General features: G+C 39.1%; 4 protein-coding genes, 1 pseudogene and 3 gene segments (V, D, J or C); 6 read left to right on the forward strand and 2 right to left on the reverse strand.

Annotated features, from left to right (window-relative positions):
* Positions 1-2,917, forward strand: part of LOC127657346 (zinc transporter ZIP9) — a 33,614-nt gene extending 30,697 nt beyond the window's left edge. The window contains exon 7 of the mRNA XM_052146090.1: positions 272-2,917. Coding sequence (XP_052002050.1) covers positions 272-505 — 234 coding nt within the window. The 3' untranslated portion in view covers positions 506-2,917. The remainder of the gene's footprint in view (positions 1-271) is intronic.
* Positions 2,918-12,246: 9,329 nt separating this feature from the next.
* LOC127657257 (pleckstrin homology domain-containing family D member 1-like) lies at positions 12,247-44,604 on the forward strand. Its single transcript, XM_052145976.1, has 13 exons — positions 12,247-12,398; positions 18,882-18,975; positions 19,183-19,272; positions 19,416-19,492; positions 20,865-20,956; positions 21,562-21,614; positions 21,725-21,819; positions 22,063-22,156; positions 23,327-23,517; positions 33,427-33,559; positions 35,289-35,433; positions 38,108-38,251; positions 43,306-44,604. Exons 1-13 carry the CDS (start codon positions 12,247-12,249, stop codon positions 43,458-43,460), a joined length of 1,515 nt encoding a protein of 504 aa, XP_052001936.1. The 3' UTR covers positions 43,461-44,604.
* Positions 44,605-46,183: 1,579 nt separating this feature from the next.
* LOC127657135 (coiled-coil domain-containing protein 177-like) lies at positions 46,184-53,976 on the reverse strand. Its single transcript, XM_052145799.1, has 3 exons — positions 53,828-53,976; positions 49,673-52,833; positions 46,184-46,680 (listed from the first exon to the last, which is right to left on the reverse strand). Exon 2 carries the CDS (start codon positions 52,825-52,827, stop codon positions 50,314-50,316), a length of 2,514 nt encoding a protein of 837 aa, XP_052001759.1. The 5' UTR covers positions 52,828-52,833; positions 53,828-53,976; the 3' UTR covers positions 46,184-46,680; positions 49,673-50,313.
* A 16,593-nt stretch (positions 53,977-70,569) lies between these two features.
* Positions 70,570-189,574, forward strand: LOC127656889 (SPARC-related modular calcium-binding protein 1-like). Of its 5 annotated transcripts, none has more exons than XM_052145416.1 (14): positions 70,570-70,900; positions 91,885-92,050; positions 98,147-98,230; positions 102,262-102,374; positions 104,148-104,247; positions 117,432-117,479; positions 122,965-123,054; positions 123,196-123,276; positions 132,696-132,888; positions 141,168-141,250; positions 168,932-169,037; positions 169,636-169,880; positions 170,724-170,754; positions 186,230-189,574. In XM_052145416.1, the coding sequence occupies exons 1-14, from the start codon at positions 70,796-70,798 to the stop codon at positions 186,267-186,269; spliced, it is 1,485 nt and encodes a 494-aa protein (XP_052001376.1). In that variant the 5' UTR covers positions 70,570-70,795; the 3' UTR covers positions 186,270-189,574. The 5 variants fall into 5 exon arrangements, with proteins under 5 accessions (XP_052001376.1, XP_052001377.1, XP_052001378.1 ...); XM_052145417.1 differs by having other exon boundaries at positions 186,233-189,574; XM_052145418.1 differs by having other exon boundaries at positions 122,965-123,048.
* Positions 189,575-215,995: 26,421 nt separating this feature from the next.
* Positions 215,996-231,059, forward strand: LOC127656725 (solute carrier family 2, facilitated glucose transporter member 1-like; annotated as a pseudogene).
* Positions 231,060-237,951: 6,892 nt separating this feature from the next.
* On the forward strand, positions 237,952-238,423 carry LOC127656726 (T cell receptor beta variable 27-like). The segment is given in 2 exon segments: positions 237,952-238,005; positions 238,086-238,423. Coding segments are annotated over 2 exon segments (387 nt in total).
* A 4,099-nt stretch (positions 238,424-242,522) lies between these two features.
* On the forward strand, positions 242,523-243,144 carry LOC127656727 (T cell receptor beta variable 30-like). The segment is given in 2 exon segments: positions 242,523-242,577; positions 242,680-243,144. Coding segments are annotated over 2 exon segments (408 nt in total).
* A 7,123-nt stretch (positions 243,145-250,267) lies between these two features.
* Positions 250,268-256,540, reverse strand: LOC127656638 (T cell receptor beta chain MC.7.G5-like). The segment is given in 5 exon segments: positions 250,268-250,737; positions 251,121-251,224; positions 252,221-252,241; positions 252,350-252,688; positions 256,047-256,540. Coding segments are annotated over 5 exon segments (528 nt in total).
* Between the last annotated feature and the right edge of the window lie 31,818 nt (positions 256,541-288,358).

Raw genomic sequence — 288,358 nt, forward strand, 5'->3', positions numbered from 1 at the left:
TGTCTTATGTAAAAAAAAAAAAAAAAGGGTCCAATTGGGGTTCAGGTGAGTTAATGTTCACATAAATCATCAGAATGGGAAAAAATTTGATCTCATTGATTTGGACGTGGCTTTGTTGTTGGTGCCAGATGGGCTGGTTTGAGTATTTCTGTAACTGCTGATTTCCTGAGATTTTCTGACGTAATAACATTAAGTCAGAGGTCTGGTTATGCAAGATTATTATCATCATCATCTAACACTTTTTCTCTACTTATGTTCTTGTCCTTTTCAGAGCAGTAAGGAGGCACTGTCCGATGTCAATGCCACTGGTGTGGCCATGCTGTTCTCTGCTGGCACCTTCCTGTACGTGGCTACTGTGCACGTTCTGCCGGAGGTGGGTGGCATGGGGGGCCACAGCCACTCACCGGCAGGGAGTGGAGGGAAAGGACTGAGCAAAGTGGAGGTTGGAGCTCTGGTGCTAGGCTGTCTGATACCACTGGTGCTCTCCATTGGACATCAGCACTAGAGGTCTTTACTTGAAGCAATGTAGAGGAAGGTGAGACCATACCAGAAAGAGCGAATGGGACTTTGAACAGCGTTGGCCAAACAAGAACCTCTCATAATTGGTTTGAATTATGTCTCTCAGTTTATTAAATTTGGTGGTTGGATTGAATGTAAGAACATTCGAGATGGGGACAGGATCTGGGAAGCATCTAAAGACTTCCGGAATGGGTGGCCCCGCCCCTCCACAAAGCACTGTGTGCTGACATCTTGCATTGACTATACATAAATAAATGCGATCACATGTCCAACTCTTTTCTTTATTTTTTTCTTTTTCAGTGGTGCAGGTTTTTGGAGTTTATAAGGATAGATTGTGGTGGGGTTGGCATGTAGGCTTTAAATTTGACATTGTACAAGTTTTTGTATGGAATATGTTCATGAATCTTTTAAAATAGTTTATTAAAGTCAAAGTTTTTCAACATTACAAACATGTTAAACACATGAGCCCCAAGATTGTAATTGTGAGTATTTTTCCCCCATCTTTTGCACATATTTTCAGTATTGATTTGTACATGAAAAATGTACTTGATATTCCAGAAATCAATATGCTTCTGTATAATTATGGAAACATTCAATGAAGTATGGGCTAGTTTTGTTGTCAAACTTGAACTGCCAAAATGTTTTCCTTGGGTCTCTCATTAAATGTATGAATTTGTTGGAGATTCTTGGCATGTATAGATAGTTATTGAACAAACATGCCATCTATTTTTGGTGTTTGTTCATCTTGTGGACCACTGAAGGATCAATGATTCCTGGTCTTTATATTAAGCATTTATTTTCGGAAGAGGTTGTTTTTTAGATTATTGTAGACCATTCTTAACCCAATTATGACACAGTGTCCAAAGGCTTAGCTGTTCGACATATTATTTTTTGTTCAGTGCATGCACATCTTTGTTATTTGACTTTTAATGACTCAATCCTTATTGGATGTTGAATCATGGAAAAAGGATCTGATTGGTCATTCAGATGTTTTGTACTGTGATACCTGCTCGGAGTGGAGAATGTGTACTGTAAATATCTATTCACTATATGAATGACAAACAAATGCTCTGGACCAGTGGTTCCCAACCATGCTCCTGAAGGCCCTCAACACTACACATTTTGGATATCTCCCTAATCAAACACACCTGATTCAGCTCATCAGCTTGTTAGTGGGGACTCCAAGACCTGGTTTGGGTGTGTCAGTAAAGGGAGACATAAAAATGTGCATTGTTTGGGGGCCTCCAGGAACAGGGTTGGGGACCACTGCTCTGGACAAAAAGAAAACTCCTAGACTCCCTATTTGACATGCTGTTCGACACCCTGTTATCTCTCATAGTCTTTAGTCTAACTTAAGTTTATGTAATAAGTGGGGAGTTGTGATTGTTTTTAATTACATTTATGACATTGATACTTTCATTTTATATGGGTCCTCATTGTCTTAACTGTTCCCACAGATAAATCGAGGTCAGTTGAGAAGAATACATGATGGATCTGTGATCCTGTAGGTGGTGGTGGCATAGTGGTTGCCTGGCTGGTAACCTAAATGTTTTAGATTCAAAACGTGATTCATGAACTTGGCTAGTTGTTGTGTATCACCAATGTGATCACAAGAAACTTACTATATGGTTGCTTATCAGAAAGCTTTGGTAAGCAAGTGTTATAAGATTTTCAGTGCAAACTTGGACACCGGCAGCTACTCATGGGCTTAAATTGTGTTGCCTTTTGACAGTAGTCTACTATGAAAGCTGAGTTGGTGCTTTTAGCACTCTAGCCCCCTCATCTTTTTTAATGTGGAAGATACACTGTTGAGCATAGGCTTCATGGTGACTTGCAGATAGTATGAATTTTAAGACTCTAAAACGGAAATTGGAGGTAAACTAGCCTCATTTAAATCCAACAACGTGACCTTCGTCCAGTGATTTGGGACAGATACTAAATGCAATTGAATTATTATGGAGATGGTAAAGTGAAGTTTTGTGCCATATTGTTTTGACTTATTTTTACCAGTTTTATGCCCACAGCTCGGTTACTTGGTTGGATCTGTTGGGATAGAGGATGTGCAGGGAGGGTAAGCGTATTTAGGAAATAGCTTTTACTATGACAAGGTGATGGATTGGAGGGGTGGGGCATATTGACATCAAAGGCTGAGTTGTGGGGGCTTTTATGCGATCATTCCACAGAACTATGCCTTATTTTTCTCTCGATTGTTTAACTTAAAATGGTTGCAGTACTCTCTGTTTATGGTGATTTGAATAAACATACTTTCTTTTTTAATGGATGCAAATCTTACTATGTACATTATTTTGCCTGTGTAATAACATTTTGAACTGCATTGAAATATTTTCAGATTGTAAAATAAAGAAGCAAATAAATGAGAATTTAGTAATCGTTAAAAAAAAAAAAATTGGTTATTTTCCAGTAAATAAAACTAATTTGTAAAATCATGACCACTCGCATTTTAGTTTGAATCAGTGTACGTTAGTAGGAAAAACTGGTAACATTAAAGCTGTTTTTTAGTATTGAATCCCAGACTACCAGTAGCAAGTGGTCTGAGTTCGGTTGCAACAGAACTGTGGAATGACAGAGACGCACGAGTGAGAATGCAACTATATATATTTTTTTTAAATCTCCTTTTCTCCCCAATTTGGCATGCCAATTCCCAATGCGCTCTAATTCCTCATGGTGGCGCAGTGACTTGCCTTTATCCGGGTGGTGGAGAATTAATCTCACTTCTGAGAATATTATCACTTCACATCTTATCATGTGACTTGCTGAGCACGTTACTGCAGGGACCTAGCATGAGGAGGCTCACGCTAGCCACCGTGGCATCCATGCACAACCCCCCATGTGGCCCCACCGAGAGCGAGAACCACATTATAGCGACCATGAGGAAGGTAACCCATGTGACTCCACCAACCCTAACAACCGGGCCAATTGGTTGCTTTGGAAGCCTGGCTGGAATCACTCGCACATCCTGGACTCAAACTCTTGACTCCAGGGGTTATAGTCTAAATAATTGTAATTATGACATCATCAGTTACACAAACATGTGTGCATCATAAGAGGCAGGGGAATGTAAGCAGGGCTGCATATGCTTTGCTAGCAACCAGCTATTTCCTCAAAAAAGACTGTTTGCAAGCAGCAGATTTAGTTGCCTTGTTCTGGATATGCACATCTGCTGAATTACAGCATGAGACGCAGTTACACAAGTGTTGTTCACTCTGAGGCACATAATGGCACAAAAGTAATTAAAAAACACAAATATAGCGATGTTGTGTTCTCCCTCATGTGCGCTGTGCGGGTTTGTGTTAATGGCAGTTTTATGTGTCTAAAACGAGATTACCCCTGTGGGAGGCGCCGGCAATAATCACACTAGGATTCGGACCGGACTTTCCCAGAAAAAAAAACATCTTAATCCATCTTTAAAGGAATTTTTCAGGTTCAGTACAAATTATATCTAGCATCTATGTTCTATTAACAATATCGAATTCAATATGGAATTTAGTTGATTACAGCAAACAAAAAAAATGTGACTCTTCCCTCAGTTTACAGAAATTAATTTAAATGTAATCTATTGGGCAATTTGCTTGTTAACTCTTGTAGATCCAATTTTTTTCTCTTGTCATGATTGTGTAAAGAAAGTAAGCAAGCCTGGTGAGTTTTACACTATACATGCAAGGATACCAGAGAGGGCATGATGTAGTTCTGTTTATAGGCAGAAAACTCCACCCACAAGAATGACAACAGTAACACATAACTAGAAGTTGATCCTCTTTGATAAGTCAACATGATAACCAGACTTATCACACTATGAATTCGGAAACAGTAGGTTGACAGTTTGGTCTGTGCTTACCAAAATTAGAATCACTGCCCCCAGTGGCCGAAGCTGGAAATGTTATTAAACGTATGGGCATGTGTGAGCTCCAGTTTCTGGGTGAGTTATCCACAGAGTGGAACAAAAAGCGAGTTGTATTTATAGTCGTAAATGACGTAATACAGTCAAATAAAAAATATTCTACCTAATATCCTAAATCTAACCATTTGTGGTGAATAAATGTCATTTTAGATTGAAAATGCAATGGCAAATTGCGCTCACCATTGTATATGTGAACGTGATTACGTCTTGATTTCCATGTGGAATGGCTCCCAATATGGCTGAATGGGATTGAGATCATGGTGTATGCAAATTCACAGTTTGATCAGTCTGGGAAATTTCAATGACTTCACAGTTAAAATATAGATGAATTAATATAAATATTTATACAAGTGCTTCAACAAAAATATGAAAATTTTGCATTTTAGATTCTTTAAATGCACCATTGACCAATTGATTAATATCCATTAATCAATTGCAAATGCACTGCATGATTTTTCCTTATTTTTACAAAGCGATGATTAAAAAATATTTTCTATTGTACAGTAATTTAGCTTAACTTGTATTAACCCAAAACATTCAAGTCATTAACATATTCCATATATAAAGTCACAATCCACTGTATAAGAGTTTTACATCAGTCACAGATGTGTTATGAAATTCAACTCCACTGGAACTGGACACTGTGTTAAGTGTCAAGGGAATGTAATCCATAATCCATTAGCGCACTAAATGTTCATATATATAGGCTACGCCATACATTTAGTGCCATTAATCTCCAAGGATAAAATAAATTACTGTAAGCAAGAAAGAATTATGAACATATATGTCCATAATGTGTTTGCTGATGAAGTCATTTGGATAGAAATACATCTATAATCCTAATACACAAACACAAATATTGCTCTTTGGGGGATTAACCTATCTCTGAGTGGAGAGATGGCTTTCCAGATTGCAAGAACAAATTCTGTAAATATCATATCCCCACCTGTCTGATCTATATTTAAGTATATTCCATCTAAAATTATTTGAAACCGCATTTATCACGTTATTGTAAAACTATTGTGTACCTCATTTTAATTTAAAGACTACATTGAATATTTATTTGTCACTGCAGGATCATATAAAATGAACTAGTGAAGGAAAAAGGTGAATAAGGTATGTTATCTAATGTTAAAGGCATAGTTCACCCAAAAATTAACAATCTGTCAATCATGCCATTCTGTCAACCCCCATGTTGTTACAAACATGTAAACTCAGCAAAAAATAAACATCCTCTCACTTTCAAATGCTTTTAATTTCAGCAAACTTGACATTTTCAACAACTCAACAAACTTCAAAAACTAAGACATAAACTGAACAAGTTTCACAAACATGTACTTCACATAACTTCACAATAGTTTGCGTTTCCTATAGACAGCCACCCGTGCACATGATTAGAAACTAAAAAGTTAAGTAACCATGTTTTTTTTGTTGGAAGAAATGTTTAGGTGGTTTTAATAAAGTATAGTGTATCCTTATAGTAACCATGATTTTACTATAGATTAACCATGATAATTATTTTGGTTACAATGGTTTTACTACAAATACCATGTCTTCTAAGGGCCCATATTCACAAAAAATCTTAGTCTAAAATTTTCTCCTAAAGCGGAAATTTAGGAGCAAATCTTAAAATCAGGGTTGTGTCACTCCTAATTTTAGGACTCATCTAAAATTTTCATCTAAGAGTAATTCATAAAGCATTTTAACACTAAAAGTAGCTCTCAAACCTGTCAGCATAGAAGTCATTCTGAGGACTTTTAAATACTTAAAAGTCACTCACAAATAATACTTAGTATGGCTGCCACGTCAATCCACATTAAAAATAATCTTTTAGAATATTATTATGAAATTGACTGTTTAAAATGTATCGCCTGAATTAAAACTGAGTCTATGTATTTTAATATTATAGTAGTATTATAAATATTATAATATTGACATTGACCTTTAAAAAATGTATCACCTGAATCATGAGGGTGTTTTCCTTATTGTAAACTTGGTTATGCAGTTACCTCTCCCATAAACTGAAACAACCCAATTACATCTGAGATAAAGTTTTGACAACTCTGTGCTCCCTGGCCAATTCAAAAGTCAGCAGAATCATATATCAAACTAAATATGCCCTCTGCAGACAGCACATCGTCCAACAATTCATACAGTATTTATATATATATATATATATATATATATATATATATATATATATATATATACTGTAAATATATTGCTGTATGCTGTAGCTGACAAATAGCAGTTCCCTGTCTACCAATCATCGAAGGCAATTTAGAAGAGCGTGCTAATGCCTGATGTGCTAAACATGGTCCTGGATATTCTGGGAGAAGATCAGAATATCATCAAAATTGACAAACACAAAAAGATCAGCCATGTCTCTAAGCATGTCATTTATGCTCATAAATATCCAGGACCCTGGAAGACAGTGGGGACATTGACCAATCAGAAAGGAATAACCAAATATTCAAAGGTGCCCCCTATGGATTTTATAAGCCATATTCCACTTATACTCTATCCTAATTCGGACAAGGCGATAAGCTGACAGATATTAGACAAGTAGATACAAGCAAAGACAGATGCTCCCTGCAAGAGTTCGAAATCTGAGGACAAGAAAGCCAAAGGATAGCGATTCTGCACCATCATGTCATTCAGCCCCTGATAATCTATTCAGGGTCTAAGCGAGCCATCCTTCTTCTCCACGAAGAAGAACCCTGGTCCTGCCGGCGACGAGGAAGGGCGAATGAGTCAAGATGCCAGAGAATACAGCCATCCCCAAGGAGCTTCTGAACACCCAAAAACATGGGGAACCACCAAAGCCAGAGGGGTGCTTCCTGAGAGAGACCAGCATCGGGAGGTAGGCGGATTTGTTGAACAACAGAGCTTAGCGAGCTGCGACGCCATCATCTCCAGAGCCCGGTTAGATGCAGAGATTTGATCCTGCTGATGTCCCAATAATAGGGTCCTTGCTGAGAGAGGGCGGAGCGACGAGTAGATTCCTCTGAGCGAGACAAAGAGACCCAAGAGCAGAGGAATAGTTCAAACGATTTATTAACAATAAATGATAACTTTAACTGTGCTGACAAAGACTGGATATCCCTGCGGCAGTTGCAGTTGAGGCAGGGAGTTTTGGGGATGAGTGTGCGCAGTAGCCGCACAATGGGCAGATATGTGAAGAGTGTGTTCGTAGACAAGTGCGTGCATTGTTGAAGTCAGGAGCAAATTCGTAGGAATCCACTGTTGAAGCGTAGAGAGGTGCAGAGAACAACGGCCAGCAGATTGGAAGGCAATCACTTTCCCGACATGCGGGCAGAAACGAGGATTCCTCTGTTGAAGATTCATGAGCACAGAGAACAAGCGTACAGCAAGCTGGAAGGTAACAACACTCCTAACATGCGGGCAGAGATGGGCAACCAAACAGATACACAAGACAGGACCAACTAGGCAGAGAGAGTGAGGTACGTTACTTCATATCAAACAACAATTTAGCAAGGATACTGAGAACATGAAGGGTTTAAAAAGGGAATGATTTAGAGGAGAACCAGGTGTTGCTAGCACGCTATTAGTGGCATGATCAGTGTACCCCTGGGAACAATCAACGTTCCCATGGAAACACTGATCATGCATGCCAGCTTGACCTGCGAGGCTTTAGGGAGAAAAAAATATATAAATACACATGATAAACCAACAAACTCACCGGAACCATGACATGAATAGCTTCTCCAAATATTCTTCTTTCCACAATATTACTGCCTACCTTTTTCTTGATTTTGCTTCTTTTCCTATTATCTCTGTTGCCGTTTTATGAATAATGCTACTTATTCTTTGTTATCTTCTTCAACTTCATCATCCTGATCATTTAATTCAATGAATATATTACTACAGATGACACTGAATCTTTCTCAGTCTGCATACCTTTGTCTCTGTTAACAAAGTGGACCAATCACAGCTGTGTGTTTCCCTTTCTGAAGAGGTGTACTTCTGATTACAGTGTAGGTTACAGTGGAAATGCCGTAGATATGTGTGGCATATGGTGTAGGTTCAACATACAAGTATAAATCGGCCTTAACAGTGGCTGCTTCCAAAAGCAGGCAGCGATTTGCATATGAAAGCACCTCTTAAGGTTGCTGGTTTCGGACTAGAGGTCGACAGATTGGCTATAAGTTGGAATTTTGTTTCTTTGGTTAAACGACAATAAATCAGAAGTTGTTATTTTTGGCCCATCTAAATCTTAAGAGGCATTAGCCCATACACGTGCACCACTAATGTTTAGTGTAAAGGACAATGTGAGCAGGTATTACTTTAAATAAGCAGATAAATTATATAGTTAAAAGAAGCTAATATCATCTTAGAGTTATTTCTAAAATAAAGCCTGTTCTTGGATTTAAAGACCTGGAGGTGATAATTATTTTATTTCATCCCCGAGGGGTTTGGCCATAAGCAGTTATCCCATCTACAATTTGTGCAAAATGCGGTAGGCAAGTTACTGACTGCCTCTGGGAAAAGGGAACGTATTACTCCCATCTTGTCTCCCCTTCACTGGTTGCCAGTTAAGTACAGAGTCGACTTTAAAATGTTATTGTTTTAAAGCACTACATGGCCAGTCTCCACAGTACATCAATGACCTTCTTAGGCCCTATAATCCCTCTAGGCTGTTGAGATTGTGCAACCAAATTATGTTAGCAGTTCCAAGATCTAGACAGAAATCTAAAGGTGATCAAGCCTTTTCTGTGGTTGCCCTCAAGTTATGGAATGATCTCCCTATTCACATCCGGTCCTCCCCTTCAACTTTTAAGATTTTTAAATCAAAGCTGAAATTTTAATTAGCTTTTAAGTCTGAGTAATGAATGAATATTTAAGTGAGGGAAGACATTTAGAAAACTGATTAATCGTCAGATTGTTTTTTAAATAGATTTTTACAATAAAAAAAAAAGAATTATCTTAGTCTTTCCTTACTTAAAAAAATTAATAAAATCCCTGATGCAATCTAATGTTCAACCAAAAACCCAATACCAAGAAACATTAAGATTTTGTGCACAACACAGGACTTCTAACAATAAACAAGCCTCTTTTCTTGAAAAGACAGAAACTTGACTCCTCTACAATGTTCTAGTTAGGTAGGCTATTTACCAAATTAAGCTTTTTATCGCCTATTTATTCACCAGATTAAGTGTTTTGCATATTCACTGATGAGCCAAATCATAATAACCACCTGCCTAATATGCTGTTGGTCCTTTGTGTTCTGCCAAAACAGTGCCGATCTGCCAAGGCATGGACTCTCTGACCGCTCTGTATGAAGGTGTCCTGTGGTATCTGGAATCAAGATATTAGCAGCAGATCCTTCAAGTCCTTTGAGTTGCATTGTGGAGCAGCTGTGGATCAGATTTGTTGGTCCAGGGCAACACCTTGAACACTTCATCATGTTCCTCAAACCATTCCTGAACAATGTGTGCAGTGCGGCAGGGTGCATTATCCTGCTGAAAGAGACCACTGCTATCAGGGAATACTATTTCCACATAGGGGTGTACCTGGTCTGCAACAATATCTAGATAGTTGGCACATGCCAAATTGACGTCCACATGAATGGCCCTACCCAGAGTTTCCCAGCAGAACATTGCCCAGAGCATCACACTCCCTCCAATGGCTTGTCCTCTTCTCACAGTGCATCCTGGTGCCATCACTTCCCCAGGTAAATGGCACAAACGTACACGGCCGTTCACATGATGTAAAAGAAAATAGCATTCATTGGACCAAGCGACCTTGTTTCACAGCCTTGCCATTTCAGAGATGATCTGACCATCTGACAGTTTCTGGCCATAACAATTTGGCCCTTGTCATAGTCACTCATGTCTTTACTCCTGCCCATTTCTCGTGCATTCAACATGCTGACTACAAGAACTGATTGTTCGCTTACCATCAAATCTACCCAGACCTTGACATGTGGCCGTGGTAGGAGATGAGCAACATTATTTGCTTCACCTGTGGGTAGTCATAATGTTTTGGCTCATCAGTTTATATAAATTAAAGCTGTAAAAATTAACGTGTTAACGCATGCGATAATGTTTCTAAATCACGAATAACATATTTACCGTTAATACAACATTAACCAGCATAAACAGCGGTTGGAAGGGCGGAAACTTTGCGATGTGTCCACCCAAAGTCATTACACTGACGCACACACTACAGACACAGACAGCAGTGATTTAGTTTCAGTAATAAAGTGATGGGGAAAGGACCACTTGAATATTGCCAATGATGACAGATTTAGATATAGCAAATCCCCACAAGCTGTCAGTGATTGCTTTTATTACACCTCTAGGAGCCACTGTTATACTGTAGAACCAAGCTGTTTTAATAGTTCAATCCTCCAGCACAGGCCACAGCGGAATACAAAAACGTTAGTGGCATAGTTTTTGCAGATAACTGATTGTTTCAAAGAGCAACTGTCGAAACCAATTATTCAGCAAAACCGATGTATGGTCTACCTCTTTTTCCGACAGCCTTCCAATGCACCATAACATCATGTCTCTTGATTGAAAATGAATTCAAGTAAGCTGTAGACATACTTAAGTAAATGTTTTGAAAATACAATGCTTATTTCTCTCTACAAATTACAAGTAAAAAAAAAAATGGGACATTTATACACTATTTACAGCTTTCAGCTGTTCAGTTAGGTGGCATGTTTATTTTTCAACCAACCAGTGAAGTTTGAATCTATACCGTCATCTCAGAAGACAGGATGTAACAATTATTTGATTCAGATATGCCTTGATGCCTACTTACCTCCCAAGGCAGCAATTTGCAGCCAACATATTATAGCCAGATTAGCTGAAGTAGCTAATTTTCATCTGTTGTCTCTAGGCAGGTTGATGTTAAATATAAAACCCTTCACTAAGCCAAAGAAAAACATTATATGGTCTATACATTATAGTATATACTTTAAAAACATACCATCACCACACATCTAAAACACTAAAACTCATATCCCATATTTAAAATCCCAAAACATACAAAATCAAACACAAGCAGCACATCTAATTCAATATTATAGCAAAACTACATGCCAAATGCCATGCCATGTTCACAATTTTGAATGGACACTACCCAGATTTTCTACATTTTTGAGCAAACACGTATACTTTTTAGATCTTTTAATTCAGATGAAAGTATACAGTATATTCCAGTCATGGGTTGCTCTGTAAAAGCCAACTGACCACTGGTACTTTTGCATAATGCTATATTTTACAGTCACCTTTAGAGCTAGCCCTTGTAAATGTTCTTGTATTTTTGAAAATATACTCCTAGGGATGGGGCAAGAAAGCCCATTAAGAATTTACAGTAAAAGGCTAGCATTTACACCCTTATTGTAAAATATCACCTAAAATCTTGATGTTGTTAAAAAAGCTTGTGGATCTGTAATGCGTCAACTACCCATTTATCAAAAGATCCAACGTCACAAGTGAGGTAATGTAAATAAAGTAATAGCTATTCCCTTAAAAATATTGCATTGACGTTTACTAGATTAATGAACAAATGCTCTCTCCCAAAGCCTCTTGGTCTATCCCATCATCCCTCCCTCTCTGGTATTATTTCCACACTGTCTGAAACTAGCTGATACCACTATTGACGGATACATCATTCCACATCGTTGGATTACTGGAGGAGGTCCACAAAAGCTTTGTCTGTTTGAACATATCTATGTGTGTGTGGGATTATTGGAGAGTGTCTGTGCTACTATTTAGACTTTATTGATATTTTTATAACACACCTCCTCATCTCCCACTTCCTGTCAAAGAGTCATTATGTTTTCCTCTTCTAAACCCTCCATTATCTCGCCCTGGACCTCCATGGAGCAAGGAGACTCAGACGCTCTGGACATCAGCACCAAAGTGCAACTGTATGGAGTCCTGTGGAAGAGACCTTTTGGGAGGCCCTCAGCCAAGTGGTCCCGCAGGTAACAATCCTCCAAAAAAGTATAACTTTAATTAAAATTAAGAAATATTAAAATAGAAATAAAATATTAAGAAATATAAAAAATGACTGCCCTATTCTATATGTATAATCAAAGTCAGGTACATTTCTGGGATTGACCATGTTTACTCTTTTGTAAAATGGCTCAGATTTCCATCTTTCATTAAAACACATATTTATGTTCTTTGGAATATTCTCAAATTATGCTGGGATAGCATGTTGATTTTTGAAGTGCAACCAACAAACTCAAGCATGTTGAAGTGCACTACAGCTAAAGTGGGAAATATCAAAAACTAATTTTGAAATTAATTTGCTTTTTAATTTAACCTTTTGCTCAAATTGATGTGCTGAAAATACAATTTTTATTAAAAAGTTTTGCATTAAAAATGCAAAATAGAAGCATTTCACATGAGGTCTCGGAATTTACAACCCTACTGTAAAGCATATAATGTAATAGTATTCTAGGTGGTATTTGTTAAACAGTGAGGCAGGAGCTGTAACATATTATTGTATTTTTATTTAGTTTTTTGCATGCATTAGATTTAAGGACATTGTATTTTTGTGTGGTGACTTGTTGTATAATTCACTTTAAAAGCTTTAATAGCTTAGAAGATATTGAGTAACCCATCATTTTATGACTTACTGTACTGAAATGCTTTAAATGTGCCCTTAATCTGAGTAAGTCAGATCTATGAGAACATTCTATGCTGCTGGTTAGTTTTGTACATTAGGGCTTGCAAAGATCAATTCATAGATGGCAAGCAAAGACATTATGTAATCTGCCTAGATCAACACTGCATACCTAGAGGAACATGAAATAAAGGTTAAGGGCTATTTTCTAATTTCTTAAAGAAAATGAAAGAATACATTTGTAACAGAAACAATGAAGGTTTTTTAAATGTTTGATATTTTTATGGTAAATAAGACAAAAATACTCACTAAGAAAATTTTATTTTTGATGTATAAATAAGTCTTCCCTTATTGTGTGTGTGTGTGTATATATATATATATATATATATATATATATATATATATATATATATATATATTATTAACCCCTCAATGGTTGTTTTTTGTTTTTGGAACCATTCAGATTAAATTCTAGAAACTGTTGTGTGTGAAAATCCCAGGAGATCAGCAGTGACAGAAATACTCAAACCAGCCCATCTGGCACCAACAATCATGCCATGGTCCAAATCACTGAGATTAAATATTTTCCCCTATCTGATAGCTGATGTGAAAATTAACTGAAGCTCCTGATCCATATCTGTGTTATTTTATGCACTGCACTGCTGCCACACAATTGGCAGATTAGATAATCGCATGGATGATTGTTGGTGCCAGACTGGCTGGTTTGTGTATTTCTGTAACTGCTGAACTCCTGGGATTTTCACACACAACAGTCTCTAGTATTTTCTCTGAATGGTGCTAAAAAACAAACACCCTGTGAGCAGCAGTTCTGTGGATGGAAATGTCTTGTTGATGAGAGAGGTCAACAGAAACTGGTTTGAACTGACAAAGTCTACAGTAACTCAGATAACCGCTCTGTACAATTGTTGTGAGGAGAGATGCGGGTTGGTGCTGTTTTGGCAGCACGAAGGGAACCTACACAATAATAGGCATGTGTTTTTAATGTTGTGGCTGATCGGTGGATCGATATATATATATATATATATATATATATATATATATATATATATATATATATATATATATACTTTAGAAGCAGAATGACATAAGACATTAATGTCTCGGTTAATACGTACTACTGGTTATCTAAAAGGAGGAAATGAGATACTGCATCAGAAGGGGGGTGTTGACCTTGAAACCCTATACCATCATGTCAATTTGATTGGCTGGTAAAGGTAAAGCTTGGCACTCCGCCTATGCTGCCATCAGAGTGAGAATATAAGCATGAGCCCAGCTATAAACCATCAGGGTTTTCCAACTGAAGGGAGGGAGAATGTATCTCTCATTGCATAACAGCGAAAAATCATTAGCTGTGGCAATGCAACACAGCATCTAGTTCTCTTCTTTCAGGATACCAGGGCTACGTAGTAACCGAGACGTTCCCTTTCGAAAAGTGTTCCCTTGTCACACTTTTCTGGTAAAACTTGGCTTTCCTCCAAATATCTATAGAGACTAAGCAGCGACGCTTGACTATGAGGCAAAGGTGTAGCTTCCATCAAGCTCAGTGTTCGTGGGTACTGACATAACAGAAGTGTTCTCCCCAGCTTGAACCTTGTCAAGAGTAGGAGAATAAACCGAACAGTCTGTCGGTCAGGTGCCGACCTGGTTACTGAGTCGAGTTTATTCCTAGGAAAGAAACTTGCTGACTGGGCAGTCACATTTTACCCTTGTCCATTTACCCTTGAAGTCTTCCCCCAGTCTATGCTTGCACACATATACCTTTGAATATGCTATCAGCAGCCAATCATTGAGGTCATATGGACTCATCGGCCTCAGCTGAGCGTTTGCTTCTGCATATTTCATACATGTGCAAAGGACCTAGGACAATCCGAAGGGTAGGACCTTAAGCTGTAATGCAGTCCCCTTGAAAGTGAATCTCAAGAATGGTATGTAGCAAGGGGATACCTGTGCATATGTGTCTGCAAATCGCTTGACACAAACCAGTCCAGTGGATGGACATGAGACAAAATCTGTCATTGAGCAATTATCTTGAATGGAGTATTACATTATAAATGTCCAATTCAAGTGCCTCAAGTCCAATATGGGCCACAGCCAACGTCCTACCTGGTAACCTGAAAATTAACTGCTGTAGAAGCATTTATGTGCCACGAACGCTGGTATATCCTCTATTACATCTTTGGAGAGGGGATATTGTACCTCTGAATATGAAATCAATGATTCCCACACCGTACATTGGAGGATAGAATGCTGTTGAGGTGAGGTGGTCACCTTATGAACCAAAGTACATAGCCTTGTTCGACTGAGCTCAGTGTGTGGCTGCCGGTGGCTAAACACCACTCACCTTGGGCTGCTATGAGGTCTGTCAGTCATGTTGGGGCATGGAAGATTTCTGACATATCAAACAGCAAAGACTGAAAATAGTGTTCTCATTCCTGGCATACAAAATGGGAAAAGCTCTCCACAGGGTCTATCCAGCATTTATGCCTCACAATGAGGATTTAAGTTTGTTTTGTGACTTGGCAGTTATCTGGCATGGCATCAACACAGTCAAAACAGGCATCGGAATGACCTGTGTCATGCCACAAACTCGCTCCCGTCTACAACAGTGGGGAAACCAAGAGGGCTGCTTTGGTGACACAATGTTGCGATACAGCCATCTTTTGGTATGGTGTCAACAAGAGTAAAATATACCAATTTCTTGGGCAGAGATCTTGCTGACCAGAGTGCCAGTATATGGCATGGTGCTTTTCATATGAACCACAAAGGCAGCTTCACCCGAGACCTGAACTATCACTGAATGGGGAGAACATCAAGTCAAAGTGTGCAACTCTCGAAGGTGTGCCGACACTATGAAGTCCAGCTTGAACCTTGTCAAGCATAGAAGAAAGGACTGAACAGGACTGGGAACTTACTGTTTGGGCAGCAACATGCTCTTGATCCAGATGAACCTGTCCGTTATCTGTCACTCACTCGACTTTGTGTCGATGTAGTGACACCAGTGGTTGCACTTGGAAGACCCAAACACCATTGATCTTTGAGAAAAGGCCAATGGGAATTGGCGAGTGAAATTTGCATGCAACTCCCCCGAAACACGGGTATAAAAGGAGCTGGCTTACAACCACTCATTCAGATGTTGTCTTCAGAGCCAAGCAGTTGTGTTCAGCGAGCTGAATTTCCTCTGCCGGTTGATTCACCTCTGAAAGCGAGTGAAGCTGTTGGATTTACGGCGCATTGCAGTGGTTTCTCCCCTCTTGCAACAGCGTTGTGCAGAGAATGCCCCTGGGCACTTCAGCAGCTAAAATAGTATATACTTTCCACAAAAATGAGTATATTTCCTACTAAAAGATTGGCTCTTTTTCAAGATGCCTTTCTGTCTGTGTATAATTCCTGGTTGCGGTAACTATCTCTCCACTTCTGATGGCCACAATAGTTGTCTCATGAGCTTGGGCGCATCCCACACAGAGACATAGTTTGTGGATGGTTCATGTCCGCATTGCGAGAACATGACTATGGCAACGTTGCAGTCGCGGCTCTCCTTCATCAGAGGGAAAGCCACCCCAGTGGCTCCCTGCCTTGGTCCTTCTACCTGCGTGTATGATGCCTCGACGGTTAGCACTGGGGTTGATTTAGGGTCCACAATGGGAGCTTCTCCACTTGGAAACCCCCCACAGACCTCCCATTCCCCAGCACGCTCGTATGCCCGGTCGAGTTCTGGGATGCGACTGCCGGCTCGTCTCAGGGCGGATTCACAATCTCATTTGGAGCTCATGAAGAGGATGAGCTCTTGATCGCAGAATCTGATGCTGGGCTCTCACCCTCAGGTGCGGTTGCACAGTCGCAGGCTGATGTGGAGCTGGCAGCCATGCTTTCCCGGGCGGCTGTGAGTGTCAGGCTGCCGTGGACCCTCCACTCCCCCCTGAACCCTTGCGGCTCGATGATTGGTTCCTGGGCCCAGAGTGCCACTCACAGTGGCGCCCTTCCCCGGTTCCTTTGTTCCTGGAGGTGCACGACGAGCTCAATATATCATGGTGGCACCTTTTACCTTCCGGACCCGATTTGTGGGCTCCTCCGCTCTCACTACCCTCGACGGTGGTGCTGCCAGGGGGTGCTCTGCGATTCCCCAGGTGGATCAGGCTGTTGCGGTGCACTTGTGCCCACAGAGCGGCGCCACCTGGTGGAACCATCCGAGACTCCCGTCCAGGGCTTGTAGGCTTACGTCTACACTGGTGGCTAGAGAGCGGTGCCTCCGGGTGGAACCATCCGAGGCTCCCGTCCAGGGCCTGTTCCTGGAGGTGCATGACGAGCTCAATAAATCATGGTGGCACCTTTTACTGCCCGGACCCTATTTGTGGGCTCCTCCGCTCTCACTACCCTGGACGGTGGTGCTGCCAGGGGGTGCTCTGCGATTCCCCAAGTGGATCAGGCTGTTGCAGTGCACTTGTGCCCACGGAGCGGCGCCACCTGGTGGAACCATCCGAGACTCCCATCCAGGGCTTGTAGGCTTACGTCTACACTGGTGGCTAGAGAGCGGCGCCTCCGGGTGGAACCATCCGAGGCTCCCGTCCAGGGCCTGTAGGCTTATGTCACTGGTGGCTAAGGCCTACAGTGTTGCTGGACAGGCCGCCTCCGCCATGCATCATGGCTCTCCTGCAAGTGCACCAAGCCAAGGTGCTGAAAGAACTGCATGAGGGTAGGATTGACTTCACTCGGTGACCGATTATCGACGAAAGACTCAGGCAGGCGTTGTCCACCCTGGTCATCCAGGAGTGCCACTTTTGGCTCAACCTGGTCGAGACAAAGAAGACAAGGTACGATTCCTTGATGCCCCCATCTCCCAGGTTGGCCTATTCGGCAACACCATCAAGTTCTTGATGGTTAAGGAGCAGACAGAGGCCATCAAACACACTCTTCCATGATCCCAAGATCCCACCCCCCATCTTCTAATGCCACCCGTCTCACAATCGGCCGCTAGGAAGGCTTCAAAGCGCCCCTGAGATGGGTGACCCAGGGAGTCAGAGACCCGCTGCACAGGAGCTAGTAAGAAGACCACTCCATCCCCCAGAGGAGGGCTGGATGGAAAATCATTGTTTTCCTTTTCATTTAATTTCGCCGCACACCCAAGGGGCTGCGGTACCCACATTTTCAAGAAAAGAGCGGATTCCTCACTTCCTGGGTCACACATTCGGGATCAACTATCGTCATTGTCACGACCACCGGGTACCGTTCCTTTATGGCAGGTAAGGTGCTTCGGAGGCGGGCCCCCTGCACCCGCGCGCCCAGCCCCTACTTCATCGTACCGAAAAAAGGCAGTGGGTGGCCAATCTTGGACCTGCGAGTTCTGAACCGGGCTTTGCACAGACTCCCGTTCAAGATGCTGACACAAGGCGCATTTTAGCGAGTGTCCGGCATCAAGTTTTGTTAGTTCTTGAAAAGGAAGGTTCTTGTTTTCAGAGCGAGTTTTATGCTTAAACCAACAAAAACAATATTTGCAAATGGAGTAAGTAATATAATCTATTTTTCCCTTTGAATTAAGTTTTTTTTTTCTTACCCAATTTGTAAAAAATAATTTCTTCATATAAGCATAAACACTACTTAAATATGTTTCTCTGAAAAAAAAAAACAATATTTTATGTCAGTTGGCTTCTCAAGTGAATGTATTTGTTTTTTTTTTAAGAATGTTTAAATATTTATTTTGGAAAACAAGTCAAAAATCTTTTTTTTTTGCAGTGCATTTATTATGTTTGTGTTTTTCTCATTTCAGAATATCTAATTTCAGGTCTGAATGTCATAGTCAATATTTTTTCTTTCATAACAGATTTTTCATCATCAAGGATAGCTTCCTGTTATATTATGCTGAGAATGAGAAAAAAAACTTCGAGACAAATAAATACTTCAACATTCACCCTAAGGTGCACAAATCATTGACATTTAATAGACCTGTATGTTTATGGACAATGGATTGTAAAATAATACTTGTAAAAAAAAATGGATCAGCATATAATCTGTATATACTTTACATTTGTTACTTTTTCAGTAGCATATAGAACAATATTTTATATTCAAAAATAAATAATAAACTGATCAACCAGAGAGTACAATATTTTCCTCCTTGTTAGGGGGTGATCCCACTGGGTGGATGCGTCGTTGAGCCAAAAGAGGACCAAGGCATGCCATTCGCATTGGTTATCAACCATGAGGACTTCACTGTAAAAGCTTTTTGGTTCTTTTACAATATATTACAATGCAATTCACCACATTCCCATTTTACTTTGTAATTGTTAACAGACTTTAACAAAAAGCACAACAAATATTTCTCACATTCTTAGAGTTTCCTGCTTGTCCTTTTCAGGGAAATATTGTCCTGGCTGCTGAATCAGAGTCAGAGCAAAGTCAGTGGGTGGAGATGCTACAGGAGTCTGGAAAAGTGTGAGTTGATCTGTCTTCTACTACAGTTCTGTTAAACTGTAAAACAAGCATACTTAAATCTAACCACATATTTAAAATCAACATAAAAATCAATATTTAATAGGCTGTAAATACCCTTTCATTTTGACTTAACCCTCCTATTCCTTTCGGGTCATTTTTGACCCGGGAGAGTTAGATCATAATTTTTTAAATACCACATCATTTTTAGTACAGGAACCAAAATTTTGGACTTTCTCAATACAATCAATATACACATAAAACATTTTGTGTTTAAGAGGTATAACCATTTTTTAAAAACTGTTACATCTTTTGCGTTCGCAGATCAAATTTTGACCTGGTCATCAATTGTGGCTTTACACATTATATTATGTAGATTTATTTTTTGTACATCTATGAATTTGATTATTACTTATAAACACTTTACTTATATTTTGCCTCTTTCTCATGCTCTCTCACACACATTTTGTCTCTCACTGGGACTGCATCTTGTCTACAATCATGCACACACACACACATAAACAGTCACACACACATACAATCACACATAGAAACACACACATACCTGTACAAAACAGACATTGCAGATGTAAAAATCATAAAAAAGAAACTAAATCAAAAGTACTACAGTCTAAAGTGGATGTGGCGAGAGCAAAAGTTCATGTACACATTAGTCTAAATAGGGCTTGAAAGAGGAGATTGTCCACATTTTACTCTGCAGACATCTGATGCCGAACCAGCTTGCAGCATACTTACGCATGAACATTCGACAGTTCTTGCAAGCAAATAGAATATATTTAGCTTAAAAACATAGAACTATTAATGTTGTAAACTTGAGTTGTACTGTTGTTTTGATGAAGTTTAGTTGAAAACTACTTCTAACTTTTGACCACCAAGTTGTATTGAGCAGCTATTGATATGCTGTTATGAGTAATATACAATTCATTCAAATTACTATTAATTCTCACATTAATGTTAATAAAACATTTATACTAGATAAAATTCACAGAAATGTTAATGAAAAAAGATGTCTTCACATGTATCACACTGGTTTTGCTGTAGTTCATGTATATTTTGAAATGTCAATGAATTTCTACATTTTATTATTTCTAAAACAAAATGGCATATCAATTAACTCTTATATCTGTCAGTGAACACGTTAAAATTGTAAATATTCTTTACATTTAGGAACCTATTAATGAACTATTTGGTTATGAATGATTTATAAGCTGGAATTCCAATGGGTCAAAATTGACCCCTGAATGCAATAGGTCTATGCAGAGTCTGAACACAATGGGAGGGTTAATTAATATGCTACTTGAGACAGTGACCTAACATCAGTTATATGGTGGTGTGTTTTGATTATTCTGTACAGCACTTGGAAGAACGCTCAGTTGGGGGAGGCTATGATTGAAAGTCTGGAAGCTCAGGGTCTACAGCTGGCTAAGGAAAAGCAAGAATACCTGGGTATGACATTACTGTGTCCACATATCATTGTCTTAAAATTTGTAAGGTTTCAAAAAGCAAACTAACAATGCCTTTTCATCAAGCTTTTTACTAAAGCTCTGAACCAAAGCCTGTGTTTATGCCATGGTAACCTCAGTGTCCTCAGTTTTTCTACTACAGATTTGTTACATATGCCTATTACTAACAGCATCTAATTCAGTACAAGAAAAAAATGGAACAAAAAAATCAGTATTTTTAACTACGTTACCACAGTTGTACTGTAGCAAAAATAACTGGGAGTGGTGGTGGCGTAGTAGGCTAAAGCACATAACTGTTAATCAGAAGGTCGCTGGTTCAATCCCCACAGCCACCACCATTGTGTCCATGAGCAAGGCACTTAACCCAGATTGCTCCGGGGGGATTGTCCCTGTAATAATTGCACTGTAAGTCGCTTTGGATAAAAGCGTCTGCCAAATGCCTAAATGTCAAATGTCAATGTCTTAACCATATGCTATTTAGGCAAACACTACTGTGGTCAATGTTTGTAAGAAATAGTAATGGTGTCTTCTTACAAAGTTCTGGCCTATTTAGTATAAATGCTGTGTTTCTTTCATTGTTTATGTTAGATAAGCTCATGGAAGAGACTGAGGAACTGTGCTTACAAAGAGAACAGAAAGAGGTTAGCTCTCTTATTTCTTATAAACACCATTTTGATACAAATATGTATAGATGTACTGTAAGAAAGCAATTTATGCACAGTAACTGATGGAGAACTATACGTGTGTGTAGGAGCTGGAGAGACTGAATCAGTTGCTGGAGGAAGAAAAGAAGAAGTTTGAAGATGTGGTTCAAGAGTTGAGCGCAGAACAGGAGCAGATTAAACTGTACAACACTTTTATCTAATAAGATACCTCTTCGAACACTTTTGCTGACTCATATTGGTCATCCTTTCTTGCATTCATACATTCACATTTCGATTATGTACCGTATGTTATATTATGCATGTTTGTCTTAAAATCTTGATATCGAATCTGGTGGTTTTTAAACATAAAGGGGAGTTTGTTTGCAGCGTGTGTTTAAAAAAGCTTTTAAATTCCTGAACTTTGGTATTGGTCCTGTGTTGTTAGAGATCTGGATGGTACCGCTCAGTGTTTGAAGGGAGTGGAGTCTGAGAAAGAAGAACTTCACAGTGTCACCACACTGCTGCAAAAATCTCTAGAGGTATCAAATAACAAACATAAAAAAATATATAGATCAAGACAATTGAAGTTACATTAGAGAATAACATCAGAACAACTGTACTGGATGATGGGGGTTTAGGTTCTGCTAATGACTGAGTATATAAAAACAGTACATTAGACAACTGTTACTAACACTACAGTATGGGGTCTACTGTGGTCAATTTTGACATAATGCTGAACTAATATTTTGTTAAGGAGACACTCTGCCAATTTATGAAGACTATAATATGACTTGCTGTTGGGCAGTGCAGTTTCTGAGTCTGGGTTATTTATAAATGGGTTGCAAATGTGTCGTGATACACTAAAACTTGGGTCAAAAGACCTTAGTCAGGGTAGATATGTAATTTTACTCTATTGAAAACAAGGCTGTGAGGGATTAAAATACACTTTGTTTAATGAGTTCTAGGGCTTCTGTTGTGTCCCAGCAGAGTTGGATTTATGAGTAAAATAAGATCTGTGGTTATATTGACTTGAATAGACATTTACATCTTGTTCTAAAACATACATTTCCCTGATAGCGCACATACATCACCCAGACATCTTTTTGATGTGTGTTTACATCTGGAAGACTTATTTTTTACATTGTTTGCTTATCTGCAAGACGTCTATAAGACATGTGTCAATAAGTATGTCTCGGATGTCAATGAGTAATTTAGCAGATGTCTTTGTACATTTATAATTTAGAAAGTTTGTAAATCTGATGTTTAAGATGTTTAGCAGATGTTAATTAGATTGTGATGCTTTCAAGATGAAGATATCTAAACGGAGATGCACATGTGCTATCTGGGTACACACATATATATACCTCAATTTTGAAGCTTGAAGTCTTACTTCAAGCAAGAGTTTATGTGCCTGACCAAAAGGATATCCATTGTTGTCCATTGTAGAAACCTATTAAAAATGTTAACTACAGACTACTTGTTTTACTCATAAGTCAAAAACTGACATTATAAAAACCTATAGGGAATTCCTGAGGGAACTCATTGAGATTTAGTCTTTTGGGATGGCGAATTCATGCCTATAGCTCTATTCGAAGTGACCCTAGGACCCATTGAAAACAAATCCATGTCCACCCCTAATTGTTTTTGGTCACACTAGAAATTAAACATGGTGTTTACTCAGACAAATGAAAGTCTGTCTCTGTCTTCAGGAGTTGACCCAGGAGAAACAGCACACTCTGGAGCTGCTAAGAGTAAAAGGACAGGATGCGACTGAAACAGGGCGTGAACGTCAGGCTTCTTTAGACTCCCAGGATCCAGAGGTGCAGCTTCAGGGGAACCTGCAACACATCGAGGAGCAAATGAGGAACCTGCTAAGAGAGAAGGAACAGGCAGAAGAGAGGTGAGGAAACCTGGTGGATAAGACATATCGTTTCATAACAAATTATTCTTTTCATATTTAGAATTCCACTACTGGTCAAGCAGCAGTTCTCTTATGGGGCTTTTCTACTGCATGGTACAACTCGACTCAACTTGACTCTGCTCGCTTTTTGGGGATTTCCACTGTGGATAGCACCTGGTACCTGATACTTTTTTTAGTACCACCTCAGTCGAGGTTCCAAGCGAGCCGAGCCGATACTAAATGTGATGTCAAAATCCTGCAGATCACTGATTGGTCAGGGAGAATCGTCACTACCAGCGTCACTGGATTTCCGACACGCAACATCAACCTGCTAGTTTTAAAGTTAGCATCAGCGATAACAGTATAATTTGTTCATGCGACTTTCACATTTTGAAAAAAGAAATGGCTGTGCGCAAATCCACGCCTTGGTCAATAAACGAGGTGCAGATGGTCCACTCATTAGCGATGAGTGAAGCAAAAAAGTCTACCAGGAAGTATCTCAGCTGTTGGCCGCACACGGCTACCATCGGACTTACCAACAGTGTAGGGAAAAGTAAAAAAAACTTAAAAGTGACTACAGAACCATCAAGGAAAAGTGGAAGTGGTTCGACCAAATGGACGCTATCTAAACCGGCTAGCTATGGGAAGGAGAGTGCCCTGGACTGGCATTGATCCATGATGGAGGATGGTATGTTTTGTTATGTTAACTCTATACTCTACTTGAAAGCTTCACTTTATTTAGTTGACCAGCTACTGGACGATTGCTTCTAAAACAACCAGGCCAATCTAACTGTTACACTTGTGTAAAATTACCATGCAACAACTGATTTATGCAGCACAATGAGCTAGTAGCTAACAGCTAGCGGTCGTATTATTGTTTTGTTCAGAGTGTGATGTTTATGATGATGTCACGGCAGTAGAGGCGGCGCAACTATGATGATCAGCCTTTAATCCCACCCACGTTGAGGTGGCACTAAACTGCAATGGAAATGCAAGCTCAGAAATGAGTTGAGGCGAGTCGAACCATAACGTGCAGTGGAAAAGTGCCATTAGTTTGACATGCAGCACCGTTCTTGTGTATATAGCCATTGTCTTTCTTGCAGCTGTAGCAGGGTAAATAGAGTGTTGAGACCACTACAATGGAAATGTACATTGATTCCCAAATGAGCCCATTGATCAGACACTAGTGAATGAGGCACAAAAGACAGAGAGTGGATTGACTTGCGGGTATAAATGACCTCAATAGCAGGATATTGCTGGATATGGCTTAGCTGTACGGGCCATTTCAAAAGAGTCAAATTATGTCATGATCCAATACATTTATAAATAGAGAATTGATTAACGTTGTTGATTTGTTGGTCCATGTACTTTTGCGTCAATTCTTTTTTACTTTTGAACCCAAAAATAAAAAACGAAAAATTCTGTTTCTTCTTTATTGGTTGATGAATAGAATAAGCAGATACGAACTCATTTTCTGTTGAATATTTAATTTTCTATTTAAAAATTAATATATAGAAAGGGGGAAAAAAAAATTAATTAGCTTTTTAATTTATTGTTTAAAAAATGTATTTACGGCTTGAAAATTTTATATGAACATGTGAGTGGCTCTGAAACGCCTCTTTTATCTGATCAACCCACCCTGTCTTCTGTACTACCTCAATCCTATCAACCAGAATTAGAGTTGGGATTGATCTGCAAATTTGTCTAAATTTTCATTAAATATTGTCCCGACCCAAACCACCACTAACTGTAACCTATGCATGCTATATTTATTAGAATCTTGCTGCTTGGCACATCATGGTGTTACATTATTAATAACATTGCATGATTTAGTAGTACCTATGTATTCGTGTTCCATTAATAAATGTAATTAAAAAAAGATTTATGTTGCTTTGGATAAATGTGAATGCTAAATTAATGTTTAATAATAATAATAATACATTTTATTTAACAGCGCCTTTCTAAGCACTCAAGGTCGCTTTACAGATAATAAAACAGGTACAGGGAACAGAAAAGTATAAACAAACAATTATAAAAAAGGACAAGAACAGTGCATTTACAAATAAGCAAGCTGGAACAGGTGGGTTTTGAGTCTGGTTTTGAACAGAGGGAGATAGTCGATACTGCGGAGGACCGGTGGGAGTGAGTTCCAGAGCTGGGGAGCAAAACGGCTAAAGGCTCTGCTCCCCATAGTGACAAGTCGAGCAGGGGGTACAGTGAGGTGAATAGAGGAGGTGGCAATGTGAAGGAGGGCAGATAGATATGGAGGAGCAAGGTTATGGATAGCTTTGAAAGTATGCAGAAGGATTTTAAATTGTATTCTGAATTGAACCGGGAGCCAATGGAGCTGCTGAAGGACAGGGGTTATATGATGAAAAGAGGGGGTTCTGGTGATGACACGAGCTGCTGAGTTCTGGAGAAGTTGGAGTTTATGAAGAGATTTCTGAGGGAGACCAAAAAGTAGGGAGTTGCAGTAATCAAGGCGGGAGGTGATGAGGCTGTGGATAAGGACGGAGGCAGTGTGAGTGGTAAGGGAGGGTCGGAGGCGGTTAATGTTGCGTAGGTGGAAGTATGCAGACCGGCTAACATTATTTATGTGTGACTGAAAGGATAGGGAGGAATCGAGGATTACGCCCAGACTCTTGACCTGAGGGGAGGGGTAGACCAAGGAATTATCAATGGGTAGTGTAAAACTATTGATTTTGGTAATGGTGGATTTGGTGGCTACGAGGAGGAGTTCAGATATATCACTGTTAAGTTTAAGGAAGTTTGAGGTGAACCAGTCTTTAATTTCAAATAAGCAGTTGGTAAGGGACAGGGGGGGGGGAGCGAGGAAGTGGGTTTGCTGGATAAATAGAGCTGAGTGTCATCAGCGTAACAATGAAAATGAATATTGAATTTACGGAAAATATTGCCAAGGGGCAGTAGGTAGGTGATGAAAAGGAGGGGGCCAAGAACTGAACCTTGAGGGACACCAGTAGTGACAGGGGAAGGGTGAGATGTGAAAGATTTTAGTTGAATAAACTGAGTGCGGTCAGAGAGATATGAGTGGAACCAATCAAGAGGGGTGTGTGAGATGCCAAGAGAGGATAGTCTATTCAGGAGAATAGAGTGAGAAATGGTATCAAAGGCCGCACTAAGATCAAGGAGGATGAGGATGGAGATGAGTCCGGAATCAGCAGCTATGAGTAAATCATTGGTGATTTTAATTAGGGCAGTTTCAGTACTATGGGAGGGGCGAAGACCAGACTGGAAAGGTTCGTAAAGACTGTTGAGGGTAAGAAAGGCGTGGAGTTGGGCAGACACTATTTTTTCAAGTATTTTAGAGATAAAGGGAAGATTTGAGATGGGACGAAGATTTTTATAGTTAGTGGGATCTAAGCCAGGTTTTTTTAGAATCGGGGAGACAGATTTGAAAAGTGAGGGGACAATACCAGAGGAAAGAGAGGAATGAATAATGGAAGTTATGAAGGGGAGGAGGGAAGTGAGGCAGGTTTTGACCAGAGCTGTGGGGAGGGGGTCAAGAGAACAGGTTGAGGACTTTGATTTACGGATAAGATCAGAGATTTCGGAGGAGGAGGGCAGTAGAAAGCAGCAAAATGAGTGGCTATTGGGAGGGGCAAAGGGGAAGGGGGAGGCAAGGGGGTCGAATGTAATTGCTGGTGAATAGAGTTGATTTTTTTATTAAAAAAGATAATTAATGAATTACAAGTCTCACTTGAATACATGTGAGAAGGTAAGGAATCAGGGGGGTTAAAAATGTTATGCATGATTGAGAAGAGAGACCTGGAGTTTCCTTCGTTGGAGCAGATGAGATCAGAGTAGTAGTTTGACTTAGTTACAGCTATTGAGTTTGAGTAGTGAAGAAGATGAGTTTTGTGCATTTCTTTATGAATGGAAAGACCAGTTTTTTATGTAGGCATTCAAGTTGGCTGACCTTTGGCTTTCATGAGGCGAAGCTCTGATGAGAACCATGGGGCAGAATGGGAAAAAGACACAGATCGAGTTTTGAGAGGGGCAAGGGAGTTGAGAATATTGCAAAGTCCAGAATTATAATGGGTGACAAGGTGGTCCGGAGAAGAAAAGTCAGGGATAGGCAAATTGTCAATATAGGAGGATAGGATGTCTGTATTTATGTTGTTAATATTACGAAAAGAAATCTGGCGGACTGGCTTGATTACAGCCAGAGACAGGGAGATATTAAAGGACAATAGAAAATTATCAGAAATGTGAACATCATCAGCAGAGCAGTTGAAGGGGATTAAGCCAGAGCAGCAAATCAAATCAAGTGAATGACCTTTTATGTGGGTGGGAAATTCAACATACTGATAGAATCCAAAAGTCTAAGCAGGAGGTAAAGTCTCTGGTGAGTGGGAGGTTTATATTGTCCATATGAATATTAAAATCACCAAGGAGAATGACATTAGGAGAGAGAGTAGAGAGATGGGTGAGTAGTATAGAGAATTCGTTTAAAAAGTCACTGTGTGGTTTGGGAGGACGGTAGACTGTGGCAATAACTGTGGGAGTGGGACCAGGCAGTTTAAATACAGAGCATTCCATAGTGCGGAAAACTGGAGTGGAAACTGGCAACATCTTCCACTTCTCGCGATAGAGCAGCGCGAGACCTCCCCCACGGCCAGAGCCATGAGGATGAGAGTGGTAAACAAACCCAGATAGAGTGGAGGCGTTGAGCTGGGAGAAGTCACTAGGTTGTTGCCAGGTCTCCGTGAGACAGAGGAAGTCCAGCTAACGGTCAACGAGGAGATCCTGGATAAGCTGACCCTTGTTAGTGAGAGAGCGGACATTCAGGAGACCAAAGTTGACAGTAGAGTTGTTGTAGCCAGGGGCGGAGCTTGCTGCCCTAGCCAGGTTAGCAAGCGGACCGCAATCAGCGACCCGACTTGAGCATCGGCGGGAACGGCGAGAAGTGGACCAAAATGATATTATTGGATTGGAATCATCGAGGTGGAAATTCCGGCGAGGTCCGCGGTGGATGTATCTCCGGCGGGGAAGGAGCGCAATCTCCGGGTGTAGCTGTAAAACTAGCGGGGTAGGCACAGACAGAAGCCCGCGGAGCAGGAGGAGATCAGCCGCTGTATACTGGGTCAGACCAGCCCCAGGATGAAGTAGAATTGAAAGGACAGTCCAGAGGAGAATAAACCACATGTAGAACTTGCAAGCCCACATTATGCTAGCCAGCAGCAGCAGCCGCGTGGAGTCGAGAAGACAAGTGGAGAATGAGATGGAGAATGAGGTTAGTTTACCACACTCAGACACCAAAACATCAGGATAACTAAAGTAAAAACGTTCCGAGCGAAGGCGAAGGCTTTTGCTCACGCTTGAGTGTAAATACACGGCCCAGTAATCCGTAAGAACGTTAAAATAACTTAAAATAGCTAAAATAGTTATCAGAGAGCAGCGGCTGCAAAACGCGCCAGCGTCCACTCAAATTCTAATTTAAGCATCATGAACATGGATTGGAGTGGACATAAAATTCTAATAGCTAAGATTCGGACACAAGGCGACCCGACTGGTCCGTCAGGACATGGCACACGGCATGTAAAATCAGGACTGTCCCTGTTATTGGGACGTCTATTCACCCCATCTCCATAAGTTAATTTCTGCAAGCCGTAGATTGCTGATAGAGTGTGCTGCCGACGTAATTGCCTCAGCCTGGATGAACATTTAGTAAATATATTATTAAATGTCAAAAATAAATTAACTTGTGTTAACTCATATTAACTCGTAGGGCTTTTATACAAAGTGACGCAACTTTTTTTAAATTACTTTTATTAATGGAACACGAATACACAGGTACTACTAAATCATACAATGTTATAAAAATAATATATAATAGAACAACTCTCAGTCAGCATATGGCCAAGTGATGTGGCTTGTAATCTCTCAAGCATTGTCCGTTAGAGGCAACACCTCAACAACACCACGATGTGCAAAGCAGCAAGATTCTTATACCTATGGCATGCACAAAGTGCATCCGGAAAGTATTCAAATTGCTTCACTTTTTCCACATTTTGTTATGTTACAGCCTTATTTCAAAATGGATTAAATTAATTATTTTCCTCAAAATTCTACAAACAATACCCCATAATGACAATGTGAAAGATGTTTGTTTGAAATCTTTGCAAATTTATTACAAATAAAAAAGTGAATCCTATTTCCACTAATCATCCTTAAGATGTTTCTACAACTTTATTGGAGTCCACCTGTGGTAAATTCAGTTGATTGGACATGATTTGGAAAGGCACACACCTGTATATATAAGGTCCCACAGTTAACAGTGCATGTCAGAGCACAAACCAAGCCATGAAGTCCAAGAAATTGTCTGTAGACCTCCGAGACAGGATTATATCGAGGCACAGATCTGGGGAAGGGTACAGAAAAATGTCTGCAGCATTGAAGGTCCCAATGAGCCCAGTGGCCTACATCATCCATAAATGGAAGAAGTTTGGAACCACCAGGACTCTACATGAGCTGGCCACCCGGCCAAACTGAGCGATTGGGGAGAAGAGCCTTTGTCAGGGAGGTGACCAAGAACCCAATGGTCACTCTGACAGAGCTCCAGTGTTTCTCTGTGGAGGGAGGAGAACCTTCCAGATGAACAACCATCTCTGCAGCACTCCACCAATCAGGCCTGTATGGTAGAGTGGCCAGACGGAAGCCACTCCTCAGTAAAAGGCACATGACAGCCTGTCTGGAGTTAGCCAAAAGGCACCTGAAGGACTCTCTGACCATGAGGAACAAAATTCTCTGGTCATGTCTGGAGGAAACCAGGAAACCAGCTCATCACCTGGCCAATATCATCCCTACAGTGAAGCATGGTGGTGGCAGCATCATGCTAAGCAAAGTATTAAGCAAAGGCTGTGAATACTTATGTACATGTGATTTTGTTCGTTTTTTATTTGTAATAAATTTGCAAAGATTTCAAACAAACTTCTTACATGTTGTCATTATGGGGTATTGTTTGTGTAATTTTGGGGAAAATAATGAATTTAATCAATTTTGGAATAAGGCTGTAACATAACAAAATTTGGAAAGAGTGAAGCGCTGTGAATACTTTCCGGATGCACTGTAGTTTACAGTTTTTGGTGGAAATTTGACAGTTATTTAATGAAAATTGAAGCACATTTGCAGAGCAATCCCAACTCTAATTCTGGCTGATAGGATTAAGGCAGTACAGAAGAAGGGGCGGGTTCACCAATCAGATAAAAGAGGCCTTTCAGAGACATGATTTTTTAAACAATAAAAGAAAATGAAAATTGAGCCATTTCACCCTTTCTCATTATTCCTATTGGAAATGAAATAGTCAGCAGAAAATGAGTTTGTATCTGCTTGTTCTATTTATCAGTGTTAAAACCAACAAAGAAGAACCCGCATTTTTAATTTGACATTTTTTGGTTTAAAAAGAAAAAGGAATGAATGCAAAAGTACCTGGACCATTTGTTTTACTTTTTTGTTTTATACTCTTAAAAAAAAAGGATGTCTAGATTAACACACTAATGTATTATCAAGCTAACTAATAGCCATTGAAAGGCACGACGCATAGCATAAAAGAAAACTTTTCAGGACACAATTTTTCATTAAAACTAAATTTTCCACTGGAAGATTCAGTCTATAACATGTAAACTAAGGCTATCTGGTCTCTACTGAGATGTAGGCAGTAGCTAGGTGGAGTGTTTTAATCATATCTGTTACTATATTGTGTGTTAGTACTGCTGGGCACTTTATCGATTGAATAGCATCCAGGAACTTTCCATTTTAATATTGAACACACTGTATAATACACTGTCCTGAGCTTGCAGTGTAGACAACTTGGTTGATTATATGTTCGTTATAGTCTATAGTGTACTACCATGCAACTCTTCTTATTTCTGCAAATAACTGTAAAAAGAGTAAAGTATTGTATGCAAATGTTATTATTTGATCAGCTTGTCTAAAATTAAGACAACCCAATCCAAACTTTGGTTAAAAATGCAATATATATATATATATTTTATTTATTTATTTACAAGATTATACAATATGAACTGAATTCCACTTGCCCAGATAGCACAGAGTAGACCAGCTCTACCACCTGAGCCAAAGCCGCACCATCTGCAAAGCAACTGCTAAACATCTTAGAAAGTTACAAACATTCTATAAACATCTCAAAGACATCTGCTGTATGTCTTGACATCCAAGAGGAAACGTCTTATAGACATATTGCAGACGATCAAACAACCAAAACAATCTATCTTCCGGATGTAAACATAGCACACATACATAACGCAGAGCTCTATTTGATGTTTATCAGGGTTGCTAAATGAAACATGCAACTAAAGGAGGTCATGTGACAGCAATGTACCCAGATAGCACACTTACTGTATATCTCTGAGATGTCTGTTTTAGATCTTTTAATACGGAAAGTATCACAATCTAATCTGCTAATCATTTTAGAAAGATCAGATTTACAAATATCCTTAATCATAAACTTCTCAAAGACATCTGCTGAATGCATCCAAGATATAGTTTTTGACAGACTAGCAAACAATATGAAAAATACATCTTCCAGATGTAAACACGCACATCAAATAAGATGTCTGCAGGAGGATGTACGTATTCTAGCGGGGTAGCATACCGCTGCTTGAAACATTTATCATTGCACATTGCAAAAATAAAAATAAAAATAGTAGTATTCAGTAAAATAGTACAGTATATAGTAAGCAAAACTACACTGTAAAAAATGTCTGTAATTTTAACAGTAAAAGACTGTAAAAATGCTACAGAAATAAACATGTTAATTCATTATCGAGTATTAACTGTAAAATATACAGTAAAACATTTTAATATATTTTAAAAGACAATATAATTTTTTAGATGTAAAAAGTATGATTTCCTGTATAATTAATGGTGAAAATGTAACATTTTTAACAAGAGAGTACATGCAATTTTTACAGTAAATGATTGTTAAAATTACAGTAAAAAACAATAAACAGGCATTCCCACAATTCCCTGCAGGACCCATCATATTTAATTATATTTTATGGGAATAGTTATGTTTCTTCTGATTTTTTATATCAGTCACATACATTGGGGTGTTCAGTGTTATATTTGATGTAGTTTAGTTCATGTTTACAGCATTATTTAAATTTCACATGTGTTACCCTGATGGTGTTTAGTGTTTGTGTGGTTGACACTGAGCACTTTCTGTTTATTGGTCAATGCTCCTAGAAGAGCCATTAATGGCAAACATAATGTCATTAAGTGCTCTTCTTATAAAGTAAGAAGCAGATGGTTTGAGTTTCAGAATTGTTTTTTTTTTAAAGTTTTTCTTTTTTACTGTAAATTAATGAGAATGTTTATTGTTGTTGTTGTTTTTTACAATGCCAGCGTGATCATGTACATTTAAAAATATTAAACTGTTAAATGTACAGGTTGTTCAGTAAAGTTGTTTACATTTTTACTGTATTTTTTTTTTTACATAATTATTCTGGCAACCACAGAAGCCAGTTTGTAAAAACAACAGGATTGAGTTTTTTTTTTACAGTGTAGTATTCCATTCCAAATATAGCAAATTAACCTTTTACACAGCCAATCTCTTTTTTGCAGTGTAAAAGGTGTAATATCCATAAATTCATATTTATAAAAATAAATAAATAAATAAAATAATTATAATAATAATTTGACTGACAACCCAATAGAGAACAGAACAAAATCCCCTAGAAAAAAGGATGATAAATAATTTTTGTCAATGCTTTTCCATCAGAAACGGAGGGCACCGAACAAGCCTCTGAAAATACTGCATTTCTGGCATCAACAGAGCTCATATCACAGTGCAGTGCTCTCTGGTGTCTTCTCCCCCTGTAGTGTTTATGGCAGTCAGCCAGCCTTTTTTTCTGTCGCCCTCTGCAGACTGAAGGAAAATGAACTGCGGGCTAAAGTGCTGCAGGAGGAGCGAGAGTTTTATTCTTCTCAAGCTAACACTCTCCAGCAGTCTCTCACGCAGCTCACAACAGATAAACAGCACACCGAGGAAGAGCTGAAGGTGAGAACTACAGTGCCCTGAATTGTTGGAGCACTAAAAAGAATTAAACTAGGGAGTAAAAAAGCTGTAACTTTTTGTTGTGGGACATTGCACAGACAGTTTATAAACAATGGGAGATACAGTAACAATAAAATGTTTTAGAGCTCATTTTCTGGTCTTAAAGGGGTCATGACATCCTACCCTTTTTTTTTATAAATGTATTATCTTCCCTGAGGTCCACTTAATAATTTAAGTCTCTGGCCTTCTGTCTGAAACTTCAATATTGTTGAAGTTCTGGCCCACTGTTCCGATTGGCTAACATCATGCAGCCCTTCAAATACAACTATATTTGTAACACAATCCGAAGAACATTAAAAAACTCCACACTACAGGCAACGATACGATCAAAGAAGTCCATGTTTACAAAAATCAAACAATTAAAATTGCACAGATGGGGGCAAATACGGTCCAGGACACCTTCAAAACAACAGCATGGCAGCGCAGCTGAATGAAACACAATGGGGGTCTCCATTTTAGAGTTATAACTTGACATTGCATCTTTTAAAAGTGCTGTGAGATGTATAATAACGGTCAAAGCTGTTCGTCTGTGCAAGTTTATACAGAAAAGAATTTCAATCCAGACAGGCATTGTATATGCATTGGCATTCCACGAATTCCAAACGTGCCATTTTTGCAGCTTGGTTTAAATAAATGTTATTTTTCTATGTAGGAGGAAGTTTTCAATTCTGAAAGTTACGGTATGTTTTTATTGTACAATGACCTCTTATATGTCAAAAGATCAAGGACAATTTGATTCCTCGTGTCATGACCCCTTTAAGAACATTGTGATGTTTTGCTTTCTGTCTTAAAGAAATAGTTCTGCCAAAAAATTAAATTCAATCACCATTTACTCATCAGCTGTTATTTATTTACTTGTTTATTAATTTATGTGGAACACAGAATATTTGAAGCATTTTCACACGGCTCTTTACCATACAACATCAGTTAATAGTTACTGTATCTTTCAAACTTCTAAAAAGTAAATAAATATATAATAAATATAAGCAGTTTATATGACTTGTGGACTATATCCCAATGAATTTCAAGTAATCTGAAGCCATATGATAGCTATGTGTGAGGAACAGATTAAAATTGAAGTTTTTATTTACTGAAAATCTTCCCCTCCATTGCCGCTCTCAAATCTCATTCTCCATTTGGCATATTTGAACTGGTGTACCCGTATTTGCTTGCAAGTCATGCAAGATCCATTGATATTTTGCGGTTTTTATTATTATTATTTTATAATCTGAACGCACAGAAACAATAATATTCCAGAGCTTCAGCGGAGTGGAAGGTTATCAGTGAATATCAGTAAATAGCGATTTCGTTCTGTTCCACAAACAAAAACATTATATAAAAATGTTTGATAGAATTTAAATTTTTGAGTGAACATTTCCTTGAGTGCTGTGATATTTTTGCTTTGCATCTAACAGTCTACAGCATTATCAGGTTACAAGCAGCATATCTCTCCCACATTAGACTTCTCTGGATCTACACATCTTTCTTCATTATGTTACTTCTCAGTGATACAAAAATCTATTGAAATTCAATAAAGGGCACGCCTGTCTCCTGCTCCATACCTTCATGTGTAAAATGTATCTCTCTTATACTCTATTACTCTTCCCCATTATAATCTACATCATATGCGGTTTGTGTGTATTTGTTGTCTTTGTGTATCTATATACATCAGGCTGAGATGGAGTCTCGTGTGGAACTGGAGCGTAGGCTGAAATTGGCTGAGGAGGCGCTGCAAGATCTAGAACAGGGTCTAAATGCAATAGAACGCACCCGTGAGAGAGATGAAAGAATGAAGGGAGACGTCAGCCATCTCCGCAGTGAGTGCACTCAGTAAATATACCAGATAGAGCCTAAATATACAGCAGAGGTAGGACCAAGTCATTGTTTTGCAAGTCACAAGTAAGTCTCAAGTCCAAACAAGTCCCAAGTCCTCAACTTTAAGAATCAAGTTATAAACAAGTCATTAGTGCAATTTCACCCAAATGAGTGATTACTATAGTACACCCTCTAAACACATTTTAGTAAAATGTGTGGACTTTTCAGATGGTCCCTTACCACACCCTCCACAGCATCAGTACGTTTTAGCACAATGTGTGGACTTTTCAGACGAGCCCTTACGAACCATAGGCAAAATTTCCTTCTAATATTAAATTAACGATCTGGAATGATTTCGCCATGACACCATCTGACCAGCTTAAATAAAGGACAAATCACGTCCCGTATTGATTTGATACAGTATGCATAATTTCATCTTTAAATACAGGATGGGTGGCAACCCATCTAAACGCTACTGTTAAAACATACTGATGCCGTGGAGGGTGTGGTAAGGGACTGTCTGAAAATTCCACATATAATCCACAGTGCATCTTTTAGCTGGTTTCAGCAATGAGGCATGTAAAAAACCACCAAAACTTTAGTTGCAGTGCACTGAGCTCTGTGGAACTGAGTAGTTAGCTAGCTAACCTAGCTAACACAATAAGTTAAATGCTACTGAACCATAACTGATGTGTAACATTTAACAATCTCAACTTACCTCTGTCTGTGGGTTTTTAGATGCCTCAAAAAATTGGATGTTGTTGATGAAGCGTCTGTCATTTTTGAACCACAGGTTCTACATGTTGCAATCCTTTTGTTGCCTTTGATATTATATTCTTCTTTGGCTGTGTCATCCTTGAATGCGCAATCTTCAAACTTGGTCCTGCTCTCGTGGAAGTTGATTGGTTGTTTCTCTAAATGGTTGAATGTGGAGCATGGAAATGCAGATTTGAAAATCAAATGAATTGTTTACTGGGGAAATTAATCATTGATTGTATAAGGTCTTTCCAATCAGAGGGCTTGAGTCCAAGTCAAGTCGCAAGTCATTGTTGTCAAAGTCTAAGTCAAGTGGTAAGTCTTCTCTGATAATGTCGACCCGAGTCACAAGTCATCAAATGTGTGACTCAAGTCCAAAGAATTCAAGTCCAAGTCAAGCAACTCATGTCCACAACCCTAATATACAGTACATTTCCAAGACATAAGACAAGGACCATGTTCCAATATTCCTGAGAGTCTCAAAAGATTGACTTAAAGCTGAAGTGTACAATTTCTAAGCCACTAGCATCCCCAAACAAAATTGCAAAAAGATTCCAGAAAACTCATTGGTTGTAAAAACAAAGAGTCCCACCCCAAACTCACACAATTTGTTGAGCCAATGTTGCTGTGTTGGGCTGTATCGGTCTCTCAAACAAACTTAGGATTTTTTTTTTATAGCTCCACTTTTAGGTGAAATCAACTTGCAGTACAATTGACTTACAGTTGTCTCTACATATTAAACTAGGAAGAAATATTAATGTCATCTAAAAGAGTTACATCAGCTTTAAGTTCAAAGTGTTAAAAAAGTATATGTCATGTTGCTTTAAAAGCAACAAATTGTTCAAAACAATGTATTGATACATAAATAGATTGTCAAGCTTAAAGCGTCAAGGAATGTTCCAGGTTCAATATAAGTTAAGCTTACTTGACATAATTCTGATTACCACAATTATTTTGACCATTGTTTATTAAAAAAAGGGTTTCAGTAAGTCATTTACAATGAAAGTGAAAGGGGCCAGACCATAAACTTTAAAATAAACACAATTTCAAAAGTATAGCCATAAGATGTAAACATTATAATTGTTAAAGGTGCACTCAGTCATTGATTTCCTTAAACTCCTAAAGACATGAATTGCAATTTTGCAATATAACAGTTATATCAGTAACCTTATAAAAGCTGTTTTAATCCACATGGGGAGGGTCTGCACATGTTAGAATCACATGAAAAGCCAAATACTACTCGTATAATCTCAATAACCATCCTGTTATTTGACACTTTCATTCAATGATTAAAGTTATCATGGCTGACTGTGAATTTAAAATTTCTACAATGGCATCCGAAACTGAAAATTATTGATTTTAAATGATGCTGCATCTTAGCCGCTATGACACAAAGACAAAAGTTACTGAGTGCACCTTTAACATGGTTTCTGTGTGATAAAATGATCATGGATTTACCAGCATTACTGCGTTTAACAGATTACAGGGTTTACCGGCGTTACATTGTCACAATAATATTGGATATATACTTTCACATGTAAGGTAAGTAATTGAATTTACCACACTAAAACATTTTAAAACATATACTGTAATGTTTGCCTTTCTGCTGTACTTTTGAAACTGTGTGTATTATAATGTATATGGATTGTCCCTCAGCTAGGAACCATATATTGTTACATTTTAGTTGATATAAGCTCAAATGTTTTTAGTTTGCTATGTGGTACTGCAACTATAAAGAGGTGATATTTACATAGATAATAATTACATAATAGATTTCCCCAAATTATTTCCTCTTCTTTGAGTTATCCAGAATATATAAATGTTATTGTTATTTTAAAGTAATTTGCTTAAAACTTTAATGCTCATCCTGACCGTATACATTATTAAATGTCAAACTAAAGTTGTGCATTGTACTCCCAGAGTTCTTTGAGGAATGTATCTGTGCTGCAGAGATTGAGGCCAAGCTACCAGCCATCATGAAGAATGCAGTATATCTGCATAAAGCTGCTGCTCGCCGCATCAAAAGCTGCCGTATTCAGCGTCGGGCCTCAAGGCAGCACTGGTGTAAGCGTAAACATTCACAGGTGCACATAGTATGAATTTTGTAAAATGTGACAGAGCAATGCTGGAAATTAATAGTGGCCATGAAATTGTCCAAAATAGGCCTTGAAACTCTTAAAAATTACCCTCCTATTTTATTAAAAAAGGATACTTCCCTTTGGTATTCGCAGTAATTTTTGACCGGAAGAGTCAGATGTGTAGAACTAATTTTTTTTTTTTGTGTGTGTGTGATGATGATAATGATCCAATTTCTTCTTCCCTGAAGTAAGAGCAAAAAAAATTAATTTTAAGAAAATTTTGGAATATAATGCTATTTTTGTGTTATTTACATGTACATTTCTAAACTGTACCATTAATTTGCATTTACAAATGAGCAAACGTTTAAAAAATTAATTCAGAACCTACATTTCAATAAGTTGAAACATAAAGAAAATATGAATTTGTGACATCTGGAAAGTATTCACAGCACTTCACTTTTTCCACATTTTGTTATGTTACAGCCTTACTCCAAAATGTATTAAATTCATAATTTTCCTCAAAATTCTACAAACAATACCCCATAATGACTGTAACGATCCCTGGTTGTCTGCCCCGTGTTTTTCGTGTCACCGTCACCATGTTCCAGTCTGTCATTGTTCGCACCTGTTTATCGTTTGTAATCATCCTGTCCTTGTGTATTTAAACCCTGCTGTTCCTCCATTCCCTTGTCGTTTGTTGTCTCAACTGTTCTGATGTCGCTGATGTTCCCGTGTTCCGATGTTCGCTCCCATGCCTGTCTTTCCGTGTTCATTCCTGCCGTGTTTTCCCAGTTCGTGTGCCCGTGAATGTTTCGTGTTTTAGTTTCTGTTTGCCCATCGTGGTTATTTCCTTTGTTCCAGTCTTGCTTGTTTTACTTTGTCTTCATTAAAACCCGCACGTAGATCCAAACTCCTTGTCTGACTCATCCTGCACTCATAACAATGACAAAGTGAAAGATGTTTATTTGAAATCTTTGCAAATTTACAAAAAATAAAAAACAAAAAAATTACATGTACATAAGTATTCACAGCCTTTGCTCAATACTTTGTTGAAGATGGGGAGCGTCAGTGCACAGCCATTTTCAGATCTCTCCAGAGATATAATCAGGTTCAAGTCTGGGCTCTGGCTGGGCCACTCAAGGACATTCCAAGAGTTGTCCCGTAGCCACTCCTTTGTTATCTTGGCTGTGTGCTTAGGGTCATTGTCCTGTTGGAAGATGAACCTTCGCCCCAGTCTGAGGTCCAGAGCGCTCTGGAGCAGGTTTTCATCAAGGATGTCTCTGTACATTGCTGCATTCATCTTTCCCTCGATCCTGACTAGTCTCCCAGTTCCTGCCACTGAAAAACATCCCCACAGCATGATGCTGCCACCACCATGCTTCACTGTAGTGATGGTATTGGCCAGGTGATGAACAGTGCCTGGTTTCCTCCAGACATGACGCTTGCCATTCAGGCCAAAGAGATCAATCTTTGTTTCATCAGACCAGAGAATTTTGTTTCTCATGGTCGGAGAGTCCTTCAGGTGCCTTTTGGCAAACTCCAGGCGGGCTGTCATGTGCCTTTTACTGAGGAGTGGCTTCCGTCTGGCCACTCTACCATACAGGCCTGATGGGTGGAGTGCTGCTGAGATGGTTGTTCTTCTGGAAGGTTCTCCTCCCTCCACAGAGAAACACTGGAGCTCTGTCAGAGTGACCATTGGGTTCTTGGTCACCTCCCTGACTAAGGCCCTTCTCCACCGATTGCTCAGTTTGGCCGGGCGGCCAGCTTATGGAAGAATCTTTGTGGTTCCAAACTTCCATTTATGGATGATGGAGGCCACTGGGCTCATTGGGACCTTCAATGCTGCAGACATTTTTCTGTACCCTTCCCCAGATCTGTGCCTCAATACAATCCTGTCTCGGAGGTCATCAGACAATTCCTTGGACTTCATGGCTTTGTTTTTGCTCTGACATGCACTGTTAACTATGGAACCTTATATATACACAGGTGTGTGCCTTTCCAAATCATGTCCAATCAACTGAATTTACCACAGGTGGACTCCACTCAAGTTGTAGAACAGCTCAAGGATGATCAGTGGAAACAGGATGCACCTGAGCTCAATTTTTGAGTGTCATGGCAAAGGCTGTGAATACTTATGTACATGTGATTTATTTTATTTTTTTTAGTAAATTTGCAAATATTTCAAACAAAATTCTTTCATGTTGCCATTATGGGGTATTGTTTGTAGAATTTTGAGGAAAATAATGAATATAATTCATTTTGGAATAAGGCTGTAACATAACAAAATGTGGAAAAAGTGAAGCGCTGTGAATACTTTCCGGATGCACTGTAAATTGGAGGCACATTGCTGCCATCTGGTGAACAAAATATAAATATCTTGAATATAAGTATCTTGAAAAACATGTCATGTCAGTAACAACCAGAAGACAGCTGTAGCCACCTACTGTGTTGTCTGACGGCTTGTTGTAATCTCATTTTATATTTTATCCGAAGATATGTACAGTTGAAGTCAGAAGTCATTAAAACACATTTTTTTAACCACTCCAAAGATTTAATATTAGCAATCTATAGTTTTGTCAAGTCGTTTAGGACATCTACTTTGTGCATGACACAAGTAATTTTTCCAACTATTGTTTACAGACAGATTGTTTCACTTTTAATTGACTATATTACAATTCCAGTGGGTGAGAATCTAACTAAATTAACACTAAATTACACTAAATTAACCGTGCCTTTTAAGCAGCTTGGAAAATTCCAGAAAATTATGTCAAGTCTTTTGGCAATTAGCTTCTGATAGGAGGTGTACTGAACTGAAGGTTTACATGTGGACATAGTTTAAGGCCTACCTTCAAACTCAGTGCCTCTTTGCTTGATATCATGGGAAAATCAAAAGAAATCAGCCAAGAACTCTTTTTTTTTTTTGTGGACATCCACAAGTCTGGTTCATCCTTGGGAGTAATTTCCAAATGCCTGAAGGTACCACGTTCATCTGCACAAACAACAGTCAAAGTATAAACACCATGGGACCACGCAGCCATCATACCACTCTGGAAGGAGACGCATTCTGTCTCCTAGAGATGAACGTAATTTGGTGCGAAAAGTGGAAATCAATCCCAGAACAACAGCAAAGGACCTTGTGAAGATGCTGGAGGAAACAGATAGACAAGTATCTATATCCACAGTAAAAAAAGTCCTATATCGACATAACCTGTAAGGCTGCTCAGCAATGAAAATGCCACTGCCTCAAAACCGTTATAAAAAAGACAGACTACAGTTTGCAAGTGCACATGGGGACAAAGATCTTACTTTTTGGAGAAATGTCCTCCCGTCTAATGAAACAAAAATTGTATTGTTGGGCCATAATGACCATCGTTATGTTTGGAGGAAAAAGGGTGAGGCTTGCAAGCTGAAGAACACCATCCCAACCGTGAAGCATAGGGGTGGCAGCATCATGTTGTGGGGGTGCTTTGCTGCAAGAGGGACTGGTGCACTTCACAAAAAAGATGGCATCATGAGGAAGGAAAATTATGTGGATATATTGAAGACATCAACCAGAAAGTTAAAGCACGGTTGCAAATGGGTCTTGGAGCCATGACCCCAAGCATACCTCCAAAGTTGTGGCAGTTGTTAAGGGTAACAATTTCAAGTTATTGGAATGGCCATCACAAAGCCCTGACCTCAATCTGATAGAAAATATTTGGGCAGAAATGAAAAAGCATGTGTGAGCAAGGAGGCCTACAAACCTGACTCAGTTACACCAGTTCTGTCTGGAGGAATGGGCCAAAATTCCAGCAAATTATTGTGAGAAGCTTGTGGAAGGCTACCCAAAATGTTTGACCCAAGTTAAACAATATAAAGGCAATGCTACCAAATACTAACAAAGTGTATGTAAACTTCAGACCCACTGGGAATGTGATGAAATAAATAGAAGCTGAAATAAATTATTCTCTCTACTATTATTCTGACATTTCACAATCTTAAAATAAAGTAGTGATCCTAACTGACATAAGACAGGGAAAGTTTCTACGATTTTTAGGAAGTTTAGGAATTTAAAATCTCAGTTTTTACAGTTAACGTCATTATGCTTGCAATCAAACCCAACCATGGTGTTACAAAGGAAAGGAAATACCATTAATTATTTCAAACATAAAAATTTAATAACTCAAAGTAAATGCGTAATAATCTCAAGAACGAGCAGAAATGAACTGCAAAATTCTGAAAATTCAATTAGAATATAAAACAGAAGTACTGTATAGGAGTAAACATTTAGCAATTTCAAACTTTCTATAGTAAAAAGTTATTTTGCAAACATGTGTGTGCACTGCAAAATATTATTATTATTGTCTTGTTTTCTAGTAAAAACGTTTAAATATTCTTAAAACGCGAATAATTTACTTGACAAGCAAACTGCCATTACATTTGAAGTCTTATACAATTTTTTCTTGTTTTAAGCATACATCTCACTAATTTGATTAGATTGTCTCAAATCTAATCAAATGAGTGAGATATATGCTTAAAACAAGAAAAAATTGTTTTCCAATGAGGTAAGAAAAATAAACTTAATTAAAAGAAAAACTAATTTATTTTGCTTACCCCATTGTCGCGCACATGTGTGTGTATGTTTTAGGGTCTCACCCTTTAATTTCTGTCTGTTTTTGTCTGCATTGTGGCTGCTGTAATATTGTTTATTGTTAGCTCATAATACCTAATGCATTGGCTGAATTTATCAAATAAACCTTAATATAAAGTTACCAGTTTATCTAACATATCTAATAAATCATTTTAAAGAAGATGGGATGTGTGCCTTTATTGCTTTAAAAAAGTAATGGGGTGCCACTTTGTACCCTATTTGTGGAAAATGTCAAGAGGAAACTTTATATTAATCTAAACAATGCGTTTGTGCTGGCATTCTGAAAAACCATAACTTTGAGAAGCACTCACGCTGGCTCTAAATTCAAAGTTACATTTAATTTCTTCAATTAAATTAACTCACTCCATCACCTAATTAAAATGCTCTTCCCTCTTATTTCCTGTATGCAGTGAAGCACTCTCAGTCATTTGCCTCCTCACACGGTGAAGTGCCCAGTTTAGACGAGCTGAAAGAAACTGCCATTCTTCTGACTTCAGACAGTTGTTTGAGACAGCGTGTCTACAAGATCATCACCCGCCAGGAGACTGTTCAGTCTGACGACTAACAATACTATGCCTGTTTGACTGATAGACCAATAGGGAGGGAGTGGGAGTTGTTGTGTAATCCTGGGTTTCTCTTATGCAACTGTATGTCAATGTTTGGGGAAAGTTCAACAGTCATATTTCAGAAAGGGGAATCTTAATTGTATATGTAGAGCACTGTAGAATCATATAACTAGACATACAAAGATATTCAAAATCTTTAAAAAAATATATAGATACTTTTAATCACATTTAGGTGAAAACAATTTATACATTAAAAATGAACAGGTCTGTTGTAACTATATACCCTTCACAGCCTATTAATTAAAATGTAGATGAAAAGTAGAAAATTAAATGCACAAAGTAATTTGGCCTCTAAAATTATAGATGAAGTGTTTAATTTTTGTCCCACTAGTGTCACTTAATGGAATTGCAAAAATAATGTTTTCAAACAGGTTTCCCGAACACTCCCCCATCTGCTAATGGTTGGAAAACAGGTTGTTCCATCCCAAAGTCATGCTGTTGGCAATGTAGCTATGTTGGGTTCATCAGTGGCCTATGTCACAAAGCAGGATTAAGCAGCTAGCTAGAAAAGTTTAAACGTAGTTTGAGCGAACTCTGAATTTGCGGTACAAGTAAAATTGATAGGCTTTCTTCAGGATTCCTCACCATAGTAACACCCTAATCGGCTAACCTGCTCAGGGGCAGGTTATGTTCCCCGATCATAGATCTCATCCAGATACTGGACCAATCAGCTGTGAGCAAAGGGACAGTCACTCCCCCCAGTGTCTATCACTCCAATTTAAAGTGCACTTCAACGAGACAATTTTAGAAATTTACAAAATAAGCTATTTATGATCATTATTTATTGCACTGGTTTAAAGACACTTTACTTTTCCCCAACCATTTTCCCACACTGGCCATAAAATATGTATGAATAAATAAACAATTGAAATGCCAAAACATGATTATATAATTTCAAGTAAGTTATTAATACAATATCAATAATGATTGAAATACTTTAAAATATAAAAACGTAATATCTCTACAATATACTGTAGATATATCAGAAAAGTGTGAATGCCACCCAAACCCCTTCTTATAGGATTTGCTGGCAGAGATGCCATGAACATACAGTATTTCATTTTAAGTTCAATAAAAGCACACTGGTACACCAAATATGTCTTTATTGTGTCTTATGCTGCTAGAAAGAACAAATAAGTATTTATTAGTGCATACCATCTACTCATTTTCTTGTTTTTGTTATTCAGTAGTGTATTAACATCTAATAGTATTACATTATATTAAGTTAGTCATTTAAATGACTACTAAAGCTTTTAATTTCCATTTTTTAACATTTCAAATCAAGATATTAAACTTTTAAAATTACATGCCATCTTGTTCTTGTTGTGGACCTATATAAAGTTACTTTCATATTGACATATTATCTATTTTAATAGACAGACATTAAGATTTTTTTCGTGCTCTTGCTGCAGCAGAACCAGTGTTTCCTCTTGCAGTGCAAATGCCATTAAATTCTTTATCATTTACTAGTGATCCTCTGTGCTGTGTGAATGTATTATAATTATTCATGATTTCATAGAGATTAGTTGTGTAAATGTTTCGATTGATCATATTTTTTAACGTCCTCTTGTGCTGTGTTATATCTGTGTTTAATTTCTTATAATTGATCATAGTTTGTGTAAACATCTTCAGCGGAGAAGTAAATCTCGCTGACTCTCTCACGAGACGTGACACTCGATAGGCTTTTCCCTTGATACATATTAATGAGCATGTGGACTAATCATAACATTGGGATCAAACTCTGAATAGACCTTTTCAGACTCCCGGTTTTGGAACGTGGAAGTAAACGCTTGCAGGGTAAATTTTTTATTTTCACTTACCCATTTGCTCCAAGACCAAAAGAAAAAAATCCATCATTACATTCGAATGACTTTCCAGAAGAGGAAAAATAGAGAGTGGTGAATTAAAACAGTAAAATGGGAAAAGATGCAACATATACTGTCACTCTCTCCGCAGCTGTAATAGAACCCCCTCACAGCCAAGGCTGTAGAATTGGCTTGAATACTGGTGATGTTGCAGCTTGAAGCATCTACATGATCATGGTATAAATATTGGGGGAGTGTGATGAGGAGGAGGAAGGTCGGGCGGGCCATGAATACGGATGCCTGGCCCCCAATCAGGCTAATCAGCCGAGGAGAGGGATAAGTGCAGCGAATGCTGCAGTTCGGGAGAGAGAGAGAGCCACATGCAGCTGCCATGTGAGTGTTTCGCTCCCGAATTAGCCCGATTGGGGGCCGGGCGTGCATAGTCACAGCCCGCCCCACCCTCCTCCTCGTCACAGGGGGGTTGTACTTGTTTGTTTTGATCATTGGTTAACTAAAACCAATCCTGGAATCCAGAATTTAAGTCTTTTTTTTGTGATAAATGGCACAGCTTGATGATTTCAAAATGTTTTGATAGCGCCACACTGATTATACTTTTTAGGGTAATCAGCCTAATGATTAATCATACCTGTCTCTGCATATTAAAGTGGGATAGGAGAGAGAATTTTATAGTATATATATATATATATATATATATATATATATATATATATATATATATAAATAATTATATTATTATAAAGTACCACAAACACCAAAATAAATTCACACACCACCTTTAAAATTAAATTATGGTATTTATGTTAAAAGCTATCCTGAAGCCTAAGGAACTACAAGTATTTTACATTGACCCTTCCAAAGACATAAAAAAAAAGGTTGGAAATTATTTCTCCTTTATTTTTTTATAGTGATTTATGCAACATAACTGTCTACATTCAGGCCTTTGAGATAACTAACAATTAAACAGTAATTAGTAATTGTCTATTAACTGTTTGTCACTAAGCAGCACCACTACTGCATTTGCTTTCATTTAAATAGCCCCTCAAATTTAACCAGCAATGCATAACAGCAACACAAATGAAATGGTATCTTTTGGGATTTTATGTTGTTAAAAGCAGTGTTGATGTGTGATCTTGTATAACCTTTAAGCAGCATAGCTTCAGTGTTTATAGTGTTTATCAGTGTTAGCCTTCCAATTGCGTCATGCTTAGCTGAGTCACTGCCAGAAAGGGAATAAGGGGCCTGTGATCAAATTGAAATGTTTTTTGCAGTCTCTTAGGGTATATTTAACTGAATCAGCCTCACGGATGTCAACGCCATCTTGTCCACTCCAAACCTGTGTCAGAAGAGACAAACCGGAGTCAATTATTTCATAGAAGCTTGACACTTGTTTATCGAATAATAAAATAATAATACTTAGGCTGCAGAGGACATGCATACAAATGCTTTAAGGCTGACCTCTCTTGAGGATAAAAAATGTTTGCAATAATCTTTTAAATAATTGCATTAATTTTCCAAACAGCCCATACTTCGAAGGATTAAAAAACTTGACAGTTTCTGTTCAGAATCTAGACTGCTGTACAGTTGAAAAACCCTGTGACAGATGGCTGGCGTGATAAGCATCACTATGGGTTAAGCTCTCATAGAACCACTGCAGTGCTTTTCACACAGAAATTGATGCTCTCCATAAATCCTGTCCTCTAGATTTGTACCAGGATGACATAGCACTTTTAGAAACACGAGAGCTGGTTAACTGATGCAATGTGTAGCTTCTCATTTCTTAAACAACCATGTCGGAAGACGTGTCCCATGGTCATGGAAAAGATGTTACTGTGTTTCAGAAGGGGAAAATGATTGGTATGCATCAAGCAAAGAAAACAACTAAGGAGATTGCTGAAATCACTGGTATTGGGTTAAGAACTGTCCAACGCATTATTAAAACCTGGAAGGATGGTGGTGAACCGTCAGCTTCACGAAGAAATGTGGTTGGAAAACAATCTTGAATGATCATGATCAGAGGTCACTAAAACGCTTGGTGAAGACAAATTGTAAAAAAATAGACAGTATAACTCACGGTATGTTTCATTTTGAATGTAAGAGCATTTCCACATGCACAATGCGATGAGATCTTAGAGGATTGGGACTTAACAGCTGTGTGGCCACAAGTGGTTAATCGGAAAAATGACTACAATTTGCTAGAGAGCATAAAGACTGGACTATGGAGCAATGGACAAAGGTCATGTTGTCTGATGAGTCCAGATTTACCCTTTTCCAAAGCAATAGATGCATCAGGGTCATCGACAATTCAGGGTCTAGGCTCAGCAACATTATGCGGCAATAAAATGAAGTCAGTTGATTACCTGAATGTACTGAATGACCAGGTTATCCCATAAATAGATTTTTTGTATTCCCTGATGGCACGGGCATATTCCAGGACAACAATGCCACTATTCATCCAGCTCAAATTGTGAAAGTGGTTCAGGGAGCATGAGGAATCATTTTCACACATGAATTGGTCACCACAGAGTCCTGACCTTAACCCCATTAAAGGTTTTGGGATGTGCTGGAGAAGACTTTACAGATTGTTTCGACTCTCCAGTCATCAATACAAGATCTCTGCCAAAAAAATGTATAACTCTGGATGGAGGTAAATGTTGTGATGTTGCATAAGGTTGTCTAAACAATTCCACGATGAATGCGTGCCGTAATCAAAGCTTAAGGTGGTCCAATGGAAATTAAACTATGCAACTGACAAGGCAGTGTATTTCTGCAGTATATAGTATGTACAGTATGCAAATTTTCTATATGCAATGTCTCAGTACCTGACACCACAATTCAACATGAACGACTTGACCTTTCATTTCCACTGTGACGTATGAACTGCAAGTAAACTGTGATTTTTAAAGGTGCACTTATGCCGAGTTTACACTACACGATTTTAAGCCAGATTTTCGCTCGCCGACAGCTTTGTGGAGATTGCCGACAAAAGCCTGAAATCGTGGGCATATCGGAGCTCGCTCCTGTGAGCGACGATCGCAATGTATGAATTATAAAAGACACGATTTAAGGGAAACGCTGACGCGTCGCCGATGTCAGTGATATATCTAGGCTGTTTAATATCTGGACCAGTCTGCTACTCCAAATCGTGCAGTGTGAAATATGTTTTGACTGAATAAAACAGCAATGTTGACCTACAGCCAATGAGAGAGCAAGAAACGGCACGGGAAGTTTCAGTGGGAGGAGTCCTGATGTACCAGCGGTATCAAGAAACTCTAATTGGACCGAAGAAATGGAGGAAAAAAGATGTGGAACATTGGCAGGAACACCAGTGGCTATTTGATGTTTCCTCTGAACTGTACCACAACCGGGTGGAGAAAGAGAAGAGTTGGAGAGAAATCACAAATTCTCTTGGACAGTCAGGAAAGCAAATAGGTAGATTTTTTAGAAGGAGGTACTTTTTCATAGTTTAACCAATAAAATATATGATGCCATGACTTAAATGACAAGACAGACAGTTGAGTAATATGAATGGTACCACAATCCTACGTCTTTGAAAGTCGTGTAGTGTGTAGGAGCCATTAGTAACTCAAAAGTTTGTGTCATCTTGGACCTACAGTGACACCTAGCAGTGTGGATGCAGCATCATACAAAATCAATAGATTTTAGTTACCGATGCCATTGTAGAAATTCACTATACACAGTCAGCCATGTGTATAAGAATGTGTGCAATATCAAGGCGGTTACTGAAACTAAGCCAGTTGTATTTGGCTGGTCATGTGATTCTAAAATGGCAGCCCCAATAAGGAGAACATCTCCATGTAGAATAAAACAGCTTTTGTAAGGTTACCAATTTGTCGGGGGTCTTCATCTCATGTGATTGGTCATGATTTTAAACACTGTTAATTTCTTTAGGTGTAAAACTATTTTAATGAGGAAAGAATTATTTAGTACACTATTACTTAGTTAACTTCAATAATTTGGTTCATTATCTGACTGAACTGCCAAAAGTTAGGACAGTTTTACAAAAATAAATTAAAAGTACAAAATAACTATTTCACAAGTGAAAACTGGACTCCACTCACATGCAACATGCTGAGGTAATTTGACAACAATGTAACATATTAATGTTTGAATCATTATCATTGCATAATGCTTACTTATCATTTTTCAGTAGTATACAGTGTATACTGTGCAGTATTCAGATAAAGTAAGCTAAAATTACATTCTGAACACAGTTGAATGGTAAATAGAATGCTCAAAATTAAGTTTATTTAAGACAAGAAAAAAGAAAAGAGATAAAAGAACAGAAAATAAGAAATCAAACAAACCTGGATTAGTGCAGGTGATGTCAGTGTGGATTTGAGAACTGATGGTTTTGTTGCTGATCAAAAGCTCCTGTGCTTCATCAGCAACTATACTGTGCTGAGATCATTCTTTGTCATGACCTTACTCCCGGCTGTAATGCTGGGTCAGCAATTCACTGAAGTTTGGTTTAAACAGTCAAGTCATGGCTCACCCTCTTACAACCTAGATTCCTAAAACAAGGTTTTCCCTAAAATAAAGCCAGCCTTAGAAAGAAGCCATCTCTGTTGCCATAGTGCCAAGCTTCCTGGTAAACAATGAACTCTTTATATACTAAATAGTACAGTTCCCAAAGCAACATGTCTGCCAAGTACCGAAAAAAGGACATTCATGCCCAAACAAATGAGTATCCACACATATTGTAAGCACAAAGTTCTGAGAATAATAAAATAAATCTGAAAAAATATTTCTTCACATGACATGATGAAAATAATCTAGCATCAGGAATAAAGGAATACAAATATGAATCTTTTTATATGACACTTGAGGGCACAATCAGCTAAATTGTTGCTGTGGTTTGGAGATGAGGCTAGCATGTAGGCTCTAGCACAGCTTATTTCTAGACAGATGTGCATGGAAAGAGCAAACAAGTTGAACTTTAAAGAGCTCACTTCTCAACTAAATTTGCTTTTAACTGAGCCTCCAGGGCCATCTTGTCAAATGTGCGCATATTTGTCTCTTCGCGGACACGGTCCCGCACATGGAAAGAGGCACGTGCCACTGATCTGGCGCTTTCCAACACTGCACGCTTTTCTCTGAAAATCTGTTCACTTTTTTCTAGTTTGCGCTCAATGGACTGCAGCAATTCTAGGCGGCGCAGTTTCTCCTCCTCCTCCACACGCTGACGGTTAAGCCTTTGAAGCCGTTCCTTTTCCTGCCTGCTCTGCACTGCACGTTGAGCCTTCTCCCTTGCCCGCTCTTCGGCCATTTGTGTGGCTTGTTGTGCTCGCTTTTCTGATTCCTTTGACTTTGCCTCCATCTGTTCTTTTTGTTGCTGCTCACGTTTCTCAGCGGCCAGACGTGCTCTCTGGATCTGCTTCTCTTCTCGCTTAGCTTTCTCCTTTAACTCTTGCCCACGTCGTTCCTGTATTTGCTCGTAGTTTTCTAGGGACTTATTTAGTTTCTCCTCTGCTGTCCTACGTGCTTCTTCACGCTCGTCCACTTCACGTCTTGCAATCTCTTGTATAAGAGCTGCATGGCGCCTTTTCTCAGCACGGTTGAGTCCACGACGCTCTTCTTGAATTTGGTGTTCTCGCTCTTGTCGCTTCAGCTCAGCGATGGTCAGTTTCTCCTTGAGGAGCAGTTTCTCCTGCTCAACCATGGCTGCTCGCTCCTCATCCAGAGCTTTAAGGTTCTGTTCCTGTAGTGCCTTCTTCTGTTTCTCCTCGCGAGCAGTCTGTTGCAGCTTCTGTAACCTGCTGCGCTCTTGTTGCTCGGCCAGCTCCCGCCAACGCTCCTCACTTTCAACCACCTGGCGAAGCTTTACTTGTGCAGCTTCTCGCTCCTGCTGGCTAAGCCAGCGCTGCCGAGTGGAAACTTGTGACTGCCATGCACGCTGACACTGCTGCACAGCCCTCTGTTTCTCCTGATCTTCACGCTCCCGTCGCAGTTCTTCTAGTCTGCGCTCACTGTCCCATTGTAGGTGTGCTACATAGCGAGTTTGACTCATTATGTCCTCCTCTTGGTATCTAGCTAGCATTAATGCAGCAATCTTTTGATCACGTTCTGGAACAGCTTTAAGTCCACGACGTTTCACCTCCTTTACAATGCGCTCCACTTTTTGCAATGTCTGTGGAGAGTGGCTAAGGTCTCCCAAGCTCAAACTGCGACCCATCAGGGAGTTCAAAGTAGCTAAAGTGCGAGCATGAGGGCTTGATGTCTTAGCCCAGTGATCTCTACCATCCCAGCTATATGATGAGGAAGTGGATTCTGAGGAGGTACATGTGGTAGTTGTGGTGGTAGTTGATGAAACAGTAGAGGTGTAAATCCTGTCACGCCTTCTTTGCAAAGACTCCAGCGAGTGGCTTCTGCATCTAACCTTTGATTTGGAAATGACATGTCCATTTTGCTGTGCAAATGGAGTAGTGCTGGCACTGGCAGGACTATGGACAGCAGATCTTGACACTATTGGAGCAAGAGAAGTCGATGTCCTTGGAAAAGAAGGTTTTGGTATTGATCTGGGGAAAGTATTTGCAGCTTTTGTGGGAGTAATGGAGGTTTTCTTTGGGCCCTGCCCTGCTGGAGCAGACTGTATTGACCGTTGGATCACTGAGCCTGGAGGTTTTCCCTCAAGTTCTGCTTCGGGAGAAGACTTGGGCTTTTTTACAGATGTTCCTTTAGAAGTGTGATCAGAGTTTACCGAACTAAATTTTGAGACAAGAGGACAGCTGGATGCTGAACTTTTTGTAAGCTTTCCTGATCCTGATGTTGTACATTTAGGGGTTGTTGATGTGGACATTTTTTTGGATACACCACTACAAGCAGGTGACATTTTAGGAGCTGGCCCTGAACTAGTTAAACTGTGATTGGCTTGCTGAGACAATCCAGCATTAATAGGATCTTGTGACTTCTCTGAAGCCATCAAACTACTGTTGTTGTTGAGAGCTGCCTGTAGAATCCATCTTTTTTCCTCTCTAATAATTCGCTCTCTCTCCTCTCTGCACTGTCGTAGTTTAGCATGTCTATCTCTCTCGTATATCTCAAACATTCCAGTGGCGACACGCATGCTGTGACCGGGTGCCTCGCGGGCAAAATCAGACAGTGGTCGTTGGAGAAGTTCCACAGGTTTCACCCCACAGCGTGCGCATGCCTCAAGTGAGCGAGGGCTTGTCAGAACATAACGGCTGCCTTCTGCAGCAGGCGAGTAAAAATTGAAAAGATCCAGATGAAGTTTTACCTCTTCTGGTTGACTGTTCTGGTTGTTTTGTGGCTGTTGTAGTTCTTCAGAGCTCGGTACGGGTTCAGGACTGGGTTCTGTCTGCAGACTGAAATCCACACCAGCATCTTTCTCTCTATTATCAACTTGTTCAGGTAGAAATGGTGCTTCAGAGGCTGCATCAGGGGTTTCAAACTGTGTCTCTCTGAATTTACTCTGGTCATCAGGTTCCAATGGCTCCACCATGGTTTGCTAAACAGAAGAGACAGAGAGAATGTGAATACTGCAGTGCTTCAGTGACAGTGCTGGATAAGACCACAAGCAGATTTTCAAGAGTTGGAAACACAGGGATTATATTTTCTGCCTAGAGATCAAAGCGTAAGAGTGCAATTTAAGGTTAAGGGACGCATCTGTATGTGATGACAATTCACTGCCATAGGGCGATTACATAAGATTAGACATGCATGCTGGGCAACTGTAATAGACTCAAATGCGTTAGCTATTTTTTGAGTCAGTGATTCAGATGCAACCATGCATGCATGCATGTAAAATCATTTTAATCTGTCTGTCTGTCTGTCAGTCTTCTATCTATCTATCTATCTATCTATCTATCTATCTATCTATCTATCTATCTATCTATCTATCTATCTATCTATCTATCTATCTATCTATTACCCCTCCCCCTTTGATGCAGTTACTCGGGCATTAACAGAATGCCTTTGACTAGTGTAACCTTTATTTCCTGTACATTTAAGTAATTACCTGTATTACAAAATATGCTAATATAAACATAATAACTGCACAGGCCTATGATACAAAATGTAAAAAAGGCCTCAACCTTAGCTAAATTTGTTCGATGTTGAAATGCCAGTATTTTTGAGTCAGGTTTTGTTTATTCACATTAGTATCGCAATGATCGCAAACCTCAATAAAAAAATGGAAGAAAAAAAACATTCTTCTTTACATAGTAAACATAGTTCTCTAAGCCACCGAAAGACAGAGGTTGTTGGTAAACAGTGTAAGGACAAGACATGTCGTATATGTGTAGCTTAACAACATGCAAAGCATTTAGTGAATAATATCTAGAACGATGCTTTTATTTGGAACTGAATAGAGTGTACACCCTAACACCAAGCGCAATAACATCTGATTGCAAGCGGGGCAATGCGCTAGAAATCAGTTGCCCAGTAACAGCGCAAGGCGATATTTAGCAAAAAAATATCAAAACCACATAAAAGAGTCTTACCACAATCACTTTTCACGCATTCAGAGCGGATTGGGTCTCTGATATTTCCTCTCTTCCTCATCGAATGTTCTTTTTGATTATGTGGTCGGTTCGCGTCTGGTTCTTTCCCTCAGTAATCTCTCCACCTGCTGTGTGACACTGTAATCCCCGGCCGTCGAGCATCCGCGCTCCGCCTCCGTGTGACAGCACTGCGTTCTAAACATATTGCACAGATTCAACCCTTTGTCCCAGTGTTATCTATTGCCCACGGCGAGAAAACAACGGCGAATGTGGGGCAATTCTGTATTTCATAAAGGAGGCTGTCATTATGAGTATGCTTAAGGATGGTGATGTGTTGTTGTTTAGTTATTTGTATTAATGTGTGATGTGTGTGTGTGTGTGCGTGCGTGCGTGCGTGCGTGCGGATGATTTTGGTAATTGTATCTGAATTATGAACGTAGGTGAGTCTGCGGGTAGGTTTTCCACTATTTGACTAAAAGCAGTTCATATTTGATTATATTACTTATATTCAATTAAAAAAGTTTGGAATAAAGTACAGATTTTGCTGTTTCGGATGGAATTTGGTACTTTAATTCACCAAAGTGGCATTCAACTGATCACAAAGTATAGTCTGATGTAAAAAACACCACCATCACTATTAAAGTAAAATAAATAATAATAATTTAAATCTGTTGAATGCCACTTTAGTGAATAAATGTACCAATTTCGTTCCATAAGAGCAAAATCTATATATTATTCCAATTTTATCTGTGCAGGTATATAATTGAGCATACGTTATTGATGTGTGTGTGTGTGTGTGTGTGTGTGTGTGTGTGTGTGTGTGTGCGTGCGTGTATGTGTGTGTGTGTCAGCGTGTATTTATCACTTTGTGGGGACCAAATGTCCCCATAAGGATAGTAAAACCCGACGTTTTGTCGGTCCCCATGAGGAAAACAGCTTATAAATCATACTAAATTATGTTTTTTGAAAATGTAAAAATGCAGAAAGTTTTCTGTGAGGGTTAGGTTTAGGGGTAGGGTTAGGTTTAGGGGATAGCATATAAAGTTTGTACAGTATAAAAACCATTATGTCTATGGAAAGTCCCCATAAAACATGGAAACACTACGTGTGTGTGTGTGTGTGTGTGTGTGTGTGTGTGTGTGTGTGTGTATTTGTTTTCCAAGTAGGCTTAAATATTCATTGTAATTCTGCTTCTTTTTCTTTTTGAATTAGATTAATATTTTAAAATGGTCTTTTCATTGTACTGAATACAAGCATACACAAGGGGGCGCCATATGCATAAAGATCAGGAGGGACACTGTGCTCAGTGGCTACACATTTTTGCAACTAAGGTAAGTGTCCTTACTGTTTAGATCAGAGCATTAGGCTTTTAGACATGGTTTTATAATTTAAAACCTAAAAGAAAAATACACTTTTTTTTTGTGGGACTTTTTACTTAAATATATATATTTTCTTTAAAATAAATGCCACTAATGTTATGACATATTTAGTTGTAGTACAAAGGTCTTTCCATTGTCTCATTGCAGGGAGTTTTGTTTGGAGAACCTTTAAAGAGTTACTGACCACATTTGCTTTTAGAGTGTGCAGCACTTTAGTAGATTGTGAAAGCCAGTGCGTCTCCTTACATTACTCCCTATTATTTGGTTTAAGAAGCAAATAGGCAAGTTACAATAAAAAATTAAAAATACATGAGGTTGCACAGTATTACACCATAGGCATGTTATTGATAAATTTTGACATGAATAAATATAGGAAGCAGCAATGTTACAAATGCTGTTTCAAATGATCTGGAATCAACCATCTAACCTACATATAGAAAAACAGCATCTATCATCATTTTCTGACAATAAATATTCCTGAATTTGTGATGATTTACATTTTACTTGTGTAATTCTTATTACAGAATACATTTTCTGACAAATATTTAAAAAAAAAAATCCAAGCCAAGCCAAATAATAATAATAAAACTCATTACTGTAATGTATTACAACAATACAGATATGCAGTTATCTTGTTAATTATTGTGTCTATCCACAATTATTTTAATCATACATTAATTAAATAATAAATAAAAAAATAATTATTTTGTTATTTTAATGATAATTGAAATGCTTAATTGTCTAAATAACATAAAACTGCAAATAAATCTTGATGGGCTACTAAAAAAGAGATTAATCCAACCAAAATGAATTATTGTATCACCACTATCCTTGTTTCTGCACAATTATGTTAAATTAAATTCAAAAACAAACCCAGTGTGTGTTTTGTTTTCTGGGTGCGTCTGAAGAGGTCGCCCGCAGGAAACACTCCAGAGAACAGGATTAGATAACTAGGAGGAATATGTGGTGGTGATGACCCACTAAACGTTTGACCCAGTAGAGGAACACTGCGAGTTTAATTGACCCCATGGACTCTATCAGAAAAGCTGTGAGTAAGGGGTGACATCAGGGAATGTTCTGGCCACCTTCTCATTTGAGGGCATGGGATCTGAAAGGGTGAGGTTATAGGAGACTGTGACTGCACAGTTCACTAGTACAATGGTATGCCCCACAAACTATGCTGGGGGTGGCGGTCACAGAGAGGTTGCTTGTTGTGGTTATGGAACTCTAAATTTGGTTGTAACACATAGAAAAGTTTAAATGCTTAAATCGAGACACAACCGCATTTTATTTTCTTATTTAGGTTGAGTTTCAGTTATGAGCACAATTAGCTGATTAAATATCAATTTCTTCACAAACTATGATCCAATGTCCAAATTCCTGCTAAAAAACATGTATATAATTACGTTTTATTTTTCATATATCAAAGAGATGATTCAACAAATATAGAACATGAACTAGAACATTACTTCAACACTGAAATGTCAGGAGACACAACTGGCTGTCAAACACATGCTGATCTACACATAACACATAATCTGCACATAAGCTACACATTGGTATTTTTTCAGTCACCTTTTGAGTCTAAATAGATGCACAACTTACATAATTTCAGTACACCCAAATGACAATAGCCAAATCATACGGTTCTTGTGTTTCACTTGCTATAGTTTACTTCCATACTGCTTCTTAGTCTAATAGAAATGCCAAATGTAAATCAAGCCAATCACTGACACATCAGTGCCACACTGAGTAAGAAATAGCCTGTATAAAATGTATGTGTAGACACATATGGGATACTGATAATTTAACATTGTCACACAGAAAATTTATGCGTAGTAGTCATTTGTATGAATATAGTACTCATTTGTCTTTTAAACAAATAAATATACTGTGATAGTAAACTTACTGTATATAGATATGAAATAATCATAAAGATATGATTTCTGTAAGGTCTAAACTATTACATATCTTGGGTCTTTAATGCCGCTATACACATTTGGTAAGTAAGCTGTAAAATAATATCCATTGTTATTGTTTTACTAATATGCTTTTCTTTGGTACATACACTATGGAAAGCCAAATTATCTTTTATTATTCCCAGAATTCCTCATCATAGTTTCATTTTTACTAGTAAGAATTCCAATTACAGAGCTCCCTAATTGAACTTTAACTAGTAAGAATACCATTTAGAATGGTAGAATACCTCTTACTTGTTGTAAGGTTTCATTGACTCCTATTCATTTTTAATTACAGAGCTCTGAAAATGAATTATTACTAGTAATAATATAATTGTAGAGTTCTGGAGTTTCAATTCTTACTAGTAAAAATCTATTGTAGAGCTCTCTAATTCAATTACAGAGCTCTGCAGTTAATTTCTTAGCAATTGCAGAGTTCTCTAATTGAAAATGATACTAGTAGAAATGTAATTGTAGAGCTCTTTAATTGCATTCTTACTAGTAAGAAAGTAATTGCAGTGCTCTACAATAACAATTGTTACTAGTAAAAATAGTTTTTGTTGTAAAGAGTTGTAGAGCTCTCTATTCAGTGTTCTATCTCATTATAGTAATCACGCCTCATTTGATATTTATCTGCCTTAGAATTGTTAGACAGGAAATGTATATTATTACATTCAGTATCATTTATTTTGTCTTGGGTCTCCAGGTGAGGTAGGGAGTTTGGAGGGAGAGAGAGAAAATGTAAGAGTATATTATTATACAGAAGATTTATAAAAAATATTATATTAAAATCATAACCATTTATATTATGTAAGCTGGGCTGTTTTCGACATGCCCCATATCCACTTATGGTGCAATTTTATTTGTGTCTGCGATTTTGTAGTGGTGTCCTAATTTGTTTACTATGTGCAGTATGTTAACTGACCCTCAGTGAACTGTGATTTCATATGTGCATCCAATGTACACTTGTCGAAGGTATATTGCCTATGATCCATCACAGGAATAGAAAGTCATTGATTGATTAAAATATTTATGTTACGACATTGTTATGATTATGCAGATGTAATCATAAAGATTATTTATTTTTATTTTCCATTAACTTAATAGCAAGAGATTTATTATTATTATTATTATTAATTTACTGAGTTGACATTATTATCAACTCAGAAGTCTGTATGTACACTGTGAAAATTACAATTTGCTAGCATTTGGTAACATGCAATGCTTTCAATTAGATTGCTATAAGGCCACATGAGGGCGCTATGCGATTGTTATCTTCACTCTTCTGGATTCAGCTCTGCCCAGCTTGGAAAGAAAGTTTAAAGATACTAAATAATAAATAAGCACATACCCTTGTTCATATGTGTGTATTCTTGTTGTATGCAATTAAAAGGTTTGCTAAATAAGCTTAAAAATGTTTAAATAATCGAAAAATATTTAATGCTAATATTTAACCCACCACGCATGGCCTTTATTTTGAAACATAGGCTAACCTTAGGCGGGATTTGAAAAGGGTAAATAATCGCTTCTGCTTTGAATCTCGAGAATACAAGTTTTTACTAGTATGAATGCAATTGTAGAGCTCTGTAATTGACATTTTTATTAGCAAAAAATCAGTTGGAGAGCTCTGTTATTGATTTATTGCTAGTTAGAATGGAACTGCAGGGCGCTTTAATTGAAAATCTTACTAGTGTGAATGCATTTGCAGAGATCCGTAATTGGAATTCGTACTAGTAAAACAAATTATTGTAGAGCTCTGCGTTTGCAATTCTAACTAGTAAGAATGTAATTTCAGAGCTCTGTAATTGGAATACTTGCTAGTGAGATTAAATTAGAGAGCTCTTTAATAGGAATTCTTACTAGAATTTTTTTTAATTATGTTGAATCGGCTTGCCATATATTCAGTTTGTTTTATATGATTTAAACACTGTTAATAAATTCGCTGTTTATTAACGTTTTGGACTGTTTATGGGTCAAATTAAAGCACATGCAAAGCGTGCTAGTGACGAACCTTTACAAGCTTGTAAACCTGTTTCATGTATATTTGCATAGTGTTTTCCTCAAAAATATCGTTATTATACTTGATATATATTTTATGTGCCATTTATCCATGAAAGTGTTATATTTATACATATTTATGAGTTATAAACTACTGTGTGCGCGCATGCGCACTAACGCATTAGACAGAGCCATGTCAACAGCTCGCTGATTAGGTGTCAGGTTTCAGCCACTGTGTTGAAGCGATACAGAGTGCATATTTGTATTTAATGTCACATCTTCTCTTCTATTATTTATTAATAGTTTGTAGCTATTCTTAATCTATTTGTTATTAATTGCTATTATTATATTTATTGTTATTATGTTACACTGCATATACTTCTGCTTTGCATTATATTTTCTATCTTTTAGAAAACCACACAAATATGCATACTCAAGCAAACAAAGCTCAACTGCATCGTTGTATTGAGTGTGGTGACAATAAATGGGTTATTCCCGAACCCCATCAGTTCTACTTTGTCGTATCTTACCCCATGCCATGCCTTGTTATCCACCGGCATACAACATAAAAAAAAAATTATAAAAATAAATAAATAAATAAATAAATATATATATATGCAGCTTTTATGAGCTCATATTAATTGAGAGACTACATGGAATAATTCTATTTTTGATATTAAAACTGAGAAGAGATATATTTTATTCAGTTATTTCCCTAATACATTACATGTAGTTAAACCTCACAATTTTGATTAACAGAGATATAAGCAATGATTACGCTTTATGATTACACTGACATAATTAAAAAAGGGTTGCCTCCTTCCTAATTTCTTCTATATTTCATACTAAATTGTTTTAGATCATTAAACAAGATATTACATAAAACAAAGGCAACCTGAGTAAACACAAACTATATTTTTCATAACATTTTGGTTTTTTTTTTTTAAGAAAAAAGTTATCCAACACCTATATTAACCATGTGAAACTAACTACCCCCTTAAACTTAATAGCTGGTTGTGCCACCTTTAGCAGCAACAACTGCAACTAAACGCTTCCGATAACTGGAGATTAGTCTTTCACAACGCTGTGGTGGAATTTTGGCCCCCTCATCTTTGCAGAACTGCTTTAGTTCAGCCACATTGGAGAGTTTTCGAGCATCAACTGCCCATTTAAGGTCCTGCCACAGCATCTCAATTGGGTTCAAGTCAGGACATTGACTAGGACACTCCAAAAATTGAATTTAGCTTCTTTTGAGACATTCAGAGGTGGACTTACTCCTATGCTTTGGATCATTGTCTTGCTGCATAATCCAGTTGAGTTTGAGCTTCAACTCATATGACGTTCTCCTTTAAGATTTTCTGGTAGAGAACAGAATTCATGCTTTCCTCAATTATTGCAAGTCGCCCTGAAGCAGCAAAGCCACATCATCACACTACCATCACCTTGCTTAACGGTAGGTATGATGTCCTTTTTTGTGGAATTCTGTGATTGATTTACACCAGATATAACGGGACCCCTGTCTTCCAAATATTTCCTCTTTTGACTCATCAGTCCACAGAACATTCTCCCAAAAGGTTTGAGGATCATCAAGGTATGTTTTGGCCAAATTCAGACAAGCCTTAATGTTCTTATGGGTTAGCAGTGGTTTTTGCCGTGCAACTTTTCCATGGATGGCATTTTTGGCCAGTGTCTTTCTGATATGGGAGTCCTGAACATTGACCTTTATTGATGCGAGAGAGGCCAGCAGTTCCTTGAATGTTATCCTAGGCATTTATGTGACTTCCAGTATGAATCGTCACTTTGCTCTTGGAAGAATTTTGGAAGGTCGGCCACTTCTTGGAAGGTTTAATACTGTTCCAGGTTTTCTCCATTTAGAGATAATGGCTCTCACTGTGGTTCTGTGGAGTCCAGACTGATGCATTTCAATCACCTTTTTTCCTCATAATTTCTGGAATTTCTTTCGACCTTGGCATGGTGTGCTACTGAGTGAGACATTTTGCCAACTTCATGCTGCTAAACAAGTTCTATTTAGGTGTTGATTTGATTGAACAGGGCTGGCAGTAATCAGACCCGTGTGTGTCTATTCCAGCTGAACCCCATTATTAATGCAGTTTAGTAGATTTGGGAATTTAGTAACAATGGGGGGCAAATACTTTTTCACACAGGCCCTTTTGGTATAGGATAACTTTTTGCTTCAATAAATAACATTATCACTTAAAAACTGTCATGAAAAAATCATGGAGTGTTGAGATCCTTTCAAAATTTGGTTAAACTTTTTGGGATTCCCATCTCAGTTCTATAGGTATTTAAAGCTGCGCCTCCTGCCCTGTACTGTTTTTGGGAGTGGTTCACACCCTCCCTAATGTGGCTATACTCTGGAAGTGGTGATTACTACTTTTGGACAAGGTCTTGAGGCATCAGTGTATTACTCTCTGATAATCAGAGTCTGGGGGATGGAGATTTACCTTCTCTTAAGAGATTATGGGAGAAAGATCTAAACTTGGGCTAGGATTCTAAACAACGTCAAATCTGCATCTAGAGATGCAAAGGTTCACCTTATGCAATTTAAGATTTCACATAGAGTCTATTGGACCCCCTCTAGATTGCATAGACTTGGTCTTCAAGACACACCCACATGCTGACGATGTGAATCAGAAGATGGATACACAACCCATGTCTTTTGGGGATGTGTTAAGATTCAAGAATTGTAGTTGAAGATTCAGAGTTTTATGTGCAAGGTTTTGGCCTCTCAGTATCTTTGGACTCATTATCTTAGGAGATGGGGCAGTCATTAATTTGGAGAATAAGCATTTGTAAAACTGGGTCCTAACTAGTATTATGATTGCCAGACAGATCATTTTAAGGAGTTGGAAGTCAGCTGGAGCGCCCCTATTTCAGGAGTGGTGTTCAGAGATAGCCAGAGTGGCAGCTCTTGAGGAGGGGGTGTCCAGAAGACTGCAAAGTGGGGCACGTATCTGTCTTTTTTTGAGGGCTCTCTGGGAGGGACAGTGGAGAGAGAGGTGTTGGGGTGGTGTGTGATTAGTGTATTATTTATTTTAATTTTATTTATTTATCTATTTTTGTTGTGTGTCTATAATTATGTGACCACTGGGGTGTTTTTGGGGGTCGGGTGGGGGATTGGGGGGAGGGGAGGTGAGGGGGGAATAGTGAGGGTAAAATATTGATTCTGTACACATTTTACATAATAGGATCAAATAGGCAGATTCAATTTATTTCAAGCTTTATTAGCAAGAGTACATTTCCAATGCATTATAAGACACTATACATATAGACATAAAAAAATGTAATTGAAAGTTCAATTTTCTGAAGTTGAAAATTTCAAACCTGTTATTTTCTCTTGCTGCTATATCGAGCACATGCTGTCTCTCTCTCATGGGATTTCGCTTTTGACTTTGATTCAGATGACAGTGAATGAGCATTTTTGGGCGTGAAGAGATACAGCAGCTTGCCCTCTTGCCTCCATTCTCAGTCATTCACCCCAGTGTTTATGATTGCTCGGGAATGCATTGCACAAAATGAACGAGCGTGCACTGCTCCACAAAATCAGTTTCTGTGGTATAGTTGAGTCGAGCTTTTACCTCCTGGAAAGTTTTATATGCTAATTGTAACTACAAGAAGTGGGGAAAACATTAGTTACATTGTTATGTGAACCCCTAGACTATTGATGTCAACAAAAGCTAATTAGAGTCAGGAGTTGGCAAACCTGGCATCCAATTAATGAACTGATTTGGAAGTGTGAGTTAGACCTACTTTGACTAAAAAATAATTCAAACATTTTGACTTTATTATTCACATGAAGCATCTGCTGATGTGGACCATGCCTTGAAAAAAGAGATCTCAGAAAAGCTACGATCAAGAATTGTTGCTTTACATTAATCTGGAAAGGGTTACAAAGTTATTTCGAAGAGCTTGGATATTCATCTGTCCACAGTTAGACAAATTGTCTATAAATGGAGACGATTTAGTACTGTGGCTACTCTCCCTACAGAAGTGGCCGACCAGCCATTATGATTCAAAAGGCACACCGCAGAATGCTCAATGAGTTAACAAAGAACCCTAGAGTGAGCTTAAGATTGAAGGAAACATTGGAACTGGTTAACTCCTCATTTCGTAAGTCTACTTATCTGAAAACATTAACAATGGACGTGATGTCCATTGTAGGACACCACAAAGACATTGCTGTGTGCCCGAAGTTTGCCAAAGACCATCTTGACACTCCACAACACTATTGGGAAAATGTTTTGTGCACTGATGAAACTAAGGTTGAATTGTTTGGGAAGAACACGCAGCACTATGTTTGGTGTAAAAAGGGCACCACATACCAACATGAAAACATAATTCCAACGGTGAAGTACGTTGGAGGGAGCATCATGGCTGTTTTGCTGGTTCAGGGTCTGGACCGCTTGCAATCATTGAGGGAATAATTAATTCCCAAGTTAATCAAGATATCCTACTGGATAATATCAGGTTGGCTGTATGTTAGCTGAAGCTCAGTAGAAGTTGGTTGATTCAGCAGTACAATGACCCTAAATATCTAAATCCTCTAAAGTATTGTTTCAAAATAAGAAGATCCAGCTTTTGGAGTGGCCCAGTCAGAGCCTAGTCCTTATAGTCCTAGTCCTACCCAATATAGATGCTGTGTGAACAAGAGCGCTGTTCACACCAGATATTCTAAGAATATGGCTGATCTGAAGCAGTTCTTTAAGGAAGAATGGCTCAAAATTCCTTCTGAACGTTGTGCAGGTCTAATCCGCAGCTACTGGAAATGCTTGTTTGAGGTTATTGCTGCCAAAGGAGGATCGACCTGTTAATAAATACAAGGGTTCACTTATTTTTCCACGGCACTGTGAATGTTTAATGGGATGTGTTCAATAAAGATATGAAAGATTAACATTGTTTGTGTGTTGTTAGCTTAAGCACATTGTGTTTGTCTATACTTGTGACTTTGATGAAGACAAGATCACATTTTATTACAACTTAATACAGAAAACCAGCTAATTCCAAAGGGTTCACATACTTTTTCTTGCTACTGTAAAAATACAAAAACTTCTTATACAAGTTCATTTGTGTGCAGTTAAATTGTGTGGTAGCTCAACTGATAGAGTGCTACACTTTCAATGCAAATCTCAGGGGTATGAGTATTTTTATGACGCTGTTAGTTAAGTTTAGGTTTAACTCTTGTGTGACCTTCGGGACATTTTTGTCTGTTTCATTTGATAATTTTGGCTGTGTTAATGCCAACAGCATAAATTTAGCATTTGGAGAATTTTTATATTTCAACCTCAGTTCCTAAAATACATCTATAATACACTGTGTACACAAAATAGTTACGCTCAGGACCTTAAGGATAAAAATGTCCATATTGCTAAAACAGCAATATTTGATCCCAGTGCCATTAAAGCATAAAATCATGAATTCTACGTTATTATGCTTTTATTCCGGAGCCCTGGCTTCAAAATAAATAAAAAAAACATATTTCTCATGTTTAGCCTATGGAGCACATACATGTTTTTTTTCCTATTTTCTGTTTGCAGTATTATAGAGCGGTGCAGGCCAATTCAATAAATGAAGCAGCTAAAATTCTGTGGGTGTGTTTTGTATGGATATTTAGCGTGTGTTTTACAGAAAATAAAAATGCATCAAATTCAATGTTCCTGCTAATCATTAACATGTCCCAGACTGTGATAATCCAAAAATAAATAAAAATTCCCCTTAGCATTTAGTATATGGAAACAACAACAGGCATTTAAAGGGTTAAAGTCCTGAAAATGAATGAATATTTGGTAGTTATGATCAGGACTGATGTTAGTTAAAAAATTTTACTAATTGAAAGTAGAAAATAATATTAATAAATAATATTATTATTAGGGCTGTCAATCAAAAAGTTTTATCGAATTAATTACATGGTGTCCCGATTAATTAATCGCGATGATACATCGATACGTCGATGATACATCGCACATCTGTCTATCTATCTATATATTTATATTGTATTGTCATATATATATATATATATATATATATATATATATATATATATATATATTACTTATAATAACAAATATTCAGATAATTAAAATGCGTTATATTCTTGTAGCAGAAGAGTTAATCATTAATAAGACAATACAAAAGCGGCTTTAGAATAATGTATTGTTTACTACCATATTATTGATCATAAGCCAATCATTGTCATACAGTTCACAGCAATCCATTTCACAAGTGAATTTGTCAATCAGTTTGAGATTTATTATGAGGGCTTGTTTAAGGGCCCATCAATTTACACCTGCGTCAGACAAGCTTGTGTGGCATCTCGGGTGCGTTGCGTCATAAGCATAAAATGTTTAGGTCACTGTGTCAATTTAAATGTAGTTTAATACTTAGAACACATCTTGAGATCCCTTAGTTCAAATTTGTGATCCACATTAATCGTTAATGTTATTAACATTATTAATGTTATTCAGCATTATAATATATAACAATAATATTTTAAATAATTAAATGATGTAAATAATTAAACTTTACTAATATATAATAAAGTAGTATGATATAATGTAATATCATATACTATTGTACACCAGCCAGCCTTAGGCATGGCGGTCCTGTCCTTGCAAAGACCGGGACCTCTGAATGCCCCCAGTTCACATTTCTAGCTTGGTTTTGCCAACAGCAAGGGCCACGTTTTGCTGACATTTTGACAACTCTGTGCTCTTGACCTCTTGCTCTTTCCCTCCCTCCTCCATCAGGTTGGCACAGAGGGAGTGAATTCCCCCCTTGCCGATAGGGTGAAGGTCCCTGGGACCAGGCTGTTAATATAATCAGGAGGGTGGTATGCTCAATTAGGCACTCATAAGGGCCCAGGAAGGGTCTGGGGCCCCAGCAGAGGGCAGGCAGCCCTACCCCTGTGAGCCATTAATTGTGGATGACAGTGTGTAAACATTTGGGTGAATAGGCAGTGCAGGTGTTGGACACACCACTCATTGGACACTGTCTCAGTGGTTCATTTCACACCCGCTTTCTTCTGAACTTTCTCTCTTTCTCTGTCTCAATCACTGTTTGTCCATTAGACAAGATGATCGAAAGATAAGTTACAGTATATTTAATTTATTAATATCTCTGTATGTGTGTGTGTGTGTGTGTTAAGTGTTATTATTTATAGCACTGTTTCCCAATAGTTTTTTTGTGGGTGGGTGGGTTTGTTTGTGTTTTATGTACCCCCAAACACCCCATGAGTACCCCTAATGGACACCAAAACCAGAAATGTGTTCCTGTTAACTTACTGGATATCATTAAGCATTATAATGAATATTGTTGAAGTGGCCATTATTGCAATTCATTATTCACTTTTAAACTAAATTAAGCAATAATGTGGGTGAAAAACAGACTCCTCTGGTACCTTTTAAATACTCCCTGGGATATGTGTACCCCTGGTCGGCAATCTCTGCTTTAGGGAACACCCTAAAGAACATGTTAAAGGTGAAACAGGCCGGTGACTGGACTATCTAAAAACTTTGGACAGGCATGATATCAGGTGACTCCTACACATGATACAGGAACTTGTGAAATTTGCAGCCTGTACAGGTAAAAGACATGGAATTCGACAAATGAAAGCCAGATGAGGGACTTTAAAGTGAATGGGGTCTCCATCTGACCTCACATTCTCTTGTTTGAAGTCCCTCTATGTCTATTTATTTTCTTCATTCTTACACGATTAGGTTAAAAAGGCACTTACAAGAAATATGGAAGATGTATTGACCACAGTTTAGGTCTGAAAGGACTTGTCTTATTGTATAAGTCCCAAAACTTACAATATTTAATCTTAAGATATTGTCATACCACATCTCAGGTTTACACAACCATAGTCACATATTAGATCTACATTTAGTCCATATTGATCTGTACTCTTACTTTATGCCAACAATTGTCTAATTTATATCTATTTTTATTTATCCAAAGGAATTTTAGGAGAAATATCTGAGACAAAGTTGATACTAACAAGAGCAACCTCTGAGCCTAAAGGGATAGTTCACCCAAAAATTGCCATCCCAAATGTGTGACTTTCAGAACACAAACAAATATTTTTAGAAGAAAATTTCAGCTCTGTAGGTACATACTGTAAAATGCAAGTGAATGGTGGTCAGACCTTTAAAGCTCAAAAAATTACATAATCATAGCACAAAAGTAATCCAGAAGATTCCAGTGGTTGAATCTATGTCTTAAGAAGTGATATGATGTTTGGGTGAGAAAAAGATGAATATTTAAGTCATTTTCTACTACAAATCTCCACTTTCAATTCACACTCTGTAAGTGAAAGTGAAACTGGAGATTTACGGTAAACTAAAAAATAACAAATAAAATATTTGTTTCACAATCAAAGCGAGTGCGTCACTTCAGAAGATATATATTAAACAACTGGGAGTGGTGGTGGCGTAGTGGCTAAAGCACAGGGCTGTTAATCAGAAGGTCACAGGTTCTAACCCCACGACCACCACCATTGTGTCCTTGAGCAAGGCACTTAAATCCAGGTTGTTTCCGGGGGGATTGTCCCTGTAATAATTGCACTGTAAGTCGCTTTGGATAAAAGCATCTGCCAAATGCATAAATGTAAATGTAACTGGAGTCGTATGGATTACTTTTATGCTGCCTTTATGTGATTTTTGGAGCTTTGAATGTCTGGCCACTATTCACTTACGTTGAAAGAATCTACAGAGCTGAAATACTCTTCTAAAATTCTTCGTTTGTGTTCAGCTGAAGAAAGAGTGTCACACACATTTGGGATGGCATGAGGGTGAGTATATGATGAGAGAATTTTCATTTTTGGGTGAACTATCCCTTTAAGGATATCTCTGTGAAAATATAATGAAAGCACTTTATATTAATGTGTTGTTTTAATTTCTGAACACACTGAGGTTTCACAGAGTAATTAGAAGTTTTGTGGATATATTGCCTAAAAGAAGACAATTGCTGTCAACGACATTAACTAAAGCAATCTCTCAGGGTTGGGGTCAAAACTTCAACTTATCTGAAAGCTGGTAAAACCACAATAAAGCTCAGTCCAGATGTCTAATTACAAAAGCTGTAAATGGGTTTAACAGCACTAAGAATCACTCAATTTAAAGTACAAAGGTATTTAAGGACACTTAACATGACGTCGGCATGTCACGGTTATCTAAAACATCATAATAATCTAAGAATGGGGGAGAAAGACCTCCTATGTACCCATGTGTTGATTAAAGCCACGAAATGTGCATAGCTTGGCAATAATTGCGTTCGAGTCGGCAGGGTGCCTGCAGGTTTGGGTTGGCTGGTCTTGTCTACAGACACCTGCTAATTTTCTGTTGGCTTTGCTTGCTATAAACAGACAGTGAACTGCCACTGAGGATCTGTGGAAAGGGTCGGTGTGATAATTGGGCAGCACAACCCTTTTTTCAGTGTGTTCGCCCATCAAACATTTGTTTCAAGTGTAGCCAAGTGGCAACAGACATCTGTGTTGGTCAACGTTTCTCCAACAACAATATTTCACACACCAGAAAGCTTCTTTGTTTTGGATGATGGCACGGTTAAAGCATAAGGCTGGAGGAAAGTGGATACAAGACATAAAGTGATCTCGTTAACATTCCAATAGACACTCCTGTCCCCCTCTCTCCTCCAGAAAAACTTCACACAGTCCTGGCCAAAGAGGGACCAGCTGGCACAGTGAGTACCAGTGCAGCTGTATCTCCCCTGAGGCTTTGGGGAGATCCAATTGGCAATCTAAATTCAAATCAAGGTACATTCCACATACGCCATCCCTGATAGAACGACTGCATGGAGGCAGCCTGAGCTCAACATTCCGTCTGCTTGTTTGATAATCTCATCAATCATAACCATGGATTGGCCTACTTTGCCTATATTTCTCTTATTTTCTCCTTAAAATTAGGGTGGGGGTGAATATATATTCTCTCTCTCTCTCTCTCTCTCATGAAACAAATGTAGCTTGATACAATAATAATTTATTATATTCAATATTTTAGTTCTAGATGTCAAACTTTTATCTGCAGTGAATTTTTTTAGGGAAGGATTTCTTTAGTCTTGGCAAGCCAACAAAGAAAGTATTGGCTACAAATAAGCTTTGACCCTTGAACAGTGAACATTTTTCCCCCTGTCATTGCTCAGGAAAAGAGATATTATTTAAGTAGTTCCCAATTGCCTATACTCTGGGACGTGTTGTCTCATGGGGTAAGTTGTCACAAGGAGAACCTGCTGTTTATTGACACTGACTCATACAGAATAAAACAAAATCTTTGAAATATAAAAAAGAAAAGTAATTTCCAACAAGGTATTTTAGGCCCTTATTGGCTTACTTATTAGGTTTTTTTTCTTTCTCACAGATAGCAAAATGAAAAAGGCATTTTTGGGTTCCCAGAATGTTTACCGGAATGGACATTATATCCTCTTTTGGCTAGCCAGGATTTTAGTTTTATTTAATTTTATTTTAATTTATTCTTTTTGAATTTTTTGTTTTATACAAAACAATTTGTGAAACAGCAAAATGGAAAAGTCTTACCCAGTTAAAAAAATTTTTGGTTCCCAGATAAAGTTCGCTTTTGGTTAGCCAGGATTTATTTATTTATTTTCTTTCTTTCTTTTCTTTTCTTTCTTTCTTTCTTTCTTTCTTTCTTTTCTTTCTTTCTTTTCTTTCTTTCTTTCTTTTCTTTTCTTTCTTTCTTTCTTTCTTTCTTTTCTTTCTTTCTTTCTTTTCTTTTCTTTTCTTTCTTTCTTTTCTTTTCTTTCTTTCTTTTCTTCTTCTTTCTCTTTCTTTCTTTCTTTTCTTTTCTTTCTTTCTTTTCTTTTCTTTTCTTTTCTTTCTTTCTTTCTTTCTTTTCTTTTCTTTCTTTCTTTCTTTTCTTTCTTTTCTTTTCTTTCTTTCTTTCTTTTCTTTCTTTTAATTAAATTTAATTAGAACGCTCCTTACTATGCCAACAAAAAATGCACAATTCATGTCTTGAGATCAGTTAATAATAAAATAAGTTAAACACAACATCACACATAACACGGAGACTTAAATTAATTCATAATTTTTGATGGAACCTTTTTTCTTTTTATCTTTGTACCACAATACTGAAAATAGCCTTGCTTTTACGTTACCGGGGATAAAACACGAAATTATTTGTAAAATGCATAGGAACCTTTCAAAACAAATGAGAAGAGAATCATAAAACTTTGTACGTCATTACATTTGCGGTAACCAAAGTAGTCTGATGATTAATCCGCGGACTTTTTCAACCCCCACACGTCTGTACACACTGTCATTGGACCCTCTGAATGTCAATCACGCAACATAATCCCACCTCCTGAGGTTTTAAACGCGTCTCAGTGTAAAACAAACTATTCAACCTGTAGCACTAGACAGGACCGTATAGAGAGTGTATCACTACGACATCATCTTGAATGAGTCCTCTCTATGGCACTATGAAAATGAACACCACTTTACACACGTAAAGGAAACCCCTACTGAGGACGAATACATTTGGGATCAAAGTTTTGGAATTTCCTGCAACTTTGGAACCTTTGCCAATTAAGTTGAATCTTGTCCATAGACTGCCAATTGTAGCAACACTTCAGAATCAGACAGAATGCACTCCTACAATCTGGTCCTTTTTGTATTTGTGTATTGCCTCACGCTTTTCATGATGATGTGTCTGCCAGGAGTCTCGGCGCAAAAGTCGAATGGTCCGAGGGTAAGTCCTTGCGGAACTCCGCTCTTTGCCACATGATATTCAGTTGCACAACTGCGCATGTTTGCGCATTTGGAAAGAGCACTTTTGATGTATAAGTCTGATAACTTGACTGCGTCATTTAAATTTTTCAATGCGTATATTATTCATACTGTCAGACAAATGGTTTGGATATTTTAGAGCGCATGCCAATGTCAGTGTAGCACATGCACAATTGGGAAAGATAATCATGCATGACAATAAACAATCTACTAATAAAGTTACATGTGTATGAACCTACTGGTGTATACACAGACATCAAATGTAATAATACCTCTTGCATTGCATCCTAATTATTATACTGAAAACAGTTTTAGTCTTTGTCATAGCCTATTAAGTTAATACTTATTATATTTGGGAATGACCAACTAAACATTGTGGTATTACATAATCCTCAGGCAATATCAAGGCCTATTCTACTATTCTACTATATATATATATATATATATATATATATATATATATATATATATATATATATATATATATATATACATATTCATTTAGAAACATTATATTAAAGTTTAGCCTACTTAAGCATATTGGCGTTGCAATCTTAATACCATATTTAGATCCTAGTTTAGATTCTAGGTTTATTTTTATTAGTGTTTAGAAAAGATTAACTAAACAGTCTAGAATGCATAATTACCCAACTGCAATTTCATTACATTTAAGTAGCCTATACCCCTGTATATTGGCATTGCATCCTAAATAAAATATGTAGAACCTAGTTTTAGCTTTTGTCCATATTAGGTTCATTGTATTAGTTTTAGATAAACAGTGACATCAGTATACCCCAAAATACCCAATTTGCACCTAAATACTTAGAACCTAGTTTTATCGTATGTATTACGGTTGTACTTATTAGTTTTAAGGAAAGATGAACCTAAGGTTCTGGAATGCATAATAACCCATTGGCAATTTCACAGCATCTTTTAGTGATTCAGCTGAATAGTTGGGTTTTGCTTGCTGAAGCACATTGTGCTGTGGGATTGTCAGTGAGTCTTGAGTACACCCATTGAACTTTTGTCATAAAGGTCTTTTGCTTCCTGTGCACCCCTCTGTGCCCATAGAAAAGAGGACCATTGCCTTTCCAATGCAGCATTTCATACGATTTCAACAAAGAAAACTGTGTGGAGTACTTCTTTCTGCAGCTGAATCAATTTGCTGACAATATTGAATAGTGGTTCTATATGGTGTTTTTAAAAATGACCCCTGTTAGTTTTGTTTTTGCATATGTGGGAATATCACACTCATAAGTAAGAAGGTTTGCATTGATGAGCTGTTTTACTTCTTCTCAAATCCGTTATATCCTATATCAAATATTAAATGAATGACAATTTGTTTAATTTACATATAATTGATACTACTTGTCAGGCATTTATTTTTCTCGATCCTTAAATATTTGAGAAGTTCAAACACAAGTTTGCTAAGATTGCCACAAGGTCCTTGCATGTCCATTCAAAGGTAAACCAAGACATCGACAGTTGAGAGTGAAAGTGCCTAAAAATGAGAAAAAGACAGAGAATGAGAACAGTGCAAGGGAGTTTAATTTGTGGATGCTGCTGAGGTATTGTCATATTTGTGGTTTTAGGGGTTGGCGCGTCATTATAAAATCTGTGATGTGAGCTCACATTAAACCAATCAAAAGCACAACATATGTGTGTGGAACTCAAATGATTAAGAGACCAAAGTATACATTTTTAGAGCATTTGTATTTTCTTGGTAGATTCTAGCAGAAGTGTTCAAAATTGTCAAAAGTTTTTTAAAGGGAAAGTGCACACAAAAATGAAAATTCTTTCATTAATTACTCCCTTTGAGGAAGATTTTCTAATACAGTTAAACTCCAAGGAATACAGTATCTCCACTAAACACATTTTGCATCAACCTCACTTAATTATTACAGCAGGTCATAAACACTGTTAAAAAAGTTATGAAAAGTGAAATGCTTCAAAAGTTGTACTCCCTGCTGTGCCTCATTTGTAAAAGCTTATCTCGGTATACTGTCAGCTCCAAAAACCAAAAGTGTGAGGCCTTAAGGCTGCTGGGCCATGTGTAAGATTTATTTGGGCCAATATGATGCTTGAGCTCTTTCCACAAAGACAATCGGGTGATTGGGTTTATTAAAAACAAAGATTGTATGAGAGGAAGAAAGGATGCAACGAGCAGAGGGATTGTTGGTTGCTCTTTTTCACATTTAACATGAATGTAGCACACTTTTCCAGTCATGGTAATTCAGAGCACTTCTACCTGGCCAATTCTAACATCCCGCAGACTTAGAAAATAATATTTTCTTAGGATTGAATGCTGTCAACAAGTAGTGAAGTGTCTGGGCACAGTGAACTCCCAGGCTGTCAGTAGTAATTATTTTGCCCTATACTTTGAGATCTTTGGGTTAAACTGGTCCTTTGCAAAGATCACCGTGAGCTTTCCTTGTTATTTGCCTGGTAACACAGTCAAATATGATCCTTGTGTTAGCATGACATCATTATGGATTTAAAGGGACAACAGAGAAAAAAAAAACTGAGTTAAAAGGTCATAGTCTGATGTAATTTTTGCCCATACACCATAAAATACAAACACATTTTTGTGGACTACTATTACAAAACAGATAGTTCCAACTTTAAATTCTAATTGGATAAATACAGTTTGAAACCACTGTAAAATAGAGATACAGGTATGTACTCACCGGTGCACATTCTATAGGTGTAAATAGCAGCCTGATCTCATGAAAATTACATGAATGTGGTGACAATTTCACAAACAGATGAGGTTTTGAAAGTTAATGGTCTATCGGGTCTTAAATCAACAAAACCTACCTCCCTACCCTAAACCTAAACCTAACCGATAGTGCCATAAAAAGCAAAGTATTACATGAAAAAAACAATTTCTGAAGCAACGAGAGGTCGCCCGATAGTGGATTTTACAGTTAACGATAACTACGTTGGGTCGTACCTGCCGATAACCAATTAATCAACTGATAGTTTTTCAAATAGATACTGAATGAAAAAATAACACTCAAAGTAAAATAGTGCTGAACTTTATAGCAAAAATAAAAAGTTCTGGCTGAACCATGGTCATGTATTGTACTTTTTTAAATAAAATAAATATATAAATATGAATATATATGAACTAATATTCAAATTTTAAAGTCAGCTGATTTTTTAAAATGATGTTGTTTTTCTTGTCCACAAGAGGGCACAATGAAGACATAAACCATTCAGCGCCATTAGATTATTGAAAAGAACATCCCTATCCTGGCTGTTAGAAGAGCATTTCATTTTCAACTAACGTGCTGTGCATAAAACAAATAAATTAAACTTTTTAGTCGGTCCATATTCACAAATGTTATGTCAAAAATTAAATGAGGGGGGAAATGCTTCAATAGACAGTTCACATGGTGTTACACTTGCACTGATACTACTCCAGACTCAAGCTTCATAATATCAACGAAATACCACTTTTTATTCTGTACAGTTGTATGTTGATTAGACTTATTCACATATAGCAGTAGTATTCGGCTGAACTCTATGGTGAAGCAGCTTAGACTATGAGCCCAGGCCAGAGGCTGTTCATTCAGACAGAACACAACAGACTGGAACCGAACACAAGGACCTCGAGACACACATTTCCAAGTTGAACATCTTTCCTGACAAAGCATTTAAACAATTAATTGCTTAATCTGAGAAATGCTTATAAGAGAGCAAGACGCAACGGCAAAGACCTCCACCAACTATAAGGGGCTGTTCACACCGGACGCATTTGCAACCATTTGTTTTTCTATGTAAACGCATGCTAGACAAACGTCTTTGTTTCCCTTTGTTTTTGTTTATTTTAGCATCTGGTGCAGGAGTATTTGTTGCACCGTGTCTAGACTTTTTAGCACAAGAATGTGATTGATCTGAAATCATGGTATTACAGTGAGAATATTTTTTTTTATTGAAATCAGATGCATTTCTGAAATCGGCTGCATGAAGATATTAATTTGCTTTTTTCACGTCACTAGCTTTAAATATGCAACTTAGCTGGCTAACGTAGCATAAACGTAATCAGCTGTATATAAACTGGACTTTAGCCAATAACCGATTGTTCCAGAAATATGTTATTGGTGCAGATTAATTGGCAAATCCGATATATCTGTCAACCTCTAGAAGCATCCACGTCATTTGTGATACTTTCACCTCTAATATTGATGTACATGCTATTTATGACTATGTCCTTCGCATCAAGAGCAATGCTCTCTCAGTTGAGCTTACTGCGCAATTGGATTGTGTCTAAACAAGCTCATAAATGTAATAAAATGTATCACCTTACAAGTCACAGTAAAAGTATTTAGATGTAATAAGATAGCATTAAAAATGCTTTTGTCTTTGGCCAAAGTCTAAATTACAGCTTTTTCTCCAAACATACTTTTGAGTCTGTAGAACACTCATGATTTGTATCCTAAATTGAGCACTTCAATATTTCCTGACCTTTAAAGTCTGGACTTTATAGAGTGTGAACTTTTTCCATCATGACAATGCGTAATTTAATCTGTTTTCCTTTGGTAGTCTAGTTAAATGATATGGCATGAGGCTTGCCACAACATCAATTTCTCAGGAATAGCTGTTCTCACAAACTGTTTTAAGCAAAATGTTCCTTTGCGACATCATGAACAGGTGTCACGCATTATCTCCTTTCCAACATTAGCTCTTTCCAACATTACTCTAATTATATACTGAATCTATAGATCTAATGATTCCTTTAAATAGAGCATTCTGTTAAAGTACATTTCGTGGTGGTTAGGTCAAGCTGCCTCACAAAAGTTAGACGAACACGACCACAGTGTGACTGATTAAAAAGTGCTTGGTGGTCGGCTGGGGATGCGGGGCATACAACATACCTGGTCGAGTGCATCACTGAAACCTTGTAAAAATGTGTAAAGAACAAACACAGTGAGGCGAGTCTGTGCTCCATGCCAAGACTGCATTCTCCCAGCTCTGCAGATGAGTGCCAAGCCCCCCGCACCCCCCCCTTCTGTGCTCTTTTTATAAGAGCGGCCCACATCACACCCGAACTGCAGGTTTTAGTGTGTGTTTGTGGCTGAGAGGGAGAGTTAACATGTAAAACATGTTTAATACGCAAGTACATCAGTGGTGTTTTCTCCGTGTAGGCAAGGGAGGCAGTGCCTCATTTAATATGTGGGTAAAAAAAACATTAGACTTTAGATATTACGAAATGTGAGCTCAAATAATGTGTATAGTAGTTATATTTTTAAGGATATTTTTACCTTGAGCGCATTACTGTCTCCACCAACTCCAACGTGCCATGAATGTGAGAGGGGGTGAAAAGGTGAAAAGTCACATGAGGGGAGACGTGGTCTTCACGTAGCGCTGATTCATTCAGTACACTGTCAATCAATCAATGAGATAATTCCTGACTCTTATGTTCGCAGCAGCAGTGTGTCTGTGCAGATCGCTATGAATGGGACGAGCTGATGGAAGTGGAGAGACTATTTACATTAGTAAACTACTAACTGATTCAGACAACTCCTCTTTTGGTCACATCCAAATCAAAATGAACTTGATAATATTTGATTTTTCTTGATTTAATACATAGTCTATTAATACAAAAAAAAATAATTATATTAGTATTGTATGCATATTTACATTGTAAGATAAAAGGTATTTTAATGCCCTTCCTCTTATACAGTATATAGCGACGAACATATATATATAAAACAAACCATACTTCAGATATTGGGCATATATCTAGGCCATATTCAAATTTCACTATGATATCTATATATATATATATGAAAATGTTTTGTAGTATTTTGATATATACAGTAAGTTGCATAATACAGTTTGTGCAAGGATGTGTCTTTTTTGTATATAGACCTTCTTTTTTATATTATATCTATTTTTATTGTGGCAGGGCGGAGGGCGGGGCTGGGCCGGGCTGTGATTCCGCACACCCGGCCCCTAATTAGGCTGATTAAGCCAGAGAGGGATAAAGGTGACCAGAGATGGCATTGTGTATGAGAGAGAGTTACAGCCAGCTGCCCGACACGGAATCACGGACCCGCCCATCACCCTGCCATAGTAATATATCAGATTTCTGTATGGGTTTAACCTCTAAGCTATGTAAATGTAAAATTAAACTTAAATATGAATTTACATTAGATAAAAAATAAATAAATAAGTAAATAACCCTGATATGGCACTCTGACTCATTTCAAAAGTCCACTATCGGGCCTGTGCGAGCTAGGTCTATCATCTGGCCAGCTGGGACCAATTGCCACAGACCTCGAGCAGCAAGAACAAAATCAATCTGCTTTCCCACTATCGGGCCTATAACTCCAGAGTGTTGCCCAAAAACCCTCCCTTAATACTCTGATGCGGTGCCAATGTCACACACCTCGCCCATTTCCCAAGCAAGAGGGAAGCTCAAGCTGAGGTTTCGTGCTATCTAGATATCTAGAAAATCGAGTTTATATCAAATGTAAACAGCAAGATAAGTTAGTGTTCACATCTCACCAACTGTAACTGCCAACAGTTTTCTGAAAGTTCACAGAAAGTAATTTATCTTGGAACCGCTTTATCCATTGGGAGTTTTAACGGATTTGTACTGTGCCCACATTTTTACATTAATTTTTATCCCGAACCTGTACCATAGTGCGCTGGAAACCCAACCTGGCAAGTTCAGTGAAACTCAGCCTTTGACACTGAACCCACCTCAATACCTTGTTGGCCTTGTTTGGCCCAAGGGTAATCAGCGGACCAATGGTCAATGAAGAGAGGCACAATGAAGCCCCAGAAGTGACAGTGGAAGTGCAACTGGCCCTGGCACGTACTAGCACACCCTCATTACTCGGCTGTCTGTGTATTTAGCAGTGATGGGTTCGTCTATGAAACTGTAGCTTCCTAAGCTACAAGCTATGCATAACTTAAAGCAGTTAAAGTCAAGTCGAGTTACAGTCAAGCTACTCTTTTGGAGAAGTAGTGACCCTACAACTCAAGCTACTAAAAAAATAGCTAACTACATTGAAGTTATTTAAAGAAAATAGTTTTTTTCAGATATATAACAATCTTTTTTTTTTCAAATTCAATAATAAAGAATTCATTAATATCACCAGATAGCTATATATTTTATTGAGGTGATATTCTCTTACAAAAAATAACCATGGGTAATACAGTCATGTTTACAACAATATTACTATAGTAAAACCATTATTACTATATTGGACACTACAGTGCTGTAAAACTATGGTTAATTTTATCAAAATCATGGTTATGGGGGGAAAAAAAACAGTTACTGCAGTCATGGTTACTACAATATTACAATAGTAAAGCCATATTTTATGCCAAAAAAAATAATACAGTTACTACAGTCCTTGTTATTATAATATCACTATAGGTGGGTGTGTTTGATTACTCCCTCGGCTCCATTGCTGCATTCGCAATACAATGTGAGAAATCTAGTATTTTGTAATGCTACTTGTTGGAAAATGAGATTGTCACTGGTTACTGACTCGCCTTCTTAAATGTGGTTTAGATTGTAGAGTTGCTACATTTAGTTATCTACTCCTCAACACTGTTATTTAGTAATAGAGCTTTGAACATTACAACATTACAAACTTCGATTTTGCAAGAAAAAAAGTGTATAAAAAGTTTATTCCAAAATATTCAGATTTACACTAAATAAAAAAGTTTTGAAACACTTGACTTAAATGTTTCTCATGATCTTAAAAATCTTTTGATCTCAAGGTGTGTGCTTAAATGTTTGAAATTCGTTTTGTATACAGAAATATAATTGTGCCACCATATTAATTTACCAGGAATTCTTCTGTTAAACCTGAACTTAAATGAAATCACTTAACTTGTGGCTTCTACAGAAGCATATATCATTACTTTACAATGCCACTGCTCATGGTTAGTCTGTCTTTAAATGTTTATCTGCTATTGTTAAAAATCTGTTTCTCTATGGCAAAAATGTTTACTTCCGAAAATCGGCTGTTGGTTTGATGTGATTGTTGTGTGTTTTTGTGTGTGTGTGTGTGTGTGAGAGAGAGAGAGAGAGAGAGAGAGAGAGAGAGAGAGAGAGAGAGAGAGAGAGAGAGAGAGAGAGTATGTGCAGTATATGTGCACTTGTGTTTCCAGGCTAAATTACACTAGGCAGACAGCAGACTTGGACAAGGACTGGAGCTGCCAGAGAATAAGGGGGATAGTGTGAGCGAGCCAGAGCTAGATAGTTGAATAAAGGGAGAGAAATGTGTGTGTGAGAGAGATAGGCAGAACAAGTTGGGAGACAGAGTCAAGGCACAAAGGGGTGTTCTCCCTGTGTGGGCCAGAGGCAGCGCTGTGTGCTGGATATACTGTACAGTGTGGGACTACTGGGATTTGGATGAGGAAGTTTTTCTGACAGAGAGTATGTGTTCTGGGTCAGTGCAAAGGCATTTTGCTGTGAAGAGATAGCAGTGGCTATCAGCATTTAATGATATGGCTAACTCTATGAAAATACCATAGATTACCAGCCTCACAGAAGCTTCAGTTACATCCTGATAAAAGTAGTGTCTCTTGTACCCCTTTTACAAATTTCATCAACTGAAAGGAATGCCACATTTTTGTCATATTGGTATCCTCAAAAGGGACCTGCTCTTATCTACATGATTTGTAGCTAATGCTAATTGTGCTACTACAATGGACAAACAACTTTACCAGTTATTTAGTTTGTGCAAGTTTAGAGTATTTTTAGAGTATATTTCAAGTTTTTGTTGCTATAAGATCAAACACACTTCCCCAACATGTTGCAGTTAATGTTAAGCATGGTGAACTGCATGGAATGGGGTCCGAGCAGTTAGTCATTAAAAGTGGTTCCAGAATTCATGCTGATGTTCATCCACTAGAGACTGATCTCGCCGTGAATTCGGTGACAGAAGGTTGAAATTTCTTCAGCTAAAAATGGTCAATGCTTATCAAAATTCTAACCACTGCCCCTAGTGGCCAAAGCTGGAAGAGTTGTTAAATGATGTATGAGCATGTGTGAGATCCAGTTTCCAGGTGAAATGTCCACAGAGGGGTGCCAAAAGCAAGTTGATTTTAATTGTAAATAATGTAATGCAGTGAAGAGGAATGCATATTTTATTGTCCATACACCAATTTATTAACCATAAACTAAACCCCAAACCTAAATCTTACTGGGTGTTTCTCAAAATTAAGAATGATGGACTTACATTCTTACGAAGACCAGTCTTGCCAAGCTACCTTGGAAGAAAAAATTCTTCCATTGATGGACAAGAAGGACAAGAGGACGTAGAACACATCTATTGCAAGCTTTGAGATGTGCTACGATCTTCCTGTTGTGCAATTGCATGTCCCAGCGCATTTGTAGCCAGTGACAGAACTACTGGCACAATTACACACCAGTGACAGCATTATTATCATCATACACGTGAGGTTGGTTGCAAGACTAGTGACACCCTGAAAGAATAAAGTCTGTTAACACTCATTTCCTCCAGACCAATAACAGAACCCTTAACACTCAGACACAGACCAATGTCACACTAGAGGTCTGCAACCTCTGTCATTTTTGTCTAGTATGACTTCACTTTTGGGTCGGATTTGTAATTAATGAAAATAATTAACTGGTGTACCTAAATAGTTTCAAGCATGTGCTTTTTTTCACCGACACACATGAACAAACGAGTTTGTGGCTGTTCACGTTGAATGTGTTTTTGCTCATCTGCTGTTTTTCCATTGTTTTCCTATTTAAACTTGTGCAGGATAGACATCTTTGACTGTTGCACTGCATCATCTCGCAGTTTTTTCAGCGTCTCACACCCACCGCATTTTTTAGACACTGTGCCAAGTTAAAAAGAAGCCTTTGTTTCTTTTTGTTTCCTTCCTATTTTTAGTGGGTGGTCAGATGTGATTCACTAGAAAAGCTGTCATGATTGTTCCTCAGCCAAGTCTTGGCATTAGAGAGACAAAGTAGGAACTTAGGGAAGCAGATTTCCTGTCAGCCTGGAACTAATCAGTCTGATGATCAGAGAAGTGGGGTTATGATTTCTGATCTTTTTCCTTCAAAATCCGATTGAACCATACAATATTATTGTAGTATTTTTATTTTTTTATTTTTTTTTAGATTTACATAACCAAGTTCTCACACTCTGTGCTATGTCTTGTGAAAAAGTAATTGTGAAGCTTACAAAGCACCTTATTAGGCTTGGGATCAATGCCTTTTTCCCACATCGATAATCTGAAGATTTTCCTGATGATTATTGATGCATATATGGATTTTATTTTCCAGATATAGAAGGCTGCTTGTTGCACAATGGTCTTTGTCTTTTCAAATGTATTTCTAAAAAAAAAAGTGTGAGCAGCTGGGTAAATGAAAGGGGTTAGCACTAAAGCCCGACCGATATGGCATTTTTGAGACCGATATCGATTTTAGAGGGGGAAATTCACCGATTACCAATATGGTGGCCGATATAGATAATTTTAGAGCTGGATTGAAAACATCTAGCTTACTATTGTAACCCCCGTTCCCTGATGGAGGGAACGAGACATTGTGTCAAATGAAGAGACACTAGGGGTCTTTCTTAAAGGCCTCGGTTACCTCTGAACTTGAGAAATGGCCAATGAGAAATTGGCAGATAGAATTTGCATGTCCCACCCCCGGACATACGGGTATAAAAGGAGGGAATCGTGCATGAGCCGAGAATGAGGTTCGGCCATTACAGTGGCTCGGTACAGCATCGTGGCCGGGGCTGACAAGGTCTCGTTCCCTCCATCAGGGAATGGGGGTTACAATAGTAACCTAGATATTCCCCGTCTGTCGCTCACTTGACATTTTTTCAAATGAAGCGAAACTAGGGGTCCCTATTCAATCACGCCATGTGCTGAACCGTGTATGTGAATTGCTGACACAGGCGCGGGCAGACAGTTGCATGCCAAAGCAGCAGGCTGCGTCAGACTGCACGTACCCTTCCCCAACGCCCCATTAAAACTTCATACATTTTTTCGGTTCCCGGGGGTTGGGGGGGTTCAAGCGACATGGGTGCAGGCCTCGCCAGCCTCGCCTTTTCTCTCTCTATGTTTCTTGCATAGAGTTAAAGAGGCTGGGGCCATTTAACGCTATAACATGCATTGGAGAAGGAGTTCTTATCCAACTCCTATTCTTTCAGTGGGAAAAGAACCCATGGAGTCAACATCCTGCCCAGGCTATGGGGAGGTTAAATGTGGCGAATACGTCACATGGGTTTTCAGGCCACATGTGGAAGTGGTGCGGTGGTAGATCCTACCTAGCGAGGGATAAGTTGCTAAAAACACAGCGACCAAGGGGCAGAGGGGACTGCCCAAGAGAAACGCGAGTCCGCCGGGAAAGGTACTGCGGAAAATACACACGGGTATTAATCTGTGATAGCCAAACCCTGTGGAGCACCTATTCCAGTACAGTGTAATTTTATTACCCGTAGTGTGTCTGGTCGGGAATTCCTCCATTGAATTCGCGAACCAGAGGGCTAGGGAGGAAAGACATCCAGGGAGCTGGATCAACTAAAGCTCTGCGTGCAGTCCACATAGTTACGCAAAGCACGCACTGGACACAGCAACGTTAAGGCTGTGTCTGCCTCCTCCTGGGGGCAGCTTCGCTTGCAGGTTCACTACCTCTGTGGGAGTCATAGGAACCTTGGGCATGTAGGCAAGGCAAGGCAAGGCAATGGTCTTAGGATGACGTGTGCATTTGCCGGACCGGAATCCAGGCAAGTGTCACTGACAGAGAACGCTTGCAGGTCCCCAACCCTCTTGATGGAAGCGTGTGCAATCGGGAGGGCCATCTTCAAGGAGAGGGCTCTAAGCTTGACTGAATCTAACGGCTCAAAGGGGGGACTCTGAAGGCTCGAAAGGTCCACGGAGAGATCCCATGAGGGGAACAGGCATGGCCTGGGAGGGTTCAGCCTCTAAGGAACCTGAAGATCAGGTCGTGCTTCCCTAATGACTTGCCGTACACTGCATTGTGGTGAGCCGACATGGCAGCTACATAGACCTTTAAGGTGGAGGGGGACAGGCTCCCCTCCAGCCTTTCCTGCAGACAAGAGAGCACTGACGGGTCTTCAGATCGGGAAGAACACCAATTTACGAACAAGTGCCATTCGGGATGTAAAGCTGTCTGGTAGAGGGAGCTCTGGCTTGGTTGATCATGTCTTTGACAGCAGATGGTAGGCCACTTGGATCTTCCGCAGAATGTCCATGGGCCAAACATGGAGGTTGCAGAGATCTGGGCGCAGATGCCATAGGGTGCCCCGTCCCTGAGAAGGAAGTTTGGCCGTTGAAGTGAGGGCCATAGAACTAAATCGAACTAAATCGCGTAGCCGAGTGGGATGGTCACGGCCAGCCAGCGCAATGGGTTGGAAGCATAAGCGATGTGTCTTAGCTCCGAGCTGGGGGCACTAAGGGGACGATCACGTATGACGTACCCGGTGGGGTTTCGCAGCAGGAGGAGTAGGTAATATTATGTTGGAGAGCAAGTTGTGTCCCAAAACAGCTGAGAAGAAAACTAAAAGCACTTACCTTGCTCCGCGTACCCGGCTGGGGGCGGGAAAGTGACTGAGGAGAAAGTCCTATGGAGGCTTTCTCTAGACTCGTTAGAACTGGCCCATCGGGAGTCTACAGTTGAAGCCATGGAGGTGAGAGGACCGCGTTCATGGGGCCGTGACTGTAGGTGTTTGGTGCTAGACCGCCGTGGGGGCACCGGTTAGGTGACTGAAGGAGTTAGGAAACCACTCTCTTTTTCTTGGTAATGTGTGTTCCGCGGCCCGGTGGGGAGCGGCAAGAGATTACCCTCCCGGCCCTCCACTGGGAATTAAGTGGTCCAGATACCAACTCTGTAGCGGCCATCTCACTCCTTGGTTTAATCATCTCAGGAATGCGTGGGAGCCTGCTGGGTCCCGGTGGTGGTTCGTGAGACGGGGGCGTCAGCATCCTGCGGGGAGCTCTACGCTTGGGCTGAGAGCTAGGCCCAGGTTGAAGTGACCATTAGTGATCCAGCCATTGGCCCATCCATCTGGTCCATCAAGAGTCACTCTCATTTAATCTGTCCATAAAACCTTTGAAAAATCTGTCTTTTATTTCTTTGCCCTATATTGATGCTCGGGCACTAGTTCGCACACTAGATGCATTTGGTGGATGACATGGAGCATATAAAAATTGTAAACAATTATGTTTTATTACATTATGCGCACCGCCACTGACAGACAACAAGCTATGACTCTGGAAGCAGTGCTACTGAACTCAACTCAATTGGTTTTCCATTAAACTCAACCCAAATCATTATTAAATGATTGTTTATGCCAGGCATCAGTGGATGATACTATGTATATGTATCTTTCATATAGCCTACACAATGTATTTTCTGTTACAAGTATGTCTTTTTCTGGTTTGAAAGCTTGAATGTAACATATTCAATGCTACACACAAATAAATTTCATAATAAACATTGTCATTTCTAATCATTCAGTTTGCGTAGTTCCACCGGTTTCATACCTGCAAACTCATCAACATCACTTGTTCATTTTTGAAGAAGTACAAAAACTTCCATAACTTTTGTGTGTATAGTGATCCACCACAACCTAGTTTGGCCTGCAACCTTGATTCCCCCATTGGCTTCAGTAAATGTTATATCTCCACCTTGTGGTTTCCAAAAGCTATTACGCCATTGGAAAGCTAATGTTTATATATCGATGCCTCAAAAATATATCAATAAAATAATGTGCCGATCAATAATCGATATGTGGATATTTTATGACATCCCTTTTGACATGTCTTATTTTACATAAAAATTTAGAGAGCAAGGTGGCTCTGATCACCCATATTAATTGTGATACATACATAATAAAAATAAGGAATAAAATCTGAAATACAATAAACACATATTTTACTAAATATTTACTCGAAAAACTTTAAAACTGGCCAAGCAGACATGGTAATTGGCCAATGGCGGTAATCTCAAAATGGACAAATATTGGTCTGACCAATTCATCCATTTATTACTATTAATGACATTTAAAAACATGGTGATACTACATTTACATTCTTTAATTTAGTTGGAAAAATTTCCCTTGTAATCATGTTGCCAAAGCACTCTAGCAACCACATAGCAACACCATGGCAACAACCCACAACACCCTAACATCCTAGCAGCAACTTTTGCACATGCAAGCACTACTTACATTTTATTCAGAAAGTACGCAAATGTATTTTATGCCTATATGGTTTTATTCTGTTCATGACTTAACCGTTGGACATATCACATATTTGTAACAGTGTAACAGCTTCATTAGACAAAAATCTGCAAAGTCCTGTTTGAAACGGAGTTCTAATTTGAAACAGAATTCTCACTTTTTTAACTTTTTTAAGGGGTGCCAGCAGCACTTGGCCAGCTAATTCTGTGGCAGCCAATCAGAAGTCTGCTTTTGCCCATTATTTTGTTGTTGTTGTTGTTCTTCTGAAAGATAATGACTGCTTCACACGTTATAGAGAGTAGCTCTGGCACCGCTTGTGAATCCCACACACCTACACTCATATGAAATGCCTGCCAAGAAAACAATTTCTGTGAGATTTCTCCTGTATCTCCAGCTCTTCCGGAAATCTTCACATTGTTGTGAGAATCCAAGCGAAAGTCAAGAGTATCTGTATTCTCAAAATAGAGTGCTAAGAGGAAACATTTGTTACTAACCTCAAATTGAAAATGAGAAAATGTTTTGGGATCACTTTTAATTAGAAAAATATGCTTGACATATTGTTTTATCAACAATAGGGTTGTTTTTTTTAATGATTTGCACATGTGTTTGCCATTGTTAGATAACTGGTGGGATTTATGGATTGCTGACTACTGAATGGATAGTTTGCTCTGCAAGTTGAAATATTTCAGAGAAAAAGTAGCATGTGTACTGACTGAAAACCCCTTTCAATGTAATATTAATTGAAAAATATTGTTTAAAGTGAAAAGAGCAGCAAATAAAGTATTTTTAATCTGTTTAGGCCTATATGCCTCTAGGTTATAAACATTGGCCCACACATACTCAGTGAATGTGTGTGATTAATTTTACTTTCAGTTGTACATTTACTTAAGCTCTGATTTTTAAAATAAACAGCCATATACACACATTTTACAGAATTATTCACACATCAATATGCTTTCAGTGTGAGGCATCGTTTTTGTCCTGCACCATGTCAGTAGTATCTGTTGTTAACCTTCCAAAGCCTGTTCTTTGGTTGACTGTCATTGGGAGATGTTAGTGTGTGAAATAACACTTCTTAGAGTAGAAATAGAGATATCTGTGTCAGTGCCTTACTCCAATACACAATGTTATCTCAATACTGGACAGGGTCTTTATTTAAGAGCAAAGCAGGGAGTTATGGCTATCATGCCATTTAGATGCCCTAAACTGCCTGACTTTTTCCCCAATCCAAAACATTTTAAATAAAAAGGATAAATTAGCTCTTCATGGAAGCTCTTAAAGGAATAGTTCACGCATGTAATTTCAAACATAAATCCCATGGAACATAGTATGTGTGGAGTGTTCTGGCTGATACACACAATGAAATTGAATGTGCGTCAGTTACAATCAGCAGTGAGACATGTGAGAACTAATGACATTTGATTTCAAAGACATCAAAAATATATAAATGTACACAAGAACGAATGAGATTTGAGAGCTTTGGTGGAGGGAAAGATCATTTACATTCTTATGGCTTAAGAAGACTTAGAACATAGTGAACAACTAATATATTTGGTCATTTTAGGAGCTTGACAGCCCCAGACCCCACGCGATTTCATCGTATGAAGAAAAAAAGCAGACAGGACATTCTGCAAAATATATACTTACAGAAAACCACAATGGTTTGGAAAGACATACTTGTACATAAATTCATTTTATTCTCAGTTAACTTTTCCTCTAGATGTTATCCTTTAGGTTTCGACTTAGGCCACATCCACACTAATACGTTTTTGTTTGAAAATACATCTTTTTTGGCTACGTTTTGGCTTTCCATCCACACTGAGCTCAGAAAAACCGAGCTTTTTGAAAATGCAAGTGGATAAATGCTCTCCCAAGTGGATAAAGCCATCTTTGCATTGTAGTGTGGACAGGGAAAATGGAGATATCTAAAATGTCACTTATTTGATTTCATGTGATGGAGTCATATGATCCATTCAACCTAAAACAATCAAGATGGTGGCCTGTGTTGTAGCATTGTTATTGTGCGTGCTGTACGAGTGTAACACAAGGACAATTACTTTTCAGACCGTACATGGAACGGCAATTTTTTGCATACACGGTAAGAAGATTAAAGAGATTTCATAAATTTTTGTTTGGATGAGCAACTTTTGGAAAATGCTTGAAAACGACAGTGTGGACGGACAAATTTCGAAAACATAATCTCCATTTTCAAATGTATCCGGATTAACGTGAACGTAGCCTTAATTCCTTATTTAATATGATCCTTTGCTTAGTCTTACTCATTTTTTGTCAGTTTCTACCAAAAATTATAGATTAAGCCATTCACCCTCTGGACATTAACTCTAAATCATCTTTAAAACAGCTTGCTTTGGATGCAGTGGTTATAGTCTTACTTTGGCCAGGCGGCTTTTATCAAGAATATTTTGGTCAACTCTAAACAAGACTGAAGCTTTGCTTTAGGCATTCACATTTTTCATGTAGATGTTCTGGGCAGTATACCTAGGGTTGCTTACCTGGATTGTTTTATATATAAATATACTGTATTTATCTCTATTATATTTTTTTGCCTAATAATACAAATTCAAATGTTTAAACTTAATTTAAATACTGATTAATTTCAAATGCATTACATAAACGTTGAAAAGTCTCTTTTTTTTGCAACACTCAGTACAGTACTCAGTAGCTACAGTATTGTAAGAAATTAACAGGACATTTTTGTGTGATTTGGTGGTAAGAACAGTCACTCACTGAGGTCATCACAGGTTTATTCAGTGATGTAAAAGTTTATACAAAAATACATATAAAATATTATATTTAAAATGTTCACATTACACTTTATAAAGTACCTGCACTCGGAGTAATCGATGGCAGAATGTCAACTTTGAAAATAAACTTTTGGAAAATGTAACTAAAACACCAATAAGTTCACTTGTTTCAATGTTGTATTTATTGTAATTCAGACTGGTTCAAACAGACCTCATAGAATTCTTACACGATAGTTATTATGCAAAACTGTAGCCCCCATTATTAAAGGAATAGCCATATCATTACTCCCAGAGAAAACGTCTTTGGTCTGTCATAAGGCATTAAGACTGAGTCAGTCCTTGTCTACTGTATTAGTGACATAATTTGACCAAAAGCTCAATTACTTAACTCAAGAGACTCAACCTGGAACAACCTTTTGTTGTTTACAGTGTGTGTGCGTAATGAGGAATGGTCAGTTCTTTTCATTCAGGTTGGCAAGGTTAAAATGGAAAATGAGCCCTGCATTTCTGGCTAAAGCTACCTTGTTTCCAGCAGAGGTTTTCCAGTTTTGTGTACCTGCTGTGCAGTGAGACCACTGTTGTGTCAGACCAAGATGGGCCAGCAGCTAAAACAATATCCACAGCCAATTAGTGTTGTGCTGGAACATTCTACTGGCTTCTGTTTATCTCTAGATACTCTCAATTCTCAAAGTTTGGGGTATTTTTGCCCCTCTGAAATCTTGGAAATTCAGTATGATACACAGTTTCAGGTCCCACTTTATTTTAGGTGTCTTTAACTACTATGTACTAACATTAAAATACATAGAATGCAATGTACTTATTGTGTATTCTCACAAGATTCACATTTTCTGAGGTTGAGGTACAGGTAGGTTTAGGTGTAGGGTTAGTGTTTAGTGTTTAGATTAGGTGTGGAGTTTAGGGTAAGGATTGGGGTAGGGTTATGTTTGGGATTATGTGTAAGGTTAGGTTATATAACTAAAAATGTAATTAATTGCAGGTACTTTAAATACGTTGCCATGTGTCCAAAAGTCTCTCCAAACAAATCTTGATCATTGTACATAAGAACTAATTAAAGATGCAAACACAACAATTACTAAAGATTTGCATAGCATGCAGATTTCATACATGATTTTAGTAATGAGTTTTAACAGAATTACTGCTTTTTGACATAATGAGTCTGCATCGAGTCAGTGTCATTTACTTGGCACCATCTCCTTGTGGCCATTTGTAACATTGTGCTTTGTGTTCATTATCTAATGATTTATACATATGATTACCTTGTGTGTGGGCTCGTGATAAGTAATGGCATTTTATGTTCCATAAAGTTTTTGTGAAGTTATAAGTGAAAATGCAGCATATAAGCAACACCAACATAATTGTCAAAGACATAACCTTACTCACTATATTTATTTCTGTGAGTAAAACAAATGGGCTAGTGGTATTCTACTCTTTGAGAGCTTTTCAACAACATATGACATGTGGTTATTTGATGAGCTTGATGTTTTTACTGATTGCAATATTATGTACAGTGCATTTTTTTAAAATAAATTAATAAATGATCAGAACAGAACAATTCTGATTTGAATGCAAATTTCAAAGAACTTTGACCTATGACCTATATACCTATTTTGTGTTGATTAAGAGTAGAGGCGCAAAAACCATATATGCAAGGTATGCAATGCATAGGGGCGCCATGTAATGCATTGCAGCCCTATCTAAAGTAAGCACATTTAGGTCCTGGTTAAACTGGATTGTAGCTGGTTTGTAAATATATGTATGCAGTATACACCGATCAGCCACAACATTAAAACCACCTGGCTAATATTGTGTAGGTCCCCCTTGTGCAACCAAAACAGCTCTGACCAGTTGAGGCATGGACTCCACAAGACCTCTGAAGGTGCCCTGTGGTATCTGGCAACAAGACGTTAGCAGCAGATCTTTAAGTGCTGTAAGTTGCGAGGTGGGGCCTCCATGGATCTGACTTGTTGGTCCAGCACATCCAATAGATGCTCAATCGGATTGTGATCTGGGGAATTTGGAGTTCAAGTCAACACTTTGAACTCTTTGTCATGTTCCTCAAACCATTCCTGAACAATTTTTGCAGTGTGGAAGGGTGCATTATCATGCTGAAAGTAGCCACTGCCATAAGGGAATACCATTGCCATGAAGGGATGTATGTGGTCTGCAACAATCTTTAGGTAGATGGTACGTGTCAAAGTAACATCCACATGAATGCCAGGACCCATGTATTCCCAGCAGAATATTGCCCAGTGCATCATACTGCCTCCACCGACCTGCCTTCTTCCCTGGTGCATCCTGCTGTCATCTTTTCCCCAGGTAAACGATGCACACGGACCCTGCCGTCCACATTATCTAAAAGAAAACGTTATTCATCAGACCAGGCCACCTTCTTCCATTGGTCCATTGTCCAGTTCTTACACTCATGTGCCCATTTTAGGCACTTTCGACTGAGGACACTCTGACCGGTCTGTGGCTACACAGACGCATACGCAGCAACCACTCCACGTTTTCCATGGCACCGTTTGTTCTGACACCTTTCTATCATGGTTAGCATTCATTTTTTCAGCAATCTGTGCAACAGTAGCTCTTCTGTGGTATCGCAATAGACAGGCTTGCCTTCGCTCCCCACGTCATCAATGAACCTTGGGCGCCCATGACCCTGTCGCCGGTTCACCGGTTGTCCTTCCTTGGACCACTTTTGGTGGGTACTAACCACTGCATACAGGGAAGACCCTCACAAGACCTGCTGTTTTGGAGATGCTCTGACCCAGTCGTCCAGTTATCACAATTTGGCCCTTGTCAAAGTTGCTCAGATCCTTACGCTTGCCCATTTTTCCTGCTTCCAACACAATTCAAGAACTGACTGTTCACTTGCTGCCTAAAATATCCCACCCATTGACAGGTGCCATTGTAATGAGATAATAAATGTTATTCACTTCACCGCTCAGTGGTTTTAATGTTGTGGCTGATCAGTGTATATAGGCACTAAAACATGTTGTATAGTGAGGATTTCTTAAAAAACAAAATACCATAAATAGTTTTAATTGATCTACATTAATATATTTGTAAAACATCTTACAGTATATATTATATATCTAATTATCTCATTCTTTTTTAGTCTTTTTGTAATAATTCCTAATGTATATCCAGTAAGGCTGTATGGTATTTCATCTCAGCTATTCATTGGAATGGCAATTGCACCAACAAAAGTGATTTGATTTTCTGGCCACCAAAACCTGTGAAACTCATTGAACGGTTTTTAAAGCTTTGTTTAATTTATTGCACACTCATTACAGGTCTAGTCAGTGTCTTCGTTGCTTCGTGGCTTATTAGTCTCATTTAGCCAGTCTTTTGACATATGGTATAAAGTCTGGTTCAGATTGTGGCTTGTTCTGGCCAAAAAGCTCTGACTTAGACAGGTAGACCATCCGACTGACATGTAAAGTAACCAACCTTTGTTTAGGGGCAGATTTTAAATTAAAATCAAGATCAAAACTGCCATTGTTCTTAATATCAGCATGACTGTGATTCGGCGGTAGGCTTAAGGCTGCAGAACTGTTGCTTTTACAGTTCTAAAAACAAGTAATTAATATCTAGTAACTTAGGTTTCACAGAAAAATAAGTATTTGTGTGGTTTTCTCTGCCAACGAAAATAGTTCCAAAAGAAGCCAAAGCAACAAAGGTGGAGCGGTTACCCTCCTTGCTCAAAGAGTTCTGTTATCACTCAGCCTTAACTCCACTCCAAGTTTTCCATTTCCTGCTTTGTGCTCACTAATAAGAGAAACACACATTTCTGTTCTGGAGCACAGCAATCACAAACAAGTTAATACATACAATGATCTGTGAAAATATGTAAATACTTAATGCTTTACTCATGACTGTGATTATATGTACAGGTATATAAAAACACACTTCATTTATGAATGTACATTTGTGTGCAGTGGCTTATAGGGGACAGAGAGAATCACTGTGCCATGGCTTGCGCCAAGACTCATGGGAAGCCTGTGTGTGGTTCGGACGGCCGCAGTTATGATACCAGCTGTGACCTGCAGAGGGAGAAATGCAAGAACCGTACTCTTACCCTTGCACACAGGGGCCGATGCAGAGGTCAGTGAACATCAGACACTTCTGTGATCAGTTCTGTTGAATTGCATGTGAACATTGTATAATAAGAATAGGTTCTCACTCCCCAGGCATCAAATACCACTGCTTGTGCAAGAGCTCTGTGTGTCACTATGCAGACACCAAAAGTGTCTGATTAAATGCATAGAATTAAATACGTAAGAGCCTTCTCTAGAATTAAACATATAAATACAAGCGTGGACACATTTTAGCCTGCAAAATGATCATTTGAGAAACTAGCTTTATGATTAGGAAAATTGAAATGCCCTTTGTGTCAGTCTATTGACACCAATGAGAAATGTGTGAGAAACAATCTCACCTAAATATCACAGGGTGCAACTTTTCTCAATTATTACCTCTAGTTTTAATTCAAGGGAAATTATTTTAAAGAAAGAACGTCAAGGCTTAGCAAAAAAGTGAGGTTCAGTAAGTGTTGACAGAATTGACATTTTTGTGTGCACTATCCCTTTAAGTGTTTAAGTTAATGCTCACCAGTTGAAAGTTGACAGAATGCACTGAAAATGTTAACTAAAAGAGGAGAGCTTGCTGTTAAATTAGTTATGTTTATTGAAAGATAATAACATATTAAAGATAGATCATATAAAAATATATATATAATAATTTTCAATATTATGCATGTATATTATTAATATTATCGTAGGTGAATTAATATTATGTAAAAGTCAGATGGAGCTCTGTAGAGATAGAGATAAGAGATGCATTGGCAGCGCTAGATTTGGGCTAACGGGCTTAATGTTTCCTTCATGTTCTATTGTAATGATCGTAAATACGATATATATATATATATATATATATATATATATATATACACACACACACAGTATATATATATATATATATATATATATATATATATATATATATATATATATATACACCGGGTTGGGAGGGTTACTTTTTAAATGTACTGTAATCTTCACTACAGATTACAGAATACCTGCTGTAAAATGTCATTTGTAATGCATTCACTCAAGGTCAGTAATGTATTCTAAATACTTTGGATTACTTCTTCAGCACTGGTAGATTTTTTTCACATGTTTTGACTATAAAAACTCTGCCAGTACAATAAGACAAAATACACATTAAAAATACATTCGCTGAAAAAGACAAGATAAATAAAATTGATATTGTTTTAAGGATTTTTAGATATTTTACAGGAAAACAATACCAAAAATATTATCAAGAATATGATTTTTGCCCTAATATCAAAGGTCTTACTAGAAATAAAGAAATTATGATCCAACGTGAATTTTCTTGATAAAAAAATATGACCATGCCTTGTAACATGTGCATGTAAAATGGTTAGAAATAGCATTTTAGCTTAGCGTAAAGCTGACAATTTACACAAGGTTTATTTCTATTTATTCTGCTCCAAACTTACTTTAAACTTACTTCACTGTCTGCTCGTATAAATGTAACACATCATAAGAAAGTGTTTCACCGCTGTTCAAATGCACTTTGGATCGCATCATTTATACAGGTGAAACTCGAAAAATTAGAATATCGTGCAAAAGTTCATTAATTTCAGTAATTCAACTTAAAAGGTGAAACTAATATATTATATATACTCATTACAAGCAAAGTAAGATATTTCAAGCCTTTATTTTGATATAATTTTGATGATTATGGCTTACAGCTTATGAAAACCCCAAATTCAGAATCTCAGAAAATTAGAATATTGTGAAAAGGTTCAGTATTGTAGGGTCAAAGTGTCACACTCTAATCAGCTAAACACCTGCAAAGGGTTCCTGAGCCTTTAAATGGTCTCTCAGTCTGGTTCAGTTGAATTCACAATCATGGGGAAGACTGCTGACCTGACAGTAGTGCAGAAAACCATCATTGACACCCTCCACAAGGAGGGAAAGCCTCAAAAGGTAATTGCGAAAGAAGTTGGATGTTCTCAAAGTGCTGTATCAAAGCACATTAATAGGAAGTTAAGTGGAAGGGAAAAGTGTGGAAGAAAAAGGTGCACAAGCAGCAGGGATGACCGTAGCCTGGAGAGGATTGTCAAGAAAAGGCCATTCAAATGTGTGGGGGAGCTTCACAAGGAGTGGACTGAGGCTGGAGTTACTGCATCAAGAGCCACCACACACAGACGGGTCCTGGACATGGGCTTCAAATGTCAAACGTCTTACCTGGGCTAAAGAAAAAAGAACTGGTCTGTTGCTCAGTGGTCCAAAGTCCTCTTTTCTGATGAGAGCAAATTTTGCATCTCATTTGGAAACCAAGGTCCCAGAGTCTGGAGGAAGAATGGAGAGGCACACAATCCAAGATGCTTGATGTCCAGTGTGAAGTTTCCACAGTCTGTGTTGGTTTGGGGAGCCATGTCATCGGCTGGTGTTGGTCCACTGTGCTTTATTAAGTCCAGAGTCAACGCAGCCGTCTACCGGGACATTTTAGAGCACTTCATGCTTCCTTCAGCAGACAAGCTTTATGAAGATGCTGACTTCATTTTCCAGCAGGACTTGGCACCTGCCCACACTGCCAAAAGTACCAAAACCTGGTTCAATGACCATGGTATTACTGTGCTTGATTGGCCAGCAAACTCGCCTGACCTGAACCCCATAGAGAATCTATGGGGCATTGCCAAGAGAAAGATGAGAGACATGAGACCAAACAATGCAGAAGAGCTGAAGGCCGCTATTGAAGCATCTTGGTCTTCCATAACACCTCAGCAGTGCTACAGGCTGATAGCATCCATGCCACGCCGCATTGAGGCAGTAATTCATGCAAAAGGGGCCCAAACCAAGTACTGAGTACATATGCATGATTATAATTTTCAGAGGGCCGACATTTCTGTATTTAAAATCCTTTTTTAGGGCCCAAGCCTTGAAAAGGCAAGGCCCTATTGTTTTCGTTAGAATATAATTTTTCTTACGACTATTCGGGCACTTTTGGGGCTCTTAACGTGCTCTAAAACTCTTGAAACTTTGCACAAGTGTCAGAACCCGCGGCCATTAGGGCCGGGCTGAAGCTGGTACCGGGCGTGGCAGGGGGGCTCGACGGCGCCCCCTGGAACGGGGTCCGAAAACTTGGTCCATAAATCAAACATGCTTGCATATAATAATATGAAACTTGGTACACATATAGATCTCATCGTTTCATATATCCTTCATACTTTTACTTTTTACCCCAGCCCAACAGGAAATCGTCTATTTAGGGTTGTTTGGAAAACGCATGCAATGGAATTTGAAATACTCCTCCTAGAGAATTCCACCAATCGCCACGAAACTCGGTCAGCATGAAGTCAAGACATTGAGGATGAAAAATTGCCGGCGGATTTTTGATATCTCGAACGGTTTGGCCGTGGCGAGGAAACAAAATGATGGTGCGAAAAGAGAAACAGGAAGTGTGTTATAACTTCTGCATACATTAATTGATCTCGATGAAACTTCAGCAGTGTGTTCGCTGTAACAGGCCGATCGCATGGATGTGACTATTGTGAGTCAAAGTTATAGCGCCACCAACTGGCAGAAGGAAGTGTGTCACTTTCAAAATGCTTTGAAATCACCCTCTTATTTTTACCCGATTTACTTAAAACTTTTGGTGTGTAATGTAAACACACGGCAGATGTAGGCATGTGAAATGATTATTGATATCTTGGAGACTGTTGCCGCGGCAATGCTTCAAACTCGAATATTCTTTTTTGATGCTTTTGAGACTCTTAGCATTCTTGAAATTGCATGAAACTCGACAGACACATCACATTTATTAGCCAGTAGACATGTGCAAAGATTCAGAAACGGGCGTGGTGCAGGGGCTCAGTAGCGCCACCTTTTGAAAAAAGTGAGAGGGTTGGTTTTACACTTTGACCCACAGTCACAAAACTCAGTAATTATATTGTTCTCATCGAGCCAGACAACTTTCTAATTTACAGTCATTAGCTCCGACCAACAAAAAGTCAGATATTGTGGTTTGAATGTGGATTTCTTGGAATTTTTCTCTCTCTGACAGACAGAGTGCCCCCTCCCGTTCTGTGTTTTTTCTCTCTGTCTCCCTCTGACAGACATAGTGGCCCTGCCATTCTGTCTGTGTGTGTGTGTGGGGGGAGGGGAGGGGGAGGAAATTTCTCTGTTGGAACTTTGAAGCTCCAAATCGCCCTGAACATAGACATCCCAAGTCATTGAAAAGTACAAATGGTATTATTTAAAGTTTTTTTTATTTCTCTCTTACGTTGTAAAATGCCACGTTTTTGAATGGCATGTAAAATGTAAAAATAATCACTCAATCTCCATTTTTTTCTCTGACCTGTTGCTATTTTAATGATTTAAAAATCAAAGCACTGACCATTAAAGTGTGAGCTTGTACATTTTGAAATAGTTATAAACAGTCACAGCAATGCAGTGTTATTATGTGCCTAGATAGTCTTTCAAATAAAATGAGTTTACCCCAAAAAGATATTTCTCTCATCATTTACTCACCCTCAGGCACGTGCACACATAGACATCAAAGGGGGCTTGAGCACCTGCCCTTTTTCTTCCTCGAGAGAAAGTGCCCTTTTTTCTGGGGTGTTTTTTATTTATTTTTATAAATAAATTAATATATATATTCCTGTTTGCGCACAGCTTCCCTGTCAAACAAATATATTTATTAAATAAAAAATCAAAACATCAGGTTGGTAGATGAGATTTTGTCGATGACTCATGAGCTACTAGCTAATGTAATAGGTTAGCTAAAGTCTAGCTAAGGCAATATATCATGGCCATACAGGCCAATATATACTGTACTTATTGGAGACATTACAGGTGAATACAGTCAAATTTGTGTGATGTACTTAACATAATGATAAATAATCTTAAGATATTATATCGTATGCTATGTATTGTGAATACACCCATGTTAAACATAAAAATGTACTTCCATTGCATATCATAGGAACACATAAGCGTAAATTATAATTACATTGATAAACCTGTACAAAGACCTCCAGATAAATACTGGCCTTCTGGATTAACACATTTAAGTGCTGCAAAAGATATTGACCTATGACATAAAAAATTATTCTTCATTTGAATTATCTCATAGATGTGACTATTGTGGTTCACGGTCATAGGCCCTGTCCCAAATGGCACACTTCATATGAATTTTCAGTCTTGTGTACTTATTTCATGTGTCCATTAACTCCATGAGACCGTAGGGTGTCTCATTTTTCATTTTAGGTATCAGAAGGGTGCTCACGCATACTTTGTGGTCGATATGTGCCCTCAATGCGCACTTTTGCAGTGCAAGCTCTACAGCACACATCTTCTCGACAGTCAAAGCGAGGTTACATTATTGCCCATTGTGCACAGCAACCCTAAAGGCACAGGGGGTGGCGGTGCCACCGGCTTGGGCCCGCCATCGCTGCTCGCAGCTATATTTTTTTATTGATTTCATGTAATATTCTAATTTTCTGAGATTCTGAATTTGGGATTTTCATAAGCTGTAAGCCATAATCATCAAAATTATATCAAATAAAGGCTTGAAATATCTTACTTTGCTTGTAATGAGTCTATATAATATATTAGTTTCACCTTTTAAGTTGAATTACTGAAATTAATGAACTTTTGCTCGATATTCAAATTTTTCGAGTTTCACCTGTATATATATATATATATATATATATATATATATATATATATATATATATATATATATATATATATATATATAAATGTTTTCCATCTGAAAGGAATAAATATGAAATTAAACAAAATTCAAAGTAATCTCTTCAGTAATAAAAATGCTTTTTAAATGTAACTGTATTCTAATTACAATGATTTAAATTGTAACTGTAGTGGAATACAGTTACTTATATTTTGTATTTTAAATACGTATTCCCGTTAAATGTATTTTGTTACTCCCCAACCCTGTATATAACTCATATTTACGATAATATATATAAACATATATATATATATATAAATATATATATTTAAAAAATACTTTTAAGTATAGAATTATGTATGGACAATAGCTCTGGCTGGCTGGAACCTAGTGTGCTGCCCTATTTTTCTAGTATTCGTGTTGCAAACCATTGTTTTGTATTTTTATTGTATTTTCTTTTCATCGCAATTTCAGGTATAAACTGGGTGAGGATAGATCAACCTCCAATTCTCCCTGCACCTACACTTGCTTCAGAGGGCAAAGAACTTGAATTGAAAGGTATGAGCTATGGTGACATATAGCAAGGGAAAAACACATACACAAAAGACATAATGCACTACTTAAACAGGGCTTTGCGCACTGTGAAATTCACACTTCTACTATTTAACAGATGTACTGTTTGTACTTTGCTGGTGATGGGGAAAGTACACTTTTGAGCATGTATTAAGGAAGTACATTAGGACATATCACCTCATCATAAATCTGTGTTTTGATACCACACGCTTGTCATGTACTGTTTGCATCTGCGCTTCCACACGTACAGCCTTCTCCGTAAATGTTACAACATTTTAGAGTTAAAGAGGTCGTGCAAACAGGACCAATTGTCAAAATGCTGGCAAATCAGCTCTGGCAGTTTGCCTGATTAAGAAGATGTAACATTGCCAGAAAAGTTCTGTATTGGTGCTATGTATAAACAAAGCAGTGAGAATAACCGTTTGAGCGTAAACGAGGTTAGGACACTTTGACATAAAACGTTTTTACCATCAAAGGGTTTCAGCCAGTCACAGTTCTGAAGTAGCTGATGCATTTACTCCACAATGTTTAGTTTTAAGTCTATTTCACGAGAGCCTAAAATTTGTATTATTTACACTATGGAAAGAAATGTAATTAATTTGGATAGATGCTGAATAGATATAGCTTTTCTCCATCTGAGTGGATGACATACGATATGGCAATAAGGATAAAAAAGGTAAATGTGTGAATAACAGATATTGTACATTTACCGGAAATGTAATCCAGCAATTTTATTGCAGTTTAACAGATTTCATGTGTGTGAGTGGGTATTAGCATCTGGCTAAATTCCTTAACTTAAAGAGCCATTTCACTTTCATAATCTGATATTTTTCTGAGTGAAACAAGATATTAAATTATATTGGCACTTTTGGAATACTGTTACCACCATACTATGATTTGAAATGCATTAATTCTAATGTAGTATATTTATCAGGACCTATAGGATCCAAATTGGGAAGTAGCACATGTCTTTCATGTGTAGACACTGTTAAGTTGTCTTATCTCAGATCAGTGCAGCAGAACACATCTGTCTGTGTGTATGTGTGTCAACCATATGCCCACTGGTATGCATGTAAGTTTTTGCAGACCATGTTCACATGGCTTGGGATGCCAAAACCTCAAGAGAAAGACATATTGACTGGCCAGAAGCAAAGGTCAGACCTCATCATTAATTTTTTAGACTGGATCATTTCAAACCGCCAGTAAAAGGTGGTAGGTGATGTTGTCATCAACACGGTTTATAGGAAAAGCTGAGAGTAAACCAGTGTCCATTAACAAACTTTCCTTAGACATATCAGCTTACTTACAGCTAAATAAAAACTTCAGTAAAATTACAGCTTTTTACAGAGCAAGTTATTTACAAATAAAAGACCTCTTCAGCAAACCAAAATACGACATGCGAGAAAACAAAACAAAAAAACAGTATGGAAAATCAGGTCTCTAGACATGTATATTATAGACTAGGATTTTTTTTTTAAAGGTTTTATTAACCATTTATTGCACGATGGTTCTTCATGATAACATACATTTTATTCACTTTGTAAGCACATGAATGCATATAAAAACACATTAAAATGCTTAATGAAAGTATGTCTTTGAATAAACCAATAAAAACACATTTTATTTATCACATTACATTGTGAAGGTCATTTCAAATCTTTTTCTGGCATGGTGTACTATGTGGAGGCTGCTCTGGAGAATTCTCCTTTAGAAAAGCAATTTGTTAGTTAATTTACCTAAATTGAATGCATGTTATAAAGAATAGCTTAAAGGTGTTTGTTACATAGAAGCAACATTGTGCAGTGAAATGGATTGTTATGAATCAGGAGTGAGGATCTAAATGCAATTCTTTAATGAAGGAACAAAAGGGTGAACAGGGTAACTCAAAATAACTGAACAACACAGGGAACAAACAAAACATCCACGAGGGGAAAACAAAGTATAAACATGAAAAACACCCACGGCGGGCACGGGCACGAACACAATCAAGGACAATCATAACATACAACAACCGACAACGAATGAACAAAAAACAGGGCTTACATACACAGGGATGATGATTAAATTACAAACAGGTGAGAACAATGACACTGGCAGTGATGAGGGCAGGGAATTTTGGGAAGTGTAGTTCGGGACAGGTGACAAGTGAGAAACACAGGGCAGACAACAGGGGATCGTGACATGGATACAGTGGATATGGATACAATGAATGTAGCCACTATAGATCATACATTATGTAGATCATAAGTATCTACCTTTCTAGGATTTATCCAACAATTAAGGAAACATAAAAAAAACAAGTTGAGTTAGAATTTGTTCTGCTATATCAGTAATTTTTTTAGTATTCAGCAAAGTATTCGATTGATTTGTTTCCATTGTTGGACACAGTGTTGAGGGTTAAGAAATGATGCTTTGGTGTTTGGTTGTTCCATATACTGTATGTCAATATGATTGACTTCTGCGATGTCAGGGCCTGACTGCAGCACACCCGTCTCTTCCAGCCAATTGGTCACAGTCTTTAAAAACATAGCAGGTGTTTCTCATTTCTTGCATTATTGATGCCTTCGAAAGCATCTGCTTATAGGCATGCAATGGACAGATTTGTAGTTTGAAAAGTATGCATGGTATGTATATATAGTGGGGAACAAAAGTCCAAGACCACAAATGTAAACTTTCTATTTTGCTTTGCTATGATTTAAAAGTATCAATACAAATCTGAGCATTTGTAGGACTGAGCTGTGAATTGTTTAAAAGTTGGATGTAGCCCAACTCTGTAGTCCAACTTGTAAGTGTTGTTTATTTGTCTAAAATGACTAAATACTCTGTTTATTCATCCAGATAGACCAAGGGCTCACATGTTGGAACGTAGCATGTTTTCAGCCAGCCTTGCCATTTCAAAACACAATATTTTCCTTCCTAAGTGGCAGTTTAAAGATGAAAAAACTTAATGATGCATTTCATACTGTATGTGATGACTTCATTAGAAGTCTGTTTAATGAAATGTCTTTTCCAATAATGCACAAATCTAATCTACAAATATTAAAATAAAATTATGCAGTGAAGGCAATTAAAAATGGTCACTTTTACCAATTTTGTATGTGTGATTTCATTTATAATTTTTTTTTCACTCATTACAGTATTGCAGTAACAAAATGCTACTGTCTGACTTTGTTGGAATCAGTTTTGTGTTGGTGTCCTGTGCGGGCAGCTATTTTTGTGGTTTATGGAGTTGCTGCCTATGTAGAGAATTCCAAATCAGTCACTTGTGAGGTTCCATCTTGGTTTGCTGCTGCCTCTGAAGGTTGTTGCCTATGTAGGCAGCTTAATAGATTTTTGAACAGAGCCCATGTGGCCACCATGGTCTTTAACCCTCCTATTGCATTCAGGTCATTTTTGACCCGGGAGATGTGTATAATAATTTGTATTTACCACATTGTTTTAGAACAGGAACCAAACTTTGGGATTTTGCCAAGACTATCAAAATACACATAATTATTATTATGACATATTTTTTCAGATTTTTTAATACAACTGATATGTTTGCATTCGTGGGTCATTTTTGACCCTGGCATAAATTGTGGCTTTACATTTGATGTTATGTAGATTTGTTTCATTCGATTTTTACTTATAAACACTTCACTTACGTACATTTTGCCTTTTTCCAATACTCTCACACACTTTTTTGTCTCTCACTGGGACTGCATCTTGTTTACAATCATGCACACACACTTATACAGTCACACACAGATACGCACATTCCTGTACAAAACAGACATGACAGATGTAACAAACATAACAAATAAACTAATTCAAAGGCACTAAGGCCTAAAGGGGGTATGGCAAGATTTTTTTTCATCCACATTTTTCTCTGCAGACATTTGATGCCGAACAAGCTAACAGCATACTCATGCATCAACATTCGGCAGTTTGTGCAAGTAAATAGAAGAGATTTGGCTTAAAAACATAGTAAATAACTATTAATGGTGTAATAAGATGCATTTGTATCTTTATTGCAGAAGCGGGCCAGTCAAAGTGTCGGACGGAGAGGAGCCAGGCTTTGGAACAGGCGAAGAGGCCACAGGAATCCATTTTTATTCCAGAATGTAATGATGATGGAACATTTGCCCAGGTCTGTCAGAGTTCTGCACTGCTGCACTTTATGTGTTGTATCTGACATCAGTGAATCCTAAACCAAACCTACATGTCACTGCTGGATGGACAAATTAGTCATCCAATATATTCCCAAACCTTGATCTGTATCCAAAAAAGCTTCAAACTTCCCTGTGTTTCTCATCAGTATGATCACATAGGGAATTTGAATGGAACCTGTACATTAAATCGCATTTATAGACCTCTAACCGTTCATTTCACCTGCACTATACTTTGTTAAACAGCAATCATCCAGTCCAGCTAAGCTTTTAATGCCTCATTATTTATGAGAGTCATTTATCACTGTGAATAACTGTATTTTCCCAGCACAACTGTCTGGACGTTTTGTACAGGTCATTCAGGAGATACGGGAATGGTTACAGGAGGGTCACTCCTTTAATGTAGTAACTTTTGAATTCTTTTACCTTTAAAAAATGTATATGCTTATATGCTTTGGTCAAGCTAAGACACTTAAACTATATTATTCATAACTTGATTATTTACAAAAGCACAGATATAAACAGGAAGACTAACAGGGTTGTCATTAAGACAAAGTTGGGATTGAGATGTGTACTTGAGGGTGCCAGGTTAATTTTGTTATTTTTTCTGTACAATTTCTGTAATTTTATGAAACAGGATGGAGTGTTTCTGCAGCTAATACCAAAAACATCCCAGAATTCATAAAGTCCATTGGTAATACTGGAATGTTTGAAATACAAAATTTGAGTTTGTGGCTTTTAGTCCATGGATATTTGCTTTGAAGTAATCTACATGTTGAAGCCATATGTTTATTCTTACACATTGACAAAATTCACTTACACTTGTACAGTCTTGCAGTACAGTCTAGGAAAATGGACCAAAAATATTCATGAATATTGATGACTAAATATTCAACTCTATCAGTTGAGCTACTGCAAATCATGCTGGAACAAGCTTATAAAACAAGTTGGTTTTGTAATGCCAGTGTTAAAATGTATCGTGAGGCAAGATTGGAAATACATAAACTCAGAACAGAAAACTGTCCACGTTAATCAATTTATAGTTTTCATGTTTGTTTGTTTTTTTGCCAGGCACATGGCAAAAATTGCAACGTCAATTCAAACCAAAGTAGTGAAAATATTTCAAATTGACCAATATGTTCACTTAAAGGGTTAGTTCACCCAAAAATTAAAATGATATCATCATTTACTCATCTTCATGCCATCTAAGTTGTGTATGACTTAAAGCTTAATTACACTTTTTATAGTGCCATCTAGTACTCTGCGCATGCGTCAAGCAGTAGGAAGTGTGAGCAAGCTTGAACTCATGATCATGCCTAGAGACTGCAATGAGAAGATGTAAAGTGAAAAGGAGGTACATTTTGGTCTGTTCTCAAACAAAACCAACTGGATTGCTTCAGAAGACATTGATTAAACTACTGGAGTCTGATGGATTATGTTTATGCTGACTTCATCTGCTTTTTGGAGTCCTGCTCACCATTCTCTTGCATTGTATGGACCTACAGAGCTGATATATTCTTTTAAAAATTTGTGTTCAGAAGAAGAAAGAAAGTCATACCCTCAGGGTATAGTCATACCCCTCTAAAATGTGTGAGTAAATGATGACATAGTTTTAATTTTTGGGTGAAATATTCCTTTGAATGTGATATTGTGATAAAATAAATCTACTTGAAAGTTTAGCTTTTAGCCAATGTGATGACAGGGACATGAAAATGTACTGCAGATACTTCCTCTCACCTCTGTGTCTCCTTCAGGTCCAGTGTCACACTCTCACAGGATACTGTTGGTGTGTGACAATAGATGGCAAGCCAGTGAGCGGTTCTTCTGTCCAGAACAAAACGCCAGTGTGTTCAGGTACTGAATGTATGCAGATAACATCTCTAGACTGTTTGCTTGGGTTATTGCTTTTTGTTTAGGTCGTGCTAAAAATCAAAACCCTTAAACCACCAGGCTTTGCTCAGGTGCCTCGGTCAAGATGTTGTGTCTGTAGTCCATCACTTTCAAAGCTATTAGACTTTGTTTGATTCACAGTGTGCTCTTTGTTTTGATGGATTCAGCAGGAGGTTAAACTCTAGCCACTGCTCTGTTTAGTTTATTTCTACTGTGTTTGTGCACAGAGCTAGGAATTGATGGATAATGTCCTGGAGGACTTGCGCTGACTCAGAATGTTCATCCATTTCTTCGACTCGTTCTTTGACTGCTTTTTTCTCTTGCTGTCTTTTTCCAAAATCACACTCAATCAATCAATCGTTTATCTTCATCTGTTTCAGTCTCTATGTTTTTTCCTTCTCTAACATTGTGTTCTCTCTTTCTCCATCATGTAACTGCTTTCATTGAAGGGTTTTGGAATAAGGGAACAGTTCTCTCTGTAAATGAATGGGAACACTTTTCACTAATGACCCTGATTTGTCTGTTGGAGATAACACTAAATAATCCTTCCTGAATTGGATTACATTATGATTGGAACACCTGGTTCTAGTACATTTTTCATGCATCTTGAGATGTTATAATTACATGCCATCTCACGCTTACCTTACCTTGATGCTAAATTTCTACAAGTTTTCTGGATGGTTTGTCCAGCCATTTTTACTTTATCTGTAGCTCTTTGTATTGTTTGTTATCATTATTATTATTATAGTGTTATCCCAGTATCAGTAGTCTAGTTTAGTGCATATGCCATGTGCTTGCCTATATCTCTAAGGATTACACGTATGTTCACTTAAAATACGGTTAAATATGGTTAAAACGCATATGGCCGCCAACCAGGAAGAGTAGGCTCTTGACTTGCTGTTCTTATATATAGTAATATAGGGTAGCTAACATGACCATTGCTACACTAATATTAGCTATAAAACAGTTCATTATGTATTCATTTATGTATTTATTATTTTATTTATTAGAGTAATTGTAAAGTGTTACTCATTTTACTCATAATAAAAATAACTTTTAATCAAACATATTCATTGAAATACCATACCCTAGTTAGTAGTAGTGTTCATATAGGACTACGATCCTTACACATTTTATATATGCATACATGACTTTTACAGACTGTGAGCAGTGCATTTGGGGGGTTGGGTGTGTGTGGCTTGTACATACATGACTTTTAGAAACTTGGGGGTGTGGAGGTGTCCTGAAAATATTCACAGGATGCCCACCTCTCCAGTTAGCACTACATCACTTAATGTAACTTAAGCTCTAATTTCTGTGCCACTATGTTTCCAAGTTGGAAGTGTGATTTCAAGTGTTGTTCTATTGCATTTTTCCAAGTAGGAAGTTGAAAATTCCCTCTTTCCGATTTGAAAGTAAAGTAGCATATGTCCCTATGTGTGATGTTCAAACAGTGTTGTTAAACATTTTACATTTATGCATTTGGCAGACACTTTTATCCAAAGCGACTTACAGTGCAATTATTACAGGGACAATCCCCTCAGAACAACCTGGAGTTAAGTGCCTTGCTCAAGGACACAATGGTGGTGGCCGTGGGGTTCAAACCAGCAACTGATTAACAGCCCTGTGCTTTAGCCACTACGCCACCACCACTCCAAGTTTTATGGTGCCACTGTCACAGACTATGTTCAGAACTGCATTTTGAATGTTCAGATATACAAAATGTTCACATTATTGCCATTTTTTTTTCTTGATTTATTATTTGATTTAACTGTCAAAAGTTTAAATGTTTTTTTACAAGAGATCTCAATCCATTAAAATATTTAAATGCAATTAATATAATTTTTTTGTAATTAATGCCATAACACATTCAGTTCCAAGAAAATAAAGGCCTATGTGTAATTATTAGGTTCTCCAATTTGTATGAATAAAGCTCATAACATCTTATGCATTTATATTATACTATCATATCACTTGCACAAAATAGGCTAGAACTTATATTTCTCAAACTGCATCCAAACACATGGGAAAAGCAAACCCGAAAATCAAACTGGAATATTCAATAATTAAGCAATGTTTTCCACATTTTATAGATGTATCTGAAAAGATGCTGCTGGCCTGTGCACTGTTCTCCACTAGTAATAATAATAATATAATAATACACTTTATTTTATATCGCCTATAAAAAGGCCTCTCAAGGTGCTTTACATAGGAAAAAGAAGTACAGAGCATAAAATAGAGTATATAAGCATGCATCGAAAAACTTTAATAATAAAACATGATTCAAAATAATAATGATAATAATAATAATAATAATAAAAAGACAAAATCATCAAGTAAAAGCTATCCTAACGAAACATGTTTTGAGATGTGCTTTAAATACGCTAAAAGACTATGCTTCACTAATATCAGAAGGAAGTAAGTTCCACAGTCTTGGAGCATAAGAAGAAAATACCCTATCACCCATAGTGCGTAGATGAGTCTGATGAACAGTTCAAGACCAGAATTGGAAGAGCAGAGATCACATTTTGGAGTGTAATGGGTTAAAAGCTCAGCCAAATACTGAGGAGCCAAACCATGCAAAGCCTTGTATGTAAGCATGATAATTTTAAAATCAACATGAAACCTGACAGGGAGCCAGTTTAAGGACTACATGATAGGAGTGAAGTGATCACTTGTCCTGGAGCTAGTCAGGATTCTAGCTTCTGAGTTTTGCACATATTGCAATTTATTTAGTGTAAGACCCCAGTAAGGAGCACACTGCAATAATCAACGTGAGAAAAACAAAACAAAATTATTGTTCAGCTTTTCAGCCACAGAGAAAGATTACATAAGGTGCAATCTTGCAATGTTTCTGAGATGAAAAAAAAGGATGTTTTAACATTATTCTGTACATGTGGATCAAATGACAAACTCGCATTAAATATAACTCCCTAGATTTTTTTTTTCTGTTTGAAACTCCAAAGCAGAACCATCTATGGTTAGAGTTAAAGTGCCAGCATTACGATGCTGGTGAGGAGAGCCAATGATCATAACCTCAGTCTTGTTACTGTTAAGACAAAGAACATTTTGAGTCATCCATATTTTTATCTCAGAATTACAATGTGAAAGAAATGCGACTGCCTAATTATCACCATATTTAGAAAAAAATTTAAAGACTGAGTGATCTTAAGAGCTGACCAAGAGGAAGAATTGAAATACTAAATAGTAAGCTACCCAAATTTGAACCTTGAGGGACAACAAAGTGAATTGAACCAATCTCTGACCTACAGCCACCCAGGGAGACAAACTGCCTATGATCTGAGAGATAAGATCTAAACCAGTTTAAAGCAGTCTCTGAGACATCAAAGACAGTTTCAAATAGATAAACATTTAATAAAACAAGAAAAAGAAATATAGCTGCAAGCAGTGATGATGGGCCCAAGCCCCATGAGTCCATTTCCACCCAGTGGCTTTCGGAAAACAGTACAAGGCAGACACATGCATTTGGCATTTCACATTATTCTAAAACAATTTTGAAGCTATTTGAGTAAACATGAGAGGACTATTTTAAAGTATGTTGTAAGAGTCACGCTTCCTGCTGCAAGGTGGTGGCACTATGACGGTGACCCAAAATAGTCACATCCATGTGATTAGCCCCTAAGACTAAACATACATCTCAATTTTGATCTAAATCACACATTGCACACAGAATATAAGAGTCACTCCTTGTTTCCCATTTTTCGCCATTAATTTAATGTCTCGCCACGGAAGCAACATTCAGTATATCAAAAATGTATTCATAATTTAGCATCTTCAATGTTTTGACATAATGTGGTGACAGTCTCATTAATACCCTAGGAGGAGTATTTAAAAGTTCCTGTTTGGTTGTTTTCACTTTGTCAATAAAGAACCCGCACGTAGATCCCACTCCTTGTCTGCCCTTGTCTGCATTCTTAACAATAGGTAGCATATATCTAAAATTTACACTGTAGAGTAAATTATAGAAGTGCATACCGCCCCACTTCAAGATCCAGTATTAATATTTGAATGACTTTCCAGAAGAGGAAAAAAATAGAGAGCTGTGGATTAAGCATATCAGATGGGAGAACATGACAAATTTATTGTCACTCTCATTAGCTGTCATTGAAACCCCCTCGCAGCAGTGGTATTTAGTTTTCTAATTCTAATTCCAGGGTAATTTAACAATACACATAATGTTATAATTTTATACTCAATATTTAAAAAAATTATAATATAAAAATAAGCCAGAAACGCATCAACACAGTCTGTGAAAAAGGTCTATTGTGTAGATTATTGTGTAGGTATTTTGGGTATCATTCACCAACGGAGCTTAGTTGTCCTCTATTGGACATTTCTGGTACTGCGTCTGAATAAAAAGTGCCACCAAAAGGTAATTTTTTTTTATATATCGACCTAAAATTTTCTGATCTGGGTTTGACAAGCGGCTTTGATTTTCCAATATTTTTACTTTTCAGTTGATATTTTTAGTATATAGTATATTTTATTATATTTAGTATATTTTTAGTATATTTATTTTAAATATAAAGTATGTGCTGTACAGTCAATTTTCATTACAATAAACTTAAACTTATATAGATTTTTCACATTAAAAACTTTCATGTTTTTATTGCACAATAAACTGCGAAGTTTCTTCTTTAAAAAGAAATCAGGCTTAGGTGTGTAATCCCTAGAATTCATGAGTTACATCGGTTATATTTATACCAAATATAGGAAGAAAGAAATAATAACAATTAATGTGTTGCCATGGCAACACTATTTAAGATATCAAATATCCCTTTGCAATATTACATCAGCAGTGTCTTGATTTTTTTCTAAAGAATGTCTTGGTATAATATTGTCTAAGTTTGATGCCAGTCAAATGAATCCCCTAGGAGGAGTTTTCAAATTCAGGGCCTGCAATTAAAAAGAAATACACATTCAATCTAAAATAACTGACTTCCTGTTGGGTGGAGCTAATGACTGCAATTTTTACATTTTTCTGACTTGATGAGAACAATATATGTTGCAAGTTTGGTCACCAAAGAAGAAACTGACCCCGACACTTTTTCAAAAGGTCGCGGCTTCAGTGCTCCCCAGCTATGTTAACTTTGTCCCAGGCCTAATGGCCGACAACTCTGAAGTGTGTGCAAAATATAATGGAAATTTAAGGATGCCAAGTACCTCAAAAACATGTGAATATACATTAAAAGGAATATAAAATCACTTTATTGTCACTCAACCATATACACAAGTGCAGCAGTGAGTGAAAGTCTTAGGTGCAGTTCCATGCAACATAGCAGTCATGACAGTGATGAGACATACACCAGTCTACAATAAACATCAAATTTACACAACACAATTTACAAAACTAAAATACACATAATTACTCAACACAATATACCTGATGTAGCAGTGAGAACAGCCCAAGGCTCGGGTGGCTAGAGTCTCAGATGATCCTCCAAGCTTTTTAACACACTGCCTGGTATATATGTCCTGGAGGGAGAGAAGCTCACCTCCGATGATGTGTCTGACAGATCGCACCACACTTTGCAGGACTTTGCAGTTGAGGGCGGTGCTGTTGCCATACCAGGCTGTGATGCAGCCAGTCAGGATGCTCTCTACAGTGCTGGTGTAGAACAGTCTGAGGATGTGGTGGTTCATTCCAAACTTCCTCAGCCGTCTCAGGAAGAAGAGGTACTGGTGTGTCTTCACAATGGTCTCAGTGTAGATGGACCATGTAAGTTCCTCAGTGATGTGGACACAGAAGAACTTGAAGCTGCTGACTCTCTCAACCGGTGCTCCATTGATGGTGATGGGGCTGTGTTTTTGTCTTTTCTCCTAAGTCCACCACAAGCTCCTTGGTCTTAGAGGTAGAGGTTGTGCTCCTAACACCAGTGTGTCAGAGTGTGCACCTCCTCTCTGTAGGCTGTTTCATCTTTGTAAGTGATCAAACCTACCACCATCGTATCATCAGCGAACAGTATTGGGGCATTGGAGCTATGTGCTGCCACACAGTCATGTGTACAGTGAATACAGGAGTGGGCTGAGAACACAGCCCTGCAGGGGTCCAGTGTTGAGGTTCAGTGGTGAGGAGATGTTTCTGCCCATTCTGAACACCTGGCTCCTGCCTGACAGGAAGTCAAGGATCCAGCTGCACAGCGAGCTGTTTAAGCCCAGAGCCCGGAGTTTTGCTTCAAGCTTGGAGAGCACTATGTTGTTGAATGCTGAGCTGTAGTCTACAAACAGCATTCTCACGTATGTGTTCCTTTTTTCCAAGTGGGAAAGAGTAGTGTGTATTGTGACTGCAATGGCATCATCAGTGGAGCGGTTGGATCTGTAAGCTGGGTCCAGTGAGGCAGGCAGCACAGAGAAGATGTGGTCTCTGAAAAGCTTTTCAAAGCATTTGATATGATGGGAGTTAGGGTAACAAACAGTCATTTAGGCAAGTTATCTTTGACTGTTTTGGTATGGGCACAATGCTTTGACATTTGTGCTTTTTTCAGTTGCTTAAAAACATATTAATGGCTAAAGTCTGATAACACTGTATTCAGCACAAACTGGGCTACAATAATATGTGAGCAACATGCATGTACATGTTTGTATTTTTGAGAAAATAATGTTTATGCATGGTTTTTGAAAAAACTAAAATTTTAGGTCACTGAAATAAGGCCATATAACACATACTAAACATTTGTCAACAATACTTTTGAGAACTGGATCTTGTAGCCTAGAGTTTTTGCTACAAAATGATGTGAAAATCATCCTGATCACTCATTTATACAAAACAATATAGTAATTTAACTTTTGTAAGACACTTTTAGTGTTGATAGGTAATATGCAAGGAGGCGTGAACTATCTTGAATATGGATGTGTTTCACACCTGAGGATACAAAGTCCCCTCCCCTGGGCCTATCAATGAGGGATAGAAAATGAATGTGAGGAGATTTAATTATCAAAATCAAGTTTTAAGTTAAAAGAAGTAATCTGACTATATATTTTCTTTACATAAAGACTTTACTTAATTTTAGACCTACACTACCATTTAAAAGAAGTCTCTTCTGCTCACCAAGACTGGATTTATTTGATCCAAAATACAGAAACAACATTGATATTCTGAACTCTTTTTACAATTTAAAAGAACAGTTTTCTATTTAAATATATTGTAAAATGTAATTTGTGATCAAAGCTGAATTTTCAGCATCATTACTGCAGTCTTCAGTGTCACATGATCCTTCAGAAATCATTATAAGATAGTGATTTTCTAAAATGGGCATATTTAAAGTGTATTTTACTCATTTAACCTGAACACATATTTGCAAGCACAAGCTTTGTTGATGATAATGAGGCATTTTAAACACTATATAAAATATAATTTAAACATTCATATTATTTTTCTTCCGTGACTTTATGGGAACTCATGCTGGAACCATTGGATTTTGAGGTAGTACATTCAATTTCAAAGAGCCTTTTTGTTCAAAGTTCTCTTTCATCAGTAATTTAATTGATTTAATCTTATATTCGTGTATGCTTTAACTCCTGAGCATTTGCATGTACCTGGAGCGATGTGATTGACAATTGTGTGTAAATAACAAGCAGCCCTCTCCTTAATGTATTGTATGTGTTTTGTGTCATATCAATGTGTGTCATACATGCATACACAATTATAGAGATATAAATGTATCTTCCTGAAGAATTTAGTTTCAACACTAATCAAACACAACAGAACATGATAATTGAGTTGTTTGGGCCAAAAGATAGTCATTACAAACATAAGTGTCCAAAAATAAATGCTTTAAAGGGCCTTTTGAAACAACTGTTTTTGCTTGGTGCTCTTTCCTAATTACTAGACTATCTGAGAATCAAGCCATTGTGCAACTGTAACTGTGGCTTGTTTGACGCTGAGTGACAGAACAGGTTTTACATCTACATTTATTAATTTAGCAGACGTTTTTATCCAAAGTGACTTACAAATTAGGAATACAGCAAAAGCGATTAATCATAAGAAGGCAACATGAGAAGTGCTGAAATACAAAGTATAAAATTGCTCAGAGAGGTACAAGTAGTGAGGAAGTTGAGAGACACTGGTGAAAGAATGGAGTAAGAATGTATTATTAGGGTCAAAGCACTGAAAGAATGATGAAAAAAATGAGAAACATGAAGTGTCTTCTGTGTACATTTTGTTATTTACATAAAAATGTAGCCTCATGTTTGGCCTTGTGGGCTGATCACATTGATGTGGCTATTGTGGGTCACGGTCATAGCACCACCAACTGGCGGAAGGAAGTGTGACACTTTAAACAGACTTAAATTTTTTTTAGAATAAGCAGATTTAAAATTCTGAAAGGATTCTTGATATCCTAAATAGTGTTACTATGGCAATGCATTAAATGTCATTATTAATTTTTATGTATATTCAGAAGTTTTTGTGGTACTTGGCATCCTTGAATTGTCATGCTATTTTGTACACACATCAGAGTTGTCGGCCATTAGGCCTGGGCTAAAAGTTAACACATGGGCATGGCTGGGGAGCTCTGTAGTGCCACCTTTTGACAAAAGTGGTGGGGTCAGTTTCTTCTACGGTCACCAAACTTGCTATATATATTGATCTCAACAAGCCGGACAACTTTCACAATTACAGTCATTGGCTCCGCCCAACAGGAAGTAGGCTATTTTAGGATTGAATGTATATTTTTTTTTAATGCAGGCCCTGAACTTCTGAATACTGCTCCTAGGGGATTCATGTGACTGTCACCAAATGTAGGCAATATTATACCAAGACATTGAAGATGCTAAATTGCGAACAGATTTTTGAAATATCGAATGGTGTTGCCATGGTGAGGCAATAAATTAAGGCCAAAAATGTGAAACGGGAAGGTCATTATATCTTCTCTGTGCATTGTATGATTTTAATGAAAATTCAGCTCTATGTTTGGTAATGGGGGCTGATCATATTTATGTGGCTAGTATGGGTCACAGTTATGTGCCAACAACTGGCAGCAGGAAGTAAAGCCATTTTAACAGACTTTGTAATAGCCCTCTGGTGATTTCATGAATTGCTTCATAGTTCTTTAGAACAATGCCAAGACACTGCTGGTGTAAAATTTTAAAGAGATATTTGATATCTTAAATAGTGTTGTCATGGCAACACATTAATTGTTATCATTCCTTTCTTCCTATATTTGGTTGTAAACTTAAATGGTTGTAACTACATTTACCTTTACATTTATGCATTTGGCAGACATTTTTATCCAAAGCGACTTACAGAGCCCTTATTACAGGGACAATCCCCCGGAGCAACCTGGAGTTAAGTGCCTTGCTCAAGGACACAATGGTGGTGCTAGGGAGAACAGACCTTTGTCTGGTCTCTTTTTAATGAAGACACTTGGCAGTTTATTGTGAAAGTGAAAATAGTTTTTAAAGTGAAATAAAACAAGTTATAGAAGTTTAATCTTATTGTAACACACATTTATATAAATAAAATATACTAATATATCAACTGAAATGTAAAAATATTAGAGAATCAAAGCCATGTATCTATCCCAGATCTGATCCAAATTTTAGGTCAGTATATCAAAAAATGACATTTTGGTGGCAGTTTTTATTCAGATGCGGTACCAGAAATGTCCAATAGAGGACAGCCAATTATCTGAGTAAGCATGATTTTAATGCATCTATTTATACAGTTTATAAAGATGCATAGAGCAGAAAATACTAGTCACATTTCTGTATATGTGTTCCTATTAGATCTTCCTCCAGCTTGTTGATGATTTCTCATATAATGTGATGGTCAAATATGTACTCCTGCAATAGGTTTTCTATTCAAAATAAATTGCCTTGACCTACTGTAATCTTCAATTGGTTATATAAACTATGGCATCTTTGTTTTCTTTAAACACTTTAACTTCCCAATCTTCAGGTTTACTTAGAAAAATGGTACTTGAGGGGCTTTATGCAACACTTGTTTTAAGGGCATTCTTAAGTAAAAAAATAAATACTTAAAACTTTGTGAAATCAAAATTAAAGCTTTGCTGTTTTTCTTTTATATCTATTACCTTTAAGGTCATCTTCTAAATGTTGACAAAATTTGTTTTAATAAGATACAAGTATTTAAAATCTGCAGTCTTTCTCTTCCACCAATGTGGATCAAACATTTTTATGACTCACTTTACACTTCAGACTTTCATCAAACATTCTGTCCAATCAAATGCTTTTTGGAATGAAAATGCACCCTCCCCTTACAATGTCTAGTTGTGTTCTAACTGGTGCTGATCAAGCCTTCACAGGTCACTTTGAAGGGAGCAAAATCCATGAAATTTTGGGTCGTTCTGAACAGATTTTTCGATTAGAATTGCTTAAAGAGTGAGGTCTGACTGTTGGTTATCACCTTTCACCTTTGGAGGGTAATTGTCTTCAAAGGAAATAATTCATTGGGGTGTCTGGGTGATAATTTCTGAACAGGATGCACCAACGCTGGAGCCAGATGCGAGGACAAGTGGCTGAAGTTTATATTTTTTTGTGCAGCCAGAGGTTTCCTGGGATTTAAGTGTTCTTCAATTATTATGCTTGGTATACTGTGATTCATAATGGTACCCACCACAAGGTGCCATTTATCCACTGACCGCAAGCTTCTGAATGGAAGACTTGAAGTAGTACGCGTAGATAGGGGGGTGTGGAACCAGTGGATGTTCTGTAAGCGAGCATCCATGCATTGAACTTGACACAGGCAATCAATGGCAGCCAGTGCAGTTTGATGAAGAGAGGCATGCGTAACATGCGCTCTCTTGGGCTCGTTGAAAACCAAATGTGCCATTGTGTTCTGGATAAACAGAAGAGGTTAAATTTTCATGCTGGAAGTTCTGCCAGAAGAGTTTTGCAGTTGTCCAGTCTAGATATGATAAGAGCTTAGACAAGAAGTTGTGAACCATGTTCAGATAGGAAAGGTCTGATCTTCCTAATGTTGTACAGTGCAAATCTGCATGATCGGGTTGTCGTTGCAATGTAGTCCATGAAGTTCAACTGATCATTAAACACAACACTAATATTTCTTGTTTTCTTGTATGGTGTGTTGTCGAGTCTAGCTGAAAATTATGTTGTATATCAGGGCTCGCAAGCAACAAGAAGTTCCGTCTTTGTAAGGTTGAGCTGGAGGTGGTGTTTTTCCATTCAGCATGAGATGTCTACCACACAGGCTGAGATCTGTGCAGCTACCGCAGGATCATCAGGCTGAATGACAGATCCCAGTGATGTCATGTATATGGAGAAGAGGAGAGGCCCAAGCACTGAACCCTGAGGTACCTCGGTAGCTAGTCTGTGTGACTTGGACACCGCTCCCCTCCAAGACATCCTAAAGGGCCTACTAGTGAATTTTGACTCAAACCAGAAGAGTGCTGTTCTTGTGATGCCCATTGTTGAGAGGGTGGAACGGAGGATCTGGTGGTTAACCGGATTAAAAGCAGCAGACAGATCCAGCAGATTGAGAACAGATGATTTGGATGGTGCTCTCACCAGCCGCAGAGCTTTGGTGATGGACAGCAAGTCGTTTTAGTTGAGTGTCTGCTTTTGAAGCAAGTTGGTTACCTGATTTGTGAGTTGTTGCAGTTGTGAGGCATTTGAGGTCAAACAAGTTAATTAAAGTATGACAGTCTGCAGCCGTAGGGTTTATGTTAAAATCACACAGCACCAAAAGTGGGCTGCCATCCTCAGGAAAGGAGGATAGTAGCAATCCAGCTCCAACAAGACGTTTCCTAGCTTAGCTGGGGGATGATATAACTACAAAATATATTTTTACAGGATGTGTTATAGTAATGTAAAAGGAGTTCTAGTCACATAGAGAGGACAGAGGCATACATTTCCATGTATTGGACATATCTAAAACTAACAAGGGGTGTGGGAGAAGTTGAAGTTTGTGGAGAGGTCAGTGGGTGTGACTGTGTACTCTGGTCGAATCCAGGTCTCAGTCCAGGATGTTGAGACCTGATTGTCTAGCAGTGGCAGAATTTAAGTCAGCTTTGTTTACAGCTGACTGTCAGTTCCAAAGACCAACTGAAAGAGAGAGAGGTTTATTAGAGGAAGTGGAGAAAGAGCGCAAGTTGTCTGAATTGTCCAGAAATGTCTCCTATCTCTGAAGCGTGAATGGCGAGTGTGTGACAGTGGGAATGTATTGAAAGCACATGGTATAATAGTATTATAGTCATCATTGTGTAATTTAGATAAATTACGATTTTTAATAGTGTTTAAAAATAATTAATGATAATTGTATTAATAACCTTTAAAGGAATAGTTTACACAAAAATGAAAATTCTGTCATTATTGACTCATCTTTATGTAGTTTCAATCCCATATGACTTTCTTCTGTCGAACACAAAAGATGTTTTGCAATTTCAGAGACAATGTTTTCCATTCAATGTAATTGGAGAGTGATATGTACTGATATGCCCCTAAAAACCATAAATGTACTTCATACAACTCGTTTGCTATTTTTTAAAGCCACACAATAGCCTTGTGTGATTAACAGAGTGATCAATACTGAAAATGTTTTCCTCCTCTATAGCTCTTGAATTAAAATTTCACACTTTCACATATTTAAATTGTTGGAACATGATTGGTCAGGTGACACGTGAGAACCAGTTGTGTTTGTCATCATTGACATCAAACATTGGTGTGACATTCTCACACAGATATTTTTTGTGGCAGAGGTTTTCCTTTTTGTCAGTGAATAATAGCTTGAATTTTGGTCTGGTCCTTACACAAAGCTATCGTATACTGTTGCATTAGAAGACTTAAATATAGAGAGATAGATGACACATGCATGTAATAGCAGGTTTGACATTCTCTAAAATATCTACTTTTGTGTTCCATGGAGGAACTTAGGATTCATTATATTGCTATTGAAATATTTTCCCCATTTGTTTTTTTGCCATTAACAAAAAGAAAATAATAAAAATAATTTCTAGATTATAACAATTTTCATCAATGATAATAAAAATCAGGAGTGGTCTTGTTGTTTAGGCCTAGTGATAACATACTGATTCTCATGTTTGGAGTATTTTAATTGTTTTTGTTTTTCTTGAACTGATTACTTGTTTTTTTTCTCTAAAGTATGTGAATGAATGAATTTGGGAAAACATTCTGCTCTCTCTTTAAAGGGCCAGTAACAGATAAAACACCAGGACCTCCTAGCTCTGGCAGAAAAGGTGAGTTTCACAGAATTGTGCGTGGTGTGTGTGTGTGTGTGTGTGTGTGTGTGTGTTCTTAGCTATAGTTTAGGGACAAATTTACCCAAAAGAGAGCTAAATCAGACAAAACCATTTGTCCAATCAGACTAAACCATATGTCCTCATTTGGAAAAACAATCCATGGGTTAATTAAATAATGATTTATTTATTATTTTTTAATTATAATAATGCAAAATGTTTTCTGTTAGGATTACGTTTAGGATTAGAATTAGGGTTATATTAAAGTAGTTATAATTAGCTTTACATAAAAACAATAGAAGTCTATGTAATGTCCCCATTTATATAGCTCAGCAAACATGTGGTTGTGTGTGTGTGTGTCTATCTATCTGTCTGTCTGTCTGTCTGTCATCTATAGTATCTATCATCTGACATGTTCATTGGTTTGACTCTGACTCAACTTTGTGTCCAGCTTTAACTTCAGACTTAGGTTTCTCCAAGGACCGTAAAGTATGAAACCCTATTCCAGTTCATCCATTTAACAGCCAGTGTAAGGACTTAGTTCAGATCAAAGGCTGGGCTATGCCAATGCCCCACTGCTCTCTGTTACAGCAGTGAAATCTCAAACAGCTAATATAGATGTTAGCAGCAGCAATGGCAGGCACCTATTTCTGTGGCCCCTAACTCAGGAAATCCAGATTGTCATTTACAGGCCTCGGGGGTGGTGTATAGGGATTCAAGAGTGCGCAAAGGTTTGTCCAACAGTGGTGGGAGAAGGGAGTTCTGGGAATGTGAGGTGGTATTTTAGGGTTTGCAGTATAGAGTGTGTATGCGGTTTGGCTATGGCTGTTTTTTTTCTGATCTTATTTCACCTCTTCGGCACCAGTGTGCAACAGATGTTTTTGTCACCTGCAGGTGAACAGTGCTCATATGCAACTGTATGTTAATGGCCTACATCAGCAATATACAGAACTGAACTGTATGCTTCAAGAAGTAAAACTAATATTTAAAATCTCTGCAGCAAAATTGTGGTTCCCACAATCCTGAAGCGAGATCCATCAAGCTACTGTTGAAATAGGAAACTGCAATCAAGCTTTTGCAGGCTAGCAGAGGCTAGCTAAGTAATTTTAGTGAACATAATATTCATTAAAGTCACAAAATTCACAAAATACAGACCGATTTAACTATACAATTCACAGTGCTTCAACCATTAAATGCATACCTTGGGTCTTTAGTGACCTGGGACCTCATTCCACCCCCTCTACCTCATGCATGTTTGGAGTTATGCCCCAACCTTTAAATTACTGCTCATCCTTTCTCATGTATGTTGTAACAATAAAATAAAATACAAAAAAAATAAAACAATTCAGAAATAAAATAGCTTAATTACTAAAAGTTTGGGTCATTTGTGACCTGAGATATGTAATAATGTCACACTATAGTTGCAGTTCCATAAATCAGATTTAGACTTAATAAATGAATGAGAAAATGCATATGTAATTATGAGTTATGCTCACTGAGAATTGAACTGGCTGTCAAATACATTTTGAGCAATACGTAATCTTAGGCACTTGTTGAGTCTAAATAGATGTACCATGGCAAAAAGCATAACATATTGTTCATGTGTTGCAGAAAATCAACATGATACAGTAGTAATTTGTATGAATAATGCAGTAATTTGTCTTGTAATAAACAAATAAGTAGATATCATGTGATTGTAAACTTATATAGATATAAAATAATCATTAAAATATGATTGATGGAAGTGCAAATTATATTCAATTATGGTATACTGCAGCACTTTTACAAATCTTGGGTCACTAACTAGGGGTGTGCAGTGAAGTCATTATTTTTGGTTTACATTTATCTTACATTTATAGTTTCTATTAATAAAATATACCTTTGTGTATGCCTTTTCATAATAATAGCCTAATGATAATAATAATCTAATAATAATAATAATTATTATTATTATTCTACAATTATTATTATAATTTTTTCTTACCAGATGAAGCTGAATTTGTAGGCTACATTAACTGTGGAATATGTTGAGGTTTCTCCTGGTATTTCAGATATTAATATCTACATGAAACATAATTTGTCTGTCCATTTATAAAAAAAAAATTCTGGAGGCAAGAGGTGCCAAGCAAAATGTGAAATGTCAAACACACATTTTGCAGTGAATAATACATACAAATTCAAACATTCAATACATTTAAATTAAACCAATATAGCCAACAAACCGGTGAAAGTCATGTAAATCTACCAGGATTTTTTTCCGACAGGACACCATTATTTAGTTAAATAATAATAATAATAATAATGTTAAATGTATGTAGTGCCTTACCAGAGTTCAAGAACATTTAACATTTTCAAATTTAGCACAGTTTAAAGAAGAAGAAGAAAAAAGATGGAGCATGTTTTAGTTCCTTTGTTTTACATAAGGAGGAATATTCCTAATCGATGAATACTCTATGGAGCATTTAAACCTTTATGGAGCATTTCTAACTTTATGGAGCATTCTAAATGATGTGAATAGAAATGTGGTCATCTTTAAGGGACGGAAGGACGAGATTTGACGTTAAATCACTTCAGGTCAGGAATTTAACATCTATCCAGGTTTAGGCTATAAATAAATACATGAGAAGCACATGTGAATCGTGTGATACATTAACAGACATTTCAAGAAGTGGAAAGTGTACTTGATGTCGTATCTTAGTTAATGTTACACTTAACAAGCTCCAGCCGTGCACAATTATAAGACCGCAAACGGAGTTAAGATCACGCCCATCCGATCTGAAATCACAACTTGCGCATTTTCATAAGGTTTACACATTAGAAATATTGGCTGCACAGATTCATACATTCGTTGTAATTTTAGATGTTTTATTTAAAATGTCGCTTTATCCTTGTGCTTTTTGGATAATCAGTCATACAAATATTTGTTATATTATTTGGATTAATCCGTTATTCACTTTGAAGTCGTTATTCGTGCCTTTTCGAATAAGGTATTCGGCTTCGGGCCATCCCTATCACTAATACACCTTTGGTGATTAAGCAGTTAGATTTATTATTATTATTATTATGACATGTTCATAAGAAAAAGGTTGAGGAATACTAAAAAGGTGGGGTACAGCTGCAAAAAATAGATGCTGTAAAGGAGGTGGAATGAGGTCCTGGGTCAATTAAAACCCTTTTACAGGTGAAAACTACCATCAACCCATGTAAGTGAATATATCACATTACACAGGGATGTAGTGGAGGCTAAACGCACGTAAACGCCGTTTACGCACCTCCCAAAATTTGGAAATAGCGTTTACCCACCTCCAAAGTGGGTTTATCCACCTCTAAATTGCGTATATCCACCTCTAAATAGATAGTTCCTAAGCCATTTTAAATTAAGCTTATGTCGTTTTAGTTTCATATTGTTCATTATTAGTTTCATAGGTTGTTAAACCTAAGACGAAGTCTTTCATAATGCCCTGCTGCCAGTGTTTCCCATGCGCGTGCATTGATATTGACTACTACCAGCTATATACAGCGTGCTGACCTCAAAAATCCAGCTGTATTCTAACAATAACTTAGCTCTCCTTATTAGCTAGGCTCCTTGCATGCTGGCTAATAAGTAATAACTGACAGTGCTGTGTTGGACAGATTTATGCAGCGGTGTTCCATGACGGAGAGAGAGCGCGAGAGGTAGCCTACGAGTGAGAGAGAGAGAGAGAGGGACGAGCGAGAGGTAGCCTAGTGCTGCGCGAATGCGCTACGGCTCTCTGCAATCAAATACGATTTTAAATAGGCTTAGTAAAAAATAAAAAATAAATCGAAAATCAATGTGTGGCGGTCAGCGTTGATATTGTGGCGGGCCGCCACAAATAAATGAACGTATGGGAAACCCTGGCTGCATTACTGTCAGTGTTGACCAATCAGCAGGAAGCAGCAGACTGCATCAAGATTCATCCGTCACTCACTAGCCCAAACGTCTCATGTAAAAATGGATATCCGGCAATTTTTTAAGCGCCGTCAAAACAGCAGTCCTCCACCTCCTGAGGCCAGCAAACGGCCTCGGCTACAATCCCAAAGTGAGTGAGCTCGGAAAACAGTACTAAACTTCATGTTTTTGAGGTTAATTTGGTTAGATTAATAGATAATTAGATTCATGTAACACTGTATATTATTTTGTGTTCAAAATGGAACTTATATTGTCTTCTGTTAATTACAGAAACGGAGTTTTCTTAAAATTAAAATATGTGGCACCAGATTCATTCTTCTGTCTTTAATCTGCACTATTTTACTATCTAAAATATTTTGATAATCAATTAGTCGGGCTGAGTCATTTTTTAAGACAAAAGTAAAAAATTCTTTGATTCCAGCTTGTTAAATGTGAATATGTTCTAGTGTCTTCTTTCCTCTGTGACAGTAAACTGAATATCTTTGAGTTGTGGACAAAACGAGACATTTGAGGACGTCATCCTCCTGCTTTTGGGAAACACTGATCCACATAGTTTTGACATATTATAGACCAAACAACTAATTGATTAATCGAGAAAATATTCAACAGATTAATCGACTATGAAAATAATCCCAAATCCCTAATCATTATGTACAAGTTGCATTGCATTGGAAGCCCTGGATATAAGCCTCCCTCTCTATCTCTCTTAAATATTTTTGTTCTCTCTGTTTTGTCATTTAGTAAACTTTATAGGTTTCAACCATATTATTCCTTCTTGGGTCTCTTTAACAAGAACTTAGATTAATGTATGAATTGAATAGTGATTGTGTGACCTATGATGAGGGAACAACCAGTGATACCCTTGGTAGTACCATCAAATGATAGCCTATAGCGATGTCATCAGGATACACATACACCGGTAGGCAGTGGCCCACCTTACCGGGTGACCACGTCGTGGTCCACCAGAATTTATAGTTTACCCACCTCTTTTTTTACCACTACACCTCTGACATTACCGGTACTGTTCCAAATTACTCATGCATGTAAAAGACCATATGTGAGCTCAGTGAAATACTTGTATTCTTTGACCTGGTTTCCACTGCCACCTGATTGTGGCTTTAGCAGTGTGGCCTTGGCCTTTTCACTGCAAGGCCCTGGAGTTTCCTGATGTTGGCCACAAGAAAATCAGCAATGCAATAGAGCATATGTGGGTAAGTACTGTAGGAGTTTTGAATTTCTCAACAATCATGACATCTTTGACTGAGTGGATTAATGTAAATAATGTAATATTGTCATTTATATACACAATTAAATTACTCCCTATCTAGACACTATCCATATGTAAAAACATATTTATTTTTTGTGGCATGTGACTGTGAGTATGAGTGGATAAGTACTGATGTTTATCTCTATGTTTTCTTACCTGTGTTTTCCCTCTGTGTACCCCTCTATCTCTCAACCACTTTGTTTTCTGTGCTCTTGGCCGGGCCATGTGCAAATCCCAATCATTCAACAGTTGTGGAGAGTAGATTGTATTAACCTCAATAATGGTAGTCTCTTTCCGTTTCTTTCTCACCCTCAATCCAGATGATGGTTCCAAGCCCACACCTACCATGGAGACACATGTCGTCCCAGAAGGTGAGGGTAAGTCTTCAGCTCATGTAAAAATCAGCAGCACAATAATATTAAACTTTGTCCTGCAATTATTTATATGGCTTAATTTTGATTATAGCAAACATGATGTTCATTTTTTATGTTGATTTTGATCTTGCGTTTTGGTCACAGAGATTACAGCCCCGACATTGTGGATTAAGCAGCTGGTATACAAAGAGAACAAACAGAACAATTCAAATAGTAGGAAGCCAGGTGAGAATCAGTCTGTCTGTCAATCAATCAATCAATCAATCAATCTATCAATCTATCTATCTATCTATCTATCTATCTATCTATCTATCTGTCTGTCTGTCTGTCTGTCTGTCTGTCTGTCTGTCTGTCTTGCTTTTTTTCTGGTTACATATTTTAATATCAGTTTGCATTCAGTTGTAATCTGTAATTTTAAAGGAGTAGCCCCTTCCCTTCCTCATATTCAAACTTCATGCATTCTGCATACTTGGCAAACCAATTACTTTTTACACCACTGACATCAAATCTGGCTTGACACAATCAAATAATGACTTATATACAGTTTATTAGTCACAAATCAATTCTATGGCTTAGAAGTACTGGAATACGGAACAGAAATCATATGGACTGCTTTTATGTTGCTTTTAAATATTATCCTATTTTGTGTTTCATGAATAAAATAGGTCAAATGGGTCTGGAAATACATTATTTTGGGGTTGTAAACTATTCTTTTCATTTTGAGACAAGTAAATATCAAATTAGATTTGTCATGATAACTCTGAGTATGATTAAGCATGTTAATGTGTGTATGATATTGATAGGATATTGGTCTTGGTGGACTAGATCTGCTGGGCTGCTACTGCAGCGCAAGTATGGATACTTGCTACTGCTAGAACATACACAGATATACTGAGTTAAGCATGTGGATATGCGGCTGCTGCTGCACAATTGGACATAAATGCAATCCCCATGAAGCAGATCTAGACAGGTGGAGCTGGTGAGGTGGAGGATTTCAGATAAAACTTTTACAGCGTGCTGCATTGAAACCAGCTTACATATTTGAGGGACTCGACATAGAGACATAGGAAGAATCCAAATACAGTAAGATTAATAAACACAGAAGACAAATCCAAAACACAAGACAGAGACGTAGTCGATGAAGTAGGCAAAGTAGTAGTGACATGTAATAAGTCCAACCAGGCATACAAAGCAAAACAATAATCCAATAATCGGTAATCAAAAAGACAGGCACAATGGTCATAACAAGAAGGCAATGTAACAGGCAATGGATAAATGCTTTGAAATGCGAGCGAGCTGATTGTCTTACAGATAAAATGTTCAAAGAACCTACCTATCTGAATGGCTTGCACCATTCAGAGCTTCATGCCTGAACATAGTCATTTGTTTCCATGTTGTCAATTTCACTACAGACATGCCTAGCTAATTACTTCATGGTTAATATCTTATTTGATTTATTACGGATATGCTATATTCCATTCAGTTAAATTCTTTCTTAAAGCAGCCATATTCCAAAAACACACACTTTCAAAAAGAGTTTTGTTCTGACACAATAAAGTCTTCTGGCTAGCCTACACAATAATACAGATATATTTTAAAGCATCATCATTTCTTCATCCAATCTTTGCATTCAAGCGCACTTGATTGTGCAACAATTCTGTTCCAGTTTTAGATTCAATATTCTGCATGTTTAGGGCCAAGAAACCTAACACCATTAGAATTATGGCGCCCCTCTTTCTCTGTTTTTGTAGACTCTCCACTGTGTAATTTGTTTAGCTTTCTGTGTCTCCTTTTCAATTTCTTTCACATGATACGAGCAGCCTCTGGGCATGCTCAGTGAAATCCTTTTTGGTTGAGGAGGGGCAGTACAATCTGGAGATTTGTGCGGTTGGGGCGGGGGGGGGGGGGGGTGTACTTTAAGGGGCTGCTAAATTTAATGTTTGGGCTGATATCATTTAGATATGTAACAAATATTATTTTAGATAATCCAGTAAATTGAATACATTACAGATCAAAGGTACTATATTTTATTTGATTATGTTCTCATTTATTTGGAACTTGATGGATGCAAACCAAAAGATTATTTTGTAAAGAATAAGTTATAAGTCTGGCAAGAGTGCAATAAAAAAAAAACTGTTTCACGTTATATAACACTTGTGTTAAAAACAAAATAATCAAAATAGTAAAACTAATGTACAGTAAGTGGGTAGTTTCAAACCATAAATCTGATTGGATGAGCCACATTCAAAACACCTGTTACTGTTGAAAAGACCGTAAGCAGTTTTGAATTTGTTTTGAGCTGCCTTGCATGGGATGCTTGTGTGCACGTGTCCTCACCAGGTTTCTTAACTAGCTTAACCATCAAAACTTTCTTTGTCAACCAGCTTCACCAAAAAGAGTGACCAATGTTTTTGATAGTGAACAGCATTGCTATGTTGATCCATGCTAGACAGCACCAAACATAAACAAACCTGGACCAGCATAGAAATGAATGCTTGCTTCAGCTGGTCTTAAGTTGCAAAGTTGCTTGACATTCCGGCTCAGTATTTTCGCATTACTCCTTGTTTTTGCATTGCTCTTGCTTGTAAATAATGCAAAGCAGTCATATCCATTAATAATCATGCAAATATATCTACCATACTATAAATTATATAGCAAAATCTCTACTTGTTCATTTCTGCCTGTCATGGAATATGCTGTACCAACAACCACAAAACATGCTTATAACTGATTGGCATGAACAATGAAAGCTGAAGCTATTTATTCCACCATAGACAAAATTCATGTGAACAAAATTCTATCAAAGTGCTTTCTGTGTTGAATAAAGCACTTACCTTGAACAAACAGGGTGTATATCTACTCTGACAAATCTTGGAACACTTCAGAGCCTCCTTCTGTGTCCAATTAGCATCTGTTAGACATCAGCACTGTTCATCAAGGACAGTCCATCAACAGTGATCACTGTGGAGACTACAATGGTGCTTTTGGTGAAGGAGTGACAGAGTTGGCATTGGGCTCTGCTGTTCGTGCTCACGGAAGCACGTGTGGGGTCTGTGGTAAATTGAAAAACTGAGATGTTGCTTTTGCTGCTAAAGTAAATCTTGGTGAAAGGCCCTATTAGTCTCCATCCCTCAGTGCATTGTGGGTGGTATGCATCAGTTAGATCTTTCACGCATCAACTCGTGTAGTTATAACAGTAAACATACTCATCCAAGTTGAGTTTTTATGGTGTTTTACAGTGTCATGGTAATTAATTGCCATATTAGGCCCATTCTCAGATTATTGTGCCATTTATGGCTGGAAGTTTAGGAAATCTAATATTTGGATTTGAAAAAGTTACTGGAAAATTATCTGAACTTTCAAGATTTCTGATTATCTACAGTATATGACCCATATTAAAGTGAGTTAAATCTTACTAAATAATTGGACTACATTCAGTATCCTGCTAATTATAACAGTAGTAAGTCAATGGGACACAAAAGGTGCACAAATGACAGTTTGCCATTGCCATTGCTGGTTCAAACCAAATGATGCGTCCAAGCCTGATGAATGTCACTTCAGAAATAGTATCACGGCTTGTGCTGTTTCAAACAAGTTATTGGATAAACAAGGATGGATGTGTGTGTGCATGTGTGTGTGTGTTTGAGTGAGAGAGAGAGAGAGACGGAGCATGTGCGATCACCTGTTGCCACACCCAAGCAGAGATACTGTCAGCTTTCAGAAGGTCAGCGTATCAATGGAAAAATAGCGTCCAAGCGGGGGGTATATCTCCCTATTTCGCATTTGCCGGTGCGCAAAAGTCGATCACTATAGAAACCGCAATGTCCTCCACCATTTTAAACAGCACCCATAGTGTAATTAATCAGTCTGTTGTGTCTCTCAGCTGTGATGAGCCATAATGCTGAAGTTGTTCATTCAAAGCCGTTTAAAGCTATTTCTTAGCTTTAGTAATGTAGTGTAGTAAGTGTATTAAGTGATCACAAAGAGCTGTTGTATTTAAACGGCTGATGTGGATTCACTTCTCGTCACCTAACTGGCTCATATTACACTCAAAAATGATCTTTTGCCACCACCTGCTGGCTAACATATATAATGTAAAAAAAAAAGACAAACCATAACTCTTAACAGATCTGCACTGCTCTTACACTTTAGTTTAGAACAGCATGAACACAGTGGAGTGGAGTGATACACACACAGTGAAGTGTTGGAGTGCTGATGGTGTCAGACCATCAGTGCTCATGCAATGTTCCTCATCCAATCAGATTCGAGGACTGGAAATGTTGTATATTTGCTTTTTATTCAATTTATTGGTAACACATTACACAATAGTTAACATAAACTAAGAATGAACAATACCTTTTCTGCATTTTTAAATCTTGACTTATGAACATTTCAACATTTACTAATACACATTTAATATTAAAGGGGTCATGACATGGTTTTTTTTATTGTATTATTATGTTCCCTTAGGTGCAATTATAGTATTAATATATTTTTTTTTAAGAAAAACTTTTAAAATCTAGTGATTTATGACCTTTTCCCACCCTGTTTCTCATCCTCTGATTCAAACAGTCTGTTTTGGGGGCGTTTTCCATTTAAGACTTCAGTGTTAACGCCCACTGTTATGATTGGCTAACGTCAGTGCCTATGTATCAATTATTGACGCCCCCAGCCAGAACAATATGCAAGTAAACTAAGTAAAAACACTGTGATTATTCATAATGAATGAAATTGCGCTTTAAAAAGTAGTTTAAAGTTTAAAATAGATTACTTACAGTTTGCGTCGTCGTTGTTCCCAGAATAGTCGGCACGGACTTATCTTTGAGCAACAGTTTTCTGGCAAAGCCAGCATCATATTGAGATTTGTTCTCAAAACAGTCATCCTTAAAATGTACAGAACAAACGCTTAAGTTAACACTGCCGTGACTGGAACGTCCGCAAAAAATAAACTGCATCCATTTTTCCCTGACGTCTGGATCTTTCGGCAGCTTATTCAGAGGTTTTGTTTGACCACAGCCAGGAACAGCACATCTGTGTGGCATCGTAATTTTCCTGTGCACAAGTAGTCTCTGTCAGAGCTCGCTGTCCATCGACTGAACACTTGTGAAGCGCACGGCGATACTGAAATGAGCGTAGTTGTCTTGCGCTGGAGGCGGTCATATGCAAACGCTGTTACGTCACTTCTAACCGACACGTCACTTCTAACCATGAATCCAGAACGAGCTGTATTTTGAGTTTGATTAAATAAATGATTCGTTTAGAATGGGGAGGACGTCTTAAAATATTAAACTTGCAGGACGTTTTAATGATACAAAGACCTCTTATATACCAAAAGATCAAGGCAAATTTGGTTTCTCATGTCATGACCCCTTTAAAATAAATTGATGTAACAGTATTAAGAATTAACATGTATGAAGATGAACAAATGCATAAACAAAAAAAAATTCAGTTCATGATACCTAATTTAGAATGTAACACATGTAACATGTGCATATGCTAACATATACAACCTTGCCATAAGGTGTTACTAATCAGAAATCATGACCATTCCCACTGATTTGCACATATAACTTATCGCATAGCGCTGCACTTAAGACTTAACACTCTTAAAGTAGGGCCCAGCATCTTCTAGCCTGTTTCGACACAGTTTTTCAATCATCAGTGTCTGGTATGGTACTGTAGCTCAAGCACCCTAACAAAGAAAAAATTAAACGCATTATCTCCAGGGCCTCAAAGGTTTTGGTTTAGATCTGCCTTGGCTGGAACCTCTCTACATTCAGCTCACCAATACATGTGCTAAGAAGATCATTTAGGACCCATCCCATCCAGCACATAACATTTTTCAGCATCTTCCCACAGGCTGACGCCTTAGATACTACCAACCAAAACCAGATTAAAGAGTAGCTTCTTTCCAACAGCTGAAAGGTTACCTAACACACAGTCCTAAAGTAATTAATGTTGCACTGTATAAACCATGTACAGATAAAAGTTTATATTCTATTCTAATCTATTCTTTTTGTTTTAGTAACTTACCCAACACTGGTTAGGTCTGACTCCATATATCTTTACTATTATAATGATGATGTGTCTCTACAAACCTTTTCTTAACCTCTGTGTTTCATATTAATACTTGAAGAGAACATGGTACACTCAAGATCACACCCTCTTCCGTTAATTTATGTGTGCAGAATGCATTGATCCAAGAGCGGAGTGACTACCCCACAGCTGAAAACAATTGGAGGGATAGCATAAGCATAGAGAGAGATGTAGAGAAGAGAGAAATAGAGAGGGAGAAATAGTAAGTGAACAAGAGCAAAAAAGAGAGAGAAGAACGTTGTGTTTACAGGAGACTGATAAGTCAGAGCACTTCAGAGTTTCCAGCTATTTTGTTTGGCCAGATCTTGGCACGATGAAGAGCATACGGCTCAGATTTTCAGCCGTGATAGCGAGGAAATCAGCAGAGTTTACCTACATCATACCTCTCATAAACTAATCAATACCAGCCTGTAAACACTGAGAGAGAACCACAGCAAAGTATTCTAAGAATCAATGAGCGCTCACCTTGGCTGTACTCTCACTTGTATATGTTTGTTTAAACAGAACCTGACTCATTTGTCCTTAAAACAAATTGTGTTGAACATATTAAAGTCACTCTACTATGCAGAAGAGAAAAAAATATTTTGTGAGTCCTAGCTGCTTAGCACCAGTATACCCTCACTATAATAAACTGTGCTAAATAATTAAGATATGAAGGAATTTGGTGGAAAGTGAAGGAGTCATGGATTCTGCCGTGAACACTTCAGTACCACAAACACTTGAGTACAGATGATTGGCCCTCTGTGGAAAAGAGGACAGATCAATGCTATGATGACTAAGTCACAGCCATCTCCCTCATCCTCCTAGTAATGTCCCATTTAAAATACCCCTGGCCTTGTGCCCGATCACACCAACGCTGGCAGTCCCCTTACCAGAAGTCTTTGTAATGAAGACAAAAGCAAAAACAACAGGATTTGGTTACACTGCAGGAGGATGTAGCTCATGCTTTTCATTTGGAGGCTCAGATGAACCCTCTAACTGGGCTGAGCTGGTCTCTCTCACTGCTGTCTTCATAGATCTTGTCCTCCCTCAATTCCCTGCCTCTCTTGGACAGAGATTTTATACTACGGTAGCAATTAATTGGGCTATTAAAGCTTTTTTCACTCCAAAGTATGGTTCTGGGGTTGGAGCCATGGCCTAGTGGTAAAAGGAATTTACCCAAAAATTATAATTCTCTCATCATTTACTCACCCTTATACCATCTCAAACTCGTATGACTTTCTCGTATGACAAACTCAAGTGAACTCCCCTTTAGAAATCAAGAAATAAAGTCAGCAAGGAGACTTTGGCGAGTAAGAAGTTTTGTATAGCTTATGCACAGTTTAACAGCTTAAGTTTCAGCAGTGAACAGTGGTTCTTTTTGTGGCATTATGTTCTGTAAACATCTGATTAAGAAGAACATGAATCTGGATTTATAAAAAACTCTTCACCACCTCACTAGATTAGGCTCAACATGCAGTGCTGTTATAGTTGGCCCGACACATTAGTGGCAATGTGCTAAATGGATTTAAACACAAATAGAGATTTATGAGACAAGGCGTTAAAACATTCAAAAGAACATCTCTCGTATGTGTTAATAAATACAAATAGGTAGAATTCTTGAAAGATCAGCCATTCAGGAAATGGGTGAATATGCCTCTTGAAAGTATTTTGATTTTTTTGTTTTAATACTTTATTAGATTAGGTTTTCATTAGGAAGTTGTGTCCAATTAATATTGTATGATTACATAAAGACCATTCAAATGCACTGTCCACTGGCTGAATTGACTGGCTTGTTAACAAAATGTAAAAATACAACTTTGACACAGGTGTCTGCTGGATTAGATTAATGCCTCAAAACAAGGTTCAGTACAGTATGGTGTGGGAAAAGAAAATTCCTTTGGTACTTAGTTTTTAAAACAATTAAAGTTTTGCAGTTTTGCATTACAATGAAAGCCTATGGCGCAAGGATTTGTACTGAAAAATATCTTAATATTAGGTTTGGAAACCAAGAACTGGTTCTTAAAAAAAAAAGATCTGAATCACATTTTCATGACTTTTGGTTCCAATAATGGTGCTTGAATGCACATTTTTTCTGCCCACTTGTATTGAGCCTTGTTTTGAGGCATTCAATGTACTGCAGTTCTCAAACAAATGGCTCTTATGAGTTGCATACTGTGATATTTAGTTTGACCGCCTTTATGCTTCTTGAACCACTCTATCAAAATTTGAACCCAATGAATCTTGACATTGTCATCCTAAATATCCTGTGCTGTCAGGGAAGAACAAATCCATTGATGGGATAACCTATTAATTCAGAACATTCAAGTACTCAGCTGACATAATTGCATTGCCGCATAATATTGCTGATCCTAGACCTGACCAAAAGAAGCAACCCCAGATCATAACACTGCCACCAGAGGATTGTACAGGGGGCACTATGCATGACGGGTGCTTCGCTTCATGCTCTTCCCTTCTTTCCCTGACACGCTCATCACTTTAGGATAGGGTAAATCTGGTATGCTTTGCCACATGAAAATAAGTTATGTGAAAATAAGCGTCCTTCAAATCTATTGTAACTAAACTAGTCCCCCGGCCATATTTGTGACAATATTTGTTTTTGCGTCAACATCCTGAAATGACATTTCATTAGAGTGAAATTTAATTGTCTCAAATCCAGAATGGGATGCAGGTTGTCATCTTTCTTTGGGACCAGTTCAAATGTGAGATTTTAGTTGAGAATGCTCAACACTCATTTCACAATGTGATTCACAGAGGGAGACACTATAATTTTGAGTGATCGAGGATTGGTGAATAGCGAACTTGACTTGATAAAGTTTAAAGACAAGGGAGCGACATGATCATATGAATGGCCCGTTTTGTCCACTGAATCAGGGCTCACCCTCCACTTCATTAGTAAACACGTTATCAGGCTTTGGATGGCTGGAAGACCACAGTCCTCTTAAAGGCACCATTAAGAAACCCAGGTTCTCGCATAAGACACGAACGTGCAGGAGGGAAGCGTTTGCTTACCTCAGTTCATAGAAGGACACACAAAGTCCTTTTTCCATCACTTTCACAAACAAAAGCATCCAAAAAAAGTCCAAACAGAGCCGGTGAATTCAAACAGACACTCCTTAAAACAATGCGTACATTTGGACCGCAAAACCGTCATGTGCAGATCCAACAGCTGTCTGAAAAGAGCAGCATCCATGCTGCTATCGAAAAATCGAGTAGCAGTCAGTGTCTCTTAGCAGTAGCAGTCGGCCGTGCAATCCATGAAATGGGCAAAAAATGTGTTCAAATACTTCGCCATCTCCTGATAGTATCCAGAGAGAATAATGACACTTAGCCTCTTAGTTCTGCTGCCGGGGTTCATCAGTCCATGCGGGATCTCATCCACCACAAGACATCCATCGTGACGAATTTCAAGCCATAATCAAAGCTAAAGGTGTTCCAACTAAATATTAGAGAATGCAACTTTTTTTTTTGGCCAGGCAGTGTACATTTGAAGTGCACTACCTTTTTGAGATATTTCTGTGTATTGAGTGTGTTTCTCATGGTTTTAGAGAAAGTTCCCTCTTGTGACCAGGAGAGGCAGAGTGCTCTGGATGAGGCCCGGCAGAACCCACGGGAGGCCATCTTTATCCCTGACTGTGGCCTGCTTGGTCTTTACAAGCCAGTCCAGTGCCACCAATCCACTGGTTACTGCTGGTGTGTGCTGGTGGACACTGGGCGACCCATACCTGGAACCTCCGCTAGGTAAGACTGAATCCCTTCACTTAAAACTGATCACAATGTACATGGCACTATTCCACAAGACCTTTTGGGTTGATACTGAGTGCTAGGTTTTGAAGGAAGGAAATATTTGAGGTTTTGATTTACCGGAACTGTACAGCATCGCTCAACCACTGATTCAGGCATTCTTAAACAGCTTTTTAAAATGTTGAACGTACGCTCAACCACAACATGTGTCTGGATGTTTGGTTATAATGAACTTCTGCTGCCAGACAAATATTAATCTGTTTTAAAATAAAACACAATCTTTAATAAGCCTAATTTAGATTATAAGGTGACTTGTTTGCCCTGAAAAGAAGGACAGTGAGTGACTTAAAGAAATATTCTGGGTTAAATGCAAGTTATCGACAGCATTTGTGTCATAATATTGAGTACCACACAAACTTTCTGGAAAAAAAATAAAATTAAGCAAAAATCTGGTTTACAGTGAGTCACTTAAAATGGACGTAAATGGAGCCAATCTGTAAATGATAAAAAACTCACTGTTTCAAAAGTATAGCCACAAGACATAAGCAATATGCATGTTAACATGCTTTCAGTGAGATAAAATCACTTACTGGCCTTTCTGTGTAAAGTTCTATCCAATTTTACAACTTCGTTGTCATGATGATGTAATGTGAGCAAACCCTAAAACCTTAAAACTACTGTAAAAATTGAGATTTAAACAGCTTTAAATAATAAGAGTTTTAAAAAACAAATTAATAAAAGTGCTTTTATAAAATTATAAACTTCACATTACTTCCTATAAATCATCAAAAAATTGGCCCAATTCACTTCCAATGTAAGTGCCTCACTGTAACATAAGTTTGGTCTTTTTTAAAAGAAAATGAGGGATGAGTACATTTTTATTTTTATTTAAAAAAATTTTGTGGTTACATTTTGCTACAAATACTGTCAATTGAGCTTAACTTGTATCAAACCTAGAATATTTCTTTAGTTTAAATATTCATGACACAGCACTATTTCTGTTCATTTAGTGCCTGGCAAAAATTGATTTTCGTTGAGTGAGTAAGATATGATTTTGAGCAAAAACCTGCAAAAAAGGGGAGTGACTGTTAAGTAAATTTGCCCTCTCTTCTTAATAATAATTTAGTCATTCTGTCAGTAGTAATGTTTGTAATTGCCTCTGAGTCAACACATTATTATTTGCACTGTAACCACATTATACAACATGTTTCTAGACAAGCTTGCATGCCCTAATCATCTCTAGATGGTTTATATATGGCAATGATCAGAAATACAATCCATTGTGACTGATTCGTTTAGTTTGGATTATGTTATGACAATCAGGTTTTGGTCCAAACCTCGAAGTCTTTATTTTTCCATGAGCATAGCTTGAAGTGCTGAATTTTGTTTAGAAAGGACTCAGAATTGAGAGAGTAACATGTCCTGATGTGTTTCTTCCCGTTACGAGCCCTGATTTATTTTCCACTTCACAAGATGTGCTCTGTATGTGTAAATCACTCTCCTTTGCCAATTTTGTCCTGGAAATGTTGAGACGGTTTAGCCAACTGGTTCCTGCAGTGTTTTTGCTGAAAGAAGTTTGCAATTTGGATTTAGACATTAGCACACCCTGCATCTACCCCATGCTGAGTCAGTTGATCCTTTGGAGAGATCTTCTGGATGTGTCTGTTAAATCCTAGATTTCATGTTGTTCTAGTGTGAGGCTACAATGCATTCATTCATTCTTATGCCTGTCTCGCTTAATTTCGAGTTCAGTTTTCATGTAAAACCAGCGGAATTGATCAAATATGAAACACTCTTAAATTTTTAAATGCAAACCATCAGCAGAAGTGGGTTCTGCTCAGTTTTAATTCAAATTTTGGGAGTTTTTTATTATTATTATTTATATATCAATAAATAAATATATATATATATATATATATATATATATATATATATATATATATATATATTATTTATCTATAACTTAAGTTCATACAGTACAAAGGCATAAATAGACAACATTACATGAAAAAAAAAGAAAGAAACAAATAAAGACTGAAATAGGTCCACTTTGTATACTAGGACAAGAAGCCAAACTTGGCAAACAAGAGAAAACCTTCAATGATTATCCGAGATGGTATATACAGTGGATATAAAAAGTCTACACACCCCTGTTAAAATGGCAGGTTTTTGTGATGTAAAAGAATGAGACAAAGATAAATCATGTCAGAACTTTTCCACTTTTAATGTGCCCTATAATGTGAACAATTCAATTGAAAAACAGACTGAAATCTTCGTGGGGGGAAAATGAAAATGAAAAACCTTACCTGGTTGCATAAGTGTGCACACCCCTTATAACTGGGGATGTGGTTGTGTTCAGAATTAACCAATCACATTCAAACTCATGTTAAATAGAAGTCATTACACACCTGCCATCATTTAATGTGACTCTGATTAATCACAAATAAAGTTCAGATGTTCTAGTAGGATTTTCCTGACATTTTCTTAGTTGTATCTCAGAGCAAAAGCCATGGTCCGCAAAGAGCTTCCAAAGCATCAGAGGGATCTCATTGTTGAAAGATATCAGTCAGGAGAAGGGTACAATAGAATTTCCAAGGCATTAGATATACCATGGAACACAGTGAAGACAGTCAACATCAAGTGGAGAAAATATGGCACAACAGAGACATTACCAAGAACTGGACGTCCCTCCAAAATTGATGAAAAGACGAGAAGAAAACTGGTCAGGGAGGCTTCCAAGAGGCCTACAGCAACATTAAAGGAACTGCAGGAATTTCTGGCAAGTACTGGCTGTGTGCTACATGTGACAACAACCTCCCATATTCTTCATATGAATGGGCTATGGGGTAGGGTGGCAAGACGGAAGCCTTTTCTTACAAAGAAAAACATCCAAGCCCGGCTGAAGTTTGCAAAAACAAACATCATGTCTCCCAAAAGCATGTGGGAACATGTGTTATGGTCTGATGAAACCAAGGTTGAACTTTTTGGCCATAATTCCAAAAAGGTATGTTTGGCGCAAAAACAACACTGCACATCACCCAAAGAACACCATACCCACAGTGAAGCATGGTGGTGGCAGCATCATGCTTTGGGGCTGTTTTTCTTCAGCTGGAACCGGGGCCCTAGTCAGGGTGGAGGGAATTATGAACAGTTCCAAATACCAGGCAATTTTGGCATAAAAACCTTCAGGTGTCCTTTAGAAAGCTGAAGATGAAGATGAAGTTCACCATTCAGCAGGACAATGACCCAAAGCACACATCCAAATCCACAAAAGCATGGCATCACCAGAAGAAGATTAACGTTTTGGAATGGCCCAGCCAGAGCCCAGACCTGAATCCAATTGAACATCTGCGGGGTGATCTGAAGAGGGCTGTGCACAGGAGATGTCCTCGCAATCTGACAGATTTGGAACGCTTTTGCAAAGAAGAGTGGGCAAATATTGCCATGTCAAGATGTGGCATGCTAATAGACTGAGTGTTGTAATAACAAAAGGTGCTTCAACAAAGTATTAGTTTAAGGGTGTGCACACTTATGCAACCAGGTTATTTTTGTTAGTTTTTATTTTAATTTTTTTTTCTCAAAGATTTCAGTTTGTTTTTCAATTGAATTGTTCAAGTTATAGGTCATATTAAAGGTGGAAAAAATTCTGACATTATTTATCTTTGTCTCATTCTTTTACATCACAAGAACCTGGCATTTTAACAGGGGTGTGTAGACTTCTTATATCCACTGTATACATCATTATTCTTTTTCTTTTTTTTTTTTTGGATGGCTGATATCAACGTTTCAATTCTAATTGGCTGTTGCTACTCACAACAGAAGTCAGAGCGGTCAATATTAATTCTTACTTTCTTTCTTTCCAGTCCACATGAAAATAAATTATTGCTTTGTTGAGTAATAAGTAATTGGATTTGCCTAAATTTGCCAGAGTTGCCATCAAATTTCGTATAGATGTTCAGAGATGATATATTCATGAGCAGTGTCTGTACTTGTGACTTTTCAACAGACAGAATTTATCACAAAATTAACACACTATTTTACTGTATTTTCTGTCCAACCATTTGCCAAGACTGACCCTTTATTATTTTAATGAGTTGTCTGTTTCAGTTTATTATTGTAGTATAATCTATTCCAGATAAACCCAACCCTAAATGGCACAGATAAAAAATTAGCATCCTGGTTACTTCCGTAACCTCTGTTCCCTGATGGAGGGAACGAGACGATGTGTCAATGTAGTGACACTAGGGATCACTCTTGGGGGCCCGAGACACCTTCGGATCTTTTATAAAAGGCCAATGTGAATCGGCGAGTGGTATTTGCAGACCACTCCCCCTAACATACGGAATAAAGGAGGGGCGTGAATACCAATCATTCAGGTTTTGTGCTGAGGAGCCGAGAATACGGTCCCGGCCATTTCAGCGGGTAGTTCAACATTGTGGCAGGAGAGACACAATGTCTCATTCCCTCCATCAGGGAACGAAGGTTACTGAAGTAACCAGGATTTTCCCTATCTGTCACCCCTCAACGTTGTGTTGATGTATTGACACTAGGGGTCACCTACAAAAATGCTACAACTAGCTGTACTGTGTTACGTGGATTGGCGGTGCGAGACGGGCAGATGATCAGTTTGTGTTTTCCTAAGGACTTAACGCCCACTGTGTCATGGTGTGCCACTCTAGCGGCTACGTACACCTTCAAGGTTGAGGGGAACAGTCATCCCTCCAACTTCTCCTGCAAAAAGGAAATCACAGAGCCGACTGCGTACCTCTGGGTGTATTCGTGTTCTGGAAAGAACACCACTTAGCGAACAGACGCCACTTCAAGGCATACCGGTACCTCGTATTACAGAGGGCCCTCACCTGAGTGATCGTGTCTACTACGGCAGGTGGTAGGACACTGAGGTCTTCTGCATCCAGACATGGAGGTTCCAGAGGTCTGGTCACGGATGCCAGATGGTGCCCCGTCCCTGAGAAAGAAGGTGCTTCCTTAGGGGAATTTGAGTGGCTGACCCGAGGAGCATCAAGTCTGGGTGGGCCAGTAGGATGCTACTAGGAGGACCTGCTCCCCGTCCTCCCTGACCTTGCACAGGGTCTGTGCAAGCAGGCTCACTGGGGGAAATGCAAATTTGCGTAGTCCAGGAGGTCAGCTGTGTGCCAGCAAGTCTATACCGAGGTGTGCCTCGGTCAGGGTGTACCAAAGCGGGCAGTGGGAAGATTCTGGGGAGGCAAACAGGTCTACCTGTACCTGCCCATATCAAATCCAGATCAGCTGGACGACCTGAGGGTGGAGTCTCCACTCTCCCTTGTGGGTAACCTATCATGATTGCACGTCCGCTGTAGTGTTGAGGTCGCCCGGGATGTGAGTGGCTCGCAGCGACTTGAGGTGCTGCTGACTCCAGAGGAGAAGACGGCGGGCGAGTTTTGAAATACAATGGGAGGGTAAACCTTGCTGACTGTTGGTATATGCCAGCGTTGCCGCGTTGTTTGTCCGAACCAACACATGCTTGCCCTTGATCAATGGCCGGAGCCATGCAGGGTGAGCAGAACTCGAGGCAGTTGATGTGCCAACGTAACCGCAGGCCCGACCAGTAACCGGTGGCTGCGTGCCCATTGGATACAGTGCCCCAGCCCGTCATGTAACCATGACGTGCCTGGTGACCTGCTTTAGGTGAACACCTACCCATAGAGGTCGGTCCAAGGGCTGAAGAGGCGGAAGAGTGGCGTGATGACCATGCAAAATGTCCCACGGTGCCATGCTCATCTCTGGACTTGAGCCTGGAGCCAGTGCTGAAGCGGTCTCATATGCATCAACCCATATGCTGAGTAAGCCAGCCTCTGAAATAGTTTCAGTGAAATCGCTGCTTTCAGTCTGAATGCCTTCAAACAGGTCAGCACCGACTGTGCACGCTCATTCATGTGGCGTGCGGTCATCGAGACTGAGTTCAACTCCAAGCCGAGAAAAAAGATGCTCTGAACCAGGAGGAGCTTGATCTTTTCCCAGTTGACCCGAAGCACTAGTCGGCTGAGGTGCATGAGCACCAGGTCCTTGTACGCACAAAACACATCCGAGAGTGAGCTAGGATTAGCCAGTCATCGAGGTAGTTGAGAATGCGAATTCCCACTTCCCTTAACAGGGCAAGGGCTGCCTCTGCGACCTTCATGAACACGTGAGTGAGCAGGGACAGGTCGAAAAGTAGGACCTTGTACTGGTACGCTTGACCTCCGAATGCAAACGGCAGGAAGGGTCTGCGTCGAGGTGGAATCGAGACGTAGATGTACACGTCCTTCAGGTCTACCGCCGCAAACCAATCTTGATGTCGGACGCTCGCTAGAATGCGCTCTTGTGTCAGCATCTTGAACGGGAGTCTGTGTAAGTCCTAGTTCAATGCTCACAGGTTAGAGATTGGCCGCAACTTACCAACTTTCTTTGGTACAATGAAGTAGGGCCTGTAAACCCCGTTCTTCATCTCGGCCAGAGGGACAGGCTGTATCACACTTTTCTGTGTGAGGGTAGCGATTTCCGCACGCAAGGTAGCGACGTTCTCACCCTTCACCGAGGGGAAGTGGACGCCGCTGAACCTGGGCGGACGCATGGCAAACTGAATCATGTGGCTGAGTCGGACGGTCCGGGTCCGTCATCATGACAGGTTGGAGAATGCAAACCACACGTCCAAGCTCCTGGCAAGGGGGACCAAGGGGACAATCTCGATCGAGAGACATCGAGGCACTTACCTGACTCCTGATACTCACCAGCGGATCGGTCGGGGAGAGGGGGAAGGAAGTGTTTCGTCTCCACGGCCCATCCGGTACCACAGCTATTTGAGCATGGGGCCGCGCAGTAAAAGGTGTCTTCAACAATCTTGTCAACTCCTCAAGCACTACAGAAAGAAAGGAACTGGGGCAGGCGTGGCTGTGAGCAGTGCCGCGGGCCCAGTACCAATTGTCAAGCAGCGAGGGTTCAAGGGGAGAGCGGAGGGTACCATTCTAGCCCGACGCTCGCGGCTGCCTGGGAAAGCAAGTCCGTCATTTCCGCGTCAGCATGTGACTGGGCGACCTCATCTGAAGGGGGAAGCCCAGCCGAGGCTTTCGCATCAGACTGGATGAGCCCGGTCTCCAATGCTCATCACCTTCGCGGGCACCGAACAAGAGGTCGGCCTCGCACTAAGACGAGCTGGCGCTCTCATCAGAAAGCCTAACCGTAGAAAACAAGCTTGCTGGGGAATGGGAGGTCCATGGGTTTTAACAGGCGGAGGTGTTCACATTGTGACCCCAAATCGCCTCCAGTGCTGGCCGCGCTGGCCTCATACCCGTGGGTTGAAGGACCAAGGCAGGTGGCTTGCTTTCTTACGAAACTGAGCCACGACCGCAAAGTTGCCATGGTCATGTCCTCGCAATGTGGACATGACGCATCCACGAAAGATGTCTCACTGTGGAAGACTGGAGACTCTGAAGGCGAGAGATATCGACCGCAACCAGGAATAACACACAACTGGAAAGGCATCTTTAAAAAGACGCGTCTTTAAAAAGACGTTCTGATGTGTGCCGCTCTTTTAGAATATACTCTTTTAGAATATACTCTTTCAGTTGGAAAATACTCTTTTAGAATATATTCTTCGTAGATCTGCTGAAGCGCCCAGGGGCAATCTCTGCAGTGCACCCGTGCAGAGAGGGGAGAATGCTGCTGTAATGCGGCATAAGGATCCAGGAGAGGTGAATGGAAGCTGTGGAACTTCAGCTTGCTTATTTCTCAAAGAAATAGCGACCGCTCGGCTCCAAAGAGAAAATCTGAAATCATACCCCAATGAGCGTATGCACGGCCCTCCTTTATACCTATATGTTCGGGGGATTGGCATGCAAATACCGCTTGCCAATTCCCATTGGCCTTTTATAAAAGATAAAAGTGTGATGTAAAAGAATGAGACATAAAAGTGTCTCAGGCTCCCAAGAGTGACCCCTAGTGTCACTAAATCGACACAACATCAAGTGAGTGACAGATAGGGAACTATTGTAGCTCACTGTATATCAGTCAGAAGGTTTCTTCCTGTCTGGTGTGAGTTTCTTGGTCTGTATAAGCTGCAAGGACCAGACTTTAGGCCGCAAGTCCAAAGTCTGGCAACGTGAGCCTAGAATGGCTGTATTATCAGAGACAGGACATGTTTTGCAAATATTTACAGTGAATTCCTGACTTTAATAAGAAGTACTGGATTTCAGAGCTCTCTTTTTCTCTACCTATCCACACCAACCAACCCCATACTCTATATGTTTTTTCTCCATTAGGTATAAGATACCAGAATGCAACAGTGCAGCTCGTTCTCGAGTCTCAGAATTGGAGGATCCCTTCAGAGACAGAGATCTGACAGGTCAGCAGAATGAATACAATGGACTAACTCTAACATTATCTCTCTCCTAGTCTTTGTCACTTTTGTCATATTTCATAAATGTGTAAAATATAATATACACAGGGTTGGACAGTAACGGAATACATGTATGGGATTATGTATATCAAATACAAAATATTAGTAACTGTAATCATAATACAGTTACATTAAAAAAGTATTTTTATTATTGAATAGATTACTTCATAATCATAGCAGGTGTTTCAGATTTCAGTTTATTTGTTTGTTGTATTTAAAGCTTTAATTGTATTGAAAGCTTTTTTAAGTGTTTAAGCATAAAGTATTTCTTTTTATGTGAGTTTAATAAGAACAATTTAGAACATTTTACCAAAGAATTCGGGAAAATTTGTTTCAGAGAAGGTGATTTTAGCTGAAAAGTGAGTAGTTTGCATCCCTGATTTAGTCTATTCAGTTGGAAAACATTTATACATATACATGATGTGATCTTATGAGCGTTTGAACAGCAGTGAAACTCTTTAAGCACCTTGTGTAAATTATAATGTAAACATTTAGCTTTATGCTAAGCTAAAATGCTTTCTCAAGCCATTTTACATGCCTGTTACCAGGCACGATTATTTATTTTTTTATCAATAAAATCCACTTTAGATAAATTTGTTTTATATATTACAGCAAAAGTCTCAATCTTGATGGTGATTTTTGTATTTATTGATTTTTTTTCAAAATAGATCACTTTGCTTTATCTTGTTTAGCAACTCTGCAAAAGATATTTAGTTTTTTGTTTTTCAGATAATGTATTTTTAACATGTGTATATTGTCTTATTTTAGTGGCAGTTTTTATTTTTTTATTTTTTGCCAAAAAAGTGAAAAAAAATATACCAGTGCTGAAGAAGTAATCCAAAGTATTTATATTACTTTACTGACCTAGAGTAATCTAATGGAAATATGTTACAAATTACATTTTGCAGCATGTATTCTGTCATTTGATGTGGACTACTTTTTGAAAGTAACCCTCCCAGCCCTCCTGAATATACATGAAATACTGACTGTAGCTAATATGTACATTATTACATATGTGCAGTAACAACTGCTCATAAGTTGTTATATTTCAATTTGCCTTAATTATGTTGCTTACAAAAACAACAGAATTAATTTTCAGTTTCTTTTTGTGCTTCCTAACAATGTTTGACAAATGGTTACAAACATAATTAATTGCTTACCACATGTTAGTATTTAAAGGTGGTTCCCTTTCGTAGGAACTCGAGCTGTGTATTCGCAATGGAACACCATCTGAGTGTCACGTGGTCTGAAGCCCTTATACAATCACGGCAATTTATTGGCTGATGGCACTTAATCGACACCCCTAGGGAGCTACGTCATGGGCTCCATAATGGCGCTAGCTTTTGCACCATCGAGGCACATTTTTTCTGTTCCTCAGTGCACGATCTTGTCTGGCCCATGTTGTACTAGCGACCTGTTTGAAACATGTCTGGGATTTCGCCACAGGGAGGCTGTATTGGAGGGTTCGGATTGTCCGCAGTGTGATTTAATGAACGTCAGAATGGTCCACAAAAGGCTTGCCTCAAGCCGCGTGCTTGCCATTTGACCCATGGGAGGCTGGCATGCACGCCGAGGAGATGGGAGCTGAGCAGCAGGCCGACCTGCGGTTCTCTCTGTCACTCTCCCCAGATTCGGCTTGACGTTCTCCCATGAAATTTACATGCAGGCACTTGCATCCTAGCCCTGAGGACCACACAGCGATTTCCTTCGGTGCTGAGGATGAGGACGCCATGTCTATGGTGGTGTTGGTTTATGAAGATTTTGCGGGCGGCTAGGCTGAAGCCTTGCTTCCGAATGGTTGGATTTCCAGACCTTCGGGAACTTGGTTGCTGGAGGTTTTTACATGTGCAGTGTACAATTTGTACCTGGACTGGCCAAATGAAACGCAGTCGGAGGATCGTAAATAGATCTTAGACGACTGTTTTTTAGTGGGCCAGTGCGCATCTATGCCTAGTAGGCCACCCCCTTTTTTCCCACGGTCTTCCATCGTGAGATTTCGAAGTCCTGGGATCAATCTTACTCGGCCAGGATTACAAATCAATCGGCCTTGGAATGTGTGTCGAGCTTCCGACCACGGATATACTTCAGTCCCGGCAATGGAAGAGATGCTGGCTTCCTATCTCTCTCATTCTACGGAGACCACATGGAAATCAATGTGTACTCGTCCCTCAAAGCCGTGCATGGTGACGTCGTCCTTGTTAAACAAGTCATTCCTTCAGCTCAGGCAGTTTCGGCTTAGCACATTGCAGTTTCGGGTTTTGCAAGCCTACCAGGCACATTTATGAGGAATTTAGATCAGGGAGCTGGGCTGGATGCTGAGGCCATCATGGAACTACACCAGGCTTCTGAATTGGTGCTGAGAGCCACCAAACACATTGCACGTGCTGTTGGTCAGAATATGGCGGGCCTTGTGGCATTGAAATGCTGTCTGTGGCTAACGTTCATGGAAATTTGTGACAAGGACAAGGCCTTTCTAATAAATGCCCCTGTGTCACAATCTGGCAATCTGGACTGTTCTGAACAGCAGACATTCGTGTTCCAGCAGATGCTTCCTCGCATAGAGAGAAAAAAGCCAGCTGAAGCTACAGTGCATTCAAATTTGGTATCCTCGCAATGTCCCACCAGAGAGACCAGACACAAGTTTTGCATCCCTTCAGAAGGATTAGGGTCCTCGTTCATTCCCAGCATCACAGGCATGTCAACGTAGGCATTTGAATGTTGGTCCAGCCCCTTTTAAATGGCCGGCAGGACACCAGAAGCGAGCCTGACTGACTTGCAGTGAAAAGAAGGGTGAGCCCCCATTCAGTGAACGAAAATAGACCATACAAACATATCCGTGTCATTCCTATTTGTCTTTCAGACAGTATCAGGTTGAGTTCCCGTTGTACAGGCCTTTAACACCCGACAGCCAGAATATGGTTCAGTTTCCCCCTGTAGTTTGCACTGGGGAGTGAACATTAAGAAACCGTATCCCGAACTCAGCCTCTGTCTCAATGACCAAAGGTCTTGACACATGCATAACATAATTAACTGTTCATCAAGCACAAGTGTACACAAAACACACAGTGAACATAAGCACTAGAGCCCGACCGATATGGGATTTTTTTAGATGGGGGAAATTCATCGATTACCGATATGGTGGCCTATATAGTTCATTTTTGAGGTGGAATGAAAATAGACATTTTCTATATGGATTGTGCACAGATTTTGCACCGATATGACTATGCAAAGGTACTCACAAGGCTGCTTTCTTAAACAAATAATTTTATCAAAGAATATTTAAGATTATTATTATAAATTGTCAACCAATTCTAGAAATGAACACTGATAAAATAAAGAATAAATAAAAATACAATAAATAGCTTAATATACATCAGTACAGTCAATGGCTGACCATTTAAATAAAGAATACATTTAAATGATAGTTAAATAAAAATCAGTACTGTATGTTTATTATCAGTCAATGTCTAACCATTAAAATAAAGAATACATTTAAATTATAGCTAAATAAAAATCAGTACTGTATGTTTAGTATCAGTCAATAGCTGACCATTTAAATAAAGAATAAATAAAAATAAATTAAATAGCTAAATAAACATCTGTAGTACTGTTTATTATCAGTCAAATTCTGACCATTTAAATAAAGAATAAATCAAACTAAATAGATAAATAAACATCAGTAGTACTGTTTAGTCAAACACTGACTATTTTAATATTTCCAGTCAATTAGGGGCAGTTTGTAAAACAAGAAGGATTTACACCCGCCGAGTCAAGAGATAAACAGCGCCAGCAGTGTTACACCGTATTCTGCATACAAGTTCAGGGGAAACTTTCAACGGTGGAAAACCAGACTTTTATATATTACATTTTGTAAATGCAACAACTGGAATTCTTCAGCTGAAGTGGGTACCAAACTGCGAATTCTGAATAAAACTGTTTGGTGAATACATGTTTACACATTAGCTTCCACTCAGCAGAATGTTTTAACATAGCTACATGGTTAGCTAGTTAGCTGTTAGCTCATTGTCACGGAGAGTAAAAGATGGACTTTATTTAATTTTCAGCATTGCATCTCACCAACTAAGTAAAAACATAGTGTGAAATCAACACTCAACATCCACAATACACCACAGCACCATTTTCTGCTAAGCTGCAAAAAGATGCTGTGATGTTTTCCTTTCAATCTGCTACATTACTGACTGCACTGACACAGTATAGCTGGCTAACATAACAAACAGATGTGATAAACATGAGTGACATGGTTGTAGGGGACAGGGTTAATGTTATATAAGTTATATTGAAAAGGGAAATTGATGGGGTCATTGTTTAATAACTTTCCAGTATGTATTTCACAAACTAGTTAAAACCTTACAGCGAAAATACCGCTTAACTCTGCAGAACCATCATCAGCTCAGCTCTTTAAACAATGGATTGGGAGCATGTTCTGCTGGACAAACTTTGTTTTCTGCATTATATGTTCTGACAAAAAGTTTTCATATCTGTGCATATCGAGAAACGTCTCGGGTTACATGTGTAACCCTTGTTCCCTGAAAAAGGCGGAACGAGATGTTGCGCTGCTAAGCGCTACGGGGAACAGCCTCCGCTGTGAGCCGAGCTGAAATACTGTGTGAAACACGTCAATGAACATTGACCGGAATTTATAGCCTCGGTTGATGTAATCATTAGATGCACCTGAGGCCAGGCTATAAATGGATACGTCACCAGGTGTCGTCAGATACTTCTTTTTGAAGAACAGTCCTGGGACGTCCCAGTGCGGCAAAGCAGCGCAACATCTCGTTCCGCCTTTTTCAGGGAACAAGGGTTACACATGTAACCCGAGACGTTCCCTTTACAAAAGGCTTCACTACGATGTTGCGCTGCTAAGCGCTACGGGGAACGCAGTACCCACGCCGCCGCACTTGGAGCTGTCCGGACCCCTACGGTTGTGCAGTGTACTCACAAAAACGCGAGAGGTCTCAGACATGAGCTTGAGATGTCGACTCAAGGGCATAAGAGCCCGGAGTAGCTTAAACATCTAAACCATTAATTGTTTGATGAATGTGTGTGGAGAGGACCAGTCTGCCGCATCACAAACTTGTTCAGGCATGAGCTGAGATGTCGACTCAAGGGCATAAGAGCCCAGAGTAGCAAAGCATCTAACCCACAAAGTTCCATGAATGTGTGCGAAGAGAACCCTATCGCAACACAAACTCGTCATAAAAACTGATGAATGTGAGAGGAGAGGACCAGCCTGCCGCATCACAAACTTGTTCAGGCATGAGCTGAGATGTCGACTCAAGGGCATAAGAGCCCAGAGTAGCAAAGCATCTAACCCATAAAGTTCGATGAATGTGTGCGAAGAGAACCATATCGCAACACAAACTTGTCATAAAAACTGATGAATGTGAGCGGAGAGGACCAGCCTGCCGCATCACAAACTTGTTTAGGCATGGGCTGAGATGTCGACTCAAGGACATAAGAGTCCGGAGTAGCAAAGCATCTAAACCATAAAATGTGATTAGTGTGTGCGGAGAGTGCCAACCTGCCGCACCACAAACTTGTTCGGTGTCAACTCAAGGGCGTAAGAGCCAAGAGTGGCAAGAACATCCAAACTATAAAAGTTTAATGAATGTGCAAGGAGAGGACCAACCTGCCGCACCACAAACTAGCTGCAGAGGGAGACCTCTAGCCAAGGCTTTAGAGGAGGAGAGCCCTCTGGAAGAGTGCGCCCTAAAACCTACTGGCGGAGCTAGAATGCGCGCCTCGTAGGCCCGGGCAGTAAGGTCCCTTACCCAAAGTGACAACCCGGTCACGGCTTCAAAGTGAAGAACTGCTGCCCTGACTTTACGCCACTAGCAAATGCGGTGGACATAATTCTGAAGGGCACAGACTGGACAAAGTCTGAGTAGTCTTTAGCTGCTCCAGCATTACAAACGGCAGGGAGCAGAAGGCTTAGAGAATGACTGGCCAAGGGTCGAGAAAGGCACCTTGGGCAGGTAGTCAGGGTGAGGGTGTAAAGGATGCTCTTGGTCCTACCTGGGGCAACTCAAAACAGGCCGGCAAAAGAGACAGAGTCTGTAGGTACCCAAGTCTCCTTAGAGACGTAATTGCCATATGAAAAACCATCTTGAGAGTCAGAAGTCTACCAAACGCTGACTCTAGAGGTTTTAAAAAGGGGGGGGTCTTACCCTATGAAGAGGTCCTAGCAAGGATGCCTCTTAGAGGGCACCCCGCCCACCAAGGCGTGGCAAACCGAAGTGGAAGCCACATAGAACCCAGCAGTGGCGAGGCAAGTGCCCTCTGACAGTTCTTTCCACAGAAAATCCAGAACTGAAGCAAACTGGCAGTTAGCTGGTTCTGTAATTTGAACTTATTAGAAGGAAACGCATGCAGGCGCATTTGTGCCATGTATGCGCCACCATGATCAGCACCCCCGAGGGGGGTGACTGGGTGACTCGGGGAGAAGTAGAGGAGACATTGCGCTATCAACAGAGGCGAAGCGGTCCTCTTCTGCCCTGTAAAATCTACCCAGATCAGTTCCAAGGGAGGGAGCCCTAGTGCTTGCAATGGTCTTGATAACTTCAGGAGAAAGCCCTGTGAACCTCAGTTGATACCCTACAGGGGCCAAGCATGAAAGGTTTCACAATTCGGGCCGGGGATGAATATGTCCCCTGAGCCTGAGAAAGAAGGTCCTACCTGTTCGGAATCGCCCAAGGCGAGCCGTCGAGGAGAGATATTAACTCCGAGAACCATATCCTGTTTAGCCAGCGCAGCGCCATTAATAGGAGGCAAGACCCTTGCTGGTGAACATTGCCAAGACTCCCGGGAGCAGAGAAACCGGGGAAAGAAACACATACAGATGCATTCTGGGTCATGTATGTGTTTTAACATCCAGACCCAAGGGGGCTGGGTGATTTCAGGGAGAAGTAGAGGAGACATTGCGCTATTCATAGAGGCAAAGAGGTCCTCTTCTGCCCTAAGATCTCACCCAAACTTATTCCAAGTGGAAAAAGCCTGGCATTTAAAAAGGTCTCGATAACCTCAGGAGAGAGCCCTGTGTCCCTCAGTTGGTACCCTTAGGGGCCAAACATGAAAGATTCCACAATTTGGGGCAGGGATGAAATATTGCCCTGTGCCTGAGACAGAAGATCCTTCCTGTTCGGCACCGCCAAAGGCGAGCCGTCGAGGGAAGAGATTAGCTCCGAGAACCAAGCCCTGTTCGGCCAGCGCGGTGCTATCAGTAAGAGGCAAAAACCCTTGCTGGCGAACTCTGGGCAACTACTACCTTAGAGTGAAGTTCTTAACTCCCCCGTTGGTATTTTCTGTCTGGACCGTAAATCTGCTCCCATATACGGGCATCCAGGGATATAACTGACCTGAGTGACAGGAGCTTGCCCTGGGCCCTAAGGAGAACCCAACGTGTCAGAAATACAGCTGACAAGAACGTGGGTCTCCTTGATTATTTATGTAAGAGGCTACCGCTGCATTGTCCACCCGCACCAAGACATGGCAGCCTCAGGAGGAGGTATTTCAGGGCCAGAAATACAGCCATCAACCCGAGACAGTGACTGTGACAACCGAGCTGACGACCCTCCTATCCCCTTAAGCTGGACGACCACTTAAGGCCGCTACCCCGCCCATCAGGGAGGCGTCTGTCGTTAGCAGCCTGCGACAACAAGACACACCTAGAGTGGGACCCAAGGCAGAGAACCGGGGTCTGAACCACATAGAAAGGGAACGAAGCCTGAGGCGCGTAACCCTATTTAGCCTAGGGGTTTTGGCCCTTGGAAGAAATCCCCTTGCTTTTGGCCACAACAAGAACGGTCTCATGAGCAGAAGGTCCAGAGGGATCACTGTAGACGCCTTCGCCCTGAGACCTGGAAATCATTGATACTGATAACAGTGCAACCTTGACCTAGCCTGACTTTGCTCAGGGTGATCTAAATGGACTCAATACTAGTGAGAGACAGTTGTGCCCGCATTGAGATTGAACTCCATACGATGCCCCGATAGACAGTGTTCTGAGTGGGAGAGAGGACGCTTTTCTTGGCGTTGAGCCTCAACCCCAGAGAAACAGATGAGCTGAGACGATGTCCCTGTGCTGAACTGCCAGTTCCTGGAACTGCGCTAGGATCAGCCAGTTGTCTACATAATTCAGAATGCAGATGCCCCGGAGTCGCAAGGAGCCAGCGCTACATCATGCATTGTGAATGTGCAGGTAAAAAGGGCTAGGCTGAGAGAAAGAACCTGACCCTGGAAGACTTTGCCCCCGGAAGTGAACCTCAGGAACTTTCCATGTTGTGGCAGAACTTCTAAATGAAGTATAGAAGTGCGTCATAAGATCGATGGTGACCAGCCAAACGAGTTGTAGGGCTTGAGACACGACCGTCTTGACAGGCATCATCTTGGACTTGAACACCCACGGGTAGTTCAAGCTTTAAGATCTAAGCCAGACGCCACCCCTCACCCTCCATGGGAAACGGGAAGTATTTAGTGTAATAACCTAACTCTCTCTCTGGAAGGGGAACACATACCATGGCCCCTTTAACCAGGAGATTGAGTTATATATTTTTTTTTTACATAAAAAGAAATCCGGTTCACGGTAGTGAGAACATGCCATTGAAACACGGAAAATCGGCGAGTGAATTAAATCCTGACGCCCTTATAAGACCCACAGAAAATAATATATCCGGCAGAAGTTCCCACGCTGCCAGGATCTCTGAGATGGGTATTATATTTTAACACTTCCTGTTGAGGGGTTGTCGAGTGTTTCGAGTCCTGAATAAAATGCAGGAACAGCGAAAACACCCAACTGGGAGGAGCAGCATAGTATGCAGAGCAGCATAGTGTGCAGAGCAGCACCAGCCTGACCTGCTGCGTGATAAGGCCTTCCCACTAAAGTGGAGGTTGTCCTACAAGGCTTTGAGGGGAGAGAGGGCTTCTTAAGTGACGATGCCGAGCCCGGCGAGAGATAGCCCGCAAGCGTCTCTTCGACCGGCGGCATCACTGAATACCGCCGTGCCTCAGCACCCACGACAGTCGAATATAATGACGTCGAGGGTATGTGAACACGGGAAGAACATTTTTTTTTTAGGGGATCTCCATGAGCGAAAAAGCTCTTAATGGAGGTTTATCAAAGAAGGGAAGGAACCCATGAGGCGTTCCCTTTCTTAGACTGGAAGATAAAATCTATCCCCTAATTTGGAGCGTTTGGGGGTCTCTTTTTCGCGTGGCCAGACCAATCTGGCAACCACACGAGTAACAACATCGAGCAATTCCTCCATAGATTTTTTATCGCGGACGGAAAGCTCGGAGGCGGGAAGAGAATAGCGATCCACCTCATGATCCGAGAAGCGTCGAGATCATGTGAAGAAACAGCTGGGTTTGGGGAGAGAGTGAGAGAAAGGGATCAACCCGTCTCTTGCTCCTCAGCCAAAACCATGCACAAGCCCCACGAACGATCTTCTTTTCGAGAGTGCTGACTCCCGGAAGCAAGCGAGGCGAGCACGACGCACTCTGCCTGTTAAAGCAAATCGCAGTGCTCGCACCCGCCCTGCTGCAACGCGAGAGCAGCGTGCTCCCAAACAAACAGCAAAAACTGATGTGTGTCGTCTTCAGCCATAGAGCGAGAAGAGGGGAACACGCACCGTTTGCGGCTTTCAGTCATTCTCTCTTTTTTTAGAAATATATATATATATATAATATTTTCTAAACAGAAGAGAAAAGAGAACAAAGAACAAAGTTCACTGCACACTGTCTAACTGATTCTAACTCCTAACAGAGGAAAGAAAGTTTTGACAGGGTGTGTGAAACACACAGAAACAGAATCGCTCTGAAAAAAGAGTTTTGACGACACCTGGTGACGTATCCATTTATAGCCTGGCCTCAGGTGCATCTAATGATTACATCAGCCGAGGCTATAAATTCCGGTCAATGTTCATTGACGTGTTTCACACAGTATTTCAGCTCGGCTCACAGCGGAGGCTGTTCCCCGTAGTGCTTAGCAGTGCAACATCGTAGTGAAGCCTTTTGTAAAGGGAACATATACACCGATACATTTCAGTGAAAGGCTAAGCACTCTTAGTAGATAACATTGGCTAACCGATAAATCGGTCGGGCACTAATAATCACCACATGTTGTCCTCCCATAAAGAATGCTGTAGCCATTGTGGCAAAACAGTTTTCTCAAATAAACAGTCCCCCAAATGTTCATATGCTTTTCCCCTTTCAAAATACAAGGGAAAGGGTTTATTTTGAAAGGTTAACATCCTTGCTGTAGATATATTTCAGGGTGCACATCATTAATGCCTAAATGCAATAATGCAAAAACATTATTCCCTTCAACCAGTCACAGTAGTGGAAGAGCGAAGGCTTCATTTCATTATGCCGCTGGTTCTGGGGCAGTCGCTAGCATGCCATCTGATCCAAGATGGCGGCGCGGTAGCACACAGCGGCCACTCCGGATCCACAATGGTGCTATTTTTGTTAAAAAAGCCCGACTTTTGCAACACATGGACATCGGAGCAACCGGTGTTTGTGTCTACCATCGCCAGACACTACTGAAATATAAGCAGACTCCTCAATACTCAGAGACTGGTTTGACATACACGTGTCCTGAGTTGCACTTTAATTACTGTCACTTTATAACTGTCTGCTACCTCAATAACTGCTATGTGCATAGAACACTATCTCATTGTATGTTATGTTTACATTTTTAGAAACTGTCATCTTTTTTGCACTACTGAGTACTGGTCGGCGCTGCACTGTCTATTGTCCTGTTCATTGTCAGAAATTTGTTGTACTGTCCCGTACTTTTTGCACATGTTTGCACGTGCACTTTATATACAGTGGGTACGGAAAGTATTCAGACCCCCTTAAATTTTTCACTTTTTGTTAAATTGCAGCCATTTGCTAAAATCATTTAAGTTCATTTTTTTTCCTCATTATTGTACACACAGCACCCCATATTGACAGAAAAACACAGAATTGTTGACATTTTTGCACATTTATTAAAAAGGAAAAACTGAAATATCACATGGTCCTAAGTATTCAGACCCTTTGCTGTGACACTCATATATTTAACTCAGGTGATGTCCATTTCTTCTGATCATCCTTGAGATGGTTCTACACCTTCAATTGAGTCCAGCTGTGTTTGATTATACTGATTGGACTTGATTAGGAAAGCCACACACCTGTCTATATAAGACCTTACAGCTTACAGTGCATGTCAGAGCAAATGAGAATCATGAGGTCAAAGGAACTGCCTGAAGAGCTCAGAGACAGAATTGTGGCAAGGCACAGATCTGGCCAAGGTTACAAAAAAATTCTGCTGCCCTTAAGGTTCATAAGAGCACAGTGGCCTCCATAATCCTTAAATGGAAGAAGTTTGGGACGACCAGAACCCTTCCTAGAGCTGGCCGTCCGGCCAAACTGAGCTATCGGGGGAGAAGAGCCTTGGTGAGAGAGGTAAAGAAGAACCCAAAGATCACTGTGGCTGAGCTCCAGAGATGCAATGGGAGAAAGTTGTAGTAAGTCAACCATCACTGCAGCCATCCACCAGTCAGGGCTTTATGGCAGAGTGGCCCGACGGAAGCCTCGCCTCAGTGCAAGACACATGAAAGCCCGCATGGAGTTTGCTAAAAAGCACCTGAAGGACTCCAAGATGGTGATAAATAAGATTCTCTGGTCTGATGAGACCAAGATAGAACTTTTTGGCCTTAATTCTAAGCGGTATGTGTGGAGAAAACCAGGCACTGCTCATCACCTGTCCAATACAGTCTCAACAGTGAAGCATGGTGGTGGCAGCATCATGCTGTGGGGGTGTTTTTCAGCTGCAGGGACAGGACGACTGGTTGCAATCGAGGGAAAGATGAATGCGGCCAAGTACAGGGATATCCTGGACGAAAACCTTCTCCATAGTGCTCTGGACCTCAGACTGGGCCGAAGATTCACCTTCCAACAAGACAATGACCCTAAGCACACCGCTAAAATAACGAAGGAGTGGCTTCACAACAACTCCGTGTCTGTTCTTGAATGGCCCAGCCAGAGCCCTGACTTAAACCCAATTGAGCATCTCTGGAGAGACCTGAAAATGGCTGTCCACCAATGTTTACCATCCAACCTGACAGAACTGGAGAGGATCTGCAAGGAGGAATGGCAGAGGATACCCAAATCCAGATGTGAAAAACGTCTCGGGTTATGACTATAACCCTTGTTCCCTGAGAAGGGAACGAGACACTGCGTCGTTGAAAACGACTCTTTGGGGAACGCTCCTTAGCGTGCGCCTCTGAAGTATGAATGAAACTATTCCAATCTTGATTGGTGTTGCGTCATGACGTAACATGTGACGGCATAACCGGATGCATAAAAGTGACGCCGGCACACATACACATTAGCCTAGCGATGAAGCAAGCCGCTCTCAGGCCTTGAGGGGCGTGGCAGGACGACGCAGTGTCTCGTTCCCTTCTCAGGGAACAAGGGTTATAGTCATAACCCGAGACGTTCCCTTCCGAGGGAACTCGCACTGCGTCGTTGAAAACGACTCTTTGGGGAACGAATGCCCACTAGGCCACGCACCGAAAAAAGGCCTGCCCTAGGGTGAAACTGAACTCAGGCACTCAGCTAGGACGAGAGCACACGTGCGCCAGGCGTACTAGGGAGGTGCAGACTGTAAAAACCTGATGAAAGTGTGCGGGGTAGCCCAACCGGCTGCCTCACAGATCTCCTGGAGGGGTACTCCCGATAAGAGAGCCCTAGAGGACGCCATGCCTCTAGTTGAATGAGCCCTCACGGCCAAAGGTGAAGGCAAATTGCGCACCTTGTAGGCCGAGATAATAGCCTGAACAATACAATTACTAATGGTTTGTTTTGAGGCAGGGAGCCCCTTCTTAGGTGACCCAAAACACACTAACAGTTGGTCCGACCTCCTCCAAGAAGAGGACCTCTCGAGGTAAACGCTCAAAGCTCTGACAGGGCAGAGCAAATGGAGCCTCTCTTCTTCTGCCGACACATAAGGTGGAGGATGAAAAGCCTGCAGGACCGTAGACCGTGCCGTGTTAGACGGCACCTTAGGCACATAGCCAGGTCTCGGGTGTAAAATGGCTTTAACTCCGCCAGGGGCAAACTCCAAGCAAGCTGGCGTCACTGCCAGGGCTTGAAGATCACCCACCCTCTTTAGAGAGGTAATAGCTAAGAGAAAAGCCATCTTGAACGTCAGGTCCTTGGGCGAAGCCGACTGAAGGGGTTCGAAGGGGGCCAGGGATAACCCTTCGAGAACCACCGCCAGGTCCCAGGCAGGAACCCTGGACCTGGTTGTCGGTCTCATCCTCCATGTACCACGGAGAAAACGAATGACCAGCTGGTGCCTCCCCAGAGGCCCATCACTCAGTGGTGCATGGAACGCCGAAATGGCAGCCACGTACACCTTGAGTGTGGAAGGGGAGAGACCCGCAGAGAAACGATCTTGAAGAAACTCCAGAACTGAAGCCACCGGGCAGTTAACTGGATCTACTTCATGTTCTCTACACCAAGTGGAGAACACATTCCACTTGAGGCCATATAATCTCCTAGTAGACGGAGCCCTAGAGCTAAGTATGGTTTCAACCACCCCCACTGATAGACCAGCATTTAGGTACTGAACCCCCTCAGGGGCCAGACCCACAGTTTCCACAGCTCTGGACGAGGGTGGAAGACTGTGCCCCCGCCTGAGACAACAGATCCCTCCTCAGAGGAATCTGCCATGGCGGAGCTATCAGGAGTGAAATTATGTCTGAGAACCATACTCGGGCCGGCCACATGGGGGCAACCAGAAGTAGACTGATGCCCTCTTGGCGGACCCTTTCCAGGACTCCCGGGAGCAGAGCGATCGGGGGAAATGCGTACAGGCGAAGCCTCGGCCAAGCCTGTACCATGGCGTCCAACCCCAGTGGGGCTGGATGTGAGAGGGAGAACCAAAGTGGACAGTGGGACGTCTCTCGAGACGCGAACAGATCCACTTCTGATGGTCCAAATTTGTCCCATATCAACTTCACCACCTCTGGATGAAGTCTCCATTCCCCGGGCCTCAGCCCCTGCCTCGACAGGATGTCTGCTCCCTGATTCTGAACCCCGGAATATACATTGCTCTGATAGACAGTATTTTCCCTTGGGACCAAAGAATTATCTGATGCGCCAGTCTGCACAGAGGGCGCGATCTGAGTCCTCCTTGTCGGTTCAGATAAGCTACCACTGATGTATTGTCCGAACGTACTAGGACATGGTAACCCTTGATGTCTGGAAGGAAGCTCCTCAGAGCCCTGAACACAGCCAACATCTCTAGACAGTTTATGTGCCAAGAATGATGATGGTCCTGCCACAGACCCCTGGCAAAGCGGCCGTCCATGACCGCGCCCCAGCCAGTGAGGGAGGCGTCTGTCGAAACGGTTTTCCGGCGACATGACGCTCCCAACACTGGCCCTTGGGACAGGAACCAAGGTTTCTTCCATATTAGCAGAGAACGAAGGCACCTGCGCGTTACTCTGATTATACGAAATGGATTCCCGCTGGGGGAAAACCCCTTGGCTTTCGGCCACCACTGGAGGGGCCTCATGTGTAGAAGGCCCAACGGTACAATGTTGGATGCCGCTGCCATGAGGCCCAGCAGTCTTTGAAATTGCTTTACAGTGATGGCCTGGCCTAGCTCTAACCCGGACACCATCGCCATAAGGGACTCGATACGCGCAGGAGACATGCGTGCCTGCATCGTAACCGAGTCCCACACAACACCCAGAAATGTTGTGCACTGGGATGGTTGTAACACACTCTTTTTTGTGTTGAGTCTCAACCCCAAACTTCGAATATGGCCAAGGACGACATCTCGATGCCGAACCGCCATTTCTCGAGACTGGGCCAGAATGAGCCAGTCATCGATATAATTCAGTATGCGGATGCCCTGAAGTCTCAGAGGAGCAGGAGCTGCATCCATACATTTGGTGAATGTGCGGGGAGAGAGTGCTAGGCCGAACGGAAGAACCCGATATTGGTAAGCTTCGCCCCCGAAAGCGAACCTCAGGAACCTCCTGTGACATGGAAGGATGGGTACATGAAAATAGGCGTATTTTAGATCTATCGTGACAAATCAGTCCTCGGATCTGATCTGACTCACGATGACAGGAATGGTAAGCATTTTGAACCTGAACCTCCTCAAAGGCCGGTTCAAAACTCTGAGATCTAAAATCGGCCTCAACCCCCCATCCTTTTTTGGAACTATAAAGTACCGGCTGTAAAGACCGGACTCCTTGTCTGAATGAGGAACACGTTCTATGGCCTCCTTCAGCAGCAGAGATTGCACTTCTTGTTCCATCACCTGAGCCTGCTCCGGAACCACTGTAGTCTGCACCACCCCAGAGAATTTGGGGGGGTGGTGCCCGAACTGCAGTCTGTACCCTGATTTTATTATATGCAGGACCCATGCAGATATGTTGGGAAGATGATTCCATGCCTCAACAAAATCTACTAAGGGAACCAGCCTCTCGAGGCTGATCTCGGGTGTTTTTCGAGCACTGTTCTCGACTTCCTGAAGCGAGATACCGGCAGGGTTTAGTCGATACAGTTCTTGTGACCACAATTGATGTGTGTTTTTTATTTTTTGACGCGAACGGCACGGTGTGCGTTCGCTGGAAATTGATGTGGCCCGAAGCGTCAGAGACGGCGGGAACCGACACCGATTTCCTGAGGACTCCGCTGCGAGAGCAACCTCGGTTGCTCTGCAGCGGGGGACAGCCCTCCGAGGTTCTACCACCTCGGTAGAACCTCTTTCCCGAAGCTTCTACTAAGGGAACCAGCCTCTCGAGGCTGGTCTCGGGTGTTTTTCAAGCACTGTTCTCGACTTCCTGAAGCGAAAGACCGGCAGGATTTAGTCGATATGGTTCTTGTGACCACCATTAATGCTTGTTTTTTTTTTTTTTTTTTGACACGAACGGCACGGTGTGCGTTCGCTGGAAATTGATGTGGCCCGAAGCGTCAAAGACGGCGGGAACCGACACCGATTTCCTGAGGACTCCGCTGCGAGAGCAACCTCGGTTGCTCTGCAGTGGGGGGCAGCCCTCCGAGGTTCTACCACCTCGGTAGGACCTCTTTCCCGAAGCTTCAACTAAGGGAACCAGCCTCCCGGGTGTTTTTCAAGCACTGTTCTCGACTTCCTGAAGCGAGAGACCGGCAGGATTTAGTCGATATGGTTCTTGTGACCACAATTGATGCTTGTTGTTTTTTTTTTTTTATATATATTTTTTTTTTTTTTTTTTGACACGAACATACAGTGTGCGTTCGGTGGAAATTGATGTGGCCCGAAGCGTCAGAGACGGCGGGAAACCTACACCGCTTGTGTGCCGCCATGTAAGCCCTACTTATTAAAGCAGATGTATCTCTGCAGGGCTTACTAGGCAGCGCCGGGGTTTTAGCCCATATCCCGTGCCCCCAAAACATCGTTCTGTAATCAAACACTGGGGCTGGAGATACGGGACGAATGCGGTTTACCCCACGATCTCGTTCTGTGGAGATCGGGGAAAAACGGCAAACCCCGGCGCTGAGGTTGTGATCTGTGCCGCAGGAAACGCACGTCTAATTTGCTTTCAACTTGCGTTCCCTGCTCATTTTGTGGCCAGCTGATATTCAGTCTGGCCACGGCACGCGTCATAACCTCAATCAGCTCCTCATAAGCTTGGCCAAAAACCGGCGTGCTTGGCTCACGGTCGTCCGCATCGATGCTGAGCATATCCACTTCCTCGGAAGCAGTGAGCTCAAGCATCGGGACCTGATCATGGGCAGAAGAAGCCGCGACGCGGGCTTCTGCACCACACACAGTAGGCTCGGGATCCTCAAACGAAGAATGAGAAAGTGCCGCAGCAGTCTCATTCTCATCTGCAAAATCCCGCTGCGAACCCCGCGATCTCAATCGCCGCGCTGCCTCAACAGACGCGGGACCAAAACCGTGGGGAACGCGAGCCTGACCGTGCTCATCAAAGCACGCCAACCGGGAGCGCAGCACTCTCATGGGTAGTGCTTCACAACTTTCACAGGCAGATCCCTCGAGAGCTGCCTGTGCGTGCTGCGCTCCCAAACAGTTCACACATAAAGCGTGCGTGTCCCTACCCGTAATGAAACGAGGGCAGGGGTGCACGCACTTCTTGAACTGTTCGGTGGCCATAATATTTTTAAATCAGACAAACAACACCAAATAAGACAAACAATTTCAACATAGAGCGCTTGCTGAAGAGCGAAAGCTAATGTGTATGTGTGCCGGCGTCACTTTTATGCATCCGGTTATGCCGTCACATGTTACGTCATGACGCAACACCAATCAAGATTGGAATAGTTTCATTCATACTTCAGAGGCGCACGCTAAGGAGCGTTCCCCAAAGAGTCGTTTTCAACGACGCAGTGCGAGTTCCCTCGGAAGGGAACTTGTTGCATCTTTCCCAAAAAGACTCCTGGCTGTATTAGATCAAAAGGGTGCGTCTACTAAATACTGAACAAAGGGTCTGAATACTTAGGACCATGTGATATTTCAGTTTTTCTTTTTTAATAAATGTGCAAAAATGTCAACAATTCTGTGTTTTTCAGTCAATATGGGGTGCTGTGTGTACAATGAGGAAAAAAAAATGAACTTAAATGATTTTAGCAAATGGCTGCAATATAACAAAGAGTGAAAAATTTAAGGGGGTCTGAATACTTTCCGTACCCACTGTAGGTATATATAGTTTTTTTTTATATAGGTATTTTATTTCGTTGTGTTGTCTTATGTGGTCCTGTGTTGGTCCTTTGTTGTTTTTATGTAGCACCATGGTCCTGGAGGAACGTTGTCTCGTTTTGCTGTGTACTGTACTAACTGTATATGGTTGAAACGACAATAAAAACCACTTGACTTGACTAGTGGTTACAGGTTGCGCTGCGGGCAAGTACCATGCATTAATCCCTCCATCTGTTCATCTGTCAGCTTGGCAGCAGATGGACAGATGATAAAGCATGGTTATATAATTCAATTCAGATGGTCTCTGTCAGTATTCAATGGGGTTGTTCTGACAGAAGTTTCATTTCAGGAGGCCCTGTTTTTGATTCTGGAAATTCACTCTCATGGGCATGTTGCATGAGGAATTTTCAGTGATGGACGAACTCCATAAAAGGACTTCAACCACTGACACATGCGTTCTGTCTCTTCAAAGTGATGTGTGGGTACTTCCAAACTCTATTACCTTGGAAACAGACCCGTCTTCTGATGTCGGGCATTCCGTTGGGACTGGTGTGTCACCTCAAGGTTATAACGACAGATGCCTCCTCCACGGGTTGGGGAGCTGTATACAAGGGTCATCCAGCCTATGGGGTTTGGACGGGCCAGTGGCAATATTGGCAAATAACTTGTCTGGAGATGTTTATGATGCTGCTGGTCGTAAAGTTTTTCATCCCGGTGATTCAGGAAGGTCATGTCCTCATGCGGTCGTACAACAGGACGGTGGTGTCCTACATCAATCGCCAGGGAGGAGTGCGCTCTCATGCAATGTTGAGGCTGTCACGTCTTATTCTTTGTGGTCATAGATAATGTGCTATCTTCATGAGACTTACATATTCCGGGCCCGCTGGATTTGGGGGCTGATCTCCAGACAAGGCTTGATGCCCGGGGAGTGGCCAATACATCCTCAGATTACAGTATGGAACAAATCTGGAGAAGGTTCAGCAGAGCGGAAGTGGACCTGTTCATTTGAACACCGCTATTTAAATGCTTTTTGGATCGCATAATTTATATGTATAAATGTTTTCCATCTGAAAGAAAAATATTATATGAAACAAATGACAAAAAAAATGCAAAGTAACCTCTGGGCATCAATGTTTTGGTGCATCAATGGCCGACAGTGTGTCCACCGATCAGTCTTCTGCATGCGTTCTACAAAGAGTTCTCGAGGATCGCGTTTGGCTTCTGTTAGTGACACTGTTTTGGGCATCTCAAGCATGGTTTTCCACTCTGGTCTCTCTCCTGGAGAAAGTGCCTTTGGAGATTCCAGTCAGAACTCCATGTTGTCTCAGGCTTGAGGCAGCATTTGGCATCCCCGTCCAGACTCGTGGATGTTATGGGTACGGCCCCTCAATGAGGCTCACTTTTGAATGATGGGTTATCCCATGCTGTTGTTGATACCATTCTAAATGCTATAGCTCCATCAACTAGAAGGCTTTAATCGTTGAAGTGGTGTATTTTTGCTTCTTGGTGTACAGCACGAGGTGAAAATCCAGTTCACTGCCCTGTTGGTACTGATGTGTGGTGTAGTTTACGATGGTTTGGACCACAGGGGAGGACTGCAGTGGGGGGGGCTCAGATGTGCTGTCAATGCCCTGGGGCAGTTCAGTTAAATTATTTTTAAGTACTCTACTTGAGTGCTACCTGGCACCAAAACAAAGTGCTTTGGTTAATCCTTAAAACAGGGAAATAGAAAAATGTGGAATATTTGGGTAGATGCACAATAATATCCACTAGCCTAATTATATATCATATAAAAATATAATTATGTAAAATATAATTATTACTATTATTATTGTAATAATTAATTATGTACAGATTTTGCTCTTATGGATAGAAATTGTTATTTTATTCACCAAAGTGGCATTTAACTGATCACAATGTATAGTCAGGACATTAAAACGTGAAAAATTACTATTAAATGTGAAAATAATGTTCAGAACTTCTTACACTGCTTCAAAGAGTTCTCATCAAAAAATCATCCATGTGCAGCAATGACAGCTTTGCAGATCCTTGGCATTCTAGCTGTCAGTTTTTCCAGATACCCAGGTGATATTTCACTGCATGCTTTCTATTGCACTTGCAATAGCTGTCTTGTCATGCACTTCTCGTGTATCTTACAGTCTAGCTGATCCCACAAAAGCTCAATGGGGTTAAGATCATAACTCTCTTTTCCAATTATCTGTGTTTCTTTGCCCACTCTAACCTTTTCTTTTTGTTTTTCGGTTCCAAAAGTGGCTTTATCTTTGCAATTCTTCCCATGAGGCCTGCACGCCTGTGTCTTCTCTTTACTGTTGTACATGAAACTGGTTTTAAGCGGGTAGAATTCAATGAAGCTGTCAGCTGAGTACACGTGAAGCGTCTATTTCTCAAACTAGAGACTCTGATGTACTTATCCTCTTGTTTAATTGTACATCTGGCCTTCCACATCTCTTTCTGTCCTTGTTAGAGCCAGGACAATTTCAAGCATTGTATAGCCTTTTTTCTTTAAAACAATGATTGACTGATGAGTTTCTAGAGAAAGCGGTTTCTTTTTTGCCATTTTTGGCCTAATATTGACCTTAAGAGATGCCAGTCTATTGTATACCATGGCAACTCAAAAACACAATGTTAATCTTAATTTAATGAACAAATAGCTTTCAACTGTGTTTGATATAATGGCAAGTGAACCAATTTAGCATGATTACTCAAGCATAAGGTGTTAGAGTGATGGCTGCTGGAAATGGGGCCTTTCTAGATTAGATAAAAAATGTATTTTTACAAATAGTGATGGTGCTGTTTTTTACATCAGTAATGTCCTGACTATACTTTGTGATCAGTTGAATGCCACTTTGGTGAATAAAAGAACCAATTTCCAGGATTGGAAAATGTTAGTTGTAATGTATTCCGTTAGATTACTCAAGGTCAGTAATGTATTCTAAATACTTTGGATTACTTCTTCAGCACTTGGAGATTTTTTCACTTGTTTTGACTATAAAAACAATGCCAGTACAGTAACACAAAATACACATTAAATGTACATTCTGAAAAACCTAAATATCTTATGCAGTGTTGTTTCTAAAACAAGATCAATCAAATTGATCTTGTTTTAAGGAATTTTAGATATTTTTACAGGAAAAGATATACAAATTATTATCAAGAATATGATTTTTGCCCTAATATCAAAGGTCTTACTAGAAAAAAAAATAATTATTATCCAACATGAATTTTGTTGATACAAAAATATGAGCGTGTCTGGTAACGTGTATGTAAAATGGCTAGAAAAAGCATTTTAGCTTAGGGTGAAGCTGACAATTTGCACAAGGTTTATTTCTTGAACTTGTTTCAAGCTTACTTCTCTGTCTGCTCGTATGAATGTAACACATCATAAGAAAATTTTTCACCACTATTCAAATGCTTTTTGGATCACATAATTTATATGTATAAATGTTTTCCATCTGAAAGGACAAATATTATATGAAACAAATGACAAAAAAAATGCAAAGTAATTTGTATATTTACAAAGTAAATTGTATTTTAAATATGTATTCCTGTTACATGTAATCCGTTACTCCCCAACACTGCCAATTTCCTTCCAAACATCAAAATCGGTACATTATTCCAAACCTTTGGCATCCAGTGTACAGTGTACAGTCAGAAATATACATACACTTAGGTTGAAGTCATTAAAACTAATTTTGTAACCACTCCACATATGTTTTATTAGCAAACTATTGTTAGGAAGTCATGTAGGACATCTACTTACTAAGTAATTTTTCCAACAATATTTTACAGACAGATTGTTTCACTTTTAAGTGACTATATCACAATTCCAGTTGGTCAGAAGTTTACATACACTAAGTTAACGGTGTCTTTAACAGTGGCAATTTCTCAGGGACAGCAAAGCCTTCTCTGCTGGCCTAACATGCCAAATAAATAAACAATTTTAATATTTTCAATCTCCATCACCTTTTTGCCTGTGTATTTTTAATCGCTTTGCACTCTTAATTAATCTACAAACAAACAGAGAAAAATGTAAAGTTTATCCAGTCAGAATTTATTCCTTGATGCTTACAAGCAAAGTGTGACAACTATTTCACAAATCGCATGCCCGAAGCCAAGCTCGTTAGCCAAATTAGCATGTGAGTCTGAGCTCCACCCCATCAGGCCTTCAGAATTTCCACAGAATCCAAATTCTGCAAATGAATGAGCAACTGATGTCAGATTGCCAGAATGATCAGCCAATCAGATTGATTTATTTGTTCTTTGTGGGTGTGATCTTTAGGATATGTCCCAGTCGAGGCCTTCTAGCTGGCCTTGAGTGACGCAATCATGCTTTAAGTGATGTACATAATTCAAGAGCGAAAATCTTAAGATCAAGCTGTCTGACAAGTCGGCTGTCATCACTGCTGTTTTCGACACTGAAAAAGAGATCCTCATGGATTTAAAAACCTGAGATGTTCTGCATGACTGTTTGATTACTTAATTTATTAAACAGGAAAGGAGGTCTAATTTTCACTTCAAGTAAATAGGTAAGTGCTTTTTTCATTGTTAGAGCAACATCAGGAGTTTTCTAAGTGTAAATTAGGCTGCTGGAGCATTCAGTGTTGGATCAAGTTTTGAAAAGTAGTGCTGCACTCCATTCAGCTCGGAAAGTCAGATTTTACAACTTCCTACTAGGAAAAGTTCAATGGAATGCATATTGAAGTCAATTACAACCTGTAGGCTCATGCAGAATTCTCAACTCCGATTTCGCCAAGAAACATTCACTTTATTAAGTAATTAATTAGTTAGTTTCCACATTATATGATATTAAAGCTTGTTTAACAAATGCCTGTATAATTATAATCTCTTTTGATAATCGTACACCTGAAGCACAAATGCTAAAGCTGCTGCATTGTTTATCATTTGGGTTGCTAGGAGACATCTCTAATGAGAGTCAAACCCCTGCTAAGCTAACGGGAGCATTGCAGTTCCAAATATTTGGGAATGGAATGCATTTATGGTTGGAGATATCAAGTAGGAATATCCCTCATGCAACTTGAATGGAATGCATTATAACAGCATACCCTGATGAAATTAAATTTATTGCAAGCAACATTTAAATCGCAGATATTATTAGATAGATTTTTTCCAGGTATTACAAACATCCTTGATAAATTCATATGAAAAATTATGGTTTTTGAATGTCTGTTTGGGAGATGTTCATTTCACAAAACAGTCTTGCTGCAGTTAAAATTAGGCTTGCTTGAGCATTAAGTGTCCTTTCAAATTCTGGCTTTCATGCGTGGACGTGTTTTTAAAATATCAACTGGTATTACTAATTAGCTGCAACATAATGTATGATGCCCAAAGGCAGAGGGTGTCTTATTCATTGTGAAACTGTGTTTTCTGAATGGTATAAATCACACTGAAGGCCTAGACCTTAAATGCATGACCCGACATTGGTCTTGGAGCACCTTGGACAATTCCAGAAAATGATGTCATGCTTCTGATAGGAGGTGTACTGAATTGAAGGTGTACCTGTGGATGTATTTTAAGGCCTACCTTCAAACTCAATGCCTCTTTGCTTGACATCATGTGAAAATCAAAAGAAATCAGCCAAGACAAGTAGAAACAAGTAGATAAGTATCTATATCCACAGTAAAACAAGACCTACAGTATGTATGTATGTATATACAGTACATATATATATATATATTACACATTATATTTATTGTTCAAATATTTCTCAATTAAGTAAACATTAGTTTATTGAATAATTATTCAAGTAACCAATAAGTAATAAAGAAAGAAAAAAAATTAAGAGCAGTGAGTACAGTACTTGTTACGAAGGCAGACGAGGGGTGAGGACCTAGATGCGGTTTATTGAAAATGATAAGACAAACAGGCAGACCAAGAAGGGCACAAGGGGCAAACAGACAGTCCAAGGGGGGCACAAGGGGCAAACAAACAGGCAGTCCAAGGGGGGGGCTCAAAGCGCAGGTCAGGAGGCGGAGCCGTGGGAAGCGGAGCCGTGGAAGGCTCAGGAGGCGGCGCTGGCTCTCAGCGTGACAGTACTGTAGTTTTCTCATTTTAGTTTTATCTTGTCTATATTTTTGTTTGATTAACATTAACAACATACTAAACAGTGGAAGGTATTTGAGGCTGCATTTACACTGCATGGTGTATTTCAAAGATTCACTTCTTTGACATAAATCTGTAGAAACAAAATATTATTATAATTTTTTTTTTTTGTCCTGGATGTTTACTTTCACTTGAAACAAAATGATTTTGTTTACATTGAAACCTTGCCAAGATGGACCGGTTAACCAAAAAGTGCATTTTACCAAAAGTGCTTCTGCAGATTAGTGCAAGAACAGAGCATGTAAGTGCTCATATAAAGTGCTCAATATAAAGATTGTTCAAATGCAGCTGCTGCAGTGCTTGGATACCGAATTAAGTGTGATACTTTGCAAAAACCAGGAACCGATACTATGGAAATACTGGTATCATTGCATTTTATTTAATTTTTTTAGTACAAACATACGTAGTTGTGAATCCCTATCACTGACATTCCTACCTGCACATCATCATGCTACTACTGTACTACTAACAAACAAACTCAAGGCAGAACTACAGCCTGGCTCTTTACAGAATGTAATAAACATCTGCCGATCTGCCATACAGTACGGGAAGTTTGACAATAAGGATCTGATTCCATATGCTCTAATTTAACACTCGGGCTGAGGTGCACTGAGCCAGCACGTCATTGCACTTGTCCAAACCTTACAGATACTAATTGAAGTCACCTGGTGAGCCACAGGACCCCACCTCCCATACTGCCCTGGGCTAGCAAATTCAGAGAGAGAGAAGGGAAAGCATGAAAGAATGTGGGTAGGGTGTAGAGGAGAGTGAATGCATTGCATAAGATAATTTGAAACTGTAGTTTGTCAAGCTGCAAGCTACTTATAATTTAAACTACAGTCATCTGTTTGAAAAAGTAGTTTGCTAGACTACAAGCTAGGGGTTGCACGACTCCTGAATTTTAATAGTTGACTAGTCAAGCCCATTAGTCGAGTCAAATTCAACTAGTCATGACGTCATCCTTAAAATTATACAATAGAAAGATCTACATTCACTACAGTGTAATTGGTTTTAGCTAGTTATGTTTTATTTTTGTGTTAGCAATAGTAACATAGCTATATGTCATCAGGCATTAGATAGCCAGCTAGGCTTTGCCTGGGGTCCTATAGGTTGCCATGTAATCACACATTTGCAGTTTGACACCTGAGGGAACATTTATGACCATTGTTTTGTATATGGATGGATTGGATGGAATGAACATAAAACATCATTTTATCTACTTGTGAGCACCTTTTTATTAGAAATGTGCAACAATAGGTAGGCACACATCAAGCTGTATCATAGCTAAAAGGTAAAATAAGTATCTAAACATATTTAGATTAGCCTGGACTACCTGTAGCTGCTGACGGTTCCCACTCATCTTGCAGCCTCTTGTAGCTGATTACGGGCAGACACAGGATCTAGCGTGCAGGATGGGATGCATTCTGTCATGTCATCACACACAAACTTGAAATTCTTTTCTAAGTGTCGTCAAATTATCTTCTTTAAGGAGCAAACAGCAGTATGTCTTTTACATTTTTAGTTCACTTTGCTAATATTGGAGGTAACTGTAGCATATGTGATATCTTTATGAAAGTACATTTGAGCCACTTTGCTATTTAAGTTCAGAGCCACGGGCCTTCACATCCACTGGCAAATTTCCAAAACATAGGATGGTAGGGGAAGAGTAATTTATATTCATTAGTAAAGTGATAACTTATTGGACAATGCAGTACTATTCACAAGGATTGTGCTACCTGATTGGTCAGAGAAACTTTAACACAACCCCTTAACCTAACCCTAACAAATAAGAGAGCTTTCCTCATAAATATGAATAAGTCTTCCTTTGCCATTCTACTTTTCAGAAATCCACCAACTGCTGTATTTCCTACAGATACGTATTGTAAATTACATGGAAAGCAACTAGTCGACTTAAGGCTGACAGTGTCGACTACATTAATTATAGATGACTAAGCTATACAACCCCTTCAAGGTAATAACAAAGAGTAACTAACTGTATTTAAGTGATTTAACAGGGAAATATATTTGAGATAATTAGCAGATACAATAAGTTAAAAACAGCAGTAAATTACAAGCACAAAAAGCAATGATCATGTTTTAAAGCACAATTTTACTATGTATTTTAAGGCCTACCTTCAATTTCTGTGCCTCTTTGCTTGACATCATGGGAACCTCCACAAGTCTGGTTCATCCATAGGAGCAATTTCAAATGCCTGAATGTACCACATTAATCTGTACAAACAATAGTACCCAAATATAAACACAATGGTACCACGCAGACATCATATGATCAGGATGGAGACGCATTCTGTCTCCTAAAGATGAATGTAGTTTGATGTGAAAAGTGCAAATCAATCCCAGAACAGCAGCAAAGGACCTTATGAAGATGCTGAAGGAAACAGGTAGACAAGTATCTATATCCACAGTAAAATGAGTCCTATAGCGACACAACCTGAAAGGGTGCTCAGCAAGAAAGAAGCCACTGCTCCTAAACCACCATAAAAATTCCAGACTACAGTTTGCCAGTGCACATGGGGCGAAATGTCTTTTTGGAGAAATGTCTTCTGGTCTGATGAAACAGAAATGTAAGTGTTTGGCCATAATGACCATCGTTATGTTTGGAGGAAAAAGGGTTAGGCTTGCAAGCCGAAGAACACGATCCCAAATGTTAAGCATGGGGGTGGCTGCATCATGTTTTGGGGTTCTTTGCTTCAGGAGGGACTGGTGCACTTCTTAAAATAGATGGCAATAATTTAAGCAACATCTCAATACATCAGCCAGGAAGTTAAATCTCGGTCACAAATAGGTCTTCCAAATGGACAATGACCCCAAGCATACCTCCAATGTTGTTAAAAAATGGCTTAAGGACAACAAAGTCAAGGTATTGGAGTGGACATCACAAAGCCCTCTGATAGAACACAATGAATGAATCAAAATTCCCAATGCTCCTTTAGAGAAAAAGAATGTCTGCAAACCAAAGTGATAAACAACTGTTATGTAGCATTGTTACAGAGCACTGCTACACTTTAGAAAAAAATTGCTTGTTACTGGAAAAGGTACTATTTTGAAAACCGTTGAGTTACTGTAATGCTACTTGAGAATGCCTTTTAGTTAGTAATTAGTTAGTTAGCGTCGGTACTTTTAGTTGGCTACTTCCCGAAACAGCCAACTAAAGTGAACACTTCCCGAGTTCCCGAGTGAACACAAGTGAAAATGTAATTTCAGATTTTACAAATTTTCCTTTTTAAGTTGCACTTTAGGAGACACAATTAACGCAAGCATACTCGCTCAAATCGAGCACACTCTTTCAGCCTCCCATCTGGGACAGTTAAAAAGTGTTACCCAAGGTGTTCAGCAATGTCGTAAAAGTTAACAAGGCTGCGGTGGTCTGTGAAAGTGCCCTTGTCACCTTGCCACTCTACCTTTTTGTAGTACTAAACAGCACACATGTACAAAAGTATTCAGCACAAATGCTGATATCTCTTGCTTTGTATGCTATTTTGATTAACAGGTGTTTGAAATGCTAAAATGTTGAGGTGATATCCAAGTGACTTTTATATTAGAAAACAATCGTATTGCATTATGCTGCCATACGTTGATTGGGATGGCACAAATACTTCCATCTCTATTTGTGAACTTAATTTTAAACAAGCTTGTCTGAAAATCCTTTTAATTTAAAAAATTCCTTATGTGTGAGCAATTGCGAGACTTAATGAAAATGCTTGTGGTAATGTGGATCTTTTGTGGTTTAAATGTTACAGGGTGTCCAGAGGGAAAGAAAGTGGAATTTATAACCAGCTTGTTGGATGCTCTTACTACTGACATGGTTCAAGCTATCAACTCACCAACACCCTCTGGTGGTGGGAGGTAAGAGATTGCAGTATGTATGTTACTTCAAAACATGGGTCTAAGGACAACTTACATTATAGTCTTGAAAATACACCCGCATTTATTACAAATCAGTAAACAGTGGAAAGCCATATGAATTTAGTTGAATACATGATTCTCCTCATATTCTATTGTTGAGGAGAGGTGCATTATTGATTTTTTTCTTGGTTGTTGGTAAAATGGATTGACAATTCTACAGACTTACATTGAAGGAGGGACCTGAGCCATATCTAAGGATCAGAATATCATGGAGACTCGTTTAACCTAAAGTTAACTTAGCTTTAGGGTGACCAAACTGTAGTTGTCCAAAAAGAGGACACTGTGAACCTTCTTTGATATATTTAAATTATAGTTGGATCCATGGAATGGTGGTTAGTACTCATGCTTTCAACACATCCGTGCTTCTGTGTAGAATGCAGGTTCTAATCAGGCCTGCATCCCAATCTTATTCCAGATTCTCTCCCCACTATTTTCTAACTCTCTTCTCTGTCTGCCAAAAAAAATTATTAAAATTAAAGTTTCACTTATGTTAACAGTATGACATACCCCTCACCAACTGTGAATATTTCTCCTCCAGGTTTGCTGAGCCTGATCCAAGCCACACACTGGAGGAACGGGTGGTTTATTGGTACTTTGCCCAGCTGGATAACAATGGCAGTCACGACATCAACAAGAAGGAGATGAAGCCCTTCAAGCGCTATGTGAAGAAGAAAGCCAAACCCAAACGATGTGCCCGCAAGTTCACAGAATACTGCGACCTCAACAAGGACAAGACCATCTCCCTTCAAGAACTCAAAGGCTGCCTAGGAGTCAATAAAGAGGGTGTGCAGGCTTTTTTTTTTCTCTGAATGTATTTATAATATGATAGAGCATTTCATTGCACAAAAAAATTGCAAGTGCAAGATGAGTCATCCGTAATGCAGAGAAATACTGTTAATTTAAATTGTGTACCTCTGCTCAGGTCAACTTTTAAAAGTGCATTACCATATAGTTGAGCGCAATGCTAACAAACATGAATTAAAAGCCATATAACTCCAATTTTGATTTCATGTGGTCTTTAAAAAAGTTGATAGAAGACAGCCGGACAAGATTATTTATAGTGGCAGGGTTTTGACTGTATAACATGAGTCACTGGCACAGTGACATTTTTGTGAGAGTCAGTAGTTCACGACTGCTGGAAAACTTCAATGGTGGAAACAACTCGATAAGAGAAGGACATGTCTGGGAAAACCTGTTACGTACATGTTAAAAAACCTAACCTTAGACATTTTGGGGCAAATTCACTGAACGGTTCCACCACTTTTGTGTAAACTATTTCAGCACAATAAATTCCCAAACCACCACCAGTCCAGTTTAACCATGCACTGGAATAGTGTTGCACCATCAGAATTAAAAAAAAGGAATTGTTATGCAGCACGAACAAGTGTCCTTTCTATGTAAATTAGGCTTATTATTAATTGCACCTCATTGACAAAACCTTCAACATTCCGCTATTAGTCGAGCACACCATTTTAAAGAGCTGATTCAGGGGACAGTGATGCTGATACAGTGCTTTTAGTGAATCGGGTGCCAAAACAATTCTTAGTGAATTCTCGCCTTTGTGTAAGCATGTGTGTTCCATTAGTAATGTTTTTTCTTTTTTTCTTTTTTTACGTGATTTTGCAGGTAGCACTACAAGCATCAGTCAGGGGGCAAGGTAAGGACAAATTTGTTCAGTAAGGCCTGACTAATTGCTTTTGCACTAACATTTGTATATTGTAATACATTAACAATAGGAATAGAGTGCAAGCAAAGTAGTGCAGAATATGGGGCCTGCACATTTACAGTGGCAATGGTACAAACTAAGGCTGGGTGTGATGTTGAATACTCACCATATATTCACAATTATTTTGCTGCCAATATGAAATCAAGCAACATTGTGTGAATATTGCAATTATTTTAAATATTTATTTGGCTTTCAATTTCCTAAAGGGCATATATTCTGGTAACCCCTCAATAATCAAAACAAGCAAGGACAAGTTTTGTGTGACCAATGTTCAAGCCAAATCTACACCCTTGCATGTATCGTATGAGAGTAAACTTCAGTAGCAAAAGTGCTGTTAGAGTTCATGAGTACGACACATTTCCTGAATCAACCCTCAAAATATGTTTACTTAAGTCACAGTGTGGCATATTTCTTGTATTACATTTTTTTTATTAATGCATTTAGTAAAAATATATGTAGGTAAATATTCCTGTTTAATACTAGATATTGTTATATTCATACTATTCTCATATAATGAACATTACTATAACTAATATTAGAGTTTACTTGCCATGTTCTACGGTTTGCATAGTTTCCTGGTGGAATTAACACTAGAGGTTCTAAAACAATTGTGCGTTTTATTAACTTTTCACAAATACAGTACAATGGCCGATTATGACTTAATAAACCCTTTTTTACTCACACACGTTATGACATGGAAACACTTTTACTCTAATAGATCATTTCAATAACAATATAGTTTTACTCTTGTATTAAGTAAACTTTATTTATATAGCACCTTTCACAGATAAAATCACAAAGTGCTTTACATGTAGCAAAATAACAATTTGAACAGTTAAGAAACATTATACAAAGCATACTACATAATAGCTAAGTCAACTGAAAGCTTGTCTGAATAGAAGTGTCTTCAGCTGTTTTTTAAAAGAATCAACACAATCAGCCACAGGCAACGACAAGGGCAGGGCATTCCACAGTTTGGGAGCAACTGCCTGAAAAGAGCGGTCTCCCCGAGTTTTAAGTCGGGTTTTGGGGACCATCAGGAGATTTTGACCTGAGGAACGAAGAGTGCGGAAGGAAGAGTAAGGGGTCAACATGTCCGCAATATATTTAGGGGTCTGTCCATGAAGTGCTCTAAAAGTTAACTTTTACTGGAAGCCAGTGAAGAGTGTATTACAGACCCACTTACATTTACACACTTATTCCAATGTGATTAGCAATGTGATTTATCAGCTAGCTCACCATATAGAGTGTTGGAATTTGGACTCGGAGGACAGAGGCTCGAGCCCAGCCAAGCACATAACACTTGAGCATAAAGTGTCATACAAGCGATTTTAAGTGGTTGTTTCCGAAAATGTCCTTTTCGTTTCACATTTGCTTTTGAAACACTATAGGTTTGGTTTAGGTGTTGGTTTAGGGTAAGGATGTCTGTTTTGTTTACCTCTAATTAGCTTTTAGGACACTATTGGTTAGGTTTAGGTTAAAGGTTTAGGTTAGGGAGGTATGTTTTACTCATTAAAACATATGTTACATTTACCTTAAAAACCTTGTCTGATTATGAGACCATTTCACTCGCCTTTGGACATTTCACTGGGAAAATAATGAAGTATGCAATTTCGTCTGGCAGAAATGTTGCCACGGTCATGTAGTTTTCTTGAGATCAGGCTGGTTATATAGTAATACAAATTATTAAACCTCAATATACTGAAATCTTATTTTATATTTGTAAAAAAATATGTACTGTACAAATTCAAATTCCACAATGATTTAGGAAAAGATACAGTATGTTACAGTATGGAAATAGCAATTTTTGTAGTTTTTTGAAATTAATTTAGCATTCAATTATATCAGCAAAAACTACACTGTACATGGACATACATATTATATATGTGTTTTACACATATTGCCGTATATTAGATTTCTGTAAGGATTCTGTGTGTTAATGTAGTGAAAACAGTGTGGGAAGATGTATTTTACTTTTTTGCTTTAAAGATTTTGAATCTATTTAGCTAAAATGTTTTTTTGGTTGAAATAATGGTTCCTCTGAATGAAAAAAAGGAACTTGTATATATAAATATCAGTATAGGACTTTTAGCCTCCCAGCCCTAGGACAAATCACGGCTTGGATAATACATCTTTATGGCCACCCACAGTGTGTCTGTGGGTATGTGTGTGCATGTGTTTCTAATCTTTGGAAGCTAGATTCACTAGATGATTTCTTTAATCACAGTTTTCTATGGTCCACAGGTTGCTATATGAAATTAAGTTGTGAGCTATTCTCCAAGAATAATCAGGAGAGAAAAAAAAGGCAGATAAATAGCATTTGACATCATAACGAAGAGCAATTTGGTGGAAAATTCCCGTTCAGCCCCTAGAGCCTGTCAAGCTTTCTTCTCAGTGAGGTAGTGGAGAAACCAACAGGGTCAACTCCAGCATGTCTCCTGAGTTCATCTGTTGGGAGCAAAGAGCTCTATAATACCTGGAGAGAGCTATTTATATTCATTCCTATTCCTCTCATTAGCAGTTGCCCAGCTGGCTTGTACCCCCAGTTTGCGGCGGAGTTCTGCGCGTAGATTCCGTCTTGGCCTGCCCTTAACTGGCGACTATCCTGAGTGGTGACGCCAAAGGCAGCAGACCAGGGAAAATATTTAAGTCCATTTTACACTTTTAACCACTTAGTTGGAACAATTCTTTCTTCAGATGGCCAGGCCCAAAATCCACCTGATCCTTCCCGTGATTGAGTTAAATAACGGCACATACCACCATTACCTGCTCAAGTTCTGGCAGTCCATCACCGAACAAAGTCTTTGCCACTTAAATTACTTATTACAAGAAGACATCCTGTCTAATAGCTTTTGTTGGACAAAACTACCTGGTTTGGAGTTACTCATTTCTTCTTGCACACATCATTTGTTCTGCTTCATAGATAAGCAATGACAAGTGCATTAGTAGGTCTCTAAAATGTTTCCAACCTCATTAATCTAGTTAGAGAATTTGCCTTCCAAAATAACCACCAGGAGTCATGACCCTTTCTCTTTTCAGTTTTATTGCGAATATATCGCAAAAATATAGCGCTGTCATGCATTCGCTGTATACTGCTGGGTTATGAATAGGAATGTGTGGTTTGGATATGAATCATATTGCGCTTCTGCATATAGGCCTCCTCTGGTTTGTGGTTCTTAAAGTGGAACTTAGGAGGAGAATTCAATGTGTCCAAACCCACCTGTTTCTCTTTGCTAAATTTCAGTGTGAGGTTTAATTCACTAGGGTCCTGTGTGTAGTTCAGAAGTTATGAGTGGCTTTATAACTGGTTTGAATAAGACTGTGCGGCACCTCTTTACAGAAGGAAAAACAGTTTAAACAGACTAAGGTTGTTTATTGGTCTTAGATGGTTTAAACTTGTTTAGCATGACTAGCAGGTCTGTTATAATCTGAAACTGTTATAATCACTCGATGATTATTTAAAGTAATATATATGCATTAGAATATGTTTCATTTGTCTTGTTTACATTCTCAATTCATAATGCGCTAACATAATGGCCATGATATGCGCTGATTATACTGTTATTGCAATTTATGATGACACTAGGGCTGCAACAACGGATCAATAAAATTGTTAATTATCGCTAATGAAAATCATCAACAACAACTTTAATTATTGATTATTTGGATATTTGCAATGAGCACGGAGAAGCTCCATCAGTGATGTCACTTTAAAGCCCAGTGAAAAATGTGTTGCATGATAACTCGTTTGAAAATGACAGAGACAAGTTGAAGCGGATAAAAACATGCCGCAAGATGCCCATCACGCAAGAGCTCTTTGTAAACACTTCAAAGAAGATTAAAGTAAGCACACAGTTTATAGTGGAGCAGTTGCTGCACCAGGTGCATTGAAACAGGGCTTGTGCTGTTTCATGTGCTGAAGACTTGTTACTCTCCAGCGCATAACTTGCATTTCACTGCTATTTTATATGTTTTGTAATTTATACATGTTATGAAATTAAAATCTGTAAAATCAGTATTTCCATTTCACAAAATCGTTTGCCTTTGCCACAAGCAAGTCTCCATTCAACTTTACTGAGCATGCAAGCAAGCGCATCCATGTCAATTAAACTGATTGCAATGGAGAAAGGGAGCACTAGGATGAAACTTTTCAGCGCAAGAGTGAATCTGAACATTGTACTATATAAACTGTATGCTGAATATAATGTATAATATTGCTGAGGGCCCTGATATATTTGATAGTCATGATAATGATAAATGTAATGTAATTTCACCAGTAAATAAAAAATATGGCAAATATAATTTTTTTTCTTTTTTCCCCCCCGAATAGAATAGTTTAGAAATGTGTGACTATACTTTTTTTTTTAAAAACTTCCAATATGAATTTTTAATACTTAAAATGTATGTAATCAGTAATGTAATTATGTTTTTTTTTTCTGCTGGCAAAATTATTAATATTTCTAATCTAGTTTCATTTTGCCCTATTCTGGGCTACGTTTTTTTGGTCGCACTCCATCCCTGTGTGATCATTTTATTTTTTAATGAATAGTACTTTTATTTAAGCTTTATAAGTAAAGGAAAGAAACTGAAAATAATATTAATAAATTCAAATGTATAAAAGTTTTATAAAATACAGCAAATATTTGTTTTCTCATTAATCGATTCATCAAAAAAAATTATCAATGATTACTCTTATCAAAATGATCGTTAGTTGCAGTCCTAGATGACACTGGTACAACTGAAAAGATAGGTGTATAAATAATGATATAATAATTCAATTATATGGTGTATAATAAATAATGTGCAAAATACAGACAAAATAATAATGATAAGTGAGGCATATCTTAATTTGGGCAGATGTGTGAATGGTTTTCAGTTTTAATAGCTTTGATTCCTTTTATATACTAATTAAACAAACAATAAACAAATTGCATGATATGGTGTGTTCATGTTGAATACTGACTGAAAAGCTTAAACAAAGTGGTAGGTGAAGCTTCAGGTCACACCTACTGATGATGTGGACAGGTGGCAGCAAGAAGCTGTTTAGCAGCCGGTTAGAAGTTTTCCTAAAAGTTCGCCTCGGCGAGATATTCCGAACGCAAAAACACCTTCTTTTTGGACAGATTTATTTCGAAATGATGTCATACCCGTTCATCTTTGATTTCGTATGAATTACTGTATATCTGGGCCTTTAAGCCTGGTTAAGATGTTCTAGTTGATCTTACAGTCTGACAAGCTAAGACAAGTGCCCAAAACCCACCTAAAATCAGCCAACTGAGAAACCTGACCAGGCGGAGAAACCATTTAGGACTAGCTGTTCAGTATGGTTAGCTTAGTTGGTGTCCCAGTCTGACCAGCTTGCAAGTATCCAAAACCTCTATAAGCCAGCAGAACAGACCAGCATAACCAGCTTGGCCAGGCTCGGAGACCAGCTAACCACCTATGGCTGATTCAAGCTGTTTTTTTCTGCAGTGACATTTACGTCACATTTGATTAGTGGTAGTCTTCAGAGATATTTTCTTTAGAGCCACAGTAAAAATGCACTTATTTGGAAGAATGACTGTTTATTTGAAATGATGGCAACCGTAATAGCACTGAGACCGAGACTGTCTCACTTGTGTTTTTTTTACAGTCTCTGAAACAGAGACACATAGCAGAAAGCAGAGACGCTCTGTCTCATAACACGATGACAAGTCGCTCCCTCACTTTCCTCGTCTCAGCTCATGGTCTGACTTTGTCTGTTTTTCCCAGCCATAATGTTTTGCTCGTAGTTAGGTGTTTAGTGTTTGATGACAGGCTTGCTAGCCAACTAGCACTGTCCTTTGTTTCTCACCAGCTTGCTCTCCTACCAGTGGGAATCCCTTGTTATTAGTTTGGTAGCTGCTGTTTACCCTGGCTTGTGGGCTTCAGTAGCCTAGCAGAGACCCACTGAGGTCCCAGAGAGGGCTGAGCTCATGTGTTTACCCTGGTACTGCCCACTTCAACCTAAAAACAGTGGCCGCGAGCGGGAAGAATGTCAAGCCCAGTGGACTGTGACTAGCACTGCCAAGATAAATAGCTGGTTCGTTTGGAGAGCTGAGGAGGCTTCTCCTGCCCACAGCCAACGAGTTTGCTTTTCGACACCCCCTTTCCATATACACACTCTAGGGTTAATGTATTGAACCAAGCTTCTCCTAAAAGACAGTTTTATGTCTAGTCACTTAAGTGTGCTGGAATTGAAGCTGATGTGTCTATTAAAGCAGGATTTTGGACTGTGCACTGCCAAAATATCCAAGACGAGATGAGAGCCAATGGGCAGTTTCCTTGATCTAGCTGTAGCTGTGTTTGACAATGAATGTCTAATATATATATATATATCATTTTCAACATTCCTACAGGACCCTACAAATTGCCCCTTTCATAAGAAATGTATTACTACAGAGACATATTGCAGAAGAGCAATCACTATACAAAAAGTGCAATCTGGAATAGTTATTCACCAATTTTATTGTTGCTGATGTCTTGCATTAAACTTAAAGTTGATTTCTTGTTAGTGAACATTCAGAGATGATGTGCAGCTTCCAGTGTAGACACGGACTTAAACGCAAACATGTATTTTGAAAATGGTCAGAAACAGCATGGACCTTATGTTGGAAGCAGTACAATTTTGAATATAAACAAAGCTACTACTTCAACAAATCATTAGACTCTTGGTTACTTTTGGGCAGGGTTACAACACTAAGACACGCTGCAGACATTGTTCTTACAATCAGCCATTGTTCGATAACCCTACAAAGGCCAATCCCATATGCAAAACCTGGAAGTGTGAAATCACCTAACCTCCATCAAACATCTACCAGCATTCTTTTAATTGTTTGTAAGAAACTCCACTAAATGCAGTAATAATTACCTTCTAATACACAACCTGGCTTTTAAAACTTTGTTGGAAATTAAGCAGGCTCTTAAAATACGGTGGGCCATCCTTTCAAGCTATTTCTATCACTCTGTAGGACACACCTGCTCTGCACATTTCTACAGATTCTACCAGTGCATTGTAACAGTTATTTCGGTACTTCCTCTCATTATTGCATGCTTAAAGTGTTTAGACTGCTTGGATAGACTGCATGCCACTAAATTGCTTTGGAGCATTAAGTAGTACAAATGGGCAGTTGCCCTGGGATGGGCAAAGAGTTTCATTCAATTATAGAGTAGATGTCAGTCTGAAGAAGTTTTAGTGAGCTGGAAAGCATTTTTGTCAGTTTGTTTGCTTTAGCATTGACAGCGGGCATGAGCCTTGTCTCGCCTGCGACTCTTATTTCTTGTGTAAGAAAGAGGCTTTGTGAATGCGTCCCTTTAGTATCATGAAAAAGAGGCTTTAAGCATCTGGCTGAGAGAATGAACACACTGAATTGTTGCATCTTCGTAATTTAGGATAATTATGGATGACATCATGGTGATGTTTTCTATGGAGTATGTGAAAATGGAAGCAAGGTACTTGCTCTGTTGACTTGCTTGGAAACTTTGGCACTGCTTAGAAACCCTGCCTTTTCTACAGGTTTTTGTATTCAAGTCTCAAAACATGAATTTATTGTATGTTCAGATTATTTAGCATACCATTTGCCTGTGTTTTTACTGTGTATATATATATTATTGAAGTGCCTAGCATACATGGGATATTCAATACTACATTATTTAAAAATAAACCATTTTTGTTGTTCAATAGATTTGATAATAAAGTAATAATAAAGATAAAGTAGATGTATCTTACATTTTGACTTGCAGTGTACATAAAATTCTTATATTTACATTTAGTCATTTAGCAGATGCTTTTATCCAAAGCAAATTACAAATGAGGAACATAAGACATTTTTTCATACAAAAGTCAACAATACCTGCAGTATCGCACTGCAAAGGTAGTGCAGAAGAAAGGGACATTTTAATTGCTAAATGTCATTATGCTTGTGGATTGGTTAAGTGCTTGTGGAAGAGATGTGATTTCAACTGTTTCTTAAATATAGAGATGATTTCCATAGATTGAGTGGAGGTTGGAAGCTCATTCCACCATAGGGGAACCGAGAAAGTAAATGATCATGAAATGGACTTTGTGGCTCGTTGCACCAATCATGATTCATTCGTTGACCACAGAGAGCGAGTGGGAACATTGACCTGGAGGAGTGAATTATGATAAGAAGGTGACATAAGCCTTGACTGAATGCCCAGACGGATCTCACAGTGAAATCAGGAACAGCAGTTTGACTTTTCTTTAGCTAAAATTGGTCTGTGCTTACCGAAATTTGAAACCCTTCCCCCAGTGAGTAGAACAGTAAGTGTTGTTGGGCATATGGGCACGTGTGAGCTCCATTTTCCAGGTGAAATATCCACAGAGGGGTGCCAAAAGTGAGTTCTAAAGTGGAGTAAAAATTCAATGTTTAGGGCAGTGGTTCCCAACCCTGTTCCTGGAGGCCCTCGAGCCGCAAGACCAAAATCAATCTGTGTTCCCTCCATTGGGCCAATAACTCTGCAGCGTTGCCCAAGAACTCTAAATGTTATACTCTAGAAACCACGCAAAATTTTTAAAGAGAAAGTTCACCCAAAACTGGAAAATATGTCATAATTTACTCACCCACATGTCACACAAAAGGAGATGTAGGAAGAATGTTAACTTTAGTCACCATTCAGTTTCATTGTACAGTATGGAAAATTATGCTGTGAAAGTGAATGGTGAGTGAGAGCAATATGTCTTAACGGTATCCCATGGAATAAAGAAAATCATGACCGAATTTTTATTTTGGGAACTATCCCTTTAATTCTCGATTTAACGTCAGTGATACCTCATTGGACACCTCTTCTGCCACTGGGCACCAGCCTTGCGTTCCAGGTCTCCAATGTGCAGCCTAATCAGAGATCTACAGTCAGGTAAGGCAGCTCTTGGACACACTGGATCTGGTTTCCCTGGCCTTTATCAGATGAGGGGGACAGGATTGAGCAGGGAGAGGCTTTGTGTCCTTAATGGCACAGTCATTTCATCACTGTACCCCTCTGAAAGAGTCTAGGCCAAAATGGACCCTTTTTCTGGTGCCTGTTAATTACCGAAGGGAATTGGGCTTTTGAGGAGAATGAGTGCACAGACACTGAAAGCTAAGAGAATTCTCCACATTAGCGAACAAACAAGACGAACTCTCAAATTCGCCTCCAAACTTCTACAAGCTTCTCATAATTTAGTCCAACTACAGTCTACAGCTTCCCGTTTGAATAGGTTGTTAGGTAACCTGCAACTTATAAGAAAAAAAAAACATTAGTGTGACAGCAATAAACTTAAACATATACATTGAAAAAATATATAAAATAATGCAAACAAAAAGTTTTTTTTTTATCTGATATTTTCTTCCGCCAATGGAGAAGTTTGGCAAAATGTCCGATTTGCGTTCGATAGAATGAAGTCAAGAATTGTACTTGACTTGTGCACTATAATCTAAGTCTTCTGAAACAATATGATAGCTATCTGTGAGGAACAGACATCAGACAGACAAACAGACAAAAACTCTTTGTTTTTCCACAGAATAAAGAACAGTAGTGAAGCAGAAAGAACAACAGTACATTTTAACATTTTTATGAAAATGTTTATTTTGGGAGAACTATTCTTTAAAAAATGTAGCTTTGCTTCCTTAGTTATTCTCCAACACTGGTTTCAACTCAGTTTGTGTAAGTAGTAAATTTGGCATGGCTGATAAAACAGAACCGTTCCATTTGATTGAGCGTCCACCTGCGTCCCCACCCCCAAATTCCTGCTGTTGACCCGTGATACACCACATACACACATCTGATGGACTCACCAGCACTCGGGACCCCCTCTGTCAGTCAGGCTCTTCTTCCGTGGGGTATAGGAGGGGGTTCTTCATTGGAACTCTTGTAATCTCTTCCACCATGGCCATCTGCAAGCAATCTGTCCGCTTTACCCATCTCCCCAATTCCTCAGCCTGTACCTGATTGATGGCTCCAAAAGGAGTCTTACGACCCAACCTGTGGACATCTATTGTCCCTGTACCCATTCCATCATAATCGAATTACATGAAACATCAGTCTGTTAAAGCCTACTGTACATGTTGTGAAATATATACTATGTCTTTTGTGCCATATGCTGGTTTTATGTTGAAAATTACTCTTTCATTACACAAAGCGGCGATTTGCATAAAGCTCCAATGATTGTGATTTGTTAACGTCAAGCACCCCAGCCTCAATGGAAAAATGGATCAGGCAGAGAATCAGAGAAATGGAAGGATGAATATAAGGAGGTAGCAGTAGAGGAAGAATTACACCTCACCAATAGGGGAAGGATCTGTTTTCCAAATGGGTCATGATGGTTAAGTAGTCCAACAACAAGGGGTCAGCAACCTATGGCTCTTGTGCCAGAATTGACAAGCGGAGGGGTAATCACTGGTAGGCGAGCGACAGCGAGAGAGAAATAGGCTATATTGTTTTAATGAAGTCCCTCACATTTGCATGTCAATTTAGCTCTCGTTGTAATTCTTCCTCATGATCACGAAGTGTGGTTTTATAAACTGAATGGAAAGGTAATAATATTAAAGTGTGATGAAATTGCAGCATAGTGAACAAACGAGCACAGTGCGAGCGAGCCATTCGCGCAACACAAGCTGGTGGCATAGATAACTTCAGGCAGCACTTCACTTTCAGTGAATCGCGTCCGCTTTGCTTCGGTTGAGCTTCGCGGTTGCACAGCATACATTTTCATGTTTTATTTGTTGCTTTTTGAAACATGAGTGAACATAAACACACATCGTGGGGTTCAAAAATCCACGTCATTTACAAAATAAAATGTTATGACAAAATTAATAAGAAATATTTAAGATTCTTCACAATTTATTGGTCACTTAACTTTGTTGTCATTTTGTATAAAGGTCAGTTTTTTTGCATTCATTGAAGCTTACACACAAGATTATTGTGTTTTGCTCAAACCTTTCACTCACTGTTGTACTGAAAATATAATTTGTTCTGAATAACTAAACAAAATATTTGTGTCGGCACAGCCATTAACAAGGAAAATAAAAAAAACGGCACTATTAAAGATCCCCAGATCTATACGAAAATGTGCTTTTCATTTCGCTTCTGCATTTTAAAACACTATAGGTTAAGGTTAGGTGTTGGTTAGGGATGTCTGTTTTGTTAAACTCTCATTTCTCTTGTCGGGCACTATTGGTTACATTTAGGATAAAGTTTTAGGTTAGGGAGGTACATTTTACTTATTTAAACCTCCATCTAAAATTCACCTTAAGAACCTTGTCTGATTACAGCCTCATTTCACTTGGTTTTGGTGCCCCCTGCTGAACATTTCACAAAAGTGCAGCCAAACGTGTTATGAAGCACGTAATTTTAAGTTTGCAAAACTTTTAGAAACACATTCTGTTCCATTCTTCTGTGCTGTTTCACTGTCTTTGAACAAAAGAATGAGTCTTATTTAAACACCTACAATGGGATGCATGTCATGATTATATGCTAAAAACACCCTCTAGTGCAGAGATGCTCAAACCAGGGTCTGTGATGGCCTTTGATTTGGCCCACATTGCCCTATATGGCAAGAGAGGGAAAAAAATAGAAAAATAAAAATGCATTATGCAGCTTTTCATTGCATTAATTAATTTAGCAGATTGTAGAGTAATGTTTTTAAATATAATTAAATCATAAATGAGGGGACTCAACTTTCATATTTTAATATAATACTGTTTTGTTTTTTTTATAATGCAACGTTTACTTTCGGCCCAGGGCCCTCAGTCAAGTTTGATTTTTGGCCCTTCATAGGAAAAAGTTTGGGCACCTCTGCTCTTGCATCAGTAGTGATGCGGCTGGCAAGCACACTGACTGACGCAAAGGGCATTGAAATGTTATCATCTTGAAATTTGATGTAGGGATACAATTTTTTCATCATGACATGATATGTTGGGATGTGAATCTATTTCATTTGTAGGGATGAAATTTCTAAATTTCATAAATTCTCAGTATAAAAAACTTGTAATTACAGTTCCACATAAACTAACAAAATGTGTATGGTAACTTGATGTTAAATATGTATTTAAATGAATAGGTCACATTAATGTTCCTACTGTGAAATTTGTTAATACTTTATTATTACTGTGGATAATAAACTAATGAATAATGCGCAATAAATTGTTTAAGCATTGTAGCTAATATGAGTGCAGTAATATTCACGTTAACTTTTTATCTTGTATTGCAGTATATAGCCTACATACATTAATGATTATTTGTTTTATTTATGTGCTTTTTCTGTGTATAGTGAATTTATTTTCCTACTTAGAAATATAAATTTAAATGATCTGGTATCACGAGATAAAGGCACCACCGACAGCAGTAAAAGGCATAAATAAAATAAAAAATAGCATCAAAAACTAGGAGGGGTGCAATAACCTGTCACAATGTGTCGATATAAGCAATATCACACGAGCAAGAGTGCGATATGGCCCTATATCAGCACTGCTGCGATTCGACTGTAGGTAATCACAGCAGTGCTGATTTAGGGACATATAGCACGATTGCTAGTGTGATATTGCTTATATACAACAGTTCAATGACCAAGTCAATTAAACTGTTTTGGGAAAAACTGATTACAGTCATAAAAAACAAATTTTTTCATGGCACTTACGCCACGGATCAGAATCTGCCATTGCTGGTTCAAAACAATGATGCTTCAAGCCTCTTTAAAACATCACTTCAGAACTACTTGTAACACAGACAGGGCTGTCTCTAACATGTTATTGGAGAAACAAGGATGTGTGTGTGTGTGTGAGTATAACAGAGAGAGAGAGAGAGAGAGAGAGAGAGTGAGATGGAGCATGTGCGATCACCTGTTGATGATGCTGTAGCTTGTTAGTCAGCTTTCTGAAGATAATGTCTTTTTGGTCAAATTCATCCTATTTTCTCATTGTAAAAATAGCCGTCCAAGTGGGGGTATTCCTCTCTATTTCGCAGCAGGCTGTGCGCAAGGGTCTTTCACTTTAGAAACCGCAATCTTCTCTACCATTTTGTCCTCTCCAATTTGGAAAGTCTGGTAAGAGGTAAGCGCCTTGAGTATGTGTAATTAATCTGTCTGTGTGTCTCTCAGATGTGATTAATGCTAAAGTTGTTCTTTTAAAGCCGTTTAAAGCTATTTCCTAACTTTAGTAGTGTAGTAGTAATAGGAGCGATCACAGAGTGCTGTTGAATTTAAACACTGAGTGATGCTGACTCACTTCCTCACTCTCTCATATTACACACAAAAATGGTCTTTTGCCTCCACCTGCTGGCTAAAATATGTAATGTCACAAAATTAAATGTAAAGAGACTTGTATCATAACACATTTTATCTGCTCTTACACTTTAGTTTAGAACGGCACAAACACAAGTGGAGTGATACACACAGTGAAGCGTACGAGTGCTGATGGTGTGAGACCATCAGTACTCATGGAACGTCTAACGTCTAATCAAATTTGAGGACCGGAACTAACTGTAAAAAAAAAATATATATATATATATATATATATATATATATATATATATATATATATATATATATATATATATATAGTTTAGCAGGGAAATACATTTATTGTGCAAATTATGGTTACTCGAGGGAAGCTTGTGCATTAGATGCTGGAAATGTCCCACCCCTTACTGAAACTATTGTTTTTTAACTGTTTGTCTTGCCAGTGCCATCAGTTGTGCTTCAGTGCACGTTTAGAGAGAATCTTTGTACACCAACAACAACAAAAAAAAAAAATATATATATATATATATATATATAGATATATTTACAATTCACTCAATTTTATTTTACTTTGAAGATTATGATTATTGTTCATGGTAACCAAATAATAATAAATAATAAAACTAAAAAAATAAAAACGTTTGGAATCTATATTTTTGTTTGAGGATCATATTTTTGATACAACATCAGCATCGGAAGTATCGATACTTCAGGATAAATCCACGCATCCCTATTCATTTGAACTCGGCAACCTTTTTTCACAGTGGTTAATGTTTAATCAGCAACATGTAGTAGTTTGCTGTGGTTAATCAGTTGACACATTCTGCACAGCTGAAGTTATCTGTTTCATTCTGGATGTATTCAAAGTTTTCCGATCGCTTTGTGTGATGAACAGACCAAAATATAAGTCTTCATTCAATGATCACGGTCTCGTTATGTCCACTGTAACAAATCCCACACTCAACATTCAGAAAATGCTTTACAACACAGGTTTGTGTTTGTGATGTAAAATTTTCATTGGCTCTCTTGTGTCTAGTGACCAATTGTGACATGCTCAAATTGAGTCCATTTTAATTTATTTTTGCACATTCCTAGTATTCAGTATGTATACTGTGCACTGTGTGCATTAAAAAAAAAAATTTGCTCTTTTGCTGAACTTGATTCAATTGTGGACAGTGATTCCACATGTTTAAAATTATTTTTCTTAAATTAGAATAAATATGTGATCTTAACACAAACACTTTGTTTAGAAAGAACCTTCTTGAAATGGATAACCCCAACAACATTTCCAAAATGGTAATGGTAACCCCAAAATTACAACATAACAGAAACTCTTCTAAATCTCAACATAAAACATTAAACACTAACAAGTGTCCCCCTTTATATTCATCTAGCACAAAAACACAAAATAACACTTCATTTTAACATTTATTCTCCCAATTGAGTCCCATGCAAAGCATGCTGGGAAATGGAAATCACCTGCCCAGTTTCTTCAATGCTACATTAACAATACGAAAAGTATTAATGTAGTCCAAACCCAAATAGATTAAATAAACTTCAATTTTACAAGTTTAAATGGGTAAAAAGCAGTGAAATCAAATTGTAACAAAATGTTCTAGGCGTTGTGCATTGTGTTGCGTTAGTTTGTTTTAGTTAGTAAATTATTAGTTGAGTAATTATGTATCGATAATTAACATCGATATTTAACAGTCATTATGGATCAGACTGCCAAACATTAAGACATGTTAACACAAAAAGGGATCAAAAATGCTAAATAACCATTTTATTTCAAAGATGGTAAATAGACGGCACTTGTTAAATTAAACATGCAATGTGATGATGTCATGTGACAAACTTTCTGAAATGCTTATCATGGAGTAATGCCTACGATTTCACTTACTATTTTTAGAAAAAAGTAGTCAGTAAACAGTGTAAACTGCACACATTTCAGTAAGTATTGTGAACATATCCCAAAACACTGTTTGCCCCATTTCCCACTTCCTTTTTGTAGGATGCATGCATGTCTGCATATTTAAATGTATGCATGCATGAGTGCAGATAATCTCAAGCATGCTGCCGCCTTGTTGGCACAACTGTAGGTAAGCTAGCTGAGTGAAGTTGTCTTACTATCTCACTTGCTTGTCTTTCCTCCAGTAGGTTATCTGGTTTGAAGACAGAAAGTTCCAGAAGCTGAGGCAGTAGCAAAAGCACAGTGGGAATTCAACTGTACACTGCTGGAAGAGTACATCGAAGGATTCTTAAAAGAAGAAAAAGATTATTAAGACGTTCCTAAAGAAAAGATACACTGCCTGGCCAAAAAAAAAAGTTGCACACTCCAATATGCCTTTAATTATGATTCTGGCGCACATTCTTCTTGGCATCGTTTCGACAACATTATGCAACGTCACAACATTTATTTCTGTCCAGAGTTGCATTCATTTTTGGCCGAGATCTTGTATTGATGACGGGAGAGTCAAACCACTCCTTAAAGTCATGTCCAGAACATCCCAAAGACTTTCAATGGGGTTCAGGTCAGGACACTGTGGTCGTCGATTCATATGTGAAAATGATGTGATAGAGTGGATCCCTGAACCACTCTATCACTCGCATCTTGGCATTGTCATCCTGGAATATGCCCGTGCCGTCAGGGAAGAAAAAATGCATTGATGGATAACCTGGTCATTCAATACATTCAGGTAGTCAGCTCACTTCATTTTGTTGCCACATAAACTTGCTGTGCCTAGACCTGACCAACTGAAGCAACCCCATATCATAATACTGCCTCCAGAGGCTTGTACAGACAGCACTATGCATGACGGGTGTATCGCTTCATGCACTTTCCTTCTTACCCTGACGCACTCATCACTTTGGAATAGGGTATATCTGGACTCATCAGATCACATGACCTTTTTCCATGGCTCCACAGTCCAATCTTTATACTCCCTAGCAAATTGAAGTTGTTTTTTCTGATTAGCCTCACTAACAAGTGATTTTCTTGTGTCCACAGAGCAGTTTAGTTCCAATCCTCTAAGTTCTCGTCGCATTGTGCCTGTGGATATGCTCTTACTTTCACTATTAAACATAGCCGTGAGGTCTACTGTCGATTTTTCATGAAGTGACTTCACCAAGTGTCTCGGTCAGTTCTTAACCCAATTCCAGTGATAGTTATATTGGCCAATAATCTACCCCTTCTGAAACACAGTAACATCTTTTCCATGAACACAGGATACGTATTCCGACATGAGAAGCTCCACACTGCATCAGTTAGGGTTAAAATAATTGTTGTCAGCTGAAACATATGAATCCCTGCAATAATGATACAATCATTGGCTCTTAAGTATCTGCTTATTTAAATCCAAATGGTGACTTTTTTTTTTTTTTTTTGGCCAGGCAGTGTATGATGACCATTATAACATGGAGCCAAAATATTTGCACTTTCTTCTCCCATTGTTAGACATTTAAACAATGTTCTTGTATGTGTTGTAAACTTTTTATTAATATGATTAAAGATTGACAAAAATGTACACTATATGGCCAAAAGTATGTTGACACACAAACACTACACGCACATGTGCTTGTTGAGCATTTCATTTAAAATAATCAGATTTAAAATGGGGTTGATCCCCCAAACAGCTTCTGGGAAGGGTTTCCCCTCTAGTTGATGGAATATAGCTGCAGGGATTTTCCCCCATTCAGACACAAGAGCATCAATGAGGTCCAACAATGATGTTGGGCAATGGGGCCTGGCTTGCAGTTGGCATTCCAATTAATTCCAAAGGTGTTTCTACAATTATTTAGTATGCCATTGTATGGCATAACATTTAGATTTTTCTTCACTGGAAATGGGCCTAATTAATAAGAAGAGAGTGTCCACATACTTTAGGCCATGCAGTGTATGTCAGATAACACAGCCTATAAGTGTGAATGACTATATGCTACCATCCACAATTCATTTTCAGCACATCCACACTCACCGCTTATCAAGACAGTATTATATAGTTATTATTTAGTGTTTGTATGAGACATTTATAAGTGCTAAATTTAAAGAATGACTAAAAATGCTTCTTCACCTGTTTGCAGTTGTTTTTGTAAATATTCACTCATCCAGTTTGTTTGCTTCGTTGTTCACCTTGGCAACAAAACTAATGGAGCATTGATAGTGAACAAGAAATGAAGCAAAATCTTTTCTGTAAACAAACATTAGCTACGGTCTCAAGACCTGCACCTAAGGACACTATAATGTTCACTTAACAACTGCCTGAGAATTAGCAATATGTTCCACATGGTTCATTCAGAAGTCATAGGTTAAAAACAATAGCATGCAAAATTAGCTTTGGTATTCACGAAACACTTTGCTGAGCTTTACCTTCTTCAAATGGATTATTCAGTGTGTTCATGGTGTGCCTCACATATTGAACAATTTCAAGTTGTTATTTGTTGTAGTTTTTTTTTGTTGCTTTTTTTATTCGTCTTCAATTTCCAACCATAAAGTTAAAGCTGGGCCTTAAAACCTGCTCTTTCTAGTCACATTTATTTGTAGTTTCCCGGCTTAATATGCAGAGTCAACTATGGGTAAACTAAAAGTGTAGCAAATTAAAAAGTGTAGCATTGTGGATCTGTGGCACAAAACATTCCTCTGTTTGTTTGAGTGACCACCGTGGTACTTTTTTGTGCAGGACCCTATTTCTATCTGGCTAGAAGTGGACTTTATTTTGGTGATTATCTTGGTCTCAAAATAAACCAGTGAAATAAAGGTACAAAATGATGCTCACCACCTACAACTGTAAAAATATAAATGGCACATCTGGGCTTATACATCCTGTCTATTGTGATGTATTGTTAAGCATCTGTGTTAGCTGGAGTGTGTTATTTTTATTTTATTTTATTTTGGCCAATGTTATGTTTCAGGAACAAAAGAGAGAAAAGGGTAATTCATGAAAAATGAAATGGATATATTTAGATATATGATAGATATATCATTTCCTTATTCAGTGGGTTTAGAAATAATAAATAATTGTCCATCCTGAAAGCTAAACTAGCAATATCTTGCAAGAAAACAAGACAAATACTGTTGAGATATAATTACAGTATATGTATGCCCTAAGAGTTATGACATTATTTTTCTAATTTTGGAAATATGTGGTTTGTTGGTTTTTATGTCTGGATGTGTGTGTTTTTTTTTCTTCTTTGCTTATGGATATGTACTTGGAAGCCATTGCTTTGGCTCAAAAATTAAAATAGTCAAGTTGTAAATATTTATCATATGTCATTTGGTATTTTCAAAAAGTCAATCTTAAAACAGTGTTTAGCGAACTCTGATAGCAATGCCATCATTAATTAGAATATATCATAGAGTTAATTGTATAAGTAGGCTGTTTTGCTCTCATAATAAAATTGCTGTTTTTTTTTTTGTTTGTTTTTAAGTCTGTTCATCACAATGTTAAATTAACAGCCAGTCACAATACACTTTTAAAAATCATGTGTCATCTTGTTTTTTTTTTTGTGTTTTTTTTTTTTTGATAATGCACACTACCATTGCAAAGTTTGTAATAACTTTTCATGTTTTGTTTTTGAAAGAAATTGATACTTTTACTTTATGCAAAAAAAAAAAAAAAAAAACTTTCTGACTTTAAAGACTTTCTGTTCATTAAAGAATCCAACATTTGCAACAATCAAAACTGAGCATATCTTAGACATTCTGGCTCTCAATTTAGTAAGAAAAACAGCTTAGCTGATGTCTCATCCTATGCGTAAGTATGACTTTTCATAGATGTGTTTAGTAATAACATTTAGTCAGCATTTTCCCTCCAAAGCTCTCTCTCTCTCTCTCTCTCTCTCTCTCTCTCTCTCTCTCTCTGTCTTAACAAGAATTAATCATATCGATATTCATGATGGTGAGAATTTTTCTTTAACATTGAATCATAAAAACATTTTTTAGATGTCTAATATTTTCTTTCTGCTCTCTAATATATAAGGTTGAAATTGCTGCTCCAAGGTGTTTATGACTTTAAATTTAAACTTGCATCTATTTTATCTCTTGGTTGTTGGTTAACAGTTTACATTGTCTACTATACTATCTTTTAACTTGACTGAAAGGTTGGGGGCAATTGTAACACTAGTTATTAAATAAATATTGCATGACTGAATTGAAAGTCTGAATCTTTTAAACATGTAATGACATATTTATTTAATTTTTTTGGCAGTAAAGGGATATTTCACCCAAAAATGTATCAAATAATGTCATCAAGTAATCCATATGTCTCCAGTAGTTTTATCCATATCTTTAGAAGAAAAATGATAGGTGTGGGTGAGAAACAATCAATATTTCAGTCCTTTTTTTTTTTTTTACCATACATATCTATAATACCTTTGACTAGCCCCAACCAGTAGGTAACGGAATGCGAATCATATTTCTTCTAAAGACATGGATTTAACCACTGGAGATGTTTTGATGACTTTTATGCTGCCTTTATGTGCTTTTTGGAGCTTCAAAGTTCTAACCAATATTTACTTGAATTGTATGGACCTAGAGAGCTGAGATATTCCTCTAAAAATCTTAATTTGTGTTAAGCAGAATAAATAAATTCATACACATCTGGGATGGGATGGGATGAGGGTGAGTAAATAATGGGAGAATTTTCATTTTGGGGTGAACTATCTATTTAAAGTACTTTCTCAATGTACATATTTGATGATACCATTACTGTAGGAGTATGCTTATGTTTCTTACAACAAAAAAATGCAAAGTAGATTTATAGTATTCTTTGAGTAATAAAGGAAATTATTTGTTACAATTGCCTCTGGTCTCCCCTAATTTTTTTACAAACTTCTTCTTATTTAGGATAATGCATAACAAGTCCTAATCTCTTGATAGCTTACAAACTTGGTTGTTTAACCCATTAAGTTATCTGAGGTCAAAGGTTATGAGAAAAGTGGCAACGGAACAGTTTGAAACATCTGAAGCTTCTGATGAGCTTTTTGTCTTTCACAACATCTTTCATTTCATTTCATTTGCACAAAGCTGAAATGTATAAATACATCTGAATGTGTTGGTCCTCATTCAGCTAAAATAATATATATATATATATATATATATACATATGTATATATGTATATAACTGGGTATGTCAATGTAGTCATGGGACAACTGTGTTTTGGATCCAACTTCAGAGAAGTAAACACACCCTTGTTCACAGCTGCCTCCCATTTTCTCTTTTACGTTACGTTAGGTTCGTGCACCCCCTGAAGTACTTCCAGACCTCAGCTGAGACCTAAATGTTTCAAATTGTCTGTCCGAGCTGGAACGACTGTAATCACAGCCAATCAAACAAGGCAACCAATGTGCATGGAGGCACAGATTACTGTTAATATCACAGATAGGCAGCGGTTGCCCCACAAGAGAAGTGATTAAGCCTGGAATTGGCCTAAACCAACTCACCATTCCAACATGCCCTTTTTGACAGCAGTAAAGACAGGGCCACATGTTCAAAATGTACAGAACTGCAATGAAACCAAGAACTTCTATAAAATAGGCAACTCCCACTTCCCAGGTGCACAACTGATTAGATGTCTAGTGATACATGTCCAATTTGGACAGCAGAACCTATAGGGGGATGTGAGATCACTATAGAAGTGCAGTGGAGCGTTGAGGTACCAAAGTTTTATCATCTGACTAATTCCTTTAGAAGCAGGGATGCAGAGATATGTTCCTGAAGAGGTGGATGGTGTCAGAGGTGGGGTCAAGGATTTTGGTGATGGGGGTGAAGAGATGAAATAGGGTTTTGAAGGCAGCTGCAATACATGTGTCTAACACTGACACATGTGGCATTTGACTTCCACTGTGAAGTTCAAAAGAATTTTATAATGACGCAGCTGCTTAGGGATGTGGACATGAGAGAGTGTGTGTGCGAGTGCTTTGTGGAGGAGGATAAAGGATTTCAATTGTTCTTTAAAGACCTAAACACTTTAAGGAGAGGGAGGGGGGGGGGGGATGTCGATTGATTCCATGCAACAGTTAAGTAGCTTTAGCCATACTTTATTAAAATGTACTCAATGATTTCAAGTATAACTAACTTTTGGTTGCGTTCAAGTAATGGGGTTGTTATTTAGTAGACAGACTACTATCCAAAGCATCCTACAGTTATAACAGGTTCTGTTCTTGCTAAAGGGCACAATGTTGATTGCTCATGGCTCACTCTTTGTGGGCATCGAACCAGCAACCTTCTGATTTTGAGCCCTGTGTTTTACCCACTTTACCATCATGTGGTTGGGTGCATGCAAGGTTGTAATATACTGGAAGAGAGCAGTTGTGGCAGATTGATTTCACTGTGAATTCAGAAACAGTATGTTGACAATTCATTAACTAAACTTTGTTTGGGCTTACCAAAATTCAAAGCAGTGACCGAAGGTGGAAGTGTTTTTGAACGCAAGAGATCATGTGTGCTCAAGTTTCCATGTAAAATGCCCACAGAGGGGTGCCAAAAGCAAGTTTGTTATTAGTTGTAAATGATGCTATACAGTGAAGTGCAATGCATATTTTATTAATTGTACCCCCAAACCCCAACCTTAAACTAATAAACTAGCAAAGTAAAATGTAATCTTGGAGGGGAAATGGAACCTCCTAATGGCAGAACGCTGATATACCTGTCTTGCAGGAAATCACGCACAAAACGAGCTGTATGGCTGGTGGCATAGTCATGCTGGAGGGTCGTGTCAGGATGATCCTGCAGGGAGGGTACCACATGAGGGAGGAGGATGTCATCCTTGTAACGCACAACATTGAGATTGCCTGCAATGACAACAAGCTCAGTCCGATGACGGACCCTCCACCTCCACCTCCAAATCGATCCCGCTCCAGAGTACAGGCCTCGGTGTAACACTCATTCTTTCGATGATAAACACGAGTCCGACCATCACCATTGGTGAGACAAAACCGCAACTTGTCAGTGAAGAGCACTTTTTGCAAGTCCTTTCTGTTCCAGCAAAGGTAGGTTTGTGCACATAGGCGACGTTGTTGGTGGTGATGTCTGGTAAGGACCTGCCTTACAACAGGTCTACAAGCTCTCAGTCCAGCCCTTTTTTTTTATTTATCAAAAGTTATTTAATGGAACACATTGAGTAAAAAAAAACTTCTATTCAAGTAAATTAAATGAGACTTTTTAATTAAAACAGTTGAACAACTGAGAGTGAACAATTTTGTTATGGTTATATTCAGATTTCATTAGTCTAGTAAGAGTTAACACAATATAGATTTGTATTGTGTTATTGTGTTACAAAGACAGTGATTCGATCAGAGAAAATCATTTCCAGGGTTGATGATTTTTTTTTTATTTATTTGGTTAAGTGCATTATTCTGTAACATTTAGTCCAAATGGTGTGATTTACTAGTTTCAGTCCTAGAATAAGATGAGGATCTTACATAAGCACCGTTGCACATGTGCAAAACTCTGTAAGCCATTATAAAGCGCATTAGAGCTCACGGAGAGCAGTCATTTAAATGATAATGCACTTAATAGTTCAAGCAAAAAAACATGTGAAATGAGAAAGGGGCATGTTAGGTCCGCAGTGTGAGCCATTTGTGTCGAACTCCCTGCTGTCTGTCTGAAGCTGCACCTGTCTAACATGCCATGCTCTCCAGGGCCAGGGGTCACCTGCCAAAAGGCCTACCCCTGTGGTCAAAGGTCACTTCTCAGACAGGCATGTGCGATTGAGAATACATCAAGGCTAATCAGGGCAGGTGTCTGTCCCTTTTTTTACCCCTTATCTTGGGCTGTTTTCGAACTGGAATGTTAGCATACTGCATACTGACAAGTAAATATAAGGCCAACTATTATAAGTCACATGACATCATAATGTGCATATTTTTTTTCAACAAGTGGTGTCTAGGTATCACCTTAAATATTAATGGTTATTTAGCCTTTTTAATCTTATTTTGAATAAATATATGTTAACTCTTGGCAGTCCACTCAAATATTGAGTCAAGAAAATAATATGTTGAAAATATCGGTGATATTAATGCCGGTTAATTTGTGACACTGGACATAAAAGGTCAAGTCGAGCACATTGTATTGTGAGATACAAAAATGTTGTGTGCAGTGCTTGTATACAACATATTTGGTTGCACTTTATACTGCACATTTTGCATACTGTGCATTTGAAAATGTCCATACTTTGCATACTGCACATACACTCACCTAAAGGATTATTAGGAACACCATACTAATACTGTGTTTGACCCCCTTTCGCCTTCAGAACTGCCTTAATTCTACGTGGCATTGATTCAACAAGGTGCTGAAAGCATTCTTTAGAAATGTTGGCCCATATTGATAGGATAGCATCTTGCAGTTGATGGAGATTTGTGGGATGCACATCCAGGGCACGATGCTCCCGTTCCACCACATCCCAAAGATGCTCTATTGGGTTGAGATCTAGTGACTGTGGGGGCCATTTTAGTACAGTGAACTCATTGTCATGTTCAAGAAACCAATTTGAAATGATTTGAGCTTTGTGACATGGTGCATTATCCTGCTGGAAGTAGCCATCAGAGGATGGGTACATGGTGGCCATAAAGGGATGGACATGGTCAGAAACAATGCTCAGGTAGGCCGTGGCATTTAAACGATGCCCAATTGGCACTAAGGGGCCTAAAGTGTGCCAAGAAAACATCCCCCACACCATTACACCACCACCAAAAGCCTGCACAGTGGTAACAAGGCATGATGGATCCATGATCTCATTCTGTTTATGCCAAATTCTGACTCTACCATCTGAATGTCTCATCAGAAATCGAGACTCATCAGACCAGGCAACATTTTTCCAGTCTTCAACTGTCCAATTTTGGTGAGCTCTTGCAAATTGTAGCCTCTTTTTCCTATTTGTAGTGGAGATGAGTGGTACCCGGTGGGGTCTTCTGCTGTTGTAGCCCATCCGCCTCAAGGTTGTGCTTGTTGTGGCTTCACAAATGCTTTGCTGCATACCTCGGTTGTAACGAGTGGTTATTTCAGGCAAAGTTGCTCTTCTATCAGCTTGAATCAGTCGGCCCATTCTCCTCTGACCTCTAGCATCAACAAGGCATTTTCAGCCCACAGGACTGCCGCATACTGGATGTTTTTCCTTTTCACACCATTCTTTGTAAACCCTAGAAATGGTTGTGCATGAAAATCCCAGTAACTGAGCAGATTGTGAAATACTCAGACCGGCCCGTCTGGCACCAACAACCATGCCACGCTCAAAATGGCTTAAATCACCTTTCTTTCCCATTCTGACATTCAGTTTGGAGTTCAGGAGATTGTCTTGACCAGGACCACACCCCTAAATGCATTGAAGCAACTGCCATGTGATTGGTTGATTAGATAAGTGCATTAATGAGAAATTGAACAGGTATTCCTAATAATCCTTTAGGTGAGTGTATATGTTACAATAGACAATTAATAATTTTTTTGTACATTTTATGAAAAGCATTTCTAATAACCTCTGTAATCTCACACTCATTTCAATTCAGCTTTAGAACATCTGAATTTCATTATCATTTGAAGAGACTGTATTATGAATGACTATAAACTCCACGTTTACTGCTGTGGATCAACAATTTCACCAGCATTGCCAGTTTGGAAAGTATTTAAACAGTTCCTGCTTATGAATTTCAGAAATTTCAGTAGTAAAAAAAACATAGTAGGCCATGCGTTTTTGAATGCATTGTAAGTTATGGTCTATTAAATGTAAATAATAGCAGCTTTAGTGTAGTTCTGTGGCAGTATGTACAGAAAGGCAAGTCATTTTGTGTGAACTTAGGCCCCCTGTTGGGTGACAATTGAAAAAACATGAGTCAATATTTTCGTGGCTCCCTGGTAGTAGAAATAATGTCAAAGCAACTGTACGCTAAGGGTGCTTTCACACTAGAACTTTTGGTTTGTCTGGCATCAAAGTTCGGTTCATTTGGATGATGTGAACACTGTGTTCCAAACTTGGGTGCAAACCTGTGAACCTCACCCTAGTCAAAGAACATCTCACATTCTTCACATCTTTCAGTTGACCCAAATAATATGACGTGAACAGAGAAGCATGCGGCTCAGGCCATCTTTTTTCTAAGGCCACTTGTATAGTACTGTAAGCACTATACAAGTGATTAATTATTATATAATATAGAATTACTTGAAAAGCCTCGAAGCTATAGCTATCCTGCTTTATGGCACCTGAGCTTTCCAAAGTTGAGAAGAACTGCTCTAAAACATGTTGTATATTCTTTTCTTCAAAACCATTGAAATGAAATCAGTGAAACAGTTACATTTTATTTAAGTTATCTAAACAAAATGAAATGCGAAAGCAGCCTGATGACGTGAGTTAACATATTTCTGCGAAGTGGGCTGGGGTGATACAGGAGGTGGGTTACCTGGAACTCAGCATCCCTGAGGACACACAGAGGGCACTTTAACTTTATAGTGTTTTTACCCACTTTTATTGTCATGCCATTTCTGGCCATTTGTGATGTGGTTTGTGCACAGGAATGCCTCTTCACCTCTGTTCATTATCCCACTGTGTTTGACCGCCCCTTTTAATTCTCTTGGCCTCACAAATGAAGTCTTAATGATAATGTGAATATGGCTGCAGTTTAAGCAGCCTACATGTTCACCTTAACTCGTTTTGTTTTCTCTGGTGTTTATTTACACTTTAGGCTCCTTTAGAGATTTATTGTCTCAGAATTAAGACCAAATTGGTTTAAGATAAGATAAAAATTCATGTTATATATATATAGCTGGAGTATCTTTCTTAGACAGATTACTCCATACTGGGACAAAATACATTATAAGTGATAAATAAATAAAGCTTATGTATCAAGGAATTTATTTAGTATTAAATTGTTACACATGTTCTGAGAACTCAATTCATCTGCATCTTGGTGGAACATTCTGATTCTCTCAATAATGTATGATACATTTTAACAAATTCAGCATTCTCTTAATAGAATGAGTGAACTGGGGAAGAATGGTTGCAAACCACGTTATCAGCTTGACCTTTTCAACTGTCACCACAGTCAAACTGAAAATCGGATGGGGATGACAATTTATGGTACTGACAAAATAGCCATATTTTGCATCAAGAAATCATAATTTATTTACAGCTTGATGATAGATATGAAAAATTAAGCCTATATCTGATGGTGTTGACAAAAAGTTAAACTTAAACTTTTAACTGTAAAGGAATAATTTTAAGTCATAAAATATATGTTCCCCGTCTGTCACTCAGTCGACGTTGTGTCGCTGAGTTGACACTAGGGGTCGCTCTTGTGGAGCACGGCCATCTCTGATTTTGAGAAAAGGCCAATGAGAATTGGCGTGTGGAATTTGCATGCCACTCCCCCGGACATACGGGTATAAAAGGAGTGGCGCTGCAAATACACATCAGATATCTTTTTCGGAGCCGAGAGAGCAGTCATAGAGCTGAATTCCTCTGCTGTTCCAGTCATCTCTGCAAGCTGTTGGCTTTACGGCGCTTTTCAGCGGTCCTCCCCCTCACATGCTACGTTGTGCTGAGCATACACCCCTGGGCGCTTCAGCAGCTGATAAAAGAGTTACGGAGTGAATAACTTCGTTTATATATACATTTATACTCTATGTATACATATATATATATATATATATATATATATATATATGTATATATATATAAAAAAAAACATTAAAAGAGTGGCACAAACGGTGAAGCGTCTTTTTCAAGATGACTTTCCGTTTGTGTGTGTTTCCTGGTTGCGGTCGTTCTCTCTCCCCGTCTGATGGCCACGATCGTTGCCTCTTGTGCCTGGGTGCTACTCACGCAGAGTCAGCGTTCGTGGATGGTTCATGCTCTCACTGCGAGAGCATGCTCATGGCTACGCTGCGGTCGCGCCTCGCACTCGTAAAAGCGTGGGGCACCCCAGCCGCTCCCCGACTCGGTCCTTCTACCTACGGGTATGAGGCGGTGTCGGCTAGCGCTGGGGGCGATATGGGGACCTCAGTGGGAGCCTCTCTGCTGGTTACAACCCCACAGACCTCCCACTCCCCGCCACGCTCGTATGCTCCAACCGAGTGCTGGGGCGATCACGTTCGGAGCGCCTGACGACAATGAGATTTCGAGCGCGGCATCGGAGAGCGGGTTTGTCATGTCTGATGCTGAAGACTCGGCTGAGCTCCCACCCTCGGGTGCGGTGGCTCAGTCGCAGGCTGACGTGGAGCTGACAGCCATGCTTGCCCGGGCAGCCGCGAGTGTCGGGCTGGAGTGGAATCCTCCGCCTCCGAACCCTCGCGGCTCGATGATTGGTTCCTGGGGCCGGAGCGTCGCTTACGGCCACGCTCTGCCCCCGTTCCTTTCTTCCCGGAGGTGCATGAGGAGCTTACGCACTCGTGGCGCACGCCTTTCACAGCCCGCACGCGAGCGGTAAGCTCCTCCGCTCTCACTACCCTCGACGGCGGGACGGCAAGGGGCTACACGGCGATTCCCCAGGTGGACCAAGCGTTGCGGTGCACTTATGCCCGCAAAACGCCTCCACCTGGCGGAACCGCCCGACGCTTCCATCCAGGGCCTGTAGGCTGACGTCATCTCTGACGGCTAAAGCCTACAGCACTGCTGGACACGCCGCCTCCGCCTTACATGACATGGCACTCCTGCAGGTGCACCAAGCCAAGGCACTTAGAGAACTACACGAGGGTAGTCCTGACCCGGGTCTAATGCAGGAGCTGCGTTCGGCGACCGACTTCACCCTCCGGGCAACGAAGGTCACAGCGCGGGCTCTCGGGCAGGCAATGTCCACCTTGGTGGTCCAGGAGCGCCACCTATGGCTCAACCTGGTCGAGTCGCGAGAGGCTGACAAGGTACGTTTCCTTGACCCCCCATCTCCCAGGTTGGGCTGTTTGGCGACACCGTTGGGGACTTCGCCCGGCAGTTCACAACGGTAAGGAGGCAGACGGAGGCTATACAGCACATCCTGCCCAGGCGGAGCTACAGGCCCCGCACCCCGTCTGTTCGTCGGGCCAGCTGGCCCCCTGCGGTACCAACACCAGCCCCGCCACAGCCCGCCCCTCGGGGCCGGCCCCGGCGCGGAGCTACCCACAGGACGGCGACGCCCCCCGCCTCACGGCCGGCCGCCAAGAACCCTAAGAAGGCTTGCAGAACCCTGGGACTCAGGGAACTGCACTTCAGGAGCTGGTAAGCAGACCACTCCCTCCCCCGCCGGAGGGGTGGGTGGAGAATCCTTATTTCCTTTTGAAATTTATTTCACCGCACGGGCTGCGGTACCCACATTTTCAAAAAAAAGAGCAGTTCCCTCAGCCCCCGGGCTCCACTTCCGGTCTCCCCGGCCGTCATTATCACGACTGCCGGCCACCGGTTCTCTTTGGCAGGTACAGCGCCCTGGAACCGGGTCTTCCGCTTCCACGCGTCCAGCCGCGGCACAACCCCGCCCCCGAGCCGACGGTCTCCGCGGGCCACGAGGACGAAATTCTTCCTCCCCCGTCCCAGGCTGTTCCGGGAGTGGTCACAAGGAGCCAGGTAAGTGCTTCGATGTCCCTAGACTCAGCACCCTGGGCTACGCCCCATCGCGGTATGTCCGACGCTATAGTCCCCTTGGTCCCTCTCGCTCGGAGTTTGGGGGCGTGGCTCGCGCTCCCCAACACGTCGCGTTGGTTGATCAGGACAGTCCGACTCGGCTATGCGATTCAGTTCGCCAGGCCCCGCCCAGGTTCAACGGCGTCTGCCCCACCTCGGTGAGAGGCGAGAACGCCGCTGCCTTGCGTGCGGAAATCGCCTCCCTTCTACAGAAGGGCGCGATAGAGCCTGTCCCTCCGGCCGAGATGAAGAAGGGGTTTTACAGCCCCTACTTCATCGTGCCCAAAAAAGGCGGCGAGTTGCGGCCAATCCTCGACCTGCGAGTTCTGAACCGGGCTCTGCACAGACTCCCGTTCAAGATGCTTACACAGAGACGCATTCTAGCGAGCGTCCGGCATCTGGATTGGTTTGCGGCGGTAGACCTGAAGGACGCATACTTTCATGTCTCGATCCTTCCCCGGCACAGACCCTTTCTCTGGTTTGCCTTCGAGGGTCAGGCATATCAGTACAAAGTCCTCCCCTTCGGCCTGTCCCTGTCCCCTCACGCCTTCACGGAGGTCGCAGAGGCAGCCCTTGCCCCACTGAGGGAAGCGGGCGTCCGCATCCTCAACTATCTCGATGACTGGCTAATCTTAGCTCACTCGCGAGACATGTTGTGTGCTCACAGGGACTTGGTGCTCAGGCACCTCAGCCGCTTGGGGCTTCGGGTCAACTGGGAAAAGAGCAAGCTCGTCCCGGTTCAGAGCATCTCTTTTCTCGGTATGGAGTTGGACTCGGTCTCAATGTTGGCGCGTCTCACCAGCGAGCGCGCAGTCAGTGCTGCGCTGTCTGCGTACGTTCAGACAGAACACGTTGGTCCCACTGAAATCCTTTCAGAGGCTCCTGGGGCATATGGCATCATCAGCCACGGTTACACCGCTTGGTTTGATGCATATGAGACCACTCCAGCACTGGCTGCAGACCCGAGTCGAGAGACGAGCATGGCGCCACGGCACACACCGCGTCCTTGTCACGCAGACGTGTTGCCGCTCTCTCAGCCCCTGGTCAGACCTAGCGTTCTTACGGGCAGGAGTTCCCCTAGGCCAGGTCTCCAGGCACGTCATGGTTACGACAGATGCCTCCCAACGGGTCTGGGGTGCCGTGTGCAGCAGGCACTCAGTCGCCGGCCCTTGGACGGGCCCACGACTGTATTGGCACATCAACTGCCTCGAGTTGCTGGCAGTACTACTTGCCCTGAGGAGGCTTTTGCCGTTGATCCGGGACAAGCACGTGTTGCTCCGGACGGACAACACAGCCGCGGCGGCATATATCAACCGCCAAGGCGGTCTACGCTCTCGCCGCTTGTCACAACTTGCCCGCCGTCTCCTCCTTTGGAGTCAGCACCGACTCAAGTCGCTGCGGGCCACTCACATCCCAGGTTACCTCAACAGCACAGCGGACGCGCTGTCGCGGCAGGTTACATCCAGGGGAGAGTGGAGGCTCCACCCCCAGGTGGTTCAGCTGATCTGGAGTCGATTCGGCCAAGCGCAGGTAGACCTGTTTGCTTCCCCGGAATCCTCCCGTTGCCCACTTTGGTACTCTCTGACCGAGGCCCCCCTCGGCACAGATGCCCTGGCACACAGCTGGCCCCCGGGCTTCGCAAGTATGCGTTTCCCCCAGTGAGCCTACTTGCACAGACATTGTGCAAAGTCAGGGAGGACAGGGAGCAGGTCCTCTTAGTGGCCACTTATTGGCCCTCCCGGATTTGGTTCTCGGACCTCACGCTCCTCGCGACAGCCCCCCCCTGGCGAATTCCCCTGAGGAAGGACCTTCTTTCTCAGGGTCAGGGCACCATCTGGCACCCGCGACCAGACCTCTGGAATCTCCATGTCTGGCCCTTGGACGGGACGCGGTAGACTTAGGTGGCCTACCACCAGCGGTGGTAGACACGATCACTCAGGCGAGAGCCCCCTCAACGAGGCGTCTTTACGGCCTGAAGTGGCGTCTGTTTGCTCAGTGGTGCTCTTCCCGTGGTGAAGACCCCCAGAGATGCGCAGTTGGATCAGTGCTTTCTGCAGGAAAGGTTGGAGGGACGGCTGTCCCCCTCCACCTTGAAGGTGTATGTAGCCGCTATATCGGCACATCACGATGCAGTGGAAGGTAAGTATTTAGGGAAGCACGATTTGATCATCAGGTTCCTGAGAGGCGCAAGGAGGTTAAACCCCCCCAGGCCGCGCCTCGTTCCCTCGTGGGTCCTCTCTGTGGTCCTTCGGGGAGCTCCCTTCGAGCCCCTTGAGTCAGCAGAGCTAAAGGCGCTCTCTCTGAAGACCGCCCTCCTGACGGCGCTCACCTCCATCAAGAGGGTAGGGGACCTGCAGGCGTTCTCTGTTAGCGAACTGTGCCTAGAGTTCGGTCCGGCTTACTCTCATGTCATCCTGAGACCCCGACCGGGCTATGTGCCCAAGGTTACCTCGACCCCCTTTAGGGATCAAGTGGTGAACCTGCAAGCGCTGCCCCTGGAGGAGGCAGACCCAACCTTTACGTCGCTGTGTCCGGTGCGTGGCATCTACTTAGACCGCACGCAGAGCTTTAGAAGCTCCGAGCAGCTCTTTGTTTGCTTTGGCGGACAGCGGAAAGGAAGCGCTATCTCCAAACATAGGATCGCCCACTGGGTCGTCGTTGCCATCACGATGGCATACCATGCCCAGCACGTGCCGCCCCCTGCTGGCCTACGAGCCCATTCTACCAGGGGCGTTGCGGCTTCATGGGCGTTGTCCCATGGCGCCTCTCTAGCAGACATATGTAGAGCCGCGGGTTGGGCAACACCTAACACCTTTGCAAGGTTCTATAACCTCAGGGTTGAGCCAGTTTCGTCCCGTGTGTTATCAGGTGACACAAACAGGTAAGTTCGGGTCAGCTGGCCGGGTGTATCGATTGTGCATAGCGCCTTTCCCCTCCCTTGAGGTGAAGACGTGCGCTCTTTTCCCCAGTTGTGTTCACAGGAAGTGTGAACCCTGGACGTTCTTCCTCCCTAGCCTAGCGGCTGTTGAGTCTTCGGACAGGCTCACTGCCGCCCCGGTACGGGCGTCACTAGGCCCCCGTACTGAGGTAAGTACTCCACATGTGCTGGTTGCCCCCTTCGGCAACCCCGTGTGATGTAGATCCCGCAAAATGTTTTCCCTACCGGCAAACCGCGTCTTCCTTGGACAGAGGGCCCTCTGCCCTGGGTCGCCGTGTTTGTAGTAACCCCTCCCCACCTTTGGGTAGGGTCTACCACGGCGCCGTTCCACACGATGTGCTTCCGCTGTTAGCCGGTAAGACCGTGTGTGTATTCCACCTAAACCCCCCTTGGGGCCGGGTGTGGTCTCCGCGGTGTCCTCCTCTTTGGAGGGACACCCCCCAGCTTGGACCATTTATATTTGGCCCCCAGCCGAACGATTGCGTTTCTTTAACAGGGGAGAAAAATAGAGAGAAGGCCCCGGCTGGGCCAGCCAGTCCTTATACTTCTGAGCAGTTAGCTGTTCCCCCTAGGTGCAGGGGACCGCTTCATGCCTGCCAGTGTGTTGGGGGTAGTTATGCAACGGCTTGCTGCGCTGGCTACGAGGCACACGGAGGTTTGCCTGTCTCGCACCGCTTGTCTGCGTAACTCGGTTACTGACGTAACCTCCGTTCCCTGATGGAGGGAACGAGACGTTGTGTTCCCGCTAGCCACAATACTGAACCATCCGCTAAAAGCACCGGGTCTTTGGCTCGGCTCCTCAATGCGATACCTGATGTGTATTTGCAGCGTCACTCCTTTTATACCCGAATGTATATGTCCGGGGGAGTGGCATGCAAATTCCACACGCCAATTCTTATTGGCCTTTTCTCAAAATCAGAGATGGCCGTGCTCCGCAAGAGTGACCCCTAGTGTCAACTCAGTGACACAACGTCTCGTTCCCTCCATCAGGGAACGGTGGTTACGTCAGTAACCGAGACATTTATTTTAAAGATAATCAATAATAAATGTAACTATTTATTAAACAATGGTGTCTTAAACCATAAAGGATAACAAGAATTAGAATGCAAAGTAAAACAGTACAGTCAAACTAAATATTGCCAATTGCAGAAACACCATCTGAAATGAACTACCAACTTTTACAGTCTGAGATCAATAAAATGGTAGACATAACATACTCTACAGAAAGAAATTACTACATGACTAAAGTAGCTTACTCCAAAATATCAACTTAATGTTATTTAAAAACATGAAATATACAAAATAATCAGCTGCAATTTGATCTTGTGCATATTAATTAGAAGACAATAAAATCTTCAAAAGAAGTATACAACAAAAAATATATTGCCAGCTGCTGTGCTATTCAGAGTACTTAAGTTTCTCAAAATCCCCTCTGAAAAAAGTAGCCTACAGTGGCGTTACCATCCATGGTACAGAGACGGTATTAAATATATCATGGTACTTTGATAAATAACTTGTGCATAATATGCATATGCTATATTTTCATGGTACTCCAAGGTACTTTAAAGAACCATGTGTAATGTTCTGTGGCCATGCTCCTTTAAAACCCATTCAGGGCTGCATCTGTAGCTGATATTAATAAAGACTTTCTTATTTACTGGCAAACTAAATATAGGTTTCAGTTGTTTGAAGGTATAAATTCCACTTCATTCAGTGGTAATTTTGTTTAAGTATCATCCTTTTACTGTTTTACTGAGTATTAATGCATCAACCACAGCAGAGTACAAACCATCATTCATTAAATCGCCCTATTGAGGGGCCAAACCCATAATTTCCATTAGTCTGGCCAGGGGTTCCAACTGTTGCCCCTCACCTGAGACAACATGTCCATTCTGACTGGAATCTCCCAAGGCATTCCCTCCGGGAGAGAGACCACAGACGAAAATCATATATGAGATGGCCAATACGGTTCCACTAATAGGAGCCGAAGTGTATCTGTCGCCACTTATGAGCTAGCGCATCGATGCCCAGCTGTGCTGGGGTTGATAGAGAGAACCACAGGGGACAGTGTGACGACCTGCTCGAACAGGTCCCCGTTTGCTCTGCCAAACCTCCTTCAAAACTGTTCTACAACCCGAGGATGTAATGTCCATTCTCCGGATATCAAACCCTGGAGAGTGCCACACCCAAATTCAAAAGAACCCAGTACTAAACAGCTTGCAGAGACAGTACATTGTTCAGCACCCATAGAAGAGTACAATATGCCAGCCTCAGCATGGCAATGGTGCAGCACCCCCCCATGGTTGATGTAAGACACCATTGTCCTGTAGTCAGACTGGATGAGGACATGACTGGCCCGAATGTCTAGAAGGAAAATTTTAAATGCCGAAAGCACTGCCAACATCTCCAAGCAGTTTATGTGCTAATCTAGCCCCTGGCCCGTTCAAATTCCGTAAGCTGAACGACCTTCGTACACAGCACACCAACCCACAGAGGAGGTGTCTGTCATTACCACTTTGCGGCAACACACCTGTCCCAACAGAACGCCCGACTTCAGAACGCGGGTCAGTTTCCTTGGCAATATCCATGTGTCACTTTGAATTGATGAAGCAAATGGCTCAGTGGTTGAAGTCCCTTTATGGATTTCATCTAGGGCCGCAACGACGCGTCGACGTCATCGATTACGTCGACTATGAAAATACGTCGACACGAATGAAATGCGTCGACGCGTCACATTCATTATTTACGTTTAAATATCGAGTAATGGCGGCTTCTGCTCCAGCTCATGGTGAAAATGACAATCTGGCTTTATCACATAAAGCCAGACCACGATCATCCAAAGTATGGGAATACTTTAAACTACAGCCGAACAGAAAGGTGCTTTGTTCACTATGCAAAGCGGAAATGTCATACCATGGCAGCACAACTGCTATGAACGAGCATCTTAAAAGGAAACATCCTGTGACTCTGCGAACTCAAAATGACGAGCCAGCTGGGTAAGTAGTAGGCTTTATTACAGTGAGTTTTTGGAGTTGTTGTTGCGGTCATACCTTCTTTTTTCAGCTATTACAGCTTGTGTGCTAGTTAATAGTGTTAATTGCTAACGGTGCAGATGTAATTTATTGGCCCATTCGGCGACAATAAAATGGACTTTCATTTATAACTTCAACTTAAATCTGTCAACGAAGCCTTCAGTGCATTTAAATTGCCTGTTTTTAAAAGTTGTGTATGCACATGTAGACTAGAGACATGCACTCCGCTGGACCCAACACAACAGAGTGCGGCGCGGATCTGATGGCCGAAAGTGGCGCTGGCGGTAATGCACTCGTGTGTGTGCTGGTTATGGAGAATAAAACGATTCAGGGACTCCCGCAAAATAGAAATCTATAAATTGAACATCTCAAAACAAATAAATTGTCATTCATCTGTTGCACAAAAGCAACAAGAACAACTAAAACAAAATAGATAGACCCTGGCCTGTAAATCGTTTCTATGTATAACATGTTTGCAGCGTTTAACAATGTAGCCAATCACAGACATATGTGTTGATTTCTTGAACGTAATGGCCAATCAGAAGCATTTAAGATGGAATCTCCTCACCGCTCAAAATGGACTTTTTGTTCAGTGCTGAATTCTGCATACTGGCAAATCGATATAATGAAAGATTCATTATGCAGTCAGTTTCATTGATAATAACAAAGATGTCCGCTTTTTAGGAATTATTAAGGGAGAAATCCGTCCCAGCATGTCTCTAATGTAGACTTTAAAACAAACAATAACGTTATATTTACATATTAACAGTAGCCTAGGCTGTAATCTAGTGTATTTATTTATTTATTTATTTATTGTTTATTTGAATAGGGACAGATACAAAAAAAATTTCAGAAAATGAATTAATAAAAGTTTGAAATACTAATGTAGAAGTTGTACTTATTATTTATTGGAAAGTTTGCCAATGGATATATCGGCTAATCCCAAAAATATGCATTAGATTAATCGGAAAAATAATCGTTAGATTAGTCGACTAATCGAAGAAATAATCGATAGATTAATCAACAACAAAAATAATCATTAGATGCAGCCCTAATTTCATCCAGCATTGGAAAATTCTTGCATGCAACATGCCTAGGGCAATGACAGTGGACGCTGTTATCATAAGCCCCAACAGTGTTCTCACAGGTCCTTCTCTAAACATCACTAGATACTGGCGTAATGACTGAACGCAAGCTTGAGACAGGTGCACATGCATCGCCAGCAAGTCCAGCACCAAACCTAGAAACAGAGTCTGTTGTCTTGACAACAAGATGCTCTTGTTGAGGTTGACTATCATCACTAAGTTGTTTAAATGGCTGAGAATGATATCTCAATGTTGGGCAGCCAGACATTCTAAGTGAGCTAACACAAATCAGTCAACGAGATAATTAAAAATATATATAAGCCTTAAAGGTGCATGGTGCCAAAGCAAGCCCAAACGGAAGGACACAATTTGAAATCTGAAAGCGAACCTGAGAAAGTGCCTGTGCTTTTTGCCCAATCTGAATGTGAAAATAAGTGTCCTTCAAAGAAGCATCCTTGTCACAAACCAGACCACTGGCTGCACTAATTAAATGATTTTTTTTTTTTTTTGCGTCAGCATTCTGAATCGATATTTCATTAGAGTGAAACTTAAACATCTCAAATCTAGAATGGGACGTAAGCCACTGTCCTTCTTTAGGACTAGGAAATAATGGATGTAAAAACCGCATTCTCTCTGAGAAGTGGGAATCTTTTCTATTGTCCTTTTCTGCAAGAGAGAGTTAATTTCCTAAATCAAGAACAAGGCTTCCTGAACAGAAACCACTGTAGGAATTACCCCACTGAACAACAGTGGAGCCCCACTGAATTGAATGACATAACCAGTAGCGGTTTTAACCACCGCACAAACCACGCAATTGCGTAGGGCCCCAGACATTGAGAGGGCCCCCACACCTGTAGAAAAGCTACGCAAAAACCAGTCGAGGTGACATGTTGTTCTGGGTACACGTGCAAACACGCCATTGTCAGCGTTCTCATATTAATTCACATTAGAAGCTGCCAGGTCAGTAGGACTTTGGGTTTGGGTTTGTAACACATGAATAAAAATATATAGGCCTTCTGAACTTGTTTCACTCTCATGCTCAAATACGCACGAACGGATGAGTTAGAGGCCGTTCACACTAAATGTGTTTTTGTGTGTGTCTGCTCTGTTTTTTTCCATTGTTTTCCTATGTAAACACGCAGGACGTACGTCCTTGGCTGCAGCACCACGTCTCTGTGTTTCTTCGGTGTCTCACACAATGACCAATACATTTTTAGTTTCAAGTTAATAAGAACTTCAGGTTTCCAAAATGCATGTCAAGACACCTGCATTCTGTTTCATTTGTTGCGCTGCCTCTAGATTGTTTTTAGCGCAGGTGTCACAAATATTTTACGTTCTGATCCAGTTCAGGTTACAAAGAGGTGACTGTAACAATGTTTAACATCAAAGTTTCAGTATAAATGGCAATGTTTTTTCCCCTCCTTTTTTGCAGTGGTTTCCCTCCCCTTTTTCTCCCAATTTGGAATGTCCAATTCAAAATTTTGCTCTCTAAGTCCTTGTGGTGGTTTAGTGACTTGCCTCAATCAAGGTGGTGGAGGACGAATCTCAGCTGCCTCCGCGTCTAATACCGTCAACCTGTGCATCTTATCACATAGCTCATTGAGCACGTTACCACAGAGATATGGGGGCAGAGGCCGATTTTGATTTGAGAATTCTCAACGGACGCTCCACAGCGTGAGCTGCATCACATGGGGTAAATAAGCTACATTATTGTTGTAGGGCGTTCAAGACATGAATAACAAATTCATCCAGATGGTGTCTGGAGGGCAAACAGTGGAGAAACGGATGCATTTGCACAATCCAGTTTCATCCCCTGAATGGGGGCTCACCCTCTATTTTACAATGAGAACATCAGGTTCACTTCGTCTGTCCAGATGGCTGTTTGAACAGAACAGTGTAGGCCTCAGTGTAGGCCTCAGGGCTGGAACAGAAATGCCCACATTTAAATTCCATAGGTGAATATTGAGCCGAATCTGGTGAGAGCGACAAAGAGAACCAAAGGTTGGTCTGCTCTTCACCTTCCATCTCCTTGGCCTCCGCACCAGGTTCCCATGTGTTGAATGGCCGCGTGGTACTAGCAGTCATGCGGCTAGAGTGATAACGTGGCCTGACTGGTTAATGCTGGTTAATTCCAGCATACAGACCGCTCGTCAGACGCACAAAACCGCTTCAGAAGCAGGTGAAAACCTGGCCAGCAGGAGCCATCTCTGCTCTTCAGGACTGTTTTGAGTGTACTGACTGGCACATGTTCAGGGAGGCTGCAACATATGGCAATTCTACCAACTTGGAGGAATACACAGCATCAGTGACCAGCTACATCAGCAAGTGCATTGATGATGTCACTTTCTCCAAGACCATCACCACACGCTCCAACCAGAAGCCGTGGATGACCGCGGAGGTGCGCACGCTTCTGAGGTCACGAGACTCCGCCTTCAGAGCAGGCGATAAGGCAGCCCTAAGAACAGCTAGGGCCAAACTGTCACGGGCAATCAGAGAGGCAAAGCGCGCACACGCCCAGAGAATCCACAGTCACTTCCAGGACAGCGGTGACACGCGGCGCATGTGGCAGGGCATCCAGGCCATCACCAACTACAGGACAACATCAGTTGCCTGTGACAAAGATGCCTCCCTTCCAGATGCGCTGAACGACTTCTACGCTCGGTTTGAAGTGCAGAACGACGTGATGGCGAGGAAGTCAACCCCTCCTCCCAACGACCAGGTGCTCTGTCTTACCACGGCAGATGTGAGGAAAACTCTACGTAGAGTCAACCCACGGAAGGCTGCTGGACCAGACAACATTCCTGGCAGAGTGCTCATAGGATGTGCAGACCAGCTAGCAGATGTTCTTACCGACATCTTCAATATCTCTCTGAGCAGCGCCGTTGTTCCAATGTGCTTCAAGGCCACCACCATCATCCCCATGCCAAAGAAGTCTTCGGTGTCCTGCCTCAACGACTACCGTCCCGTCGCACTTACACCCATCATCATGAAGTGCTTCGAGAGGCTCGTCATGAGGCACATTAAGACCCAGCTGCCCCCCTCACTAGACCCACTGCAGTTTGCGTATCGTTCAAACCGTTCAACGGACGATGCCATCACCACAACCCTCCATCTGGCCCTCACCCACCTAGACAATAAGGACTCATACGTTCGAATGCTGTTCATAGATTTCAGCTCAGCATTCAACACAATCATTCCCCAGCACCTGATTGGAAAGCTGAACCTGCTGGGCCTGGACACCTCCCTCTGCAACTGGATCCTGGACTTCCTGACTGGGAGACCTCAGTCAGTCCGGATCAGGAACAGCATCTCCACCACCACCACACTGAGCACTGGGGCCCCCAGGGCTGTGTGCTCAGTCCACTGCTGTTCACTCTGCTGACTCACGACTGTGCAGCAATGCACAGCTTGAATCACATCATCAAGTTCGCCTATGACACGACCGTGGTGGGTCTCATCAGCAAGAACAACGAGTCAGCATACAGAGAGGAGGTGCAGCGGCTGACAAACTGGTGTAGAGCCAACAACCTGTCCCTGAATGTCGACAAAACAAAAGAGATGGTTGTTGACTTTAGGAGAGCACAAGGTGAACACACTCCGCTGAACATCGGCGGCTCCTCTGTGGAGATCGTCAAAGCACCAAATTCCTTGGTGTTCACTTGGCGGAGAACCTCACCTGGTCCCTCAACACCAGCTCTATCACCAAGAAAGCCCAGCAGCGTCTCTACTTTCTTCGAAGGCTGAGGAAAGCACATCTCCCAACCCCCATCCTCACTACATTCTATAGAGGGACTATTGAGAGCATCCTGAGCAGCTGCATCACTGCCTGGTTTGGGACTTGCACCGTTTCGGACCGCAAAGCCCTGCAGAGGATAGTGAGGACAGCTGAGAAGATCATTGGGGTCTCTCTTCCCTCCATCAAAGACATTTACAAAAAACACTGTATCCGCAAAGCAACCAGCATTGTGGATGACCCCACACATCCCTCACACAAGCTCTTTACCCTCCTCCCGTCTGGCAAGAGGTACCGAAGCATTCGGGCCCTCACGGCCAGACTGTGTAACAGCTTCTACCCCCAAGCCATCAGACTCCTCAATATTCAGAGATTGGTTTGACACACACGTGTCCTGAGTTGCACTTTAATTACTGTCACTTTATAACTGTCTGCTACCTCAATAACTGCTATGTGCATAGAACATTATCTCATAGTATGTTATGTTTACATTTTTAGAAACTGTCATCTTTTTGCACTACTGAGTACTGGTCGGCGCTGCACTGTCTATTGTCCTGTTCATTGTCAGTAATTTGTTGTACTGTCCTGTACTTTTTGCACATGTTTGCACATGCACTTTATATAGGTATATATAGGTAGTTTATATAGGTATTTTATTTCATTGTGTAGTCTCATGTGGTCCTATGTTGGTCCTTTGTTGTTTTTATGTAGCACCATGGTCCTGGAGGAACGTTGTCTCGTTTTGATGTGTACTGTACTAACTGTATATGGTTGAAACGACAATAAAAACCACTTGACTTGACTTGACCAACTTCCCAAAGGCAGCAAGCCTCATGCAGAACATCTGGACATTCATCAAATCACACTGCGGGCAATCTTATCCCTCCAACAAAGCTTCCATGTGGCAAAACCCAAGACAGCTCACACACATGTTGTGAGTATCTTCGCCGCATTGCCATGCAAAAAGGGATAAATAATCTTAGCTTCGAAGTCAGTCGCTAGAAACAACATGAGTTGAGACAAAATTTGTGCACTGATGTAAAAAAATTTGAGGGATGGTGCAATGGGCTGATGCTTACAAGGAGCCTTTGACCTAGCTCCTTAGGGGCATCACTTAAGCACCATTAAACAATGAATTGGAGTAATTGTACAAGGGCTTCAGACCAAGGGATCACTGACATGTTACCAATTGCATCATCACGCAGCGTAGAGTCCCTACGAAAATAACCTTTAACAAGCCTGGCATGAAGTCCAAACATGACAGTCATAATGACAGGGCCTGTAAATCCCCAGATTTCTTAAAATATGCCAATGTCATGGGCAGTCTTGAGAGTTATCAACTTATCGGAAACTGATGTCAAGGGCCCAAACAGGGCACTGCAAGCACATATAAGACCATTGATAAATCCCATACAGGAACATGAACAGGGTGAAAATGCCTCAGCCTATGCTCGGGAGACAAAAGAATGTCTACCAACCAACACACCGTTTAAAGGTATGTAGTCAGACACAATAGCGCAACATAGACTTTGGGTGTACCAGGGGCAGCCAGAGCAGCAAAAACAAACAAAACCAAACTGATAGGGGACAAACTGTATCCTCACCTTTTGCTGTACTCCATGGTGCAAATATGAATCACTTAAAAGCATATCACCTTTTTGTACATGGGGCCCAAACATTCAACATTAATGTTTCAATCGCAGAGGGGAATAAACTATGATCTCCAAATAACTCCTAGAGGATGACAAGATCTAAAAACCATGTTTGAGAAGGCCAAAACAGTGACACCAACAGCAGTCATACTCTGTTCCCTCGAACCCCCAACAAGACCATCTGAAGCAATGCCATTATGTCTATGCCCAGAGGAGCTGGAAGTGAAAGGGAGAACCACAGAGGACAGGAAACAAATCCAATTCAACCCTGCCAAACCTCTCCCAAATCTGATTCACGATTTATGGGTGTAGTCTCCATTCTCTTGGTCTCAGACCATGTCTCAACAGGATATCCTGCCATCCAAATCAAACAGTCCGGGGCGATAGTACTTTGGCTTGAGGCCACAGAAGACTGTGCCATGCCAGCATCAACATAGATACCACAGCCATATTGTCTGTCTGGATGAGGATGTGACTGCCCCGAATCTACAGAAGGAAATATCTCAGTACTAAAATCATTGCCAACATCTCTACATAATTTCATTAACATGCAAGCTGCTCGCCTGACCATACCCCATAGGCTGGTTGGCCCATGTACACAGCTCCATTGAAGAGGCATCTGTTGAGATCACCTGGTGATGGCAAACCTGACCCAACATAGCACCTGACTCCAAATGAGTGGGGTTGTTTCAAGGTAACAGTGCATGTCAACATCGGGAGTCACTCTGAGAGAAAGATGAGTGTGACACAGTGGGTGAACTCCCTGGGGAATGACAACTGATGTTGCAGTCATGAGCCAATAATCTGTGAAAAACTCTCACCAGAAGGCTGTGCCCTTGCTTGAAAAACTTCAGGGACTTGAAGAAAGACTGAACATGAAATGAGACAAACCCGCCTCTTGTCTGAATTCACTCTTAACCCAAGGTCTTCCAATGTCAGGCCGCCAGCTGTTACAAATGGGCTAACATCAACTAATTGTCGGTGTGCCTTGCCCCAAATGTGAACCTCAGATAATGCTTGTGCCTCTGCATAATCTGAATGTGAAATTAAAAATCCTTAAAACCCATTATCATAAATCTGTCCCCTGGCTCAATATCTGTTTCTGCATCAACAATCTGCAATTACATTTTATTCATGTTAAATTCAACAGACTTAGCACCAAAAAGGGTGCAGCTAACCATCTTTCTTGGGAACAAGAAAATAACATCTGTAAATGCCCTGTTCTCCTCAAGAAGAGGGAATTTATTTTATTGCCTCTTTCTGCAAGAGTGGCTCTCATGAACCATAAGCAAAGTTTTGCTTGGCAAAACCATGGAAAGGACTAAGTTAAAGGGAGGTGGAGGATGGAAAAATTGACTGACATAACTGTGCTTTATTTTGCAAATTATCTGTTTGGACACAGCTGGTAGCCATTGCAAAGAGGCTTTATTATGTGCACAGCTTGACTATTTGTTCAATAGTGCTGACTGACCACAGGATTGTGCCATTGCCTCAGTTTTGGCATCTGCTGAGACCAGCGGTACGGGGAAGAGAAGAGTCTTAGATCGCTATACAGAACCCGATAAAGGGGGATTTAATGTGTTGTGTACCTTTATTTTTTTCGGGAATGGGTAAAGCAGGGAAAATGCCCTGTTCTCCTCAAGAAGAGGGAATTTATTTGATTGCCTCTTTCTGCAAGAGTGTCTCTCCTGAACCATGTGGCAGCAGTGTAATGTATAAAATCATGCAGATATGGGTCAGGAGGTTCAGTTAATATTCACATCAACCATCAGAATGGGGAAAATTTGTATCTAAGTGATATAGACCGTGTCATGATTGTTGGTGCCAGATGGGCTGGTTTGACTATTTCTGTAACTGCTGAATAATGGATGCAAGGATAGGCCTTGCTCACTAAAAACAAACTCAACTTCAATGTCGCCACCGAAGATAGAGAGAGATGAGCCACCAGCGTCTCCTCCACCACTTGATCCGGCGTATATCAGTACTCAACACAATAGAAAAGTCCAAAAATAAAATCCACATAAAACCCTGGAGTCAACAAAGCATCATCCTGTCTGAAAGAGACTAAGGTTTGGGCTTCCAGAATAGGGCACAAACTCCAGCAGGCATTCTTGACTGGCAAATAGTGGCAGACTCACTCTGGGTAGGGAGGAAGACACAAGGAAAAATCTGCTGGCTGCTTGCTCTCCATTTTCTCAGGCCCAGAACCGGATCCCCACGGCTCGGGCTCATGCAGCTCCTCGGAGACCACAGAACTCGAGTGGCGAGGGATATGTGTCCTGCCCTTGTCAAGCAAGAAAAAGGCGAGTCTTAAACTAAGCACTTTCACAGTCATTCGGTCGCATTACGGGTAATACAGTTACTCTAACGTGGCCTCCGCATTTGTCACACCTTGGAGGTGTTTCCATAGCGTCAGCGACTGACACGGTGTCAAGTGAACCTATGAAACCGAGCACTGCATCTCGTGGCATATTGCTTAACTTGTTCAAAGTTATAGTCAAACTACTGTCATGAACATTTAAAGCCAGTAAACACTTTCACATAGTACACACAAGGATACCAGAAAGGGATGTGATGTAACTATCCACAAAATACTGTTTAAATGGAGCAAACACCATTGACAGGAATTACATTGGTAATATATTGAATAGAATGTAATCTACCAAGAAAAATAATCTCACTGCTAAAAGAATGATTTAGACAACTTTTCAGCTTACACTTAATATATATATATATATATATATATATATATATATATATATATATATAAAAATAAATTATGGTAGAAGTAATATAAAAGCTTTAACAAATACAAGCTTCACATTTCCATTAACCCTATTAAATACCTTACACAAGAGACTTTCATTGTGGTTTATTGCACACACTGTTTCACATTCCGCTTCTGTCACTCACTCGACATAGTGTCAATGTAGTGACACTAGGGGTCGTTCTGGAGAGCCCCGAACACCTACTATTATTTGAGAAAAGGCCAATGAGAATTGGCAAGTGGAATTTGCATGCCACTCTCCTGGACATAAGGGTATAAAAGGAGCTGGAATGCGATTCCATTCAGATTTTTTCTTCAGAGCCAAGCGGTTGTACTATCAGCAAGCTGAATACTACTGCTTTTCCATTCACCTCTTAAGAAGCGTATGCTGCAGAATATACGGCGCCTTTCCATCAGCTTTCTCTCCTTCTGCACGTTGAGTGCAGATTTCGCCCATGTGCGCTTCGACAGTGCTAAATGAGTGTATAATCCTGCTAAAGAGTATATTTTCTCTATTAGAACACACACATTGACGTCGAACGCCTTTTTAAAGATACATCTTTATAAAGATGCCTTTCAGTCTTTGTGTGATTCCTGGATGTGGTCGTTATCTCTCCGCTTCCAACGGCCATGGGCGCTGCCTCACGTGTCTGGGCAACAATCACACTGAGGCAGCGTTTGCGGATGGTTCATGTTCTCATTGCGAGAATATGACCATGGCAACATTGCGGTCATGGCTTTCCTTCTACCCACGGGTATAAGGCTGGCCCCAGATCTCCTCCAGCGCCAGCCGGGCCAGCCTCGGTTTCGCCCGGTAATTCCCCGCAGACCTCCCGATCCACAGCATGCTTATTTGCTCCCATCTGGTCCTGAAATGAGACTAGCCCTTCTCACGGCCAGCATGACGTCTCTTTCGGGGCCTATGAGCAAAATGAGCAAAAAAAATATTCGATCCCTGCATCGCACTGGTGATGTCGACACCAATGACTCGCCCAGGCGGCTCCGCCTCAACCCGAGCCCAGTTCTCGGCCCCAGCGTAGAGCCCCCCGCAGGAAGCTGACGCCCCTGTGTCTCGGGCCGGCACGAGGACCCGGAAGGCTCCTAAGCGCCCCTGAGACGGACGAACTAGGGAGCGAAATGTCCGCTACGGAGCTCGTGTCCAGACCACTACATACCCTGCTGGAGGGCCGGGAGGTAAATCCTTTGTTTACTTTTCTCTTTTGTTCGCCACACCCCGAACGGGCTGCGGTACCCACATTGTCAAAAAGAGAGTGGTTTCCTCACTCCTTGGGTCACGTAATCGGTGTCCACAGCCGCCGTTGTCACGGCCGCCAGACACCGAGCACCTGCAGCCAGGGCCCCACTAACCTACGGCCTGCCAGTTGTGATGAGTCTCAAGGACGGTGCTGGTTTCGCAGAGCAAGGTAAGTGCTTTGAACTCCCCCTCAGCAAAGCCGCCTCGGGTCGAAGAAACACTCCCCGACGCGTTGTTGCCTGCTCCCCCCGCCGCGAGGCCCCACCCCCAGGTACGTTAGACGCGATCGTCCCATTAGTGCCCTTAGCCCGGAGCTTGGTTGCATGGCTTACGCTTTCCAACACGTCACGGTGGCCAGGACCATCTGACTCAGCAATGCGATTCTTCGCAAGGGCACGATAGAGCCTGTCCCTCCAGCTGAGATGGAGAAAGGGTTCTGCAGCCCTTACTACATCGTGCCAAAGAAAGGCGGTGGGTTGCCTCCAATCTTGGACCTGCGAGTTCTGAACCAGGCCTTACACATACTCCCTTTCAAGATGCTGACACAGAAACACATTTTGACGTGCGTCCGGCATCAATATTTGTTCGCAGCGGTAGACCTGAAGGACGTGTACATTCACGTCTCAGTTCTACCTCGACACAGACCCTCCTTTTTTTTTTTCAGGTTTGCCTGGTCAACTGGGAAAAGAGCAAGCTCTCCCCGGTTCAGAGCATCTCTTTTCTCGGCATTGAGTTAGACTCGGTCTCAATGATAGCACAACTCACAAGCGAGCGCACGAAATCAGTGCTGAACTGCCTGAAGTCATTCAGACGGAGGACAGCGGTTCCACTGAAACATTTTCATAGGCTCCTGGGTCATATGGCTTTCTCAGTGTCAGTCACATCACTCAGGTTGATGCACGTGAGACTGCTTCAGCACTGGCTTCCGACTCGAGTCCCGAGATGAGCATGGCACCACAGCACACTTTAAGTAGCTTTCATGCCGCTCTGCCACAACTTATTCAGCCCTTGGAAAGACATTGCTTTCTACGGGCAGGAGTTCTTCTACAGCAAGTGTCCAGATGTGTCGTGGTCACCACAGACACCTCCAAACTTGGCTGGGGCGCCGTGTGCAATGGACACGCAGCTGCCGGTTCCTGGTCAGGGCCGCTACTGGGTTGGCACATCAACTGCCCAGATTTTCAAAATCTGGGCCCGTGCCCATACCTCTGGAACCTCCAAGTCTGGCACTTGGATGGGACGTGGAAGATCTAAGTGGCCTACCACCAGCAGTTGTAGACACGATCATTCAAGCCAGAGCTCCCTCTACCAGGCAGCTTTATGCCCTGAAGTGGTGCTTGTTCATGAATTGGTGTTCTTCCCGAGCCGAAGAGACCCAGAGATGTGACATTTTGTTATTGTGATATAAATGTGTAACTCTGCTCATATTAAGTAACCAGTATTGTTATAAAATGTAACAGGAACAAGTGATTGTTATAGTTAAATGATGGTTACTTGATGAACCTGAACTATTCTGACAAAGTCATTTGATTAATTATCTTTTAGAACACTGACCAACCACTTGAGCAGCTTAGGACTGTCTCAACAATTTCATAAAGAAATTCAGAAATATAATCGATGCAAAAATTAATTTATTTCCCTTCATTTTCAGGGGGTGAATATTTAAGGCCAATGGCTTTTAAGGAGGTTAGTGAAAATCTGTAAGTCTTTTGTTTGTAATTTGACTCAATTTATAAGTGAAATATGAGCCATTCATCATACTGTAAATTAAAATAACTGCATATTCTTGGGCATAAAAATATATCTACAATTTATATTGATTGGTTTAGAGTTTTGTATTTTATATTAAGAAAATAGTGTACTTGTGTAACAGTAGTGTTCAAGAAGTAAAAATCCCATTAATTTTCTCCATAGAGAAATAGATTTTTACTGATAAAGTCTAAATCATTTAAGACAGACCAACCATGAGCTCAGAGGTTGGTAAACAATAATGCATACACACACACACACACACATATATATATATATATTTGTTATATACTGGATCACTGCTTCACAACAATAAAGGATGCATATCGCTCTGTCCCACGTGCAGCTTTGGGACTCTCTGATCACTGTCTGGTTCATCTTCTTCTGACCTACAGGCAGAAATTAAAATCAACAAAGCAAGTTGTAAGGACTGTGAAGAGATGGACTAATGAAGCAGAGCTGGAACTACAAGCCTGCTTTGATTGCACTGATTGGAGTGTTTTTGAAGCTGCAGCTACAGACCTGGACGAGCTCACAGATACTGTTACATCATACATCAGTTTCTGTGAGGACATATGCATCGCTACTAGGACATTTTTACCATTCAACAATGATAAACCATGGTTCACAGGAAAACTCAGACAGCTTCGTCATGCCAAAGAGGATGCTTACAAGGGTGGGGATAAAGTCTTGTATAATCAGGCGAGGAACACACTGAATAAGGAAATCAGAGTGGCTAAAAGCTACTCTGAGAAGCTGAAAAACAAGTTTCCGGCTAACGACCCTGCATCAGTGTGGAGTGGCCTGAAACAACTTACTAATTACAGGACTCCTACCCCCAACCCTGTGGTGGACCAACGACTGGCTGACAACCTGAATGTGTTCTACTGCAGATTCGAAAGGCCCAATCTCACACCCCACAAGCACTCGGACCTTCACTTCACACAAACATTAACACCTCCTGCAACCCCTCTCCTCCCCCCTCCTGCTACACAACCTGCACTCAAGATCTCTGAAGACGATGTGTGTCTTTTGGAAGCAAAGGTCAAGGAAGGCTTCAGGCCCAGATGGCTTCTCACCAGCGTGCCTTCGTTCCTGAGCTAACCAACTGGCCCCCATCTTCACATAGATCTTCAATAGATCATTGGAGCAGTGTGAAGTCCAATGCTGCTTCAAACGCACAATTATTATCCGTGTCCCTAAGAAATAAAAAAATCACAGGACTTAATGTCTATAGACCTGTCGCCCTGACATCTGTGGTCATGAAGTAATTTGAGAGACTGGTGTTGGCCCACCTGAAGGACATCACTGGACCCTTTCTAGATCCCCTTCAATTTGCTTATCGAGCGAACAGGATGCAGTCAACATGGAATTGCATCATGTCCTGCAACATCTGGACAGACCGGGGACATACACAAGGATAATGTTTGTGGACTTCAGCTCGGCTTTCAACACAATCATCCCAGCTATTCTCCGGACTAAGTTAAACCAACTCCCTGTTCCCATGTCTTTCTGTCAGTGGATTACCAGCTTTCTGATGGACAGGCAGCAGCTTGTGAGGCAGGGAAAATTCACTTCCACCACCTGTACCATCAGTACTTGTGCCCCCCATGGATGTGTGCTCTCCCCACTACTCTTCTCCCTGTATACCAATGACTGCACCACCAAGGATCCCTCTGTCAAGCTCCTGAAGTTTGCAGACAACACCACTTTCATCGGCCTCATCCGAGATGACAACGAGCCTGCACATAGAAAGGAGGTTGAACGGCTGGCTGTCTGGTGCAGTCAAAACAACCTGGAGCTGAACACGCTCAAAACGGTGGAGATGATTGTGGACTTTAGGAAGAACATCCCAACATTGTCCCCCTCACCATTCTAAACAGCACAGTTGCAGCAGTGGAGTCATTCAGGTTCCTGGGCACTACCATCTCACATGACCTGAAGTGGGAGACACACATTGACTCATTGTGAAAAAGGCCCAGCAGAGGTTATACTTCCTTCGCCAGCTGAGGAAGTTCAACATGCCACAGGCGCTGCTGATACACTTCTACTCAGCAGTCATTGAGTATGTCCTCTGCACTTCAATAACTGTCTGGTTTGGTGCAGCTACGAAATCAGACATCAGAAGACTACAGGGGACATTTCGGACTGCTGAGAGGAGTACTGGTTGCCCCCTGCCCCCCCTTTAAGAACTATACACTTCCAGAGTGAGGAAAAAGGCTGGTAAAATCACTCTGGACCCCACTCACCCAGCCCACTACCTTTTGGAACTGTTGCCTTCTGGCCGTCGCTTCAGAGCTCTGAGAACCAAAACCATCAGGTACAGGAACAGTTTTTTCCCTCAGGCTATCCATCTCATGAACAGTTAAATTGCTCCATTGAGCAATAATTATGTGCAATACACAGTTAAGTCTATTTATATTATCCAACATATCCACTTCTGCCATTACATACATTGCACTGTACATAATATTCTGTATTTTTGTTCTTTATATAACGGATTTGTAATAGATTTGCACTACGTGTGTGTGTGTGGGTATGTATGAAGGTGTGTATCTGAGTGTATGTACTTATATGTATAATTTTTTTTTTTATTATTAAAAACAATTTGTTTGTGTTTTTAATTTGCTATGTCTTGCTGCTGTTTTTGTATTGTTTTTGTATTGTTGTACACTGGATGCTCCTGTCACCAAGACAAATTCCTTGTATGTGTAAGCATACTTGAAAATAAAGCTGATTCTGATTCTGATATATATATCTATATATAATTCTAATTAGTTTAATTCCTAGTAAAGAACTATACCTACAATATCCTGAAGAGAGATCCACCAATCACAAAAGTTGCTGTTAAAAGAGCTTAGCACTGGCTGCCTACTCCCAGGAAGCATTGCAGTGACATAATAAGTCAGTCTCCCTACAGTCTCAAATAAAATATTTCTATTGGCTATATATGAATATTTTGTAAGAAACTTCAAATATATTGTATGTTTATAACCAATTAGAATAAATCAATAATTTCATGTTGTACCCTAATTTAAACATCATTTGCAATCCTTAACAAGATGAGTAGCTCATTCCCTCATAAAATAATTGAAGAACGCAGTCTTGCAACTTTGTCTTTCTTTTAGATTTGTACATACTTTTTTCATTCAAATCAATGTTGTGGTTCATCTCAGAGCTGTTGGATTTGGTTCATAGCTTAGAACTCTTTATGAAAGGATTTTTAAATAATTTTTTTAAATGCCTATGTGGTCATGGTGGAGTGGGAAAAATAATTCCAGAACCAAGGTTGCTCAATGCACTCAAAAAAAGTGGGCTGCACTGCTGTTGCACTATATTGCCAGATCATGATGTTTTTGTCCTGTTGAGTTGATTAACCACAACCTATCCCACCCAAAATCAGCTAACTGTTATGACCTACATCATAGCAGTGGTGCTTGGCTCCCTCCAGATAGGTTACCACACAGGCAACATCAACACCCCAGCATTGACTTTCGGGGCCAGCCACTAGCATGATTTCTCAGTTTACATACAAACTTCTCAGAGCCCTCATAAAACACTGAACAAACTTTACCAAGTCGCAGAATAATTCTATTCAGCCAGCAATGGATTTGGAACACTTTGCTTTTGCACACAGGTAGCTATGATGTCTAGTTTGTGTTGATTTATCGGCCATGTGTTGATTTAGAGCAGTTCCCTCCTGTCAGCCTTTCATTATGAAAACATTGGGACTCCTCTCGAGATATTAGTCATGTCTGTCAAGCAAGTGAAATGCACTTTCTGAGTAAAGTATTAAAATGACAGGCTGCTTTGACTTTTTGTTCTTAGAAATTCACTTTAATCATTTGCATTACGTTGCTGTTTGTTGGTTAATGTACCGTGGGGTGTCTACATGAAAATGTATGTGCATATAGACTCATTAAATGTACAGTAAGAGTATGATGCATACTCTAGTGTGTGTTTTAGTGTGTTTGTTTCATGCACAATGGTTTCACTGAATCAAAAAGAGAGACTGTGACTTGATGTGGTATTTTACATAAACGATCATCATGAAATCGTATCCTGGAAAAGGGTGGAATGGTATTAACCCTCTGGGTTCTGAGGGTGTTTTTGGGCCCTGGAGAAGTTTTGACATGTGTTGACATTTGTACTTTTTTCAGTTGCTTAAAAACATATTAATGGCTAAAGTATTATAACACTGTATTCAGCACAAAATGGGCTACAATAATATGTGAGCAACATATACATGTTTGTATTTTTGAGAAAATAACGTTTATGTGTGGTTTTTGAAAAAAATTAATTTCACTTAAATAAGGCCATATAACACATACTAAACATTTGTCCACAAGACTTTTGAGAACTGGATCTTGTAGCCTAGAGTTTTTGCTACAAAATGATGTGAAAACCATCCTGATCACTCATTCATACAAAACAATTTTGTCAACAAGACACTTTTAGGCCATATGCAAGGAGGCGTGAATGATCATGAATATTGATGTAATTCACACCTGAGGAGACAAAGACCCCTCCCCTGGGAACAGCATAAAATGTCATATCTGATATAGGGCATATACACAAATAATAATTTGTTTTTCAGGATTCATGTTTTTGTATTTCTTCATTGAGGTCATTGAGGAGCTTTTCAAAACAATATGGAGATCCAGACACAATCAGGCAATACCAGACCACAGTCTCACTTTTCTGTGGTCATATTAAGGACTTTGGAGCACTGCTTTGTTCACTGGGAATCAAAGGTCTTGCTGACACTTGCTTCACAAATACATGACCTATGAGGAAACAATGTAATTTACACCTGATCATTTCAATATTTTTTATTAAAAAAAAAATTATTTGAAATAAATATGAAACGATTACTAAAGATTACAGAAGATTACAAAAAGAAAAAAAATGTTCCACCTCAGGCCTATTGTACCAGGGCCTTAACCACAATAGACTTTGGGAGGACACTACAGGCTGCCCCCTCCTCCACCCCCTTTTTCTCATTTGATACAGACCATTCTTTTGAGCAACTTAGGATTTTCTCGACAATTGCAATGTAATCAATGCATTTTGATAATTATACTGAAAAAAACAAACACTTTTTGTTGCCAATGTTTTTTCATTACACACTAAACATATAAATGTAACATATTGTAAGTTTATTATTCTGTTAATTTAATCAGTCATTGGTACACAAATGGACCCATTCCAGAGAATGTCCTGGGGAATAGTGAATTCTGTTTTTGAAACAATTAAAAAAATTATTCAATTTAATTGTGTCCCACAGGTGTAATGCTATCCTAATAGTAAATGCCCTATCTGTGGTGGGCGCATCTCTGATGTTCATGAGCAAAGCCACAGCCTTGTTTGAAGTGCTTATTGTGGGTCGGCTGAGCTTTGGTTTCTTCTGCGGCTTTGGTGATGAGTCTGAACACTCTTTATATCCAAGGTGTCTTCCCACAAACATCTGTGGTGCCTTTGCAACTCTGAACCAGGTTTCATTTGCCTCAGGCATTGTGCTGGGCATGGTGAGCCACACCTGCTCTCATTTCAGCTCCAGCTAAACCCTTAATGGTTTTGTAGTTAACTATGGCCTGGATCTCATCAATGCAAGCCTCATGTTAAAAGTATTGGTTTTGTATGTCTCAGGTGGTAGGCTTGGAAACAGTTTTGGGTACAGAGAAGTGTTGGATCCTGATGCTCTCTCTGTCCCTTATACCTGCAATGCTCCAGTACATGACCCTTCCTTTCTGTCCCGAGTGCCCCGATACCTCTTCATCAACAGAGGTAAAGAAAAAGAAGCAGAAGTGAGTTAAATTAATTTTAAAAAAATTACATCTCTGTTGTTACAAAACTTTGACATGTATAACTCACCTTCACTCCCCTAGAAATACAGGTTCCACTGAGTAGTTGAAGGGTCTGATACACTTATGGCAAAGTTATTTTTCATTTAGAGCTAGAAAGGTAGAAACAGTTGAGCAACGGTCTACTGATTTCAAACATTAATGAACCACCCACACGGCTTGAGCCAGCATTTAGAGGGCATTAAAATATAAAACACATGCAATATCACATAAGATATTGGACTTTAATGTGTTTTCAATTACATTCCTCATTCTATGAACAGAGATCATCAGATTAAAAAAACACAGTTTTAACCACATTTTGATGATTGAAAGTTGCAGATGTAATTTGCCATGTTTACATTCTTCAATGCTAATGCTAACATACTATATGTGAGCATAATATGCACCAGTTACAGTTTGTTATTTTATATTATGATGAATTGTATCAAAAGATTCCATGTTAGATCATGACATAGATTTGTTATAACCTACTTGTTATTCTAAAGAAAGACATTGACACTACCAGTGCCGGACCTGCCCCATCTTACACCATAGGCAGTTCAGTCCATGCTTGACTCCCAAATGATTCCTAATGCTCCATTTTGCTACCACGTTAGACCAATGCAATAAAAATACCCACTCAAAGATTTATTAACAATTCGGGCATCTCTAGTTACTCAACACTCTAGACAGCTAACACAGCCCCTGCCTATTGAGTCTATTGTAGCTCTTACATTCTGATAAGGGATAAGTCAATATACATATTTTTTTAAAGGTTTGTGGAGCAGTAGAATTAACTACACAAGAGAGGTTGTATTGTATGAAACAGTTGGCATTTATTACACAACATAAAATATGCATCAGTTTAGGCTTGAAATGTGACAAAACATTATGCCACAATTTCGGATGGATTTTGGCAATAAAATAAAATCAAATAAAAATGTTCACCTTTAAATTGTCCTTGAATGAAATTGAAGAAATTAAGCAAATTGTCTTTTTAAAAAATTGTTACGATCCCCTGTTATCTGCCCCGTGTTTCTCTTGTCACCTGTCATGAACTACATTTCCCACAATTCCCGGCCCTCATAACTGCCAGCACTCAATCATTGTTCTCACCTGTTTGTCTTTTGATCATCACTCTCCCTGTGTATTTAAACCCTGTTTGTTCCCCAGTCATTGTCGATCGTTGTTTGTGGATGTCTAAAGTAGATGTTACCTTGTTCACCCATTTCGTGTACCCTTGGATGTTTTTATGTGTTGGTTTCATTTTACCCTCATGGACGCTTCCTTTGTTCCAGTTTTGTTCATTTTCACCTTGATCAATAAATAACCCGCGTTTAGATCCCCACTCCTCGTCTGCCTCTCCTACTTACGTTACAAAAATAAAGGAAAATAAATTGGAATTCCCAAAAGGCTTATCTGTATTATTTTGCTTGAAATGTAAATTATGTCATTCTAGTTCTTTTTTTCATTTTTTTTTCATGATCCATTTATGTTGTGGATTGAAGCAGTTAGCCTCTCTAGTTCAAGAAAGCATCTCAGGTGTGGAGTTTGTGCTAGACAGTCTTGCCATCTTTTTCCCCTAACCATTTCTCACTCAATAAAAAAACATCTTGGCAATATTGTTCAAATAAGCATTGTTTAACAATCAGAAAACCATGAATTATGATTAATGTTAAACAAATTTAAAATAATTTGATACCATGACATTGAAACAGAATGTAACATGTTAAAATAGAGGAGGTTAACGTTAATTTTGAACACATTCTTTGGTCAAATTCAGTAATGCAAACAGCATAAAAAAAAAAAAAATTCATATGGGTTACACAGTGTTCTGAGGAGGGCGGCCAGCACTACATGTTATCGAAGCGCATGGGGCGCATTTTGTTTGACAGGTTCTATACACTCTAAAATTTGCTGATAGATTGGCGCACCTACGCCAAGCATACACTACACAACTTGCAGTTGGCGTCATGTGACTCACAGTCTATTTTTTCGTCGTGCAGGTCTGTAGTGTAGTAACTACATGACCATTCGTCCCCGACTGATACCATGTGTACACTGATATTAAGATGCATTTTGGGTGATCTGATTTCAAATGCACAAGCGAGACATTACTGTTACACCTGTTCATCTCTTCTGACCACTTGTGTTCGGATTTCGAGGAGAGAATCTTTGATTTCTTGAGGACATAGTGTTGAAGAATAAGGTGCTGGGATTTTTGCCCATTCCTCCAGACAGAACTGGTGTAACTGAGTCAGGTTTGTTTGAGCCTTCTTGCTCGTGCACACTTTTTCAGTTCTGCCCACACATTTTCTTTCTTTGTGATGCCCACTCCAACGCCTTGACTTTAAGCCATTTTGCCCCAACTTTGGATGTATGGGTTGGGATGGTGTTTTGCAAATCTCACTATTTTTCCTCCAAACATAACAATGGTCAATATGGCAATTTTGTTTCATCAGACCAATGGACATTTCTCCAAAAAGTAAGCTATTTGTCCTCATGTGCACTTGCAGACTATAGTCTGGCTTTTTTATTGTGATTTTGGAGCAGTGGCTTCTTCCTTGCTGTGCAGACTTTCAGGTAATGTCAATATAGGACTTGTTTTACTGTGGATATAGATACTTGTCTACCTGTTTTCTCCAGCATCTTCAAAAGGTCCTTTGCTGTTGTTCTGGGATTGAGTTGCACTTTTTCATCTGTAGGAGATAGAATGCATCTCCTTCCTGAGCGGAATGATGGCTGCATAGTTCCATGGTGTTTATACTTGTGTACTATTGTTTGTTCAGATGAACATGGTACCTTCAGGCATTTGGAAATTGCTCCCAAGGATGAACCAGACTTGTGGAGATCCACAATATTATTTTCTGAGGTCTTGGCTGATTTCTTTAGATTTTCCCATGATGTCAAAATAAAGAGACATTGATTCTGAAGGTAGGCCATCATTTTCTGGACTATTCCAAGCTGCTTAAAGGCACATTTAACTTAGTGAATGTTAACGTATGACCCACTGGAATTTTGATATAGCCAATTAAAAGTGAAACAATCTGTCTGTTAATAATTGTTGGAAAAATTACTTGTGTCATGCATGGGTTGGGGTGTAAGACACCGCAGAGACCATGCCCCACCCGCCCGAGAGAGTTTACATACACTTTACCCACAGGGGAGAGTGGAGACTCCAACCTCATGTGGTCCAGCTGATTTGGAGTTCATTCGGCAGGCGCAGATAGACCTGTTCGCTTTCCTAGAATCCTCCGACTGCCCGCTTTTTTGCTCTGGCACACAGCGTGCACCCTGCACTATGCAATTATGTATCTTCCCCGGTGAGCCTACTTGCACAGACCCTGTGCAAGATCAGGGAGTATGAGGAGCAGGTCATTCTAGTAGCACCCACTGGCCCACCCAGACTTGGTTCTCGGATCTCACGCTCAACGTGCCAGCCCCCCCAACCCGGCGAATTCCCCTGTGGAAGGACCTTCTTCCTCAGGGACAGGGCACCATCTGGCACCCGCGACCAGACTTCTGGAATCTCCATGTCTGTCCCGTACCACCCGCCGTGGTTGACACAATCACTTAGGCTACGTCCCCTTCTACAAGGCACCTGTATGCCTTGAAGTGGCATCTGTTCGCTAAGTGGTGTTCTTCCCGACGTGAAGACCCCAGAGATGCACAGTCAGATCAGTGCTTTCCTTCCAGCAGAAGAGGTTGGAGGAACGTCTGCCCCACTCCACCTTGAAGTTGTATGTAGCCGCTATAGCAGCACACCACGACACAGTGGACGGTAAGTCCATTGGATGATCACAACCTGATCATCAGGTTCCTGAGAGGAGCCAGGAGGTTGAATTCCTCCAGACCGTGCCTCGTTCCCTCATGGCACATCTCTGTAGTCCTTCGGGGTCTATGGGGAGCCCCCTTTGAGCCGTTGGAGTCAGCTGAGCTTAAGGCACTCTCTTGAAAGACTGCCCTCCTGACTGCGCTCACTTCTATCAAGAGGATAGGTGACCTGCAAGTGTTCTCTGTCAGGATGTGTTACCTGGATGACTTCCTCCTAGCCCTGTGGCAGACAAGTTTGCAGAGAAACTCACTGCCGGCTTAGTACACATGCTAACTAATCCCTTTACTGGGGTAGGTGCTCCGCATGTGGTGGTTCCCCGTAGGTAAACACCAAGTGACGTATATTTTCCACTAAATCATTTCCTTATTGGTAAACTGCGTCTTTTCTAGGCCCTCCTCTGCCCCAGTCACCATGTTTGTAGAAACTCCTCCCCCGTTTTGTAGGACCTACCATGGGACTTCTCCACGTGACTCACTTCAGACAAAAAAAAGAGTCCACCATGTGATGTATTTACACTCAAAATACAGACCCACCCCGACATGGACACTCGGTTGAAACATTTTCACTCTTTTGAGGGAAGAGGGAAAAGGCATGACTGGGCTAGCCTGCCCCTATTCTTTCTTTAGGCAGTACCCGAAGGGCTGTTTGACACTCATAACAGCGTCGGGGGAGGTTACTTGTCGGCCTGGTGTGCTGGCTAGGAGACAAACAGTAGTCTGCCTGTCCCACACTGCCAGTTCACGTAACACAGTCCAGCTAGTTGTGGCGTTTTTGAAGGGGACTCCTAGTGTCAATTCATCGACACAACGTCGAGTGAGTGACAGATAGGGAATGTCCTGGTTACTTCTGTAACCTCTGTTCCCTGATGGCGGGAATGAGACGTTGTGTACCTCCTGCCACAACGATGGACTACCCGCTGAAATGGCTGGGACCTTCTCTCTAGGCTCCTCAACACAAAACCTGAATGAGCGGTTTGCACGCCAGCTCCTTTATACCTATATATGTGGGGGAGTGGCATGCAAATACCACTCACCAATTCCCATTGGCCTTTTATCAAAGATCAGAAGGTGTCTCGGGCTCCCAAGAGTGACACCTAGTGTCATTTAATCGACACAATGTCTCGTTCCCTCCATCAGGGAACAGAGGTTACAGAAGTAACCAGGATGTTTTTTCAGTATTTATTTTTTTAAATGTTCGGTTTTCATCATCGACTTCTCTGTTGCATAAGATATGCATATGTGCTGACAACATTTCTGTAACAACTGTGATTGATTTTTACATCTGTAGATTTTACAGTAGTTCACACAACTAAGCAATTTATATAAATACATTTGATTGAAAAAGATGCTATCAAATGCTCACCAAAATGGTGCTATCCGTGTTTTGCAAAGCAGTGTGACTAAACTATCCCCAGAAAAGCTTAAACACGCACTTCGGTCTGGTCATCTGATGACGGCTGAATGTAAATTCACATGCCATTGAGCATTGTTAAACTCACCACTGATTGTTGTGGCTCGTGCCTTTGAATGCTGAATTGTGTGCAGAGAGCGCTCTGGTATTTAAAAAATCAGTCAGAGGGCCAGATAAAGATAATTGGTGGGCCGTATTTGGCCCGCGGACCACCAGTTGACGAGCCCTGCATTACAGTCTGCTGTTGTTGTTGGATGTAATTCTAGGATAGTGTGTAATGATTCTCCCTCTGGCTCTCAAACATAGCATAACTGCTCAGTAGAAAGTCTTTCACATGTCTCCTTTTCTTCCAGATCATAAATTATTCAACTAAAATGTTTGCCCAGTCCAATTTTAATGAAACCAAGTATCTGATGCTGGGGTGGGGGCCGTTAATGTGGCATTCACTACAGTAGCAGTGAGTATTTCATATTATATTATTATTATTGTTGTTGTTGTTAATTATTCATTACATTCTAACTTTTGTAATTTTACTGTCTTACTGACTTTTTCCCCCAACTACAATTAATTCAAGGTATTGTTCAGTATTATAAGTGGGCTGAGACAAATGAGTCCTATACATCATTACAAAACATTTTTGATTACATTTTATAGAGTATTTTTTTTCTTATTTTCTTACTTCAAAGTTCTTCTTGGTGGAGAGAGCAGGATGCAGACATTTTTTTTCTTGCTGGATTTTTGTCCCTTGCAATTCTGCTAATGACCATCACATATTCCATACTGGTGAGATCTCTGAAATTATTTGCTCTTCCTTTTTTCAAACTTTATCATGTGCACTTCTAATTTTCAAACTCCCAAAAAAAAGACTTTTTGAAAAAAAAAAAAAAAATGTAAAGACTTCTTGGCCTTAACTTTTCTTCTTGACATATTCTCTCATCTCAGCTCATAGTTTCAGATAAATTTGCGGTGTTCAGGTGCTGGTGGTATTTTTCCTGATCTCAGCTTATCATGTTCGGCCTGGGCCAATCTCTTGGTTCATTGCTGCTGAGCTTTTTGACCAGTCAGCATGTCCCATTGCTTTGGCCTTCACCAACATGTTGAATTGGGGAGGGATGTTTTTACTAGCACTGCTCATTCCATCTCTACAGGTATATGAAACTTTTGTTTTGAGAATATAAAGATCAACATAAAAGCTGGCCTTAAAATGTATTAAGACTTCAAAACCATTAATACCATCAATACTTATGTTAAATACTAGCTACTATCTACTCTAATGTTCATATAGTTTACATGAAAATACATGTCTTTATTTTTGTTTTCAGAACAAGTGTGGGGCCTATGTCTACCTCCTCTTCATGTGTATGGCCTTGTTTACCTTCACTTACACCATGTTTCGTCTACCTGAAACCAAAGGATGCACCTTTGATGACATTGCAGCTGAGTTTTGTGGGGCAGAGGGCATTCCGCTACAGAACAAGACAAATTTCAACACATTCATTTGACCATACAGGTTCCTCTGACTTTACCTTTTGACCTTTAGGTTACCAGGACCCTTTAACAATGATTGGTTCAATTTATTTTTATTGTTCACAAAATATGAATGAATAATGGGTAATGGGATCTGCATACTATATCTAATCAGAAAATGGTAACCTATGACCTATTTCCGAAAACCGGAGACCCTTGTAGGCATTCTCCTGTTAACTAGACTCCTGGAGCTTGGCTCACCTCACAGAGAAAGCTGAACCATTGTAAGTTTTTATTACTCTGTGAAATCTAACAACTCTCTGGCCTCTATGCTCTTGCCAGACTTGTATGGTAGAGGCTGCAAGCCAAGTTTAACAAACCATACAACCCAACATCGTGGCTGAAGAAAATATATTGACAGTGAAACGCTGGGCAACATAGCATTCCTTTCTATGTGGCCCTGATAGCACTAAACCTTCGTTTTCATTGTAAACTGCATTCGCTGTGATGTTAAGAATATGCTTCCCACTTTAATTTGTTAACTGTTTAAGTTTTGACATAAACATGTGAATAGGATTGTAAATTTGAAATAGAAGAATGAAAGCATTACTACATTTATTTTCAACTCAATAAGAACAAAGTACTAGACATAGCTGTCATTTTCTTTCTTTCTTTCTTTCTTTTCTTTCTTTCTTTCTTTCTTTCTTTCTTTCTTTCTTTCTTTCTTTCTTTCTGTCTTTAGTACAAGACTGAAAACCTCTAAGCAACATCATAGAGCCACAATATTCCTTTCAAATTGAAAAAGGTCATACCAGCCTTTCTAGAAGGGAATATTAAGGAGACGACATTGTGGACATCTTAAAGAATAAACTCCAAATAAAATACTTGGGATTGCTTTATTGTAATATGTTGTCTATAACAAGCTAGAGTAATTATGGGATTACAAGAACAGAGGGACTTTCTCGTTAGCTGAACCCATTAATAAAAAAAGAAATAAAAAAAAAAAAATAGAACAAACACACTCTTCACTCTGGAAAATGAAACACATTTCGAATGAAGCCGCAGAGTTTTTACAGCTCAATTACGTAGACCTGTAAAATATAGCAGCATTTCTTAACGGTCCTTCATAGTCCAATAATGAGAACTGTTTGAAACAATCAGCTTTCGTGAGGTGATCCCCTCACTTAGTCATGTGAAGAATTTGCTTTTTAGATCTAATTGCTCTCCATGAAAGGAAGCAGACAATCACATTACTGATATTTAATCTAAAGTAAACTGTCAATTTAACCACATTAAGCAAAAAATACAAATAAACTAGATGTGTCACTCAAAGTTTAAATCTCCAAAACTCAGTAATGATGCCATCATTGAAACAATGGATTTATTTGTACATTTTTTGTAGATTGCTTAGCCAAATGCTTGTTATAAAATGCTCTCACTCTGTTTCCTCGGCATCTGAGCATAGTCGAGAACCCGAGCATAACCTAGTACAGTATGGAAAGACACACACTGAGGTTACTTCAGACAGAGATTATTCACCAGTAAAAAATCTGCCATGATGATGCATTATTCACCAAATTAAAAACGTTCATGTCTATTGCTTGATAGATGAAAGGGCCTGGGAGAGAATTTTCCGAGAAACTGGAACAGATGTATTCAAAATGCAGATTGTTCTGATATTTTATGGTAGTTGCTAGAGGCAAATTTACTTGTAGTAATCATGTTCATCAATACATCGTTCACTGTTGTGCATAATGGGCTTATTCCCTTTACCGGAAAGGCTCTGAAACATCTAGTTAGTCTACTTATTGTTATAGGGGCATGAAGGGGTGTAAATATTCGCTCTAACAATCATTTGATTAAGTGTTTTAATAAAAGTCTCACATTTTGTCATAATTTTGTTAGATTATTTTTGTATGATTCATAATTATTTTCAAGAAAATATGCTGAAGACACTGGATACAATGTAACAGGATGGACAATTGTATTGGACAAAACATACCCTTACTGTTTGATTGATGTTTACAACTTTAAACACTGAAAGTGATTCTATAATATACAGTATTGGGATTGTTTATTTTTTTACCCAGATGACCCCGATGTCTGATTTTGTGACCTCTACTTAGATGATCTGTAGTTACAAAATGTTTAAGTGGCTCAGTGGTTGAGGCTCAGGGTTACTGACCAGAAGGTCTGGGGTTCAAGCCCCAACACCACCAAGATGACACTGTTGGGCCCTTGTGCAAGGCACTTAACTCCAGGTTGCTCCAGGGGATTGTCCCTGTAATAAGTGCACTGTAAGTTGCTTTGGATAAAAGCGTCTGCCAAATGCATAAATGTAAATGTGTAAATGTAATATGCTGTTCCGGGGTATCCAATTCCGAAAAAGTTGGAACAGTATGATAAATGCTAATAAAAACAAAAAGGAGTGATTTGAAAATTATATTCACCCTTTGCTATATTGAAAGCACCACAACAACACATTATATGAAGTTTTACCTTGAGAATTTCATTTTTTTTATGTACAGTAATTTCAAATCATATGATTACATCATGCTCTAAAATAGTTAGGATAGTCGAGCATATACCACTGTGAAACATCACCATTTGGAAGGAGGACACAGGAAACGAGGTTGTGAACTAAAGGTAAGGCTATTAATTGCCGTTTTCTCTTCAGATTAACAGAAAACACAACAGTATACAAGCGCACTGGGTTGGCTCGTGGGGCTCTCTCTCTCGACTGGAGGCTTTGTGTCTGCTTTTATGCCGCTCTCCTCGTGCTCACTGGAATTAGAGACAGGTGTAGCTCAGGTGTAAGCGCCCTTATCACTTTCCTCTCTGTTCTACTTTCCATCTAACATGAGACAGAGCCCAGAGAAGTCGGCAACACTTCTGGGCAGTGTTGATGTAGGGCTTCTGCTTTGCATAGTAAAGTCTTAACTTGCATCTGTGGATGCAGCGGTGAATGGTGTTGACTAACAAAGGTTTGCTAAAGTAATCCCAAGCCCATGTTCATGATATCCATTACAGAAAAATTATGTTTTTGAGACAGTAATGTCTGAGGGATCAGAGATCATGTACATTCAGAAGTGGTTTTCATCTTGCCCTTTATGCACTGAGATTTGACCAGATTCCTTGAATCTTTTAACTATATTGTGCACTGTAGAGTGTGAAATGCCCCAAATCCTTCCAATTTGTCTTTGGGGAACAATGTTCTCAAAGTGCTGGATTATTTGCTGAAGCATCTGTTGGCAAATTGACAAGTCTCAAATGATCCTTGCTCTTGAAAGACTAGGCGGTTTTTGGAGACTCCTTATATACTATGACATGATTGCCTCACCTGTTTAACATCTCCTGTTTCACATCGCCTTGTTATTTTAATTCACCAAATTATTATTGTCCAAATGGCCCCTGTCTCAACTTTTTTGAGCGTGTTGCAATCATCTGATTTGAAATTACTGTACATGAAAATATTTTTTTATGAAATTCTCAAGGTAAGACATCATATTATATGCAGTTTCGGTGATTTCAATATAGCAAAGGGTGAATATAATTTAGAAATCACTCCTTTTTGTTTTTTATTAGCATTTTCCAACTTATTCGGGTTGTACATAACCTCATTACTTTGAATGTTGAATTCATTGAGTGACAAGTTATTAAATAAGAAATAAAATAGCTTATTTGGCACTTTTAATTTAATATTGTATCCAAAGTATTAAGTAGTGATTAACTGTAGTAAATGTATTAACTTTTGGCAGTTTGGTCATTAATTGCATTAATCAAGAAGGGGATTATGGCTGAGAAACCTGTGATTTCAATTAAAACCTATGGGGGGTGCTCAAGCTCTATTTGAAGATTTTGGACCAGTATCTATTGCATCAATCATCTTAATTCTCTCTTGTAAATCATAATATGTTTAGAAATGTCAAAAGTTGTTAAAATGTAGACTATATACAATATTTTACATTATTATTATTAAATATAATTTAAAAAGTATTACCTACATTGTCTTCCAGGTACTAAGCCCTATGTTATCGGTTTATATGAAGCCATTTCTTTCTAGATTCTGGTTTCAGTATCAAACAAAACTCGGATGTGGTAAAATTTTAAGTATGTTCTGGCAGATGAGGTTCTTGCACAACATACCTAACCACAATGTAATACTCTGATGCAAGAAACACAATGGTTTGTCATTTTTCGGGATACCTCATTGAGCAGGCCATACACAAGGAGGCTGAATTTTAAGAATAAATAAATGAACTGAAATGAGACACAAACAAGAATGGACCTTTAATCATTAAAGACTTTTCAACAAGTGAAAATGCATTATACAGTGTAAATTACTGCAAACAGTCATGACTCTGTACCAAATGCCTTTGTTTTGACACATGTCAGCTATAGCTCACCTGCACAAAGGCTCTAGGTTTGATTTTCTGCCAGCATTTAAACACAACTGAATTTCAATACTGCACGTGGGACATCAGTTATAGATGATTAATTGATTAAGCTTAGTTAGAATTAATAAATTGTATTATTATTCAGTTTTCTTCTCCATAAAAGTCAAGACATAATTAAACTATTATAAAGGAACACACTGATGTCATGGTGATGTCATATCCTGTGCCTCCCCATTAAAGCACTCACGATTTGCTTCTGTATTTATATTCATCCTTTCTCCTTTAGCCAGAGAACATGATTATAATAGCACTCATTAAACTCATAATTATGCAATATTCTTAAGGTAAGGTATATCATGTTTTATTGACATTCTTATTTAAACTTAATCAGTTTGATTCTTTTCAATTGTTTTGCAGGAGCCAGTGATGTTACACAGATGCCAAATGCACTAGAGTTCCACAGGGCAAATCAGCACATATGAACTGAGGTCATATTAAGGGTGCAACCTATCGTTACGTGTCTTGGTTCCAACAACTGCAGCATGAATCAATTAAACTAATTGCATTTACTATGCCAAAAAATTATTCAGATTTGGTGAATTTTCTGAGGAGAAATATTCAGCCAGTAAAACTGTAGAAAAGGTGCAGCCTGATGACAGTGGTGTGTATTTCTGTGCAGTCAATGAGCACAGTGACACAGACTTACTTATTATCCACATTATTATATTAGCCATATTTCTGAGTATTACAGTACATTAGTTGATTTGAAATGCATCACAGAAAAAGCAACCAATACCGAACAACCACAAACAATGTGTGTTTGTGTATATACACTCACTGAGCACTTTATTAGGAACACTATGTCCGTAATAAAGTGCCCAACATGGTCTTCTGCTGTTGTAACCCATTCACCTAAATGTTCGACATGTTGTGCATACTGAGATGCTATTCTGCTCACTAGTGGTTATCTGAGTTACCGTAGCCTTTCTGTCAGCTCAAATCAATCTGGCCATTCTCTGTTGACCTCTCTCGTCAACAAATCATATCTATCCGCAGAACTGCCGCTCACTGGATTTTTATTTGTTTTTAGCACCATTCTGAGTAAACTCAAGAGACTATTGTGCATGAACATCCCTGGAGATCAGCAGTTACAGAAATACTCAAACCAGTCCATCTGGTACCAACAATCATGCCACTGTCAAAATCACTGAGATCACATTTTTCCCCATTCTGATGGTTGATGTGAACATTAACTGAAGCCCCTGACCCATATCATTATTATTTTTTTGTACTGCACTGCTGCCACATGATTGGTTGATTGGATAATCATATGAATATGTAGGTGTACAGGTGTTCCTAATAAAGTGCTCGGTGAGTGTACATACATATTGATATATTGATACATTTAATATATTATAAGGAAATGTATAAAATAAAATAAAAAAGACAACTCAAACAATTTGTTCTCTTAAACCTTTAATACATAAATTGGGTCCTTAGTGACCCAGGATCTCATTCCACACCTTTTATATCAACCATTTTTTAGAGTTATGCCCCCACCTCTTTAATATCCCTCAACTTCCTCTAATGAATAGTGTGACAATGCAAAAAATAAATAAATAACAATGTATATATTATTTACAGTATATATATATATTTTTTCTAATCGCTTAATTAAAAAAAAGTGTATAATCTCCTTAGTGACCTGAGATACTGTATGTAATGATGTTTTTGTTACTCAATGTGACACTGTTCAGTGTTTCACTTGATTTATATTTGACATTGCTATTTGATGAAGAAACAACATGGACGTTAACACTAGCAAGCACAACACACACAATTTGTGTTCTGTTCAAATGTAAACGATAGGGGGAGCTGATGCATTGTTGTAGAGACTGTGGAATAAATATTTTAATATCTACATACAATTTTGTAGTATTTGTTTCCATGTGCACCTTAAATATTGTGTCATATCATTGACAGACCACTATATTAGAGTGTTTCACAGATGAACACTAGTCACAATGATCAGAGTTTATCTCTCATAATTTAATGTGGTAGAATGTTATATGTTTGAGAATATATATATATATATATATATATATATATGTATATATTATAGAAGAAGAAAAAAAACATGTATTGTTATAGTTAGAATTAAGACAATGTAAAGCCTATACAAACCTGTTTCTACATTATAAAATTCTACTTTTTACAATTGTAATGCTGGCCTAGATTACCTACATCTGTTAACACATACATACATTTATTACCTCCATCTTGCTTTATAAATTCTGTCCAGTGGTGTAGTAGTGTCTGATGAGATGTCCCCCTGAAGAATATTGTCTGTTGTAATTAATCATATAGTCCAACATGAAAATGTATATAATGGTAAGTTTCTTGCTGGCATGGTGTACAGAACACTACTAAGAACCATGGTATTGTACATTGATGTTAAATATGTATTTAAACTTAAGCGCATTGGGAATTGGGCATTCCAAATTGGGGAGAAAAAAGCAGAGAAAAACAATTGCACATGCAGTATTTTCACAAAGTTTAATTGCATTCGTTAAATTGAAATGTATATATTTACGTTTAACAAGGAAATATATTTACAGCACAGATTATGGTTACCCCAGGGATGCTTGTGTATCAGCATTAGACTCTGGAAATGTCCCACACCTTACTACTGTACTTGCATGTTATTATTAACCCCCCGGAATCTACACCCCTGATCTTGAGTACCAAAGCCCAACAGAACTACATAGCCACGAGTTGTCATTTTTGGGGTACCTCTTTGAGTGGCTCTATCTTCACTTGCTGATTGGCCCTGGGTTTGATTTTCTGCCAGCAGTTAAACACAAATGAGTTTAATACTTGTAGGACATGTAGAATGTAAGCTAAGCAGACTGCAGTTGCCACATAAATGCCACAATAGCTCAGCTGAATTGTATTCTGTTTCCTTTTTTCAGTTTTGAATTAAAATGTCCTCCAGTCAAATCTGAACTTAATCTCTAAAAAATGATTTATAGCAAAGCATAGTGATGTTAGTGATGTCACATCCTGTGCCTCCCAACTAAAGCTCATGACTTCCTTGTAATATATGTGTAATTTCTGCTGGTTTTGCCAGAGAATCAAAATGATTACACTTGCACTAATTAAACTGATCATTCTGGGATTTGCTTCAGGTAAGATATAATCAAATTCCTATATCATTGGTTTTTATTTACTATTAAAATTTGTTTAATTATCTTAAATTATTTTGCAGGAGCCAGTGATGTTACACAAAGACCGAACATACTATGGGTTTTACAGGGAGAATCTGCACATATGAACTGCAGTCATACTAAGGATGCAAGCTATATCTACATGTCCTGGTTCAGACAAAAGCAGCAAGAGTCGATGAAATCCGTTGCATTTATTTCGACCAGCAACAATCCAGACTTTGGTGATTTACCTAAGGGGAAATATTCAGCCAATAAAACTGTAGCTGAGAGTGGATATTTCACTGTAGAAAAGGTGCAGCCTGATGACAGTGGTGTGTATTTCTGTGCAGTCAGTGAGCACAGTGACACAGACTTACTGTACTGCTGTACAAAAACCTAAAAAATTCAATTTACTCTCTGTTTCCCAAATTCCTTTCTTTGGCCATGTTCAGTCTGCCCACTTTGAGTATCCAATAATGTATCTAAGGCAGGTGGAATGCTTTTATTCAACAATAGTTTTTCTTCCTCACTACACTACAAGAGATTGTATACTTCATGCACTCACATAATAATAATAATGGAAACATAATATAACTGTTACGATTCACTTTTGTCTGCCCTGTGTTTTACCCCATCATCTGTTTCCACCTGACTACACTTCCCACAATCCCCTGCTCTGATCACTTCCAGTTTTTCCCCAATGTTTTCACCTGTGTGTCATTTACCTAATTATCCCTCATGTATATAATGCCCTGTTTTTCTGTTCTCCTTTGTTGGTTGTTAATGTTTCTTCTCAGATCATGCCCCGGATTCAGTCCTGTTTGTTTTCGGTTGTTTTTGCTTCCTGGTTTCCTGTCTTGCCCGGTTTCCATGTTCATCCAGTTTTGTATTTAGTATTCTTATTAAAAAAAGCTGTGTTTAGATTCTGCTCTTGTGACCTCCCTCATTGCTACAGTAACAATTATGTTTTTCTTTTCAAATCCTCTATTCTTGCAGGGTGTCGAAACAATTCATAAAAATGTAAAATAGTGTAGGCCTACAAATGACGAAATTATGGAAGTGACCAGCTTCCAAATGAATAATATATAATAATTGAACAGGTAAATAAACGTAAATGTATAAATATTTAATTAAGCCTGTAAATTAAAATGACCTGGACTTCAAATTTCAGTAAACTGAAATGGAAATGTTGTGGTCAAATATAATAGGAACTTTTTTTTTTTTTTTTTAAATAATTATTTTAACTATATCCAAAATTAAGCTAAAATAAACTAAAATCATAAATAGAAACAATCAAAACACATCCAAAAATAATATATAATTATTTAAAGTAAGTAAATGTCTTGTAAGCATGTCCTTTGTGATGTCAGGATTAATATGTATATGCATATACAAAAAGATGATATGCATAATTCAGTGAATGATGTGCAATAATCTAAATTCTAAAGATAATATTGTATAATTAATTACCTTGCGAGTTAAAATGTCATTTAACATTATAGAGTCGTTGCTTTCACATTCAAGCCAAAACAAGACATGAATCCAGCAGATGGCGCTAAATTAAAGGACAGTGTATTTTAAGAGAGTGGAGTTGACTCATAGAGCACAGGAAACTCTTACGTCTCAACCACCTTACCAGAAACAGACAGTGTGTGTTTATTTTTTTGTAACCTTATGGAAACGTTTGCTTTGTTCGGTACCATACTTCCATATGCTGTAGATACTTCATAAATAGTAAAAGTAATATGGTGCTGTAGAAGTATTCTATTCTTGATTTGCCTATATCTACACATGGGACAGGTCTCATAGGTTTGGTTTTAGGTGCCATCAACTGTGTTTCCTGTTTAGTTGCGGAGTTCTTTAACTAAAGACCCGTTATATGATTATTTTCACATATTTGTATTTCTTACATGCTATTTAGGCATCAACATTTACTTATTAATGCTATTAGTCATACGAAACATAATATAAGTAACATTATGTCAACTCTCTACATACTAGGGTTAAATGTTCTGCTGAGACGCAGTATAGGTTGCTGCTAAAGTTGGTTTAATTGTGGTGAAATAAGCATGCTGTTGAGCTTAATACAATTTCAACCATTAAAGTGAACTCTCCTCTTTACCCCCTCTATCACCATTATCTTACTTAACTCACTCACTTAACAGAGAGAGACCATTAAATGCAACACAATTCAGTATAAAGAAATGCACGGCAATGTCGTAACAGGGTGTCATAATGGTCAGAGCTCAAGATGAGACATCCACTTTAGATATAACAATGCACTCAGGTCAGTCTTATATGCAGACAGCTAAAAGCACCTATGTTATGATCAGCTTTAATACTCTATTTACAAATGTGTCCGCGTCTTGATCCACATAGACTTACAGTATGCTTATTTCTTATGGACCAACTTGTGGTTTAGGGCTTTACTCAAGCACAAAGTGGTGATAGTGTATGGACTGTCCTTTGTGATATCTGAACATGCAACTTTGTGCATCAATATAAAAAAGTTAATCAGAGGTCCTTAGAGGACAAAAATGTCTGTCAAAAAACTGCCATAATAATATGATATATTATAATATTATTTCCCACTTTCAATTAGTAAATTTTTTTAACCAACATCAGTACATCAACATAATTATCAGGATTTTAATCCTTTGAATGCCAGTTTGTTTATATAATGCCACTGTTGTTACAAAAAATGAATTATTTTTCATATATTAAATGCTACGAGGATTTTCACAGTCTGAGATATGCCGGTGATTAGCAACATTGATTTTGATGCATTATTTTATTTTGTTGCAGTGTCAGATTAAAAAAAATTTAAAAAGCACCTTAGAGGACAAAATTGTATGCGTCAAAAAACTTCCATAAAAATATTGTGTATTAATATTATTTTCCACTTTCACTGACTTAGATTATTTTAACCAACATCAATCCTGATCATAATGCCACTGTTTTTTTACACACACACACACACGCACGCACGCACGCACACACACACAAACACACACACGTTGGTGCAGCTATCATTATGAGGACTCTCCATAGACATAAGGATTTTTATACTGTCCGAACTATAGAATTTATCCCCTACCCCTAAACCTAACCCTCACAAAAAACATTCTGAAAAAACATTTTCAATAAAACATAATTTAGTATAACATAATATAGTGTTTTTAAGCGATTTGAATTATGGAGACACTAGAAATGTCCTCATAACTCACATTTATAGCATAATACCCTTGTATTTCCTTGAGTTATTAATACAACTATTATTTAATTATTTTTAAACACGATTAAGAATCGTGTTTTATCTAATTACACAATGATGATTCATCGACTTTATAGACATTACAGTTTTATCGTCTGTTAATGCTGATCTTCTGTAAAGCTGCTTTGAAACGATGTGTGTTATGAAAGGCACTATACAAATAAAATTGACTTGACTTGACTCTTTATCAGTTTGTAACCTAAAAAAAAGTCCTTGTAAACTACTTAAACCTGCCCACATACACACACACACACACACACACACACACACACACACATGTTGTGTTTCCATGTTTTATGGGGACTTTCCATAGACATAATGGTTTTTATACTGTACAAACTTTATATTCTATCCCCTAAACCTAACCCTACCCCTAAACCTAACCCTCACAGAAAACTTTCTGCATTTTTACATTTTCAAAAAACATAATTTAGTATGATTTATAAGCTGTTTTCCTCATGGGGACCGACAAAATGTCCCCACAAGGTCAAACATTTCGGGTTTTACTATCCTTATGGGGACATTTGGTCCCCACAAAGTGATAAATACACGCTCACACACACACACACACACACACACACACACACACACACACACACACACACACTTCTCAATACACATATACAAAACACATTCTGACATCCATACTAACACACAAACACAATTTTAGCTGCATAATTGATTCAATTGTCCTGCAATGCTCTATAACACAGCAAACAGAAAATAGGAAAAAAAAAACATGTATTTGCTCCATAGGCTAAACATGAGAAAAATGTTGCCATCTGGTGGAAAATATAAAGAATGTAACATTTTGAAACCAGGCCTCTGGAATAAAAGCATAATATCATAGAATTCATGATTTTATGCTTTAATGGCACTGGGATCAAATATTGCAGATTTAATGGATTTCAATGGGGACATTTTGTGTAACTATTTTGTGTACACAGTGTATTATAGATGTAATACGAACTGATGTTGAAATATCAAAATTCCCCCAAAATACACACCTTTGGCAAAATTTATGCCGTTGGTATTAACAAATTATTGAAAAAAACAAAATTAAAAAAGACAAAAATGTCCCGATGTTCGCACAAGGGTTAAGTAACCAACCTACTTTAAATCTTTAACCACTAGGTTGCACCACCTAGTACCACCTCTAGGGGCACATCATATTTGGACTTATTTAATCCTCAAGACTGTGCTACAGTATGTTTAGTTATTCATGATGCATTTGTATTTGTCTGTCTTGTTTGTATCACTACAATGGGCTGCCACTATATGTAAGCTACAAATTGGATCAAACCTGACTTTATAATAATATTTCCAAGCATCACATATACTGTATTTAGGCTACTCATTCTAATTCTTTTTGTTCATCTCAGGCCTTCAGGTAAACCAAAACCCAAAGGAGATCATTCTTCTACAAGGTGGACCAATGAAGGTCTCCTGCGTCATTACAGGCACTGATAACCCAAACCTGTTCTGGTACCGTTGGACCCAACAAGATAGCTTCAAGCTGGTGTTCACTTCGTTGGGTAAAGACATAATGGACCCAAAAAGCGAGGGGGATTTTATGTCCAACAGGCCAGAGTCTCTGCAGATATTTCTGGAATCCAAAAATGTGACCCAGAGTGGTTCTGCTGTTTGGTACTGTGCAGCCAGTCCCCACAGTAAACTAGACGAATCTGAATGCTGCACAAAAACCCTAACGGTTGAAAACACCTTTCTGAGTTAATATGGAAGCTCAAATGTAATATCCGAGGTCTTGTCTGTCTCAAACTGCAATAAACTGAGTAATGCCCTGATTTTCCCCAGATATTATTTGCAGAATGTTTTATATAAACATACTGAGGAGTTATATTACTATCTTAAGTTTACTTTACATGTAAATCTGATTTCATATACAGCATTTTTTTCATTTCTATATACTGTAGAAACTCCTATAGAAACCTAAGTATGCAAAGATTTAAATAATAAGATTTTTTCCCATTGGCCAATTAATGTGTGACATACCTATATTTTAAGTATTTTTTAAAGCCCAAATCAGATAATAAGTAACCAGGGTATTTTATGTTTGTACTTTTAAATCAAAGATGTTAACAAAAGCAGAATTGCAATATTTGTTTTGTGTTTATTTGAAACCCACGGTGTATTTCAATACTTTGCAATGGTTTTATTGTTTTCATTAATTTCCAAGTTGAATGCTTAAAATAAACTTCATAATACAAGTTTCATAAATAAATTTTTTCTAACATCATGTCGACGTATTAGGCTTCAGATTACTCAAATTAAGCAATGGAAATGCATGAGTTAAATATGTTCCAGAAAAACAATACAGATGTGTGGGTGTGCGGTGCAGACTGTTGATACAATAACCTGCAAACATGCTCCACAAATGAATCAGCCCTGCACCAGTTTCCATGCAGCAGCACTTTTTCACTGTTTCTGTGTGTGAGTTCTGAGGCTTGGGTGCTGCAGGTGTGTGTGTGTGTGTGTGATGCAGGAATGAACATGAACATCTCAAGAGTGTTCTGACCACATCCTGCCCAACACCTCTGCACTGCTTGCAAAGAAATGACACCACATCCTGCTTTCAGCTGCAACAGTCTGCTCTCTGATGCTTTATGTCTTCTGTAGGCCATTCAAACTAGAATAACTATTCCAATTAAGTGGTTTTGGATTATATTTACATTTTATAAAGAAATGAGAAAACAAACAGTGTTTTGTTTAGAGAAGAATACATATTCATGCAATTATTAGTATTAAGTATGGATGTGTATCAGGATAAGATTCTCTCAAAAATGTTTTAAGAATGCTCAGACTCTCTATTTGTGAGCCTATGTATAGTTGGTGTTATTTGCAAATGTTATTTCAGTTGCAGTTTCACAGTTAGTACTTTTTACTTTGTCTTGTTCCAGGAAATTGGAAAATAATAATTATATATTATTATTATTTTTTTATAAATCAGTTATCTTTGTTAAGCTTTGGAGTTCACATCATGAGAAAACGTAGAGGTTACAGGTCATATAATGTCTTATTTTTCTTGATTCATTGGAATTGTCTTACATAACTGAGATAACACACCCACATTTTCCAAATGTGCAAATTTTCCACTGTGCAGAACAGATGCAAATATTCTCTCTTTCTCGTAAAGCAAAGGACGCAGTTCAATAAAGAATATTTTAGTCATAGCAAAAAAACAGAATCCAAAATGCCAGGAACAAACAGAAGAAAATATTTTGGTAGTTCTGCATTTGACCTAAACAGTGCTTCTCATGGTTAGTTGCCATTTCCTGCTTATAGCTTTAGCTTAACCAGTCAATGTATGGGTTAATTCTTGATGTGTGTGCTAAACTAACAAGGAAGTGTCCAGATTTGTGGAAAATTATTCATATTTATTTTTTTAATATTTGATTTGAAGGCATACAATCTCAAAAACAAACACTGTTATACAATTATAAGCATGAATCAAATAAAACACAGCAAATAAGCAACTCAGTAAATAAGACAGAAAAACAGTTCTGATCTCTCAATGGTGAAGATGATGACAAATGTGTCTCATTCCTCTGGTAATTGTTTTCCGTTTATTGAAAACTGTGGGAAAAAATATAGATCATAATAATATTGGATAAAATATTTACTGAATACAGTAATGAACTCTTAAACTGTATAAATATCATTGCATTAGATAGATATGCGATATACTTTAATAAAAACACCTGAATAAACTGATTTCATACATCTACATAATATCACCTTGGCACCAGTTGGTTAAAAGTAATTAGAAAAAGTGTGTCCTTGTTACAGTGTAATTACAGTATTGAGTAATATTAATTAACAACATGTACTCACTATAGGTTTAGGGTTAGTTGCATGTATTTATGCATACTTTACTGTTATTACTATAGTAAATACATGTAATATGTATAACAAGGACACTGTAAAGTGTTACCAAAATATTGCTCAGTGAAGTTAGTTCTGTAAAAAGGTCTTGCTAAGTCTAATGCAATGAACGTGATGTGACATGAATGTGTGGCTATTGCATATGATTTCTGGATTGCAGATTTGATGATGTGAGATGTACACAATGACTATTGTAGATTACCTTGAGTTTCCACATCAGACCGCCCACAATCAGAGCGTACAGCACACTCTTGGAGAGGAACAGGATGTAGCCAATGCCAACCGTGTTCAGTGACCTCAGATTTACTAATATCACAAACATGCAATTGAAACGAAGTGAAAAGCAACGATTGTTACATTATACACATGTCACACACACACACACACACACACACACACACACACACACACACACACACACACACACACACACACATGTTGTGTTTCCATGTTTTATGGGGACTTTCCATAGACATAATGGTTTTTATACTGTACAAACTTTATATTCTATCCCCTAAACCTAACCCTACCCCTAAACCTAACCCTCACAGAAAACATTCTGCAATTTTACATTTTCAAAAAACATAATTTAGTATGATTTATAAGCTGTTTTCCTCATGGGAACCGACAAAATGTCCCCACAAGGTCAAAAATTTCGGGTTTTACTATCCTTATGGGGACATTTGGTACCCACAAAGTGATAAATACACGCTCACACACACACACACACACACACACACACACACACACACACACACACACACACACACACACACACACACACACACACACACACACACACACACACACACTCAGTTGTGTTTCCATGTTTTATGGGGACTTTCCATAGACATAATGGTTTTTATACTGTACAAACTTTATATTCTATCCCCTAAACCTAACCCTACCCCTAAACCTAACCCTCACAGAAAACTTTCTGTATTTTTACATTTTCAAAAAACATTATTTAGTATGATTTATAAGGTCAAAAATGTCAGGTTTTACTATCCTTATGGGGACATTTGGTCCCCACAAAGTGATAAATACACGCTCACACACACACACACACACACACACACACACACATACACACCTGTATGTATATATTCAGTACTGTGCAAAATTCTTAGGCACATAAGATGTTTCACAAAAACTGTCTTAAGATGGTTATTTAAATCTTCAGCTTTTGTGTGTCAGTAGCAAATATGCATATGAAACTCCCGAACATTCCTATTGCAAATAGAATAGAATAGAAGAACAGGGAGCCCTGCAAAGGTAGCATGGCACCCACAGAGTCCCCTGATGAATAGTGAGTAAGTCTGAGATTACATGAAGAGACAAACGCAGTTGAGACAACCTATAGATAGAAGAAATGTAGCTAGCTTGGAACATCCTATCTGCCAACAACAAAGAAAAACTGTGTCTAGGTGTACCTAGGAGAATTGGTGCTGTTTTAAAGGCAAAGGTGGTCACACCAAATATTGGTATAGCTTTGTTTATGTTTACTGGTCTTTGTATGATGTGAATTGATAAATGTAAACTTGTTATGGCATTATTTTTGAAGACATCCTAAAAGTGCCTAAAACTTTTGCACAGTGCTATATTTTACAGTCCAAGCAATGAACACACAGTGACCCCAACAAGTATTTTAAAACCTAAACCACACTTGTATTTTATTGCATTAGATAACAACATCAAATCAATTAGCGTCTGCACGAATGTTCTCAAAATTCACTATTCTTAGCCATGTTTCAATTATTTTTGTTTTAACTAACTGCTCCCACAGTCATTTTTAGTAGATGTATGAAGTCAGGTCCCCTCAAGTTTACACAGGTGTCCTAGAAGAGTGTCCAAATGCTTTTTGTATTAGTTTTGAAGATTATATCCATTGTTTTGTAATTACGTCTGTCAACTGCTATTTTATTTTAATCAAAATAATTACATGACATGAAGATAATTTAATGAATTAATCACATATAACAATATTTGCGGACAAATGATCCCAAATAAAGATATCATAATTAATAATTCAAATAATTATAAATATAATATAGGCTATATAATAAATATAATAATTCAGTTTGAAACTTGCATTATAATGGAAGACAATTAAATCCGGTCAATCTGTTCTGCTCTCACAGCAGGACAATTTCTCTTTTCAATCTGCATTATTTTTGATTGTCAGTTTATGTACATGTTTATGTATCATGTCAGAAGGATGCGTCTGAAGTGTCTTTGGTATTCAGCATCATAAACATTGCATTTTTAGGTCACTGTGATAAGTTAAAAGTAGTTGAAACTTAGAAAAATCATATCTTGACATTCCTGCATTTTGTTGTTTTTCTTTACGCTGTCAAGAATGCATCCTGTGTGTATCGGCTCTTATTCTATGGCTGTGCTGTCTGTGAGGTTTAGTGAGTTGCATGGACCACCCAATGCTGACGTGGCTTGTAAAAACACACAAAGTTACACTTATTTCAATTTTGAATTGCTCCAATGGTACAATAATATGTCATTTTATTATGACATGTCCATATGGGTCATAGGTGCATGTTTACATTAATTATTTTTAATGAGTTATTTTTATAGAATTAATTGCATTACATTTACAGCACTATTTTGAAATTAAAACATCTTTTTGTGAAAAATGCTGATGGTTGATGTTTTGTTATCCAATGCAATTACATTAATTCCTTTTAAGTGTTACTTGACTCAAATGTCCACATGCCTTGTGGCCACTGTATCATGATTATTTTTTCACTTGGAATATACATTAATTTTCGATGACAAAAGCATGCTTACCTCTACGATCTGGGGGGAAGAAAAAAAAAATTGCTTTTAAGATATTGTATCCAGGAATAACACTTTAAAAACCTTATTACCTTATTTACATTATTTTCCAATTTACAAACCTTTTTGGCCTCTTATGCTGTATTTGAAATCAATGTATCGCTTTCCATTGTAGAAATAAACAGTACAGGTGAAGATATTTTGGGGGTTCATCCAGTCTGCATCATCAACTTTCATTCTGCTGGTGATACTGTACTTTAAATTACTCTTGTCTTGTTGGGCTGTAAGGTCAGTTGCCACTTTGGTCTTTCTGTCTTTGCCATTTACTTGCCAGGTTACATGGACATGATCAGGATAAAAGCCAGAGGCGACACACACCAAAGTTGAAGATTTATCTATCTTGTTTTGGGAACAGATCTCTCTTGGAGAAGGTGGTAGGACCTTGACTTTGGGTACAGAGATGTTCGTAGCTTGAAAAGGACAACCGATTATTAGAAAGAGTCATCAAATACTGTTTTGTAAATGTGTAACGGGGTCAATGAAGTCAATGAAAAGTCCCACCATAATATACAAACAAACATGTTTGGTGTGTTTGTGTGCTAGCAAATTAACTTGATATGACTGTTCAGACCAGTTGTCCAAAAGTTTTTGTCTTTTCTATCCCCACAGTCCCATCAGTAAGGATCAAGTACCCCTTAATCAACACTAAACCAGAAACGTGTTCCTTTTTATGCGTTCCTCATATTACTGGATATATTTTAGCATGATCAATATTATTACAAAGGCCTTTATACAATAACTCCCTTTTAAACCACTGTCAATCATTACTGTGGGTGGAAAACAGAAGTATGGCTTCCTCGCAACTGAAGACATTTTAGAAATATAGAAGCTGTTATTTTAGATCTATATTTAGTTTGATATTGGCTTGATATACAGGTACTCAGATATTTGATGGGATTGTTGTGGAGAAGAGTGAGGGAGATTGGTAAGAGCACTCATTTACAGTATATGCACATGCTGTATGTTCCACTGCAAGTATTACAATTTTGAAACCAACACGACATTACACAGATTATTCTGTTTTCTTTCCTTTAAAAAGTAACTTAACGTGTGAAGCCATTTATTAATTAAAATTATGGAATATTTTCCCAGCCCTAACATATATATATATATATATTTAAAAAATATAAGTACCCCCTTAAAACTGCTTAGGTACACTCTGTAACATGCGTACACCTGGTTGGCAATAATTGTATTAGATTTTGTTTTATGCTATTATTTGGATAAAATACCGAATGTTATTTATCCTGTCAAGACCAGTAGCATGTTATTAATATTTCCTTATATATATATATAGCTTTTTATGTTAGTTGAAAATGTAATAAATGTTCTAATTGCAACAAATATGTAAGAAATTATAAATTAAAAAAAAAATCTTAAACGTTAATTAAGATTTTACATATAAAAAATGACTTTGTAAGTGTTCGTTGTAGTGTTCTGTGTGCTCCTAGCTTTCTACAACCAATGCATTTTTCATTTGCATGCATTGCATAATATCACCATTTTACTGCATTCCAGAGATCAAATAATTGAATATCCTGAATGGTGTCTACTTAAGTACCACGTTAAAATTGCAGTGTAAAAATCGAATTCAAACTTACCCAGAACTGTTAGTTTGGTCCCTTCTCCAAATTCTAGTTTTCCGTAGCTAGAACACGATGATTTATCTCATTGCATATACCACAACAACTAACAGCAATAACGGGCAATAGTAAACTGTTTTTTGGGGCCCCTTTTCAGTTTGAGACCATGAAAGCCATAGTGGCCTCCCAGCTGTTGCCTTGAGAGGCCTCTTGTAAGTAGCAAAATGGACTGAAATGTAGTTTGTCTAATATGAATTACTGTCAAAAAATATATAGGTATTTGTTAGTTCGTGATATTACTTAGTACATTAACTGAGGTTAACTAATTGAAACGTATTGTAAAGTGTTACCTGAGTAGACATACATCTGAATAATAACCACTGACTAATAAATGCTACTGTATTGTTTCATGGTCTAATACATATGTACATTTAATATCTATGTCATCAGTCAGCACTGACAGTTCACATTACAATAAATAAATGTGTGATGCTTGTGAGACGTTTGCATGTATAACGTGCTGCAATTAATTACACATTTATTCAGTTCTTTCAATTATACAATGTATGTGTTATTCTGCTCTAAATAGTAGTTTAGATTGGTGGATCATATTCATATAGAATAAATAAGGATGCCTTTGTGGATTTTCTTTTATGCTATGTATTTTATTTATTTAAATGTGAAAATTAGAAATAAAAGGTTGTAGTACATTTTAAAATGAAAACTTTTTCTGCATAACAACTCTGTAAGCAAGTCTACTAGACTGTTACGGTAATATGATGTGAGTTAATACTAAACAGAATGGAGCAAAATATAAGAAAAAAATAATACAATTATAAAAAAGATTTTACAATGAATTTGCTATGTAATATTTAGCACATTTCCATTAAGGTAAATCCTCAAAACACACAAACAGAAAAAGAAAGAGAGAGAGAGAGAGAGAGAGAGAGAGAGAGAGAGAGAGAGAGAGAGAGAGAGAGAGAGAAACAGAGCTACAGCATGTTGAAGATTTCCTTTCCAAGTGTAACTGGATGGTGGTTCTCTTGGCAACTTCTTCAATCCGTGATTTAATGAGTTTCAGTGTATTCACTTGCCAGCTGAACCCTGGAGAACAGAGAACACATACACTTCAGGGAACACTAATTGTATCTTACAAATAAATTGATAGATATTTAATTAAAAAAGATCTATCTATCTATCTATCTATCTATCTATCTATCTATCTATCTATCTATCTATCTATCTATCTATCTATCTATCTATCTATCTGTCTGTCTGTCTGTCTGTCTGTCTGTCTGTCTGTCTGTCTGTCTGTCTGTCTGTCTGTCTGTCTCTCTGTCTGTCTGATCATCTGTCCAAATTGTCAGATGATCACACTCCAAGAAACAGACACATAGGCCTAGTACACACAAATATTAACCAAATACACATACACATTAGTGGCATGGATGTTCTTCCAAATTTTACTGTAAAATTACCAGCCTTACCTGTTTTAATACAAATACCAAGATGATAAGGCCGTAGAGTCCACTCTTAGCAATAAACACACCATATCCCAGCTTTATCATCTGTGCTGATTTTATGTGGGTTTCTGGAATTTAAGAGATCACATAATAAGAAAGGTGTATAACATACTGTAGTCTCATCTGTTTTCCACATAGCAGAATTAAGTAAGTAGAAGTGCTTGAGCCTATCATAGCATGTCTTGGGCTGAAGGCAGGGAAACACCCTGGGCAGGTGGCCAGTTCATCACAGGGCTAACACACACACACGCACACACACACACACACACACACACACACACACACACACACACACACACACACACACACACACACACACACACACACATGTTGTGTTTCCATGTTTTATGGGGACTTTCCATAGACATAATGGTTTTTATACTGTACAAACTTTATATTCTATCCCCTAAACCTAACCCTACCCCTAAACCTAACCCTCACCGAAAACTTTCTGCATTTTTACATTTTCAAAAAACATAATTTAGTATGATTTATAAGCTGTTTTCCTCATGGGGACCGACAAAATGTCCCCACAAGGTCAAAAATTTCGGGTTTTATTATCCTTATGGGGACATTTGGTCCCCACAAAGTGATAAATACACGCTCACACACACACACACACACACACACACACACACACACACACACACACACACACACACACACACACACACACACACACACACACACACACTATTTGATTACTTCAAAAGAATACTTCCCAATGATGTTGGTGCAGCTATCATGAGGACTCTCCATAGATATAATGATTTGTATACTGTACGAACTATAGATTCTATCTCCTTACTCTAACCCTACCCCTAAACCAAACCCTCACAAAAAACTTCCTGCATTTTGAAATCTAAAAAAAAACATAGTTTAGTATGTTTTTTTAAAAAAGTGATTTGAATTATGAGGACACTAGAAAATGTCCTCATAAAACAACATTTATAGCATAATACCCTTGTAATTACCAGATTGTATCATAAAAACATTTCCTTATAAACCACATAAACATGCACACACCCACACACCCACACATGAAGAAAAGAATGAATCCTTACCTCGGTCATATCCGTCACTACCTGTAAATTAAAAGAAAACTGTATTAAGAAAAAAAGTGCTTTGGTATTTGTTTAAAAATATTAAGACACAAACATATGCAAATGATACCAATTATGCATAATTTGTACCTCTAATTCCATGAATGCTGGCTGAACCTGTCGAATATGTCTTTCCATTATAGAAAGAATACGTGCAGGTAAATTTGTTTTCTGCTTTGTTCCATTTCTCTTTTGGGACTTTGAGTCTGCTGGACATGTCATACTTTCCATCTGCATTTTTGGTAGCTTCATTGTCCGTTGCCACACCGGCGGTTACTGCTTTGTTTCCAATTTCCCAATTTATTTTCAGATGATCTGGGTAGAAGTTCATGACCACACATACAAGAGTGATGTGCTTCTTACATTTCTCTTTTTCAGAGAGTGTAGTAACTGATATACTTTGTGGTTCAGAGATAACCATACCAGGATCTGTAAAATAATATAATAAAAACATGTGTGATTACAATGCTGACCATCTCCCTTTGACATTTCAGTCTGCTCAAACAAAAAAAAACAAAAAACAAATCTGCAGTTTTATGAACATTATATTATTATTATCACCATTACTATAACTTCTAAACAGTTTTTAGTATATATATATATATATATATATATATATATATATATATATATATATATATTAGTGACTCCATTAATGCATACGTGTCTATATGACATCATTTTCTATGAACACACTTAGAATAAATCTCCTATAGCCCATTTCTACAATCTTTGACATCAAATGTGTACATGCACCAGTTGCAGAAAAGTACAAGAAAACCTAAATTTCCAAAAACAACAACAACAACATCTACTATACTATGTGACATCCTCCATTGATTAAAGCACAGTAAAGCCAATGTAAAAGTTCTAATAAATCATTCTTACCAAGAACATTTAGCTTAGTCCCCTCACTGAAATAGGCAGGATATGTACCAGAGCACACTGAATCATAACAAGGCAAATCTAACCACACTCAGTCTGATGTTTATGATTTATAATGTATCTAAATATATACTTAATATTTAATGCATGTTTTCATCTTACTATTTATATAGTAATGCTGTTTTTCTGTTGTCTCTGTGTGTTCCTAATGTTCTGAAATAGGGTTTGATATTACAGTTAAGACTTTTTAATCATTTCTTTAACATCTTTTTGTGGTTAATTGTTTCCACAGTTGCAATCATGTTCAGTTGCAACTGTGGAAACAAGCAGCTTGTTTAAAAGGTAAACCACAGACACACTTACAAAACACTAATTTAGCCAGTACAGAATTACATGCTGATTATGAACATATCTTACTTTATAGAGTATATACCAACAGTATGACAGACTTACCATACGAAAATGCTAATTCTTAGAGTGCAAATTTGCTAAAGTTGTAACATTCAGAAACCTTCAGAGCTAAAAGGTTTATATAACATTTAACTATTGGCATTGGCTTTTCTGACAATGCAAAGCAGTTCACAGTTATCCAAACTGACCCCCCAAAATAACAATGTATTCACTTCTTACCTAGAACAGTGAGTTTGGTCCCCTGACCAAAGTATGCAGGTCTGTTGTTCACACTGCTAAACGGCTACAGTAAAACAGCCCCTATCACTTTAACCTGATTAAATTCTACACTGCATGACTATGATGCTCAAAATATAGATATTTAACTCAGCTTTAAACTACAGACAATGCATTTTGACATTGTGAGAAACATACTGTACTAAGTCAATTTATTCTATTTTTCCTCGAAATGCTACTAGATTTGTTGTATCGTTTCATAGCTTAGTAAATACAATGAGTTATCTGAGTGATAGCAAGGGAAACAAGTGTCTTTTTATGGTTTGTATTTAGAAGAAGTGATTAATAGCAATACCTATTATTAAGATTTTTTAAAGAACCCTTTCAACATTTTCACCAACAACATGCACAGAGCATACTGACTGAGAACATAACAAATGACAATAATTTACCTTTACATTTAGTCACTTGGCAGACACTTTTATCCAAATTGACTTTCAAATGAGGACAAGAAGACAAAGAAAATAAATCTTACCTAATACAGTAAGTTTTGTGCCATTGCCAAAGTATGCCGGGCTGGTATTGTTCACACTGATTGTAAGCTACAGTTAAAACCTCAGCTATGGTCAAGATAATGTGAACATTGCATTTAAGACTAATGAACTATTCCAATACACGACTAACATCATAATTAGACATATATTTCATTAATCCTCCATTTAACACTATGAATCCCATTAAATAGATATAACAAAGAATATTATTTTCAAGGTTTATGCATAATGGAGTCATCAAATAGCATCCTTTTAGACATGAATGTCAGAGAGATAAGAATAAAGTTATATTGGTTATTTCTGAAATAGCACACATATTACTCACCTAGAACTGTAAGTTTAGTGCCATTGCCAAAGTATGCTGGATAGCCAGAGTTCACACTGATTCTATGCTACAGTTAAAACCACAGCTAATGTTGGATCATATAAACAGTGTCACTTTTCCCACGATATCTAGACATAATTAGGCCTTCCTCAAGATTCTAACTATATCATACAATATTATGTACCAATACTTATTCACAAAGAAGCCATTATTTAGATATAACTAAGGAATATTCATATTTTTTTCTGCAATTACCTTTATTTTACTTTGACTTGAACTATATTGCAGTGCTGTAATTTTTACAAACAGATGTGATAATGCAAATCCTCAATCATCAATGAAATAGCATTTAGAGTTCTAGGTTTCTTACCCAGTACAGTTAACTTTGTTCCATTGCCGAAGTAAGCCTGAGCAACACCAGAGTCACAGTACACATGTGCACTAACAAATTTACTCACAAAGACTAAAGCTAAAGCCCTAGAATCTGTTTTTGCTCCATTAAAGCTTCATATCTACATATAGGCTTTTCCTTATACTTCAGAAAGATTACTTTAGCCCACTAAGTAATAATTTCTCAGATCATTTGATAAATATCACACATAAACGATACTATTTTCATGGCTTTTTGCATAGACAAGTCAACAAATAACATAATTTTAGAGCTGAACATCAGATATATTGGATATGTTTCTAAATATCCTAATGCATTATTCAACATTTTGTGATTTACTCACCTAGAACTGTAAGTTTAGTCCCATTGCCAAAGTATGCATTGCCAGTGTTCACATTGACTTCTTGCTACATTTAAAACCTCAGCTGTAGCTGTCATAAATATTGTGACTTATCTCACCACTCTAACTTCATTTACAACAACCCAATTACATCAAAATGATTAAGAACTATGCAGATGTGATTAATTTATCTATAAAATCAATAATACTTGATTTCAAAAAGCAATATGCATGTTTTTAATTACCCGACTTGACATAATTAATGGTGTGAATTAAATCTGATTGTGCTTTAATGTCTACTACGTGTTTACAATGCAATTAATGAAAGTTGGTTTCTTACCCAGTACAGTTAACTTTGTTCCGTTGCCAAAGTAAGCTTGATATCCACCAGTGTCACAGTACACATGTGCACTAACAAATTTACTCAAGACACCAAATGCTTTAGCCTTAGAGTCTTATTTTACTTTAAAGAAAGCTGCTTGACTATGTCCATTTTGGATTAACCACTTTAGCCCAATGAGAATTTACCATTTAAAACATTATTTTGAAAGATCTTCATATAGTGGTATCAACCAACAGCATTTTAGACTTGAATGTTAGATATCTGCAATCCTAAATATCCTCATACTTTCTTAAATATCACACAGAATGCTCAAATTACTCACCTAGAACTGTAAGTTTAGTGCCATTGCCAAAGTATGCTGGATTCATATTGTTCACACTGATTCTATGCTGTAGTTAAAACCTCAGCAAATCTCAATGATGCAGACCTTGCCAGTTAGGTTATCTGACAGAATTCATAACAGTTCAATGTGTCTTAACAAGTACAGTTAACTTTGTTCAGCTGCCAAAGTCTGCCTGAGAAGCAGTGGGACATCACACATTGGCACTAAATGTATTTAAGACAACAAATGCTAAAGCCCAAGAGTGTAATTTTACTCCATAATACTCCATAAACATTGCTCAACTATCTCAATTTAATGTAAGAAAGATTACTTCAAAGAATACTTCCCAATGAAAACGTTTTACAATTTTCAATATGCCATGTGATACATGTATATTATACAGTATGGCATAAACACACACAAACACTAGTTTTTCCCCATATACATACTGCATAACATCCACTAACACTGACATCCACTAAAATCCTTTTAACCCGAACATCATAGCGATACAAACTTAAATATCCTTATAAGTTCTTACATATCACACAGAATAATAAAGTTACTCACCTAGAACTGTAAGTTTAGTGCCACCGCCAAAGTATGCAGGGTCGTACTGATCACACTGATTCTACTCTACGGAGAAAACCTCCTCTACATCATTCCAACACATTTATCTGCTTTTTCGGGAATTTGTGTATACCAAAAGGTATCTGAATGTTGTAACAAGTGACACTCAAATCTTGTCTAATTAGGATCTCTAACAACAGATAGGTTCAGATAATGCAGCAAGCCACCTTTGTTTTTGAGCTACATGGCAAACATATTTAATTATGATCATTTTCTAATGTTTACCATTTAAAAAAATATTTTTAAATGTCAAACAGTTTAGCAACATTAGCTTAATTTTTTGTGTCTTACCAAGAACTGTTAACTTTGTTCCATTGCCGAAGAAAGCTTGACCTCCACCAGAGTCACAGCACACAAGTGCAATAATAGAATTACTCGGACTCCTTAACATTAAGCCCTGCTATTTGCTTTAATGCCGAGGCTTTATTTCAAGACAGATATCATAATTTTTTATCTAACATTATATCTACACTGATAAAGAAAACTTTTATTAATTAAATCCAAATCTTAACAATACACAAAGTTTCCTAAAGCCAAATGCCATATAAATCTGTTAAAGATTACAGAAATAAATGAATAAAAAACCATCTTATGTTGCACTATGCAAAATAAAGTCAAAATATTTCTTACCTAGGACTGTGAGTCTGGTGCCTTTACCAAAGTATGCAGGGTTGTAATTGTTCACATTGATTCAATGCTACAGATAAAACCTCCTCTTACCTCAATTTCATCTACTTATCATCACTCATTCCACAATATAGAGCTACTTATTAAGTAAAATACATTAAGAACTTATGTTTTGATACATTTCTCATGTTCACTTCTGATTTGATTAAGAATTGTCATTTAAAGACTATAAAGAGTATGTAAGTTTTTCTTACCAAGTACAGTTAACTTTGTTCCTTCACCGAAATATGCTTGAGCAGTAGAGGACACAGTGTACATGTGCATAAATAAAATGATCTAGGATAGGCGCTAGGTTTAGTCTCTGATCAGCAGCTGGTTAAAGACTTCATGTTGAAAGAGTTTTCCCAACATTTCAATGTCAAATCTTACAAAATAATTATATTCACTATAAAATGTCTCACCAGTTACTGTAACTTTAGTCCCACTGCCAAAGTGTGCAGCACTGAACTGATTTCACTGTTAAGCGACAGCAAAAAAACTTTTTTAAATGATGTCCCAGAACTATCACCACAGCACTCTTGCTCAATGAACAACTAATAACTTCAAGGTAAACGCCACATTGTTTGATTCATGATCTTTGAAAAATGTTAGTTTACAATGTTTAGTAACTTAGAACGTTTTAGCACCAAAAACAAGACAATCTGATTAAACACATTTGAGATGTCACTTAAGCAAACATATTTGATCTGATTACGTTTTGCATGTCATACCATTTGGTATTTCTACATAATTTCTACAATAATTATAATCATTTTTCTTACCTAAAACAGTGAGTTTGGTGCCATTTCCAAAATATGCTGGCGTGTTGGAGCACAGAGTATCACGACAGTATCACAAACTTCCATCTTACATAAACTCGCACAACTTTAAGTTAAGTTACTTCAATTACTACTTACATGTGTCAATAGCATGATTTCAATTGAGTTAATCTTTCATATTTGCAAAACTGGTTCTTACCTAGAACAGTCAATCTTGTCCCTTCACCAAAGTAAGCTTGGCTGCTCCCATAAGCACATCGTATAAACTCACTGATAAAATTACTTGGACTACATGGTCCTTACATTTAATAAACATGCATACAGTTAACTTTATAGTTTTGTTGTGTTAGAGTACTCTCCGTTTTTCAAATAAGAATTTCTTTTATGATTTACTCATGTTATTTTAAATGTGAAGATGAAGCATTACTTACCAAGAACTGTTAATTTCGTGCCGCCACCAAAATAAGCTTGATAATTGGCACAGCATTCGATTGTCATGGCAAAAACGGTCCCAAGTTCTCAAATAATACATTGATCTGAAACTGGTTCAAATGTTTGCTGTACATGCTAAATAATCAGTTCATCATGGTTGAACATTAATGGACAACCATCATCACGTTTGGATTAACATTTTTGTAACTGTCTAATCTTTCCATGAACATTAGAGATTAAAAAGTATGTATTAATAGTTAAAAAGTAGGTTTCTTACCTACAACTGTTAATTTGGTTCCAGCTCCAAAGTATGCTTGATAGGCATTGTCACAGTGAGATGGTATGCACAAATTTGCCAAACAAGCTATGTTTAATCTTACAAATGATTTTCAAACACACTGAGTTTGCTGGATTACATGTCGTATTTTGAATGTGTTGTGCCGTTGCTGCTGTCATAGTTTAGTCATAATGAACCAAATATGAAAGTTATAGGCCAGACCCTAATATCCCATCAAACAGTAGGCAGTTGAAGCATTTAAACATTTAAATAAAGTAAACTTACCTAAAACTGTCAGTTTTGTTCCCGGGCCAAAGTAAGCTTGTGAGCCAGTGGCACATTGCCAATCGGTGCTTCAAAATTTGCATTAGAGTTCCGTATTTTTCCATGATCATTCAAAAGTACATCAATTCCTATTTTATTTCCTCCTCAATGTATAATATATCAATCCAAAATATACATTTATATGCCACTAGAAAATAATGATCAAATTGACAGTCAGGCCCAACCTCACTTATAAATACATGCATTTACCACTAATAAAATATGTTGAAATTCAATCAAATATGTGGGGATAAATGGACAAAGCATTAATCTGCCTCTCCAGGAGATCAGTTATGTTTGAATGTTGAAATCCATGTGAAATACTTGCAGTGTTTCAATTCTCTATCACAGAGTAATTGACTGTACATAGAGGAAGGTTTTTGTACAGCGGCTCTATGGGATTGTATCACCGTGGCCCCCTGTCCCCACAGTGCTAAAACATTATACAAAAACTAAAAATTCTCTTTCTCTCTCTCCCCCACACTCCCCCCTCATTCCCCCTGTTATCTTTATTTTTCATCATTCTGTTGCACATGTTCTTTTTTAATGTCTATCTGTAAAGTACATGTTACTATTTCTGTGATTACTGAGAATTTGGGCAGGTGCATGTTCCTGCTAAAAAGGTCTTCCTGACAGTTTGACGGTCCCGCCCACATCCTCATGTAACAACAATCAAAGTAAAGAGTGGGTACAGATACTTTGTGAGATAAAACAGACTTTGCGGAAATTGTTGTGATAGATGAGTACAGGGTTGTAATGGTCCTCTCAATATGGCTTCATTGGGTTTCAGTTATTTACTGTATTTAAAACTAACTTGGTAACTATTTAAATTATTAAATCAATAAAAAATCAAATAGAGTGGTATTATTTACAGAATTAGGAATTTTAGCACATTGGGAAGATAAAAAAAAAGTGGAAGATCTCAAAGGAACCGTTGAACGTTTTGCTGTTTCATTTTGTTTAACATCAGTATAGTGTACGGTGATAAGAAACATATGACAACAATTTTATTCCATTTTATTAAATATAACAACAAATTATAAAAATAAAACCTAATTTTATTTGATGTCTTCTGCAAGTAGGTCAGGACCTAGTTACTATGAAAATGAAGGAAAGTTTGGTAAAACTTTCTATAAAGCTCATGTTTATAATGGATTGTAAAGGCATTACAAATACATTTTACTGCATTCATATTGTCTCACAATACACCTTATAATATGTTATAACTTCTCATAAATAGTATAACTACAGTTAAAATACATTATAAGACTTCCTCTATTCATAGTTATACTATACTAGTGTATAATGCATTATAACACAAGCAACATCCAATTTTAATGCAGCTGATGTTAATAAAAGTGAATCGTATAATGCTGTCATGCCAAAGCAGCATAGTGTAAACAGTCATAAGGCTTTATGATGTGATCATATGATAAGTGGTCTTTGCCTGCTGTAAGTTACAAAAGGCGTGTCTTCTTATAAAAATCTATAACATACACTTGTAACATACAATACCTTACAAGTCAAACTAACATAATGGAAGTTATTTATAAAATAAGTCATCACATAAGATGCACAGACATTAAAGTTTATTGAATAGAGTCCATAAAGAATCAGTTAGACTTATTATTGTTATTATTATTATTATTATTATTAGGTTTACACTCATGAAGTTTGGCTACATGTGTGAACAACATTACATATTTAGAGTTTATGATATATTTTAACCTTGTAGCTATACATGTATTTTTCGTTATATCTCAACATTTACATTGGATGTGTGTTCATTTGTATTTTGTGCATGTGTACTGTATATAACTTCCAGCATGACTTGTAATATCTTATGGATGTTTATAAGAAGACATTGCTTTTATCACTTTACTTAAAGCATGCCTATTATATACAGTATTATACATTATAACTTTTGCAGATAAAATTAAATGTTGCTGGTGTTATAATGAATTATACTCTAAGGTGTAACTATGAATAGGTAATTATTATAATGCATTATATATATATGGTTACATTTATTTATGAGAAGTTATAACATATGATATGGTATATTATAAGACAATATGAATGCAGTATAATGCATTTGTCACAACTTTACAATGCATTATAAATATGGGCTTCTTAGAAAGTGTTACCAAATGTTTTTCCATTCAAAATCTTGTTTTAGGCTTTGAGCTAATTGTCCACTTTTACACATACTCTGCTGCACTGCTATGATGAAAATTGTAATGAAAATGTGAAAATTATGCAATATAGTATACATATTAATTAGGAGTGCCTGCATTAAATCAGTGTTTAATTACAAAGAGTTTTTGTCAGTACTCACACTTGATGTCATATTTCATCGAAATATACACAACTTTTTTCCCTAGTCACATTTAGCTTCACCCAATAAAAAACAAATGTACTGAGAATGTGTTGTTGTTCTTGTTGTTGTTGTAAGAGAAAGTAATATCCTGTTTTGAAAAATAACTTTTCAGATTTTTATTTACAAAAACGAAAAGAAAAAGAAAATAATAATACAAACATTAATACAAAATAATACACCTAGAGTAATGTTCATATTTCCATAAAATATGCTGAATTATGATGTCATACCATTTTTAAATACCAAGGAGAGGAAGTTGACATTGTCACACCCCAAAACATTTGGTGTCTCTAAAAAGGGTGTTGTTCACTTCAGGATACCCTAAGAGTATCAAATGTGGCATGCATGGACTCAGAGAAATATAAAACAATTTATGGTTTCTGCAGTGGATAAGAATAAATGGCTGTGTACCAGGAGGATATGACAACAAGATAAAAGCAAAGATAAAAGAAAAAAAATTAAATAAATTGAAACAAACATTTGAGTCTATAAACACTTTATTGCTCATGATTATCTAATCAGAAAATGACTTAAGGGAAACATACACATTCTATATAAAATAAAAAGAATGGTTTGAATATGATTCCTGTACATGACAATTGGCATTTGTTGTAATGAAAGATAGCACAAGCATACTTTTAAAGCCTATAATAAGGTTATGAAGTTTTAAATGATAAAACACATTCTGGTGGATCATTTTTCCATGTAATGTGATCCAAGTAATAGAACATGTCCATAATGTACTTAACTACACATATATGGTTACTCTGCTAGGACACCTGTGTGAACTTTGACTTCATACATACCCTAAAAATCACCGTGGACCAGCTGGTTAAAAGTAGTAATAATAATAAAATAAAAAAAGCTAAGAACAATTAAATTCTAGTAGGTCTAGCACTGGTTTGGAGATGGCACCTGGTTTGATATCTTGTATTATACAATGAAATGAACACATTTGAATGTGTTGTGTGTTGCTTAGTGTTGTTTAAGATATACATCAGATGATCATGCCCTCTGCTGCTGTAATATAAAGTATAAAAAACATTGCTCAAAGTACTCGTATTATCCTGCAGATGTCAGCATATGATCTTTAATTCAGAGACTGTTCATCAAATCACATCAAACAAAAGGGCCCTTCTGAGAGGTATAGCAACTATATAAATGAAAAAATACCCAAGAAGAGCTATCATTATATACAGTATCTAATACTGTATCATTACCTGGATCATTGTATCTAGTTACAATGGCACCAGAAAGTATTTGACCACACTTAAAAATCTATGAATTGTCATTCCAAGTAGCATCTGCAAACAAATGATTCTAGACCTTTCCTGAAAAACGAACTTAACTTTTCTGAGATAATTTAACTTTCCTTATTACTTTTTATCAACTGTTCCAATGTAATTTTTGTGGATATATAAAGTCAGTTCCCCTAAAGTTCACACAGATGTCCTAGCATAGTACCTATAGGTGTAGATAAGAATATTAAATATGGACATTATATTGCAAAAACTCTTGTATATGTGGGGTTCATGTTTTTATTAGGGCTCACTTATTTTATATAACCTAATATATAATTTCATATGATATATGAAATTCATTAGCCATATGATTAAAGACATCCCACCAACAGCTTTATTATTGTGTATTCTCTAACTTATCATTGTGGCTCAGGTTGAGGTTATTGTTCAGCAGCTTGTCTAAGTTCAGGTACTGTGCAATACTTGAGGCGCAGAAATAAACACCGGAGTCCTCCTCTACTAGACTGTTAATCTCCAGCGAAGATTCTTTAATATCAGGACGCGTCATTGAGTATTTTGTTTTTTGGAATGGAGACACTGTTTCTGCATTGTCTTTTGAACCAGACATAGCAATGAGGGACAGTTCACCTTGAGCCCTCTGTCTGTACCAGTACATATAATAATAGCTGCCATCATCATGATTGCATGTTATAGTCACTAGTTCATCTGTTTTACTAAGTAGAACAGGATTCTGAGTGATGGTTAATCCTCTTATTGACTCTGTTGAGTGAAAAAAATATATTTAAGAACATTTAAAAATAATAATATTAATAATAATAATAACAATAAGATAGTTGTAGATAACATTTTGATCACGTCAATGTGTAGTCTGGAGAAACGTACTAATAACTAATAGCAAAATGAACCCCAAACACAGCAGTCCCATGACTAAATGAGGAGTATCAATTCTTTGCTGTCTCTCATCTTACTAGATTTATTTTAACTGCTCATATTCAGTTGTGCCTATGATCAAACGTCAAAGGAAGTGACGTCATGGAATGTCTTTTGTAACAGTTAACATTTGAGACCATGACACATTGCATATGGTTTGAATTTTAATACACAGTAAAAAGTAAAAGAGCGAAGGAGCTAATGCTACTTTATCTAACCATTAAAAATGACAGTAACACTTTACATGACTATTCCCTTTATTAAAGTTTTATTAAGGGTTCATTAACTGTTAATAAGTAATTTATAAATGCACTATACATCATTGCTATACAGTTATAACCAAATGAATAAAAAGGGTAACTTTCATGCAATACTTGCCAAATATTGCATTCTAACGTACATGTTATAAATGCTTAATAACTGATCTTGTTCATATTTATATTATTCAAAAACGTAAAATGTCCATATTCATGATTTATGTCACAATGGAGTAAAAATAGATCTTTATAATGAGATTAAAAGGAGGGATTATTTCATTTTGCTACAGTCCGCTTTGTGTTTTTATTTATTACTGTAATGTCTTGACTCACTTGTTGCCACTTTTCTTGTCACATTGACGTCAAATGAATGGTACTTCTCCAAGTGGAGTCCCAAATTACTTAGTCCTTGTTATCTAAAGTCCTCTGCAAAAACACTTTAAAGGTCTTCATGCTCATTCACATTCAGCATAAACCATGAAAATTGTAACCTGATTACAATTAAAACATATGGAACTTTAGATAGGATTCTACTTTTGGCAATTTCTTAATAAATACTGCATATATGTTCATCTAAAGGTACCTTTTCATAAATTACTGTTAAATAAGTGTTATTAAGTATTTATAACATGTGAGGAAAACATTTTCACTATTTGGCAGGTATTACATGAAAGTCACTTATTTCATGTATTTAGTTGTAAACACATTTCCATAATTTATACTGCATGCAATGTATTTGATTAAATGAGTGTTATAAATCATTTATAACATGTGAGTTAATAAGGTTCACCATTTGGAAGGAATTGCATGAAAGTCTCTCATTTAATGCATGTTGTTATGACCACATTTCAATTATTTGTAAATGAGTTATTAGTCGTTAATGAACCATTTTATAAACCCTTAACAAAAGGAACATTAACAAAGTGTTACCAAAATTACTTTCGACTGTGTCAGTTAATGTAGGTCAGTTGATTTAGTTATACTAAATATTAGTTTTTTACTTGAATACAACCAATGAATTTAGATTATCTGCCTATTTATGCTTAATATTGGTAAAAAAAATGTTTAAGTATATATAAATAATTACTTGCTTTTTGGGCTTTCTATTATGCAAATACATTTTTTCTTTTCAATACTTGACACGATATTCCTTTAAGTATTTTAAAATGCCACACACATATTGTACGCAAGCATGGTATAATTCAGTCATTAAGTGCTATGGTGCCATGTCAGTATTCTTAGTACGGGATATTTATTGCTTTTCATCGTATTAATAATAACCTTAAAAATAACAATAATACATTCACTTTCAATGTATTATTCTATCTAATCTAGATAGAATGTCTCAACCTTTTTACATTCCTCTTCGCTGTACAAAGATAATTTTGTGGTTGTTGTTTAGCAGTGCAGCTGTCTATGATACTGTGTGCTTGTGGCACAGTAATAGATAGCAGAGTCTTCAGTCTCCAGACTCTCAATCTGCAGTGTGGATATTTTTACATCTGGACGGGTTGCATTGTACTTTGAATTAAGTGTTTTAAATGGTTCTTCAATCTCCACCAGAGTTTTGCCAGCAGAAAATATCAACAAAACTAAACCCACATTAACTTTTGTTTGCTTATACCAGTACAATCTATAGTGGTCACTATTGTCATGGTCACATTTTAATGTCACTTTTGAATTAATGTTAGCAAGGACTATTTTTGGTTCTTGACGAATGACTCCATCAGATTTATCTGTAAAACAAGAGTGGTTCCTACATGTTCATTTTATGGTATTGCAAAGGTAAATAAGCAAATAAAGGTGTAAAAACAAATCTAAATCAAATAGTCTTACAGACAGTCAGCAGCAAAGTCACTATAAGCCAGTTGAGCTCCATTCGGTTTCATAAACAAATCAGTCACTCACATGAATGATTATTTATGAGCTTTGAGAAACTTCCTAGCAAGTTAACTTTCTACAGCAGCAGTCCAGATAATGTCAACCTCCTATTATCACAAAAACTAATGCCTACACACAAAATTGCAGCGAAGAGTAGTGGTATAAAGCAAATCTTGCCCCAACCCACCAATAGGTGACGTCATGCACAAGCGTTTGTATCACGAGTGAAATAGTATTGCACATGGAAACAGAGTGTGATGGGTTTTTCTTTTTTTGTTTTGTTTTGAGGACAATTTACCTCTCTTGAAAATGACAATTTTAAAACACTCAGTACATAGAGTATTTGACTGTAGCATAAAGAGAGGGAAGTGATTCCGTAATTCGAGAATGCAGCGCTGTCTAAAAACATTCCTACACATCACAGGAAAGCAGTTGGATTGGCAAAGTTTGCTTCTTTTTAGTAATTTTAATTTTGTATATTAATAGGATTATGCAGTTCATGATAATGTTAATTATTATATAAAACCAGTTGAGAACCACTGGATTAAAGAACACTGTGGTTCTCAATGGATTTCACAAAAACCAACAAAAGGTTTCCAGCACTGATATCATTCAATCTAACTTGCCTTAGACCAGGTGTCATTTATATTATTAGGCTTCTTGTTAGACTGTGTACAGTTCTGGCTTCACTGTGCCTTGCAGCACAGTAGTAAGTAGCACTATCCTTCATAGTAAGGTTGGAGACCACAAGGTTGAACAAGTTGTCCTTTGTGTTAAGAATGGCTTCAAAGTTCTGTGTTGGTTCCTCAAATTCATTAATAATATACTCTATAGGTTTTCCAGAATGTACTTGCCTGTACCAATACATAGTGTAGCTAGACATGCTAACTCCTGCTTCCATGCTACAGATAAAAGTCACATTAACTCCAGGAAGCACTGTCATGTAAGATGTTGACTGAAGCACAATGTTTGCTGATGTCTGACCTACAGAAAATATACATTAAACAAATGAATTAACCTGCTACACATTGATTTCAGGTAAGAGAAACCAACAAAATTATTAAGAGAGTTTGCATGGTTTCCTTGAATATGCTCAGCAAATAAGAAAAACATCTGTTTAAGGTCATAACTGATCAGAGAGTTTAATGTCCAAGCTTCAAATGTATTTCACTCACTTTGACTCAAAAGAAGGAGCCATTTAAGTAGCAATACTGAGATGATTCCCATGTGGCTTTTCCTTGTGTTAATTTTTCAAAAGTTGCTTGAGGCTGAGGCAAAATGAAGTGGAGCTTAAACTAACTGGAAGCAAGTTCATAGACTCTGAGAGGGGGGGAGCTTAGCTTTACATCTGACAATTCTTGGCCATTCATGAAACATGTTATATTTTGTGTTTTTGAATGGAGAAACTATTTCTATTTCATCTTTTCCAACAGATATAGCAATGAGGGACAGTTCACTTTGAGCCCTCTGTCTGTACCAGTACATATAATAATAGCTGCCATCATCATGATTACATATTATAGTCAATAGTTCATCTGTTTTACTAAGTAGAACAGGATTCTGAGTGATGGTTAGTCCTCTTATTGACTCTGTTGAGTGAAAAAATATATATTTAAGTACATTCCGCTTCGCTGTACAAAGTTCATTTTGTGGTTGTTGTTTAGCAGTGCAGCTGTCTATGATACTGTGTGCTTGTGGCACAGTAATAGATAGCAGAGTCTTCAGTCTCCAGACTCTCAATCTGCAATGTGGATATTTTTACTTCTGGACGGGTTGCACTGTACTTTGAATTAATTGTTTTAAATGGTGCTTCAATCTCCACCATAGTTTTGCCAGCAGAAAATATCATCAAAACTAAACCCACATTAACTTTTGTTTGCTTATACCAGTACAATCTAATGTGGTCACTATCGTCATGGTCACATTTTAATGTCACTTTTGAATTAACGTTAGCAAAGACTATTTTTGGCTCTTGACGAATGACTCCATCAGATTTATCTGTAAAACAAGAGTGGTTCCTACATGTTAATGTTATGGTATTGCAAAGGTAAATAAGCAAATAAAGGTGTAAAAACAAATCTAAATCAAATAGTCTTACAGACAGTCAGCAGCAAAGTCATTATAAGCCAGTTGAGCTCCATTCGGTTTCATAAACAAATCAGTCACTCACATGAATGATTATTTATGAGCTTTGACAAACTTCCTAGCAAGTTAACTTTCTACAGCAGCAGTCCAGATAATGTCAACCTCCTATTATCACAAAAACTAATGCCTACACACAAAATTGCAGCGAAGAGTAGTTGTATAAATCAAATCTTGCCACAAACCACCTGCGAATTATGAGACAAGACCAATAAGTGACGTCATGCACAAGCGTTTGTATCACGCAGTGAAATAGTATTGCACATGGAAACAGAGTGTGATGGGTTTTTCTTTTTTTGTGGAAAATGTACTTCTCTTGAAAATGACAATTTTAAAACACTCAGTACATAGAGTATTTGACTGTAGCATAAAGAGAGGGAAGTGATTCTGTAATTCAAGAAAGCAGAGCTGTCTAAAAACATTCCTTCACATCACAGGAAAGCAGTTGGATTGGCACAGGTTTCTTCTTTTTAGTAATTTGTTATAATTACTGTAATTATGCAGTAAATGATAATGTTAATGATTACATAAAACCAGATGAGAACCACTGGATTAAAGAACACTGTGGTTATCAATGGATTTCACAATGGTTTTCCAGCACTGATATCATTCAATCTAACTTGCCTTAGACCAGGTGTCATTTATATTAGGCTTCTTGTTAGACTGTGTATAGTTCTGACTTCACTGTGCCTTGCAACACAGTAGTAAGTAGCACTATCCTTCATAGTGAGGTTGCAGACCACAAGGTTGAACAAGTTGTCCTTTGTGTAAATATTGACTTCAAAGTTCTGTGTTGGTTTCTCAAACTCTTTCATAATAAACTCTATAGGTTTTCCAGAATGTACTTGCCTGTACCAATACATAGTGTAGCTAGACATGCTAACTCCTGCAGCCAAGCTACAGATAAAAGTCACATTAACTCCAGGAAGCACTGTCATGTAAGATGTTGACTGAAGCACAATGTTTGCTGATGTCTGACCTACAGAAATAAATACATTAAACAAATGAATTAACCTGCTACACATTGATTTCAGGTAAGAGAAACCAACAAAATTATTAAGAGAGTTTGCATGATTTCCTTGAATATGCTCAGCAAATAAGAAAAACGTCTTTTATAGCTCATAACTGATCAGAGAGCTAAATGTCCAAGCTTAAAATGTATTTCACTCACTTTGACTCAAAATGAGGAGCCATTTAAGTAATAATATTGAGATGATTCCCATGTGGATTTTCCTTGTTTTAATTTTTCAACAGTTTCTTGAGGCTGAGGCAAGACGAAGTGGAGCTTAAACTAACTGGAAGCAAGATCATAGACTCTGAGAGGGGGAGAGCTTAGCAAGCTGCTGTGTCTGAAAATAGCAGGTGCATCAGACTGAACGTAATCTTCTCCAACACCCCAAGAGACTTCATATAGTTCCCCACATCCGTCCAGAAGTGACGTAACTACACTGGGAGCAGGCCGTGCCAGCCGCAGCCTTTCTCTCTCTATGTTTTCTCTCCATAGAGTGTTTGATGTGGCTGGGGCCATCTAATGCTAATTACACACATCGGGGAAGGCGTTCTTTTCCAATCCTATTCTTGAAGGGGGAAAAGACCCCGGTGGTAGATCGTTTAGATCTTCCGCATCCCATCCAAAGTCAAGATGTGAATGTTCAAGAGGTCTGGGCGTGAATGCCAGAGGGTGCCCCATCCCTGAGAAGGAGGGTCCTGTGTCTGAAAACCTGCTGTAGGGGGACTCCTGCCCATTGAAAACAGAGGTCTGTCCAAGAGCTGAATAAGTGATGGCAGGAAGGGGTGAGGGTCACACCAAATGTGCCGTGGCACCATGCCCACCTCAGGACTCGGGTCTGAAGCCAGTGCTGAAGTGGTCTCATATGCATTAGCCCAAGCGGTGTGACCATCGCTGAGGATGCCATATGCCCCAGGAGCCTCTGAAATTATTTCAGTGGAACCGCTGTGCCCGGTCTGAAAGAGCTCAGGAAGTTCAGCACCGACTGAGCATGCTCGCTTGTGAGGCGCGCTGCCATTGAGACTGAGTCTAACTCCAAGTCGAGAAACCAGATGATCTGAACTAGGGAGAGCTTGCTCTTTTCCCAGTTGACCCGAAGCACTAAACGGCTGAGGTGCCTGAGCACCAGGTCCATGTGCATACAGAGCAACTGTCAAGAGTGCGCTAAGATCAGCATGTCGTCGAGGTAGTTGATATGGCAAGAGCTGCCTCTGCGACTTTCGTGAAGACGCACGGGGACAGGGACAGACCAAATGGGAGGACCTAGTATTGAAACGCCTGTCTGTCAAAAGCGAACTGTAGAAAGGATCTGTGATGGGGTAATATTGAGACTTGAAAGTATGCATCCTTAAGGTCTACCCCCACGAACCAATCGTGATGCTGGACGCACATCAGAATACGTTTCTGTGTCAGCAACTTGAACGGGAGTCTGTGTAAGGACCGGTTCAGAACTCACAGGTCCAAGATTGGCCGCAACCCACTGCCTTTCTTGGGTACAATGAAGTAAGGGCTGTAGAGACCCTTCTCCACGCTCGGCAGGAGGGACAGGCTCTGTCGCGTCCTTGCACAGAAGGGTTGCGATCTCTGCACGTAGGGTGGAGGCGTTTTGGCCCTGAACCGAGGTAATGCGGACACCGCTTAAACAGGGCAGGAGCCTGGCGAACTGAATCACGTAGCTGAGTCGGATGGTCCTGGCCAGCTACCGCGACGGGTTGGAAAGCATAAGCCATGAGTCCAATCTCCGAGCAAAGGGCAATAAGGGGACAATCACGACGTCACATTGGGGAGCGTTGCTTTTTCCCGAGGTGGTTGTGCTGAGGAGAGGCTTGAAGCACTTATCTTGCTCCGTGTACCCGGCCTGGTGCGGGTAGGCGACTGAGGAGGAGGTTCTGTAGTGACGACCTCAAAACTCGAGTTGTGAGTGTAGTGCAGTTGGGCATATGAAGGCGGAGGGTCTGGGTTCATGGGGGCCTGACTGCAAGTGCTCTGTGTCTAATTGCTGTGAGAACGGCAATTGTGGGCACCGGCTAAGTGACACAGGGAGTGAGGAAACTGCTTCCTTTGTGACTACATGGGTACCATAGCCCTTTGGAGGTGCGACAAGCAAAAGAAAGGAAACAAAAGATTTCCTACCCGGCCTCCACCGGGGAATGGAGTGATCTGGATATCAGCTCCATGGCAGAGATCTCTCTCCCTGGTTTTTTTTTCTCCTCCCTGCCCAGTAGGTGGCGAAATGCACAAATAATTGAATCATCAAAAACACCAGAAAGTAAAAGTGGAGATTTATTAGTATAAATGGATTTAAATATTGATCCGTTTCTCACCCAAACTTATCATACCACTTCTGAAGACATAGATTAAACCAGTGTCATTTGAATTCCTTTTATGCTGCCTTATTGTGCTTTCTGAGCCTCACAATTTTGGTAACCATTCACTTGCATTCTAGTATAAACTAACAGAGCTGAGATATTCTTCTTAAAATATTTTTGTTCAGCAGAAAAAAACAAAAACTCATCTGGAGTGGCATGAGTGTAAATGATGAGAATTTTCCATTTTGGAAAAAATATTCTATAAGGAGATGTTAGACATAATGCTAACCTTTGTAATCATTTAATTCAACTGTATGTTTTTTCCCCCTCCATATTTTGAAAGGGAATGGTGACTGAGAATGTCAGTCCATAGCATTCGCTCTTAACATCTTTTGGATTTCACAAAATACACAAAGTTTCACAGGGCCGGAAGAACAGGAGGGCAGATAAATTATGATATAATATTAATTAAAGGCTGAACTATCACTTTAAGGATGCTTCTCAGATTTGGACGAATCTGTCAATTAGAATAGAAGTTTGGAAACGTTTTTCTAGTAATTATTATGGTGAAAAACAGTCACACAGTTATATAAAATGTTTAATTATGCACTGAAGCAAGATCATGCTTTATTCATCATTCATCCTTCAGTCATTATTTCACAGCTTTTTACATACACATGAATTTAGCTGTGACAGTCCAGCATTGTCAGTGTCAAAAAAATTTAGATAACTACTTCTGTACACTAAGGGTACCTTATCTCTGTGTTTGGAAGCATGTTGTACATAAGACAAAGCTGCCCGCAACTGTCAAACACTGTGCACGTGCCTACCTTGCATGTGCAGGAATGCTCACAATCAATTTTGGAATAAGGCTGTAACATAACAAAATGTGGAAAAAGTGAAGCGTTGTGAATACTTTCTGTATGCACTGCGCATACATATATATATATATAAAAAATAAAGAATGAGTGTTTCAAAACTTCTGACCGGTAATGTATATTTACCAAGGGTGGCAATATTTTTGGCCACAATTGTGTGTGTGTATATATATATATATATATATATATATATATATATATATATATAGGGGTGCACAGGGAACATGGATGTGCACGGGGTCTCTGAAGCCAAATTGTGCTCTGCTCTCTGTGCAGCATGTGCACGTCTCAACGGGGCTTCCCATGAAATGCAAGTTATATTGACAGGATCCATGTCAGTGCATCAACTGGGCACTCCTTAAAATGTGAGCTCTGATGACGAACGCAGAGTTGCTAACAAGCGTGATTAATTCAGGCTCCCATCGATATCTTTGTGCATTAGCCCATTCGAATTTTACATGAGAATTTGCTATTTTAAAGTACCATGGAGAAGTTCAACAATGTGAAACATCTTGATAGCTTGACGCCATCATACTGAACAGCACTAATGAGGGAAAGAGAAACAACTGCTAATCTCCTGGATCAGTTATAAGACTCTATACATAAACACCCTTACTAACATTTATCCCAGTTAACTGCAACAGAATTTGTCCATAAAACGGTGGAATTTGTAGCCAAGAAAACCATGGATAGCACAGATACTGTAGTTGGAACGCTCCGCCTTCCACGACTTGGTCCCACGTCATGGCCGCCAAGTCCGAGTTTCAAGTCATGGCCGTCAAGCCAGAGTTCCATGTCATGAAAGCCATGCCAGAGTCAGCTCCAGGACATGTTACAGTCATGCTAGAGTCTGCTCCAGGCCATGTCATAGCCATGCCAGAGTCAGCTCCAGGCCATGTCATGGCCACGCCAGAGTCGGCTCCAGGCTGTGTCACGGCCACGCCAGACTCTGCTCCACGGTTCAGGAAGATTATAGTATGTTTTATTCATGTTTATAGATAGGGTTTATGGTTTTCACGTTTATTAATAAATGTGCACTTGGGTTCTTCATTTCATCGGCTTCATCGTTGCCATTGCCATTGCTAGCATCGTTACACTTAAGTTTGATTAAAGTCCTCAGGATGACTACTAAGCTGTCCTAAGTTTAGGAGATACTTTTAGCAATCAAAATGCTTTATAAATTACATTTAAATTAAAATGTTATGAGTCCTGGAGCTTCATATCAAAATTAGAAGTGACATGCCCCTAATTTTTTATAGTTGCTCCTAAATTTCTGCATCAGGAGCTACATTTAGCCTTAAGATGTTTTGTGAATATGGGCCCAGAAATTTACTTGATTTAGTACAAGCAGTTAGTCATGGTTTGTCTAACACACCTGATAGTAGTTAACCAATAGATTTAGATCCCAACCATTTAAAATAAAATAGAACAGGAGAAACACATCTCAAGGGTAGAAAGTTTTTATGTGAGTAACATATCACTGTGTACTGGCAGCACAGTATTAAACAGCTGAGTCTGACAGATTGAAGTCTGAGATGGTTAGAGATCCTGTCACTTCTTTGTGTAAACAGCTCTGTAAATCATGCCTCATAGTTTGGTTCAGATCTGAAGTAACTGTAGCCGAAAAGATCTAGAGATATGCCTGTTCTCTTTGGTCAATACCATAACAAGACAATTAAGTTATCATGTCACCATGCTTGCAGTTGATCTGTGCCATGTTGTTTCGATTGGCAGTCAAGTCTGAAGGCTGATCAAAATGTACACAATTTGTAGTCCCTGTTAGACAAAATATTAGTTAAGTAAAGAGAGCATTCTGAAAATATATCAGTAAAAATGGTTTAAATTAGTGGTGCATTTCTTTCAATTGTTTTTAATATTATACAAAACAAAAAAAAAATATAAGTAAAATGCCCAGTCCAAAACAACCCCCCACATCTCCAATGAACTGTGTGATACAGGCCGAATGAAAAAGATGATAAACTGAGAGATGTTAGAAAGTGAATGAAAAGGAGCAACATAATTGTTGTAATATCCTGTATTGTAGCAGCTATTGCCAGTGTTTCAATACCAGAGTTACATCTCCCTCTGTTGGCCCTAAAATACCACAGTTTTTATAAGGGCTCATCATTGAGGCTGTCATCTATTGTATCTGCTAGATTTTTTTTTTCATTTATCCTGGCAGGGTCTGTGGAAGCCCTTACAACTGTATTGTAAGAATATTGTAATTTACAGTATAATTAGGGACTAGCGTTAAAAGAGCCAATCATCTTCAAGATTCGGCTTTCAGTTTACTCGCGAATGTGCTTGCTCCTTAACTGGACCAGTATAAAAAATTGATTTTTTTGGAAGATTTGAAGTACTATTTATGATATAGTTGTTGTCAGATATTATTGTTGCTTTAAATATGTTAATTGAACGTAATCTTGACCAACCATTTTGGAGATTTCCTTTCCCCCATTCAAGTAAGCTTAACTGACTAGAAAAATGCCCTAACTTACCTTAAATTAATAGTTCACCCAATAAATTAATAAAATAATCAATGAACTCAGTAAACCAAATGTGGAGGCTACGTTGATAACATCAAAACTCATTGTTCCCTTTACAAAACGCTTCACTAGGATGCTGCGCTGAGAAAAGCGCTTTGGGAACAATCCTACATTGTGACCAGCTGTGAATATGTGTGTAGCACGTCAATGAACATTGACCGGAATTTATAGCCTCGGCTGGTAAGATCATTGGATGCACCTGTGGCCAGGCTATAAATAGATGCATCACCAGCGTGTCGTCAGATATATTTTTTTCTGAAGAGCAGTCCTGGGACATCCCAGTGCGGAAAAGAAGCAAGTAAATCTGCTCGCATATACGGGCATCCAGGGATATAAACTGCCCTGAGTGACAGGAGCTGCCCTGGGCCCCAAGGAGAATCCGACGTGCCAGAAATTCACCTGACATGAACTTGGCTCTCCCTGATGGTTTATGTAAGAGACTACCACTGTATTGCCTAGCCGCACCAAGACATGGCAGCCTCAGGAGGAAGTATTTCAGGGCCAGAAATACAGCCATCAACACGAGACCGTTACTGTGACAACCAAGCTGACGACCCTCCTATTCCCTTTAAGCTGGATGACCACTTAATGCCGCTACTCAGCCCATCAGGGAGGGGTCTGTCCTTAGCAGTCAGCAACAACGAGACGCAACTAGATTTGGACCCAAGGTAAGAAACCGGGGTCTGAACTGCATAGAAAGGGAATGAAGTTCGTGGCACCGTAACCCTTATTAGCCTAGGGGATTTGGCCCTTGGAAGAAACCCCCCTGGCTTTGAGCCACAACAAAAATGGTCTCATGAGCAGAAGGTCCAGAGGGATCACAGAGGACTCAGTTGGCCTGAGACCTAGTACAACCTTGACCTAGCCTGACTTCGCTCAGAGTATTCTTAGTGGACTCGATTCTAGAGGGAGACTCCATACGGTCCCCCGAAAGACAGTGTTCAGAGTGGGAGAGAGGATGCTTTTCTTGGCGTTGAGCCTCAACCCCAGAGAAACTAGATGAGCTAAGACGATATCCCTGTGCTGAACTGCCAGTTCCTGGAACTGCGCTAGATCAGCCAGTCGTCTATGTAATTCAGAATGCGGATGCCCCGGAGTCGCAAAGGAGCTGGCACTGCATCCTGCAAATTGTGAATGGCTAGGCTGAATGGAAGAACCCGATACTGGAAGGCTTCGTCCCCGAAAGTGAACCTCAGGAACTTCCTGTGTTGTGGCAGAACTTCTAAGAGAAGAAGTGCGTCATGAGATCGATGGTGACCAGCCAAACGTGATGTTGGGCCTGTGACACAATTGTCTCGATATGCAGCATCTTGGGCTTGAACACCCAGACTGGGCAGTTCAAGCCTTAAGATCTATGGTCAGACGCAACCCTCCACCCTCCTTGTGAACCAGGAAATATTTGCTGTAATAACCTGACTCTCTCTCTGGAAGGGGAACACGTTCTGTGGCCCCTTTAACCAAGAGTTTTTGCAGTTCGTTCCACAGTAGACATGCCTGATCTGGTTAACGGTAGTGGAGACCACACCATTGAAACACGGAGGGCGGCGAGCCAATTTAATTCTGTAGCCCTTTTCTACTGATCTTAGGACACACGTAAAATATATGGCAGAGTTTCTACGCTGCCAGGTTCTCAGAGATGGGTATACATTTTTAACACTTCCTGTTGAGGGTATGTCGAGTGTTCCGCGTCCTGGATAAATGCAGAAAACAGCGAAACACCCAACATTTTGATGGGAACCTCTACCTCCCGAAACACCGAAGGCGGCGGGAATGGAGAGGTTCCGTGGGGTACAGGGAGGGGCAAAGTGGTACACGCGCCCTGTCCCGAGGGGAGCTACCCCCAGAAGACTAGGTGCAAGACCATCAGGGTTTCTTTCTTTTAGAAATTAGGGTCCTGAGGTCTTGCTTTGGGGGCTGGTGAGGGCGACGAGACTGTCCCCAGTCACCGTGAGGGGGAGCACGACTCGCCACTCTTTGCTTTTGAGCCTCCCTTCTAATAGGACCGAGGCGGGTCTGGGTGGCCGACGGACCCGCCCCTTGAGTGCGGCGAGGAAAGAACTGCCCGAAGGCTTCCTCATGGCTTTTCGCCTATTGGAACTTGGAGATAACCGAACTCATAGCATCTCCAAATATACCAGAAGGCAAAACCGGGGCATCAAGGAGGAAAATGTTATTCTTGTCCTTGCTTATGGGATAAATAAATCATGACTGCTGACTGCTAATAGCTATGGCAAGCCAAATTCAGTTTTATTCATTCAATTGATATGAATTGTTGATATCAACAATAACATTTTCACTTGTTAGAATTCTAATTTGTGATATCAAGAATGTAATTTTCACTAATGGAAATGCAAATTCTCGATATCAAAAATGGAATTTCAACTAGTAAAAAACATAATTTTTTTATATCTAGAACTGAATTTTCAGATATGTTGTTCACTCCTATTCAAAACACAATTATTGATGTACATTTTTTTTCTCACTAGTTGAAAGTATTTAAGATACACACATTTAAATTTCATAACACAATAATTGAGTGATCTTTAGCTAATATTAATAAAACTTACATTTATTCAAGTTTATATTGATATAATATTGTTAAAGATTGCTAACAATAACTATTGTTACACATTTAAAATATGTGTGTATATATATATATATATATATATATATATATATATATATATATATATATATATATATATATAGGTGAAACTCGAAAAATTTGAATATCGTGCAAAAGTTCATTAATTTCAGTAATTCAACTTAAAAGGTGAAACTAATATATTATATAGACTCATTACAAGCAAAGTAAGATATTTCAAGCCTTTATTTGATATAATTTTGATGATTATGGCCTACAGCTTATGAAAACCCCAAATTCAGAATCTCAGAAAATTAGAATATTGTGAAAAGGTTCAGTATTGTAGGGTCAAAGTGTCACACTCGAATCAGCTAAACACCTGCAAAGGGTTCCTGAGCCTTTAAATGGTCTCTCAGTCTGGTTCAGTTGAATTCACAATCATGGGGAAGACTGCTGACCTGACAGTTGTGCAGAAAACCATCATTGACACCCTCCACAAGGAGGGAAAGCCTCAAAAGGTAATTGCAAAAGAAGTTGGATGTTCTCAAAGTGCTGTATCAAATCACATTAATAGAAAGTTAAGTGGAAGGGAAAAGTGTGGAAGAAAAAGGTGCACAAGCAGCAGGGATGACCATAGCCTGGAGAGGATTGTCAAGAAAAGGCCATTCAAATGTGTGGGGGAGCTTCACAAGGAGTGGACTGAGGCTGGAGTTACTGCATCAAGAGCCACCACACACAGACGGGTCCTGGACATGGGCTTCAAATGTCAAACGTCTTACCTGGGCTAAAGAAAAAAGAACTGGTCTGTTGCTCAGTGGTCCAAAGTCCTCTTTTCTGATGAGAGCAAATTTTGCATCTCATTTGGAAACCAAGGTCCCAGAGTCTGGAGGAAGAATGGAGAGGCACACAATCCAAGATGCTTGAAGTCCAGTGTGAAGTTTCCACAGTCTGTGTTGGTTTGGGGAGCCATGTCATCGGCTGGTGTTGGTCCACTGTGCTTTATTAAGTCCAGAGTCAACGCAGCCGTCTACCGGGACATTTTAGAGCACTTCATGCTTCCTTCAGCAGACAAGCTTTATGGAGATGCTGACTTCATTTTCCAGCAGGACTTGGCACCTGCCCACACTGCCAAAAGTACCAAAACCTGGTTCAATGACCATGGTATTACTGTGCTTGATTGGCCAGCAAACTCGCTTGACCTGAACCCCATAGAGAATCTATGGGGCATTGCTAAGAGAAAGATGAGAGACATGAGACCAAACAATGCAGAAGAGCTGAAGGCCGCTATTGAAGCATCTTGGTCTTCCATAACACCTCAGCAGTGCCACAGGCTGATAGCATCCATGCCACGCCGCATTGAGGCAGTAATTAATGCAAAAGGGGCCCAAACAAAGTACTGAGTACATATGCATGATTATACTTTTCAGAGGGCCGACATTTCTGTATTTAAAATCCTTTTTTTTTATTGCTTTCATGTAATATTCAAATTTTCTGAGATTCTGAATTTGGGGTTTTCATAAGCTGTAAGCCATAATCATCAAAATTATATCGAATAAAGGCTTGAAATATCTTACTTTGCTTGTAATGAGTCTATATAATATATTAGTTTCACCTTTTAAGTTGAATTACTGAAATTAATGAACTTTTGCACGATATTCAAATTATATATATATATATATATATATATATATATATATATATATATATTCATTGAACCTTATAGCAACATTTAGCCTATAAGAAGAACCCCCAACCAATGCTTGGTTAATACAGTCCATAAAAATTACTGAGAATTTCCATAATGTTTGTGTTTGGATTAAATGCAAGTCTAATTTTGGTTGAAAGGGTGCGCCAATTCATTTATTTTATTTTTTGCACTGTCTTGCACTTTATTACCATACAGTAACATAAAGACATACAATATTAGCATTCATAGAACATTCATTTATGTTATTATGCTCTATTTTAACTCCCATTCCTCCTCAATTGTGGCTTCTAGCAGGTAAGAAGACGTATTCCTTGGTCAGACAGCAGCAGAAGGGAGGCGTGAAGCGCATGGAGCAAATCTTTCATTCCATTTCATGTCAGAAAAAGCATGAAAGAGCAATGTCAATTTTAAACACTTATTTAAAACCATCAAACTATAGCTAAGACTAATTATTTGAACAAAAGGTGTCCCGACTATAACTCAATTGGCACACGGACTGCACAACGACCCTTATTTATGAATAATGAGCAGTAAATTGCAGCATTCATGTAGGTTTTAATTTAAAAAATGTTAGTTGGAATGAATACAAATGTACACCTGCACCTTCTGTACTCCCTTAATCCCATTCACCATTACATTTATTAATACTTCATGAAAACAAATGTAATACAAATTCATACAATTGAATCAATATAAAAATAATATATATTCATGTCTAGATGTGTTTTTGTTTATGTTTTGTTTTCATGTCTTTTATTTTGAAATTCTAGTTCCTGTTTCATGTCACGTGGTTCCCTTGTCATATGATTTCATGTTTCACTCCATGTTCATGTGTCTTGTTTTCATTGGTTTATTGTCCTATCAGTTCTAGTTTGTCATTGGTTAAGGTTATTAGTCTTGTTATCTTGTTTATAGTACTGTCTGTTTATTTGTTTTCTTGTTATTGTTTTACCCAATGTCTGTGTATTGAAGCACTCATGTATGAAATTGTCTCTTGTCAAGTATTGTTAATGTAACCGTGTTTGTTAGCCAAGTCAAGTCATAGTTTAGTTAAGTCTAGTTCACGTTCATGTTTGTTTCACGTGTTGATTTACAGTTGTTTGTATTTCACATTTTGTTTAATAAACTGCACTTGGGTTCTTCATCTTCATGCAATCGTCATTGCCAGTGCCAGCATATCGTTACAGAATACTTTACCCACCAAAATGAACCCAGCAGGTCTGACCATGGCTACGTTGTGAGTCACCAGAGCTTTCCTTCTAGCTAGGAAGCCACCCCAGAGGTTCCCCGGCTCAGTCCTTCAACATATGTGTCGGTTTGCACTGGGGGAAATTTGGGTAATTTAACCCTCTGGGGTCTGAGGGTGTTTTGGGTCCTGGAGAAGTTTTGACTTGCCTTGATATTTGTGCTTTTTTCAGTTGCTTAAAAACATATTAATGTCTAATGTCTGATAACACTGTATTCAGCAGAAACTGGACTTCAATAAAATGTGAGCGACATGTATGTATTTTTGAGAAAAATAACGTTTATGCGTGTCATGTGCCCCGTCTTCTGTGTGAAATAGTGAGATGTCAAGGAAAATGTTTTTGTATAAGTTAAAATAATTAGATACTACATATAATTTGATAGTTAAATGTAAAGTGTAGCAGATTTTATTGGTGCAGAGATGAGTATATATGTAAAATGCTTGCAACTGCTTTGTATAACTTAAATAGAATCACAGCACTTCGCAGAGCCGTACCTGCTGTAAAAACACGGTGTCCGGCGGTTGTGATAATGACGGCCGTGAACACTGGATGTGTAACCCAGGGAGTGAGGGAACCGCTCGTTTTCTGCAGCGGGTCTCCACGTGCCTGGGTAGCCCTTTCTCAGGGGTGTTTCGAAGCCTTCATCGGGTTCTTGTAGACAGGAGTCGTCTGCTTCATGCAGGCGGCTCCCCACCGGGGCCGGCCTGCTGGGGCGGGCTGTGGCAGAGCCAGTGTTGTTGCTGCAGGGGAACACCCTTGTTGGCGAGCAGACGGGGTGCGGGACCTTGATCTGCACAGGGGTAGGATGTGCTGAATAGCCTCTGTCTGCTGCTTAACTTCCGAGAATGCAAACTCACCCTGAGATGATCTGGCAGTCCCATCACAGAATTTGCAGAGGCAAACGAGCGTGCTGGGGAATGGGAGGTCCGTGGGGGGGGCTACTCGGCAGAGCGGCTCCCATTGGAAACCCTAAATTGCTCCCAGTGCTAACTGTCATGGCCTCAAACCCGTAGGTAGAAGGATAGCAGCGGGGAGCTGCTGGGGTGGCTTTCCCTCTGAGGAAGGAAAGCCGAGACTGCAATCTTGCCATTACCATGCTCTCATAGTGAGAACATGACCCGTCCACGAACGTTGTCTCCATGTGGGCAGCCCAAGCACATGAGGCAGTGATCATGGCCGTGGGAAGTGGAGAGGTAAAAATCGCAACCAGGAAATATACAGAAACGTAAAGGCATCTTTAAAAAGATGCTCTCCGTGAGTGCCACTCTTTTAGAAGGGAGAGACACTCTTTTAGAGGAAGAATATACTCTTTTAGATTGCTGAAGCACCCGGGGGCGTTCTCTATACTCCACCGTTGCAAGAGGGGGAGAAGCCGCAGTAATGCACATTAAATCCAACAGCTTTTGTAGAGGTGAATGGATAGGCAGACAAATTTAGCTCACTGAAAAACAACCGCTCGGCTCCGAAGAAAAAAATCTGAATCAGTGGTTGAAATCCATACCCGTATGTCCGGGGGAGTGGCATGCAAATTCCACTCCCCAATTTCCATGGGCCGTTTCTCAAAGATCAGAGGTGTTTGGGGCTCCCAAGTGTGACCCCTAGTGTCACTACATCGACACAACTTTGAGTGAGTGACAGATAGGGAACTTATGTTTCACATTACACCACATTAATAAAACTTGTTAACTTATTTTAAAGTGCAAAGTATTGAAAATCAAAATGCATTTAAAATAAATAAATAAATAAAAATAAAAAATCACACAATGCAACACTGTAAAAAATGTACTTGCATATTTACAAACACAATACTGACTGCAATTGAATCCAGTGGTGATATTTGTGTAAGTTTATGGTAAATTGTAAATTATTCACAGGGATTATTCCAATTAGTGTTCATAAATTATTTAACAGTCCCAACTAACAACAGCAATCACTCTTTTTGAAGTGTTTTGTGCAACAGGTTTGTGGAAACTGGTAAGATGGTAATGTGGGTTTCCAAAATTGTGTGACACTGGTTATAAATAATCATGATTCATCAACTGTGGAGCCTGAGTAGTAGGAACAAACACATGAGCACACAATCTGTCCCTCATCTAAAATCCACTCCATTCTAGCAGGTCCTGTCTGTCATCTGGAAGAGTTGGTGCATTGTTGTCGGCATCAGTGGGATCATCCTCTGGCTCCAGAATATCTCCACTGGTGCCACACAGGGCTGGACTGGTAATCTGGCATACCGGGCATTTTTCCTGTGGGCCGACGCACTTTGGTGCTGAACAGGGGCGGACTGACCATCGGTAGAACCGAGCGGGCCAGTGGGTCGGCCATAAAATGGGCCCGCAATAAGCTAAAATGAGCCGCCGCGTTATTCAGAACGGACCACAAAACAGTGCCGCGATATGCAGAAAAGGACAGCGAACCCCCAACACCCCCCCCCCTTTTGGGCCAGTTGCTATGTCAAATTCCATGCCGTTTTCTCTTCCCAGTCCAGCCCTGGTGCCACAGATGGAGCTGCTGCCCCCGTGACCTGACTTTGGATAAGCGGTTGAAGATGGATGGATGGATGGATTTATAGTCTGGTGTCATCACATATGGCCTGCATTTGGATTGAAATAAACTGTTTGCAATTAAAATAGTCTTCCTTGTGTCTACTTGGTGGTTTTATGTGAATCTGGCAACCCAAAATAGCACCAACTGCTTTGCTGAAGGCATCATGCTGGGCAAAACGGACAAAGCCTTGCCCAATGTTGTCCAGCTGATTTCTCAATAGGTATCTTATGACTTGACCCACCATTTTTGTATTATTACTTGAGCTGTTATCTTGTGGACATGCTGGCAAACAGTTGACTTGGGAATGGAGAAGATGTTTGCAGTAACTCTGTAAGACAGTCCATGGGCCAGCCAATACAGAAATACCAGAACCTCCAAGGTGCATCCCCAACCATGGTCATCAGTTTGCATTAACAGCATGACATTTTTTATGGACATCTGGGACAGACAGAAATCTGGCTGCAGATCTGTATGTTCGTCTAGGTACATTAGGTATCTTGATGCTTCACACACAGTTTTTGTCTGTCTAAGTTTTATAAACTAGACAAGCCTAAAATAAGTAAACAAGTGTAGTGGTGCGGTGGAGAATAAAGATAACACTAATACTACAAGATGAGCAAGATAGAAAAGCTGACTACGCCACCCCGTTTCTGTGAACAGGGAAATTACTACCCAAAATAAGGCACAAGGATTTGTTACCACAGAAGGCAAGAGATGACGTGGGTATCAATACAAGAAAACTTTTATTTCACAGACAATAAATATATAAAAACTGTTAAAATGATAGTGGTGCAAACCTTCATATAGACCCTCTTCAATGCGACTCAATGCAACAATAAAATAGAAAACCAACATAAAACAGAGCTGAGGCTTACCAGTAGGGTGGCCAGCTGAGAAGTGAGTGTCCTAAGACCACACCACTCACCCAATTACACTTCACACAATCACACTCACACATACTATGTGAGGGAAAAGTGGTTGCCAGCATTAAAACTCTCTGTGAGAGAAACACCACCACCAAAGGGCAAGGACAGCTAGCCTCCCTACCCCTGGGCCTTCATCTCCAGAAATAAACAAAATTATTGTAGTTAGCCACCAGACGCACAATTATCTACTCAGATTTTAATAGAACTCAAACATAAAGAGGTCCACATTTGGCATTTAGTAACTCAATAGGTTCACATCAAATGGCCAGCAAAGCCCAGACACAATTGGTAAGGTAGCTAATTGCTATAAAGAGATGAAACAAAAACATACACACTACAAATGAAACAATTATTAATTGGGCTTTAGCAAAATTAAACCAATATAATAAAACAAACCCACAATTATACAGCAAATTAACCCCCAAAAAATTAACACATCTGAGCCAGGCTTTCACCAGACACTCTCTCAAAGATCAAAATATTAAACGAAACAGAAATAAACAAAAAGGCACATTTGGCATTCTTGGGTAGTAGACAACCAAACCTTCACACTCAGTGCCTCAGGAAGAACACACAAGAGCCACACTTCCACTCCGCATTAGCGTGAATCAAAGGACCAAAAAAGAAAAATAAACCAAAATGACCGGGATAAATTCAAGCAACAAAAAACAAAACAGTCAGAGGAGTAACAGCAAAACAAAACAGTGCCGTCTCATGGCATTGTCTGAGGAGCACTTGCTCCATGGCCCCTAAAGATGGAATATCCTCAAATGAGCAGATTGACCCACTAATATAAACAAAACAATGAATCAATAATCAAAACTCAACACCCACAATGCTAAAAGAATGAAATATACCAACCAAACAGCAAATCGCCAAAACCCATAGATCATATGGTTACTCACAGTGTTGTCTGTGACAGCAAACCACAAGTATGCGAGAAATACACATAAGCTGAAATATATTGGAAGCATAATAACCGGGGACCACATTAATTATCAGCCAGTTGGAAATTGACCTACCTGGGGGTAATAGACAGCCTGCACCCAACCGCAAAACTGCACAAAGATGACACTAACCTGGCTACAATAAGTAAACACACACTTTAACCATACATATTCATCAGCAACAACATTAGCCAAATGGCAAGGTACATAATTCCCGCAGAGCCGCACGCATACACAGTCATAACGATTATGCATACCCATGTGGCATAAACTCCGCCTCAAATAGGCAGGGGACGACCGCTAATAGGCTGTCACTATAGTCGATCCTGTGACAAACACAAACATTAGGGCAGGACCTAACCTACCTTGCCACACATGCTTGCTTTAATCGTTTATTTTCTTACAGCTATAAGCTGAGTTACATCACAATCTTCGTTTCCATGAAAATACATTTCACTTCTCCGAAATTCACTCAGCTGTCATGTTCACTGTTGTCTTTTTGTTTTTGTGCTTTTATGTTGAAGTTTAGTTTAGTTCCTTCTTCTTCTTCTTCTTCTTCTAGGATTTAATGGCGGTTGGCAAACCAACTTAAAAGGTGCATTCCCGCCACCTACTTAAATGGAGTGTGAAGCGCATATTGGAAAAGAAGTTTAGACTAAATCTACTCTTTCAAAAATAAATAAATAAATAAATACATACATAGAAGGGATTTTTACATCCTATTATATAATCCTGTTTCCTTTAAAAATATAAATAACTCATAATAAATTATTGATTGCTTAGTACCTTCTTCTAGGAGAACCTGAAGTGTCAGCTCATTGATTTCTATATTTCTTAAAGCATGTTTTAGCTGGAACCGCTCTCTTTCATAAGCTTTGCATTCTATAAGCACATGTTCTACAGTTTCAGCTAACCCACATTTATCACAATTTCCATTCTCATGTTTACCAATTCTTTGTTAAGCATTGATTTAATAAACAATGTCCAATACTCATTCTTATTATTAATACGTCCTCTTTCCTGTTTCCGAATCTTCTTCTCTCTGAACCTACTTTTCCTTGAATGCAGTAAAAATGTCTACCCTTTGTTCCTTCATTCCGTTCCTTCTGCCAAATTTCCTGTATTTGTTTAGCTATTATCACTTTAATTTCTGTTTTAATTAATGCCACTTCAATGTCAATTTGTGAATAATTTAATGCCCGTTTAGCCAGATAGTCAGCCTCCTCATTTCCTTTCACACCCATATGCGATGGAACCCATACAAGATTTACCAGAATTCCATACTGTTTTGTTCTGTAAAGACTCTGCATTACTTCAATTATCATGTCTTGCCTTGCTGATGATGTTCCACTTTCCAAACTATTTAGAGCTGATAGAGAATCTGTACAAATCACTGCCCTTGTTGGTTGTATTTCTTCTATCCACTGAAGTGCTAGACATATTGCTATTATTTTTGCAGTGAATACCGAAATATGATCTGATGTTCTTTTGGACATTCTAATGTTAAAAAATGGAATATATACCGCTACTACTGTTTTCCCAAATTCTGGGTCTTTTGAACCATCAGTATATATTTGCACTGCACTATAATAAGTTTGATCTATGTATTGCTGTATACCTAGATTTTCAAATCCATTTCTATCCTTATGCTTTTCTTTAAGCAATTGGATATCAATCAAAGGCATTGGGAACAACCAAGGAGGAATTGCTGACCTAGCCACAGTAGGGGCAACATTGAAATCACTTAATCCCATTCTCCGGTCTTCCTCACTAGCCTTCCATCCAAAACTTGATAACTTTTTATATCCATATTCCCAACAGTCCTCCAACACCATTTTAACTGGGTGACTGTCCGAATGTCCCTTTATGCTTATAAAATACCTCATCTTTAACTTGATCCTATGAATTACTTGAGGCATTACACCCATCTCTACTTGCACTGCTGATATTGGGGAGGATCTAAACGCTCCACAACAAATTCGCATAGCTTGTGACTGAATTGCCTCTAGTTTTACGAGTTGTGTTTTGGATGCAGTGCAATATACCATACTGCCATAGTCTATTGCCGATCTTATTAGAGCACAATATATTATTTTAAGTGACTGGCGACATGCTCCCCAATCAACTCCTGCTAGACGCCTCATGATATTTAATGCTTTTTTGCATTTGTCAACCAGTTTCTGGATATGTATACTAAAATTCAGTTTCATATCCATCCATATACCTAGAAACCTCACAACTGCTGTTTGCTTCACTTCTTGTCCATACAATTTAATATTAATAGTGAGGTTACTTTTCCTTTTTGCAAAACAAATTACCTGAGTCTTATCTACTGAAAACCGAAATCCCCATTCATTTGCCCAGTTTTCTACCATTTTAACAGCATTCTGCAAACATCTTTCCACATACTTTACATTACGCCCTGTTTTCCACAGTGCTCCATCATCTGCATATAAAGATCTTCCAATGCCCCTATCAACCTTTGTAAAGATGTCGTTAATCATAATATTAAACAGAATTGGACTGCTTACGCTTCCCTGAGGTGTTCCATTCTCTATTGTGTGTATCTGAGAAAAAGCATTACTTACTCTTACTTGTATAGTTCTGTTAAACAGGAAATCCCTGATCCAGTTATATGATCTTTCCTTTAATTTCCATTTTTTCTAACTTAATTAAAAGTCCCTCTTTCCACATCATGTCATATGCCTTTTCGACATCAAAAAATACCCCAACTAAAGCTTCTTTATTTACCTGAGCCTTTCTTATTTCAGATTCCAGACACAGTACTGAGTCCATTGTATTTCGTCCTTTCCTAAATCCACTTTGGTAAGGTGATAAGATATCATCCCTTTCAATGACATATACCAATCTACTCATAACCATACACTCCATTATTTTGCATAAATTAGATGTTAAAACTATAGGTCTATAATTATTTGGCTGTGTATTATCCTTGCCTGGTTTTGGAATAGGCACTATGACCCCATGTTTCCAGTCATTTGGTAACTTTCCTGACTCCCAAACCTTATTAAAAAGCCTCAAAATTGTCTCTAATGCTATCTCTGATAATTGTTTTACCATCTCATAACAAATATCATCTCTGCCTGGAGATGTTTGCTTAACCCCTGTAAGCGCTTTTTTCAATTCATACAAGGTAAATTCTGAATCCAACGTACTACCCGAAGGTCCTTTTTCCTCCAATAAATTAGGATATTTACTTAATATCTTGTCCCTAGTTTTCCTAACATCTTCTGATAAATTTGAATTACTATGAACTTTAACAAATGTTTCTGCAAACACCTCTGCTTTACCACTTTCAGATATAAATTTCCTATTATTATATTCTAATACAGGTATGTTGTAATCTCTTTGTATCCCGCCCATCTTTCGTATCATATTCCATAACTCACTTATTTCAATGTCTTCCCCTATTCTATTACAAAATTCCCTCCAATAATTTCTTTTAGACATCCGAATAACTCTTCTCACTATAGCTTGTGCCCTTTTATAGCTAACTAAATCGTTAAAATTAAGTGACCTTCTTACCCTCTTGAGTTCTTTATTTCAACTTTTTATTGCCTCACTACATTCCTCATTCCACCATGGCATAGCTTTCCTCCTGCTGCCTGCCTTCCTCTTACCTATTACTTC

This window comes from Xyrauchen texanus, chromosome 16 (assembly GCF_025860055.1).
Source record: "Xyrauchen texanus isolate HMW12.3.18 chromosome 16, RBS_HiC_50CHRs, whole genome shotgun sequence".
In the NCBI taxonomy this organism is placed as follows: domain Eukaryota; kingdom Metazoa; phylum Chordata; class Actinopteri; order Cypriniformes; family Catostomidae; genus Xyrauchen; species Xyrauchen texanus.

Bases quoted from the DNA above. Each gene is read 5' to 3' on its own strand.
- LOC127656889 (XM_052145416.1), top strand. From the start codon at position 70,796: ATGCACTCCTACAATCTGGTCCTTTTTGTATTTGTGTATTGCCTCACG. The intron at 70,901-91,884 runs GTAAGTCCTTGC...ATTTGTGTGCAG, and splicing joins AAAAGTCGAATGGTCCGAGG to TGGCTTATAGGGGACAGAGA. The intron at 170,755-186,229 runs GTAAGGACAAAT...TCTTTCCTCCAG, and splicing joins AGCATCAGTCAGGGGGCAAG to TAGGTTATCTGGTTTGAAGA.
- LOC127657135 (XM_052145799.1), bottom strand. From the start codon at position 52,827: ATGGTGGAGCCATTGGAACCTGATGACCAGAGTAAATTCAGAGAGACA.
- LOC127657257 (XM_052145976.1), top strand. From the start codon at position 12,247: ATGTTTTCCTCTTCTAAACCCTCCATTATCTCGCCCTGGACCTCCATG. The intron at 12,399-18,881 runs GTAACAATCCTC...CTTTCATAACAG, and splicing joins TCAGCCAAGTGGTCCCGCAG to ATTTTTCATCATCAAGGATA. The intron at 18,976-19,182 runs GTGCACAAATCA...CCTCCTTGTTAG, and splicing joins ACTTCAACATTCACCCTAAG to GGGGTGATCCCACTGGGTGG.